Below are 230,314 nucleotides of genomic sequence, written 5' to 3' on the forward strand. Positions count from 1 at the left end.
GGACCTCAGTTCCCCCGACTCCTAGCCCAGTGCTTTCCCTCACTCATGGCGCCCACTTCCTCACTTGTCCATCCTTTCATTCATTTATTTGATGCGCATTTATTGATTTTGTTGATATTATATAGAAAGCTCAATCTGACAACTCAGTGGCCTAGCAGGAGCCCTGAGGCAAGCGTCCAAATTACTTAAGACCAGAGTGGAGTGGGCCCTGGAGTTCCCAGGAAGGACACTGGAGGTTCCCAGGAAGCAGAGACCCCCTCTGGATGGAAAAATCTAGGTGGGCTCCATGGAGGAGGCGACATTAGAGGACACCTTGAGGAGGGCAATTCCTTTAGCCCAGTTTTTTCTCCCCTGGCATCTCCTGGCCCAGCCAAATGCCCCCCTTTGGTAAAGCTCCCCCCCTAAAGTGCCAGCTATGACAAGGGTTTGGGCCACGTCCTCTGCTCACAGGGTGATGGCAGATGGCTTCCTGCAGTCAGTAGGTCGGCTGGGGGCTGTGATGGGCCCCCTGATCATGATGACCCGCCAGGCCCTGCCCCTGCTGCCCCCTGTCTCCTGTGGTGTCATCCTTGTCGCCTCCAGCCTTGTCCTGCCCTTCCTCCCGGAGACGCGGGGACTTCCACTACCTGACACCATCCAGGACCTGGAGAACCAGTGAGTGACTCCTGGCCACCTGGGAGTGGGACTGGGCTTCATCTCGCACCAGGACCTTGCTGGGTGAGGCTGCAGAGATAGCAGCCCACGGGTCAGGGAGCCGACCTGGGTAGAGAGGTCAGGACCTGGGCTGGGCTTGTCATCTGGATGACACTAGCAGCTAGTTTGCTGAGTGACACCACATTCAGGGCAGCAGCACAGAAGGGGGTGAGGCTTGTGCTTCTGAAACTGTTTAATCTTGACAACGACCCTGCTAGGGAGAGGTGGTTGCTCGCTACACTTAAGAGAACCTCAGAGAGATGAAGCGGCTTTTCCCAGGTCCCACAGGTAGAAGGCGACTGTACCTGGGGCAGGAAAACACTGTGGCTACGAGCCGGCTCTGCAGCCAGACTGCCTGGAACTGGACCCTACCCGCGCGTGTCACTTACCTCTTATCAAGACTGACTCCTGCAGAGAAGGCCAGGCCTCAGACCCACAGGCGATGCGTGGGTTCTCCCGGACGTCCAGGAACAAACCACGCTAGTCTCACGTGTGTTCTTGGAGAGAAGAGAAATGAGGGAACACTCCTCACCTTTATTTTATAGTCAGAGTCACCTTCACGTGTCCGCTTCCTCATTTGTAAAATGAGCATCAAAAAAAGAAAAAGCAACGTAGCTCAGTTTTGTTTGGGGATTTGAATGAGTGATTAGTAAAAGCCCCGAGGACAGTGCCAGGCCGCAGCGCACACTCCATCAGCGTAGCTGTGGTGTCGGGGCCGAGGGTGCTTACGGGAGCCTGGGGCTGAGCCAGGACCCGGGCGTGATAACAGTAACAAGAGCAGCTGGTGCTTAGTGGGCCTTTGTGGTTTTAATACAGCATCTTACTTAACCCAAGTGATAACCCGACAAGATGCTGTCATGTGCAACTTCACTGCCCAGGCAGTGGAGACACAGAGAGGTTAAGTAACCTGCCTAAGGGTGCCCAGCTGAGAAGCAGGGATGCTGGGGTTTCATTTGCTCCTTCACTTAGTTCTTTTCTGCTGCGCGCTGACTGTGCCTCAGGCCATGGCCTATGCTTTGGGCATGCAGTCGCCAATGAAACCCTAATCTCAGGGTTTGCACCCCTATAACACTCAATTCCCAGGTCTGTCCTCCACGCCCCAAAGGTGGGCCATTTCCCGCACGTCACTGCTCTTTCTGTTGACTGTTCCAGGAGATCGGCAGCAGCCAAGGACAACCGGCAAGAGGTGGTCATCACAGAAAGCTCCTGGTTCTAGAAATTCTGCCTGTGTGGAGCCCCTTTGGCAGAAGATCCATATGGAAGGAATTGCCTCATCTCCAACCAGAGGGTGGAAGCCACGTGGGCAACCTTGAGGGTTGGGTGTGGCTGGGGCCAGGCAGCCGTGGCTGAGTGGGCAGTGTGGCCATCTGCTGCTCTCCATGCCCAAGTCAGACTCTCCACCTGCCCCAGCCCCAGAGGAGCCCGCCAGGCAGGCTGCCCTCGTGTCACTCCCCCACTTCACGGAACCTGCTGTGCAGGTTTCTCACCCCCTCTCCCCAGCTTCTAGATTGGGTCATAAGGACACCGGCAGGGACCAGACAGACCTGGGTTCTAATCTCTCCCCACCACTTACATGGTCCTCATCTGTAAAATGGGTGGGCCACAGGGCTGATGGATCTCAGTACAGACCAGACTCCAACAAGTAGAGCTGCTAACAGCGGCCAGATACGTGTGTACAGATCATATCCTGTCCCAAGGCACCCACTAAGGAGGCATGTGGTGGCTGAAATCCAGCCCAGGCTACACTGGCCCAGCCCCTAGCCCTAACAGGGGCTGCGTTCACTCTGAGTAAGGGATCGTTTTCAGGGCCTCCTATTGACCCTGTTGGCGAGGGAGTGCTTCCTGCCCTGTGGTTATGGGGATGGCCGAACACAGGACACTTGAGATGGACCACAGATCATCAGTCACATGCACCCACGGCCGCACACCAGCTAGGGTCCTGTGGGGGTGCGCTCAGGAACAGTGAGCCACCTGGAGCTCCGGAGGAGGCTTTATAGTATCCAGTGGGTGGGTGCCCTCTGGTTCCGAAGGATGTGATGGGCTTGTTTGAATGATTTCACAGGAAACTAGACACACCTCTCAGGGATAATAGGACCCGTGCCTGGTCCCCTGGATAAGACATGTCATTTGGCCAAGGGACCTTGCTCACAGGAGCAGAATGGAGAGGCCACTCAAGACACTCCTGGTTACCCCAGGTGTCAAAAAGCACATTTTGGGCCTCAGTTTTAGCCTTTACCCCACAGGGGCACCTTTTTGCTATTTGTCTATCTCAAGGGGTCACTCTTTTCTAATTCATGCAAAGACCCTCCCTGTGCCAGCAGCAACCCAAGCTGTTGAAACTATAGGATCATTGAGGCTGGCCACCTATTTAGAGGTGAAGAAACTAAAGCCCAGAGAGATGGAGTGACATGCTCAGAGTCACACAGTGAACCCCAGCCTGACTCCCAGTCCAGGGCTCCTTCCAACTCCTTGCCCTCATCTACACCCTGTGCCCTTTTATCTGTAGCCCTGTCCCAAAGTTATATGCCTCCCTGGAGATCCAGACTCTTTGGAAAACTCTCCACTGTCCTTGGACAACTCGGAAACCTCAAGTCCCAGGTTCCCATTCCAGGCATCCTAATTCCCCTCTCTCACATCTGAGGCACACAAGACCAACCAAACACAATCCAAATCAAACCCCCTGTCTGCTTAAAACCCTCTGGTGTCTTCTGATCAAGATCATACTTCTTCCACCAACAGGCCCCTGTGGTCCCTGGCCTTCCTTCACATGCAATAAATTTAAAATGACTCAAAGTATGTTCTTGGATCATCATGGAATTAAATTAAAAATCAGTAACAGAGATATATCTAAAAAACTTCAAGCTAAATAACACTTCTAAATGACTCATAGGTCAAAGAAGAAATCACAAAGGAAATTAGAAAATATTTTGAACTAAATTTAAAATTTTTTAATGACATATTGAAATTTGTAGGATGAAGTTAAAGTAGTGATTAGAGTAGCATTTATATCATTAAATGCCTACATTATAAAGGAAGAAAGTCTCAAGTCAAATACATCGGCTTAAGAAATTAGCAAAAAAAAAAAAGAGAGAGAGCTAATTAAACCTAAAGTAAGCAGGAGGCAGGAAATAATAAACAGCAGAAATCTAAGAAATAGAAAATGATTTTTTAAAAAAAAATCAGTGAAACTTGAAGCTGGTTCTTTGAGAAGATCAACAAAATTTATAAACCTCTAGAAATACTGATCAGGAAAAAAAGAGAAAAGACACACATTACCAATATCAGGAACGAAAAAGGAAGCATCACTACAAATCCTACAGACATTAAAATGATAAGGGAATATTATTACTAATATTTTACCAATAAATTAACATGTTTCTTGAAGGATACAAACTACCAAAGCTCACTCAAGAAAAAACAGATAACATTGTTAGCCCTGTATCTATTAAAGAAATTGAATTTATGATTTAAAACCTTCCCACAGAGAAAACTCCAGACCTCACTGGTTAATGGTTTCACTGGTTAATTCTGACAAACACTTAAGCAAGAAATAATACCAATTCTATACAAAAGCCTCCATAAAACTGAAAAAGAGATAACACTTCCCAACTCATTCTATGAGGCCAGCATTACTCTGATACCAAAATCAGAAAAAAAAAGACATTATAAGAAAAGAACACTGTAAGTCAATATCTCTTACAAACATAGACACAAAAATTCTTAACAAACATTTAGAAAATTGAATCCAACATTTAGAAAATTGAATCCAAGAAAGGTCAACACATCATGACCAAGTGGAGTTTGTCACAGGAATGCAAAGTGGGACCATGTGATCATCTCAATAGAAAGAGCATTTCACAAAATTCAGTGTTTATTCCTGGTAAATGACATTCGACAAACTAGGAATACAAGGGAATTTGCTCAACCTGATAAAGGGCATCTATGGAAAACCTAGAGGTAACATCGCACTTAATGGTGGAAGAGTGGATGCTCTCCTGTTAAGATTAGAAATGAGTCTAAGATGTCCACCTTTATCACTTCTATTCAACATTGGTCCTAGTCAGTGCAATAAGGCAAGAAAAAATAAATAAAAGGCATACAGATTAGAAAGGAAGACAAAACTGTCTTTATTTGCAAATGATGTAATTGTAGAAAATCCTTAAAAATCTACTAAAAGTTTACTAGAAATAATAAAGGAGTTTAGTAGGGTTGCAGGCTACAAGGTAAATATACAAAAATCTATTGTATTTCTGTATGCTAGTAACAATCAGAAACTGAGCAATCAGATAATACCACTTAACAACAGCACAGGAAAATGTGATACTTAGGGATAAATTCAACAGGCAAGATCTACACATACATTGAAAATTATAAAACATTGCTGAGAGAAATTAAAGAAGGCCTAAATAAATGGAGAGACATACCATATTCATAGATTGGAAAACTTTATTACCAATATGTCAATTCTCCACAAATGAATTTATAGATTCAATGCAATCCCAGTCAAATGCCAGCCCAACATGCCTGGTGATATGCTGAGATCCTGGGCCTGGCACTGAGGGTGGGGGCGGGTAAGATCCTGAGAACACTGGGCACCTCTTTTTGCAGGAGAAAGAGCAGCAAAAGAGAGGACAGAAGGAGCAGACCTCTGTGGTGGGAGAAAGCAGAGGAGAGAGAGGGTGAGGAGGAGGCTGCCGGGTGAACCCAGAGGCTGAAGGCGGCCAGCACGTAGGACTGTGCAGTTCATACAGGCAGGGATCTTCTCACGGTGCAGCCAATGAGCCCTTTGTCTCCTCACACCTTGAGGAGTTAGGCAAATCGTGCATGTGTGTGTGTGCACATGTGTGCATGCATGTGTGTCTGTGTAAAAAAAAGGCTGGGGGCTGACCTTTGGTTTCCAGGATACAGATGCATCCAGGATAGAAACACAGGAAGAATCATAGCCCCGTGGCAGGCAGACTCTGGTGGGGACAGCACCCTTCGAGGAGCGGGGAAGCCCTCCCTTCACCCTCTCTCCCAAACCACCCTGCATTTTGCTCAAACAGCACTGGTGGGGAGTGAACCTGGAGGCCCAGTCCTCCAATATTTGCATTACAGTTATTCTCTCTCAAAAAATAAGAATTCTTCATTAAAACCATGAAGAAAACATCAACCATATGTGGAAAAATAAATCACATTTTAACCCAGACTCACACCAGCCTCACTCCATGGTGTACAGTTCAGTGCTTGTCCTTCAAATGGCACCTGTCCCTGCATGATCTGACCCTGGGCCCCCTCCCCCCACCTACCCTACTCCTCTGAACCCCTCTCAAGTCAGCCTTCAGGGGCTCCCAGGTATCTCCCACAGTCCTTGTCAAAAAATAATGATGCTGATGACGACGATAATGATAATATTGATATTATGCTCTCGCTGCTTGCCAGGGACATAAACCCATTTGGTCCTCACCAGAGCTTTATAAGATCAGAACTTTCATCACCCTCATTTTACAGACCAGGAGACTGAGGCACAGAGAGGTTAAGCACCTTTCCCAAGGCCACAGAGCTTGGACAGAGCAGGGATTCAAATCCAGACAGCCTACTCGAGTCTGTGCGCGTCACCCTCGGGCCACACCGCCTCCTGTTTCGGGAGAATCCTTGGGTTTGTTACAGCCGCAGCAGGCGCTGGCTGCTGTGACCCCGGGCTGTGCGCTTATCCACAGACGCAGACACGGAAACTCATGACTGCAGCGTTTGCACACGGCTGCCAAATCCTGCCACTATATTTTCCGGTGAAGTGAGAGAGATTTGCCAAAATTCCTGTGACGCCTTCCTGACCCTTCTCCCAGCCTGACCTTGCATCCACCTAAGATTACTCCTCTTAATGGGCTGCAACTCAAAAATCAAAAAGAGAGTTTTCCCTGCAAGCGGGCCAGGCATTTCTAAGAATGCAGCTAAACCAGCATCCTAAAGGAAAGTCAGGACCTAGACCGGGGGACCAGCCGCTGGGAAGAGGGGGGCCCTGAGGCACCGGCTAGGGAAATGGCACAGGGCGGGGGAGGGGCAGTACCTACATTGGGCCTTGTGGAAACGCGCCAGCTGGTCACTGTCAGCTGCAGGCAAGGCCCTCGCCGAGCTGGGCGAAGTTCAGCTGCTTGAGTTCTGACAAGTCTGGTTCTAATGGCTGGTTAACATCTCTCGGTTGAATTTTAACATGAAGAATCTTTTTGACACAGCAAGGAGAGCGAAGTCCCTTTGGTGAGGGAAGGCCAGACTTGCAGGAGCCGCTAGGCACATGAAAAGGAAGGAGCTGGAGCCCGGCTGCCTGGCCTCTCCTTGACCTACTTAGAGAAGATTTGTTCAAAGGGCCAGAGGCACCTGGAGCGGGGGCTCCTGGGAAGCCGAACGAACGAACGTGGCTGTGGTCAGGGCTGCAGCAGCTCACATGAGGGGTCCAATTAAAGCCATGATATACTCAGCCCCAAGCCTTGGCCACCTGCCTGAGATGGTTCAGAGCCAGGTGCCCGAGGCCACCCCATGGCCACCATGGAGCCTCCACGTGGGCAGTGGGTCCACGTAGGTGGTCCGGCCTCACCTACTCCCAGGGATTGTGACTTTGAGGCCACAGGAAGATGCATTTCCATGTAGCCAAAGCCTGTGAGCCAACCTCAGAAGTTAAAAGCATAAATGTTGGAGCTGGACCAACCTGAGTTGGAGTCCTGATCCTGCCACAGAGCAGCTGCATGACTTAGATTCCCCTCTCTGAAGCTCAGTTTTCACACCTGTAAAAATGGGTATAAGAATGTGGAAGGGTTGTTGGAAGGATTAAATGAGTTAATACAGGAAGAGAACTTAGGATCATGTCCAACACATAATAAAGACTCAATGGCCATTAGGTATCAGCAGCATCATCACCACCACCATCACCATCACCATCATCATCACCACCATCACCACCACCATCATCACCACCACCATCACCATCACCATCATCATCACCACCATCACCACCACCACCACCATCACCATCACCACCATCATCATCACCACCACCACCATCATCACCATCATCACAAAGCATCGAGGGACCCTGAGCTGTTCCCTGGGGAATTCTGAATTGAGCCTGTGGCCACATTTGGGGCACATTTGGTACCGATGAGGGGGTCCACTGTGTTTTTCAGGAAGGCAGGCGCCCGGCCTTTCAGAACTGCCCAGAACAGCAGTTTGGAATAAAACACCCAGAGACCAGACCTTCAGAGGTTCTGGAGAAGGAGTTGGTGTTTGGGGCTCTAATTATCTTTACTTTGACACTTGGGTGGCCAGAGATGGTGAAGACCCTCAGAGAACAGTGTCTTCTTGTCACGAACACCACGTTGCAAAGTGGGGCTACAATGCCATTTTACAGATGAAGAGATTGAGACCCCAGGAGCCCAGATTCAGAGACCACGAAGCCTGCACGGCCTCTCCCCAGCCCTGCCTGGGCCCCGGTCTGCATGCCAGGTCCTGCTCTGGGCACAGTTGGGGACACGATGACTCAGACCCGGCCTTTAGGAAGCCTGCATCCCGTTACCTGGCAGAGGGAAGAGCTTGAGGCTCATCAAGCGGGCAGGGCTGTTGGGAGGTGGGCAGGGACAGGAGCGGGAGAAGATTGTAGGGATGGGTGGGTGGGATGGTGGCACTAGCCCTCAGGTAAAAGAAGCAGCAGAGCCCGGCCGGCGTGGCTCAGCGGTTGAGTGTCCACCCAGGATCCAGGGGATTGCAGTTCAGTTCCCGGTCAGGGCACATGCCCGGGTTGCGGGCTCCATCCCTAGCAGGGGGTGCGCAGGAGGCAGCCGATCAATGACTCTCATCACTGATGTTTCTCTCTCTCTCCCTCTCCCTTCCTCTCTCTGAAATCAATAAAGATATATTTTTATTGGGGAGAAAAAGGGACATCTGTAATATTTTAAACAATAATAAAATTTAAAAATTAAATTAAATTAATTTTAAAAAAGATATATTTTTTAAAATAAAAAAAGAAAAGAAACAACAGACAGGGCACAGGGCATTTCCGGAACGGGCCGGTGCTCTGCCATGTGAAGGAGGCAACGAAGCAAAGGTTTTGAAGATGGGGGCGGGGGGAGGGCTGGCTGCCTTGGTGCTGTCTCTGAAGCATTAGGGAGTCATCAGAGGCTTTGAGCAGGGGTAACAAGCTAGAAGCTGGCAGATTACTTCAAAGGGACCAACCCAGAGCACGCTTTCAGGGGTGTCATCCCACCTCAAAGAATCCAGCCCATGGAGATGTGGGACAGGAGGAGAGGGGAAGCTCAGATGCCACATTAATAATGTCCCAGGTTCTGGGAACCCCAGAGCATGAGCAAACTGAGCTGGCTTTGGCTGCCGCCTCCTTCAGCCGTCCACCTGGATTCAGCCAGCTCTGCTGGCCACCCAGGGACTTGTCTGAGTCACTGACAGTCTGAAATCCTACTGGCCTTTCTCCTGCCTGGCCTGAGACCAGAGGCAGCTGCTGTCGCCACAGGACATTGGGGGTTGGGAGGAATTACGATCTGGCCAGAGAGATGTCCACGCAGTGCACCCCCAGGCCCAGAAAAAAAGAAAAAAACCGACCACGTTGACAAACAGCTTGCCTGTGTCCATTCTCACAATTATGTCATCCCACTGTTAGTACCTGATGGGCACCGAGGCTGGCTCTGGTCAGGGGGTGCTAAGCCTTCCCCCAGCACCATCTCCCCTCATCTCTTCTGACCCAGTTGCCTCTCTCCTTGACCTTCTCTCCACCTGACGCTCACCCCAGAGTCCTAACCCAAGCCCATAGCTGCCCGCCTCCCAGGCTCCCCCCAGCCTCCCCCTCTGTACCCGCACGAGGACAATTCTACGGTGCCACCTGGCTCTAGGGCCCGGCGGCCTCCCTTTCTGCGCGGCCCTCACCTCCACGTCATCGCTTCCCTCCTGACTGTCAGCCCAGCCGTTCCCCTGCATCTGCGCCGCTCAGCGGCCCCGCATCTGGTCATCACTGTCGCCTGGCCAAGCCCCTCCCTGCCAAGCCCAGCTCCCTGTCGACTCCACACGCGGCCCTAGCTGCAGGCCCGGCTGCAGGGCCCCCACAGCCAGCCGGTCTCACCTAGGGAGACGCCAGCCCAAGGGGCGCCGCCTGCAGTGCCACCCACTTCCCAGCGCGCTCCTCCCAACGTCACATCCACCAGAAAAGCTTCGTGTCCACGTGCCACGTCCACACGCTGCCCTTACCTCCTGCTGCCGAGGAGCTCCAAGGGCCAAGCCCTCCTCGGAGCCGGAGCCAGTCCCCTCCCACGGTCCCTGGGACGCTGCTTCCGAATATCCGCCTCCTGCAGACATCATCAGGTTCTCCCTCAGCCCAGGGATTTCCATCGGCACCCAGAGTGCAGCCTCTCCCGCCACCGTGTGAACCCCTGTAGCGGAGGTGGCCACGGCCCGCAGGGCAGAGCCTGCTGCCGAGGCCCCCCAGCCCCCCACCATCTGGTGGGGCCTTGGGACTAGTTCTCACTAGGAAGGGGAGTGGGAGCCTCTCGTCCCTTCCGTGGCCTGATACACACACGCACAGCGACCGTGGACTATGCTGGACGCGGCAGAGCCACGGGGGCAGCCTGAGTTCCCCGATGCCACCCGGGGACAGCTGCCCACCAGTCGGCAACACCCACTCGGAACTTCCAATGACCGAGAAGCAAACTTCGATTGTGTTCAGCCGCTGTGCGTTTTGGGGCTTGGGTGTCACAGCAGCCGAACGCAAACCGCACCCCTTCGGCTGCCCCTTCACGTTTCCTTGCAGCGAAGCTCCTTGAACGAGCTGCCTGCGTCCCCTGCCCCGCTGCCTTCCAGCCTGGGCCCCGCCGCTCCACAGGAGCCTGCCAACCGGGTCCCCGGTCCCCGGTCATCGAGCAAGCCCACTGCCAGCCCAGAGGTCAGTTCCAGCCCTCACCCCACGGAAGGGTGCGCGTTTGGAAGTTAAAATTTCCGCGCTTCGGGAAACGAGTCTCAACAGAAGGGCTGAAGAGCAGACGGAATTCAACCAGCGAGGCGGGGCGCGAGCTGGACGCCGGCGCCGCGCCCACCGGAGGCTCTTCCTGACCAGTTCCGGGGCGTCTGTGATATGCAACCGAGGCCTCTCCTCGGCCCATTGAGTCCATACTAACGGTGCCCGCTGTGTGCCAGGCGTTGCTCCGGGCGACGGGCAGCGGTGAGCAAAACCGGCCAAGTCCCCACCTTTGTAATTTATTATTTACTTATTTATCTATTTAATCTTCACCTGAGCATGTGTTTTTATTGATTTTTTTAGAGAGAGAAGAAGGGAGGGAGAGAGAAACATGGATGTGCGACAGAAACATCACCAGTCGCCTCCTGTACTCACCCCGACCAGGGATCGAACCCGCAACCTAGGTGTGTGCGCCCTGACTGGGAATCAAACCCGCAACCTTTTTTTTTTTTGGTGTACAGGACAACGCTCCAGAGCCGCCCGGCCAGGGCGAGTCCCCACCTTTAAGGAGCTAGCATTCGAGCGTGGGAAGCCAGACAGAAAGGAGATGTTTGGGTAGAGGCGAAGGGCGCCGGGTGGTGGTCCGTGCAGTGGAAAAGCAGGAAAGGGGATCGGGGGGGGGGGGCCGAGGGCGGGGGTAGTTAGGGTTAAACAGGGCGCTCAGCAGGGCCTCGCGGACAACGTGCCTTCTCAACAAAGGTTTGAGGAGACGAGGCATCGGCTGTCTGGGAGAAGAGGGTTGTGGCAGAAGAAACAGCAGGTGCAAGGGTCCTGAGGCAGAGACGTGCCCGGAACATTCAGGCAGCAGTAAGGAGGCCAGTGGGGCTGGCGTGGAGGAAGCAAGACTAGGAGCCGAGCCAGAGCCAGAGCCAGAGCCAGAGCCAGAGCGGCGGCAGGGGCCCCGCATCACAAGGGCTTGGCTTTCACGCTGTGAGATGAGGCGACACTGCCAGGTCTGAGCACAACAGTGATGTGGTGAGTGGAAGTAAAGCAGAATCCACCTCTCTGTGTGTGGAGAATCAACTGGTGGGCTCAAGGGTGGAGGCAGGGAGGCCAGTGAAGAGGTCACTGCAGCGACCCTGGGGAAAGAGGCAAGGGCTTGGCCGAGGGAGCGCGGGGCAGAGGCAGGGGTGAGCGTGTCCTGGTTGTTCTGAAGGGACCGCCGCCAGGGCTTCCTGGCCAAGGGCTCGGGAGGTGTGAATGAAGGCGGGTCAGGGGTGGCTCCAGGGTGCTGTCCTGGCAGCTGGAAACGTGGAGTAATGGACGCTGCGACAGGGAAGCCGTGGGAGAAGCACCTTGAAGGGAAGTTCAGCTTTGGCTGCAGTAGGTGTGAGATGTTTATTAGGCCGGTGGCTCGGGACGGACACACACACACACACACACAGTTCCTCAGAGTGCATGGGGTGTCCCTCAGGCCCACATCAGCCCCAAGATTAGGAAGATCCCCAGCGAGGCAGGCAGGGGTGCCAAGGGGAGGCTGCAGCACCATGCGTCCCAGGACAGAGCCCAGGCACCCCCACCCGCCAGAGACCAGGCTTCCTGGGGGGCCTCCAGCCCACGCAGGGAGGAGCTGCCGTTCTACACCCGCTCCCTCACATTGGGTTAAACTTTGACTGAGATGATTATTAACCCCTATATCCATAGGTGTCACTGGTCACAGTTTAATTCCAGGCCGGGTGACTTCAGGATCCACTTTCCCCACTTCTCAAATTCATCTCTGAGGAGATGCCAGCAAACTCAGGGTCACACCACGCAGCCTCAGGTTCCAGCTGGAGTGACCCTGAGTGACAGCTGCTGGAGAACCCAGCCTGAGTCAGCAAAGCAGAGGGCACTGCCATGCCCCAGGCTGCCCGGCAGAGAAGCCCTCTCTGCGGCCTGGGAAGCAGGCCACTGGCTCCAGCCCCTTAGCCCTGAGCCCGTCCCTGTGACATGGGCACCCCCATTGGCCCCCCGGGGAGCCCCATGGCCTTTTCTGAACTCCTGGACCGAGTGGGCAGCCTGGGCCGCTTCCAGATTCTCCAGTCCATGGCCTTGGTCGTGCCCATCATGTGGGTCACCACTCAGAATATACTGGAGAACTTCTCAGCTGCTGTGCCAGGTCACCGCTGCTGGGTGCCGCTCCTGGACAACGGCACTGCCCTGGCCGGCACCCCCAGTGCCCTGCGCCCTGAGGCCCTGCTGGCTGTGTCCATCCCACCGGGCCCCAACCATGGGCCCCACCAATGCCGCCGCTTCCGCCAACCACAGTGGCAGCTCCTGGACACCAACAGCACGGCCACCAACTGGAGCGAGGCCGCCACAGAGCCATGTGTGGATGGCTGGGTCTATGACCGTAGCACCTTCACCTCCACCATCGTGGACAAGGTAAGGGCCTCCCCCAACACCCACCCCAGTCCTGGCGCCTCAGATGTCAAAGTCACTGCTCATAGTTGGCAGGATGCAGAATGGCCGTCCCAGGAGCCATCTCACTCTCCAGCCAGCCCTCCTCGGCCACATGCACCTACAGAGGGACTAGTGACAGGAAACAGCCTACAAAGGCCCTGGGCTGGTGGGACAGCAGGTGACACTGAGTGGGCACCCTGGACGCCCAGGGCGGCTTTACTGCCTCTTACCAGGGGTGACTCAGGCAGCTTTCTCCACATGCAAGTCCAACTGCTCTGCCTGCCACAGGGAGACTCAGGGAAGTCATTAGATTCCCAGAGGCAACCCCACAAGGGGGCATTGGACACATCTGGGAAAGTGGGAGGGGTGCCCCATCGCAGCCGGCGGGAAGGGGCCTCTTTGTAAAGAAGCAGAGGAAAGTAGGGGGAGGTGCCAGCTCCCAGCTCCCACAAGGCAGGGGAGGGCAGATGAGGCCAGACAGGGCCTGACCCTTGACTGGAGGGCAATAGGGAGCCATGAAGGGTCTTAGCAAGGAGTGACAGCCTTCGCTGTCCCACAGGACCCTGCCCTACAACCCTAGAGGTCACTACACCCAGTTCCCTGGTGCCTTCCCCTCTACTTCCCCCTTCCACCTGGGCTCCCCCGATGTCCTGAGCTCAGCTCCCCACTCCTCTCCCACCAGTGGGACCTGGTGTGTGACTCTCAGGCCCTGAAGCCCATGGCCCAGTCCATCTTCCTGGCTGGGGTCCTGGTGGGAACCACAGTGACTGGCCAAGCCTCTGACAGGTACGTGTCCCTGTCCGCTTACCATCCAAGCAGGCCCATTGCCTTGGCTGCCCCCTTGCTCCCAGATGCCTGTGTGGGGTCTCCTTCCTGACGCCCTCCAGCTGCGCTGTGAGCAGGGCTCCTCCCCTCTCGGGCCTTGGCTTCTCAGACTCTCCTCCGAGGTTGTGGAGGGTCATGCTCTCATCACTCACTCACTGCCGACACCTGCTCAGCCGCATGCCTGCCTTCAGCTGCTGCTTGGATGCTCCCACTGACAGAGAACTCAGTTCCTGCCGAGAGTACCGTCACACCCACCTGTGCTCATGGGCCCTCTGTGGATAAAGAATGTGGGCCTGGCCCCAGGTGTCATTTTAGCATCGCCCCCTGCTCAGCCTGGAAGTGTGGGGTGGGCTCTAGTGGTCCAGACCCCTGTGGTGTTACCGTGGCCTGCTGTGGACCTGCCACCCTCCCGGTGTGTGTCGCAGGTTCGGACGCAGGCTGGTGCTGACCTGGAGCTACCTTCAGGTTGCTGTGTGGGGCACGGCGACCGCCTTTGCGCCCAGCTTCCCTGTGTACTGCCTCTTCCGCTTCCTGGCGGCCTTGCCCATCACGGGCATCATGATGAACACCGCCACCATCCGTAGGTCCCCCTGACCCAGGGTCGAGCGGGGAAGGCTCTCAAGGCTCCTGGGGTGAGCTGTGTGGTCTCCTTGCAGTGATAGAGTGGACATCAGCACAAGCCCGAGCCATGGTGATGACTTTCAGCAACCTGGGCTACAGCTTCGGCATGATCCTGATGGCCACGGCGGCCTACGGCATACGCGACTGGATGTGGCTGCAGCTGGTGGCCTCTGTCCCCTTCTTCCTCTTCTTTGTGTACTCCTGGTGGGTGCCACCCCATCCCCCTGCCACCTTCCTCACAGGGGAATGGGAGACTGCCCTCCCCCGGGGGGCAGAGGGTTGGGGAAGCAGGAGGCCAGGGGTGCAGGGCAGGAGGGGATCACAGGAGCCCAGCCTAGCTGGAGGCCACCGCCCGCAGTGCCCACCCACTCCACCCAAGGGTCCAGGAAGCATCTCCTTCCCCCGCTCCTCGCTGCTGCCTCTTTCTCCCTTCCCCCCTCTGTCCTGTCACTCTCCATGACCTGTCACCATTGCTCTGCGCCACCCTGCTCGGCCTCTGTAGCATGTGGTGGGTGCCTGAAGTGCCCTCTCCTTGGGCAGCCTCATCGGTGCCCACGGCTCTCTCTCCACTGGCTGCAGACCCCAAAACCCCCTGCAGCCCTGCCTTTCCCAGCCACCAGCCTCCTGTTTCCAGCAGCCTGTGTGACATCTCCATGATCGGTGTCCTAGCACTAAAATGTAGCATCTCCTTACATCTGCTCCTCTGCAAGCCCCCAGCATTGACAGCAACCCTCACCCACCAGTGCTGGAGTCAGAGTCGCCCTGACGCGCCCTCTCCCGCCCCGAGTCCAGCAGGTCACTGGGTCTAGTCAACTCCACCTCTAACGGGCACCTTAATCTTCCCTTCTATCCCGTTCTGCAAACCCTAAAGGACCTTGGGGTCCCGGTGGGTGTGAAGCACGTGGCTGCACCTGCTGCTGCTGCAGGAAAAGTGTGGCTGGCTGGTGGCCCGCAGGGGTGGGAGCCAGGGCAGAGAGGCGGGCACCCCAGGGAGCTCGGCCAGGCGGGCACGCAGTGTAGATCTGGACTTGACATTGAGGCCGTGGAAGCCAGGTTGGTGTTAGGGTCTGGGTCCTGCCAGGGGGAGGGGACACGCATGCACGGGCCGAATGGCACCCAGGAGGTGGCTGCTGTTGTCTCGGCTTGAACAATAGGGACAAAGGGCTGTGACAAGGGCTGTGGGATACAAGGGGTGCTAGAGGTGATGAGAACTGTTGACTGACTGGTGGGGGCTGGTGATGTGGGGACCAAAGACCCTTCTCCAGGCCTGAGTCCCCCCCTCCCCCGGCAGGCATGAAGCTGTTTGCAGGTTGGGGTACCGGGGGAGGAGCAGGCTCAGACAGGAGGTGCAGCCATGGAGATAAACAGGGGGCCCTGTGACAGTGCTCCTGGGCAGTGCCAGACAGTAGAGGAGAGATCCTGGCAGGCTTGGAGCCTGGGTGGGTGGGCAGGACTGTGCTGCTGTAGCTACTGGGGGGAGGAGACCTTACTGCACCCAGGCCTGGCTCCCAGGTGAGGCAGGGGAAGGGCCATGGGGTCAGGAGGAGACAGGAAGGGAGACCAGGGACTCCCAACTTCAACCCAATGGAGGGGGGAGGGAGGAGAGAGGAAGGATGCCAGCTGCAGGAGGAGGGTGGCTGAGGTGGTGTGGCCGCCCTTTGCTGCCCACCCACTGACCTCACCACCCTGAGTCTGGGGCCTGTGGGCCCCAGTGAGGCCACCCCCTCGGGCAGAGGGGGAGAGAGGGTCAGTGAGGCTGTGTAGGCCAGGCCCTGGGCCACCCACTGGAGCCAGGCCCTGGGGGTCACAGGCAATGACGTCCTCCCTCTCTCTCCTCCCTCCCCTCCTCAGGTGGCTGCCGGAGTCTGCGAGATGGCTCCTCACCACGGGCAAGGTGGAGCAGGGCCTTCGGGAACTGCAGAGGGTGGCTGCCATCAACGGGAAGAGGGCAGTGGGGGATGCACTGACCACGGAGGTGAGGTGGGCCCGAGCCTTCCCCAGGGCTGGACCCTCAGACCCTTTCCCTGACCCTGCACAGGGCCTTGGAGAGGCAACCAAGAGCCCCAGCCCCCTGGGATAAGGGTTTTAGAGATGGGGCCTGCCTGGAGCTCCCAGTGCTGACAGTGTCCCTCCCCCCAAGGTCTTGCTCTCAGCCATGCAGAAGGAGCTCAGCGTGAGCCAGACTCCCACAAACTTGGGCAACCTGCTTTGCACACCTGGACTGGGCCTCCGGACCTTCGTCTCCACTCTGTGCTGGTAGATGTCCCTCCAACCCCCACCCACCTGGCCCCACCGCAGCCTGTCCCTACCCACAGGCTGCCAGGGAACTTGGAGTCAAGACTCTGTTGGTCTCACTGGCCTGGGGTCCTCTGATGACTCTCCTGTTGGTGCCACTGGCCTGGGGGACCTCCAGCACAAAGCCTGTAGCGCTGGCGCCTCAGTCAGTCCTGGGGAAACAGCCCAGGCCGGGTGGGCTCCGGTGGCTGAGCGTGGGTAGAAGACATCAATGAGGAGGATTCGTAAGAAAAGCGCTGGAAGAGCTGAAGGCCTAGTGGGATGAGGCGGCAGAGGCTTCAACACCAGAAAGGCACAGCCACCCTAGCTCGGAGGGACCGGGGAGGAGGGATGGGTATTCTCAGAGCCCAGGAGCAGTGCCACCAGCAAAGACAGAAACCAGCGAGGCCTCCGAGGGAGGGGACACAGCCTTGGCCAGACAGGGCACTAGGGAGAGGGAGGGAGGAACCCCCTGCTTCTCCCCTGGTCCTGTCTCCAGCCTCTCACCAGCGCCTCCCAATGGCCAAACCTAATGGGAGCAGCACTGGCAAGGGAACCTGGGAAATGCAGTCCGCAGAGACCACCCTCTGCCCGACGGAGCCCACGGGAGGAGGGCGGAAATGGGCCTGAGAACGAACAAGCCGTTGAACAGCCCGCTCTTCAGCCTGACTCCACCTGTCCCACCCCCAGGTTTGCCTTTGGTTTCACCTTCTTTGGCCTGGCCCTGGACCTGCAGGCCCTGGACAGCAACATCTTCCTGCTCCAGGTCCTCATTGGGGTCATTGACATGGCAGCCAAGATAGGCACACTGCTGCTGCTGAGCTGCCTGGGCCGCCGCCCCATGCTGGCAGCGTCCCTGGTGCTGGCGGGGCTCAGCATCCTGGCCAACGTGCTGGTGCCCTACGGTGAGCGGGCAGGTCTGGGTGCACAGCACTGTGGCCAGAGGAGCCGACCTGGGGAGGGGGGCCTGAGCCAGGAACACAGGCCCCTTGTCCCCTCCTCTCAGGGGGCTGGACTAGAACTGGGGCCCAGTTAGGAAGGAGACTGCTGGGTGTCTGGGAGAGATGGTGATGGCCTGTACTGGGCAGTGGGAGCAAGGATGGAGTGGGTGGGTGGCCTGTGAAAAATTGTGAAGATAAAATAAGATCTCAGTGGTGAATTGTGGGGAGAGGGGCAGGGAAATTGGGAGGTGTCAGAGGGACTCCCTGGGTCTCGCTCTGGGTGTCTGGTTGGGGAGCAGGTTTGGGGGGTCAGAGAATGTGCTTATGAGGTCACGTAGGACATGGTGCACGTACGGGGTCTGGGGACTCCCAAGGTGACTCAGGCAACTGGAAAGTCAGGGAGAGGGCCTCCATCTGACCCTGGGGCCCCTGCCACCATCCCTGCTAACCCTGTCTCTACCCACAGAGATGAGGTCCCTGCGCTCAGCCCTAGCCCTGCTGGGGCTCGGGTGGATAGGGGCCACCTTCACCTGCATCACCATTTACAGTGGTGAGCTCTTCCCCACCGTACTCAGGTGAGACTGTGCTTGGGCCCAAGGATGGGGGTGCCCTGGGATGGGAGGGCAGGATGGGGTGGTCTTCCCCAGGCCTGGTGTCCATGCCTTGTGTCTCTCTTCTATGTGGTCTCAGGCTGGCTGCCTATATGGGTCTCTGCTCAGCCTGACCCACTGTACCTCCCTGAGCAGAGCCGGGCTGGGCCGGAGTGGGAGGTCAAGGCCGAGGGTGGGCAGAGTGGCCCCTCACAGGTGTACCTGTGCTGGCAGGATAACCGCAGTGGGCCTGGGCCAGATGTTGGCCCGAGGGGGAGCCATCCTGGGGCCTCTGGTTCGGCTACTGGGTATCCACAACCCCTCACTGCCCCTGCTGCTGTATGGGGCGGTGCCAGTGCTGAGTGGCCTGACCGTGCTGCTGCTGCCTGAGACCCGGGGCCTTCCGCTGCCCGACACCATCCAGGATATACAGAGCCAGTGAGTGGACCCAGCCCCGGGACTAACATCTTCTCCCTATAGAGAACCCCAGAACGGGATGGGCCTGGCTACCCATGCCCATCACTGGACAGAGGAGAAGCAGAGGCCCAGAGAGGGCTCCGATTGTCCAAGAGTCACACAGCACATCTTTGAGAGAGTAGAGGCCAAGGGCTGGGTCTCCCAACTGACAGTGGGGATTTTGTAGTCTGTTCTTCATTCCACCACTGAGGCCCAAATGGCCCAGCTACCCCCAGCTCCACCTTGAGATAGGTCAGGGGAAGGGAGTGCAGCTCTGTGTAAGGGGGAGAGCCGAGGGAATGATGGCCATTTTGGGGAGTCTTTACTGGCCCTACTCTACTGCTAAAGCCCAGGGATGTCTGTCAAGGCTGTAACTGCCCATCCACCCCCATCACATGCCCTGGGAGCTCAGTCCTGGGCCTCCAAGAGCAGTAGTATCTTCTGAGTCCTCAGGATGGACACAGGTCAGAGGTCAGGGGTCACTGCACCTGCGAGACACAACCCCTCCTTGTCTTTCCTGAACAGGACAGTAAAGAAGGCAACACATGATACCCGGGGGCCTTCTGTCCTGAAATCCACACAGCTTTAGACTTCCTGAGAGCCTGCAATGGGACCGGGGAGGAGCCTTCTGTCCTCCACTGAAGGCAGGAAAGCAATGGCCTCGATTTCCAGAGAGCCCGGGGCTGTCCCTCCAGCCCAGCCCTGCCTCTCTGTCTGAGGAGCCACCTTCAATACAGAAAGGGCAAAGGATGGTGTGATTGGCAGGAGGCCACCTAACCCTCGCTCATGGGTACAAAGAGGAGCCGAGACCAGGCCTGAGGGAGGGGCCCGCCTGTTGGCCTCCTGCTCCCCTCTTGCTGCTCCTGGCTCAGAGGCTGATCACCCACAGCTGAAACCTCCTCAGCTTCTCACTCCAGCCTGAGGGCCCTCAGTGATGGAATCTCTGCTCCTCAGCTTCACCCGCCCCAGCTCCTCTCCACACTCCAGCCACACAGCCAGTCCCACCGGCCAGCCCTGTCTTCTGCCTGGAATCCCCCTGCCACCTTCTCTACAAACTCCCACTCAGCCTCCCAGACCCAGGCCAATGTCCTCATTCCAGGGGCCCAGGGCCCAGCCCCAGGATCTCATGAAACCCTTACCCATGGCTGTGGCCACGCCTGTCTCCCACCCTGCCAGCCTGTGAGTTCCCAGGGGGTTGGGGTATCCCCAGTTCCCACACAGAGCCAGGCGGAGGGGCACAGGTGGGAGACGAGAGAGTAAATAAAGGAACAAAGGACTGGGCCTCACAGACTCAGTGATGGGCCAAGTCTGCCTGGGCGGGGCTCCTTGCTGGGGCGGCCCTTCTTCAGGCCAGCTTTCCTGCCGAGTGTTCGCCTGAGCGCCTTCCCTTTATACTCCCTGTTGTGAGCCAGGCACCAGGCTGGGCACCTGAAGGCATCACCTCCTTTCATCTTTTCCTGAATCCTTCAAGGTAGACTTTGCCCTGTTTCAGAGATGGAAAAACTAAGGCTCAGAGAAACTGACTGCCCACAACACATAGCCAGGAGGGTCTGTAGGTGTCCAGAGCCCATCTCAGGCCTCACATCCCAGTGTCCAGTGATGCTCCACAAGGGCAGGGGCCTCCTGCTCAGAACCAGCTAGGTCCCTGCAGGATCCCCTGGCACCAAGTGGTCAACTGACCTTGCTCCTAGTCCTTCCAGGTGGTCACAATCTTCCAGGACCCAGGGCCCTGCCCCTCTGGGGCTACTAAGGAGTGTTATCACCGTGAGAGAGTGTGCACTCTGGGCAGGGAGAAGGGTCCTCCCTGGGCAGCAGACAGAGGCCTGCCTTACAGTCAGGTGCTGCCACCTGAATGGCTGCCTCACAGCTGGGTGCTGCCACCTGAATGGCAGGCCCACTTTTTCCATTTTCCTGCCTCCAGCCAGGCCTTCAGCTCACCCAGGAGGGTGTGTGGGGAGGGGCAGTGCCAGGCACCACAGGTTCCATGTCCGCCTCCAGGAGGGGGACATCCTCCCAGAAGAGCCCAGTACTGGCCAAGCTGGTGTTCCCTCCCCTGGGGGCTTGCATGGCCAGGACAGGTCTTCAAGGTCAAAGGCTTCAGCCAGACTTCACTTCTAGCTTCCTCCCCAAACCTTGTCCTTGGTCCCCAGAGGTAGAATCTCCTGACACATTCTTGCCAGTAATAACTGCTGATGAGTGGAGCACCTGGAACTTCAGCCACCCCTAGGCTGGCCAGAACCCAAAAGCCCCACTCAGGCCCAGGTGCCAAGGTCAACATCAGATGCCCAAGACAAAGGAGCTGAAACCGAGGGGACCATATCTTACAGATGGGGAAACTGGCAGGGTCCAGGAATTTTTCCTCTTATAACCAAACCCTTGAGTGACAGGAGCTCGTAGCCTCCTTGTACAGAAAGGAAAACACCTGGTCCCACAGCCACAGGGCATGAGCAGGACTGGGGCCATCCTTCCGGTTCCTGCACTGTCCCCCTCTCTGGCCCCCTATTCTGACTGTTCAGGGCTATTCTACAAATTTCTGAAGGCTGTCCCTTCCTTTCTCGACACCAAAGAACTATGGCCTGCCTGTTTTGATTTTCTTTTGCTGGTGGTGATAGGGCAGGGGAACATAAGTCTCTGTCCCTTAAACAGAGAGTGAGGGAGGCCTCACCCAGGGGCGAGGCCAGCACCTGTACAGGGACAAGACATCCTGGCAAGACTGCCCCAAGCCAGGGCCTCTGCGAAGCTTCCACCAGGGTTAGAGCTGACCGTGGAGATGCTGACCTCAGGCTCCAAGACTGTGAGCAGCAATGAGGGAAAGAGGGGACCAGAGTCTCCCCAGCCGGGGTGGCTGGCTTAGGATGCAAGGAGAGCACAAGGCCATGGAAATCCACACCCCAGGCAACTGGGGAGGACCCATTCTCCTAACCTTGATAGGACTCTGGGGCAGGACTCAAGGACCTCTGGGGGCACACTCCATGGTGGAGATGGTCCCAAGACAAAAGCTGAATCCCAAAAATGTAAGGAAGGAGGGTGAAATGAGCCAACTTGGGTCTGGCTCCTGCAAGCATTGAGCCCAACGGCCTGGGAAGTGTCTAAGTGGAAACACCAGGTTTGTGAACTGAAAAATGCCACGAGCAGGAGCTGGGCAGGAGCAGAGCTGCCATGGATGGAAACTCAGGAAGCTGACTCAGGCAGTGATGGGCGATGGTGAGCAAAGGGCACGAGGAAGCAGAGCCGGAGGGAAGACAAGCTCCCCCAGGCAGAAGGTGGAGGAAACCTGAGTGACACAAGCAAGGCTGTCATGTCTCCTGTGTTCAGTGGCATGGGGATCCACCACCGCCACCAGGGAGACAAAACCTATCCATACTCTGCTCCTGAGGGTGCCTGCACAGTCGTGTCCTCACCTACAACCTCCACCTCAAGTCTCTGCTCCTTGTGACCAAGAGGCTTAAATAGTCCTGGCTCAGTTGGTTAGAGCGTCACCCTGATGCGCCAAGGTTGAGGTTCAATTCCAGGTCGGGGCTCATGCAAGAATCAACCAACAAATGCGTAAATAAGTGGAACAACAAATCGACGTTTCTCTCTCTCTCTTCTTTCTTTCAAAAATCAAAACAAAACACCAAAACCCCACCAAAAAACAAACAAAACAAAAAACTCAGCTGTCTCTCAGCTTGTCTGGGGCCGTTGGCCTATTTGGTGCCTCCATGAAGAAAACACCTGAGGGTGGGTAGTGCTGTGTCTGCTTCCATCTGTAGCCCCAGGAACTGCCCATGGTCAGCCCAAGTGGATATGGAAAATGTGGGTTGAAACCACTACAGATGCGGAAGGAGTAAACCCTGGAGTGAGGCAGAACTGGGGGCAAATTTGGACCCAGCTAGTGATGCCACCCAGGAATAACTGCCTCCAAGAGCTGTGGCAACCACTAGGGGCAACTCCATGCTCCTACGGGGGCGGGGGATTTGTCCCCATTCAGAAGCTAATGTCCTCAGGTGGGCTGACCCAACCAAGGCCAGAGACCAGCCTTTGCCCACAAGCCTGGGGGCTGTTTCCTGCCCCCATCCTCAGCCACGTGGAGACAAAGACAATTGCCCCGGGAGCCCAAAGCCATGCTCAGACCAAGTTTAGGAACTACTTACCAACGCTCATGGGCTTCAATTTGAGCCCAGCCCCAGTCCAGAGCCAGGACCAATGTCCCAACAGCCCCAACCCCGAACAAACTGCACAGGACCTTTGGGTTTGGAAAGTTTTTGTTTTCTTTTCCCACACAATTCCGGGGTTGGGGTGTTTTCCAAGACTCAGACACATTTGTTAACAAAGAGAGAAAAAAAACTGGGGAAGCAGGGAGCCCGAGGGCAGAGAAGTGACCCCAGCAGCCGGAGGGCATGCCTCTCTCTCCTGCCTGCTGCTGGCGCCCATCGGATGCCCCAGGCTGCTGCTCGCGTATCTAGATTATTTGTCTTTAATATATATCTGCATTTGCCTTTCCCCTCCCCCCCCGCCCCCACCCCTGCTCCTCCAGCAGCTTCCCCAGCAATGCACGTCGCCCGGCCGCGCACGACGGAACCGGCCTCCCCAGGCTGGCGCCCCCTCGCTGGGCGCTGGGCGGCGCCCGCAAGGCACCTGCCCCGTGGACGGCGGATGGAGTTGGGCGCTCGGGGCCACCCACTGCCCTACCCTGCCCCCCACCTCCCTCGCTGGGCCCCTTGCCCACCCTCCCCCCTTCTCCCGCCGACTCTGGAAACCCAAAGGGAGGACAGGAAGGGAGAAACCAGACACACAAGAAGTGGGGAGGAGGAGGGGCAGAGACATTGCAAGCCTGGGGCGGGGGCCGGAGGGCTTGGAGGGGAAGGAAGGCGGGAGGGACAGAGGGAGGGAAAAGAAAAGCTGAGGGAAATGAACTGGACGAGTAGAGGACACTTTACAAAACTCCCAGCCTTCCTTCCCGCCCAACCCCACCAAAATAAAACTACCCCCTTAAAAAAATAAATCAACCCAGGGCTGTGAGCACGTGCCCTGCCCGAAGCGCAGAGCTGAGGGACAGCCAGCCCCGGGCCTGACGGTGCCGCCGCCCCGACGGCAGGAGGGCAGGGACGAGCACGGGATTTCCTTTTCTTTTTTTGCGTTTCCTCTCGGTGAGAGAAGTCCGAGGCCCGGAGCGGTGGCCGAGCCCGGAGGGGCGGGCCTCCGGGAGGGGCCGGCGGTGGGGCGCGGCTGGGCTCACACGTAGTATTCCTTGTCCTTGTTCTTCTTGGCCTTGCCCGGCGTCTTGGGGGCCGCGGGGGCCTTCTCCTTCACCACCGCCCCGTTGCTCTGGGCCGAGTTACTGATGTAGTTCCGGCTCTGGTCCACCTGGTAGGAGCCCTCGTCGCGGTTGCGGTACTTGTACATGGCGTAGAGCAGGATCAGGATGCAGAGCGCCGCGGCCGCCACGATGCCCACCACCATGCCCGTGGTGCTGCTGGACTCCCGGATCACCTCCACCGCGCCCGGCGGGCCCCGCTCCCCAGGCCCCGTGGGGCTGGCTGTGGGCAGATGGGGGAAGCCAGGGGCGGAGGTCACACCGGGGCGCAGGGGAGGGGGCCTCCGCGGCTCAAAGGACGTGGGGACCCCGGGCCCCAGGGGCGGGTTCTCCAGCAGGGGCTGCAGCGGGTCTCGGTGGTTCATTTTGCCCGCTGGCAGGTTGGGAGCTGGGGCAGAGGGGGCTAGCAGCACCCCAGGGGCACCCGTGGCCCCATCTGTCCTGAGGTTGGGCCGGGGAGCGGGTCTGCGGGGTGAGAGGAGGGTGGTGCGGTCCGTGACCAGGGGGAAGGTGGTGTAAAAGTCCTCGTCGTCCGTGGGGGGGAGGCTGGAGTCAAAGACCTCCCCGGAGGCAAAGCCCGAGGCCTCGATGGGCTCCTCGCAGTCGCTGTCGTCCTGCTCGGCCTGGCACGGGCCCCCGGCGGGCGGGCGGCGGGCAGAGGGCGGGGGCAGGGTGTCTTGAGTGGCGCCCACGCCCGTGAGGAAGGGGTAGAAGGTGGGGGGTGGGGGCACGAAGGGGGATCGGGTGGCCACGGGAGGGGGGTCTAAGGAGTCCTCCGTGATAATGGGCAATATTAACTCTCCTCCTAGAACAAGAGAGAGAAGAGAGAAGGGAGCGCGTCAGCGAGGGCCGGGGCGCAGGCGGCCGCCACAGAGAGAGAAACAACAGCCTCACACCCAAATCGGTTCCAATTGGCTTTGGCGGAGACTAGAGCGGGCCGGGCCCGCCCGCCAGCCGGCCGCAGCTCTGCGCTTTAAGCGGGCAGCGGCTGGATGCCCTGGGCACCCCACGCACGGGCTCTGTGGCTCTCTGGGTTTTGGTCTTTTGTCTTAAGAAACCAAAAGGAACAGAAAGGAAAGGAAATAGAAAAGAAACGGAAAAAAAAACTCTACTGGTTTAAGGCTTTAAAAACAGATACAAGAGCAGCATTTAAACAAACCTAACGACAATATCTTTTAGGGTTTTTTTCTAGATATTTCTTTTTTTGCTTTTGGTTTTTTTCTTTTGTTTTTAAAAAAGAAGATAGCATACCACGGAATTCAGGCAACTTACATCAACAAATAGGCCGTGTGATTTTAGCATGAAGAAAAAAATTACAAACAGAGCTGTGTAAGCGGGTTCTCCCGGGAAAAATAAGAAAAAACAACTTTTCCGCACCACGTTTTCTGTCTACCTGTTTGGTATCTCCCTCCCTCATCTTCTCTCCCTGGACATCTTGTTTCCTCCTGAGTACTCTCTCTCCTCCCTCACTTGTGCCCTCTCCCCCATTAAACTAGCAAAGCTGGAATGTGCAGTGCAAGCCGGGGTTGAGGAACTGTTGCCACCACTTGGTGTCAGCTTGTGGGGGAGGGACGGGCAGTGGGAAGGAGGGCTTGGGGAGGGGGCACTTGAGGCAGCTGTGTAGGAATTGCTACATGGGTGTGAGGACTTGGGAGGGGTGGTCATGGGAAGGAGCTTTGAAGGCTAACTGCAGGTTGGCCATGGGGCGAGGAGAAATTGAAGGTGGGAGGTGACAAGGTCCATGAGGAAGAGTAGTACGGAGGCAGACACATGGAAGGAGGGTCTTGTTCCACAGGACTTTGGGAAGGGTGGTAAGAAGCAATGTAGAGGCAGGGAGATGGGAGGGGCAGGGAGTGAATGAGGGAAGTGGGCAGGGACACATGATTCCTGAGCTATCCCTAACTCCCCAACTGTCTCTTTCTTCACCCTCCACCTCTGACCCCCACTGACTTCCCCCCTCCCCCTCCCCAGAACCCCCATGGGCCGCCAGGACCTGGCCAGGGCTTGACTGCCTCTGGCCCTCTTATTATTGTTAAAACAATAATAAAACAACGGAAAGAAGAAGAAAGCAAAAAAAGAAAAAAATACATACACAGCCATCTGGGAAGGAAGCATTTGCTAACATAGGGCCCGAGGGAACTAGTGGGGAGGGCTTTTGGGGGAGGGGGTTAGGTCTCCTCCCAACCTAGGTCTAATGAATGGGGACTCCAGAGCTGAAACTGCAATTCCCATCAGCCCCAATGGGTGAGAACTATAACTCCCATTAGCTTTTGCAGGGGTGTGTACCACAATTCCCATCAGCCCCTGGGTCAACAAATACAACTCCCATCAGCCCACTGGGCCCCCTCTCAAACCAAAGTACTGCCATCTGCTAGTGCTGGGTAGAAGGGAGCTGGAGTCCAGTTCTAGGAAGCTGGTGGGGACTGGAAGTTTTCTCTCTAGCTATCCCTCCTGCACGGCCCTAGCCCTGCCCGCATCTGAGTGGTTCTCCCCGGTCTGCAGGGTTTGATCTTCACAGATCACACAAGCCCCCTATCCCTCTGTAGGAAGCATCCTAGGGCTCCACTGCCAGGTCCCACCTGACTCACTGCAGCCAGGCCTGCTGCTCTGCTGTTCAAACACCCCTGCTGATCCTTCAGACTACAAGCTCCAGCAATCTGGCAGAGCCATCCGTGGCCACACTAGCCAACCACAGCAAGATCTTGCCATTGAACTCACCACCTTGCTGGGTGTCTCAGGCTGCTTTTCTCGCCAAGCTCCAATCTCCCCCTGAGCAGGGGCTCACCTGTACCCGATTGTGAAGCCCCAAGTCGCCTGGCCCTCCAGGAGCTCAGCCACACTGGAAAACTGAGCCAAGAGCAGAGAAATATGTTTTGTGGAACTGGGATCATCCAACCTGGCTTTTTATGAAGGAGAATGCTGAGGCCTGAGGTAGGCAGGACTTCCTGAGGTCACCAGGTATCAGTGTCAGGCTTGGTGAACCAATGAACTATCCAGTCCCTTCTGTGGCTCTCGGAGGCCAGGAAAGGACCGAGTCTCTCAGGAGACGGGGAAGGCCTGACTCATCTCCATGCTTGTATGGCTTCACCTAGGAGGCCCCAGATCCGCTGTCATTAATTCCTGTGACTTCAGGCAAGTGTCTTTCATTCTCTGGACCTCAATTATAAAATTAGGGTATTGGGCTTTTGGCCCAGGGTGAGACCAAGGCCTGGCTCCCATGGACCTTCAGTCAACGGATGAACATTTGACCTCCCCTCCCCATCGAGTCCAGACTCAAAGGCTGGCCCAGCACCTGGTCCCTGGGTAAGGGGCAAACTCACCTCTAAGGAGGCTGGCAGCCCTTCAAGTCATAGCACCCTGGCCCCAATTATGGCAGGGCACCCCTCCCTGGGTGGACCCTAAACACGAGGTTCTCACTGCTGGTCCACACCACCTGCTCCTTCCTGACCTTCACCTTCTGTTCAGAACACCTTCCCCCTGCTGATGTCTCACTCATCCTTCGAATCCCGCCAAACACCTCCTCTTCCAGTAAGACTTCAGGTTTGAACTCACCGCCGGGAAAAGCCTAAGGCCCATCTGTCTGTCTTCCTAGCACCCAGCTTTGGGCCCGGCACAGTGTGGGGGCTCATGTATTTTGATCAGGGAGGGGAAGAGATATTCATCAAGCATTTCTTGTGAGCCAGGCCAGGCTAGAAAGGGGTGAAAGCCCCTCTCACAGGCCAGGGCAGTTGGGTCCTAAACACCCTTCCTCCCCACCACACCCCCAGCAGTGGGCACTGCTGAATTCAGCCTGGTAGGAGCCTTGCTCTATGGGCCCGGCTCTCATCCACAGCCATCCCTACCTTCAACCTTAAACTGGGTCACCAGTTGCTCCTAGAAACTTCAGGATCAAGGCTTATCCTAGGCAGGCTTGTGGCCCTGGACCAGCTGGCCACAGCTAAGGTCTTAGCAGAATGCCAGGTCCAGGGCATAAGCCCAAGAGGTCCATGCTGGGGACACATCATGCCTTTGAGAGGCTGGTCAGGGCATAGACCTTGGCTCCCTACCTTCTTTCTCACCCCCAGCTGGAATAGGGAATGTGGAGGCATCAGGCCTCAGACCATAAACAAATCCTGTCCAGCCTGAGCCCCCCACAACCACTTCCTCCAACTTGCTGGTTTTTTAGGTCCTTGGGACACACAGGCTCCCTGTGTAGTCTCCTCCTGCCTCTAGAGCCACCCACACATACCTCTTTCCTTCCCTTCAACCCCATCTGCTTCCTGGCCTCCAAATCTATATACCAGCCCCGTCCCTCTCTTCTGGGGGCTTTCCCTGGGTCATTACCTGCCCAAGGCTTTGAGAGCATCTCCTGAGGGTGTCTTGCCTTCACCCATGTCCCCCACACAGCCACAACTGTCCCTTGTTACCTCCTTCTCACGGCCCTGCACATCAGACTTCAACTCCCACACCACTTCTTCCTACACCTCACCCCTTTCACCAAGATAATATGCAATTGAACCCCACGCTGCCTTCCTTCCCTGAGGTTCACTGAAGCTGGCCTGGGCTCCATGGCAGTCAAGTCACACACTTCATGGGGCCATACACTGGTCCAGGAAGCGTCAGGCAGGCATGCCCCAGCGAGGATCTAGCAGGGCCTGCAGGATGGGAGGATCCCTCAGAAACTCCTCACTGTGAGAAAGTCCAACAGGGGGCTCCCCAGGCTGCCCTTTCTGCTGAGCATTTGGGGGTGTAGACTCAGAAACCTGCTGGTGCCTGGGACCCTGGGTCAAGCTCCACACCAGAGTGCACATTGGGATGGGGTGCCCCTGGGAGTCTAAGGTAACTGGTAAGGACCCCAGGCAGCCTCCCTCCCCTCCCTACTCCAGGCAGCTGCAGCATTGGGGAAATACAGGAGCACTTGTCACGGATGCTACCCACCCTCTGCTCTGGAGTTGAATTTCTATGCATGTCAGTCCCACTTACTAGAGAGAATTCCCTTCCGGCCAGGAGACCACCAGCCATTGCTGAACATCTCTCCTTCCCCAGCTCCCCACCTTTTGCTGGCCCAGGAGGCTGAGCCCTTTCTGCCTTCAGGGAACAGAAGATCCCTGACTGGAAATCTACCCATGAATCCCATTCCCACCCAAACAAGATGTGCCTACCTCCTCCAAAGGGGTGTCTAGAACTGAGGCTGAGTGTCAGAAACCAAGCATAAGCTGGCTAAGGCCTCAACCACTAGGTACCCTGCCCAGGCTGTGAGGGCAAGAAGGCCAGTAGCCCACAGGGCAATTTATGCAAATTAGAAAAAAGGCAGCCCCTTGACGTGGCCACAGCCCTGCAGGTGCGCAACTCAGCAAAAAGCATCTTGGTGCACAATTGGACAAAGGTATTCTGTCCTCCTAGAGAACACAGCCCCACCCTCCAGGGCCCAGGACACACGAGTGGCAAGCAGGGCACTGGCTAGATTCCAGCCCTTAACTCACCTTTTCCAGCAGAGAACAACCTGTGTAACTGTGGGCTGTGACCTGAGGGGTGATGCCCCTCCCCACACGGAAACACAACCCAGCAAGGGCAAACACCAAGGTGGATTCAAGGCCAGAGACGGAGGTACCTGTGTGTGCATGTGCAGGAACACACCCCTCTGAGGGCCTGCTTTGGTGCTCTTGGGCATATGTCTCTAAGCACGTGCACACCTGAACCTCGATGGATCTGAGCACACGAGTGCGCATGTCAGCAAGTCTGTACAGACGTGTGCACGTAAGTGAACCCCTGGCTCTGGGCCTGGGTCTGAACTCGCATGTGGCAGGTATGGATGCGTGAATGTGCTGCTGTGGACATGTGAGTGTGCCACCATGGGTCCGTGCACATGCCGTGTGCTTCTGGGAACACCTCTTTCCCCAGGTTCATTTTCTCCAGCTCCTGGGCAGCGAGACTAATTTCCCAGATTCCCTTGCAATTACGTGTGGCCATATCACCGAGCAATGGGTGGTACTGGCCCATAAAAACCTCTGTGTATGATCCTCCACACTTTCTCCTCCTTCCAGTGCCCTTGCAAACCACCTGCTAAAAATAGAGGAGCCACCAAGTGGAAGGAGTCTGGATTCTCCAAGCGCCCCTTGAGGCAGAGCCACTTGCTGATCAGAGCACCTAGGGCTTCATCTGAGTGAGAAACCTCCCTTTTCTGAGTGAGAAACTCCCCCTGAGATTCGAGGGTATTCATTACAGAAACAAATGTTACTCAAATAGAGACACTGCCCCAGAAATGGTGTCACCAAAACCTGTGGCATTCGTGTAACAATCCAAGGAAATGGATGTGGTGGCTGGACAGGTGAAGAGCCATTTGATGCGGCGGCAGGACTTGTGGTACCGCCGTTGCTGTGATGACCCAGAAGCAGGCCGTGCTGAGGCTGAGGCACTAAGGGAAAGTGCCAGGAAAGTCAGGGTGGCAGTGCCGGCTTTTACTCTGCTTTTTGTAACATATTACAAGAAGGAGACAAGGTTAGGCAAGAATTGGTGGGGTTGCCAACAGAGATGAAGGGATCAGAGGGAGCCCAGAAATGTGGGGACTGAAGTATCAGAAGAGCTGCTGCTTCCAAAACCCAAATCATAAGACAAGATTGCAAATGGCTTTGAGGGACAAGGGCCCAGGGGATCTTTCACCTGAACAAAGGGCTCAGCCAGGCCACAGGATCAAATTAAGGATGTGGCCACCTCCCCACCAACTGTTTCAAGTGCCCTCAAGATAGTCACCACTAAATTAAGAGACAGGCATGGGGGTGGAGAAACAAGGAAATAAGCTGGCTGAGGAATTATGTTGAGGAGAGAACTCTGAGTCTGGTGACTTTGGCTGTTTGAGCCTTAAAACAATCTTTGGGCTCCCAAAGAGGACATTTTTCCAACACCCACTTCAGAGATAGCCATGGAGACTAAAGACCAGGAAGAACCTTCCAGAAGGCAGCACTAGGGCCACAGACAAAGGAGAGGGAGTTTCTTCCAAACAGCAGAGCAGGGTTTAAGGAAACTTCCCACCGCAGGGCAAAGCCTTGTGCCCTATGCTTTGTGCTGGTTGATTTCCTCCACACTAGGAACTAGGAGCCACTGTGTCTCCCATCCATCCCCTTTTCGAATGGGAGGTTTACTGTGGGGGTTGTCTCTGGCCCACCACTGTATTCTGGGGGGGTGCTGGGCTATTAATGAGATCAATTAGTTCATGGGTATCCAGACCACACAGGAGCCAGGTCAGTACCTGATGGAGTGGGCGACCATCTTTCAGACATCCTCACCTTTGAGATCACAGCCCTAACTAGGCCAGGCTTTGGGTGTCTCCCTTTGGGGAAGGGTGGGTGTGCTCTGTGGGTGGGAGGAAGAATGGAATGGATCATTGGTGACCTAAGAGCCAGACTGCAGCAAATAAATCACTACCTGGTCACCAGAGCTGTTTCTGCTTCCTTCTGGGGGCACAGAGAGGCCACACCTCCCAGCCTTCCTGGAAGGTGGAAAGTACACTGTGGCCACGTGACAGCTTCAAAGGGCAGAGTTGGCAGGAACCATGTGCAAGTGCCTCCCAGGCCTGGCCCATAAAACCCTCCCCTTCGTGACCCTCCCCACTCACCCCTCCCCACCACTCCAGACGTCACCCTGTAAGGTGGTGCAGCTCCAATATAGAAGGAGCCTGGGCCCTGAACCAGCACTTAAGGAAGAGCCACCCACCACTCAGGAATGCTTGTGTATAACTTCACGTGAAGGGGAAATGGATCCCTGTGTGTTCAACCACGGGTGTTGTGGAGTTTGTCTGTTGTAGAATTGGTGTCACCTTAGACACTCTGGAATCTGAACACATCTGTGCCTTGTGAATGTGAGCTAAATGTGTGAGTCTGAGCAAACATGTCCATGTGTCTACAGAGTTAAGCCTGTGTGCACCTTCGAGGGTCTCACATATGTGTGTGTGCGGGCGATGCCTCAGGAGGGACGTACACACACAGATAGTGCATGAGGCTCCTTCTGTGGGTCTAAGCACATGGGGGCTTATATAAATCTGAGTAGGGGTGTATGTGTGCAAATGTGCCCTCGTGGGTCTGAACAGATATGTGTGCTCACCTCTGTGTAGTTCTGAACAGGGGGTGCAAAGCCTGCAGGTCTGAGGCTATGTGCACCTTCCACATGCAGCTGCATGGGCACCTCTGAGCATATGCTTGGGTGCAGTCATAGCTATGTGGGCCAGTGTAGACCTGCGTGTGTGTGTAAATGCACACCACTGTGGGACTTAGTACATGTGTGCATGCCTTGAGGGGTCTGAGATGTGTGTGTGTCTCTGAGCACATGTGTGTGTGTCTGAGCACATGGGTACATATGCAAGAATGAGCTGCTGTAGGCTGAGCTAATGTGGGCCTCGGAGGGTCTCCTCTCATGGCCAGTGGGGGAAGGGTACAAAAAGTGTAAGTCTGTAAGTCTAAACAAAAGTGTGCATTCGCCACCCTAGCCAGGTTTGCTCAGTGCTTAGATCATCGGCCCGTGGACTGAAGGGTCCTGGGTTCGATTTTGGCCAAGGGCACATATCTCAGTTGCAGGCTCGATCCCCGGCCCCAGTCGGGGCACATGCAGGAGGAAACCAATCTATGTCTCTCCCTCACGTCAATGTTTATCTCTCTCTCCCTCTCCCTTCCACTCTGTCTGAAAAGCAATGGAAAAAATATCCTCAGGTGAGGATATTAAATAAATAAATAAATAAATAAATAAATAAATAAATAAATAAATAAAAAGTGTGCATGTGCGTGGGTCCCTGGGTCTGGGCACACAGAGCCTACCTGAGAATGTGCATATGTTACCTCTGTGGGAATAAGCACACATGTTGGCACTGGAGGACATACCTTTGAGGACATGCGTCTTGGTGAATGTGAATGTATGTGCAGGTGACTGCAGGTCTGAGCATAAGTGTGTACTTGGGTGGAACTGGGATACACACATTTCTGTGAGCCTGGGCAGAGATGTGCACCTCTCTGAATTCCTTCATGTCCGTGCACGTGTGCACCTGTACCTTGGCAGGTCTGAGCACACTGTGTATGTAGCTGTTCTGAACATGCATATGTGCACCTGTAATTCTAAAACATGTGAGCAGCTGTAAGTGTGCATGTGTGTAGGATCCTGAGGTCTGAGCACGTGTGCACCTGTAAGCTGAGCATGGATGTGGGATTTTTGAGTCTGAGGACATGTATATGCATATGCCTCGATAGCTCTGAGCAAGTGTGTATACATGCTCAGGACTGAACACACATGTACATCGTGCCTGAAATATGTAAGTGCTTCTATAGGTCTGAGCATATGCTTGTCGCGCTGAACATGTGGTGCGTGCCTCAATAGATGTGTGTGCGAGCGTGCCACAGTGAGTTTGCACACATACGTGTAGCTCTGACCACAAGTGCCATGGTACATTTAAGACACATTGTGTGTGCATCTCTGTGCAGCTGAGCACATGTGTAAGTATGAAATTGTGGGTCTGAGCAGGTGAGCATCTGTGAGTCCACACCTACATGTAGGTATATTTGGAGCACTAAGCATACATGTGCAAGACCCGTGGCTCTGAGTACATGTGTGTGCCTCTGTGAGACTGCATGTATATATGGATTTGTGCTGCTGTGAGTCTTAATAGCCATTGTGTGTATGAACTTCTGGGGTTTTGTATACATGTGTGTTTCTTAAGATCTAAGCACATGTAAGCCTCTGTTGGTCTGGGTGTGGATGGCATGTGCTTTTCTAGATTTGTACATATATGTACCTATGGAAGTGGGCTCATGTGAGCTTGCTGGTAGGTCCACAAACATGTGCACAGATGTATGCGTGCATGCCTCTGGTCAGACTTGGGTGTGCACGTAGATGCATGTGCCTCTGTGATCTGAGCTTGTGTGCAATTCCTATGTGCCTCAGCAGGTGCAAACTCAGACGCCTACAGGGGCCAGGCCCATAACACAATGTGGGTCAGGCCAGCTGAGACAGTGAGGGGCAGTGGGTGCATTACCAACTATGCAGTGCATGGTGCCCTTAAAGGCACTCCCACTCAAAAGAATGTAAACTCCATATCCATCAAACAATGTCCTTTTTGACTGGGTTGCCAACCTCGGGTAAAATAACCATGTTAGATGATGGTATCACCAAGCTGTGGGGAGGGGGTGTGGGGCCTGGGGTCTGTGGAGGGGCCCAGGTCATGGGAGAGGGTGGAAAGGTGAGGAGGGATGAGCTGAGGCTTCACACCTGGACCCAGAGAGGAGGATCCAACAGGTGGGAGGGAAGCAAACACCCTGAGCTCAGCCCCTGGGCAGCCACGGTCTCTAGCCAGGCTGCCTCCACTGCTAATGCTGACCTTGGAGCCCACAGAGGCCTGGTCCTCTGCACTGGGGGCACAGAAAGGTCTCCAGGTAAGGGGTGGCCTGGTCTAGATCAGCCTGGGGAACGCTGGAGTCATCCTGGTCCTCGCCTGGCCTCCCATCAGGATGACAAGAACCCAACTTGAGCATTTCAAGTGCAAATGCAGTGTGCATGTCTGAGGGAGCCTGTGGCTTCCGTTGGTTTCCTCCGGGGGCTCAAGCGTGCATTCTGTCTTCTACTCCCTCCTATTTTAAAAGTTGGGTGCCAGGCTAGCCCACCAACCTCTCCCTACCCCCTTCTATTCTTCTTCTACCTTCTACTCTCCTGTCACGTCCTTAGCCCCTTTTTCAGGAGAGCTTCCCAGCAACCAGTGCAGTCTACTTCGGCCCTTCATTTCCTTCTCCCAACACAGCCTACCTGTGCACACACTCAGCATCACACCCAGGCCCTTAACAAGACTTGGGGCTGGGGCTGGGAAGCTGGAGCCTCGGTGGACAGTGTGCGGCCCTGGTGTGGCCCAGTGTGTCTGTCTGCGTGGTGGCTGTCTGGCCCAAAACTCCTCTCTATGGGGTCCAGGGAGAACAGAAATGCCTCCTCTCACCCCAGCAGTTCCCATCCCAGTGTGTGTGAACACAGCACATGTGTGCAAACACGTGTGGTGGAGCCAAGTACCCTTTTCTCATGACCCACACAGCTCTGTGTCCCCAGAGCCCTATCCCAGGACTCTCATGGACCATCCACCATCCACCACGGCCACTCTGGTAGAGCTGGGCTACAGGACTGTCACCTACAGGAAACTTCAGTGAGTGACTGTGAGAGGGGATACAGGAGAGTCGAGGAGTGCTGTGCTGATGCTGCCAGATGCCCAGCATAATGGCTGAATGTGAGGGTGTGATGGAGAGAGCCGCTCCCAGCAGAGCCCCCCACATACACACACAGCAGGGGGGCGTCTGCTCTAGAAAGCACAAGCCCTGGGCTGAGGATGGGGAGGTCATTTCAGCCCAGCAGCCTGAGGCTCCCCAAGTGCCTCAGCGTGCAGGACCACTAGAAGATACCTCCCAGCTTTGGTCCACTGGGGGACACAGAGGGCAGTCAGGCTGCAGCCTCTGGGTGTGAAGGCTTGTACCATAGAACCCCCTGCCTTGGTCTCTGGAAGCTGAGCCTCTGCCTCAAGGCTCCACCCACACCCCTTCCATGGTTGTAGTCCACCCTCAGCTTGAGCATCTCCTCTGGGGCTGGCAGAATCCCCAGGCCCACCCCCAGGCCAGATTCACAGGAGGTACGTGGGTCACCCTGCTACCTCAGCTAACCACATCGCCTCCCTTATCCTGTATGTACCTGCCCCAACCTCCAGCCTTCCGGTACCAACAGCCCAGGTGCCACCTACTATAAGGTAATCGGGAGGAGTCTCTGGAAACCCAAGCAAGGGGATGTATGTTCCATGGGCGCATCCAGGCTGCCACCAAGGCCCATGCTCCCTGCATGGGAAATCTGATCCTTCCCCCATTCCCACCACCAGCCTCAAGAACGAGGACCTCACCTTCTCTCAGTCACCCTCCCACCTGCTCAGACAAGCAGCCCTTGCACCCACTGTTCCACTCCACACCCCACAGTTCTCAGTGGGCATTCAAGGCCCACCCCTGCTTTGCCAATCTGGTCTCTCTCTGGGGCTGCACTCTTGACTCCAGCTGGAAGGAGTAAGCAGAGGCGGGAATGCCACCCCAGGAAGCTTTTCCTTCCAGCCCTGCTCTCCTCCTATCTCAGCTCTCCTACTAGAAATTTGGGCCAGACCTCAGGTCCCAATCTCCCCAGGGAACCTCTCACCCAGCTCACTGCTGGGCACAGAGCTGCTGTGCAGTAACTGCCCTGGCTTGGCAGCCCTGGCAGAATGTCCAGCCAACTCCCTGAGACAGGGGATAAGGAAGCTTTGGGATCCAGCAGAGATCTCCTCTACTAGTGACCAAGAGAATGCCAGGCTCAGGGACTGATGGGAGTTGCAGTTCTGGACCCAAGAGCTGATGGGAGTTGTAGTTCCTAAACCTGCATTCCCCATCCCCTCTACCCCAGGACTCATGGGAGCTGCAGTTACTCAACTGTCTAGAGAAAAGTCTTTCTCTTTGCATCCCAGCATCCCCTGGCTCTCAATCCCAGAACCCCAAGCTAAGGACCTCACTACTTCTGAGGGCTGGGGCACCAAGGCCAGAAACTGCCTCCATAGAGGGCACTTGAGGGACCTGGGAGGTGGGGGCACAGTAGGAAGGGAGAGGAGCTATCAGGGAAAGCTAAGGCCTGGCAGAAGGTCCCTTGGGCTTGGGCCAGGTGGCAGGGACAGTCACCCACCTCCCATCAATGTCACAGTGGGCCCCGGGGCAGGGGAGGGGGGAAAAGTACTCACCAGTACTGGGCTCACACTCCTCCAGGTCCTCGTCATCGCTCGGACACTCAGCCGAGGCCACCAGGAGGTCATCTGTGTTCTGGGGGTGAGAGAAGGGGTGGGAAAAGAAAGAGGGGTCAGCAGACCTCCACAGCCACCTCTTGAGGTGTGGAATGGCACAGGGGACGGGGTCCTGGGCTGAGACCATACCCTGGTTCATGCCCCAGCTCCCCCATCACATGGTGGGTAACCACGGGCCTTCATTTCCCTCACTGCAAAGGGAGACTAAACAGAACCCGCCCTGCAGAGGCTCCCCTGGCTCCTGGGGATCAATGAGACAGCGGCATGTCCAGACATCTGGGGAGACTGGACGCCAGACCTGGGGCCTCAGGGCTAGAGCAAGGGGACCCAAGGACATCAGGGAGACCAAGGCACAGGGGCCCCTGGAGGCCAGCCTGGGCAGAGAGGGGGAACAGGACCTGGAGGGTCTCTTGGCTCCAGCCTCACAATCCCATCACCCTCATTTCTCACTCAACCCCCTTCCCCGAGCAGAGCCTGGAACCAGGCTGCTCACAATAATCAGGGCTGTGGTTGTCATGACAACGGGAGTCGACTTTGTCAGCATTTTCCCTCCTCCTGATTGCAAAGAAAGAGAATCCCCAAGATGAGAGAGTGTAAGGGGGGGCCTTCTAGGGGGTGTTAGGGAAAAGACCCAAGGAGGGAAACCCAGAGTCCAGGCAGGATGGGAGCCTGAGAGACTGCCAGGTTCTGGGGAGGGCCTAGCCGAAGGTCAAGAATGGGAGAAGTCTTGGGTGGGGAAGGGGTGAAAGGGTTTCATCCTGCCTTCTCCCCACCCCTTTATTTTTAGACACTGCCACCCTTACCCAAGGGCTAGGTGGGGCCTTGAGGACCCATTTTCACTCTGTATCCTTGCCCCCTCCTCGCCAGCCTTCCGTGAGGGTTTCCCCAGCACAGCCATGACCCCTAGGGGTCCCACCCCTCTCCCCTACCTGGATGGTCTGCCCATCACCCTCCCACTGAACCTGGATGGCTCTTCTGGCCTATGTTGGGAAGGTACTGGGCATGTTGGGTGCCGATCTATAGGTAGAGCCAGGCCTTTTCCCCAGGGCTCCCTGCTCCTGGGGGCCAGGCCTGGCATCCGAGTGCCCTTGGTTTTCTTGGTAATGAAGCCAGAGGGGAAGGAGGTTCAGGCCTGTCTCTCTTGCCCAGATGAGCCTGTTAGCCAGTCCCAGGCTCCTTGCAGCACAGACTTGACAGAGAGGTGGTGACCTGGAGCTCATGGAGCCCAGCCCTCATTTACAGAGGCGAAAGGCAGGATATACCCCCATGTGGCTCCCAGCCCCATCCCTCACCCTGGAAGGACAGAAGTCCCTTTAGGCCCAGAGGCCCAATACCCATAGCAACAGGGGACAGAAGCAGCTTGGGTCAAGGGGCAGGGAAACTAAGCAAGGTCCAATGTGCCAGGTATGTGCCAACAATCTTTGGTGGCAACAACTAGGAAACTCCGCAGGGCCCCCTCATTGCCCCAGTAAGTCACGCATGCTTGATGGCTTTAGCCACCAGGAAAGCACGGCCTGTCTTGCCCCAGGGAAGTCTCATTCTTCAGGGACAGTCCCTTCTGGTGCTCCTCTGGGTACAAGAGAAGATAAATTCAAATCACCTGGGCTGGCCCTGGCCCAGGGTACAGCACTGGGGGACTCTTACACCGACACCCGCTGAGGACACAGAGGCCTGCTACATGGTGGCACCTGCTCAAGGTCATAGGACTTGTGAAAGCAAGGGACTAGGCTTATATTCCTACTGCAGGGACTCTAGCAACTAGGATGAGGCTGCTCTGGACCTCCACCATCCTCCAGAGGGGGGCTGCCACCACAGGTGAACCACTAGCCCCTCTAGTGCTGTTGCCTCAGTGCCCTGCCCAGAGCAATGCCATCCTGGTTCCATCTGTCTCCCACCTGCTGCCCACAGCACTGGGTGTGCCTTTCGTTATGGGATGGGCAGAGGGTGTCATTCCACCCTCACCCCAGTCCAGACTTCCTCCCTCTTAGGTGGGGTAGTCTTCCCTGGTCTAGCTGGGTACCAAACCGCCCCTTGACTCTGGGAATGGTCCCCTAGAAATAGTGGCCACCCCCACAGCTGGGGACACCAGGGTAAAGGACACTTCGTGAAAGGAGAACTTGCCCGCCTCACCTGAACCATCACTACAAGGACAGCAGCCTCTAGGACCCCACCAGTCCCTCGGACCCTCCCCTGGAAGCCCCACCACTTGTCTGCCAGCCGGGGGACCCTCACCTGGGTGGTGCTGTCCCTCAGCGTGGGGGAGCGGCCCCGGCGTGTGGTAGTAGTGGCCATGGTGGTGGTGGTCTCCATGATGGTGGTAGCCATGTCAGCCAACAGGGTAGTGGCCGTGGTCTCCGCGCTGAGTAGCACGGACGGCCCCTCCCCCACCAGGCGCAGGTGGCCCTCAGTCCGCACATTGGGGTCGCTCTCGGCGGCCAGCGCCAGCACCTTGAGCCCATTGTAGTAGAGGCCGGACACCTGGCCCTGGAAGGGGCGGCCCTGATCCCGGCCCCCGATCTTGATGGCAGCCTGGCTGTTGAAGATGGTCAGCTGGCGGCCTAGGGGAAAGGGAATGGGCAAGGGTGACAGATAATGGAGGGACAGGCATGGGGGGAGACCAGAAAGGATGGGGGAATGGAGAAGGCCAGGGGAAGGAAGAGAAGTCAAGGTGGAAACCAGCAAGTGGGGGAGAGGGAGAAACGAGGAGGGGCAGACACCAAAGGGAAAGTCCTTGTCAGCCACAGCCCCCAGCCCAGCCAAGTGGTGACCCGAGGGGGGAGGGTCCCCGGGGCGCACATGGTCTGGGAAGGGAGCCAGCTCCCCCCTCTCCCCACCATGCTCATGCCTCTGACCTTCCCATCCCCCTCTCCTCTTCTGCTCCAGGGGCATCGCACCCCCCTTCTTTCCCACCCTCAATTTGATCCCCAGCTTCTCCCTCTGCGTCCCCAAGTGTCCCAAACCTAGTGTCCAGCCCCGAGCCATGGAGCCCTCGGAAAAGGCAGAGAGAGCACAGAGGCAGAGACAGAGGACACGGCCGCCAGCCTAGTGTCAGTGTGTCAGGGCAGAGAGGGAGGCAAGACGGAGGGGTGGACAGGACAGTGTGTGAGGAGGACGTGTGAGGGTGGGAGAAGCCACGAGGACCTCACTCTGCCCTCCCAGCCACCACCAGGCCGTCTGACCTCTGGCTAGGCTCCCCTCTCTCCTCCTTCCCTCGGGGCCCAGCCACTGCCTGGGGATCAGGCCTTGGAGAGCAGAGGCCCTCCTCCTGGCCAGGATGTGCAAGCACAGAGATGGAAAATGTTAAAGGGACCTTTCTTCGCTCGCTGACAGCCAAAAAACCAAACCGCTCCAGCTCCAATCTCACTCCTCACTCGGCGGTTACACCTCCGAATTCCCAACTGGGTGGGTTTTTGCTGTTCTGTTTGTTTTTAATGGATCTGGGGGTCCGTTTAACCCTCTGAGTTTGTTGCTTTGGTTTGGTTTTTAGAAAGATATTTATTATGTTTAAGTTTAGATTTAACTTTGGTTTTGGAATTACTTATTTTGGGGAGGGAGGGAGGCAGAGGAAATGTTACGTTGCCCCCTGCTCCCCGGGACCTTCAGCTGCTGGCGCTGGGGGGTTTAAGACCTGGCTTAGCCCTTGTTAGCCTCTGGTTAGTGCCTCGTTAAAGATCTGGTTTAGAGTTAGGTGCCTGTAAGCCCTGCCCCTGAAGCCTGGGCTGAGGACAGTCCAACCTGTGAAACCCATACTCTCTTTGGAAACCCGAGCTCCCTAGGACAACCCACCCTTCTGTCTGGCCTCTGGCCACAAGTGTGTCCGCTCAGCCCCTTGCTCAGCCTCTCCTCCTCCAGCACCCTCCCACTGCCCAGCACCTCACTCAGCCCCAGAGAGCATCTCCATCTAACAAATGGGGGAGTCGGGGCCGAGAAGCTGAGCACTAGTGAGCGGCAGTTGGGACACTAGACCCAGAGAGGCCCTTGAGGGCACCGTGTCCAGAGTTTATTTCCAGGAATAAGGATCATGAGAAAAAAGAAGAGGAGGAGGTTCACAGCAGGCCAAGTTTGGGAAGCAAACGTTTCACAGTTAAACAACAGGTTTCTTCTCCGGGACTTCTCAGAGCCTTTATAAAGCCAATGTCCCTGTTCATCTCCAGGAGGGAGTAACGGGTGCAGCATTTCCCAAGTTCATTTCCCAAGGCTCTCACTGCGAAGCATCTCGTGGGACTCACGCTTCACAGGACATATTTTGGAACCAGAAAACTGATTCATTCCATAAATATTTATTGAGCACCCACCGCATGCCAGGTGCTGACAGTAACATAATCCCCCCAAGGATGCCAAGTCCTGTTCTCCAATATCGTCCTGCTCCTTCATTCATCTCATCCTCTTAGCACCCTTGTAGGGGAGGCTGAGAGGGGACCACGGTCCCTGTCTTCCCTGGAGAAACGAACTGAGGCCCAGGAAGGAGAAATCTTGACCTGCTTGACCAACAAGTAAGTTCCTCCTTCCACAGTTGGGGAAATACTAGAATATTTAGCCCTTCCGAGAAGAGGAAATAGAGGCCTAAAGAGAAGGGTGACCACGCAGCTAGTTCCAATCACCTGGGTTTCCAATCACCAGCCTGAGCTCTTCCCCATCTGGACCACAAGACCTGCCTACCCTCCTCCCCTGGGCCTGTCCTGCTCTCCATGCCCCTTGGGGTCACAAGTTGTCCCAGCCTCAGCCCAGGCTGCTCCCTTGGCCTCTCTAAACCTGGGAGAGGGACGTGGGTAACAAAGAGGAAGCTACATAGGTTAGCACTGGGCCCCTGTGGCCTCACCTGCCATGAACTCCTCAAAGGGTTAAAGTTCACCCCGCTGGAGAGCGACCCAGCGTGGCTGGGGGCTGCAGGTTTTAGCGATGCCTGTTACAGTCCCTTTAACTTTTTGTCCTGCTCGGATTTATCACATCTGGTTATCAGCATGTTTAGTCCCCGCTGGCTGTGTGGGGCTGGAAGTGACATTTGGGGTTTTAGTTGGGGAAGGCCCCAGTGATATTTAGAAGTACAGTTATCAGCTGGTTAGATGGAGGTTTAACAGTTATACTTCCCCCCTAGAGTTTAGCCTTAGAGGTACAGAGCTCGCCCCCTCTCCAAAGGGAATGGGATGGCTTTGCCCTTGGCCCCAACTTCCCTTGGTGACAAGTAGCCTTCTCCCTCACACCCGGCAGCACCTCACCTCATTCAACCTCTTAGCGAGCCTGTTCTGTCTTGCAGGCACAGAAACCCCAGTGGGATAGCCCCCTCTTTCCCTCTCCCCTCGTCTATCCCCAACTCCACTACTTCTAAGGCCCCTTCTGGACCATGGTGGGTCCATTTCAGAGAGGGGCCCCATAGCCACTTTCTTGGGGGGCCTTTCCAGTAGGACCTAAGGCCTCCCCACTTTCCTTTTCTCCTCAGATGACCCTGGTGAAGTCTTCCTACCCTTCTTTGGATTCTAGGATCCGCATTTCTGCTCCCCAAAGTCTTTCTGCCTTTCACTCATAGCCCTCAGCTGGCGCTTTACGAAACCTCTGAGCTGACCTCCCTCTCCACCTCCATCCCCCTCCCGGCCTGCACACCAGCCTGCTTTACCAGTGGTTCTCACAGATAATCCTAGTCCCATCCTAAGCTTAGAAAGAGACCAGAACTCTGGCAGGAAAACCCGTCCCTGCTCCAAACCACCACCTTAAACAACACAGGCCCTTGACTACAGAAAGAAAGGGGTATCCAGGCAGGACAACTGTCCCTTCACTAGGGGGTGGGCGATGGGGAAGGCATGGATGGGGAAAGAGAGAGCTCTGCACCTTTAAGATAGTGTTTTTAAAGTTAATTAATTAATTAATTAATTCTGGTTAATTACCTTTGTCGAGCAGCCACTCATCTACTACTCGACCAAGCCGGTAGGGGATTCTCTGTCTAGCAATCGCCAGGCGCTCGTTATCAAAGTTTCCTTGGAAAAGTTTAGAAAGACAGTAGGTTTCTCAGGCGGCGAAGTCCAAAGGAGTTAGAAAAGTAAACTTTTATGCATTTCTCAGGAGACTCAGAGAAGCAGCAACGTCCACCGGAAAGGGGGGGTCCACCCAAGGCTGGAGAGGAAATGCTGGGTCCCTTGTCCTCCCGCCCCCTCCCCTAGGCTCCCATCCAGAGCCAGCCCCACCCTGGGGGCAGGAGCGACCCAAAGAAAAAGACAGGGAGGAAGAAGACCATGAAAGGGGAATGAAAGGAAAGGCAGCTGGGACGTCAAAGGTCAGAGGTTAAACAGGTTTATCTGTGCTCAAGCAGCTGGACCTCTTCCTTCCCCATCCCAGAGTGGGGCAGGGGGCGGGAGGGGCATTTAGCAGGTTTAAGTTAGGGGGCAGGAGGCCTCAGCGGCCCAGCTGGTTACTGGTTTAGAGGGCAGTTTAGAAGTGGGAGGGGCAGGTTAAGCAGGGGTTTATGTGGCATTTAGGGGGGTGGCCACACACTTATTTAACAGATTTGAAAACCACTTCTCCAAGCCGGTCTTGGCTCCCTTAACCTTCCATGCTCAACTGCCAGCTTTCCCCTCATCACCCACTCCACCCCACACCCGACCCAACCACCAGCTTCCACCTTAGTCCCTGCAGTCCCACCCCGAAGGCCCCCCCCAGCCCACCACAGCTCTCACTGCAGGCGCCTCAGGTCTCTCCCCCAGTCACCTCTCCCCGTCCACCAGCACCACTACCCGTGACCTTACAGCATGGGGCCTGGTGTGGCAGCTGGATCATCACCCAGCAGCCCCACCCACCCCTCTTCACTTCTCTCCATCTCTTCTGCCATCTCACCTCTTCTTTCACCCACTTTCTCCACCTTCAGTCCTCCTCTGCCTGGTGGCACCTTGCTCTCCTCGTCCATCTCAGCTCCATTCCAAGACCCTCAGACTTCTCTCTGCTCAGGTCTCTTCACCTCTCTGCCCTGTGGACCCAGCCCAGCTCCTGACCCCTTTCACTCACAGCCTTTCTCCTTCAGGCTCTTCCTCCACCACCCCTAGCCTCCAACTTCTCAGTCCTCAGCTGGTCATCTGGATATACACCTGCTCCTCTCTCTACTCACCATGCTGCAGGCCCTGGGGACAGGGAAAGGGGATGTGTGTGTCTGTGTCTGTGGACAGAGGTTTGTCAGTGCACCTGGGAGTTCTGTGTGCTCCTGCCTCATCCTGGGCTGAGGGCGATCCCAGTTGGCAGCCATGGAAATGGAAATGATTTCCTTTGGGAGTCTGGCCTCTCTTCCCATTGAAACCACTTACACACTGTTCGATAGCATGCACTCTGGGTGGTGGAGGGGCTCTCCCTCTCACCTCCCACTGCACAGCCATGCTCGCCTGCCCAGCAGTACCTGGGCCTGGGTCTGCCTGTGAACACTCCTTGAATGAGCACACCATGTGTCCATGTGTGCATGGTAGTGTGCATAGTCACCCCCTAGGTGACTATGAGGCAATGAGACACTGCCTTCCCTACATACTCAGGTCATTTGTGTTTAAGTCAAAAATGGATCATTCTTTCATTCAGTCACTCAACAAACATTTCTTGATTGCCTGCTCTGTTTCTGGGACTGGGTATTAGAGATGGGAAGATGAAGGCCTGGCCCTTGCCTAACAGGAGCCCCAGCTAAGCAGAGGAGACTGGCAGGTGACTAGCAGTGTTCTGAGTTCTGTTAGAGGCAGCACAGGGTATCCCTCCTGGGGGTGGGAGAGGGAGAAGCCAAAGACGACACTGAAGGAGGAGAAGTGGATTGGCCAGAAGGAAATCAGCCAGGGAAATGGAGGGAGGGGAAGCACACGTGAAGAGGCAGAGGGGCAGGAGGCAGAGGGGACCTACCTGTGCTGGGACACTTGTGTGTGTGTCTGTGTCTATGCCCATGTGTGTGTCCTGAGAGGAAAGGAAGCATGTACCTCTGCCTCACTGAGCACATAGCAATTCAAACAAAGGCTTGCTGAGCCTCCTCTATGCCAGGCCATGCCAGTACCTTGCTTAGAGTATCTCAGGAATTCTCTCAGAATCGCTGAGGTAGGTATTATGCCCACTTTCAGAGAGACTAGATGACTTGTCCAAGGTCACACAGCTTGTCAGTAGGAGATCCAGGATTAAAAGCCAGGTCCCTGAGCTGTGTCTCTGTGCTCCTTAAGCATCTGGGGCCCAGGCTCTCAGCTACGCACACTGCTAACCCGGCCCGCTAGTGCGGCTCAGGACACTCAGCTTTTCTGAGGATCTGCTCACGGCTCACTCTGGAGGCCACCAGGCCCTCAGGGTACTCTGCTCTGCATGAGAGGGGGCACCCCGCAGTCTGCCCTACCCCAGCCAGGGTCCTGAGCAGAAGAGGACAGGTGTGACTCCTCTGACCTCACCTCTGGCCCACAGGGCTCTACGGGGAGGGGCTCTGGGCCTGAGCCATGACTCCATGTGCTGAGGCCTTCGTGGCCTACCCAGTCCAGCCTTATCCAGCATAGGCTGATGTCTTCACTACTACAAAGACCGCTGTGATGTATGTGTGGCTGAGACAGAGAGAGAGAAGTCTGATACCCACAGGGCAATCACACCCACACAGCCTGTCAGTGTCTGAGCATGTGTGGGACTTAGCATAGGAACAATGTGTGTCTGAGTGACCTCACACATGCCCAGGGCCTTGGTGCAGGCTGGTATCCCACTGCAGACCTTTTTTTCTTGTGTCTGTCTGACCATATGAATATTTACAGTCATCCAGGTGTCTGGGGTTGGCCGGTGTGTCCATCAGCCTCTAGTGGGCCATGAGTCTCTCCACATCTGGGTACAAGCTCGCAGGACTGTGAGTTGTGAGCCTCCACTGGCCCCATGAGGCTTTTCCCGCATTTCACTGTCTTTCTGCCCATGCCCCCCTTGGTCAGCGTGGGGCAGCTGCTCTGCCTCTACCTTGACTGTCATTTCTGCCTGAGACAGGAAGTGAGGCTGAAGGTGCTCCTGCTTCTGTCTGCCCCCATGTATGTGACTGCGGTGTCGCTCAGCCCATCGTATCTCCATATCTCTGTGTTTCTGTGGCTCTCCCCTGCAGTGGCTCCATTTCCCCTCCCTCTGTATCTCCCATGCTGAGGCTCTCTTCCTGTCCTCCCGAGGCTCTGTCTGCCTCTTTTCTCACTGGCTGGGTTTGCATGACAGTGTCTCCATGTATCTTCTGCAGCACTCCAGGAGCTGCCTCCGTCTTTGTTTATGTCTCAGGGACTATTTCCATATCTCTCCATCGCTCCTCCTCGTTTCCTCTCGCTCTGAGGCTCTTTCTCTGCCTTCCTCAGTATCTTGCAGTCTCTGCTTCCTAATTTTTCCATATCCTCGCCCGTCTCTCTCTTGTACTGCTCAGACCTTGGTTTGTGCTCAGCCACCACAGCTGTCACACTTGAACTGAGTCTGTTTGCATTCCTGTGCTCGCCCCCCAACACTGAACTCCCTGCAAGCAGGGGCTGTGTCCCATCACCTGTGTCCCCAGGGCCTAGCGCAGGACCTGACACTTAGTAGGTTATCAATGAAGGTCTGTGGAATGCACATGGCCATATTCTTCATTCTCTTCACTTGTCTCTCCCCCACCCCCCAGGACACCTGGGTTCCTTTTCTCTGGGTCTCTGGGTCTTCTCTTGCTTTATCTAGCCCTCCTAATACGGATCTTTGACTCTTTGTAAAGATCTTGATTTGTTCCTTGGTTTTCTGTCCTTAGAACAGCTCTGCCTACTTGCAAAGATATGTTTTGGTTATTTCTGGATCTTCCCTCCTTGGTTTCTGCATCTGCCTCCCTGTTTCCACCTGTCCCAATTCTGAACCCATCCTTCCTGGGCTGTGTCTCTCTACCTCTCCCCTTCCTCCTCTTTCCTTCTCCCTCATGCCCACACTGGGCCATGGCCTCGCAGCCGCCTCACTCAGCTCCGTTCTCTCCCACCCAGCTGTCATACTCCAAGGACCACTGTCTAGCCTAGGCCCTACAAAGCCCAGCCTTAAAATACCGGTGGTTTTCTTTAGCCACGCCCATCCTTGTCCCATCCCCCAAGCCACACCTTCTTGTAGCCTTGCCCCGCCCACAGCGGGATGACTCTCCGCTGAGCCCCGCCCCTGATGTAGGCAGTACTCCTACCAAAGGCCGCCCCTGCCTGCACCGCCCCTCCCACCACACCTCCTCCAGGCGCCCAGGCCACCTACCTGCAGGGTACCGCTCGTTGACTGGCCAGCTGTCCACCTGCAAGGTGGCATTGCCACCGCTTCTAGTGAAGCGCACCACATGGTATTTGCCGTCGCTTACAATGGCGTTGGGCTCGTCGATGGTAATGTCATCAGTGCCCACATTAAAGATCACCCCTACGGTGCCCTGGTCCTAAGGACAGAGAAGTAGAGGTCAGCAACTGGGAGGGAGCAATGTCCACTCCTAGAGCTCTACCTATGACCACCACTGGCCCAGCTCCACGGCACTTCCCAGCTTTACAATACACCTCTCCCAGTCACGCCTTTACTGGGCGCTCACCTGCCCAGAGGGGGGCAGGTTGCTCCTCCCCATGTGTAGGAAAGGGAGACACTGTGGGGTCCAGAGCCTGCACCCGGAACACTTCCACTGACTGCACCTGCTTCAGCCTTTTGGTTTATTCAGGATATTCCCAAATGTTTACAGGGTGCCTACTCTGTTCAAGGGCCACGGAGCCCAGACCTCACAGCAGGATGACCCTCTGCTTAGCTCTGCCCCCAATGTAGGCACACCCTGGTCATCAGACAGAATGACCAGGACCACCATGGGACCAGTGGGCACACAGAGGGTGGGGCCTCCCTAAGTCACAACCAACAGAGAAGCCCAGGGAGCCTGCCTGGTGCCTGGGGAACATCTGACCTCCCCCTTCCCACCCCCCGCCAGCCTCAGGCCTCCCCCACATGACCAGCACTGAGCAGGTCCCCGGGGATCCCCCACCAGGGCCTCAGTACACCTCTCCTAGCAGCCCATCTCACCTTGCCCCATGGGGGTCAGGCGTGAGTGTGGGGGAAGCCTCTCCAGAGTCGAGGTAAGGGGTCTGAGCTGCATGTTTGGGGTGGGAGGGTGGTAGGCATGGAAAGAGATCAGGGAGACAAACCATGCTGAACTTAACTAAGGAAAGGTGAGTGAGCATGGGGGTGTTGGGTACAGGACAAGGCTGGGTGCTGGGGAGGGACAGGCAGAGGACAGACAGGGACTGAGGCCTAGAGAAAGGGAGTAAAGAGTCAGTCTGAGCAACCTCTGGGACCCAGGCCCCAGACTCCAGAGAGAACCTCCAGAGGGGACCCTGCAGAGGCCACCAGGATCCAAATCAGGAAGAGTTCTGTTGATGGTGCCTGAGTGAGAAGGGTGCTTCATCAAACCCTAAAACCTGCAGGCTCTCTGAGTACCATACACACACACTCTTCATCCCCACAGCAACCTCTGAGGAAGCTCATAGCATCCTCATTTTATGGCAGAGAAAACTGAGGCTCAGGGGGGTTAAGTAGCATTCCAAATCTCATAGCTCATAAGAAAAGAACCCCAGATTGCACCCCAGTTGGTCTGACTCCAAAGCCAATGCTCTCTTCCCCTTACCAGCTAGTCTGGGGAGACACTGACTCAAACTGCTGGGGGTGAGGAGTGATCTGCGAGGCTCCTGAGGCCAACCTACCTTTGAAAACCAAAGATACCTAAAGAGGCCAGAGGAAGGCCCATTGGCTTTAAACCCGAGTCCCTATTCCATTCCCTTGCACTTCCCAGCAGCATGACTGATGAGCCTCCTACGTTCCCATGCTCCTTCTCCCACACAGGAGACACCAGCAAGGTTCACTCAGCCCCCTGGGGCACACAGTCATGGGAACCCAGATCATCACAGGACACGCTTCACTCCTGGTATCTTCCTGAAAGACTGCTCCCATCCTGCCTGGGCACAGAGAACCATTCAGCTGCCACCTCCTGCATCCAATGGAACCGAGCAGCTTGGTGGCACTGGGGGTGGGGATAGGGTGGCTCACAGATGAGGCAGGGATTGGGGTCTGGAGAGTTGGGGGGCAGGATGTGCAGCCATGGCTCACTTGGAAACCTATGCCCTATCCCTTCCCCACTTGTGGGTTGAGTTCTCCTCCTAGAGCCTCAAAAAGCCACACACACACACACACACACACACACACACACACAGAGTCATACACATGTAGCATCTCTCCTTCTCAGATGCAATAAAGCAGGGAAACTGAGGCTGGTCTTGCCTAACAGAGTACTAGCAAGCCCCACCCATCCACCACCCACAACTGACAACATCTCAGGGAGACGAGTGATCATTTGCTCCCACGCACGTGAGGGGAGCAGCCGATGCTCCTCAGTACTATTGTTAGTAATAACATCACCCAGCACAGCGTCAGCCCCTTGGACTCCTCTGAGGGTGTCTCCCCACAATGCTCAGCTGGGCAGCGAAGGCGGTCAAGGAGCAGATGCTGCCTGGAAGCCAGGGCCAGCTGGGGCAGCTGGAAGACAGGACACCTGGGTTTCCTAGGAAGCAGCCAAGCTCCAAGCCCTGCACTCTGGGGGAGAGGCAGCTCCCCAGAGCTGCTCCCGACGTGAAGTCAGTTGTCACTTCTGTTAAAGTCATTAATTCCTAATTCCCCAATTACCTCATTAGGCGGCGGTGGGGAGAACGCAGCCGCTCCTACAGCAAATAATTATGGGAGTCAAAATTAATTTGGCAAAGTGGAGCGACGCTTTATTAGAAACGTCAAATTGCTTTTCTCTTATTTTGCTGCCGCCTCCCCGCTCTCTGAGAGCCGCTAATGACGCTGTGGTGGGAGCTGATGTGTCACGGGGGGGAGGGGGCGAGCTTGGGGGCTGCTCCCAAGGGGCTGCAGCCCATCTGGTGCCCCACTCTCCCCTGAGAGCTGGCCTATCTCATGGCTCCCACATTTCCTCCAGGGCCCCCCACCCTCACCAGGATCCCCATCCGACAACCAGGCACCCTCCTCCCTGCCCTCTGCAGCACCAGGCACAGGCCTGTTCCTCCACAACCCTGCACCAGGCAAGGCCTGTGGGCAACTCCTGGGAAGGGAAAGGAGATCTCTTTGCCTTCCACCCTGCACCCTGCCCCTTTCTCCTTAGCACCAGGGGAACCCTGTGCCCTAAACCTACAGGGGCCCCAGAGACACACAGAAGTTGTCAAAGAGGCAGACACAGAATACACACAGATCAACACATCCAAGTGGATGATCACAAGTGACATTAACTGACAGAGACATTAGCTGACACTGTCCTTCCTAAGGGCTGGGCGATGTTCTAAGTGCTTAATACACATGATCTCATTCAAACCTCACAGCATCCCTCTTCCCTCCATCATGCCACTATGCAGATGAAGAAACTGAGGCTCAGAGAGGTGAGGTGACTGCATAGACAGAGCAAGGAAGTGGCAGAGTTAGGACTCGAACCCAGGCTCCAAAGCCACACATAGCTTTTCATGACAGGGGAGCGAGAACAGCAGCCCCTAGTTACAGAAAGGGACACAGAAACACAGTCTCACCTGCCACGCATGGTCAGGCAACTGTAACAACAGCAAGCACCAGGAAACACAAATACAGAGTGACACACCCGATCAGAGGCCATAGGACACAGCCTGTCCCATCATGCCCTACAATCCCCCACAGCGACACTGTCACTCCTGACTCTATTCCATGCCCCCGTTGTCACAGCCACACTGTCTCTCACACACAGGCCGAGACACTGTCTCACTTGCACAGAACTCCCAGGCCTTATCCCCAGGCTACTCCTCACTCTGCACCCCTTTCCTCCACGAGCCCTGCCCTTTCTCTCCGCGCAGCGCCCATCAGCTGTCACTTCTACTCCAGCTCCACTCTGCCCACAGGACATCTCTCCTCACACCTCCTTCCTTCGCTCCCTGGTGTTGGGGGAAGGGTGTGCAGCCATGGGTCCCTAAAAAACTGTTGTATAAGGAAGGGCCAGTAGCCATGTCCCAGTCAGATGGGGCTGGGCCAGAGCCCAAATAAGCGTTCTCCCCTGGCCTCCTCGGTCCGCTCAAAGCCCAGGAACTCCACCCAGACCTTTCCAGCACACACAGCCTGGCCAGCCTCCCAGCTCAGGGGTCCTTGCCAGGGTCAGCATGTGGGAGGCAGGCAGGTAAAGGAGGGGGCTGTAAAGGGCTGTACAGATGGAAATAGAGCAGAGCCCCAAGGGTTAAAACCATGGGAGGGGGAAAGGGAGAGGCTAAGAGCAGAAATGAACTGGAGCAAGGCCAGAGCCCACAGAGAAGAGTGTGGGGCAGAACCAGAGATGGAAGAGTAGGGGAAGAAAGGGGCTGCCTGAAGACTAGGTTTAGGATGAGAACTATGAGGAGAGGAGCTGCGGGTAGGGCAGGAGGCCCAGAGGGAGGAGTGGAAGAAGCAGAGGTTGAGGAAGGAAGCAGGTCCAGGGAGCAGCTGGGCAGAGAAAGGCAGAGCTGAGTGGGACCAGAGGTCAAGGTGGGGATGTGGGGCTGGGCTTAGAGGTCAGAGATGAGTGAGTACAGCCAGAGAGGCTGTAGGGGTGGCAGGGTTAGAGGAAGGGTGGCAGGGTCAGAGGGTGGCTGGGAGAGCAAAGGTCACAGAAATGGAGGTCAAGGGCAAGGCAGAGGCAGGAATTTGAAGGCAAGGGTGAAGAAGCTAGGGTGGCTGCTCTGGGGCAGGGAGGGTAAAGGAGGGTGTCAGAACAGCTCCTGGACACAGTGGGATACCCCACACAGTCTAGGAATAAGCAAGCAGCAGCCCAGGGCAGTCACTAATGTGGGGACATCTCTGAAGGATTTGGAAAGGCCTGGAATACTCAAGGGGCCCTCGACTGCATTTGGAAAGGTCAGAAGGCATCGATGGTTTCAAGGAGCAGGGAACTAGCAGCTTCAAATCAGCGGGGTGACTCTGGGAATCTCATGACTAACCAGGAAGGGAATGGGTCTCAGAAGCAGAACTACCGAGAGGAAACGCCAAGAATCAGGGAACAGAGGTCCTGAGGGCTTCGCATGAGGGAAAGATTGAGGGACGGATCCCATAGTGATGAAGGGATGGATTGGATTCAGGGTAGGAAGGTTGGGAGTCAGACGACAGGGCCTGGATGCTTACGATGTGCAGCTGCAGGTAGTCTCCGAGGCCGGAGGCGCTGTCCACTCGCACCAGCACAGCGCTCCGCTGGTGCGTGCTGAAGCCCACGGCCAGGCGGTCCATCCTCGTGCTCGGCCGGTCATTGGGGGGCCACGTGTAGGTGATGAGCGCTCCCCCCTTCCCAAAGATGTATGTGGTCCCGGCTGCAAAGAGAAGGAAAGGGAGAGGGAGATATGACATCAGGAGGGCAAGATCAGCAGGCTCACGGGGCTGTGACCAGAGCACAAGGACCCCAGGTTTAGGGTACAGAGCTTCGGCCAGGATGCCCACAGCAGCCACTTGGCCCTGCAGTCCTGGGAACAGTTGGCAGGCGGGTGCACGGGTAAGAGCCTATGCACATGCACAGACAGATGTAGCTGCCTCATCAAGAATTCTGGCTTTAATTACAGCAAAACAGAGGTAACAGAGAGTGTGACACAGAGAGAGAGCCCAGAGAGAGGCTGCAAAAGGACCAAGAGGACTGCTGGGGGCAGGTAGGGCCCAAGGGGCCTGAGCCTGACCCGCTTGACTTCTCCTAGAGCTGGCAGAGGTGACAGATCCAAGGTGTATGCCTCTGTGGGGCCAGAGCTGAGCAGGCACCAAGGCAAAAGGAGCCCCAGGTGATGGCAGGAGGAGGAACAGGAGCCATGTTCAGCTCTGACTCAGCCCACAGTTTGGCACCCCTCCAACACCTGCCCTTCACCCATCCAGGCCCCTAGAAATCCTAGGCCCTGTTTGCCCAGGACTCCCTGCTTCCATATACAACTAGGGAGCTGCCTGGGTCCCCAAACAAGGGGGTCCTGGAGCCCTGCCTAGAAAGAAGAGATAGACATGGGGGGTGTGGGGGGATTGAGACTGGCAGCCAGAAGAAGAAGGCAGAGAGACAGATGGACAGAGAGGAATAGAGAGGGGTGTAGGTGAGAGAAAGTGGGAGAGTGGGAGCCAGAGATGAAGGCTTCTTCTCCCTGCCCTCCCCCACCCCACCCTCTCTCCCTGTCTCCTCTTCTCCATCCGGCAGGGCTGCCGGGGGCGGGTGTGAGGTCCCTAACGATCTCAGCCCCAAAATAAACCCCATTAGTCTCCATGTTCCCTCCTGCGGCTGACTGGGTTCCCTGGGGGTGGGGGGTGGGGCAGACTGATGGTTGGGGGTGGGCTGGTCACCTAGTTTCCAGGAAGGGAGCCTTGTCTGGGAGGCCTAGAGGACTAGTACTCTGGGGCCTTCAGAGAAGGGGGGAGAACAATCTTGCATTCTTTAGAACATAAATGGAGCAGATGAGATTCATAAAATGCTTAATTAAATAATTAGCCACTAACAGCTCCTCTCAAAGCACTTCTTGAGGGGAGAGGGGTTCAAGGAGAATTTATCCAGAGGGGGAGAGAGGCAGGTGGGGCTGGAGGGCAAAAGCCTGGAGTAGGCAGAGAGAAAAGTGGGGCCTTGAAGGTGGGAGAGCTCTGGGTGGGATAGAAACCCTGGGGTCAGAGAGCTGGGGATCTGGGGGAGGGCCAGCCTGGCTAGAGGAGGGCCTGAGGCACTTCCAAGGAGCAGACCTGCACTGCCAAGATGGCAGCCCAGCTGGTAACACTAAGGCCAGCCCCTCAAGTACCTCCTCAGGGACTCAGGAGCCCCACTGTAGTTCAGGCAGCATCATTCAGGGATAGGGGCCTCCAGCCCAGGAAGTTCCCAGGTCCCCCCAAAAGAGTGGACTTCTGAGAGCCTTGGAGGGAGGCACCATCTGCAGGCCCAAAGAGGAGGGAGGAGAGAAGGCTGTTGCCTGGGCCCAGGGAGGCAGTGAGGCCAGCAGGGGGCTGGGCAGAGGGCGAGCAGGAGCTATTCCCCAGAGCACTTGTCACCAATGCCCTCAATCTCCCCAGGCAGGGCCAGAGAGGAGAGATGAACCCCAGAGGCAGGACCACCTCAAAGTCTAATAACTGACCTTTCGGCCACAGCATGAGGCCAGGAAAGCACTTCCCGCAGAGGAAGTCTGGCTCCGCCCCCTCCAAACCCAGGTGTCCCTACCTGGGGCCCCTCTAAGCAAGAGGGTTGATTCCTCAGGATGGGACCCCAAGACTAGGGTGGAAAGTTGTATGGGGGCAGTGTACACAGTAAGCTGCACCCCCACACAGGGTGGGCCACCTGCCTGGGAAGGGCAGGGCCTGAAGGCCAGGAGCAGGGTAGGCCTCAGCCAGTAAGCCTCTCCACTCCCAATGCAGCACTCTGGAAAATCGGCTGTTTCCATGGCAACTGTAATACCCAGGGTCCTCCCTTCTCCCTCCACTCACTCACAAACTGCATGGCCAAATTTGGGGGGTGGGGAGGGCCAGGGGAGCTACCATGCTGACCTTCCTCCACATTGCCTCCCAGCCTCCTGGACCAGAGACTGCTGTCTCTTCACCCCCTGGGCTTGAGGCCTCCCAGGCAGAGGAAGGAGGCGCTTATTGGGTTTCTTAGTCCCTCAAACCAGCAAAGGAAAGGCCGTTTACCTGGGGCCTGCTCCCAAACCTCCCAGGTCAGGGGAAAGGAGGCCTTTTCTCCTCATTCCCCCCCCTCCCCCCAGGAACCCAGACTGTACATTATCCTGGGGAGCGCCCTGCCTGTGCCCAGCCAGGGCCTGAGGGCAGGCAGCCCGATGTCCCATTGGGCAGTGAGGCCCGAGGGATCGGAGGCAGCTTTGGAGCCCCAGGCCCCACGATGCAAGTCCCCAGTGACACCAGCAGGCCCCACGCCAACACACAGGCGACGGATGATGCACCCAGCTGCACACAAAGACCCAGTGTAGAGAAGCAGGCCCCCCACAGGATACGCGAAGCAGCGGGGAAACATGGCTGAAAGCGCACAAAGACAGGCCACGCAGGCGGCGAGACGGCAGAGGCTGGCACACACAGGACAGGACTGCGCACGAGTCCCGCCCCAGAGGCTGAGGGCGCACGTGCCGCCCGCCCACCGCCTGCCCAGGCCCTGCCGAGCCCTGCTCAGCCCAGCTTCCCCCGGGATTTATTACCCAGCTGTTCTCACACTGCAGCCAGTTTATTATGAGGGCGAACCTGCAAAAGCCTAAGGGCGTTTATTATACTGTGGGGGGATCGGGCAGAGAGACACTGCTTGGGCCAAGGAGGTGAAGGATGAATGGTTTATTGGGCTGGGGCAGCACTAATTACCTCTGAGAGACATTTCTCTCCCCAGCCCCGCGCTCCCACCAGGGGGTGCAGAGGGCTGAGCAGGGAGGACAATAGAGGGGGACGGGGCTCAGCCAGGTCCCTCCCAGGTTGGACCCACCTGGGCCTCAGGGGCCTCCTGTCTCTGCCTCTCACCTGGGAAGCTGTCCTTTGTCCTGGCCACCAGACTCCCAAGGGAAGGCACAAGAGATCTGGAGTCCAGGACTTCCCACCACATCTAGAACCCCTGAAAGGTTCTGGAAAGGGCTGCAGAGTAGAGAGGGGCCTAAGCCAAGACCCAAGCCAAGACCAGTGGTCCAGACCCACTGGTTTTGATCTCCCCAGGAAACCACTAGTGAACTACATTGTGCATAACATTTCAGGGGTGTGCGACACCCCTGAAGCCCAAGACAAAAGCGCTCTGGTCCACCACCCAAAGGCCCAGGGCTGGAACCTTCTGCCCACACCCAACATAGTCCCCCTCAATGCCTCCTGGACACCCAGAAATTCACTGATCCAGTAAAATACTCCAAATGATCAAGAATCTTCCACAGAGTTCCCACACACCTGCATTCTAGAAAAAAAATCAACCCACCATTAGTAATGGTTAGCTAACCCAGACCCAAACAACATAATCATCTCATGCAAACACCCCATGTGGGGATGCCCCTGTGGTTAAAACTACATGTGCAGACCCTCCATCTGTCCATCTTCCTGCAGCATCAGAAACTGTGACAAAATCTAGTACATATAGAATCATGGGGATAAAAAGTCCTACACAATCTAGAAAAGCCATGCTTTTGGGTGCCCAGAGCCTGCCCCAGCTCTTGTATATGGACCTTCACAGCTCAGAGGGATCTCCACAGACCCTATCCCTGGGCTTGGCTCTCTCTCAATCCCAGAACAATATCCCTTCCATATGTAAGTCCATTCTTGGCCATAAACCATCCAGTTAGAAATCCAAGTTAACACATCCACATCCAGAATCAAAATAAATGCCATCCCCCTTTATAAGCTGGAGGGATGAATCCAGAACCCCTGGAAGCTACTGATCCAGAGCTGAGCTGGGGTTGACTCCTCCATTCCTGGCTTCAGAGGGTACCAAAAATAAAGGTTGGAGGTGAAAAGCTCCTCAAGGACTCTGAAACCAAAGTTGGGGTCAAGGGCCAGGAGAGTGTCGCCTTCTCAGGCCATTTTTAGGACCCAGTGGTAATGGCCCTCCCATGTCTAGAGCAACATCAGGTATACGAGTGTCACGGATGTGTGGGGAGTCGGTGGGGATATTATTTAACGGGTTTGGGGGATGGAAAGGTAAGTGGAGGAAAGAGTGAAGAGGAGGAGGGAAGGAAGGCAAGAAGAAAGGCAGTGAGACCCCAAGAGAAGGGAGGTAGAAAAGCAGGTACAGGGAGACTCCCCCACCTGGGGGATGCTAAGGAGACATTGGGGCAGACAGGAAAGGTCTCCCCTGATCTAGAAAGGTCTTCCAAGCTGGCCTCTTCCTCTTGCCAAGTGTGGGGCCCCAAGAGAAGCCTCCTCTTTTGCTACCCCCGTGGCTAAGGTGAGCAGAAGTAGGGTTCATCCATGACAGGTGGCCTCCTCCCTACTCTTTTGTTCTCTGACCCTCTTCCTTCCTCCCACCTGCCTAACCCTTCACGGGCTCTTCCACTCAGTCTTCCACCACCTTCCATCACTGTCCTGGGTGCCCCCCAGCTCTCCTCTGCTTCCACATGGCACTAGGCAGCCATTGCCCTCTTGAGGCTGTTTTTCTCCTCTGCCCAGCAAGGGGGTGGCCATGTCTGAGACAATCCCAACACCAACATTCCACAGGTTCCCCCCAACTCCCCAGTACTTTTTCCTCCATTTTCTCTCCCTCTCTCCCATTTCTTTACATCCCGACTCCAGGGCCCAGGCCCCCCCTTCCAATCTCCCTGGGCCAGTGCATCTTTCCTTTCCCTTCCTCTTTACCAACTCTCCTCTTCACCCCACAATGCTCCCCTCCAATATCCCTAGCTCCTCCTTCCTGTCTCACCCCTTTGTGCCTCTCTTCATTGCCCAGAAAGACTGTGAACTATCTGGGCCCCTTTGGGAGCAACACGGGGCCTCAAGGGAACCAGAGTGAACAACGAAGAGGAGGGAGAAAGGCACAGACCAGAGAGCTTGTGGAGAGAAACAGAGTTGAGTGTGGGGTGGGCGAGTGGAAGAAGAGAAACAGATGGGAGAGTACCACATGGAGAGGACCCCAGCTGGGACAGAGGCTGGACAGACAAGGCTATACTGGGGAAGACAGAAGAAAGCAATGAGGAGGAGGGTTGGAAGGGGCCACTCCTGATAACTGGATGAAGAGAAAGTAGAAGCATAAAAAATGAGATAAAAATGAAGTAGGAGGAAAGCAAAAAAGAAGAGAAAAGAAGGGGTGGGAAGATGGGAAGCAGTGTAGGGGACAAAGGCTGGGAGCAAGACAGACAGACGGAGAGCACTAGTGGGGAGGCAAAGGTGAGTGTAGAAGTGGGAGACTGTGTTGGCCTAGAGGGGAAGTGGTGAGGATACAGGCATGGAGGGTGAGGGAGGAACAAAAATGGAATTAAAAATGAGAGATGATGGACGAATAGAAATGGGAAGTGATGAAGTACAGAAACTGGAGGCAGCAGGGTACAGGGTAAGTCCGGGTGAGAGCTGGTGAAGGTGCGGTGATGAGAGACGGTGGGAGTCAAGGTAAAAGGTGACAGGAGCACGAAGATGTCAGAGCACCAGGATGGGAGGTGACGGGGGTCCAGGGATGGGAGGTGATGAGATTTCAGGGAGGAAAATGACAGAGGTAGAGAAATGGGGAGTCACGGAGGGCTGAGATGGGGGCCAAAGATGAAAAGTGACAAAGTAGAAAGATGGGAGGGGGTGAGTGGTACCATATGGAAAGTAAAAGAGGGACAGAGACAGGAGGTGAGAAGTATAGAAATGGGGGTGCTGGGGTACCCTGTGGAATGGCACAGCAAGGTCCGGGGGGGGGTGATGTTGTGTACAGAGAGGGGACATGGTGAGTGGAACAAAATAGGAGGTGATGGGGTCTCTGGGATAGGAGGAGACAGGACCTCCGCGATGGAGGGTGGAGGAGGGACTGAAATGGAACATGATCAAGTCTGGCGTGGAAATGAAATAAAATGTGAAGAGGGACAGACATGGGAAGTAACGGGGAGTACAGAGGACGGAAATGATGGGGGTGCGGTGATGGGGGCATGAAGAACATGGAGGACAGAGAGAGAAAGTGGCAGGTACAGGGATGGGAAGAGGTGGCATGCAGAGAGTCCTAAGGGTCTCAGACATGAACTGACGAGGGGACTGAGACAGGAGGTGATGACGGGCAGAAATGAGAAGTGACAGGGGTGAGAAATGGAAGGTGGTGGAGTCTGAGAGGAAAAGTAAAGGAGGTTTTGAGATGGAAGGTTGGAGGGGCTGAGGTGAGGTGAGAGTAGTGGAAAGTGATGGAGGGCTGACACAGGAAGTGACGGGACCAGCAAGGGAGGTGAAGGGGAGACTGGAACTGGGGGAGTCAATTCCAAGTACAGGGCTACAGAGGCGAGAGATGGAGGTCAGCAGTAGAGGGAGGGCAGGGGTGAGGGGTATGGGAAGGAGGAACCAGGGATGAAGGGACTGAGGCTGGGAGACTGTTGGGATGGGGTGCGGTGACTGTTTGGGAGGTGGTGGGGGACGGTAATGAGGAGAAGGGAAGGTTGCTGGGGGGACAGGGATGAGAGACAGATATGAAGAGGTGAAAGAGGAAGGGATGGGGCATGTCAGAGGCAGAGGTGACAGATGGGACAGAGGTGGGAGGGTGGTTACGGGGGGACAGAGATAACGGGGTACACAGATGCTCGACCAGCAATGGGAAGGCGAAGGTGAGGCAGAGGCAGAGGTAAGCAGGGGGGAGAAAAAGGGGCAGAGATGGAGGAAGTAATGAGGGAGAGAGACTGGGGAAGGGACAGCTGGACAGAGAGGGTGAAAGGACAGGCAGTGATGGGGGCACAGAAACACGAAGGTGACAACAAACGAGAAATCGGAGTGAGGAGGTGAAGGCGAGGCACAGGATGAAAGTGGTGAGGACAGAGGAGGTGATAAAGAGATGGGTGATGGAGAGGCGAGGGTGGGGCCGAGGAGCCGGGAGCCTGAGATGGGAGGGGAGGGGGCGCGGGCCGCAAAGCAGAGGGGCCGGGCCTGCGCACAGGCTGGGGTGCGGCCCGCGGGCCAGGGCCCCGCACACCAGAGGCCCGGGGCCAGCCGGCCCATCGGCCTCGGCAGAGCCCACCACTTACCGTGCCCGCCGCGGGTGAGGAAGGGCATGCGGTTGATGGCGATGGGCACGGTGCCGTGCTTGCTGTGGAAGTGGTGGACGTGGTGGGTGGTGCTGAGGCTGGAGGAGACCCGAGCCCCCTCGGCCGCCCCCAGCAGCAGCAGCAGCAGTAGCGGCAGCAGAGGTGGTGGCGGCGGCGGCGGCAGGGGCCTGGCCAGGGCGGGGGGGCGGCGCGGGCACCCCCCCGGCCCGTTCCCCCCGGGGGGCATTTCGGCCCCGGGGCAGCCGCCTCACAGCCCCATGGCCGGGGGCGGGGACGCGGGGCTGCGGAGCCCCGCGAAGCCCCCCTCCGGCTCCGAGCCCCGGGAGGGGGGGTAGGGGTGAAAAGAAGGAAAACCAGAGCCCAAGCCTCAGTCCGGAGCCAACGAAATCAACTGGATCCCGCCGGGGAATCCGGGGTCTGCAGAGCGGCAACGCCAAGGTCCAGAACGCCTGGGTCCATCGCGAGAAGCTAAGGGTCCCCCCGCATCTCGACGGGGTCGGGCGGCGCAGAGGACCGTCAGAAACCCGGGGGAGCGCCCGAGGGAGGGGGCATAGTTCCGGGTGGAGAGGTAGGGAAGGCGCGGGGGCCAGGCGGGGAGGGGACAGCGGGGGAAATCCTGCGGAAAAATCGAGCCGGGGAGGGGACTGGAGGAGAGAATCGGGAGCCCGACGGAGACGGGCCGGCCGCGCGGCTGCCGCCGCTGCCGCCCTACGGAGGCCGGGGGAAAGGAGGGAGCGGCCGGGGGGAGGGGGGCGGGAGAAGGGGGAAGGGAAGCAAATCCGAGCGAGGGGGGAACGGAATGAAGGGAGGGGAGAGGAGAGGAGGGGAGCGGGGCTGAGCGGAGGAAAGGCGCGAGCCTGCGAGATTCCGGCGGAGAGATGGAGGCAGCGGAGTGTTGCTGCAGAGGCAGAGAGGCTGGAAGGGAGAGGGAGGAGGGCGACGAGGAGGGAGGAAAGGAGGGAGTGGGGAGGGGAGGGGAGCGCGGGAGGAGGGGGCAGGGCGAGGGACCAGAGCGGCTCCCGGTCTGCGGGCGGCGCTGGGCAGCTCCGGCGCGCAGCACCTGGCTAGCCCGCTCCGCGCTCGCCTCTCCTCGGCGCGCGCCCCGCCCCTCCCCCGCGTCCAGGAGCGCGCTCCCCTCCCGCCCCCTCGGAAGAAGGGGCCCTGCTGAATAATTGAACAGGACTGAGGCTAGCAAGAGAGGCGGCTCTCTTCCTCCTCCTCCCCTCCCTCCGCACCTGGACGAACCCCAATAGTGCTCGCTGGCCCAGCGCGCAGAGATATGGCCACCCACACCTCTGCAAGCACCCCTCGGAACACACGTGTAGGCTAGGATGTGGACGGGCTTGGGGTTGGAGACATCCATGTGCATGCACACATAGGCTCAGACACATACATGCATGCATGTGCTCATGAGGCTGACACATGAACTCACACTCAACCAAGCATGTACACATGCTCACTGAGGCATACCTACACACACATACATGTTTGGTCACAGGCAACGAATAGCCAAGTACACACAGACACCTGTCTCCAGCTCTCCAAAAACAGGGTCACCCATATGCATACAAACAATGCACCCAGAGCCTCAAAGGTACTGAAGAGTAAGACACATCACACACACAGTCTCCTCCCCACCTCCCCAAACGGGTGCCCCCAAACTCCTCACACTCCTGGACTCCTCCAATCCTTCCTCTTCACTCCCCCTGCACCTCCCCCAGCCTCAACCTTTCCTCCCCTGGATTTCCAGACACCTGTCCACTGAGTGTCCCACTTGGGACCAAACCCTTCCTGGGCCATTTATGTCCAGTTGAGGAAGTCACTTCTCCCTCTAGGTGCCCCCCCCCACTAGGATATGCCCCCCAGACTTTTGGGGATCTCTTGGAAGCACTTGTCATAGCCCAAGAGGTAAGTGCAGGCAGGCTCCCTTCCCTTCATTTGGCCATCTCTGTACCCATATCAACCTGGGTTTTGCCCAGAGGATGCTCTGCTAGGACTGGGGGTGGGTGTAGAAAAGTGGGAAGAGGAAAGGTGATGAAGACAGAACTTAGAAGGATCAAAGAAATAATGCAGTAGAGTGAAAAGTGGTGAAGAAGGGGCAAAAGGAAAGGGGGTGATGGGAGAAAGGGGAAGGAAAGTCAGGGTGGCGGGGGGAGGGGTGGTGGGGGCAGTTGGCTCCCGCTTATTGATTCTGAATTCCAAAAACTATCACCAGTAGTCAGTCCCATGCTTGCTGCACCCAGCTCCTGAGTGCTGTCAGGACCTAGGACAGCTTCCCATAGCTCCTGCCCATCCCCACCCTTTTTAGATGCCAGGCGCCTTTTGACCCTGGCCCTTCAGAAGTGAAGAAAGGGACACCAGGGAGGAGGGTCTTCCGTGGTGTGTGGCCCCAGGAGGGAGAGACTGCATGCAGGCTGGGGAACAGGGATGCCCCCCCCCCAAGCCTTGTCCTCCTGCCCTCTCCGTCCCGTTCTTGTGTCCCTGGCTATGAAATATAGACTGACACAGCTCTGAGCAGGCAGAAAATTTATGGTCCCAGAGGGAAGGAGGGAGGAGCCGGTAGTGAGAGGAGAGGAAGGGAAACCGCCTAGAGGCCAATCAATATCAGCGAGTGGGAAGTGAAGAGAGTTGGAGGGGGTGATGCTGGGGAGTAAGAGGGGAGACAGAGGGTACAAAAGAAGGGAGACACAGAGGTATGCAAGAGATCAATAGAGGCTGCAGAGATGAACAGAGCAAATGGAAGGATGAGAAAGGGGGGCAGAGCTGGTGAAGAACTGACTGCCTGAGGGAGGCCCAGACAGGCTCTGAAAGACAGAGCAGCAAGCAGGCCCAAGCGGAGCATGGTGGTCCTGAACCTCAGGCCTGGGGCTTCGACTGCACATCCGGAAGTGTCCCTCCTTTTAGCTTCCTTCCTCATTTCATATTCTCTTTTTCACTCTCTCTCCACTTTCCCCTTTCTCATCAAAGAGATGGGTTCCCTCCCCTTGATTTCTCTACCTTCCCAGAGCAGACTCTTGAGCCTTAAAGGGGCACAGAGATCCCACGCCCACCCAATTTAATCCCTATGTCACAGATGGAGAAACTGGGGTCATAAGTGGACAGATGCTATTATGCGGGTTGGACCTTTCATCCCAGTCTCACCCCTACCCACCCCAGACAGCTCCACACCGAGACCCTCAGCCTCAGAGGACAGGGTCCAGGCTCTCCACCCTTGCCATACCCACCCACCTCCCTCTCTTCGGATGAAGGGGCCTTTGGTGCCCAGTGGTGCCCCCAGGACCTTCACACTTGGGGGAGGGACAACTGAACGGGCCTTAGCCAGTTTCCTGCGTGGCTTGCACTTCAGTTGGGCCCCAGGAAGGCCAGCCCGAGAGATGCATGAACAGGAAACAGTGCCAAGCATGCAGATCAGGAGGAGGAGCAGCCCCAAGGAAGAGGGGCTGTGGCTTGGAAAGGCCTGGCAGAGTCCCCGACTCCTGGATTCCTGCCCCGTCCTTCAGGGCGGAGGTCTCAGAGGTACCCCAGGGCAGGTGTTTGGAAGCTCCCAGATCACACCCACCTTGTCTTTATTGCCACGCTCTGCCGCCACACTGCAGATCAGTGCTCCTGTATGGTGACGCTTTCCCCAGCCCCAACTTTCCCTGCTGGCCCCCTGCCCAGAACCAGGAGAAGTCCCAACCTCTCTCCCCACCTCTGCTGAAAGATTGTGACTCCCTAAACCCCCATCCATCTCTATGCCCCTTCCAGAAGGTTCCACCCATGGGAGTTGAGTAGTGACAATGGGCAGCAGTGCTTCTTCATCTTGATCCCCTCACCCCCAGCAAGCAAGGCCCACCATCGGCACCCCCAGTACCCAGGACTAAGTGAGCTGCAGTGAGTATCAGAGTCAGGAGCGCCGAGGTCCTAGCTGGGCCCCACCACCCGCACCCTAACTTAGGGCAAGAAACTGCCCACTGAGGTCTCGATTTCCTCATCAGTTAAATAGGATGGTTCATCTATATCCCACTGCCCCTCTTGTAGGAATGAGTTATAAGGGCTTTGCAAGCTCCAAAACACTACACAATCAGTGGAGATTGTTACTATCAGCAGCAAAGTTACCATGTCTTCAGATCTGTGCACAGCTGAATGCGCTGGAGAGGAAGGGCCAGCCCAGCCCCATCTAGCCAGGGCTGCAGTGCCCCCAAGCTAGCCATTGTCTGAGGGCTTCGGAAAGTACATACAACGGCAGGTCAGACAAGGAAAATCCTAGGGGACAAGGCAGGGATGTGAGGTACCTAAGGGCAGGCCCTGCCTGACAGCACCAGGGAAGTGCCAAGGGAGATGGGCTGGACAGTTTTCCAAGGGAGAGGGAGAGCCTTGACCCACCGAGCCCATTCTGGAACCGGTCCCTCCCATAGGAAACAGGATCTGCCCTAGTGTCCAAGGCTCTAAGGTGGGGCACTAACCCCAGGTCTTGGCCCAGATCTACTATTCAGTTCCTCCAGAAACCCACTCACCCCTCCAGGCCTCGCTTTTCATGTTCTGAAAATGGAGAAGCCCTGTCCTCTCGTGTGTGTGTGTGTGTGTGTGTGTGTGTGTGTGTGCGCGTGTGTGTGTGTCTCTTTTTTCCCTAGGCAGCTGAGTGGTCACATCCCTTGTCTCAGCAGGGCCACCCCAGGAATGACCATTGAACTGATGCCTGAGGGAGCAGCACTTTCCCCAGCCACTGCCCCAGCCTGATCTCAGAGGGAAACTCCAAACCTCCCTCAAGTGGGAGGCTGCCTCTCCCACTTCCTGCCCCAGCTGTCTCCCTCTGCCACACTCGAACCAGCTGCTGGCCAGCAACCACTAGGGACTGGAAACCGCTACTGAAGCTGCCCTGGGGAGGGGAGGGGGTCAAACAATATGCAAGTTGGCAAACAGATACCCAACCAGGGGGTAGAAGGGAGTGTCCTTGTGGCTCCAAGGGACAACCTGCAGCTGGGGTTCTTGGCAGGGAAAGAGAGAACTTCGGACAACGTCCAAGGAAGCCAGTTGTACAGCGCCCTGGCCTCCTAGGACTCTGCTGTGCCTGCCTTGTGGGGTGTGGACCTCTCTGGGCAGGAGATAACAGGCTTCCACTGAGAGCACCAGAGGAAAGGGGTGCAGGTTGACACCAGCCCCCCCACCCTGTGTAATAGTCTGTATGTGTAAAACCATAGCCAGAATCACATGGGGACAGCAGCAGAGGCTGACACTTCTGCTTATGAATGAAGGGAGCAGTGTCCCACCAGCTCAGAACGAAGAAGAGAGTCCATCTATCAACAGGCACCCCAGAAATTCAGGCAGCAGCAGCCCTGCACAGGCCTGAGAGAAAAGACTGAGAGGAGGCAGTGGCCAGCAGCTTTCCTGGGCTCTCGTGACAATAAGGGGTAAGAAAGAAGCAAGGGTCAAGGCTCAGAGAGACCCTCCCTCCTCCCCAGTGGCCCCCAAGGCCAGGAAAGGGCCAGGACCTCCCCCTAGTACTCCCACCCCAAGGCACTCACGGTCATTGCAGACAGGGCCACCATAGGAAGTCATGGTGCAGTCGCAGGTGAAGCCATCCCACTGCTGCAAGCAGACGCCCTGGTTGGCACAGGACTCTTCGGTGCAGGTGGTGCTGGGGCCTGGAAGAGGCAGGAGGAAGGAACACACCCTGCTCAGCCAAGGCCACTCCCTGCCCAGGAGGAGAAGCTTCAGGGCCAGGCTGAAGTCCTGCTCTCAATTCTTGCAGGTTGAGAGGGCCAAGTGCTGATGAGGGGGGTGGGGTGGGAATGGGGACTCAAGGACTGCCAGGCTTGGCCTTGAACTGTGATAAGGGGTTAGGGTGGGAGGCAACAGGGAGAGCAAGCGACCCTTCACCACCCTGTACCCCTGCTCCAGACCTGGGGCAGGCTGCTGTAAGGCCTGAGAAGCAAAGCCACTTTGCCACCCTGGTGGGCCTCTGCAGCTGGCCCTCCTGCAGCCTGCAGGGTCACACCTAACTCCGCCCTGCACTCACCGTCACAGCCCCTCTCCACCTGCCCGATGCGGTGCAGGGCATCAGCGATGAGGTCAGGGAGGCGCCCGTTGAGGTCCACAGAGGCCAGGCAGCCCTGAAAGCCATCCCGGGAGGCCACCAGCTTGGGCAGGTTGCTGAACATATTCTTGCTCAGACCACCAATGTACAACTCCCCTGCAAAGGGAGTGGGGTCAAAGCCTAGGCATCCCAGTGCCCATTCCCCTCCCAGAACTTTGCATCCACTTGTCAGATCCTCCTGGCCATGCAGTGTCCCATCCCAGATTCCAGTTTCCTTACAGAGATCCAGCGCTCTGCATATCCCCACCCCCACCTCTTCCCTCTCCCTTCTCCACTTTGCCATCTGCTGCCCCTCTCCTGGAGAAGCCCAGATGCAGGGGGTGGGGGGGGATTGGGAGGGAAGCAGCTGGAGGAAACCGCTCCATGCTCTCTCCCACACAGCTGATTCCAGTTCCGGCCTGTAATCAAGGCCTTTCATAGATGTGTAGCCCCAACCCCCTCCACTCCCAGCTCCCCCCTTCCCAGAACTCCCATTCTCAGTACACCTTCAGGCCTCTCCCTACTCTGAGTTGTCTCCTGGGGGTTATAAGCCCAGCTTTGTTCCCGCAACAACTAAAGGCTTGGCTTGGAAACTCTGGGTGACACTGGGAAGTTCTCCTCGGGAATGCCTGATTCCCACATCACTGCCTGGCCACATTGAACCTAACTCCCTGGAAGTTTCAGCCAGCCCATAGCAGAGCCTCAGGAGACAGTCAACCCTGATGCCCTGGCCATGGGCTCAGTGCAACACAAGAGGGGTCTGGACTACCCCAGGTTTGCTACCACTGTGGGTTATCTGGGACACATCACCCCCTTCTGGGAGCAGGGAGAATTGGCTGCACCATGCTGCTCTATGTAGCCCAGGACCTGACCAAGCTTCCAGTTCCAGCTAAGTGACTTCAGGCAAGCCATCTAGTTTTGAGAAGCTTCTGTTTCCGCCTCCCCAAGGCGGGGATGAATTCAATGGTCTCTGAGGATCTTCCTCAAACTCAGACAGTCTGAGTCACACTGACGCCCAGGGGTCCCTGTGGAACTGAGGGCTGCTTTGGGAGAGTGAAAGACGTCGCCCACTGGGCTCCGGAATAGCCGCAGCAGGCATCGTCCTCACTTCTGTTCCAACATCCGTTTCTAGGTCTGGCCTCTGCTCTCTGAGCCACCCCTTCTGGGGGCAAGTGATGGTGGCTTCAACAGCCACTGAAGAAGCCCTGGGGAATGTGGGATCCTGGTATCATGCTGAGCCCACCAGGGAAGCTTGGGTCCAAAAAAGTCCCCAGAGCTACCCCAGCCAAGGCCCAAGGCATAGGACAGCATGCAGGGACCCAGCTACTACTACACCCTCCTCCACTCATCAACTGCCCCTCCCTCCCTTCCCAGAAAAGGCACCTGCCAAGAAGCTAAGCTCCCTATTCTCTCTCCACCCCCTCATCCAAAGCAGGCTTCTCAACCTCAGAGAACCAAGAGGTCTTTGGAAGGCCTCCGGAGGTCTTCGGGCTACCTACTCCAAGCTCTAGAGTAAGGCCACCAAGCTCCCTGTGGGACACATCCTGTGATAGGTGCTCAGTGCTGAGGGCAGCCCTGCAGGTGAGCAGACCTTTGACAAGGAGGTGTCAGGCTGGACGCAGTGGAGAACAAGGAAGATGGGAAACCACAGGTAGGGGAGGAGGGAGAACCATGCTGGTAGAAAGGCACACAGGGAGTGGGTGACCTTGTGGGGCCAAGGGGGTATCTGGTCTAGGGCCAGGCCTTCTGCAGAGGCCCCGGGCCCCACCTTTGAGATCGAGGTTCCGGGCGCCATTGGAGTGCTGCGTGACAGTGCGGGAGTCAATCTTGAGTGTGTGCACATTGCCTGGGTCCCTGGACACCACCACGTTGTGCCACTGGTTGTCGTTGACTGGTTTGTCTGAGTTCCCCTTCATCAAGGACGGGCCATTCCCCAGGTCAAACACATAATGGATGTACCTGCCCCACAGTAGGGAGGAAACACTGGGTCAAGGTGGGAGCAACGCTGGGAAGGAGGAACTACCCCTGGTGGGGATCCTAGTTGCCACAGGAGGAAGGGTAGAGTGGGAGACCCCATAGTGGAGAAACCCAAATTGATGGCACAAGGACTATGGTCATGGGGAGAACGTGGAGAGGGCAGGCCACAGAGGAACTGGTCAGGGGAGAGGTTCGTGGGGGAAGCAGAGTCCCCGGGGATCAGGGACAGAGCTGCTCTAGGGAGGGATCCCCTCAAGCAAGAGGCCACAGGGACAGGCCTGCCTGTAGGGAGGACTGGAGGGCCACGACCAGGACTGTGAATAGGGAATGGATATAACTGGGAAACCCCTGGCAGAGAAGCAACTGGGGCATCACCAAGGTGGAAGGGAATGCTGCTTCGACATCTTGGCCTATGACTGGGGAACTAAATCTTGACCTGTGGTTTAGAGGGATTAGATGTCCCAGCCAGTGGCTGAGGGACCATATCCTGGCCAGCAGGGGGAGGGGACCATTTCCTTGACAGCAGTGCAGAGCCCAGTGCCTCACCCCTTGACCAGCTCAATGACAATGAAGTCATTGCCGTTGCCCGAGTTGAATAGGAGAAGCCCGTCAGGGGCCGTGGTCTTGAACTGGAAGAACAGGTGCATGGAGGCATAGGCTTGAAGCGTGGCAAGTGCCAGGTAGCTGCTCCGACTCTTGAAGGTGACAGGGTCGGCTACAATGGCACGCAGGCCAAAGCGAGCATTGAGCTCACAATAGGTGATGTCCCCATCCTTGCACTGGTCCATGTAGGGCTGGCCATTGAACACAAGCCCACTCAGGTGCCCAATGAAGTTGGAGGGCACCACAGAGATGAAACGCCGCTCCGTCATGATGCCCGTCTCAATGTTGTAGAACTCCAGCCGCGTGTGGGCTCCCGCCATCTGTCCTGCTCAGGACAGGAGAGAGAGATGAGGGAGGTGGCTTTGGGGCACAGACTGTCCAATCATTCCTGAGGTTGGGTCTCGGGTCCCCAGGAGCCTCCCCTCCACATACGGACCACATGGGAGAGAAACCAGCAAACACTCCCAGGTCAGTGCTGGCAACAAGCACAGCTCCTGGGTCCTGAAAAGTGGTGGGACTCGTTAGTCCTGGGCTGACTGGCTTCTAGGGACATGCTGTCTGCAGGGAGTTGAAATGGTCTCTGGGGTCCAGGCCACCCCACAATATCCCACCCCTGAGGGAGAAATGCCAGCAGCAGCTTGATGGAATGCTACCCTAGGCAGGGGTCACCCAGAAGAACGGGCCAAGCATGTATACTAGACATGTGTCCACTTCCTTGGCCTCAGACCACCTACCCTCCACAGTCACGTTGTCCACGGACAGCTGCAGGCTCTTGCCACGCCGCACCACCCTCACCGTGTGCCACTCATTGTCATTGAGCTTGTGCCCCGCAAAGAGAGTCTCGGGGCCTTTACCTGTGGCACCAAGGAGGGAGTGAGCATGGCACCTGTATACGACCACATATACAGCCCAGGCTCATAGCCCCACCACCCACAGACGTGTGCACACAGGTTCTCACACAACCTATGGCACATACTTGGCTGTACCACACACCTATGCACACAGGTACACACACTCAAGTGAACAGAGCTTTTTACACACCCAACACTCAGTACTGCCACTCTGTACAACATCCAAAGGGTCCATTGAAGAGAATCAACCTGAATCGTGCCTGTGAAGCATGCCCAGAGGCCCTGAACAGACACACATCCTACAAGCAATATACTCTTTCCCCACCTCCTAAGGACCTTCAATGTCAGTGTGTATAGCCAGCAGCAAATTCCCAGCATACATGCATAGACCTACAACTTTCCAAAACAGAGCCTCATGGTGCACCCTTAGCTTCATTGCTGGCGGTGGAGCTTTCAGATAGACACTCAGGGCCCCAGCTACAGGGACTCAGTGAGACCTTTCTGCACACACCGGTTAACTACACACAGCTCACTCAGGATGGCCAGAGAGGGGAGCATTTTCTAGGAATTATGGCCATTTATTCAAGACCAAGATTATCTGCTTCCAAGCCTAAAACAAACATATTTCTCTTTAGGATGGTGCTGAACCTCACAGCACTCCCAGGTCACCCCTGGGCCCCCCAGTGCTCCCGCCAGCAGGGAACATGGTCACCATGCATATGTATACAGGTACCAAACACACACAGAGACACTCAACTCACACAGCCTCTCTGCCTGCCATGTTCCTGTCTCTCCTAAACAACCTCAGGGCACACCAGGGGGACCAGAGACAGCACTGAGCCCAGCATACTGGGACACTCAGACATGTTCACACTCACTCTCCATCTCACCCTTGCTAAGTGCCTCGCTGCCACCTTGGAAAGCACCCCAATTTGGCAGAAACTCTGCCCCTACCCCACACAGGAGCTGTGAAGGGCTGCTTTGAGACCCTCACCATGCTTGCCTCCACTGACTCAAGCCGCATCTTCTTTCCAGCGTGCCTCCCCCTCCCCCTTGTGGCCGCCTCTGGAGATGCAGCAGAATGTCCTAGCTCCTCTCTCCAGCTCCTTCCTGCCCGTAAAGGGTGGTGGGCTATCCTGCTGCAGGTGCCACCAAGACTTTGTCCCACCCTCTTGAGGACTTGAGATGACAAGGTTTACTGGCCTTCCTCTTCCCAGACCCAGTGAGCATGCTGACTCCGGACCCCCACCAACTCTCTCTGGTTTGGCTTCATTTGGCCCATTCTGTCCTACACAACCACACTACCCCATTCCGGCTCCCCTCCCCCCACCCACTGCCCAACTCCACACAAGCCAGTGATGAAGGCTTCTCCTCCCCCGCCCAGCCCTCCCCAGACCCCAGTGTCCAGCATCCCAAGCCCCTCAGGGCTCTGCAGAAGAAGAGGGAAGCCACTTACTGGGTGCGCAGCCGACGCGCAGGCAGTCTGGGGGGGCCATGGGGCGGGCAGAGGGGGAGGGGAGACAAAAAGGCAGAACAAGTTTTTTTTTTTTTTTTTTTTTACATCCTTCACAGGGAGGGGTGTCTGCAGGCGGGGGTTCCCCCCGGGGCCACTTTCCGGGGACCACGCGTGCCCAGGTGCCCTCTCCCCTTCCTTAGTTGGACCCCTGCACCTCCTGCCCCCAAGAGGGTTCCAACCCTCCCCAGGGCTAGGAGGCAGGGCAGTTGGGCGACAGGAAGAGGGCTTGCTTCTCCCTTCTTAGAAGGGCCCCAGCACTCCTGTCTGAGGGAGATGGCACCTTGGGAACCTCAGCGTACAGGGGATCACTGGGGGTTAAGGGCTTGACCGACCCAACACCTCCTCATCTCTGGGAAGGATGCATAGAGCAGGCCAGAGTCCCTGCATCCCCTGCTCTGGGACGACTCCCTGCTCAGAGCCCAGGTTGTGACACGTCACTCCCATGCCCTCTGGGCTCTGAGCTAAATGGAGGGGTCTGCCCCAGGGCCCCCTTCCCGTGGCCACGTACCTCCTGAAGTCCCAGGGGGCTGGCACCACCCCTACAGGAACCTTCCTTCTACCTCCCTAACCTGGAGAATGCCAGGTTGTCACTGGGGGCCCAGTAGTCCCTCATCCTGAAGAGGAACTGATATTAATGTTTTAATAGGAGGAGCCATGGCCTCGCAGAACGGGACACTGAGCCCCCCAAAGTATGACTTTTGAGGACATAGCAAGTCAGGGATAAGTAGGCACCATAAGCAACATTCCCTGCCTCTGCCCCAGCCCCAGGATTGCTACCCTCCAACTCCAGGCTCCGAGTGCCCCCACGTGGTTGGAAGCACACTGTCTATTCAGAGCTGCAGCCTGGGGCCCCGGTAGCTATCCCCCTGGTGGGACACATTACCCACAAAAGCCAGTTGCCTTCCTTGCGGGGGGGGGGGGGGGGGGGGGGAACGGACGACGACGACAGAGCACTTGAGTCCTGTGAAGTTTGGGCTTAGGGCCCTGAGCATCTGCACCACTCCTTCAGACCCGACAGCCAGGAGCTGCAGAAACTCCTGCAGCAGGAGGCAGAAGAGCTGGGTCCCCAAATCTCACTATGTGACTGGGCAAATCTCTGAGCCTCAGATTCCCTCCCTGTGGGCTGAGGGGCTCAAACAAGAGGATCCTGAGCTAGGGGCACGAAACAGGTGTTCACGGGGCTGTCCCCTGCCTTTCAGAGGGGGCAGTTTCCAGCTCTGGGTTAACGGGAATATCCGGGCATCTTTCAGCTCCTGCCAGAACAGGCTCTTCCCCAGAACCCCAGGCACTAGGGAGCAAAGGGGCATAGGGGCACCTGGCATCCCCTGGGCCCTGAAGGTTCCTGCAGTGGAGGTGAACAGGTTCCCCTGTGGCTCTAGGGGGCACAGGCCCCTTGGGCAGTACAACTGAGCTCCACACGCGTTGTCAACCGCAGCAGAAGAGTGGGGGGGAGCAGCCGGGACCCTGAGTCCAAGCCTGGCACCAATAGAGGGCAGAAGGTCAAGGGGTAGATTCGGGGAAGTCAGAAGCCCCAAAAAGAGGAAGGGGATAGAGAGGGAGCAGAGAAAAGAGGAAGAAAAGGGGGAGCAGAGGGAAGGAGCTGGACAGAAGGGGGGGGGAGGGTGCCAGGCCTGGAGTAAGGTCACGGGGGCTCTCTCGGGCCAGCAGAGTTTTCACCAATGAAGGGTCCAAAAAAGAAAAAAGGGAGCTGGGAAGGGCAGGCTGACTTCATTGGGGAAAGGCCAGGGAGGAGTGCAATTCTTTCCCCTCCCCAGCAGGGGAGCACCAGGAATGGGGGTCCATCTGTCCAGAGAAGAGGTGTCAGCTCCAGGCCCACTCTCTGCAGTGACCACACCTCTGAAGCCCCCACTCCAGTGGGGTTTGAGGAGAGCAAACCCATTGAAGATGGGCACCCCAGGAGGAAGTCAGCACCATGGGGAGGAAAGGCAGCAGCTGTGAGAGGGGGAAACAGCCTCCCAGTGCACCTGCCCACCCAGAGCACAGCTCAGGGAGCATAGCTAGTAACCTATTGACTAGTAACCTATGCCTCTAGTTCAGGGAATGGACAGCAGTGACTGGTTTATGCAGATGCACCAAGGCCCGGGCTGGACATATAGACCAGGGAGACAATAGGAATGTGTGATGGGACAGGTGGGAGGAAGTCACCTGCATGAAAGGAACTGAAGGAAAGAACCTGGGCTTCCCAGGCCCCATCTGACATGCTGCCACCCCCTGCCACCCAGCCCCCTGCCCCACAGATTGGAGGGGGCATGGTGGGGGGAAGGTTTCTATGCAAGGAGCCTCAGGAGCCCAGACAACAGAGGGAGCCCGAGACCTCCTGACCAGCCACTGGCAGCTGGGACCAGGTAGGCACACCTGGTGGAGGACAATTCCAGGGAGGGTGAGGAGGGCTGGGAGACAGGGCTGGGTACTAGCCCCAAGGGCCATGCCCAAGGCAGAAGGAACCTAGGAACACTGATCAGAAGTGAGTCCAGCCCAGGACTGGGGAACTCAATGGTGCTGCTTGTCTGGGAGGTCCAACGGGCCCTGCATAGCAAGCAGGATGGGGCTCAGAATGGGGATCCTGAGGTGGAATCATGTAATGTGGAAGGAAGCAAGGCCCAAGCCTGGCTCTAAGCTTATGTCCCTATCCCAGTACGATTTTCCTTCAAGAAGGCTGGTGAGCCCTGGCCGGTGTGGCTTAGTGGTTAAAGTGTCAGTCCATATACCAAAGGGTCTCAGGTTCGATTCCTGGTCAAGGTCATGTACCTGAGTTGCAGGTTCAATTTCCACCCCCGGTCAGGGCATGTGCGGGAGGCAACCAGTTGATGTGTCTCTCTCACATTGATGTTTCTCTCTCTCCCCCCTCCCTCCCTCCCTCCCTCCCTCCCTCCCTCCCTCCCTCCCTCCCTCCCTCCCTCCCTCTCTCCCTTCCACTCTCTCTGAAAAGCAATGGAAAAAGTATCCTCAGGTGAGGATTAACAAAAAAAAGGCTGGTGAATCTCTATGCCTGACTTGCATCTGTATAATGTCTTCACTCCCATTATTCCATCTGAGCCTCAAGCCCATCACAGAGAGTGGGCAGAGCGGGGGGATTCTTATGCCCATTCTAGAGAAGAAAACGGGCTCAGAGGGAGGAAATAACTTACCCAGCAGTCAAGGAGACCAGGGCTAGAGCCTAGATCTTCTGGCCCCATTACAGTCCAAGGCCAGGTGGCTGGGTGTGGACAGGCTGTGAGTCTGTGTGATCACACAGCGGCCACACACCTCCTTATGCACGCATCTCTTGGTATTTGCAGACACTTGCTCTGCACAAGCATTTGATCACAGCTTGTCATGAGCCATGTGAGAGATGGCTTCTCTATGGATGGGATCAGACACAGCCAAGGGTGAGGCAGGTGGGAGGACTGTCCTGCTGGCTATCATCCTGAGGGCCACCTTTTTCTCTAACTTCTAAGTACTGATGTGGCACAGACAGGAATACATGCCCATTGGAAGGAGGCTAGTTCCTAAGAGTGGAAGGTCCTGGGGGCCCACCAGAGTATGTTTTTCTGGCCAAGGACACTGCCTCCCCTCTAACCTAAAGGGACCCAAGCTTCTTTGCGAGGACCTAAGTCAGCCCAAGTGAGGATGAAGCACCTGCCTTCCCTGCAAACAGAAGGCCCTGAGTTTCCCTGCTGTGTCCCCACCATGCACAGAGCCATGTGCATAGCCGCACAGAGAACACACATCCCAGGGCAAGGGGGAGTCTCATGCTGGGTACGCAGACCTGGGCAGTATGAGAAGCATAGGGCCACTCATGGGCTCCTAGGCTGGTGCCTTCCTCCTGTGGCCATCTCAGGGATACCTGGGGGTGTGGTACAGACCCCTAGCACATTGGACAGAAGGTGTTTCCCTTCTCGCTTTCCCCTGCAGCACTGCCACCCGCCACCCACTCTAGGCTGTGATCATGGTTAGAAGCGGAGCTTCAGGGAACCCTAAAACCATGGATGCCCTGGACGCCTGCACACCTCCCCACCCTTAGCTCCCACCTCTCTCCACAAAGCTTTGTCCTAGGAATACAAAAGCCAGGTGGCCAAAAGGGGAACAAAAAAGAACATAGTATAAATTTATAAACAAGGTAATAGGCCCTCCAAAGGCCACAGTCTATCCCACAAATGCCCTGGAGACCGGTGTTAGCACGAAACTCCAGATAAACATTTAAAAGCTCAAAGCTCACCCGGCCAGCGTGGCTCGGCAGTTGAGCATCAACCTATGATCCAGGAGATGGAGGTTCGATTCCCAGTCAGGGCACATGCCCGGGTTGTGGGCTCAATCCCCAGCAGGGGGAGTGCAGGAGGCAGCCAATCAATGAATCTTTCTAATTGATATTCCTATTTCTCCCTCTCCCTTCCTCTCTCTGAAATCAATAAAATATATTTTAAAATTTAAAAAAAAGCTCAAAGCTCTGTGTTATCTCCAGTCGAGGATTCTAATCTGCTCAGAAGAGCCCTACTTCTCCTTAGGGCCCAAGACACAAGTGACCCGAGTGTACTGACTCTTCCTGCATGGCAGGCCCCAGGTGCTAAGTGTCTATATTCTTGGAGAGGCTAGACTGGGATGGACAGATGTGACCCAGCCTGGACAGCTCAGGACTGCTCACTCCCAGCATTTCCCGGGCTAAAAGCTCCATGGTGGTGGGGACCTCGTCTTATCCACCACTGTACCCCACATTTGGGATACACCTGGCACTTATAAGGTATCCCATGAATATCAGCTGAATGAGGGAGCCTGCTGTTTTCTTTTTGCCCCAGCAAGCTTCATGGTCCTGCCTGCATGACACCCAGGGGTTTGCCAGTGAAGTGGAGCTGTCGCCAGCTCTGGGCAGGGGCAGATACAAGCCTTCTGATGGCAAGGGGCCCGGGCACCCCCCACCCCCAGCTCTTTTGGAGGCAACAAATGAGGAAAGCACTGGGCTTTAGGCAAGTGACCTGAGTTTGAGTCCGGGCTCCCGCCAACTCCTACCACCCCCACTAGTTTTGTGATGTTGGATGGGGCAGCATATGAATTCCACAGTCTACATAACAGGGAGAGTAACACCTCTCTGGAGATCTAGTATCATTAGAGTGCAGCTATGGGACTCAAACATGGAAGCAGACACAAGGAAGGTGACGTCTTGATGCCTCCCATGTAGTATACACGCCTACGCACCAGACGCAGACACAGCTCTCAACGAAGTGCAGATGAGGGCTGATGGGGGTGGGGGGAGGGTCCTCAGCTCTGGATCTGCTGCTGCACTGGGCTCGGCTCAGCACCAGTACGCTCTCCCAGTGAATGAACCACGAATGAGCTAGTGGGTGAGGCGACAACCAAGAACAAGCTGTCGTTATGTGTGCACGCACAAGAAGGCCGCTGCCAAGACCCACATGAGCACCACGCTCGGGCAGCCGGCGTAGCCGTACCCGGGCTACTCCGCACAGTGCCGCTGAGCACAGCACCACCTGCACTGTGTCCTCTCCTCACTGGGCTGGAGTTCTCAGGGGCTCTGACCCTCCCCGCCTCCAGATTCTCGTTGGCGCCACCACCAGCTTCTCCAGACAGAGGGGGTATGAGTCAGAGGTAAGGTCGGGGAAGGGGCCAGGGGCACGGGTGGGGTGGTTACCGAGGTTGACAGTGAGCTTCATCTGGCCCCCATCCAGCTCGAGGCGCAGGGTGTCAGCTGACTCCCTGGAGGTGGTGGCCATCATGAGCCCATAGGCCCGCTGGGACATGAAGCGCAGAGACACGTCCTCTGCCTCCGTGTGCATGGCATTCGGCAGCATGATCTTCATGTACATGGAGCCGTCATAGCTCAGGACCGTGGCCTCTGCCCCAGGAGTGTGGAGAGAGGTCAGCAGGGGACAGGCAAAGGCCAGTGGAGGGAGAGAGAAGACAGAGAGAATCATTACAAGGAGGACAGGCCCAGGGCTGGTCTATGAGGAGCACTTGGAAGAGGAGGGGCCACAGGGATGGCAATGGGGACACCTAGTCTCACCTCTCTCACAGACCCGCCCCAGAAAGCCAGTCCCGATGCAGTCACAGACGAAACGGTTCCAGCCCTCTCGACAGATGCCCCCGTTGCGACAGGGGGCCGATGCACACTGCTTCAGAGTCTCCCGGGAGCAGAAGGGGGCGACACCCACAGCCCCTTGTGCCTCAGCTAGGCCCCGGAGGTCTCGGCTACGCCCATCTATGAAGAGGTCTCGCACACAGCCCACGTAGCCAGCCCGAAGCGCCGCCGTCCACACCTCAGGGGGCAGGGGCATTTCCACTCGCCCCCCTTCAGGGAGACCACCCAGGTACAGCTCGCTCTCCAGGTCCAGAATCTCACTCTCCCCAGTGGCCAAGAACGGTGTGCTGCGGCTGTTCACCGAGATGGAGCCTAGGGGTCAACCAGAACAGACTGAGTTTCAGTGGGGAAGGCAGGATCCAGAGATGCCACAGGCCAGAAAGGAAGATCGACCTCGCAGCTGCAGCCAGACCTCTCCACCCCGCCCACCCCCTGCAGAAGCCCTGGGTGGGAAGCTCAGATATTGCTCTGAAGCTCACAGGAGCCAGCTCCAGCCCAGCTGCAGTGTGAGGTCCAGACTCCTCCCTCCCCACCTGAGTGAATCTTCGGAGGATGCACAGGAGGTGGACACACCCCAAAAAGGCTGGATCATTCAGGGGTCATTCCCCACTTCAGTCCCTTAAACCAGAAAATGAGAGGCACAGAACCTTAAGGAGGCTGAAGGGTTTGAATCTAAAGGGTTTTCCCCACTGTCATTTACTGACCATCTGTGACTATATGCCATGCATTTAGCACTTTACATATGTTATGTCACTTAAGTCTCACAGTAGCCCTATGAAATTGGTCCTTCAGGATCCCACTTTGAAAAGGCAGACAAGCCTTAGAGAAACTGGGGAACCTGTGCAAAGGACGATAGCGGAAGAGGAGCAGAGCCAAAGCACCCCACCCAGGCAGCATTCTCTACCCCAAGCCTGCTTTCTCCACCCTGGCCTGGAGCCCCTCTATGGCTGGTGGACAGGAGGGGCAGGCAGATCAGCTCCTGGGACCTGTGATACAGGATGGCAGCTAGGAGAGGGGAGGCCAGGCATGGAGTTTCTGAATAATAAGAGTTTTTTAGAAGGAGAAATGGGTTATCTCAGAAAAAGATTTGAGATCAGGTGGATACTTCAAAGCTTTTACTGAACAAGAAGAAATTAAATTGAGTCTAGGCCTTGCCCCAAGGTCACTCTAAAACATGGAAAGGGGGTAACTCAAGTGTTCACCAATGGATGAATGGATAAAAAAAGTGATAGACAACATGCGATGGAATATTATTCAGCCATAAAAAGGAAGGAAATGCTGCCACGTGCTACAACATGAATGACCCTTGAAAATAGTTTGCTGAGTGACATAGGCCAGACCCAAAAGGACAAATGGTGTATAATTCCACTTATATGAGATCCCTAGAGTAGTCATATTCATGGAAACAGGAAGCAAAATGGTAGCTGCCAGGGCTGAGAGAGGGGGATGGGGAGTGAGTGTTTAATGGGGACAGTTTCAGTTGGGAAAATGACAATGTTCCAGAGATGGATGGTGGTGGTGGTTGTAACCAAAATGTTAACGTACCTAATACCACTATACTGTGTGCTTAAAATGGCTAAAATGGTAACTTTTATGTTACATACAATTTACCACAATTTTTTTGAAACCATGGAAAAGGTCAGAGAGCTTTGCTGGAATGACTGCCCAGTGTGTATGTTGTGTGCACAGATGGGCATGGCCAGAGCTGGTCAAGATAGTGACCCAAGGGCCAGCCAGACCTGGTGGGTGGGCTCTGGAGTTCTGTGTGAGGCTATAAAGACCACTTCCTGAAGGCCAAGAGGAGAGAAGGCCCAGCCGGTGTGGCTAAGTAGTTGAGCATTGACCCATGAGTCAAGAGGTCACCAGTTTGATTCCAGGTCAGGGCACACGCCCAGGGTTGCAGGCTCAATTCCCAGTAGGGGGTGTGCAGGAGGCAGCTGATTGATGTTTCTCTCATTGATGTTTCTTATCTCTCTCTCCCTCTCCCTTCCTCTCTCTCTAAAATCAATAAAACATATTTTTAATTAAAAAAAATAAAAAGAGGAGCAGAAAGCCCAGGAGCTCTAGGCAGCTTTCCAGCCTAAAGAGTTATTGCTCACCTGTGTTGAAACTCCAGGAGGCAACCAGTGAAGACCCCAGGTGGCATCATGAGACAAAACCAAGGGATGAGCCCATTTCCCATAAAGCCCAGGGAAAGCAGCCTTTCTCTGAGGAAGGGAGAGTAAGGAACAGCTAGCCCATGGAAAGCGGACACTTCCAGAAGCCATGGCAGCCCCCGTCACTCCACCTAGACTTGAAGGCCCAGTGCGGTGAGAGCTGGGGGAGCACAAAAATTTAGCTGACACTGGTAAGTGCTTAAATTGGATAATATGGCAGTTCTCATTTATATCAGTTCTCTTTCTCAGATAATTCTCTCATGTTCAACAAGATGAATTAGGCAGAAGATAAGAAAAGGATGGGAAAGGGGCACTGGAAGGGACGAGTAGAGGAGAGGGTGGCTAAAAGCAACAGAAGGTTCAAGAAATAGCACCTGCCTGACCTCGGCACTCTCAGCTCTGCTGCTCTATTGTGCTGAAGTCCTCAACAGGTGGCCACCGTCGGCTCCCCCCCACCAGAACCGGAGTCTGTGACAGCAAAGACTATTTAGTTCATGCGCCCTCCACTCCAGCACCTTGGACAGCACCTAGCAGAGTTGGTACTTGATAAGTTACTTCTTAAGTGAATTAATACAAGAAAGTCGAATGGATCTAGACAGAAGGGAGGTATGGTTGGAAAGACTATTTTTAAGGGAATGGGATATCTACTCTGTGAGAAACACTGTGCTAATGCTTTTACAGTGTTCTCTCATTTTCTCCTCTTGATGACCCCCATGTAAAGATTCCTTCTGTAGATAAGGAAACAAAGGTTTTTCAAGGGTTGAGTGATGGGCCTAAAGTTACACACACAGTAAGTGAAAGAGCCAAGGTGTGAACCCAGGTCTCCAAATGCTATGCTTGTTCCACCCTGGGCACACTAACAATGGAGGGGCTGGGAAGGCCAGAGGAGGAGTGGAGGAGAATGGCAGGGAGGAGTTCCGGAAACTGTAGGACAGAAGAGACCTGGGAAGGATGTCAGGGCAGGGACCAGGAATGGCTAGAGTGAGAGAAGGGACCAGAAGACTCCTGACCTTTGCGCCCGTCCCTCTGGAAGTCCACATGGCACCACTCGCCGTCATTGACCTTGCGGCTAGACGCCCGCAACTTGATGCCTCCAGAACCCATGTCCAGCAGAAGGTAAAGGTAGCCATCCAACAGCTCCATGGCGAAGTAGTCAGCCCGCTGGGCAGAGCTGTGGCTGCTGGTCCCAGCCCCGGCCCCGGCCCCAGCCCGTCGGCCCTGGCTGAAGAGGAGCAGCCCATTGGGCTCAGTGGTGCGGAAGTCCAGGGAAATGGAGCCAGTGCGCTTAGCACTCCAGCGGGGCAGTGCCACAAAGGCCTCAGGACTCTCAAAGGTCACAGGGTCCAGGGCGGCCACATCCTCACAGCGGAATGACAGGTCCCCCTGAAGCTTCATCTTGGGGTCCCCTTCCTTTGCCAGGCGGGACAGCTCCAGCTTGAAGTCATTATTCTTATAGACCACCTGCAGGGAGGGGCGGGGTCAGGGATGAAGAAGTAGCAGCAGCTTAGGGCCTGGCCACTTCTGCCCAGCAGCTGCCAGCACCTGGGGCCCTGCCACCCAGCCCTGGGAGTCCCTGCTCAGTGCCACCAGACCACCAGTTTGGCCCTTTGCTCTAGAACTTCACACATAGAGGCTGTGAGCAAGCAATTCCCATGCCCCACTTAGTTTCTCCATCCTGTCTTCCTGTCCAGCACTAGAAAGGGGGCCCATTCAGAACAATGGCAAGATGACCACAGCCACCATCTGGATGACATTTCCCAAAGTCTTTTCATTCACACTCTCATCTGCTCCTCACACTCACCTTAAATAGGTACTGACCACTCATTTTACAGATGAGGAAACAGAGTTAGGTCAGGAGACTTGGCCAAGGTCACAGAGCTAGTGAGTGGAAGAGCTGGGACTCGAACATAGGGGCTTAGTCTTCACATACTACCTTGAGTGGCCTCTGAGAGGATGGGGGACTCCCGAAGCCCAAGGAAGCAAGAGAGAAGTCTCCTGATGGAGTAAGTGGCCTTAGATTTTGAAGAGGGAAGGTCTCCCATCATGGACTTGGGAGGCACAGAGGCCCCAGGCAGCTGTCCAGCTCAGACTAAGCCACGCTGAAGACAGGGGCAAAGGGTTCCTGGGCTGACAGCAGCCCTCTCCTAGCTCTACTCACATCCTTGAGGCAGCCCATAAAGTTGTTGCTGACGGGCGAGCCCGGCAGGTCAGCTGTGTTGGGGCTGCCCCCAATGTAGAAGAAGTCATCAGAGCCCAGCATGGTGTAGTCCTCCTGCGTGTAGCCTGTGGTGGTCAGGATCCCGTCCACTGAGATGGTCACCTGCCCAGCCCAGGGAGGGAGGGGGAGAGACAAGGAGACAACCGGCATCAACTCCCTGGGAAGAGATGAGGGCTGGGCAAGGGAGGGGCGAGGGGGCAGTGGGGGAGGGGGACCAGACCCCCCATTTTTATGTCTGCTTGTCTCAGAGGAGGAACAGTGGGGGGGGGGTGAGAAGAGGAGGAAGGAGGCAGCACAAGGTTTGATGGTTTTGGGGTGGGTTCAGGCTGGCCCCACAGCCCCCAGCTTAGCAGGCAGAGGCCTGAGGTACTGAAATGTTCACCAAGAACCAGTTCCTGGAAGTGGTTCCAAATGGAAATGGGACCCCAGCTCAGGGGTCCAGTGTGGGGGGAAGCAAAGGGCACCTTCACTCTCCTCCTCCTATAGGTGCTCTCTGGGCCCATATGTGCTTCCAGAGCATCCTTCACAACCGAGGCAAAAACACCAACTGTCCTTGGGTTAGGGGGCTTTGGCTCACCTGCAGCTCCCCCTCAGTCCAGAAGGGAGGGGTGGAGAGCAAGGGTGTGAGAAACAAGAACTCAAACAATCCTGAGGAGCCCCGGAACTTCCCAGGGGTGCAGAACATCCTTCAGGGCTGACTCCCACCAATAAGCCCCTTACTGAGTTTCTCTTTACACCCAGGTCACTCTCCTGTCTCCCAAGGAGAGAGCAATACTTTACCTAGTCACCAGCCTGCCTTTCCCCCATTGTCTTCCCTACTGATGCCACTAACATACTCTAGGGAGTCAGGGCCAGGTTGGAGAACAGAGTGGGACAGGACTAACCTCATGATGCAGTGACCCTAAGGATGGGGGGAACCTGGTGTTCCAAGGAGGCTCATGAGAAGGGCTCATTCGTGGCCTCGGAAAGGCAGTGATTTTGAGGGGAGTGACAAGTGCAGGGAACTCTCAGACTACCCCTTTCTCAGGCAAATGTCCAACATGGCCCCTGAAAAGTCCATAGGAGTGGCCCACCAGGAATCCAGCCAGCCAGCAAGGCTGTGGGGGTAAGAGCTGAGGTCTGTGGGACCAGGAGCCCACGCTCCAGGAAAGCTGTGGTTTAGGATGGTCAGCTGGGAAATACGGGCAGTCCCTGGAGCGCCACCAGGAGGCAAATACATGCTTCCATAGGCCACAGTGCATCTCACTTTCCACTCCCCTAATGTGTTTCAGCACCCCCTTCTCAGGCAGAGTCTGAAGACTGGAGCCTTCCAGTCACTCTGTGATGTCCCCACCCAAACCAGTCCATTTGCACACATCACCAGCCACCTTCCAGCAACTGGTCTCCAGAGTCCCATGGTCATGGGGGCAGGCATGGGTGTTAGGAATTCCTATGGGACATGAGCAGAATGGGAGCAAGGGGAACTACCCCACAGGACCCTTGAGTCCCCCTTGTGCTGAGCTGGAGCCTCCGTGAGGGTGAGGGGTAGGAGGGGGCTGAGCAAAGCCAGGGCAGAAGGGCCCCCTCCTGGGAACCATCAAACCTTGTGCTGGGGGAATCAGGTCCAAGGACAGATGGTAAGGGGGTATCTTTGTGGGAGGGGAAGGTTTGAAAGCTTTTGAGTCTTGTTTGGAGGGGAGGGCTGGTCATTACAGTTTATTTCTTCTTCCCTCCACCACACCTGAGGCTGGGAAGTGGGGTCTGGGTAAAAAAGGGAAGGGTCAAAGTATTAGTCACAAAAACATGCAGACAAGATTAGATAGGGCAGGAGAGGGCCGGAGGAAGGGGACTGGGCTGAAGGGGTGGGATAAGACAGGGAGGGGTGGCACGCAAAGGGGTCTCCCTGGAACAAACTCCATTCCATCCTGCCCTCCACCTCCACTTCTGAATTGGGCCACTAATTAGTTCCTGAGGCTACATCTGGTCACCCCAAATAGACAGTCAGCTCCTGAAGGACAGGTGCCTCGCCTGACTTGTTCCTGTAACCCCACTAATCCCAGCACGGTCAAGGTACACATCATAGTCATTAAAGGCAAATATCAAGTCACCTCATAACTCAGGGCCACACTTGGACCTCACTGCCTAAGTCCCATCTATAAATCCTATGCCTCAGGGCCTTTGGTGGGCAGAGCCTCAGTCCTCTGAGACTGCTCTAACCAGGCACCCCTGCTCCTGTGCAGGGGGAAGCAGGGCCCTCCCAGACCCAAAGCTCCCCAGGAAGAGGCTCCTCTGGCCTCCAGCAGTACACCTGGCCTTCCAACCCACCCAAGCCACTCAACTGTCCTGCCCCCCCCAGCCCCAGAAGCCAGGGCACCAGCTGCTGGCATCTTCTTCATGCTATGGGCCTTCTTTGGCCAGCCCATTGGGCCAGCTCATCTGCCTTTGCCCTCTCAGAGTCAGAAGGAACTGACTGAGGGCGGGGGGGGGGCACCTCCTCAACTCCCCTCCAGACTGGGTGCAAATCTGACCTCGTCCCCACAGCTTCATGCAAATTGTTGCCATGTGGTGTCCTCTGATAGAATAGGGTTGCCTTAATCATTCCCCTAAATGACCCCCAAATTCACAATTACTTTTTTGGAGCAGCCCTGGCCCAGGGGTTGGAGGAGAGGATAACAGGAGGTGGGGAGCATCAGGAGGTGCACAAAGGAAGGGGGCTCAGCCTGGGGCGGGGGAAGTAGAGAACATGGGGGATGGGCACTGGTGGAAAGGAAGCCAAGGGCAGGGGAATGGAGGAAGGTCTCTGGGGAGGGCAAGGAGGGAGATGACAGATTAGTAAACCCAACTGTTCCCTCAGACAAATCAAAGTCCAGACACAAAAATGGCGGGTTCGTTAGTAAAAGCAGGAAACAGGGGAGTAATTCCCCGTCCCCCTCCACCCTGGGGGTTCATGATGCCCCTGCCCCCCAACCCCCCCGCGCAGCTTCTGGAAGGGGTAGGGCCGGCGGGGAGGAGGGCAGGGGGCGCCATGCAACACAGAACAGCCACTGCATTGAGGGCACATGCAGGTTAGAGGGCCGGGCCCAGCGGGAGAGGCGAGAGAACACAGCCACCATGAGAAGGCATCGGGCCGGGGGAGACAGGGAAAAGCAGAGATGGAGGCAAAAGAGCTGTGGGGGTACAGGAAGGAGAAGCTTCCTTCCGGCGGAGGAGGGGAGAGGGCCCCCATTAGGACAGATATCTATGGGTTGAGAAAGAAAGGGAACATGAGACTCAGACCTTCCCCACCAGAGGGTGACCCAGACGCTCATTCCCACCACCCACTCACCACTGATCACGGACCCCAGACACACCTGCTCACACACCACATCCCACTGAGGCCGTGTGGGAGTCTTGATGAGCTCATTTCATTGTCCTTTTCATCATCAGGACCACGGTCAGGGCCCCAAGACACAGCAGAGACTCTGTACCCAACCCAGACCAGTCCACTCCACACAGACAGGCCAGGCCTGAGTGGGGACTGAGTAGGCCAGGAGGAAGCAGACACAGCTCTGCCCCAGAAGACCCACACCCAGGCAGGAAGGAGAGTGGGGAGAACAGAGGATGCAGGAGCCCAGCGCCCAGCCACCGAGCCCCACTCCACTCCCCAGGAGCCAGGAGGGTGGCTGGAGGTGCTACAAGGGGCAGCCTACCACCTGAGTGGGCTCTCAGCCCTTCCCACTGACCTCAGCTCACCTCTGCTCACCCTGGCTCCCTACTCAGGCAGGCTGGTAGGATGTGAAACCAGGCCCTGGCTACAAATATCCCCACGGGGCACTCCTTGTCCACCATACCCCAGGAAGGAAGACTGAGGAAGAGTGGAGAACCCTCTGGCATCCTCCAAAGCTCTTCTCCATTCCCTGCTGTGATCACAGAGTCGCCATCCTCCCTGGAAGGGGGCTGATCTGGGGGAAAATTAGACTAAGTGAGGGCAAGTGTTTTGAACTTGTGGGTGGACTGGGTGGGCTTTGGGGATTCAGGAAATGTTTTGACATTATGGGCAAAACTGCCGCCATGGGCATTCTGTTTTCCTGTGAGACACCATTTCTGTGTCACCAAATCCTCAAAGGTTTCACGAGCCACAGGTGGTTAACTTGGAACTGAGTGGGGTGGGATTAGAAAACAAAGACAGGGAAGGACGTCTGAGGGAGGCATGCAGCCCTGCTCCATGTCAAGGTTTAGCCATCTGTTTGGGGTGGGGGAGAAACTAAAGAGAGAAACTGGTTGGGAAGATGCCCCAGGAAGATGGCCCAGCCAGCAATTATAGCCCAACAATAAATCCTCACATCTGGATTTAAAAACGTTGGGGAAGAGAAACTTCAGGTAAGAAACCCTGAGTTCTTTAGCCTTTGCCATTTTCCAGAACAATCCCATTTTCCCTCTCTGACTCCCTTCTGTAAAAGGGGTTTAACAGCCTCCATCACTCCCCCTCCTCCCAGGCTGACAGTGAGGCTCACATGACATGACTGAATAAAAGCACTGAAATCTTCCATAACTGGCCACGTGACCCCAGGCTTCTCTGGGTCTCAATTTCCCCGACTGTTAACTGGGAATAATCTCTGCCTGCTGCCTGCAATCTAGAGAGTCATCAAGTTTAAATGATATTCAAAAGCTGAGAGCTATTTAGAGGAACTAAAGCCCCCTGTGTTTGTACAAAGAACTATTGTTATTTTTACAAAAAAACTTCCATTGGCCTGACCATACCTAATCCAGACCTCTCAACTGGTTCATCCTCTCCCCCAGGGAGAAACGTTTAAATAACAAGAAAAAAGTTAACAAAAATAAATACAAAACCAGCCAGAGCCCGGCTGAGGATTGCCTGGGAATCAGAACAGGTGAACCTTCTTTGGTGCCCCGTTCTCTGACTCCAGTCTTGGCCTGAAAGAGCTGATCCCTGGGACAGATTTCTCTGGGTTCATGAGGCTACTCAGATACCCCCAGGCAACCAGCTCCAATCATCAACAGTGATGTTCACACTGGAGAGCGTGGACTTCAGAGATGGAGAATTTAGCAGCATCCCTTGCCTGGGAGGAATCCAGACAGGATTCTTTGCTTCTTAACCAGCTTACCCAAGTCACCCTGTCTCTCCTCCTCCTCCCCAGGTCCAATTCCTGCAGCATTCTGGGGTTTCATGCAGTTATTTTAGGACTAATTCCTAAGAGGGGATGGTAATAGGGTCTCCAGTGGGGCCAGCGACATTGTATTCTCCAGGGTCTGCTATGGGAAGGGAACTGCATCTTTATAAAACATCCCTGCCCTGGAAACATGAAGATAGCCAGTTAGCATTTTATAAAGCTTAATAAAATTATAATTCCCTCTACAGAGTACAGATGCTTCCGCTTCCATTACCCTTTCTGACCTTCACACTGGCCCCAGGAAATAGGTGATGCAGGTGTATCATCAGCCTATTTGGGAACTGTGGTTTAGCCCAAGACACTGTCAATTTTTAACTGAATTGAGACTTGAAGGAAGGTCTGCAGGCCCCTAATTCTCAGATGGTATTCCCCAGGTGCTTGGGGTATACTACATGGGCTTATCTTGCCTCCTTCTGTCCCCAAAGTCACAGTGAAGCTCTGTAAAGAAAATTCCTGGCAGGTACTTAACGGCCAGGCCTGAGGAGTGGGCAGCAGCTAAATGCTAGAAGCAGAAGCTGGAGAACAGAGATTGTGAGGGGTGTAGTTGGGAACACCAAAAGGTTCCATTTGAACACGGGGACGACAAGGCGTGACCAGATAAGATGTTAGGTTTAGGAGAGCTACGACGGCTATTGCCACAGGCACTAGCTCAGGGACAGGGCAGACGACAGGGTTACCCCCAAGTCTGTGGGTGCAGGGAACATACACCTGAGGAAGCATCAGGACAGGCCACAGGTGGCCTCAGAGGCAGAGCCTCTTGGGGAGGTGGTGGAGCCACTCAGGTTGGGAGCCTACTTATCATGCTTCCCTCCTCGCCAGCCAGGCAGACACATGAACCTGGGAGGCTGGGAAGGCCAGGCAGCTGCCCCACGCAGCTCGAGCCCCGTGGGAGCAGACACGTCCATCTGCAGGGTCCCCAGCCTGGTGCTCAATCACTCTGCATTATTAATAGGCGATGACTAACCGCCTGCTGCCGCAGAGCCAGGACACGGCAGGCACAAGGGAATCCCAGGGGATGGCGCACAGCAGGGCCTGCAGGCACACACTCCAAGGCAAGGCGAGGAGCAAAGGGCCAGCCTCAGCTCCTTCCCTGCTCCTGCCCCCACAACCACCTCCATACAGAGCCCTCACCAGGCTCAACACACACACAGTCACATGGCCCCCAGCTCACACCAGCACTGACACATGTACAGTCACTAGCAGAGTCTCACAAACACGAAGTACAGTCTCCCACTAACACCCCTAAATGTCACACCAACATTTACACACACTGGCACCCACACACCAACATACACCAGCTGCATTTACACAGACACCCACACCAACACTCATGGGGACGGAGCCCAACCCAAACAGAGGAGCTTGGTGACAACCACCCCAACTTTACCCCTGCTGGGTGTCCTCCTCTCACCCCCTCAACAGGAAGGAAACCAACCCCAGTCAGAGGCCATGCTGGACAGGCAGGGGACAGAGAGGGGAGGAGAAATGGGGGGGAAGGAAGACAGTGTGAAACACAGTGTTAGTCAGAGCAGCAGAGCTGTGGGGGAACTGGACGCTGTCCCTGGTGGGGGGGAAGACCATTCGTGCCATGCAAAATGTGGGGGAAGACGGAACCAGGAACCCTCAAGGTTGGGAAGTGAGGGCAGGGATGTCACCTCTTCCCTGGCAGCCAGCATGGGGCAGCCCCCAAACTGGTGTGAACTGGTGATTTGAAGGAGCAATCTGGACTGGTCCCAGGCTGCTGTGCATCTCCCAAGGCCATTTCTGCCCCCCTCTGGGTAACTTGCCCCGCTGGCTGCCACTGGAGGGCTCACCCCAGCCCCCTCCTCCAAATCAAGGGGCCTGTCCAGGAGCTGACGGTGAGCAGAGCAGAGCATGTCATGGGATGGTGTTTTCCATGGATTTTCAGGAGACCAAGAAAAAAACTAAATCAAAGAGAAAAAACGAGGGAGAGGGGAAAATGAACAAAACAAAGCAATAGATATAAGCAGCCTGGCATCGGGGCTGGTCTAACCAGAGCCGATGAACGTGGGGCCCCTCTGGCCAGGAATCGGAATCAGGAGTCAGGGGTTAGGGCAGGGACAGGCCAAATTCCTCGATTTCCATTTGTCTTTTGGATTTGAGTTTGGACCAAAAAAGAAAGAAAAGGGAAAGAGGAAAACTAAAGGAGAAGCAAAAATCTAAAGATTGTCCAGGACGCAAAAAAGGAAGAGCAAAACAACCGAAACCAAACGGGGAAAGGAAACAGAAGAGGGAGAATCGAACAGTTAAAAAAACCCACGGCAAACCAAACGGTAAGACAATTAGAGTGATATCTACCAGATAATGCAGTTTGTTTACCATAGCGTGTCCAATCCCTGCGTGCTTCACCGGAGATGGGGGTGGGGGGGTCAAAAATAAAAAACAACAAAGACAACAACAAAAGAACAGAACGAAAGAAAAGAAAAATAAAATGACCAACTGTGAAACTCAAGGAAGGAGGAAAAATATATATCCATATATGTTCGGTTGTTTGTTCAGACCCTCCCACCTTATTAGGTTCAGCTAGAGTATTTTGTTTAAAGAAAATTAAATTATGATGGGAAGGAGAAATAAAACACACACATAAATTAATCCCTTCTTCTCCCAATCAATCCCTCCCCCATCCCTCCTCTGGATGCCTCTCCCCCCTCCCCTCCCGAGGAAGAGCCTGCTGCAGAGAAGGGGAACAGTTAAAGACCTTGGTTAGTAGAGAGAAAACAACAAAAGAACTGGACCAAGAAAGCAAAGACTTAGAGATGGCCGACATTCCGCAGATGAGACAAAGGTTAGTTCAGTCTTCCACTCATACCTTGCCCCACCTGTCCCTGCCCATCCCTTGGTCCCCTGGGTAATAAGCGTGTTAGTAACACACACAGAGTTGGCAACGGGGTTTTCCAACAGAGGGTGAAAGAGGGAAGGCGGGAGGTTAAGAAGCAGACCCAATTATGCAGTATTAGTAAATCCTATCAGCTGAGAGGTTAGGAAGTTGAGGGAAAGGAAGGGAGGGGAGCGAGGGGTGTGAGAAAGGGATGGGCTATTGACTTAGGTGATGGACGGGTGGGTTTGTTGGCTAACTGGTCAACCAGATGGCTTTCCAGAGAACTGGCTAAAGAGTGAGTTGGTGCTGGCCAACTGGCTGACCAATGACCATGTTGAGATAATGGGTTAACTGTTTGGTGATGGGCCAGCTGGCTGTCAGGCTGGGAGACAAGTGGCCAGCACCCCTTGAGAATCACAGGAGTGGCGAGAATGAGAGGCAGTTTCATTCGGGGACAAAGGAAAGGGGTTCCCAAGGAGCTTAGGAGGGATATGGGTGTCTGCTTTTCCTGGGGATGGAAGATAGGCAAATAGATCCAGGGAGCCATAGGGGAGGGGCAGCTCCTTTTTTTTTTTTTTTTTGGTCTGTTTCTCTTCCTTCAGAAAGGAGGAGAGACTGAGCCGTCACCAGGATGAGTTAAAGGAAAGCTTGCCCTCCACAGGCTGGCAGAGGGCTCACTCTCAAATCATATCTAATCATCCCAAACTCTCCTCCCTCTCCTTCCCCTCTCCTACCCACAGCTGACTCCTCCTTCCTGCCTAACTTGACTTTTCAGAGCCCACATTTCCCAAAAAGTTCCCCAGGTTCTTCAATCACCCCACCCCCATTCTCCTATGTTCCTCTGTGCAGCTGCCCCTACCAGAATTAAGTACCCACCACCACCACCCCTGCAAGTCTCTGGGATTGGTAAGGCTTTCCCGGCAGCCCAGCCTCCTTCCATACACACCCACAAACCCCTGAACTCCACTTCCCACAGCCAGCACCAGAAATTCACCCCCATTCACACCACCTACCTCTAAAATCCTTTACTCTTCCCTAAGCTACAAGCCAGCTTCTTCTACCCCCAAGTTCATTTTCTCTTCTCCTGGCCAAAGACAGTAACCACCTTCAAAATCACCCTGGTCTTTGGGGAGGAGATGTCAAAGGGACTGAGGCAGCTTCACCCAGACTATCAGAGGTGGAGGACACTATAGCTTGGTGTCCTTTAAATACTGAACTGCACAGCCGAGAGAGTGATTGTAAGAAGGGATGGTATTCCAGGGACAGATCCATTAGTTAGCGAGTTATTATAACCAGTGGGCACAGGGCTAATTGAGTAACACAATTAATAAGGGCCTCACATAATTAAAAATAACAGAATTCAATATTTAGCAGCTAGAAGAAGTGCTGAAAAACCAATATTAATTATTAGTGGTGCAGAAGCAGTTTACATAGCAGTAGGACAAGAGTCTAACTGTGGGGGGGGGGTCTGGAGCAAGGGGGTAACAGGTGATTCAAGGACTGAACTATTACTTAGTGGGATTGTCTGAAATGAAGAGGCCAACTAGTCAGAACAAGGAACAGTTAGCTTCAGGGCAGCTAAACCAATTGCACCAAAAAGGTAAAAGCTGCCTGATGTCCCCACACTCATCAAACAAGGCAGAGGAAAGGTACCAGGGAGAAAGGGATGCAACTGCTACTCTTTTTGAATTAGAACTAGTGTGGGAACTAAAATTAAAACAGTTTTCAACTTTCATGGACAACTTCCATTTTAACAAATAGAAGAGCACATTCAGAAACAAGATTAAGAAGGAAGAGATGTGAGTTCTAAGCCTAAACTGTCCACTAAGGTGTCCAGAGATCCAGGCTTCCTCTAAAGGCTGGAGCAGGTGATAGCGGATCCCTCTAGACTTAGGGATTGGAGATCTAGGCCCCAGTCCATGGGGATCATGCCAGAGAGGGCAATTATGGCCAAATACCAGAGTGGAGCTCCCACTGGAACCCATTCCTGGTGCCTGTGACATGGCAACCGGTGCCTTTGCAAATGATGGCATCTGGAGAGCTGAATTTCAGACTAATAGGTGGATAGTGAAGGGTTCCCCACCCACAGAAACAGCACAGGGGCCCCAGAATGGCAGCGCTCGATGAGGGAGGTGGGCATCAAGTCATGGAGGGGAGAAGTCAGTCATTACATCAAGTGCTAATTTCAAGGGCCTTTGGACAAAACTATACCCCATCTCTGCCTTGAACTCTGAGTGTAGCCCCAGCCCTTCAAGAAAGCCAAGAGAGGGATTACATACAAAAATCATGAAGGTCTGCGTGAAGGCAATCTCTGTAGAGCTGGAGCAAGAAAAGCTCAGGACAAAGAAAAGAGGCGCCCACTCCACTCAGAGATAAGAGGGGCCTGCTCTCCAAGAGACAAGCAGAACAGTCAGATGATTTCGAGATTTGAGAACGTCCAAGAATGGTGGAACTACAAGACAAACTACAGCCGCCTTGCATTTTGAACCAATGACAACAACCAGGCCCCCCCGCCCTGGGAGGCAGAGAATTGGAGTGGCCATGGAGTCAGACTTCCAATTCTACCACGGCCTAACTAGATCACTTTGGGCAAGTTCTTTAATCTGCTGAGTCTGGATTTTCCTCACTAGTAACATGGGAATACCTCCCACTTCACAGGATTGTTAGAAAATCAGTGAGATACAAAGAGAAACGAGACCCTTGAACTCGAGGCTGGCAGAGGAGAGATGCAGCGTGCAGTCTGAGGGAGGCTGTAAAAGAGGAACAGGGTCCTCTAGAAATTCAGAGCAGGATGGGAGGGGATTTTTCCTGGCTTTGTAACAGGAGTGAGAGTATCTTCCGGAGGATGAGAGATAGTTGGATGTTCATGTGGAATATATCTGCTGGGTCCTCGTGTCCACAACTCACCAACTGGCTTCAAGAAAGAGCCCAAATGAACCAGATAAGAACACTAGAAAAACAACTGAAAAGACTCAATAGTTGCTGAAATTAAGCCCTCAAGGAGCTTACCACCTACAAATAGAGAAAAGAAATGAACACAAATATTGACCACACAGACAGAATGTGATGATGAAGGCAGAACATAGCAAAGAACAAAGACTGGTGGGGTGGGAGAGTCAAGGGAGGCTTTGGGAAGAAGGAGGCATTTAGGCCTGGTCTGAAGGACTGAAGAGCCCCGCTGCTAACAATAATGGCAGACAGAAAGGGCTCACAAGGTGCCAGGCCTGTGCTTTCCAATATCACCTCAGTCAGCAAAGGCTCACTTGGCTGATAAGGAGCTGAGTGCAGAGAGGTTACGTCACTTGCCTCAAGCCTCTCGAACTAGTGGTAGAGCTGAGATTGGAATCCTGCCTGCCTGACTCAAATCCCAGCTCTAGGATTTCACCAGGCAGAAACGAGGGTGAATGGTGGTGTCAGTGGGCAAACTGTGGGAACACAGGGGTAGCTGGGGATCCAGCACAGATGGGGTACATAGAGGAGCGCATTTAGACCCTACGACAGGGCCAGGCAGGGCCAGGGCATGTGAGCTGCCAGAGAAGATGGCCTGGGGCTGGAAGGTAGGGGAGGGAGCCCCAAATGCCTGGAGGACCCCATTTTGGGGGACTGCCTCCCTGATGCCAGGGGAGCTCCTGGAAACCTCCATACTGAGAAGCAGCATCATGGGAGCTGGGCAGGAGGAAGCACTGTGTGGTACCTTGGTAGCCAGCTTGTCTTTTGAATTTGGTGCTGGCTGCTGAAATGGGTTTGCACTCACCTCCCATGGTGGGAGGCATACTAGGTATGGGACGAGAGTGCAACCAGGATTAAAATAGACCTCAGGAAATTCTCAAAGGTAATCATTTCTGCAAAGATCCTCCAAGAGACACCTCCGGTCACAGTGGCCTTAGGCAGGGTTCTAAGGGTTCTAAGGGAGAAGGCAAGAGCAAGGTGCTATCTCAGTCAGGCCTCCTCCAGCCCTAACTGCTGTGTCCTAAGAGCCTCTTGATGATTTCAGGGATAATTATCTAGTTCCAGGGTAAGGGGGGAAATCCAGCCTCCTTCCCATCTTTGGAGATGGCCTCTCGACCCAGAAGCAAGGTGAAGGGAGACCCCCCTCAGTGCTTATTCTGGGGCAGGCCCTCCCTACTCTGGCCTAACCACCTGGGGAAAACAGTGTGGAACCCGGTGTTCCCAGACCCTGCCATCTACCCTGTAAGGGAGGCAGATGTCATTTCTTACACTACCTCCGGTCCCTGCTGCTGCCCACAAAACCCGAGGAGACAGGACACTGGTTTAAAACCACCCACTCCCAACCCAACATCCCCCCTCTGATTACAAAAGGATCTTCCTACCCAAGGACACCATCGGTACACTACATAAACTTGTTTGGCAGTGTTTCTCCACCTCGGCCCTGCTGACATTTTGGGCCACATCATTCCTTGCTGGTGGGCTGTCCTGCGTCCTATAGGATGTTAGCAGCATCCTGGCCTCTACCCACTAGATGCCAGTAGCACCCTCTCCCAAGCTGTGACAACCCAAAATGTCTCCAGACATTGCCAAATGTCTCCTGGGAAGCAGGGGGCACACCACCCTCGATCAAGAACCACCACTCGAGGGATAACAGGACCCAATAACTTATTCTTAGAAGCCCTGAAAGATACACACATTGGAAGGGCCCGGTGAGAATGACTCACCACAGGTGAGGTCCTGGGTAAAGCCAGTGAATTGAGAATGCTGAGGCTGACCTTCCCCATGATGGCCACAGTCACCAAAATAGGGCTGTACCTCACTTTATGGGCATGGATTAGAGTAAAAAATACCCCCAGAAACCCTTTTTAAGAAGAGCTCTCGATCAAAGCCTTTAAGTAGATACCCTCTCTGGCCCTGGAGGCCCATCTAGTGGAACAGGCTAGGGGAGTCGTTTCTATCAGCTACTAGCTTGGGCCCATGACTCTGTGAGCCCCAGGAAGAGGCTACCACGGGCCACTGTCCACACTTGGTGCTGCTGAGCCCAGGCCTCGTCCCCTCTGTAGCTTTTCCTGCTCCCTCGGCCACAAACTGCTCCCTCCTCTAGGTCTCTCTAGTTCCTAGAACATTTAAAGTTTCTGCTACACTGTTGGCACTTGCATGGTCTCGCTGAGTTCACTTTCAGCAGATCATCCTGTCTCAAGAGCTAAAGGGCTGGGAGGGCAGGGACCATGCCCTTTTCCCTCTGTACCCAATATGGACACACAGTACATTTGTTCTGGCCAAATGTTGCACAGACAGGGATTCTGAGCTCACAGTGTCTTCCTGCCAGAGGCAGTGCCAGGTGACAGCACCGGTCCTGGAGAGGGAAAGCAATTGAAAAGCACCAAAGGCAACTCTCCCCAACACATACATGCAGTAAAATGTGTGTGGCACATAAAAGTACGACAGATGTACCTGACACACTCAGGTTCACTCAGACAGTGGTGACAACACAGGACATACCTCTGACTCGCTCCAGGAATGATATGACATGATGAGGGCATTGCACTGTGAGGAGTGCCCCCACCTAGCATGCCACTCCATAGAGCACAGGGGCACTAAGAATAGGTGCCTGGGTAGGGACCCAACTGCAAGAGGTAGAGCAGGCTGGGAAGGACAGCAGGAGTGCTCATGGTGTCCTAATGGGTGGACGAGGGAAGGAACCACAGGAAGAGGATCCCTGGGAGATCACTCAATGGCGCTGAAGAATAGGTAAGAAGAGTGAGAGGTCGGCTGGGATCCCGACCCTCACTGACGAGCCTTTCAATGGAGGAAGGGCAGGAGGAGGAAGAGGAGGGCAATGATGAAGAGAGACAGGAAGGTTGGCCACCACACAACCAGAACCAGAAAGTACAGAGCCGATAACTAGTAAGAGGAGGGCCCTAAACCAACAGAGATGCGCCTGCTCCTGGCTGCACTTAGTGCTGGAGGTGGAGCTGGAAAAGCTTCCCTGCCATCAGCTACACAAAAAAGCAGTGGGCCCAAGAGAGAAGGGCCAGCAAAAGCCTGGGCCTCTGGGTGAGCAGGGAAGGGAGACAAGAAGTGGAGGCAGGATGCATGGTGGCCTCTCCTGCTTGCACAGAAGGGTATGGCTTGGACCCTGTTTGAGGCAGGAGCTTCTCAGGGCTGGAAACAAGCTATGGCAGCTGCTGTCAAGGGGAAGCCTGGCCAGAGAGATGGCCCTACCAGCCATAGCCACCCTGGGCCTTATGAGAAGCAGAGGCCACTATGAAGAAGTGAAGGCAGGATGCATGGTGGCACGTGCCCAGAAACGTCAGCACCTCTCCAGGGGGTGAGCCTGGGAGCAGGAGCTGAGGGGACACTGTGAAGAAGAGCCCTGTCCTGCCTGTAGCAGCCGACCCGAGAGTCTCCTTTGAGCTCCTGCACAGGCTGGCCTGGGAGCCATGGAAAGACAACCATAGACTGCTTAGAGGGCATGGGCTCCTTTAGAGGGACTGGAAGGGAAAAGAGAAGGAAGTATGCTGCTCAGAGGAGAGGCAGGACCAAGCCACCTCCGCCCTGCTCTCCCTCACTCACCTGCTGTACCTCCACCGCACACTGACCCAATCCCTGCCTCTGTCCTAGAATGGTCCCCTTGAGGCACATCCTGCCCCCACACAACCTCAGGCTTTCATTTGTGCCTTTCTGCCCTAGTGTTGGGACACCACAGCTGCTCCACCAGGCCAGTGTCTCCCTACCTCATCGTACCCCAGGGCTCACTCATCAGGCTCTCTCTCTCTCTCCTTCCATCTCCCAAATCACCTTTCTGCCAGATCACCTGATTTCTTAGCCCTTGAAACCCCTGCAACTGCCACCAATCTGAGCCCAGCCCTACCCTGTCCCTCCAACTCCTACCCTGGGCAGCTCTTCAGCCACCTCCCTAGCTCAGCTCCCTGGTCCTTGAAGCCTGCCCACTACAGCCACACTCGTGGACCTCTCAGCCCCGAGCCTTGATCTCCTCCACAACCATACTTCAGCGCTCTGTCCAGATGCCTCCCACCCACACTCCCACTCTGCCCTAGACATGGCCAGGCCCTGGCCTTCTTCTTGCTCTCCCTACCTGGCGCAGGTTTCGGGTGACCCGGACGTCGTGCCAGGAGTTGTCGTTGAACTTGCCATTGACAGGTTCCACAAGGGCCTCGAAGGCTCCAGAGCCCAGATTGATGACCAGCCAGACGGCCCCAGACTTGAGGGAAAGGTTGACGTAGTCGGCAGACTTGCCCGTGTGCAGCATCAGCCCGTTGCGCTGCAGGGTGCGGAAGGCCAGCGTGATCTCGTCCGTGCTGCTCTGGATCGGGTTGTGTGACAGGTCGTAGCAGAAGAACTCGTTGCCTTTGAAGGTCGCCACAAACTCCTCCTTGCCTGGACACCATGGTGTGGGGAAAGGGGAGAAGGCTGAGTGGGGTAGGGTATGCCAGACCTCCCTGTTCCCCTCCAGCAACCCAGGTGCAGGTCTGGGAGCGGGAGCCCCGTGGCCCCAACTGCAAGCTTAGGCCCTCTCCCCTCCCTGGCCTGTCTACCCTCCTCTCTGGACCCTGCCATCTCTGCTGTCAGAAGTCAGCTTCCCACATATCCATTTCCTAAGCAAGAGGCTGCTAAGTGGTTCTCACACTGACAGCTGACAATTAAGCTGCCAACAAGGCCAGGCAAAGCAGACTTCTCACTGTCTCCTCCCTCACCAGCCTTCCATCAGCCACTCCCCTTAACCAAGGGATGCAAAAGAGACTCAGGAGGCTCCACCTGACTTCTCCCTGGGAGTGCCTCCCCTATGGCTGGGGTGGCACAGTCTCCTGAGTGCAGCCCACCTCCCACTCCTGCCTGTTCTTGGTGATGACCATCCTCAGCCCAGGGACAGTTTTAGGCCTCACCATTAGGGATGGAACTAGTAGGCTGTGCAGCAGGGAGCAGCTGAGAAGAGTGCAGAAAGGGTGTGTTGGGGGAGGCAAGGGGAGGACACATGGAAAGGCAATGCAGGTGACAGGGATGTGCACCAGGTAGCAGCAGGCCACTGGGCAGGGCTTACAGGGTAGCTATCATGCCAGCTATAGCCCCCACTCCCAGCTTCCTACTCCAACCTCAGAGGACAGCACAGATGGGCCCTTAGTAGAGAGCCTCCAAGGGGTCCCAAAGGATGGGTGTGAGACCCCACGTGCCTGGCAGGTGGCTAGGGGTGAAAGTGCAAGGCTCTCATGCATGCATGTGTGCATGTGTGTGCACAGGGCTCCTGCCACTGGCACTTTTTAAGCAGAAGCAAAAATGACTGGGAGAGCCTTAGGGGTATTTAGCGTACTATAAGTGGGTGACAAGTGAGAGGTCAATGGCTTGGTGGAGGAAAATTGGGGTCCCAGCCCCATAGCTTCATGAGCCAGAGCTCAAACGGAGGGAAAGAGAAGGGGACATGGAAGCAGAGGAGAGCAGAGAACCTGGATTCTGACAGTGACTCACTTCTCCTCCCAGCAAACAGCTGGTCCTGCCCACCTCACAGGAACAAGAATGCCGGCAAAAAGCCTTTATGGAGTGAGGGGAGTCTTAGTACAGGCCCCCAGGTCCTGCAGGAGCAAGGCACAATGGCAGGGCAGGAGACGGGGAGGGGGCACACATGGCCCTCGTAAGGCACCTGCTGGGCCGGGCCACAGCAGCAAGCAGGACATGAGGAATCAGGGGCTCTCTGGGTGCATTTTATGCTGATGTCCCTCCCCTGTACACAACAGCCCGCTTCTCTCCATCCGGGCAGCCTGCCCATAGACTCTGTCCTCATTGCCTCTGGATGCCAAAGCACCAGCTGCTGCCCCAGAGCCTGGCACCGCACTTACTGCAGCTGGCAAGGCCCAGTTTCCTGAGGCCACAGGGCAGCAAGGATGGTGAGGACACAGGCAACATGGGGACATTCGAAACCCCGCTCTGCCTACCTTGGGGCTCCAGTGGGGAAGATCAGAGAGAATAAAGGGGAGGAGTCAAGTCCAGACAAGAAGGGGAAGGTGCAGAGGGAGGCCAGGGAGGGAGAGAGAAAGATGGACTCCGGGGCAGAAAGGAAATGGTGACGGCTCAGAGTGCTGAGGGAGCAAGAGGTGAGAGAGTGAAGCAATCTGGATAAAGACAAGGAGCAAACTGGGAGGGGATGGGCAAGGGTGATGGGAAGAGGGCCAGCAAGGAAAGGGGGACAGTGACCTCTAGGGAATGGAAGCCAAAGCTTTCTCAGGACTTTACTGCTTCCATAGCAACCAGGTCTGCTGCCTGGGCACTAGCGGGGGGTGGGATTGAGGGGCTCAAGGACCAGAAAAGGGATGTTCTTCACCTTGGGTTTGCCACATGTACTAGTCCCTTCCTGAAGCCAGGACTTACCTCCCACTCCCTCACCTTCACTGCAGTCAAAGAAAGTATCACTGAAGGGAGTGTGAAACAGAAAAAAGGAAAAAATAAGGCAACCACGTGAAAAAGTGATTGGACAGAACAAAAGAGGTCAGTACAAAGGAGAGAGGCGGGCCTGGGGCTGGACCCCGGCTGCCAAGGCAAAGTGGAGACACAAGGCCAATCCTCGACTCCTCCGGGCTCTGCCTCAGGTCTCCTAGGAGAGGTGGCAAAGCCAGCCACTCTGCAGCCTGAGTCTACATGTTCTCCAATTCCCAGTGCCACCCAGGGACCCGGGAAGGCCCAGATATGGAAAGAGGCTTGGAGCAGCCAGAGGGAGCCTGGAAGAATTTGAGGAGAGAGACAAAAGATGAGCAAGCGTGAACAAGAAACCGTGAGGATGGTGCGGAGGACAGAGAGAGACCCTAAGTAGGGAGGAGGGCAGCAGGACCTCAAGGGATTTTAGGGCGGACTCTCAGGGTAAGGATGTGGAGGCTGCCCCAGTGCAAACAACATCTGGGAGGAGCAAGACCTGAAGCACCAGGGGGCGCTGTCCCCCACCTTGCAGCCCAGACCATCCATCCCTAAACTTAGACTCCCAGCAGCCTTGAACAACAATCACAGCTCCTAACCGCCCCTGGCCCAGGAAGGGGGACAAGTGGCTGATACTTGTTTATCTCCCAGGTCAGGGAGTGGGGAGCCCCACAAGTGTCCCCGGTCAAGCTGAATGTGTCTAAAGACCAGCTGTGGTACTGCATTTCTGAGCATAGCGAGGGACAGAGCAGCTGCCTCCTTTCCAGGCCCAGCCCAGAGCCCTCCTCTGGGAAGGTCTCCAGCCCCCTTCCACCCCTCCCTACTCTCAAGCACTACAGCTGTCTGTTCTGCTCATTTGGCACTTACTGCCTGGTAACATCTTGTACTGCTCCCTTGAGAGGAAGTGCGATGTGAGAAAGACCTGGGCACTAATGCTGGCTCTTCCACCAGCGTTGTGACCTTGGCCAAGAGGCAACATCTCTAAGACACAGCTTTCTCCTCTGGACAAAGGAGCTAATCATCCACCTACCTCACAGGTTGCTGTGGGCATTAGAAAGAGAACAGATGGGCGCAACTTCCTAAACTGTGAACCGTTCCACAGAATAACAGTTCTTGTGCTGGTATGTAAGTTTATGTGTGTGTGTGTGCTTCCTCTCTCTCTAGATCAGTGAATAAATTAAGTCCTCTGGACAAAGTCTGCACTTTTCATATACTTTACATGTACCACGCTTTATTGTACATACTTGTTAGAATGTCAATGAGCACCTTGAGAACAAAGACCATTCTCCCATTTAAAATAAAGGTACTGAGCACACGCCTACACATATGCCAGGAGCTGTGTGAAGCACTGGGGATACACAAATGAAAAGACCCAGCGCTGTCCTCAGGGAGCTCAGTCTAGTGAGGGAGGCATACATGTAAGGTGACAGTTACAATACAGTGAGATGAGTGAAATAATGGACGTGTAGACCAGGGGAGCACCAAAGACTGTCTGAGTTTGCCTGGGAGTTCAGGGGCAACTTCCAGTGTGGACGGCCTGGCTGCTTTTGCAAGAATCAGATGAAAGAGATACCAAATAGCTGGGGAAGAGGGCCGGGATGGCGACAATCCAGGCCGACAGAACAGCGTGTACTAAAAGAGTACAGACAGGACTAGATAGCCCCAGCCCTTGGCACCCACTGGCGTTCCTTGAGGGGTTGCAAAAGTGCCCTGCAAACTTCTTAGGAAAGAGAATCTCTTAAGAGAGGCAACCTCAGTGCTTAAATCCTACAGCCCTGAGACAGGCTCAAGGCCCCGTGCTGGTCTGGCTGGGGGGGAGGGGGTGCTTTGGCAAGTGTGTTTTCTCTTCTGTAAACCCAGGGCAATGAGCCCTTCCTTCCACAAAGGGTGATGGAGGTTCACTTAAGTGAAGCATGTGAAACATATGTTATAAATACCATGTCTGCAAACCACAATTTGATGATTAAGTGTGTTTGGGGGGGGTACCCTGCTGCCTGGTCCATCAGAGAAACACACTCTCTAGCAATGAGTCTGAACAACTGCCACAAAAAGATATCTGTGTTCTAGACAGAGGTCACCAGAACAGCTGAGCTTTGGGAAAGACACGGCAGTTTGTGGCCCTTCATTCCATGGCAGGTCCTGGGGGTGCGGGCCCAGTAGTGGGTGGGCCTCAGAGAGGGTACCCCTTTGCTGACTAACCTCCCCCATGGGAAATGCAGTTTGCCTGCAGGGGGAGAGGGCTGGGCTCTCTGGAAACCGTGGGGTCACTGACCTTTTGTCGGCTGGTGCACATCACCGGCTCCTCCTCTCCCGGCCCCCCCCTCGGAGAACAGTAAGGACCCTACTGGAGAAGCAGAATTGGGGAGTCAGGCACAGGGGGCTACCCAGCCAGTCCCACCCCAGCCTTGAGGTGATGGAGTGCTCTATCCAGGGCAGAGGCCCTCTTGCTTAGAGGTACAGGTTTGGGTTAAGGGGATCTGCTCTGGGGACTCACTTGCTTTGGAGACTCTAAGGAAAGAGCCCATCGATAAACCAAGGATCACTGGCCCCAGAATCCCCACCAGACTCATCACCACCAACTTTTGCCCTTTGCCCAGGAGTGGGGAGCCAGGCAGAGGAGCAGAGGCCTCAGGGCTGGTTCAGGAGCCCTTCTGCCCAACAACATGCACACAGACCAGCCCTTGGGACCTGGAGGCCCTGGGCTCCCGCATCCAGCTCCTCGCTCGTTCTCCTCCCCACGCTGTATCTTTGCCCACATCCTCTCAGCTGGGTCAGAATTCAGGCACCCAAACTCCCCAATTCACACACCACACCCCTCGTCTGAGGCAAACCTGTCTATATCTGGTTCATTTACAGGGAGTGCTCGTAATGTCACCTTTGTCCACATCTTTGCCAGTTACTGTGGGGCATCGCAGGGGCAGGGCCATGGTTTCTGTGTCTACATTGTCCCTCCGCTGTGCCTTCAGAGGGCTGTGCACACCAAGGGAGGTCCTGACTAGCCAGAGCTCATATTGCTGGGGAAGCCCTTTCTCAGGGATGACTCCTTGCTCTAGACCACCAGCTTGTCAGCCCCAGGCCTCCTTTCCAAAGGCCCCTACAGGCATGTATTTCCATGCCGGTCCTGGTCAGCTTCAGCTTTCCACCCACCCCTGCCAGTGACTTGAGTGCTCAGCCCCCGGCTCCCAGGCACCCACATCTTTTGCCAGGCCCCATGGGGTGGCTTCAGGATGAGGGGAACTCAAGAATAGAGTTTAAAAGTCCCTACACAGGTCCTTCCTCCCACCCTAGTCCCAAATCCCCAGAGCCAAAGCTAGAGTAACACCTGAACTGTGGAACTTTAGAGGGGGAGGGGCCTTTTGCCCTTCATCTATGACAAAGGTGAGCCACAGCCAGCACTCCCAGAGCCAGGCATTGACAGGCAAGAAGGATATAAGTGAACCTACCAGGTCCTGACTCCCCACGTGGGCCTTCCTCTTTCCCCACATTTCTTGCCATAATTTCACATCCCTGCAAAAATCACAAGCCCCTACCTCCCCTGACCTAAATCCATCCCAAAGTCCAGATCTGAGTCTCTCCCAAAGCCCAGTCTTTGTCCTGTAGGCCTCTCTTGCCTACAAGCTAAGGACCCCGCCTCATCCCCATGGAAGATGAGCCCCAGCAGAGGACTGCCCTGGGCAGGGGAGCAGTGCCTACAGGGAGAAGGCCAAATACATAAGCTCAAGAGAGTCAATGACCAGGAGGCCTGGGGCGGTCATAGAGGGCAGGGATGACGGTCAGGACTCCTGGGCTCTGTCTCCAGGAGCTGAACACCCAGGGCTTTCTGAAATGGTAGGGACTTGATAGAAGCTAAAAATATATGAGCAGTCCCAACAGTAGCACCAATTAAAGTCTGTGTAATCACCAGCAAGTCACTGCATCTCTCTGGGCCTAAATGTCCTCACCTGTTAAACAGAGTCAAGAGACGTTCAAAAGACACAGGGTGAAGGTGTGCAGCAGTACAGCTGTGGAAGGGGGGACCCCACACCAGCATCCCCTTACTTTCTTGCTCACTCCATCATGGGTACAGGGGGCACCCCACAGCAACGGGAGGAGGGAAATGAGGCTGCCTAAAGTCCCTCTTTCTCCAGCCCATGCTTTTCTCTTTTTATTTGGATTCATAGAGAAGAAAGAATGAGCAGAATGAGTGGAAGGAAATAAAATACCACCATGAGAAAGAAAAAAAAAAAAAGCAAGATACACTACCAGGAAAACGCAAAAGGTGACTGGAGACAACGGCAGGAGTTCAAACATCTCTTGATGTTAGAAACCAAGGTGAGATGAGGGTGTATGGAGTGTGTCAGGAGGTGAGGAGAGGGGAGAGCACAGATGTGGGCAAACCCCACCCCCACCCCAGCACCCCAAAAAACCAAAGACATGGCAGAGGAAGGGGGTGGGGCGGGTCGGAAGGAGGTGGGGCAGATGGAGGAGGGGAAGGGGCACAAGGAGAGCAGAAAATCCAGGCGCAGGTTGGGGGCAATCCAGTCCAATCCAAAGCAAACCAGAACTTCAAACCATACCTTCGCTGTTTAACGTCAGGTGAGCCGGACCTTGGAAAGGGGAAGGAGAGAAAGAAAAAAAAAGGAAAAACAAAAAAAGAGAAGAAGAAAAAAGAAAGAAAAGGGGAAAGAAACAAAGAAAACACGAGTCATCAAAATCAGCCAGAGAGAGGGGAGAAAAAAAGCTGCTGCTGCCACAATTTAAAAGCCCTTTTTAACTTGTGACAGACATCGGGGGAGCCCCCAGCCGGAAGCTGGGGGAGGGGCCCGATGCCGAGACAGAGGGGGGAGGGCGGGCGCCGAGAGGGGGGCGCGGGGCCGGGAAGGAGGGGCGGGATCACTGCGGGGGGAGGTGTTGGTTTCTGTGTTTCATTCTTGCCGGAAAAAAAAAAGGAAAAGGAGGCGAAGCATGAGGCTGGGGGCTGCTTTTTCCTTTTTCTTTTTTTCTTTTTTTTTTTCTTCCGGGAGACGGAGAGAAAAAAAAACGGTCAACGAGAAAAAACGATTCAGATGGAGGAGAAAATAAAACACGACACAAAAATCAAAGCCACCTGGAGAGAGAGAGAGTGTCCTGTTAGCGTGGGATTGAGCGGGCAGGGGGCCTCCAACCCCCCCGCCCCACCCCTAACCCCTATGGACCCTGGCAGGTAAGAGGGGGCAGGAGGAGCCTGGGCCTACAGGGACCCCCCACCAAAGTGAGCTTTGGGAAGGCTCCAATACCACCACCCCTGCGCCTCCCACATCTTCTGTAGGACAGCGGGCACCCTGCTGCCCCAGCTCTATAAGGACACTGGGATTTGGGGGACCAAAGCGAGTGCAGAAGCAGGTAGAGAAAGCAGAATCTAGGATACACTGGAGCAAGGGTGGGAGACTAACAGCCTAGGGCCAGGGCTCCCCGACAGCAAGAGGTAAAGAGGTTCTGCCAAGATCCATGGGTAGAAGGCCCAGGTCTCTGACAGGTCAAACACCTCCTTCTAAGTTGTTCTATGGACCCCCTTTCTCTAGACAAGCCCTCTCTGTGATGACCCAAAAGCTGAATTTTGAAAATGGAAAACAGAAGCCCTATATCCAACATTGTAAGCAAGAGCAGCTGGGACCTTTTTTGGGGTTACCTTGGCCCCTTAAGAGAGCCTGGTCAGTCCTGGCCCAGGGCACCCCTCAGCCTTAAGGGAAGAGACTCCGGCCCACAGGACCAGGACCCCAGTCCCTAGAAGGCACCCATCAAGGACAGCTCTCTCCAGAGAGGCTGAGGCCCTAGGACCTGAAATGACCAGCCAGCCCCAGTAAACCTCAGCTCTCCCCCTCCTCCCATCTTGCACCCCTGGTGTCTGGCTAAGAGGGTGGGAAAGGAGCAGCCCTGCAGTGAGTGCCACGTAGCCCTTGGAAATCACCCCAGCCGCCAAGGCAATGGGATGTGGGGCCTGGGGGTGAAAAACTGGACCACAGAGGGTAAAGGGCTCCCAGTGTCTCTGAGATGAAGCTCAGGGTGGGTAAGCCTGGGTTCAGGAGGAAGGCTCAAGGAGGCCAGGAAGATGTGGCCAGGGGCCAAGGCCTGGATCCTGTGGAAGATGTGGGCAGATGGTTCCTGGTGCCCCCTTCTCTCCTGGGCAGCATTGGTCTCTCCCCACCTCTGGGTCTGAGGCTAGTTGGGGGAGGGGGCACAGCTGCTAAGGGCTGCCTCAGGACAGAACAGCTCTTAGGAAGACACAGGTTTTATTCACAAAACGAGGGGGGGGGGCCAAGCATTTGGACTGTCTTATATGTTGCTCTGAATGTCCCCACCCACTCTTTCCCCAAGAACTACCGGCATCTTCTTCCAAACCCCTAAATCCAGGACCCAGACCCGGAGCCCTAACGCCTCATCTAACTTCCTGGCAAACATGGACTTGCTCACTGGTTCCCGCCTTTGGAAACCTAGGCCTGGAAGCAGGTGGCCTGTGGACCCGACCTCTGTCCCCACAGGCCTGTACTACTGCTGGGGGGCAGCATTTCTCCCCTTGCAGACCCTTCCACTGCCCAGCTCCTAGCAGCCTCATTAGCATGCGGCACTCTCCCTCTGTCACCACGGCAACCAGCTGCTCAGCTCCCTCAGGCGTGACAGCACCAGCCATCTTGGTGAAGGGGAGGCCAGTTCCCTGCCCTGTCTCCCACGGCTCAGTCCAGCCTGGCCCAAGGGAGCTCACCCTATAGCCTGCCTCCCCACCCAGCCTTGAAATCACTACTCCCTCCTCATGCCCAGCTCCCCCTCAATGCCTCCCTCCCATGTCCACCTGTGGCATCAGCCCTTCCTCCCACCGCTGAAGAGGCTGGCTGTGACGGATGGCATTACCGAGGGTCCTTTCCTAGGGCACTTTATCTGGCTGCTTCTGTGTCTTCTCTCTGCTACAAGAGGCTGGGGGGAAAGGAGGTGGGGCAGTGGGAATCCCCCAAAAGGAACTGCTCATCAGAGGTCTGGGGAGCAGAATGGCTGGGTTCCTCGGAGAAAGCTAGGCCTAAGACACAACATCAAGAGGCGAGAAAAGAGGGGGAAGGCATGGAGGACTCAGAGAACTGAAGAGGTCCAGAGCGTAGTGCCACAAAGGAGGCCCCAGCCCACCCCCCTGAAACCACCACTTGCCAAACCCACCTCTCCACTCTCAGTCTCACCTCCTCCTCTCCCACCAAAATCCCTAGAGGACCAGCATCAAAAGAAGGGAGCCGGTTATAAGAGACAAGATTCAGAGACACACAAGCAGAAATGTTACAGAGAGACACACAGAATCATCACATCGCTAGGTATGTACACACACAGCATCACATCCAAACCATCAGACCACTGTGCCGCCCCCAAGAAATGGCTAGGTGATGTCACAGGTCTCAGTCCCCACTAGTCTCCAAAATCCAGCTTCCCTGCCTATCCTATTCGGTTGGAAAAGAACTGTTCCCTTTCTCTCTCTTCCTAGCTCCAGTCGCTTCTCCCCAGAGCAGCCCCCCTGCTTGCTTCTCTTGGTCTTGGTCTGGCTGTTTCCACCTCCCCGTTTCAATCCTCTCTGCCCCTCCCTCCATGCATGTCCTTCCTCTTCCCACCTCTATTTACCCCCTCTCCTTCCTCCTGAATATCTGCCCCCTCCTACCTCCCCCAAGCCTCTCCCCTCCACCGTGTTTCCCCTTCTCTCTTCCTCACTTCATCTCTTCCTTTGTTCCAGAGCAGACATGACATCAAGAGCAAGTAAAAGTCACATCAGCACTAAATCTTATCTCCAGCCCTCAGAAGGCTGTGTCCACCAGACACGCAGGCTCTCTCTCACACGCAGAGGTAAACACTGACGCTCGGAGATGCAGGCACAGACACACACACTCCTACAGGGGCACAGAGATGTGGGCCTCGCCACGGAAGACAGGACGATGGAGGCATACACCTCCACACATGCTCAGACGCATATACCCAGCAGGTATGTGCAGATGTGCACAAAGGCACACAACAAAGCAGAGCTGTAGGCATGTGTGCTTGCTCACACACACACACACACACACACACACACAAGGGTGACTACACACTAGGACCAGGGGACCTGAGGACATTCAGAGAGAAGAGACATCAACCAGAGAGACCAACCAAACTGGACACCACAAGGAAAAATGGATTCCAACCCCACACTCAGACCAAGAGCCCCCCCTTCTTTTTTCCCAGGACTCCTGCTCTCCCCTGCACCTCCCAGGGCAGGGCCCAGGGAGCTCCTAGCCCAGGGCTGTGAGCATCCCTCCCACTCCTGCTTGCTTCTCCAGGAAGAGAACGCGGGTAGGTTTGGTGACTGAGATCCCATCTCCCACCCACCTTGCCACCTGCCTTCTCCAAGATGGCCATGTGCGCTCACCAGCAACCCAGCCTCCAAGTCTGGACCATCCAACCCAGTCTTTCCTTTCCATGACCTAGTCCACCCCGGAGGAAGAAAAAAATGGGGAAAACCAACCCGAGCTGGAAGGTTCAGAGAATGACAGGAGCCCAAAGAGAGCCTAGGGGAAGACAGAGGCAAAGAGACAAAGAAAGAGGTCCCGGGACAGAGCTCTGGAGAAAAACCAGAGAGAGAAAAGGCAAACAAAAGAGAAGAGGGAAAGAATGGAGAAAGCATCCCCAAAGAGTCACACTCTGCACCCTTGCCCTTGGCCTGGGCGGAAAGAAGAAGCAGACCACCCCCACTTACTGGCCCCTGGGACAAGGGACAGGGGCCTGCCACAAGTGTCTATCAGCCCAGAGAAGCCGACACCTACCCAACACTCCCTGCCCCAGGGATAGGCCCCCACCCTCTGCCTGCACTCTCCAGACCCCAGACTGGACTGAAACCAAGTGCCCCCAGCCCCATGTCAGCCCCGTAGGCACAGCTTTCCTGAGCTTCCTCAGCTGGACTGGGTACAGCACTGTTTGCTCACTCTCTTCTGGGCATTTATATCCTCCAGTCCTGTCCCTGGTCCCTGTCCCTGTCCTTCCGTTTACTATCCCTGTCTCCTCCCTAAGGAAGAAGAAAGGCCAGTGGAAGACAGGGAACTGGAAGGGCCGCCCTCTGCTTGGCCGATCTCCCCAGCATACCAATAAGGAGGGAATAGGCTAGAGGTGGGGCAGAGGCCGCCAAGAAGATGCCCAGACATCCTTCCCCAGGCCCGGGCAGGGGAGGGAGCCCTTAGGTCGCTAACGATTCCCCCTCACGTAGGACCCCACACAACTGATCCGCCACTGCAGTGACCAAAAGGCCCCACTCACCTTCCATGGGGTGCTCCTCTGCAGGCCAGCCAGGTTCAGGAAGGGGTGAGGTGGAGAGAGAAAAAAAAAGGAGGGCTGTTAGCAGGGATACCAAGACAGGGTCCTCAAGCCCACCCAGGCCCTGACACAAGTCACCCAACCTAAAAGGTTCTGCTGGGGATGAGACAGAGACAGAGGTGTTTCTTGAGTCGGTGCCTTGCACTTAGGATCACACAGCCCGATAGGACCCAAGCCTCGTATCACAGTTCAGGAAACTGAGGCCCAGGGCAGGGAAGTGACCACTCAAGGTCACATGGAGAATCAGAGGCAAAGCCAGGAGTGGCAGGCAGGCGTCCTGACTCCCCCAGGCACGCTCCTCCCCTGTAATCCAGTACATATCTGAGACAGATGGGGACACGCTCACATGGGGCTCACCAGAGACATACGCTCAGTGACACACTAACATACATAGGCACTTATAGGTCCAGAGACTCATATAATCTCTCACATGGCTCATATCTAAAGACTTTGCACACAGGACCCAACCACCCCCCACTGCTACCCACCCAGGGGAGAAAAATCATGGGTATACATATCAGAAAAGTGCTGTGTGACTCCCATCCCAGTCACTTAACCTCTCTGAGCCCCCAGTCCCTCTTCTGTAAAAGTGAGAAGGGTGGTTTAGAGCATTTCTGAGACCCCCTCTGGCTCTAGTTTTGTGATTCTATGATAAACACCTTCTTAACATCTGAATGAGGCAATGGGGTCCCCAGGCTGGATGGGCTTCAGTGGTGGAGGGGGTCAAAACTCAGTGGGCCACACTGAGCCCATCCCTAGGTCATGGCACAGCCTTTGGGCAGTCAGCCCTCACCTAGTAGGGCCGGTGTGGGCTTGGCCCTGGAGCGTGCCAGATGAGTCAGGAGAGAAGGCTGAAAAGAGAGGACAGAAGCAGTTTCTTCACCTCCTGGAATGGGCTGGGCTCTGGCCTGCTTTTTTTTTTTTTTTTTAATATATCTTTATTGATTTCAGAGAGAGGAAAGGAGAGGGAGAGAGATAGAAACATCAATGATGAAAGAGTCATTGATTGGTGCCTTCTGCACGCCCCCTGCTGGGGATCGAGCCCGCAACCCGGGCGTGTGCCATGACCTGGAATCGAACACCCGATCACCTGGATCCTAGGTCAGTGCTCAAACGCTGAGCCACGCCAGGCCGGGCTGGCATGCTTTTGTTAGAGGACCAAGTCAGCCCTCCCCAAACACTTCTGGCACGCCCACCTACAGGAGCCTGTAGAGAAGCCACAGGCGGAAATAGAAACGGCACAGCCTACAAACACAGACCCTGTGGGGAAACACACACACGCACACACGCATGTGTTCCACAGGATACAAGCGCATACACACAAACAGCAGTTCAGTACATATTGAGGCTGCAAGTACACACAGTCTCCTCCTACCTCCAACCTTATTTTGTGCTATTTGCTCATTTGCTCTTAGGGGTTTAGCTCTACTCCAGAAACACATACTGTCATTTATCATAACGTATGCCACCCCCATAATACACACACAGGCTGAATGCAGAATCAATACCCGCACAGTGACCTAATACACAGTATTAGATGTGTACACACCACGCCCCACACACACCCTCTGGTGGTAAAGACACCCTGAGACCAACACAGCTCCCTTTTTTCCTATCTGTCTATCCATCTGTCTACCTATCTATCTCCCATTTTCTAAGCCTACACACACACGCCTCTACCTATGTGTTACAAACAAAACTTCCTTTACCTGACAGCTGCATCCCCCAAAAGCTGTCTATACGATGCCTTTCTATTTTTTTATTTTTATTTTTTTGTTAATCCTCATCTGAGGATATTTTTTCCATTGAAATTTAGAGAGAGTGGAAGGGAGGTAGGGAGGGAAGGGGAAGGAAAGAGAGAAAGAAACATCGATGTGAGAGAGACGCATGGATTAGGGGCCTCCCGTAGCCGCCCCCACCAGGGGCAGGGATCGAACCTGCAACCCATGTATGTGCCCTTGACTGGGATGGAACCCGTGACCCTCGGTGTGCGGGCTGACACTTTAACCACTGAGCCACACCAGCCAGGACATGACGCCTTCTTAAACAAGCTGAATCACGTTACGTTGGTAGGGCCTGGTTCACTGGAGAGGCCCTCGGGAAAACCCTTGGTCTCTCACGACGAGCCCTATGTCAGATCTCTCTGGCCCCAGGTGCGAAGGCCCTCGTCAGTCAGCACAACCACCTCTCCAGCATCTGTACAAACTAGGAGGCACGGTGACCTCCAGATAATCCAACATGGCAAGTATTCCAAAAGGTATTTATTGTCCCCTGCCCTGCCACCGACCTGGGTCATGCTGTGCTCAGGAAAGCGAAACAACTAAGCTTGGTTTGCTGTCTATACAGGTTCTCCCTCTCCTGGCTTCAGAGAGATGGCACCTAGGGACTCATTGACCTCGCTTTCTTCGCTGTTCTTCGCTTTCTGCTGATTCGCCTGTGCCCCTCACCTGCCATCCCGGGCCCCTCCAGGCTCACTCCCATGCCCTCCACCCTCCTCTCTCTTCTCCGATAGGTCACTTCTGTGGCTTAGGGGCCCCCCAAAACTGTATTTGCAGCCCCAGCCTCTTCCCTGGGTGCCAGTCCTGCATCCTCACCCGTCTGCTCAGCAGTTACTTGGACAGCTCTCTGCCATCCAAACTCCACCACTAACACCATGCTCGACATTGCCACCCCCAAAACAAAGTGCCCATTTCCCTGCATTTGGCAAAGGCACTGCTTTCAACCAACACTTCTTGAGCACCCACTAGGCGACCCACACTCTGCCAGGCTCCAGAGATCCCATTAGTGACCACGCACCATGCAGACCCCCAGCATGTGCCACCCATGTCAGCCTCAGAGCAGCCTGTATGTGCTCAGTGGTATTAACTACCTCCTTTGGATAGAAAAGGATACTAGCCCAGGAGCACAAAATCCCCTTGGCCTTTGTCCACTGCACTCCTAAGCCACCATAGCCCTCACCCTCACCCCTGGTTTCCTGCGTTAGACTCCTGCTGGTTGGTCTCCCTGCCCACCCCAGGCTGGCTCTCTTGGCACCAGTACCAGATACACCTGGCCAAATACTGCTGTGATCAACACACACACAACACACACACATGCACACACACACTCAGAACTTCTCAGGGGCTCTGGTACAAACCTCTCTCTGTCCTCTTGACCTAAATATCCACCTGCCTTCAGAAAAGCTCTACCTGAGTGTCTCAGGGATTTTTCACACACCACATGTCCAAAATGGACCTCATAACCCCTCCCCTACAACCCCTCTCCTGGGCCTGCATTCCCTGATTAGGTTAGGCACCCAGAAATCAGCCCTGTTCTGTTTTCATACCAATCACCAGGTCCATCAGCTCCACCTCCTAAAACCCTAAAATCTAAACTGAGCTCCTAGAAGCCCTTTTCATCCCTCCATCACCATCAGCACAGCCCCAAGGACAGACCCTCATCAGATCCTCTCCTCAGAACATTAATAAGCCTCTTGAACGACCTCCCGCTAGCACCAGTCTTTTCACCCTGCAGCTCACAGCCCAAGCACCACCAAAGTGGTCCAACCAAGTCACGGACCTACTTATAACTTCAGGGCTTCGCAGGGCCTACAGGATAAAGCCCAACCTCCTCAGGAAAGACCATTAGAAATTTGACCACTCCTCCCCCAACCTCCTTTCCTACAACAATCCAGCTTCCAGCCACACCCAACTTTTTCCCATTTCCCTAATATGCCACTTTTCTGCACATACTATTCACTCAGCTTGAAACACCTTTGCCCATCCCCCTTCTTCCCATCCTCAGCAGCCTGAAAAAGTTGACTTTTGCTTTCAGACCAGGTCAATACAGCTCTGTCTGTGTTCTGAAGTGACCCCCCCCCCCCCAGGCAGAGCAAGCCATCTCTCTTTAGTGCCAGCTCTCGATATGTACATTGTGTCATTATTTCACTTATCGGATCTGTCTTGCGATTGTGTTTCCATCTCTGCTTCCTGACTGGACTGTGAGATATCCAAAAGCAAGGACAATGTCTCATTCATCTCTCTACATCCAGCTGCTTATGCAGTTCCTGGCTCAGGAAAAAGCATGCTTATGTTTGTTGAATGAATAATAAAAAGCACTTCTCACGTAATGAGCACTTCAAGAGTACCTGGCTCTTCCCATGCACTGTATCATTTCCTCACCACCATCCCCTCATCCATGGATACCGCTATTACTCCCTCGTAAAGATGGGGAAACTAACGCTCAGAAAGTGGAAGAAACTTTTCCAAGATCATATTATTCGTGAGGAACAGAGTCAAAATCTGAACCCAAATCTGTCTGGCTTTAAAACTTCCAATGAAACTACATTCTTGGCCTAGAAGTCAAGACTTCTAGAAGTTGACTTTAATCTACAGTTCTGATTTTATCTCCCACAAGGCACAAACATCTTGCTCTCCTCACTCGCCCCTGAGACACCTGACTCACACCCTCACCTGGTACACTAGACTCCTCATTTAGGCTGTTTTCCTGATGGGAAAGCCCTGACCTTTCCTTTCCACCTCCACAAATCTCACTCAGTTATCTCAAGATCTAGCCAAGTCCCACCTCCTCCTTGAAGCCTTCCCTGACCACTAGGATTAATAATCATGGTAGCATTTATTCATCACTTAGAATAGAGCCTGGCACATTGCAAAAGATTCCACATATTAACTCACTTGGTCCTTAAACAACATTATAACCTCCATTTTACAGAGGACATTGAAGAACAGTGTGATTAAGTAAACTGCCCAAGTTCACACAGCTAGCAAATAGCAAAGCTGGGACTCAAACCAGGCAGCCCACGCTCTTAGCTATTCCACCATATGAGGTTTTCCTTGGGAACATCTACCTTGTCTCTAGGGTCTCGCAGCAATCACTCCCTGTACTGCTCTCTTGAGCAGTTGGTCCCGTTCTGCCCGGAGGAACCATCTCCAGACACAGAAACTGTCAGGACGGCAGGTGTCAGATGTTAGAGCTGACAGTGAGTCCACATACATGACCTCATTACTCAATCTCCACACACCTGGGTTGTGGCTGCCCCACCAGAGGGCATAGATGGTACTATCTTGCCCAACATAAAGTTGTGAGTCCAGCAGGTTCATTACTGAGGACATTGATGAAGACTGGAACAAAAAGAAAAGGTTCTGAGAGCCAAGACTGACATCATAACTGTTATGCATGAAAACTGCTGTTTTCTCATAGGAGAACCTCTCAGACCCTGCCCAGGCTCCACTTACTGTTAGTGGCACACAATCCTACCAGGCCTGGGAATGCTGGTTTCAAAGTTCACAGACACGGAGAGCGATGAATATGAGATGCTATCTGACAACCCCTCCTAAGGGCGGAGGTGGAAAAACTAGAAAAAGCTAATATAAGAATTCTAAAGTCCAGCAGTCAAGCACCATTTCAGTCAGGGACAAACCTCAAAGAAGGGAAAATCCAGTGCAGTGCCTGAGGGGAATCACGACACCCTGAGTCATCCGGATGAGGTTAAATCACATTCCAAATATGATGCTTACGGAGGCAGGGAGGTGTGCAGCATATATGAAGATTTCCACCTGAATGGTTTCAATGTTAGTGAGCAGTGTGTTTTAATGGGAAAAAGCCCACTTTCCAGAGTGGGTTCTTCCTAGAGGGCTCAGAAGATTGAGAGTCTCCCGGTAGATTTCCACTGCCTTCTCTCAGTGCTGGGACAGCCAACCAATAAATACAGGAACACCCTCATCACATACTGGCTTAAGGAAGCTGTGGCCTGAGAAATTTGGGGTAGTTACTGATTTCTGATCAAAAGCTGTCCCCAAGCACCCCAATAAACCAAATGCAGGTAATCCATGGGCACAGTTGACTGGCCATCTCTCTGTTTGGAGGCAGCATGGACAAAGGTGGGGACAACAGGTCCCGGAGTCAGCTCAGGGTTCAGAGCCCAGCTCTTACATCTCAGGTGGTGATCAGGAGGATTAAATGAGATAAAACATTCATGGCACCTAGCGAATGCTCACTGGCTGCCAGGCCCCGTGCTTTCATCCTTGACTATGTGATCTGACTCTCTTTTTGTTCCAACTGCTCCTTCACTGTCTGCTGCTGCTCCTCTCCCTCCTCCTCCCAACTGGATGCTCCTCTGAAGTCTTTCACCTTCTCCTTGGGCACTTCATCTGATTCCAGAGCTTCAAATACTCTCTCTCCATGCAGGTGGCTCCCACATCTCCATCTGCAGCCCCACCTTCAGTTCAGAGCTCTGGTCTCATATTGCTGTCTGGACGCCTCTGTCTAGGAATACCAAAGGGTATCACAACCCAGCACATATGTGATCTGCGGCCAGACCTGCTCCCTTCCTGACTTCCCCCTTTCCTTTCGCGCACCCACCATTCTTCCCACCACGCAAACCTGAACTCTCATCATCTCTGCCCCGTCCCCACCTCCCCCGCATACAAGAGACAGACCCCACAGCTCCAGCCTCAGGAGTGGCTCTCAGCCACGACTACCATTGCTGCCATCACAGCTGCCACCACCCTTCCTTGCCACTCCCCAAGACAACCAAGGTTCGGGGCCTCACTATCTCTTTCTTGAACTATCTCCCAACTGATTTCTCTACTGAATAACTCTGCCCCCTATAATCCATTCTACGCCTCACTACCAGCTTCCAAAACAGCTCTTGTTAGTCACCTACCTGCTCAAAATTCTTTTGTGGCTCCATCTGCCAATACCCTGTAGACAGTCAGCATCCAATAAATGTTGGTTGAAGGACTTAAGTCAAAACTCCAAGACCTGGTCTCAACCTGCTTCTCTTGCTTTAGATTCCACCATCTTCCCTGTACTCTTTGGTGCCCCTCTACGAACAGGACTACCTTTCCCCCCTTCCACACCTTTGTTCTTACTGATTCCTTTGCTTGGAGAGACCTCCCCCAAATCAAGCTTACTAATCAATGCTCAAGGCCAATCTTAAATAGCATACCCTTTATTACCAACCGTCCCCACTCTCCCCTTCTTCAAAACCCCAAGAGCAGCCCGGCTGGACGTGGCTCAGTGGTTGAACATCGACCTAGGATCCAGGAGATTGCAGTTCGATTCCCGGTCAGGGCACATGCCCTGGGTTGCAGGCTCAATCCCCAGCAAGGGGTGTGCAGGAGGCCGCCAATCAATGACAACTCTCTCATCATTGATGTTTCTCTCTCTCTCCCTCTCTCTTCCTCTCTCTGAAATCAATAAAGATATATTAGAAAAAAAGCAAAACCAAGAGCTCTCTGCCTGTAACAGTAACTACCATTTACTCACCACTTATTAGGTACCAGACATTGATTTAATTCCCATAACACACCTGTGATGTAAACGTGCTTATCCCCATTTAGGAAAAATTAGTCTGAAGGTCAGGTATTCATCTGATGTCATAGGCCTAGCAGTGAGTAGGAGAGTCAGATTCAAACCCAGATCTGAGCCTTGGAGTCCATGGTTTAATCACGAGGCCACACTGCCTTGCTGCATCTCTGTGGATATCTATTACGCTATTTTATGTTGTTCTTTTGCTGTTGTGTATTAGCATTTTCTATGTGCTGGGCAATATTCTAAGCACTTCACAAGAATTAGCTAATTTAATTCTCACAACAAACCTATAACATAGGTACTATTATTGTCCCCATTTTACTGATAAGGAAATCAGGGCAGAGAGAGCTTAAGTCCAAGGTCACGGCCCAGGCAGTCTGGCTGCAGAATCTGCTCTCTTAATCACACACTAGACTTGTTTTTTATCTGCTTCCCCAATTAAACAGTCAGCTCCGGAGCAGCCCCTTAATTCATCTCTGATTCCCCTTCAGGCCCCAACACAAAGGAGGCCTTGAAAGCTATCTGTTGAACGAAATCACCAATGAACTTACAAAACACTCACATGAGACACATGCATCTACCTCCCTACCAACACTCACTTTACCGCTAGTTTCATATTTCTCTCCCAAACAAAGTACACACCTGACCCTGCCCTACACCTCCATGTCCCCAGCCCTTGGGAGGTCTCCCACGAGCCTGTACACCCTTCTTCCTTGATAGCTTTTCAGCTCTTTCTCTACACACGTGAGTGTCAGGAGGAGGAGTCCATATGCAAACCACTACAAAATTCCTGTCTACTCTAGCCCAGCTTTGGCAGATAATCAGCAGCAGGTATACACACTCAGTTGTTCACACTTAGCTCTGTCTTCAAGTACCTGTGTCCAGACACCCCAGAGGGGAAAAGAACATTCCCATTCTCACTCAATGGGTAGGCCCAGACAGGGGAAGGCAGGGGGGGACTCCAAAGGATCCACAAATCCATATGCACACCAAACACCTGAAGGCATATCGGCATGTCTTGCATATGAAGTTAAACCTATTTTTTTCTAATGTATATTTGATTAACCACAATGGCAAATATAACATCGAAGTCATCTAAAAGCTTTCCTGAATTCATAGTAGCTTTGCATCGTCTATTTTCACAATAAACAGACATAAAATAACTACTACTTGTAATAGGTACTGTGAAGTACTGACTTTAAAAATGTCCTTAATCTCATAAAAAGTTGAGAACCACTCAAAGCAGATAATAATGAAGTAACTGTACCTTCCAGGGAATCCTGGGGCCTCTGGCCCTGAGCTCTGTCTCAGAGATCAGGTGCCAGGCCTGCCTCCCTTAAAGTCTTCCTCCCTTAACCCCAATACCGAGGGGTAGGAGCCCCATCTTTTCCTCCTTGGCTACATGAAAATGTACGAGAAGTGTAATGAGCACAGGATACTACAGAAGCTTCCCAGAAAATAAGGAACACAAATATAAGGAGAGGGAATGGGATTATGGGGTGGGAGGAGAATCAGAGCTGCCACTGCGCTTGTCGTCTCCAGATGCAATCAGTATTTACAACCCCCATGCCCACCCACACTTATATCTGAAAATACACACATGCATATTTTCATATGCATATACAGCCTTACCTCAGGCCCTCATTCTTTCAAATACATATTAATATCTCTTCATTCATTCCGCAAATCTTTATCAAACACCCACTAAGTGTCTGGTACTATATTAGGTACAGGGAATAGAGAGATGAATCTCCCTGCCTTTTTATCACAGACAAAGCACCACTCACTCAATAGATACTACGCACACACACACACACACACACACACACACACACACACACACAGGGTCAGATACATAGCCACCTCTCACAGCCCCAACACAGCTGACACAAACATTCATTTGATACATATCCAGCACCTATACATATAATACATAAAACAGTCCCTCTCAACACAGGTACTCAAACGCATCTCAGACACACAACCACACAGCCCTCACTCGGAAGCACACACTGAGTGAGGGTTGTGTTTGGCTCGCAGGGAGCCTCTGGCCGATGAATCCTTTCAGGGAATGAATAATACAAGGGCTCTGTTTGGCCAGGGTGCCTCTGGCTCTGTTTTCCATACATCCAGGCCCAATTCTGCACAGCGAGACTGTGGACCAATTACAGTAACCTACCTCTCTGTGGCTCAAATTTCCCTTCCATCAAGTTAGAATGGCGGTTCATTCTATTTTCTTAGGAAAGCTTGAAGGGGAGGGGTCGTAGGAACCACAGAATCATGTAAAGGTCATAGGAAGGATTCCTCATTGAGTCCAGGTGCCTCACTGAGGCCTCACATTAAAACGCATGCACATGGGTACCGATGAGCACATGCCCTTACACTTGAGTAGTCCCCACTCTACCAGGCACTGGCCTCCGGGCTGTAAACACTACTATGCAAACAGTCCCATTCACACAAATACACACTGCCAGACTCATTGGCCTCTGCATGCAGGCAAACACACACAAATACACAATTTCACAGTTTAGAGAACACCTGAGCTCCTTGGGGAAAAGGTGAGAAGGCTTAATAAACACAGTTCCTGAAGATATATCCCACAACCTTGTACAAATAACCCCACAAAAGCAATCCTAAAACCTTATGTATTCCTCTACCACAGCTGTAAATGCACAATCAAAATACTGTGCAATACTTTTCTTGAATCGAAAGCTACACCTGCAGGCTCGGCTTTTCCTGTGGCTGTCCACATGCTGGCAGCCACGAGGACACCCGTCCCCAAAGCAATCTCAGGGCCACACTACATTGTGGGCACACACACGCATAGGCACACACCTCTCAGGGCAGACGCACACCGCTGCTAAGTGGCCCACAGCTTCGAAGGGTACTGAGGGAGAGGAAAGCATGTCTGTCTGCACTTATCTGCAGGAAACAGCCGCCACTGACCAGGGTTGAAGGACGGGGAACCTCTCCCCACTCCCCCGCCAGACAAAGCGCCTTAAAGTCCCTCCTCCCCACTCCCCCACTAAAATCACAGCCTGCCCCAGGCCTGGTGCAACGCCCACCTAGTCTCCTCACTTCACCCCTCTCCGCTCCCAGCAGCTGGAGCAGCTGGGGAGCTGGCGGAGCCTCCCCTCCCTCAAACCTCCCTTCCAAGCCCCTACTCCACACTCGACTCCGTACTCCAACCTCTCTCCAGAACACTAGTCTCCCTTCCAAAGGCCAGCTAGAAAGGGCAGGATGTTTAAAACAGAAGCTTCCATTCCTTGTCTCTCACCCGCGAGAAACGACCAGCCATTTTTTTTTGCCCCTCAGCAAATCCGTCGCCGCCTAGTCATGAGCCTGACAAGCCTCAGCCACCCTCTCCCTCATTTTTCCTTCACTCTCGAAGGGGCTCTGCCAATTCTGTGAAAAAGACACTCGGTTCCCGCCCTCTCGGGGCGAGCAGTCACAGCCTCGCAATCCCCGCTCGCCGGGGCGCGCCCACCGCCGGGCGCCTAGGCCGTCGCCCACCCGCCGCCGCGCGGCCTCAGGCGCTCGCTTCCCGCCCTTCGCCGCGCGCGCTCACGGGCCGACCACGCCCCCGCCCGCACAGGCCCGGCCCGCAGCCCGTCGCCGACCCTCACCGGCCTTACTGCCCCACCCCGGGCTGACCATTCCCCTCCCCGCCCTAAGGGGCCCAGCCACACAGACCGTACCCGCGGTCTTCAGGACTCTCACAGGCCCCTGACCTAACGCCCCAGAGTCCCCGCCCACACGGGCCCATCTACGGCCCCTCATAGGTCCCGCCCACTCGGACCCCGTCCGCAGCCTCCGGAGCCTCACGTCCGCCCACCCGCCCGGCCCACCCGCCCTCGGGCGCCAGACCTTCAGCCTCTCGGCAGGACCTGACTACACAGGCCTACCCTCAGGTAGCCACGGGACCCTCTGGAGCGCGGGGTGCCGGCCCTCCGAAGCCACGCCCACACTGCCTGCGCCCACACTGACCGCCTCACCCCGGGGCTCCGGCGCCCACTAGCTATCCACACGCGCTCTCCCCGCACAGGCGTCCTCACACGCGATACGCCTCACGACCCTCGCGTGGTGGTGCACACTCACACCCCCGACCCCAGGGCCCCTCCATCCCTTCCCTCCCACACCCAGGCGCCCGCGGGGGCTCCCCGGCTCACCTTCGCTGCAGAACTTGCCACCGAAGCCCGTGTGGCTGCAGTCGCAGCCCACCTCTCCGGGGGCCAGCACCGTGCAGAGGCCGCCGTTGGCGCAAGGGTTGCGCGCGGGCGCGCACAGTGGGTCGGCGGCAGCGCCACGCAGGCCCTGGCTGCCCAGCAGCGCGGGGGGCCGCTCGCCCAGCTTCAGGTTGGCCAGGAGGCCGCGAAACGGCGGTTCGTACTTGACCGTGCTGAGCGTGAGCGCCGAGAGGCGCACGTCCGGCGGGATGCCGCCCACGAACAGGTCGCTGGCCACCTGCATCTCGCGCCGCTTCGAGCGCACCTCGGCGGCCCGGGCCTCGCCGTCCACCGCTAGCGCCGTGCGGCGCGCGTCGCGGGTCAGCAGCACCATGTGCCAGCGGTCGTCGGCCACCGGCGTGTCCAGCTGCAGCGTGGCCGGCTCGGCGCACGAAAGCGTGAAGCGCAGCCGCAGGCGCCCATCCACCAAGAGCAGCTCCAGGAAGTCGCAGTCGCCGCCGTCGTCCAGGTAGAGCAGCAGCGCGCGCGTGGCGTTGGTGCGCAGGCTGAAGCTCAGCTCCCCGCTGCTCGCGGCGCCCGCCCAGCGCGCGTAGCGAGCCCACTGCCCGGGGCCGCCGCCGAACTCCAGGCCGCCCGCGCCCGCCGCCAGCGTCAGCAGCACCAGCAGCAGCGGCGGCGACGGCGGCCGCCACGGGCTCCCGGGCGCCATGCCTCCGGCGGCCCCAGCCCCGCCCGGCCCCCGGCCCCGCTCAGGCTTCAGAGCCGCGGGCGCATGGGGCGGGGAGGGGGCCGGGCGCCCCCCGCGCGGAGCGGGGCTCTCTCGTCGACTCACAGTGCCATGGGCCTGGCCCCGAGGCCACACGCTCAGAGGCCCAAGTGCCGGCTTCCCCGAGCCGCGGCGGAGGCGCCCCTCCCCCGCTGCGAGCCCCGACGGAAGATGGGGGAGGGATGCCTGCGGGAAAAGAGAGAGGAAAAGGTTAATGAGGGGCTGCGGGGAGGGGAGGCCGTCGGTGCCTAGCTCCCCCCTCACACCAGCGAGCGCCCAGTTCTTTCCCTTTAGCACCTGAGGAGGAGGAGCCGCCCTGACCTGGAGAGCAAGAGACATCACCGAGGATGGGAGTACTGGGGCTCAACACCTGGGGAGAGATGTCACTCCCTCGAGGCATTATTGGTTTGAGACGTGGGCAGGTAACACCTTAGAGTCCCGTAGGAGCCCAACCCATACGTCCTCACCCTCGACTCCGGTCAGGACCAGGGCCAGCTCCTCCAGCTGGTGACCCGGGCCCCTTCCTCTTTGAGCCACCCAAAACCCTGGGCATGGCTCCCACCACCAGCCACGGCTCCCTCTCATCAGCTCCTTATGCTCGATAATGAAGTTGCTAAATAATTCATTGGGATTAATTAAATGTCAATTCGTCAATGGTATCAATGGCTGGGAAGCGGATAAGAGAAGCCAGACAGGACCCAGGCATCCAGGCCCCAAGCCCTCTCCATCCACGCAAGGACACAGGCATCCGATTCCTTTCTCCAATCCCCGCCCCTGCAACCACACTCACCCTTTCCTGGGCTCCAACCCCACTGCTCACCAGCCCAGATCCTTCATGAACCTAAATGTTTGTCACCCTCCACCTCCATCTCCCAGTCCTCAGCGTCAGACCTGGCCCAATACCTGGGTTCTCTTAACCTCTCAGTTTCATCCCTCCTCCCCACCCAGGGCTGGGGGAGTCACCAGGAGGCAGGCAGGCTCATTTGCATAAAATTGCCTTTCTGAAATGATTACCCTTGTAACGGGCTGTCAGAGAGCAATTTATACCCCACGCAGGGGAGGGGAATTTGCATCTCGTTAAACTCCAAGTCGTAATTATTTATATCCAACAACCCTCCTGAATATTGCATTGATTTTATTTGGGGGAGGGAGGAAAAGAAGGAGGTGGGGAGAAGTCTGAGAGAGAAGCAGGGAGGGGCCCGAGTTTGGGAAGAGACAGGGAAAGATTGAAGGGGGAAGTGGAAGGAGAGGAATTGCATGAAAAGTGACAGAGAGGGGAGAGTAATGGAAGAGAAAGGTGGCCTGATGGGGAGAAAAGAAATAAGAAGATAGATAAAATTAAATTCCAAATTCAAACAGCATTTGTCAAGGCCCTGGATGCTGGGCATTTTTACAAATGTCATTTCACTTCATCACACTGGGAAGTCCCATTATTCCCATTAACCACTGGGGAAGCCCACACAGAGAAGTCTAGGGACTTGCCCAAGGTCACACAGCGAGTCAGCAGGGAACTAGGACTTAGATCCACATCTGTCTGATCCACATCTGTCTGTCGACACAAAGGAGACAAAGGGCAAGGCAACCACAGTGTAGCTCAGAGGGGTGGAAACTTAAAGAAGAGGAGAGGGCTGACTAAGGGAGGAGCTGGGAGGGATGTGCTGAGGGGTCAGGAAGCTATGTGGGAGGAAGCTGGGGTATGAGGGAAGAGAGAGAAAGCTAGAGTCACCCTAATAATGCATAGTGAGGGAGAGGGGAGAGATGGTTGAAGCGACATGTTCAGAAAGAAGAGGAGGCAGAGGAGTCCTCAGGAGGCTGGTCATAGTGTTTAGGGAGCCATCTCCAAAGACCCTCAAAGCCCAGCTCTTGGGTCCCTACATCTGCCTCCTTCTAACTGCTGCCCACCCCCAATCCTAGACTCCAACAGGGACTCAAGTGCCCCTCCAAGGCCTGCCCCTTCCCAGGCAGGGACAGAGGCCATGAGGCGATCCAGGAAGCAGCCCCTCTCCCTCTAAACACTGGGGTTATATATAGCTTTGCCACTGCCTCTCCTCATTGGGTAATGGAGGTAATTAACATGCTCGGGCTAATTAGCCAATCAAATTAAATGCAGCACCTGCTCCCAGCCTGATTGAGGCCTTTACCCACACACACACTGTACCCCCCACTCCAGCCCAGGGCAGGGGAGGCCGACCCTCAGGCTTGGGGGAGAGAAAGGCCAAACTCCCCCTCTTTTCCAGAAGGGGCAGCCAGTGCCCCCAGCAGATGCACAGCCCCTGAGCGACATCCACCCTCCCTCCCCTGCTGGGGTCTCAGTCCAGCCTGGCCCCTCCCAGCCTCTCTCCCGGCCCCCACCTCCGGACACTATTTTGGGGAGGGAATTAATTAGCTATCGATTTCCTCTGGCACAGGGAATAGGATTTCGTGCGCTGTCCGCTCACCCCTCAGCTCAGGAGAGGGAGGGGGTTTTCATTCCCCTGCCCTACTCCCCGACCCAGTTCCTCTGTGGTACATCCCCACCTTCTAGGGAGACTGCAGAGGGGTGCTTGCTGAAAACCTAGGGGCAGGGTCTCCCTCATTCAGGAAGCTGGCAGAAGACAGACAGAGTGAAGGGTGGTCAAGAGGCCTCCAGAGATGGAGGGAAAGGCCTGGGTCCTGAGAGCCAAAAAGAACATTACCGGATTGGAGGGGCAGCAAATCAAGTGAGAGTCTCGGAGGGGGTGACTCCACTGGTCTGTATGTACCAAGATGTGGAGGGACAGTGTGGGAAGAACGGATGCTATGCACAGGCACGTGTTTGTGAGCCAGCTATGGGGACACAGGCTGAACTTCTGGGTGCGCCTGGGAGGGAGGCCAGGGCCTGGGCCTGAGGCCCCTTCAAGGCTCATTTCTCATTCTCCCCACAGCCCGCAGCTCTGCAGCACAGGCCAGCTTGGCTCAGTGCCAGGGGCGTAGGGGCTGCAGGGCTGGCTGGGAGGAAGCCCTATTTCTCCCTGGGTCCTCTTTCCAGGGACCCAGGGACCACTGGGGCAGCTTCAGGCTTGCAGAGATTGTCCCAAGGGGAATGTGAGCTAAGAGGACACCTGGGTCCTTTCCACCTCACCCACCTTGCAGTTCCCAACAAACCTGCTGCTCTTCACCCTTTTTCTCCCTTCCCTTCAGCCTCCTCTCCCCAGGCCCAAGTTTCTGCTGACCCAGCCTACTGCTGGCCCTTCCTCCCAGGACCCAGGGGATTCCCGCTAACTGATGACGTCCCCTCCTTCTTCAACTCCTGGTACATCCACAGCATCTGGCCTCAGATCTCCCATGGCCATGGCCATTGCCTTGCACAACTATATCAAGCAGACAGTGTCCCTGGAGTTGTGCAAGGCCCCTCACCCAGGCTCATGCAATGCAGTGGAAGCCCCCTGCACCCACAGAGTCTAGGCACTGCTCCCCAAGACCCATTCTTCTCCAGGGCCGATTGCGAGTACACAAACACTGACTGGCCGGAACAGCCTTGGGATATCCTGCCTGCTGACTGACGTCAGGCCTTGCACACTGCCAGCCACTGCTGGCCTGGGGCCACTGGTCCTCTGGGGAACTGACCTCTCCAGTGTAATCTGGGATTTTGCAGTCATCTCCCAGTGCCCCCTACCACTGATGGATCCAGCATTGAGCCAGTGGTGATGGGAGCTGGAGGGGGTGGGGAGTGGGGTGACTTGCCTGCTCTCTTCTCCACTGAATCCTCTCCTAAACTATTTCTGGCTCCTCCTCGGCTGACAACCTCCTCCTCATCTTCCCACGGCCGGGCCAGTACCATTGTGGCATCTGGGCTACAACTTTTGAGCTCCACACTGTACATCGGGTGCAGGCTGTACCACCGGGTACATTTAACCCTCCAGTTCCAGGAGGTAGCTGTGTCACCCAGGCTTACAAACAAGGAACCTGCGCTTAGAATGAACTCATTTGCCCAAGTTCGAGTGCAAGTAAGCAGTGGCCTTACTCCTACCCTGCATGGTCCGCAGGGCAGTGTCAGGCTCAGAGCCCACCCTGCTCTGATCTGGTCTTCACAGGGGTCACTGCCCTCTGCAGATGACCCAGACTCTGAGTTTGCCCCTAGGCCTGAAAGACACAGACCTCAAAGCTAATGGAGTGCATCCCTCTCATTTTTGTGTGGTGGACACTGAGTCCCAGAGAGGGACAGTGACTGCTCAGGGTCACACAGCAGAGCAAAGCTAAAACCAAGGCCACTGGCCTTCCATTCCAAATGCTGTCCACTGTGCCTGCTACTCCATACCTGAGCCTTCCCACCTGACCAAAGGCCTCTCCTCTCTTCCCCCCCCACCAGCAGCAGTGCAAACTGAGCAATTGGACGTAGATGCCAGGGTGAGATAGTCCACAAGCACCCTGGCAAAGCCCCTGGTCAGGGGCCTTCTCCCAGCATCCACTCAGCCCCTTCTTGGGTCACATCCACACCACACTCATAGACACTCACACACATACACCTCCAGCCATGGGAATGCCAGCCTCCCTCTGGCTGTCCTCTCCTCACGCCAGCTCCCTCTCATGCCAGCTGGGAGTGTGACAGCAGGGCCTCCCCCAGGCGCCAGGGAGGAAGAGCTGGGTTTACACACATTCTGGTGGCCCCAGAAGGCAGCCCGTGGACAGGTGGGAGAAGTGCCTGTTATGAGGAGGGAGATTTTGGCTCGAGATAAAGAGAAACTTGCTGGCAATCCAAAGCAGCCAACAGTAGAGTAGGCTGCCTCCGGGGGATGGTGAGTTCCCCGTCTGCGGAGGTGTATGAGCTGAGGCAGATTGACTACCACTCAGAGATGCTCAGGACCAGGCTCTTGAGTCATATGGAAGGGGGACATCAAACTATTTGAGCCCTGAGGTCCCTTCCAGTCACATAATGTGTTTGTGGAGGGTCCCCTCTCCTCCCTAAAACCTTAGATAGGGTTGGCAGGCTTCAAACAGTTCCCATCTACCCTTCCTGCACCTTTCTTCCAGCCCTGATGACCTAGAAGAGACAGAAGAGCCCTCATGTGTGCCCACATCCAGCCACACCTCAGCGGTGGGCAAAAACAAGTATGCAGTGGTTAGAGGCACTGACTCCAGAGCTAGGTTCAAATGCCAATTCTACATTTTTCTAGCTGTGTGACCTTGGGCAAGCTACTTAGCTTCTGGGGGCCTTGGTTTCCTTATGTGTAAAATAGAGGTAATAGTGGTGTTGTGAAAATTAAGAATTAATACATGTAAAGCATTTAGAATAGTGCCTAGCCTAGACTGAAGTGAAAAAGTATGTGTTGTATTAATGATTACTTTTAAAACTTCTCATCTCTGCATTTTGCAGTTTGCAAAACTCCATGTGTCTCATGTTTCCTCTGATTCTCACCCAGGGCCCAGGGAGGGAAGTAAGCAAGGCAGGTCTTATCACTGCCCCCTTTTACAGACAATGAAACTGACACTCACAGAGGACCCCCCCCTCCAAGGTCATACAGCTTGTAAATGGCAGAGCTGGGACTCAGATTTCTCCCCCTGGGCCCTTCTATCTGCAGGCACCTCCTCCTGCCTAAGAAGGTGGGAGAATGGAGGAGTGGGTCTGAAGACCCACGAGAGTTCCCCAGCACCACAGGCTAGGCTCACGGGTCCCTCTGAGCAGGTCTCTGTGTCTATGAAGGGGGCAAGAGGTGGCAACTTGAGGTGCGCATGACAAGGCTTCTGCCTGATGTGTGGGGCTGAGGGGATGGGTGGGCTGAGGACCAAGGTGCAATGACTCGGCAGAGTGGGGGGCGAAACAGTTGCCTGGGGGCAGAGGGGTAGGCAGTGGGAGGGATGAGCTCACCCCTGTGCCCACCCTTGCGCTGTGCACAGCCTGGGGATTCTGACACCCCAGCCATGCAGAGGGGACAGATGGTTCCCAGGGGCAGCCTGTGAGTAGGCCTGAGGTGCCTGGAAATGTATCAGTGACAGGTATGTGTGTGGAAGGTTATGGCAGTGATGATGCAGAGTTGCTGCTTACTGAGGGCTTCCCATGTGGCTGATAAATACATGAGACCAAGTAAAGTGCACAGAGCACTGAGCACAGAGCCCCACTCACAGCAAGTCTACAAAAAATACAGTCGTTGTTACTGTGATTATTGTCATAATCATCTCATCTAGTCCTTGAAAAAACCCAATGAGGTAGGCATGAGGACCCCCATTTTATAGATGAGGAAACTGAGGCCCACTGTGGGGCACAGCTGAGCCCTTGCAGCCTCACTCTCACCCTACCCCACCGTGTCAAATGGTGGCAGCAGCAGAGACGGCTTTATGAATGACAAGGAGGTGCCTAGCCCACACGGGATTATTTTTACTGTAATTTTTCCCCTATGATACAACTTCTAAGGAATTCTCCTCTTGGGTTGAATGAGCCTCTGAGCACTCACAGGCCCTCCGGTGTGGACAGGGCCAGGCAGGGAGGGCTCCAACAGATGGAGGAGCAGGGTTGGTTGCCGTGTGAGACACAGTCGGGGCATCCCCATGGGGGCTGGGATCAGGAGCTGGGAATGAATGGACAGCATGGTCAGCACCAGGCAGGGGCAGGGCCCCCAGGGTGAGGGTGGGTGCTGGGGTGGGGGTGCCTAGAAACAAGAAGGTGCTCAGGAAGGCCGGGAGTGCCTGAGTGATGAACTAGATCAGGAGGGATTGTGGTTGTAATCAGGAGGGGTAGGAGGGCTTGAGGTTTGGGGGGCTTTCTGAGGGTACAAAGACATGAGAGTGAGTGAGAGAGAGAGAGAATGAAAGAGAGAGAAGCTTAGGGGATGGGCCAAGGTTTAAAGGGGCTCTTAGCACGCATGAGTGTGTGCCGGTGAGCGCACAAACGTGCACACAAAGGCCTGGGGCAAAGTGCTTAGTACCAGATGAGAACCTGTTACTTAATGATGTGTGTCGGGGGCATGAGGGGGTGGGAGATGTTGATGTATCTGGGAGGGTGTGCATGCCTGGGTGTCTGGGAGAGGAGGGTGTGTCCCAGGGAGTGAAGGTGTGTATGGAAGAGCACAAGTGTGCCTGAGATGGCTGTGGGAACATGGGGAGGTGGGTGGAGGGATGGGGACTGTGAGGGCTGGCAGTGTGGTGTTGGGGCTCTGGGGGGTATAGGGGTCATGTGTGTAGCATGGACGTGACAGCAGGTGCCTGGGGAGCTCCCTGAGGCAGCGAGGTGGCAGCCTCTCTGGGCATCAGTGTAGGTGGCACGCTGCCAGGAGATGTATTGTGTACTCAGGTGTGTGTGCCTGTGTAGGTGCGGGTCTGGGTGGGGGGGCACAGAGCATATGTATCAGTGTCAGGTTGTCTATGTCACGGACAAAGGTGGACAGGAGGGAGCAGCTGGACCTGGGTAGAGAGTCTGGAGGGAACAGAGGTTCCCAACAACCCCTCCAGAACCCAGCCCCCTCCTCAAGAAGCCAGAGTATGGATTCAGCCCAGGCCAAGAAGCCAAAAGAGGCCTGGGCTTCTGGAGGGAACTCCCCAGCCACCCGCTGACAATGACCACTGGCCTGGGCCAACCCGTCGGTCCCACCCACCCCTGTGAATCTGAGGACAGGATGGGTCTGAGAACACGTCTTCTAGCAGGAATGAAGGAGCCCCTTGCCAGACACTTCTCTCCTTCCCCCAGAAAGAGACAGCCCATCCTCACACATCAGCATCCCTGGGGGCAGAAGGAGTTAGGGACCTGAGTGGCTGAAGCACCCACTAAACAGAAGGTGCCGTGGTTAACAGACCAGCCGACCTCCCTTCTCTCTTTCTATCCCTCTGGCAGCAAATAGAGAACGAAAAACCCTAAAGTCTGCCCTTCCGCGAAAGGAGTACCCAGGCACTGGGAGCGCAGGGTAAGAGGGAGGGGCAGGAATGAATGGGAGGTCCTCGCCCACCCCCCCACCCCCAACACATACAAAACCAAAGGTATACAGAAGCCCCCAAAGGCAGTCAAGAGGACTGGAGCCCCAAGACCCCCCCTAAGATTGGTTTCATCACTCCAGGTCTGGACAGCTTCCCCTCCAGGCACCAACCACCAGCCCCCTCCCAGACCTCACTGGTTCAGTGAAGCGCCCAATGCCCTCACCCAGGACTCAGGTGGGATTGGGAGTAAAGGAGACAACAGCCCCTTCCCCCAAAGCCAATTTTGCAGCCAAGGGCCCATCAAGGGTTTAAAGGCTCACATCACAGCCCAAAGGACCCAGAGCAGATGTCTACTTCAGCTGGGGGGGAGGCTGGGACATGAGAAAAGGTCCCCTCCTCTTTGGGGGTGGGAAGCAGCCCAGGGCCCCGCAGCTTCCTCTCCCTGCAGCATTCTTTGACCATAACCCTGTCACCGCCCCAGTGCATTCCCACCCCAGCACAGCCCCCTCTTACTGATTTCTATCTCCTTCTCTCATCGCCCCCAACCCCCCCCGCCCCCCGCACACAAGCTTCCCCTCCTCTCCCTCAGGCCCCCCATCTTTCCCTGCTCTCCACCAGCAGAGACCCATCTCTGCCTCAAACACCTTGGCACCTTCCCCTCTGCTCCCTCCCAATAACCTCCTCTCCTTGGCTCCCATCCCCCAGTAAAGCCTGGTCCTCAGTGGTGCCCCCCAGTATGAAGCCCTTGGCCTGGCCCCAGCTCCTTGCCTCTCCACTACTCTCCTTCCCCTCTCCAGTCCCCTCTCCTCCTCCCACGAAGCCCGGTTCCTCGCTGGTTTCTCCCCTGCAGACCCTTCGGAGCACAACAGCTCCCCAACCCCTCTAGCTGAGCACTGCTTCCAGCCCTTGGGGCTAGCACAGACCGGGGACACCCCTCTTCAGAGCTTCCCTCGCATCCCTCCTCGCCCATCCCTCCCCCCAGCTCCATTCACCCTAGCTCAGGGCCAGTGCCCCTTCCACAGGGAGGCTCCGACCCCCAACCCGCAGCCGCTTAGCCTCCTCTCAGTCACCCAGCCAGCCCTCTCAGCGCGGCAGTGCCCCCGCCCCCCAATCCATCCTTCCTGCCTCCCCCGCCCCTCCGATCTCTTCCCTCCCCGGATCGGCTCCCGCCCCCCGCCCGTCTCCGCCGCAGCCCCCCCGCCACCCGTACCTGGTCTGGGGGCTCCAGGAACTGGAGGGTGGGGACCAGAGCCCCGGAGCCGCCCCGTCTCCGGCGGGTGACAGGGCCGGGGCCAGCGGTGCCGGCTGCCTCGCGCCTCTCTCGCTCCCCGCCGCGTCCCCGCCCGCCCCGCCGCGGTGCCGCTCGGAGGATGCTCTGCGAGTCAGGGCGGCTGCTCCCGCCGCCGCATCCCTGCAACACCGACTGACGGCAGCATCAGCACCAGGGCCCGCCTCCCACGCGCGCGCATTGGGCCAGGCAGCGCTAATGGACGAGCGGCGCAGCCAATGGAAAGGCGCAGAAGCCGCCAGTCCGGCGGCTCCACAGGCCCACCTCCCTCCTTCGCGAAGGACCCAGGCGTGCGGGCCACAGGGCTTCGGAGCTCTTTCCAGCCTCTCCTGGTCTTTGGCTCTGGAGCCCGGGCCCCCAAACAGGCAGACCCTCAACCCAGCCCCAGTGCCTTTTCTGGAAACCCAGGCGCCCTAGCCTCTCGCCCCTTGGGTTGGGTCCTCGGGTCCCGCATTCCCAGGCCGGAGGGCCCCTGTGGCAGTGCCCAGAGCTGGGCCGAGCCGAAGGGGAGGCTGTGGGCCCCGACTTGGGGCACCAAGCGAGCGGGACCGGTGTGGGACCCGGGCCGAAGCGCCCTCTGCTGGCTACGCCCAGTCTCGGGCCCGGACTAGCGACGAGCCTAGGGAAGGGGGACCCTGTCCGCGGCTGCGGGGGCTTTTTCCAGCCCGAAGCCTGGCCTCTGCCTCCCACCGCCCGAGGGCCCCGTGGCTGCCCCTAGAACTGAGGAGGCAGTGGGGGAGGGAAGGCAGAGAGGGGGCAGGGTGGACCTAGGGGCTTGGGGTTTCCCAGCCCTGCCTCATGGGAATCCCAGAGTTTGAAGCCGATTCCCAGCCCTGCCTGGAACCCTGGACTGGGGTAAGAGTAGGTTTGAGGGCAGGGGCGTGACTGCACATTACCCTGAAGGAAAACTGACAGCAGCCCCCTTTTCTGTATCAACCATGAGTTTCGGTGTGAGTGTGGTGCTGGGAGGAAGCTCTGTCCTGTAAGGGCGTCTGCATCACTGCATGCGTGTGCGTGTGTGTTAGTATGGGAGGAATGGGACACACCTTCACTCACTCAGCCAATGAAAGGTAGACCTGGCACCTAGTGTGTGTACCACAAAGTTGGACAATGGGCTTCTGAATGAAGCAGTGTGTGTCTGTGTGTGTGTGTCTGTGTGTGTGTGTGTGTGTGCACGCGCGGGCCAGACCATTCTGCCAGCTCACTCCAGGATCCTGATTTCTGTAGCAGGGTCTGTGATCTGCACAGCTGGTGGTAGTTGGCGCTTCCTTAGCCAGGGGAACATGCAAACACACTCACATTCAACCACTAATGCATGCGTGGGCACGCAGAGCACACTCACAGCCATGCACACCTGTCCATGTGCACACAGCCACTCCCAAAGCAGCACACAGGGACAGCTGCAGAAATGCCCCACATGGTAAGACAGCCACAGGAAGCTCATGTTCTCTGAAGAACACACACAAACTTGTGCATACAGGTGCCTACACATTCAGAGGCAAATACATGCCCAGGAAACAGGTACACACAGAGGACCTGCCCACGGGTGCTGCCCCCCTGAGGTACTTGGCACAGAGTGGTCAATTACTGAGTAGATGGGTAGGGACAGCCACCTACCAGAGGTCTCCCTCCACAGCCTGTGATGGGGTCACAGGGGGACCCAGGCTGCAGGGGGTGTTTCCTAGGGGTCAGGAAGAGAGATCCCTGAGCCAGGTCCCAGACCTGGGGCCCACTCTTACCTTCAAGAGACCCCCAGGCTGGCCCCACCAAGGTCTTTAGAGGAGCCAGAGAATGGGGACTGCTGAGTCAGGGCCTGTGGATGTGAAATTGCCTCTCTGACCCCACAGCCCACTGCCCCACCCAACCCCCCACGGCTCCTCTCCCTGCAGCCTACACACACACACACACACACACACACACACACACACACACACACAGAGAGACAGACTTACCCAGCCATTCACTGGGGCATAAATGGACAGACAGACAGGTGTAGTGACTCACAGACTGTCTCTCAGACTCTTATAGGTGGGTGTGGGAAGGGGTGGCAGGACAGGGGCAGGAAAGAATGTAAGAGAAAGCATTTGTCTCCTGTCCCCACCCCCAGCTCCCTGGGCCACCTTTGCCCATCAAGGGCAGGAAAGGTCACCTGACAGCTGCTGCACCTCCCTGCCCTTCCCCCCAGCTACAAGGATGTCTCCCCCCAAGGCCCAAGGTTCAGACTACCTAATGCAGTTGGGACCCACCACCTCAAGACACCCTCCCCAACAGGGCCCCACCCAATGTGACCGTTCTCCAGTGCGAAGTCCAGTGGGGACACAAGGTGAAGGGGAAATGCAGCAAATGCAGTGAGTGTGTCTGTGCACACACATGCACATGCACAACGTGAAGCTCCTACATCAGATTCACACATGCAACCCCACGTCACTTTCCTGGGCGGGTGGCCCTGGGCACATTTATGCACACACACACACACACACACACACACACTGGGAAGAGGCCGGGCTGGGCTGGGGCGGTGGGGAGGGGAGCCGACCAGGCTGCAGGGGTGGAGGCAGCAGGGGAGGCGGGCAGCGCAGGGAGCGAGCTGCTCTTCACAACACAATCACCGTCTGTTGTTATAGCAACTCAGCCCCCAAATCGTGAAACGGATATTACAGCCTCAGAGGGGGAAGGGCGGGAGGGGGCTGAGAAGGAAAGGAGGGGCAGAGCAGGGGGCCCAGTGGAAGACAAAGCTGGGGGGCCAACATGGGGCTGAAAAGTCACAGGGTGGGAGAAGGAGACCCAAATGAGGAGTAGGCCAGGGGAGGGGGGTCTCAAAGGGGAAGATGGCCATGGGGTCAGGGAACCCTGGGAGAGGGGGCTGAGGCCGCTGGCAGGTCCACGGATGAGCTTGGCAGGTAGGAGTGGGTTGCTCAGGCCTCCACCCCCAGGACTGCCCATAGCTGCTGTAGGACACACCCCAACTTGGGGGTTTGGGGAAGTAGCTCCTACTCCCAGGGCTTCTGTCTGGACTTTCCTGACTCCAGCAGTAGCCTGGCCCAGTTTCAAAACCTTTAGAAGACCTCCTAATCTAGACTAGCCTCAGAAGTGGTCTTAGCCTTCTTCAGGTAGCAGTGACCCCCAAAACCTCCATGCCGCAAACTCAGGAGAGAGGAGCTGGGCTGGGAGAGGCCGCAGGAGGCTGAGAGCAGGATCAATATGCATTTCCTCTGGAAGTCACTGTCCTTCCGGCTGGCAGCAGCACCAGGCCAGGCCGGGAGGCTGTGAGCCCAAGGAGAGCCGTCCCCACCCCCAGGCAGGAAGGCTGCCCAGGCCCCTCCGCCCCTCCCCCCCACAGCTGGCACTCAGGGCTGCCCTCTCCCTTCCACGATTCTCTGCAGTGAGCTCCCCACTGCTGGAAGTATTCAAGCAGGAGCTGAGAGGCCACCTGTGAAGCAAGGGAACTTCGACTATGGGCTGAAGGCTATGGTTACACAAGACCACTGGACCGAACAATTCTGGGTGCAAAGACATGCTAGTTTCAAGTTTTAGACCCCCAAGATTCTGGACTCCTTGATAATTCAGACCCTCTCCAAGATGCTTAAGTTCCAGGGTGTTCTGGTCCTAAGGTTTTATCCCCCAGGATTCTAGTTCCCCCAAGATTCCAGACACATGAGATCTCTTGGATCTCTCAAGATTCTCTGACCACAGAGGTCTAGACTCTAACATTCTAATCCCTGTGATTACAGCCCCTGCCCCGCTTCAGGAGTCTAGGCTCTAATGATCTAGGTTCGTGACACAGGCCTTTTTATTCCTGGAAAATACAAATATTCACAAGAGTCTGTACAACCTTAGGGACACCAGCCCTGGCCCTGCCCTCAACGCATGCCACCCTCAGGCCCCGCCCCCCGGCCCCAGCCCCAGCCCCAGCCCCAGCCTGCTGCCTCGGCCCCAGGCTCCCTGCTCTGGTCCAGGTCTTTTCTCCAAGGCCGGCGTGAGTGCTCGATCCAGTCACAGCTGGGAAGGGAAAAACACAGGTGGTGAGGAAGATCCTCCCCGAAACGTAGGAGCCGCCCTGTCACAGGCCATTTGGACGGAGCGCCCCCACCCACCCACCCCCCGCCCAGTCCCCGGGCCCCAGCCCCAGCCCCAGCCCCAGCCCCAGCGGGACGCCCTGGCGAGCTGAGGGGACTCACGGTCCTTAGAGGTGGATGTCAAACACTGCGTCATCCACCGGCTGGGCCTGCTCTTCTCGGATCCCTGCGGGCCGGGGCGCATCCCAGGGTCAACACCTGAGCCCCTGAGCCATGGGCAGCCCTCCCCACTCACAGGAGGCACCCAGCCCCATCCCGGAAGCTAGCAGACCCGCCCACCAAAAATCGATTCGTTGACTGACCAAATGGCCCAATTTTTGAGGCTCTCCTAGGTTTTCATTTCGCCGCAGCTTTTTTGCAGCCACAGGTTTGTCAAGGCAGTTTGCTTAAATGTCAATTCTGTGTGTTTCACATTTTAGGCCCCAGCACTTCTGGAAGGTTCGATGCAAATGGCTTTATCTTTTCTATTTTTGAGAACTTATGCCAATCCGAATGGTTGTGGTCAATGGCCTTAGACCCCAATTTAACATAGTTGTTCAGACTGCTCTCAGCAAAATAATCGTTGGAGGAATTACCATTCAGCAAGCTGACCTAAAACCATCAGAGGCCCCAAGAGAGTCGCCAGGAGATTTTCAGGGTAAGGGACTTATATACTCAGAATGGCCTCCAGAGAAGCCAAAAAGGAAAATGCATGTAAATGGCTCACATACTCCCTGTCCAATCCATTGTTAATCCCCCTAACAAAATAAGAGTAGGACTGGAATCTTGAAGACTCTCATTTTTACTCTTTTTCTATATTAAAGTCTCCTTCTTCCTCAGCCTCAGACGGTTGAGGGTTCCCTGGCCACCTTCTGGCCCCCTAACCAGTCCAACTCTCTTCATTGCCCCACCAAAATAAGAGAATTATGAATTGAAATGGTTTCCACCCTGGATAAGTTAAGACTTTGCCACAGTGGCCCTGACTCCCTCCCTCCACAGGCCAATACAGAATGAGCCTTCTTCTTACCTGGAGGCCGGGAGCCTCGCCTGCCTGGTCTGGGCAGAGAGAAGCTGAAGGCTCGATGGTGGGTGTGTGTGGGTGAAGGTGAGGGCACACACCCATCCAGACTCACACTCTGGGCCCGGCGCCGGCACTCCACTGACAAGCGATCTTTGCACTGCTTGTGGCAGTTCACACCACAGGCTGGGGGAGGCAGATGGGGAGCCCAGGCAGAGGCATTGGTGAGAACACCCTCCATGCACCTCTAGGCCTGCACCTCTCCCCAGCTTCCTTTGCTCCTGAGCAGCTGTCCCACCAAAACAAAAGTCTCCTTCCAAAGTGCTCTCTTGATCCTACTTGCCATTCTATGCCCTCTCCACAGTTCTCTGTTCCTGGGCAGCTGCCTCACCAAAATAAAAACCTTTCACATATAACCATCATGCCTCCCTGGCTCCAAGGTACTTCACTCCTTTGCAATTGCCCCACCACAATAAGAATCCCCACCCAGAAAATAACTCTTCCCAAAATAAATGAGCCTAGTGGCCCTCCCATTCCATCTCACCTCGGCATTTGAGGCCCTGCTTGTAGATGCCCAGGATCTGAAATAGAGGAGGGGGCCGTGCTGAGGGGGAGGTACTTAAAGGTGATGACTCTATTTCTTCCTTCTCAAGGGCAGGGGCTGGGACTGACCCTCCCTGGGGCCTTAGGGGTTAGGGTTAGGTGCAGAACAGCAAGAGGGGAGGCAGATGAAATTAATGAGGCTTGCCGGGGCTGAGAGCTGAGAGGCCTCTGTTGGGGCAGGGCCAGAAGGGAGAACAGGGCGGGCGTGGGTGGGTGGGACCGGGCTGGAGGGGGGTGGCTTGGGCAGGGGCTCACCAGGGCCTTGCAGTGGCGGCAGGCAACCGGGCGCAAGGAGTTGCTCTCCTGGAAGTTGTGTACGAAGCCCATGCGGCCGCCCAGCACAGAGCTGGAGCGGAGGAAGTAGGAGATCATCTCCTCCCTGCTGATGCAGCCATCCCTGTGTGTGGTGGGGGGTGGGGGGAACCACCTCAGTTTGAGCCCTCCCCAGGACCACCCATCACCCACACCACTGGGAAAACCCCCTACCAAATAAAAGGTTCTCACCAAACTCCTGATTTTGACCCCTGGGCAGGCAAGAGAAAGACCACTAGACTGGAGTCAGGCAGCTGTATGGCTGCTACTAACTAGTTGTGTGGTCTTGGTAAAGTCGCTTCTCCTGGGTTTCCTCCCCAGAAAAAAATGGGGATTATAATTCCTGCCCTGCGCACTTCACAGAGTTGGTGTGTAAACTTTCCCCTGGGATTATCAGCCTCTGTTTCCCAAACTGAGCTCTGACAAACAGCAGCAGTTCAGAGCCATGAGAATTAAAGAGATCTCTGATGAGTTCTGGGGCAGGAACTCTTGCATAATCCTATGGGAAGGACACCTGTAATCAGTTTCCCACTTTATCCAGAGCTTCCCACAGAATCCTTTCTTTACCTCTTCCCATAGTTTGGGAAAAGAGTGAGCACATGCCCTGGAGATCCACAGACCTCGATTCAAATTCCAGCTCCACTACTTCTTGGCTGTGCGACCTTGGGCTGGTTAGGTCTCTCTGTGCCTCAGTTTCCTCTCCTCTAAATGAGGGTAATGACAGTTCCCGCACTTCACGGGGTTTTGTGAGGATTATGTGAGATAGTGCACGTGAAGCATTTACAACAGTGTCTGTGTAGTTAATAGGTCCCAGGCTACCCAGAGCTATTTCTGCTGAGGCTGGTCCTTGCTGCAAACTCCCACCCATTGTATCTGGGACTCCATCATGGGATCCACGTGGTCCTTCAAATCAGTGGGGCACTGGGACAACTGGCCAGCTAGAAAAAATACATAAGCCTGGATCCCTACCTCATATGGTACATGAAAACTAAATTCCCACTGAACCGAGAACACTAATGTAAAAAATAAAAAGTATCAAGGTATCTGAAAAGGTATAAGGGAATAACTTTGTAATCTTGAGGGCGTGAGGGCCTTTGTACACATAACACAGATCCAAGAAGCCATAAAAGAAAAGACTGACATATCGAGCACACAAAATTTTTTTAAATTTTTATATGGGAAAAGACAACATAAATGACAGACTGGAAGAAAATATTTGCAAACACATTCAACAGCAAAGGGTTAATATCCATTAACAGAGATTCTAAAAATCAATGAGAAAAAAGACCAACAAACCCAGTGGGAAAATGGACAAAGACTATGAACAGGCAATTAACAGAAAAATAGAAGTGGCCAGTACACATGAAGAGAAATCCTACCCCCACTAGTATTAAAGAGATGCGAATTTAACCAAAGCACCTTTGCCAATTAGACTGGCAAAGTCATCAAGCTTATTATAGATTCCACTGTTGGCAAGGAAGGTGGGAAATGGGCACTCGTTCGCTGCTGATGAGGGCACAAGCTGGCACAACCTTGCCTGAGGTCACTTTGGCAGGCTCTTTCCTAATTTAGAATGTGCATATCTTTTGATTCAATTATCCCACTTCTAGGAATTTCTCCTACAGAAACAGTGGCTCGAGCACCTCGCTACAAAGATGTTCACAGCAGCCCGGCGTATATTAATAGAGAAAACAGGGCACAATCTACACACCCGTGCCCGGGGGAGCGGCGAGTAGCGATGCCCGGCCACGTCACGGGCTGCTCTGAAGCTGCTCGAAAGAATGAGGCAGTTCTACCTGAGTGGGCGTGGGGACAGGGCCCTGAGAAAGGGTAAGTGGAAAACAAAAGCAGAAAAAGCCAGGCGTGCAGCTCTGTCAGGATAGTGACTAAAAAAAACCCTGGAAACCCTCGTGCTACAAATACCTAGGTGCTGGTTAAATATATCAAAAATAGCTTTCAATGCATAGGTGAGTTTGAAAGAAAGACATGGAAACCCCCAAGTTCCAGGACCAAAGAGGGAGCTTCAAGCTGAGGCAGTGAGTTGGGGCTGGCCCACAAGGGCTTGCTGGTCTACCTCCTGGTAAGCCAGGTGCTAGGTTTTTGTGGGGGGGAGGGGTAATTTTGTTTTTATTGACTTTAGAAAGGGGGGGGGAGAGGGAGAAACATAGATCAGTTGCCTCCTGCACGCCCCCTACTGGGGACTGAGCCTGCAACCGGGACATGTGCCCTGAACAGGAATTGAACCAGCAACCCCTCAGTGCATGTGACGACACTCAACCAACTGAGTCACACCAGCCAGGGCCAGGTGCTGGGTTTTGATATCCAACCAGGGGCCAGGCACAAGGCCTGGGGTTTGCAGGTGGTAAGGACTGGGGCCTCAAAGGTCTCCCAGGGCTGCATCCTCACTGAAATGTGGCCTGCAGAACAATCCACCCACCAACCCAGGGAGATAAGGTAGAACTCTCTCAACTCTGGGTGGAGAAACAAAGCAACTACAATAAACACCAAGGGCAGAGCTAAATTTATGCTATAATTCTTTTTGTCCATGACAGGGACACAGGCAAACAAAATCTGTCAATTTGCATATGCATGAAAAAAAAGACTGGAAGGATACACATATTGCCAAACCAGGAACATTGCTAAGGGTGTTACTAGGAAGTTATGACAGTAACCTCTTCAGATGGGAAAGGAGGAAGGGAACTTTCTCTTCTTACTTTGTACACTTTGTTTACTACAAATCTACTTTACACCTGATTTTTTTTAACCAGGGATTTTTGCAATATGGAAAAAAAACAGATTTTTAAAATATGGATTAACATTTAAAAAATCTCTCTACTTGAGATGCACTGTAAATGTTGATTGGAATTTTGTCTGTTCAGCAAAACAGAAATATGAACATGGCTGCAGGGGGCATGTTTAACCTATTTCAGACAAACCAGCTGTTTGTCCAAATTGTCAGCTTGTGAATTGTTGATAAGCAAGTGGGTGCTGCTAATTACAGGTCTTTCTTATCTATTCATTAAAACAGGCTACCCAGGAGGTCAACTTGCCCACACTTTTTGCCAGCTGTGAACTCCACAAATAAAATGGCATTTGTGTAGCAATAGTCCCCAGGCCACAGTTTTTGTAAGATGCAGGTGGAGCCCCCATCTGTCTGTCCAAGTGAGGAAGCCCTGTGCTTCCGCAGCCAGCAACCTCTCCCCAGATAAGAGCGCCTTCCCACACTGGTAGCTCTCTCTGCCAAGAGCATCTGGTCCAATGGCCTGATCTTGCTCAGGAAGAAACTGAAACCCAAGGGGAAGTGAGCTTGCCTTCCCTCTCCCCCAGCCCCCAGTCCTCCTCACTGGTTCTGGTCGAGGTCCCCAAAGGCGCTGAGGTAAGGAAAGTTCCCACGGATGATCTGGAACTCTTCCTGTGAGATGTGGCCGTCCCCATCGACGTCAAAGTTCCGGAACACAGACTGGGGGACACAGAGGGACACACAGGCAGGAGAATAAAAGGACCATCAGCCCCGTCCTGCCTGCACTCTCTACCCGTGATATGAAGGGTGTCTGGATGTGGGCAGCTGTCCGTCTCCCCCACCACCTCCCTTTCCCACACCCCCATGCCTCCTGGAGACTGAGCCCTAGCGCTTGAACTTGGCACTGGTGGTGGTTCCTAGACGGGTGCCCTGGCAAAACCAGCATCCTCAGGCCTCAGAGCCTGTGCCACGGCGCCTCACCTCCACCATCTTCTCAATGTGCTCCACCATGAGTGCCTGATCCAGCTTGGGTTTGGCAGCTGAGGTCCATTCCTCCAGCACTGGGGCGCGAGGAGGAGGCGTGCAGCTTGTGGGGCTGGTTGGCTGTGGGAATGATCAGGCTTGAGCGAGAGCCAGAGGTGAGGGAGCCCAGAGCCCAGGGGAGCCCAGAGCCCAGAGAGGAGAAGCCCTGGGGAGAAGGGAGCCTGCACGACCAGCAGGATGGGTGAGGCAGCGGCTAAGTTTGAGCCTCAGTTTGAGCCCTCACTAGGACAACCCACCACCCACCTTACCCATCCCACTGGGAAAACCCCCTACCAAATAAAAGCCCTCACATCCTGGGCTTCCCAGGAGGGGCAGAGGCCAGGGAGGAAGAGGAATGGCAGGGCAGAGGAGAGCTCCCTTCCTCACCGAGGACTTGCAGCGCGGCTCCCGCTGCAGGGACAGCTGGTAGAGCTCATCCTCCGTCTGATACTGATCCAGAGACACCTGCGGCACACAGGTCTGATCACCCCCACTGCCCTTGCTGCTTTCAGGGCCCACTGCCTAGAGCCCAGGGTCACAGGTCCACCTAGAGACCAGCTCGGTCCTGAGCCTAGTCCAGAAGCTAGACTCAGGACAAAGGCCAGCTTAGAACACGCCCCAGCAACCACGTGCCAGCCTAGCGCACAGACCAGAACCCAAGCTTGCCCCGAAACCTTGAGCACAACGCACTGCCAAGACCTCAGCCAAGAATCCAGGTCAGGCCCTGGCCGGTGTGGCTTGGTTGGTTGGAGCGTTGTCCTGTACACCAGTAGGTGGCCGGTTCGATTCCCGCTTAGGGCACATGCCTGGGGTTGCAGGTTTTATCCCCAGTCGGAATGCATATGGGAGGCAACTGATCCATGTTTCTCTCTCACATTACTGTTTCTCTCTCTCTCTCTCATTCTCTCTCTCTCTCCCTTCCTCTCTCTCTTAAGAAAAAAAAAAGAACCCAGGTCAGAACCCAGACGAGAGCTCTGAAATTCACCCCTAGAGCCCAACCCAGCATCCAGAATCCAATGCAGCTCAGACTTCAACCCTGATCCCAGTCAAGAGCCTGGGAACAGCTAAGAATTCACTCCAAACCCAAAACCTAAGCCCCAGCCCAATGTCTAGAACCTGGGTCAGATCTACACTAGAATCCAGCTCCCACTCTAGACCTCAAAACCAAGTCCAAAGTCAAACTCAGAACCTTAGAGCTCAGGGCCATGTTTAGAAACCAGCCCTGCACCCAAAATCTAGAGCTTCGCCCCAAACCTTGAACACTACCCACTACTAGGAACTCAACTCAGGACCACAAGCCAACCTTGAGATCAGACCTCAGTCCACAGTTCTGTCCACTGGAGCCTGGAACTCATCTCAGAACTTACTCCAAACCCTGGAGTCCAGGCTGGATCTTAGTCCCCTGACTGGACCCGAGAACCCAAGGCCAAGCCTGCAGCCATGTGTAAAGGCAGGGCCTGGTGTGGTTGTCAACCCTGACGCCGGGCGCCTCACCGTGAGCAGGCTCAGCAGGTCGGGGTTAGCCTGCACTGGTGGCTGAAGGCTGTTCACCATGGCCAGCTCCTCCAAGATGCTGAAGAGCTGCTTCATCTTGGCCCCATTAAGTCGGGTCCGGGCAGGGTCCAGCCAGTCAGGCAGGGCCAGCTGCAGGGCCACCAGGTCCTTGAGGTGCACACCCAGGATGGGGAAGCGGAAGCCCACACAGGCTGCCAGCCGCCGTCGGTAGTTGCTATAGTTGCCGGTGGCCGTCACTAGTTCTGTCAGACCTTCCCAGAGCTGGGGGAAAAGGGCAGAAAGTCACACACACACACGTCACTGGCTCGACCACCCTCCCACTCAGCCCTAGAAATGTGGGTGAGGATGGGGATCTGAGTCAGGGAGGGGTGAAAAGTCAAAATCCTCCCTCACGGTCCCCCAACACTGGCTCCCTTAGCCCCTGAGGGTCAGAGTTCATAGGTCATGAGTTCAAGGGAACGCCCACTGCCAAATACCACACCTTTACAATAGGCCTGGCCACAGATTATCAACACTTAACAGGAGAAGAAACTGAGGCTCAGTGGGGCAAAGCAGCACAGGAATAATTAGAAGAATGTCCACAGGTATGTCATTCATAACAGCCCAAACTGCAAAAACCCGAATGTTCAACGGTAGGGTAGGTCCATACATTGGAGTGGATGTAAGTACAATAAAATGTTACGTAGTGATTGAAATGAATGAGCAAGTGCTCCACATAACAAAATGTAAGAATGAAAGAAGATATAAAGTAACATAAACAGCATAATTCCATTTATAGAAAGTTCAGAATCAGGCAACAAAAAGCCCACATTGTTTCGGGATACATGCACAGGTGGTAAAGCTACAAGGGAAAGCAAGGTCATCACTGTTACGACAGTGACAGTCATGACGTCATGACGCTGGCTGCCTCTGAGAGGAGGGAGTTAACGCTCTAAGGCGCTGGGAGCTTCGGGGGCTGTGAGTGTTCTATTTCTTGACCTGGGTGGTGGTTACACAGCGGTTTTCTTTATAATTTTTCTTTAAACTGTGCATAGGTTTCATATACAGGGTGTCCCCAAAAAATGTATATACACTTCAACAACTGATAGCTCAATTTTGAAAATGAAATGTGTTTTAATAAACACTGCCTTTATAATTAATTATTCGAAGTGTGTGTGTACATTTTTGAGGACACCCTATACTTTTCTACATGTATGTCACCCAACATAAACAAAAGGAGAAAATACAAGCTTTGGAGTCAGGCAGCCCTGTGAGCCCCACTCTGCCACTTTCATTGTGTAACCTGGCAAAAGCATTTCATCCCTCTGAGCCTCAGTTTCCCTATCTGTCAAATGAGGGCAGGAGTGCCCAGCACTTGCTGCTGTGAGTTCCCAGGGAAGCCAGGCCTGGGAAGGCTGACCTCAGGGCTTGACAAGACTGTTCCCTGACCCCCCAGTCCCAGGAACCTTGATGGTCTCAGGGCTAACGTGGCTGTGGGTCTCCTTGAGGCGAGAGATGGAGCTGTGGCTCAGGCCCCCGACCACCGCCATCAGCGTGTTGAAGTTCTGCAGCTGCAGCAGCTTCTGGGGGACAAAGGGGGAGGGGGAGAGTCACTGACTGGGCCCAGAATTTGGCCCAGCTTTTCTGAAGAGGGGGCAGTGGGCTTGTGGAAAGGACGGACTCAGCCAGACTGGCAAACTGGGGAGGCAGGGAGGGAACAGGAGACAGACAGGCACCTCTGCCACGTGGACGAAGTGTGTGATGACCAGGGCCCGCTGTGGGGCTGTGGGCTTGCTGAGAATCATGAGCTGCACCCACTGCGAGACACTGTTGAAAAGGGAAATGAATCGCTCCAGGACAGGGTTGTCCACGGTGCAGCCGTGAGTCACAAAGCTGTGATAGTCCTGGAACTGGGGACGGGAGCAGTCTCAGTGCCCTGTGTGCCCCTCCCCTCCCCCATGGCCACTCCTCACCCTCTAGATGCTCTTTCGTGGTTACACTGAAACCACCCATCCATCCTGTGACCCCACCTACCCCAGGGATGCTGCCCCTTCTGGGACCCCAGCCCCAGTCTGCACTCCACCCCTGACCAAAGGCCCTGGGGCCACACCAGGATCTTGCGGAAGGAGCGATACTCCAGGTAGGTGAGATGCTCAGCCAGCTCCAGAGGCTCCAGGTGGTCGAACAACAGGGACATCTTTCGTTTTTTCTGTTCCACTGGGTTCCGCTGAGTCACCTGCCGCTTCCACTTGTAGGTGGGGCTGGGGGGGAAGGGCAGTGAGCCCTTTGCTGGAGATGCCCCACACTCATGCAAACAGGCCACTCAAGCTGACTGAGGACCCCCACAATGTCCCCGGTCCCAGCACTCCTGCAAGCCCCCCTCAACAGGCACTCCACACGCAATGATGGAAGACGTGCTCTGTGCCAGGCACTGTGCTAGACGCTGGGGGCACAGAGATGAGCAAGACATGGTTCTTGCCCCCAAGGAGCTCACAGGCTACTGTGGGAGACAGACACAGAAACAATCACAAAACAGTGTGGCGTGTGTACAGGTCTTTGCAAAAAGGGCCATGGGGGAGCAGAGGAAGGGACAACAAATTCTGCCCTGGAAGAGCCTGGGCCCTCAGAGCTCAGACACTCCACACTGAGTGTGATACAGAGAGGCAAGGGGAACGATATGAGCAGAGCATTGTGATGCGAGAGGATGCAGGGCTGGAGGATGGCGAGTGGACCCGTGTGACTGCAGGATGAGGTGGGTGGGATGGGCGCTGGGCTGTGGAAGACAAGGCAGGGTGCCATGAGAGGCCTTAATTCCCCACCAAGACATTTGGAAGGCGACAGAGAACCACAGAAGGTTTTTAAGCAAGAGAGTGACATGACCCTCGCTCATTCAATTCAACAAACATTTATTAAGCACAGACAGTGTAGGATGCCGAGTGCCCTCCCTGCCCGCGAGCTCCCCCCACGCACACGCTCTCGATGTCGATGAGGCTGCTATGCCTGCGGTTCCCTTCTTGGTCCAGCAGAGCCTTCAACTCCTTGATCTGCTCAGCAAGCTCGTGGTTCAAGTCAAACTCTGCCGGGAATGCTGAGATCCAGTACCTGAAGGGGAGTGGGAGTCACCACGGTGGCCCCTCCCCCACCATCCCCTGGTATTGTAGTTCCCCATAAAGGGGGAAAGAGCCTCAAACCACGCTTCCCCCGTCCTAGCTCTGTCTTTCCCCACCCTCACCGGGCAGATCAGAAAACCCAGGCCAGGACCAGAAAGGGGCAGGCCTATGGCAGCACTCCCACCATGGACAGTGCCCGGGGCAAACCCACATGACCAACCCCTTCCAGCGAGTGTGAAGCCTGGGAGCAGGGCGCAGAGGAGGGAGGGGACAGTGTCTCAGGAGGGAAGACTCACCGGACTAGATGACAAGTTTTCAACTGCAGTGAACTGGAGTTGTCCTTCTGGGATTGTTGGTAGGTGAAAAAGAGTTAAGGAAAACCTGAATGCAGCCTAAATCTACAAAGGGAGACGGGGGATGGGGCCTGGTTCTAGGAGAAATGCTGGGGGAGGGGTCTGGGGCAGGGGGAGGGGCAGAGGCAGGGCCCAGGCCAAAGCTCTGGAAAGAGGCTGAAGGGAGGGATGAGCAGTGAGCTTTAGGAGGGTAGGTGACAGGGAAGGGGGCAGGGTTCTGGGGGCAGCTGAGAGCAGGGCCTGGTTTCTGGGAGAGGCAAAGGCAGGCCAGGCTGGCAGTGGGCAGGGTCCTGGGCTGTAGAGAGGGCACGGCAAGGCCTGGGTTAGAGAGACAGTCAGGGTGGGCCTGGGCCCTAGAGGGACGGGCTGGGCGAGCCTGAACTCTGGGACGCGGGAGGCGCTCGCACCCTTGCAGTGAAGCCCATACCAGGCCCGCGGCTCGCTTGGGGACTCGGGCTGCAGGGTCCTTGAGAGGCCCGCGAAGGATATATGTGGAGCAGTTTTGCCGCCAGCTGAGATGAAGGGATGTACCAGGGGTGCATCATGAGGAACATGCGCACCAGCTGCGGGTCCCGCACCTTCCCGGAGTCATCTAACTCCGAGGGGGCAAAGGGAAGTGGGCTGTAGTCTCTCAACCCTACCCCTCAGCGGGTCGGTACCTGCCCCGCCCCGTCTCCCGCTTTCCCCAGGATTCGGAAACCAGGAGGCAGGTTACAAAGAGGAGGGAGCGCGGGAGCGAGAGGAGTCGGGATCCGAGGACCTGGAGGAGGGGAGCGCGAGTCGGGCCGGTCCTCGGAGGGGAACCAGCTGGGGCGGAAGGAGCCTGGGTTCCCCAGGGTCGGGAATGCAGAGGTCATTTCCTGAGGGCTCGGGGGAAGGGGCACCCCTTCGCCAGATAAGCTGCCCCACATCAGCCGGAAACAGCTCCCAGGGCGGAGATAGAGAGTTCCTCCGGATTCCCGGGGGGAGGAGGGGGACACGTAATGCTCCCCGTGTGTCAAGAGTCCGGGGACCCCCGTCCCTGCCTTCAGCGCAGACATAGCAGGGAAGGGAAGCATTTTATCTTTCTGAAGCACGCGGGCCTCTGCGCGGTGCAGAGGAGGGTCTCGTTAGGGAGGATGCGGGGCTGAGCGGGTCAGTTCCCGCGGGGCTCCCGCGCCACTCACCGAAGGCTTCGATGCAGCCGCGGAGCAGCTCCTCCACCGTGCAGCCCTTGTCCAGGTCCAGGGCGCCCGCCATGGCCGCCGGCGCGGGTGGGCTGGGCCCGGGTGCGCTCCGGGAGCCTCCCGCGGGGCTCGGACTGGACCCCTGTGCGGGGAGAGGCAGAGTAGGAGCCTGCGAGGCGCGGGCCCGGGGGAGCGGCCGGCGGGCAGGGACGGGGCGGGGTGGGCACGCCCCCTGCTGGGCAGGGGCGGAGTCGTCGGCCGCGGCCTCCGCCGGGGTTAAACGGTCCGGCCCGGGATGGTGCAACCCACCAGTTGGGAAACCAGCTGGCCGAGACTTCCGGCCCACCCTCAGAGTCGCCAGAGGGCCGAGGGGCTTTCTGGCGATGGGGACAAGCCAGGACTCCGGGGGCGCGTTGGGCCCCCAGCCCCCCGTAGACCTTCTTCTCCTCGAGCCCTCTCCCCAGAGGCACCTGCAGCAACCGCAGCTCGGCTCTGCGCCCCTATCGCTTCCCTCCCACCACAGCCTCCCTTCCCCCGCAGGGTTATTTTGGGAACCCAGAGCCTGAGGGGACCTCGGAGGAATTTCTTTCTGGGATGGGAGGGGGGAGGAACCCAGGCGTCCTGCCCGCTCGGCCCCCTCCCGGGCTCCCGGGAAGGGGAGGTGGGGCTGTAGCGGCCCCCGGGGGCCTGCCCTTGGGGAGGAGGGCAGGAGTGGAGCGGAACATTCCTGGGGCGGGGGTGGGGGTGGAGGTGGGGTTGGGAGGGAGCCCGCTGCGGCCCAGAGGCGTCTGCGGGATGCCTGAGCCTGGGAAACACGAGCTCCCCAGCCACCTCCTCCGAGAAGGCCCCAGGGGTCCCGGCTCAGCCTCTCCGCCAGCCATCCTCCTCCCAGCCGGGGCTCCTGCGACCCAGGCTCCCATACTGCACAGTTGAACCGTGAGCGCACGAACTGGCCGGCCACACGCGGACACAAAGAGTAGGGTGCCCAGAAGGGGGCGCCATTGCCGTGGGGGCTGGAGAGTGCCTGGACGACACCACCAGCAATTCCAGTACGCATCCACGCAGACACAGACACTCATTCCATACCCAAGGCTAGGGACCCACATCGGGGTGCAAAATGACCCAGCTTACATGCACCCGGGCCTCAGGCATTCGGGGGTCATCCTCCATGTCACACACACAATGGCACCCACACCCAGCGTACACCTAGAACCCTCAGGCACGTATACCCAGCTCTCTACCTCAGAATGCAAACCCATTCCTGGGGCCGCCTCCCGGACCCTCTGCTCACTCCAGCCAGACCAGCCTGGAGTTCCTCAGCCATAGCATCGCTGACATCTGCACACGTGTGCACACACACCAGACACGTATGTACCTGCACGTATGTACACTCTCCCACATATGCACACACCCCCTGGGTGTGCGCACACACGCCCATTCGGACACCACCCCTTCATACGCGGTCCAGGGCCAGCCTTGGGGTCAAATACCCTAACACCCCCCCCCCCACACACACACACACACACCCCGGCCACTGGCAGAGCTCGGCGCCACGGAAAGGATACCGTGCCCCTACACATACCCCCTACTGCGGGGGGGGGGGCTCCTCCATGGAGTCCTCTGGCGGACTTTTCCTAGGAGCCACCCAGAGCCATCCCCTCCTGACTCCGCCACTTTCTTGCTGTGTGACCTTGAGAGTCACTTGGCCTCTCGGAGCCTCAATTTTCTCATATGTCAAAAGGGGGGTCCGCGGAGGAAGGTCCCACTGAAACCTGGCTGGGAAGGGCCGAGTGCGCCGCGATGCCGCCCCCTCCCGGGGTTGCCCAGGGCGCCTCAGCTCTCTCGGCAGCTTCTGCCGACCCCCGACCCCCGACCCCCTCCGCAGCCTCTCCACCCACCAACCCACTGCCGCCCCAGGGGGCCCCTAGGGGCCAGGCCCTCCTCAGCGCCGCGCCCCGCCCGCGCACGCTCCACTCACTCCTGGGACCCGCGGCTAGGAGTACGCACCCAGCCCGGAAGGCGCCACCTCCGTGCGCTCCTGCCCGCCGGCCTCGCTGCGGCTGCGGCTCCCGCCCGCTCTCCGCGCCGCGGCCCCTCTCTCCGCCGCCCCGCCCCCGTGCCGCGGCCGCCTCCTCCCCTCCCCGCCCCTGCGCGGGACTCCGCACCGCTGCCGCGCCTCCCCCACCGGGGCTCCCCCTCGCCCCGCACACGGCTGTCCCTGCGGCAGCTTAACCCCTCCCCTACCGCGCGGCGCAGAGGCCAGGGCTGCGGGCGGGGGGCTGCGCCACTAGCTGCGCAGAGGGTGGGCGAGCCGAGGTCTGGCCGCGCCGGACGAGGAGGGGGGGCTAAACCTCGGGCCCGCTTCCCCAACCCCAGACGCCCCTGTGCCCCCCGCCCTGCCTGGTGTTGGGCAGAGGAAGCCGGGAGGGGCAGGAAGCGGACTGCGGTGGGGAAGGGGCGCCCCGCCCAGCCCCCGGCCCGGGTTCCTGTTTTTGAAACAAATCGTTCCCACGGGACTACCCCGACCTGGGGCCGAACGTCTTCCTCCGGGCAGCGGGGGGCACAGCCCTGGTGGAAATCGGGGGCTTGGGGCGCCGGGTCCTTGTGAGAGTCCGGGGGAGGGGCTAGAGCTAGATGAGAGATTTTGGAGAGGAGAGAGCCCTGTGGGGAGCGAAGAATGCAAACGCCGCTACCTGGAGACGAGACCTCGATGTCTGGGGATGTTGTGGGGGAAGCTCCAACTCACACGGGCGGGACTGGGGCCCCGGAAGCCTGGCTCCCACGGTGCCAGATGGAAGGGGGCAGCTGCAAGCTGCGGGTGGGTTCTCCGCAGGTTGGCGACTGGAGGCCTGGAGGCCTAGGCAGGGAGGAACTTGGGAGGGGCAGGAGCAGGCGGTTGGGGTCCCCACAAGCCGGCTCTAGGGGAGCCGGTAACGGTTTCCGGACTGTGGGTTCAAGCGCACTCACTATGAAACCACCCGCCCCAAACCTGCCTCCGGAGGCTTGCCCCTCCCCGACTCTGTGCTGGGGAGTCAGGACCTCCCTCACACTTCAGTCTAGGTAATGCGAGGCCTAGGAACAGACCTCTGGTCCTCAGTTTCCCCTGGCTAGCCTGGACAGCCTGTGAATATACCCCGCACACACTCCCCGGACTGGCGCAAGCGGAGCCGGGGCTTAGAGACCCTTAAAACGCCGCAGTGGGGCGGGGCTGAGGGCGGAGTGAAGAAGGCGCCGACCTCGCACAGGCCCCGCCCCCTCCCCGGTCTCGCTCCCCGCGCCGTGGGTGTTCTGCAGTCCCCAAGCCTCAGCCCAAGTCCCAAGTCCCAGCCCCCGTGGACCCCACCCAGGCGGATGCCCCGCCCCCGGCCAGCCTGGCAGGCCTCTGACCTAGTATGGACACGGTTCTGGGAAGAGAGGCGTGGAGGGTGACGTCGGGAAGGGGGCTGGAGAGCCCCGGGCCCTGCCTCCGCGGGCCGCCCCCCTTTCGAGGGGACGCACCTGCGGCGGTGGGGGTAAGCCAGGGTGACTGCGCAGCTGCCGTTGTGCCCACCCAGAACTAAAAATATTTCCCAGCAGAGAGAGGAGTTAAGGAGGCTCCCAAGGAGAATCAATTTATTGAAGGGCGGGTGCAGTTGGTCAGACCCATAAATAGGAGGGGGCAGGAAGCCCGAAGACTCGATGGGAGCAGTGTCCTCAGTCACACTGGACGATGTGAACTCAAGGCTGGGAGTAAATGAGGGTTTCAGGCAGAGGCTTAGAGATCTAAGTCCAGTACCCCAGCCTCTGGATCAGGAGCTGGGCTGGCCCAAGGGATTGCAAACAGACTCGGGGGCAGGTGTGGGGTCTGGTCTGGAGGCTCAGATCAGATCATCAGGGGACGGCAGGGGCTGGCGGGAAGGCTCTACACCCCAGATCTCCCGGGCGTACTGGGCAATGGTGCGGTCACTGGAGAACTTGCCGGAGGTGGCTATGTTCCGGATCACCATCCGCGTCCACTCTCTCGGGTTCTGCAGGCCAAAAGGGATCTCTGGCTCACTCTGTTGGTGGGGTCCCCACCTTCCACCTCATCCCAGCCAGGGCCACCAAAGCCCTGCCAGCCCCCTGGCCCAGGACCTCTTACCTTGTACAGGGCACTGACTTTCTCCTGGCATTTAATATAGTCTTCATAATCTGCAAAGACTTTAAACCTGGAGGGGAATAGACAGGCAGAAAGCTCCATGAGGTCAAGGGACCAGCCCATCCTGTCCTGGTGGACTGGAGCTCTGCCCAGGAGCCCTGCCTAGCCTCCTAACACTCCAAGCCCTGTTCAGCCCAGCAGCCCCACCTGCAAGATTCCTTGGGTGACTGGCTCACCGGTCATGGTGCATGAGCATGTTGACGATGTCCTTGAACAGGTCGGGCTGTTTGGGGGAGAAGAAGCCACTGCTCAGCTGCTCGATGACCTGCCGAAGCTCAGGAATTCGGTCATAGTACTCCTGGGCATTGTACCTGCAGGGCAGAGCTGGGGTCAGCACCCAGGAAAGGGGGTCCTGGCTCTTACTCCAGAGAAAACCCCAGAAGTCCTAGGGTCCAGGGTCAGCCTGCTTCTGCCGCCCCTGCAGCTGCCCCTGGAGGCCCTTCCCTGGAGGCCCTCTCCCTTCAGGGCTCAGCTTTCCATCCCCTTTTATGGGGATGAGGAAACCGAGGTCTGGAGAGGGCAGAAAGAAGTGTCAGAGCCCACACACCACCACCATCTCCTAACCAGTGTATTTCCTCCCTGAATGTCTTTTTCCTGCACTATCCCAGTCCAACCCTAGCCTCACGTTCAGGCTCCAGGAGGAGCCAACGGGTGTACCCTAAGGAGTGTCCTTAAACTCAGACTGTCCACCCGAGCTTGTTGTTGTACCCGGCCCCGGCTTTCCTCCAATGCTTTACTTTCTGAGGCAGCACAATACAGCTCTCAGCCACTAGGATTCAAAACGGTCCCCAAGGCCAGTCTCATCTCTCCCCTTCCCTCCCCTCTTCCACCTCCTCAACAATGTCCCTATCCCCTATCCCCAGCACTGGTTTGCTGCAAGTGACTCTCCTGGCATTAAGGTGTGAGTCCCCACACTGGTCCCCCACCTGCACTTTGCCCCTGTAGCCTAGTCTCCATCCTGCAGCCAAAACTGTCCTTCTGGAGCCTAGTTCTGAACATATCAGACCTTGCTGGAAATATTTCACATCTCTCTCCCGTCCAACTCTGAACTTCCTAGCCAGGTTTCACAGGAGAAATTCCTTTCACTATTTAATGCCAGCCCTCGTAAGCTATTGGTGGGGGTGTAGACTGGTACCAACTTTCTGGAAAACAATTTGGCAATACATAATAAGAGCTTTAAGAGCTCATACTTTTTGACTCTGGAATATCCACTTCTAATAATTATCTTAAGGAAATAATCAGAGATGCGGACAGAGATGTAAAAGGTTGGTCATTACAGTGATATTTATACCAACAGGGGAAATCAACTTTAATGTCCAACCATATGAAGTGGTTAAATAAGTTATGGCAAGTCCATAGGATGGAACACTATACAATCATTTAAAATATTTTTGAAAACTATTTAATGATATGAATAATGCCTCTCCAATGTTTAAAATATCAGGATTCAAAATTATATATACGTTATTCCCAACTTTAAAAAACTACACATACATACACACATATATAAATATACATAGAAAAAGAGAACTGTGACTTTAAATCTGGGTGATGAGATTATGGATGACAGTTATTTTATTTTTTGTAGTTTTGTATTTTTCCAATTAATGAGCATTGTTACTTTTATGATAAAAAATCATATTTAAAAATAAAAATTTAAAAACATAATGCCAGGGAAATGTCTCCTCTAAAGAACTGTGTTTCTGGCCACAAGTACAGTTAACTGCTATATTCTTATTTCTCTTTTTGCCATGGTTGCCAGGGAGCTAAAATTGTTTGCTTTCAATTCCAGAAATAATATTATTTCTTAGGATTGATATACTCTTTTTTTTTTGGTAAGTTACCTCCAAAGTTTTCCAGAATTCTGATGGCGTAACTAAGATCTCATGCAGCCTGCACCAGCCTTTCCGGGCACGCCTCTTGCTCCCAGCCCTACCCTCCAGCAGCCTCCTGCCCACAGACAGATAACTTAGGAGCCCTTGACCCCCGTACCCTCTCTGGTCAAGCTTTTCCACGTCCTCTACCCGCATGCCGAAGATAAAGAAGTTCTCCTCTCCTGCCTCTTCTGCCATCTCCACATTGGCCCCATCCATAGTGCCAATGGTCAGAGCCCCATTGAGCATGAACTTCATGTTGCCAGTGCCCGAGGCCTCAGTGCCCGCAGTGGAGATCTGCTCAGAGAGGTCAGCAGCTGGGATCACTGTGGGGCAGCAGCAGGGGGACAGGGTCAGCTCTGGGAAGAGTCCCACCCAGCTGGGGGACTCTGTAGTGATGCTGGCCCTAGGCATAGCCAGATTCAGAGCACCTCCCACCACCCCAACCCTCCAGTCTTCAACAACTGAGTCACCCTCTCACCCCCCAGCCTCTTGATGATTCTTGAACATCTGGGGTCTAACCTGGATTCCCCCACCCCTGCACCATTGTGTGATTTGACAAACACCAACAAGGTGACAAATACACATCTCCCCTATAATTTCACCCATCCTGCCAGAAACTCCACCATTAGGGGACATCCTCATGGTTTAATTAATGCCCTCTCCAGATTCTTCTTTAAAGTGTGAATGCTGGCCCTGGCCGGGTGGCTCAGTTAGTTAGAGCATCGTTTGGATACACCAAAATTGGGGGTCGATCCCCAGACAGGGCACGCGCAAGAACCAACCAGTGAATGCATGAATCAGTGGAAAAGCAAATCGATGTTTTTCTCTCTCTCTCAAATCAATCAATAAATTTTTTTTTAATTGTAAAAAAAAAAAAAAAAAGTGCAAGCACCTCAGGAAGAGGTGACTAATACCTCTTCCAGGCAACGAACTAATCAGAGCCTCCCTGGGATCCCCACTGGCCGCGCCCCACCTTTCTCCGCCAGTGAGACACGGTAGTTCTCCAGGAAGATCACACGGAGTCGGTCTCCCACCACTGGGTCATGGTTGACTACTTCTCCAATGGCCGTGATGAGTCTGATGATCATCTTGGCCATGTGGTACCCAGGGGCAGCCTGTGGGGACACAGTCTGGAGTCAGCTCCATGGCCCAACTCTCTATTCCATCCTGCAGCCCAGCCAAGACTGACCTCAATCGAGGTATCAAAAGACCAGAGCCATGGTCTATGGCCCAGTTTCTCACCTTCCCTCCAATCATCACAGTTCGAGGCACAACAAACTTATTGGGCTCCTTCTTGATGCCTGTAGAGAAAGAGAGGGGTTTCCCTCTGGGTCATAGCTCCTGATGGTACGCATCCAGCCACGGCCCAGGCTGGGAGACAGTAGGCTGACTTGGCAATCACTTGCTATGTGACCTCAGATCTGTCCCTTCCCCCTCTCTGAGCCTCAGTTTGCCCATCTTTAAAATGGGGATAATTCCATGTCCCAAGAGTTGTCCCAAGGCCAAAGGAGATGTTGACTAGGAAGCGTGCAGTGTGTTGGGAGGCACACGGAGGGGAGAACCAGGAGACAAGGGTGGGCCACTGGGACTCACGGTTGTACAGGGTGATTATATGGAGGCAGTTGAGGAGCTGGCGCTTGTATTCATGAATCCGCTTCACCTGGACGTCGAAGAGTGAGTTGGGGTTGATACGGACTTTGTATTCATTCTCTAGATACACAGAGAACTTCAGCTTGTTTTCCTGAAGGCAGGGGAGGGGGGAGAGCTCACCAACAGGCCTCAGCCTCGGGAGATCCTACAGTCTCATTTCCTTCCAGAAAGGTAGAGGATAGGGGGCTCCCGTGCCACCTGCATCCACTCCTACACCAGGGCAGACATTGCTAATCAATGTCAGCGGTCTTCCAGTGAGGCCCAATGATGCTTTCCCACCATGGACTCCATGCAGCTTCTACCAGTGGCCTGAGGCTGCAGGAGAGAGGAGCTCTATTGGCCGCTCCTGACCCCGACGTCTAGCCCTCCGGCAGGCTCCACTCCAGGCCGGGCACAGGGGTCCCAGGTTGTGATACTCCTCACCTGCTTCACTTTGGCCACATCCCGGATAAAGGCTTCATCGTCCACATAGGAGAGCAGTTTGCGCAGCTGGTCCAGATCCGAGATGTAATCTTCCCCGATGCGCTGTGGGGAGGTGGCTCTGTCAGGCCCCTTCCCCTCCTCTGGCCTTCCTCACAGAGCGGTCTCTTTCCAGGTCAGGCAAGCCCCATCCACAGCAGACAGCTCCTCCCTCTCCAGCTTCCCAGCTGGGGTGTGATCTTAAACGTCCATCTTCCTCCCCTCCCGACCTTGAGCTGACCCCAGCAGGCCTTCCTCCTGCCTTTTCCTCATACAGGCACTGACTCCACGTTCCTGCTCCCAATCTCTGTCCCCTCCCAGCCTCACTTCAGATGTGACCTCTTGATGACCCCTCCATTAGATTGTAAACTCCCCTGGGTTGATTTTCATAGCCGGGGTCTCCTCTAACCCATAGTATATCCTCATGCAAGCAGGAAAGTGGTTCCCCTCATCCCAGCACGTGCATGTCTTGGGAACAAAATGCAACAAGGATTTTGGCCCTCCACTGGGCACCCTGCAGCCGACCACCTACATGACCATACCCAGCTGAGTCCTGCAGTAACCCATGTGGACTCCTACTGGCCATTCAGTGACCTCTCACCTCAGCAATGACCTCTGCCAGCCCAGGGTTACACATGACCAGCCAGCGCCGAGGGGTGATGCCGTTGGTCTTGTTCTGGAACTTATGGGGCTCCAGCTCGAAGAAGTCCTTAAAGCTGCAGAATGGAGTTGGGGGATGACCACTCACCCCTGTGGGATGAAGGCCACCTTCTGGGGTCCATATCCCTATCCTGGTTTCTTTTTTTATTAATGTATCTTTATTGATTCCAGAGAAGAAGGGAGAGGGAGAGAGATAGAAACATCAATGATGAGAAGGAATCATTGATTGTCTGCCTCCTGCACGCCCCCGACTGGGGATAGAGCCTGAAACAGGGGCACGTGCCCTGACTGGGAATCGAACTGCCATCTCCTGGATCCTAGGTCGATGCTCAGCCGCTGAGCCACGCCTCGCGGGCCAGGCTAGCCTCGTTTCTTGATGAAAGAGGCCTGGGGGCCACCTGGGGACAGGACTGGACCCGACTCAGGGCTGTGGTGCTTCCTAGAGCGATGCCTCCTGTGGAAGGGCCAGCTGTGCTGGGCAGTCAGGGGGGGCCTATAAGTGACAGAGGCCTATAAGTGGGCGGGCCCCGTGGAGGGTGGGGTCTCACATGGTCTTCTTGAGGATCTCGGAGTGGATGCGGGCCACGCCGTTGACCGCATGAGACCCGGTGATGCACAGGTGGGCCATGTTGATGCGCTTCACCGCGCCCTCCTCCACAAGCGACATGCGCCGCAGCCGGTCCACATCCCCTGGGAACGCGGCTGCCACCCGCTGTGCTAGGAGAACCCAGAGCTAGGAGGGGATGCCGGGACCCAGCGCCCAGCCCTGTACCCTCAGAATCTGCCAAGGGCCCGCCCCACTGGAGCCCCAGGCCCCATGCTGCCCACACCGCCTCCGCTCACATTTAGGAAGCGCTGGTTGATCTCATAGATGATCTGGAGATGCCGCGGCAGCAGCGTCTCCAGGAGGTGCACAGGCCAGCGCTCCAGGGCCTCGGGCAGCACCGTGTGGTTGGTGTAGGCACAGGTCCTCACCGTCACGTCCCATGCCTGGGAGAGGAACGAAGGATCCAGATCCCAGGCCAAAGCCCTGTGCCTCTCCGGACATACTGCCACTGCAGTACCAGGTTCTAGCACACGCCCCCTCTGGGCCTCACACTGCCATCTGTTTAGAGGGCATCCACTCACATCTTTCCACTCCCCAAGCTGGGAAGGGAACCGTGAGGCAGGGAGGGTCAGACAGGGGTGGAAGGGTCCTGGAGCCCACCTTGTCCCAGTCCAGCCGCTCCAGGTCCACCAGAATCCTCATCAGCTCGGGGATGGCCAGGGACGGATGGGTGTCATTGAGCTGGATGGCTACCTGTCAGGAGTGGGGGGCAAGTAGGGAATTAGTCTGGGCTTCAAACCTTTGCCCCTTGGAGCAACTCTGGGGCCGGAGCAGCAGGATCCCAACTTCTGTGCCTGTTGATTGAGGATCCAGGACCCTCACACACGCCCCCAGCCCCCAGCCTCCATTTCCTCATCTATAAAATGGGCGGGCAGGCTGAGGCTGGAGGAGAGAGAGTGGCACACATCACAGCACGTGCAGAGGGCACCCTCTCTGCGGCCTGATACCTTATCCGGGAAGGCATCAAAGCTTGTGCGAACAGGGTCGCGACAGCCGAACTTGGAGGACTTGAAGCGGCGGATGATGTCCTGGAGCGTAGCAGCCACTACGAAGTACTCCTGCTTCAGCCGCAGCTCCTTCCCCTCAAAGAACTGGGGACAGTGTAAGGCAGAGCAGAGGCAAGATGTAAGGGCACCGCCTAACACGACTGTGGATGTGGCCAGGAGAGGCTCCCCAGACACCAAGACCCTGAGTCCTGAACTGCCCCCATCTCAAGGGCCCAGGGGTCTTTCCCCCACCAAGAAATAGTAATGGGGACCGTGCCCACCCTAACCTGCTGCCCCAGGACTCAGGCATACTTCCACTTAACTGGGGGGACAAAGAGGGCACACAGGGACCAGCAATATGTCCTGGACGTGACTAGTGCGCCAGAAGATGGCGCTCCCCTCTCCTGCCTTCTCCCCTGCACACAGGCCTCCTGCCCCCAGCCCAGGGGGAGACATACATTGTCATTGGGGTACAGGACACGAGAGATATTCTCAGCCAGGTTGCGGTCCAGAACAGCCTGGATGTAGCCACCAATGTTGACTGGAGGACAGAAGTGGGCACAGGGTCAGGCTTCGGCCAAGCCTGGTTGGGGCGGGGCTGCTAACTACTGGCGGCTGAACTCACAGTCCTTGAGGTTGAAGTCATTGGGGGCCTTGGCAGACCACAGGCGCATGGTGTTAACGACGTTGTTGCGGTAGCCAGGCACAGGTGTGTCATACGGCATGGCCAACACCACCTGCAGGGGCACCCAGTTGGTATCAGGAGCTGGGCATCTGCTGTGTCTCCCTTGTGAGGCCCTGAGAGCTGGAACTCCAGGCTTTGTTCCTGCACTCTGCTGACTCCCAACCTGAGGGTCTAGTCCCAGCTCCAGGTAACCTCCAGTAAACCCCTCAACCTCTCTGGTCCTCATCCAGAAAGAGAGGACACCCCCAATGTCTCCTATATCCCCAGCCCCGCCTTGCCGGGTGTGGTAAGGACGATGGGAGGAAGCAGTGGGGAGCCCAGCTTCAAGGTGGGGCTCTGTTGGTGGCTGCTCTGCAGTGATGGGGATGAGCTGGCCCACCTGACCTGAGCACAACCTTGAAGACACTCTGGACTCATGAAAGGGCTGGGGGATCCTGGGGCCTGGCTGCAAGAGTCAAAGAGGCCAAGTCCATCCAAGGGTCTTATGCCTGGTTGACCACAGGGCTAGTTAGCAGTGACTAATGCTGGCCCCACTTCCCACAATTAGCAAATATCAATGATTGGCCCTGGCCACTGTGGCTCAGTCGGTAGAAGCATCATTCCATACACAGAAAGATCCCAGGGTTCTATTCCCAGTCAGGGCACATGTAGGAGGAAATCAATTGATGTTTCTCATGTTGATGTTTCTCCTCTCTCTCTCTCTCTCAAATAATAAAAATGTCCACAGGTAACCAAAAAAAGAAAGAAAAGAAAACCATCAATGATTGCTACCAATAACTGCCTACTACCATGGGGTTGGGGGCACATCCACACCTCCCTCCCCAATACTAAGTAGCCCGATTGGAGCCAAGTGGAAGTTGTAGCTTGGAGAAGGAAGGAACAGGCCCAAGAGCAGACAGCCAGGTGCAGCCCAAGTCCCTGCTGGACCTTAGTGGGGATGACAGAACAAATGCCCAATTCTGAAAGCCTAGAGGTCTCTGTGCAGTCATCTGGAGGCTGATGGCCTGTAGCCACAGCAAGAGGACTGGCTGAGCTGGAATTCAGACACCTGGCTTGGCTTTAGGGCTCCTCTAACCTGCTATGTGGCCTTGAACAAGTCAGTCCCCCTCTCAAGGCTTTCATTTTCTCCCCTCTCCCCCTTTCTGGCTGGTTGCTTTGCTTCCTGTCAAGCCCCCAGTTCAGATGTGGGGGGAGTCAAGTTACTATGGTTATTCTTTGATGGGTCTAGTGGGGTGAAAAGGAGCGGTCAGGGGAGGGACATTGATGGAACAGGGCAGCCTCTCTCCTCCCCGGCTCTGCACTTGGCCTGGCTCCCTTGTGACCCTACTTTCTCCAGCCTCTCCTGGCTTCAGCTGTGTGGCCTCAGCTAAGTCACTTCACCTCTCTGAGCCTTGGTGTCCTCCACTGTAAAACCTCCAGGCTCTTTCCCCGTACCTCCCTGTTGAGTCCTCCCCCATTCCCTGGCTTTGTCTTCACCTGTGTGTCCACCCACTTGACCCCCTGGCTGGTGTGTTCCACTCGGCCATAGAAGTGCACAGGCAGCGTGAACTCAGGCCGGGCCTTCTCCCAGGGGTTGCCGTAGCGAAGCCAGTCGTCAGCCTCCTCCATCTGAGCCCCAGGCAGATTAGGGGAGAAACGAAGGCAGCGTCAGAGCCAGACTCACACCACCACTCACACCACCGTGGGCTGTGGGGAAGGGGGCAGGAGCAGTGGCTCTTGTGTGGCCTATACAGGGTGTAAATTAAGGGCTCTGGGGTGGGCCCTGGCCTGGGGATGTCTGATGGGACATGGTATGTGTGTGAATTCAAGAGGTGCTGCAGGTGTGAACCACCTGTTTCAGGAGTAACCAGCTGGCTTTGGAGTCATGGGAAAGGGGCAAGGGTGCTCTCCATCAAGACTGGGCTTAGTTTTGGTCTATCCAGGGATGGATGACTAAATGGGGGTCCCTTCCATCACAACTTGGACCCCACAGCCAGGGCCAAAGGCTGCTCACCTGCCAGCCCCCGCAGATCTTCTGGTTAAAAATCCCAAACTCATAGCGGATCCCGTAACCATAGGCAGCCAGGCCTAGTGTTGCCATAGAGTCCAGAAAGCAGGCTAGGGGTGTGCAGGGAGGTGAGTGTCAGGGACTCAGCACAAAAGAACTCTGCCCACCTGCCCCCTGCTACCCTCCACTTACCTGCCAGCCGGCCCAAGCCCCCGTTGCCCAGCCCTGCGTCTTCCTCGATTTCCTCCAGCTCCTCCATGTCCAGTCCCAGCTAGGCGGGGGTGGGGTGTGGGGGTGGGGGTTGGGGCAGCAGTCAGGGCCAAGGGCCAGCAAAGAATCTCCAAACCCTAGGCTTGTCCCACCCCAACCTTCCCAGACCTGATAAACAGCCTCATCACAGGCGTTCTCCAAGGCCAGGTTCACCATCGTGTTTTGCAGCGTCCGGCCCATGTAGAACTCCAGGGACAGGTAGTAGATTCTCTGCCCAAGACACAGATGCACAGGGGGAGGGGTCAGGGCTGCCAACCGGTACTCAGGTAGGCCCAGGGGGCCTGCACCTCTCACCCTCTCACCCCCTCCTTGGGCCCAGCATGGCCTAGCCCTCTCTCCATTTTCTCTCTTCCCATTTCAGGCACTGGGACACAGCAGGTAAAATTCTGATCCCAGCATTTCCTAACTTTGGACAAATCACTTTTCTTCTCCGAGCCTGTTTCCTCATCTAGAAAATAGGGCTGGCCATATCTGCCTCAGGTATTGAGGTGCCTGGGAGAGGTGGGAACCCATTCCATCCCACATGCCTCCCAACAGCCCAGCTGGAAGTCAGGACATAGAGAAATACCTCCAAGTGCTCCCTGAATGGAGAAAGCCAGGCCCAGAGAAAGTCATTGGCTCAAGGTCATGCAATGACTCATGGATAGTCAGTCCCCTCCGGTCCCTGCTGTGCTCAGCTCCACTTGGCCCTCAAGCCTCAGCCTCAAGAAGGGGACCGAGAGGCACCAGGATCCAGGATGTTCGTGGTTCCTAGTCTTCAGGTTTCCTGGGTCCCCTCTCTGCCCCACCATCTGCCCCTCCCCCACCCCTGCCCAGGAGCGTCAGGTTGCTGACATTTACCACCGACCCCAAAAGACACTTGATCCCACTGCCCCAACTACTCCAGCTGCACACCACCTGCTACCCAGGCACACCACACACACGTTCAACGACTCGTTCTTGCAGTTTAGGTCCAACCTAGGCCTCTGGGGTCTTCCTGTTCCCCACACCCAGTAGTCCCCCCACTCTCTGAGTGCCCGCTGAGCCTTTGCAACCAGCCCACCTGACTTGAGCCCCCTGACCTGCTCCCACCTCAGGTTTCTCCCCCTGGGTTGCCCCAGCACCTATTGCACCGTAGGACCCCTGGATTCTCCAACCTCAAGAAACTTTGCTGCAGAAAACTGACCCCAGGAAGGGGCTCACTTGGTCAAGATGTCCCAGCCCATTCCCCCGCCCATTCCCCTGCCCGGGGTGCCCCAAGCGGCACCTTGGGGTCCTTCTCATAGTAGTGCTGCTGCGTGCGGATCCAGCGGCCCACGAGGTGGTCACGCACAGTGTGGGCCAGTGCGAAGTAGTAGTCTCGAGGGGTGGCCACATTGCGGTCCTTCACGAGTGTGAAATGCAGGTGCCGGTTGAAGTTCTTCTTCAGGTCGGTCACGTTCTCCACGCCGGCCAGGCCACGCACACTGATTTGCTTTCTCTTCTCCTGGTCTGTCAGGGGCCGGGACATGGCTGCAGGAGGGTGGGCCTGACTGACGGGTTGATGGGTGGACGGGTAGCCTCTGTGGTGCCTCCAGCCAGGGAGTGGAAATCCTCAGGCGCCGGGTGATTTAAAGCCAGACTCCGGGCAGCATGCCCCGCCTCCCCCCCTCCCCCCCATGGGAGGGTCTTGGCCTGACAGTCTGCCGGAGGAGCTATTTTGGGGGTGAGGGAAGAAGAAAGCTGGGCAGGGAGAACAGGGCCCAGCTCCACACGGGCTAGGCCACGCCAGGCCCAGCCTGGCTCATTCACAGCCCTGTGCTGACCCACTTCCTCTGGGCCTCGCACACTGGGGTCTCTGTCTTCTGTCTTCTGCAGGGTCAGAAACAAGATGCAGCAGGCAGAGTGCTGGCTTGAGAAGCCGAGGCTTGCCTGGAGCTGATGGGCTGTGTCTTTGGCTTAAGAGGTTATAGATGAAGGGTGGGGCTGGGTTGTGGGCTCTCAATGAGGAGTCTAAGGGAGCTGTCACGTGGGCAGATGTCAGGAGGCCCAGCCTTCACTTGTAGCTTGGTTTGTTAGACATTTACCCAAAGAGAATGCAAACCACAGGCTGAGTGACCTCTGGTCAAGCTTCCATGGTGGCTACACTGGGGGGCTATCATTAGCTGCACTCTGGTGGGAAGGCCACATGTTGTGGCAGAAGGGGGCAGGCCGAAGCACCAGGAGTTGAGGCTTCAGTGTGCCACAAACGGAAAAGGTGTAACTAGCATAGGCCACCAGGTGTCTTGAGAAAAGGGAGACTAGGACCCTGAATTTCATGGGGGTTGCATGAGGGATGTTACCTGAGGCAGGGCCACTACCCCCACCCCACCCCCACCAAAACTGATCCCCCCCCTGTTGCTGTCTCTCAAGTAGCTCTGAAGTGACCTTTTGAGAGACAGGACGGTCAGATTACAGGCCAACTTTGGCTAGGGGCCAACAGCCTGAAGCAGGGGCCCCTGGGAACTGTAGTCCTGTGGACCCACAGGGGTAGGAGGAACTGAAGGATACCACCCCACCCCCCTGCCATAATATTGGCCTATGGTATTGTCTTCCTGTGATGCAGCTGCCAGGTGATTGGAGGCCTTCTCCCACTCACTCCTCCCACCTGGGGCCAACCACTGGACAGGGATTTAATGGTCCAGGGTTCACAGCTGACTTCACTTGTAAAATGGAAGCCCCTGCACCCCAGGAACTTTACACCATTCATCTTCCTTTGGAGGCTTTGGCTGCCCCCAATTCACTGCTCATGGACTGGCCCCAGTGCTGATTTGCTGTGTGTCCTTAGGCTGGTTACTTTACTTTTCTGAGCCTTGGACTCAAATCGAATTTATAAATCTTGTGGAAGCTGACTCTGGATCCTGCTTTCTTCTTTGAGCAAAGGGAGCCCAGGGCCTTGTGCTATTCCAAAGAATGTCTGTGCCTCCTGGGGCTGTGGGCTAGTGGAAGGGAAGAATTGGGTGTTCTGGTCTGAGGACCAAGGTCAGAGGCCTGGACAACTGCAGGATGCTACTGAGAGCCTGGTTCAGCGGAAGCTAGGCTCTGCCCGAGAACTTTCTGAGCCACAGCAAGCCCAGCCCAGTAATTACAGTTCAGTATGGGGGCCAAATTGCAAGTCCTACCCAGGCCTTCTGATAACCAAACCCTGCCCTACCTATTCCCCAAGACAGCGTTACCATGCTGGTCTTTCACAGTGCCATGCTTCACAGTGGAGGAAAAAGGTCCGAAAGAAAAGAGTTGTTTTATTTAAATGTTTTTATTGATTTCAGAGAGAAGGGAGAGGGAGAGAGAAACATAAATTATATTCATTGATCGGCTGCCTCCTGCATGCCCCCTGGTGGGGATTAAGCCCCAAACCCAGGCATGTGCCTTGACCCGGAATCAAACCGTGATCTCCTGGATCATAGGTTGATGCTCAACTGCTGAACCACACAAGCCGGGCTAGAAGTCTTGTATGTTGTATTTCCAAAAAGAATGCTTGGTGGCACTCTGCTCTCTTCACAGCTCCTACCCTCAGCTTCCTGGGCAGTGCCTCTGCATAGCTTTACTCTACCTTCCACCAGGCCCCTGGTCCCTGCTGTTCAGCCTGTACTTTCTGTGGTGTGCTCTCACCACCCCCCAATTGTGGTAGCACACTTTCGCCACACAGAACTTTGCACTGACCCCTAATTGCCCATAAGACTCTCTTCCTGCCACTAAGGACCTGCTCCCAACAGATCATTCCCATTTTTCCCCCTTATTTTTAGAGCTGGAGGAGAGTGATCTGCTGCCTCCTGCACACCCCGCCGGGGATCAGGCCTGCAATCAGGGCATGTGCCCTGACTGGGAATCGAACTGGCACCCTTTTGGTACTCAGTATGATCCCAACCAAGAAACACTGGCCAGGGCCAGACCATTCCAACCTTTTTATCCAGCCCCCCAAGTTAATTCAATCCTTTCCCAGCAGTTCGCCCAAGGCCCTCTTCCTGCTTATCAATTCAGTACTCAGCCTTCCTCTGCACTCAAGGCACTTGTTGAACTGGGATATTCCATTTCCACTGGAAAATAGATGGAGTTTTTAAAAAATGTTTTTATTGATTGCAGAGAGGGAGAGAAACATTGGTGAAACATCAATTGGATGCCTCCTGCACACCCCCTACTGGGGACTGAGTATGCAACCTGGGCATGTGCCCTGACCAGGAATTGAACTGGTGACCTCCTGGTGCATGAGCCAATGCTCAACTGAGCCACACTGGCTGAACAACAGTTCTTTAACTGTCTTTCTTGTGGGTTCTTTCAGTCTTTGTGTCAGTGGCCCCCAACTCAGTTTCCAAGCTTTTTCTTTTGATGCCCCCACCCAATAGTATGAAACCTTGAAGGCTCAAACCCCTATTTCTCGTTTCACTGTTCTCCCTGTTCGTTCACTGCCTGGTGTTGCACATGCATTTACTTTAAAGGACCCCAAAAACACATTTTCCAACCTGAATGAACTCTTGACTGTTTATGTCTGACTAGGTTTCTCATCAGAAATCCTGTCTCCTTCCCCAGACTGATCTTGGGTTTCTCCAGAGCACTTGGCTGTGTCTCAGTAACAGTGCAAACACTGACCTTTCTCAACTGGCATTCGTTTCTCTAACCAAACTTTGCGAGGGTGGGGAGATGCAGCAGCAGACAGAAACAAGGGGTGCATGGTCATCTGTAACAGGGTCACATAGAGGGTCTTTTTTCACCGTGTGTCTCCAGGCGGGGGGGGGGGGGGGGGGGGGGGCGTTCATCTCTCTCCATTCTGCCACAAAGACAGGTGGCTTGCTGCCATTCTGGGGGCCAAATCCTCCTGCTGTTTCTCCCCATTTCAGGGTCTCAAGCTGCTTAGAGAAAAGCCCAAGACTGATGCCTACCTCAACCACTTTGTTATTCTCCAAAACCTTAACAAAAGCTAACGGCAGGGAGCAAGAGGAGTGAGCACAGGAATGGAGCTGGCCCCAGGGGAGAGACAGAGGAGATAGCTGGGCTGTGGTTAAGTCATTTATTGATTTTATTTCTAAAACCCACATAGCGCCACTTTGCCTCTTTCAGAGCTTCAAAGAGCTAATTAACCGCCCAATGAGCCCACCAGGGAAACCAAGCTTGTGGGGAAGCAATGAGGTGAAGCCAAGGTCAAAGAGAGAAGCCAGGCCCCAGCCCTACCTCCATTCCATCAGTTGAAAGACTTTCCCCTCTCCTTTTAGTCAACTGAGGTTTAGGGCTGGGTTAGGGAACCCACTGAACTTCCTTAACCCCTGCAGGCCTACAGCAAAGGACAGGCACCCTGGACTGCACTCAGACACCTGGGCTTTGCTCCAGATCAACAGCAGTGGCCAGCTCCAGCTTGAAGCTGGAAAACAGCCCGGGCAAGAGTTGTCTCCACTGGTCAGGTGCTGGGAGCAGCAGGAGCTTGTTGTCCCTTAGCCTCCCCAAAGGAAGGAAAAGACAGCCAGGGAAGGGCCAGCTCTAACACAGCTTCCCAGGGGCAGTGCAGAAGGATGAGGACCTCACTACCTCATGGAGACTGGACATGGATTTATCTGGTGCCACAATGGGCACTGTGCAGACATGAAAGAAAAGAACAGGCTAAGACCCTTTGCAAAGAAGTGCTTACAAAGCACAAGATGGAACACGTTCTCTTGCCCCCACCACTCCCCAAAGCCTGCAGTGCTGGCAGGCTGCAAGTCACCAGCAGAGAAGGAAAAGCCACTTGGCAATTTTAATTTTAGTTGCTCTGTGCCTGACAGGCAGGATTAGTTAGCTTGACCTTTAGTGCTGATGCCTCTCCCTAGGCCCAGGGCCTTAGTCAGGTGGCAGCTTCCAGGCAGAAATTGCAACTGGAGTTTGGCAAATGTGAGGGGGTCCAAGCCCCAGGGAAATACCTTCAAAAGGACAGGGACCAGGAGGATGAGGGGTGACCAGGGAGAGGGGAGTCTGGTTCTCAGCTATTAACTAATACACAAGGGGGAGGTGGTGGGGCTGCCCACATACTCCGCTTCCACCAGCAAAGCCACATCGGGAGGCAGGCAGTAGGCTTCCTTAGCTAATGTCCCATAGGTTCCCCAGGGACCAGGTGCTGAACATAGGTAACTATGGTGCTGCTGAGAGTGGGGGTTTAAGAGAAAAGTAAAGAAACAGACCCAGAAAACCACACTGCTCTTTTATTCAATGGAATATCCCCCTTTAACGCAGTGTTGAATCATACACCAAAAAAAAAAAAAAAAAAAAAAAAAGCCCAGAGAAATTTCTGCAGATAAACCAGTGAAGAGAACGCGCATTTTACATTATTGTCAACATAATCACTCCATGAAAAGGGAAGGGGGAAGGAGAATGAAAAACAAAGGGCTCAACACCCTAGACACTGCAAACATTCAGACATTTGGAATTAAAAGAAAATTTAAAAGGAAGCCTTCCAGGAAGGAGAGGAACAAATGGAATATGAGGCAGCTCAGGTGCTCAGGGTAAGTGGAAAGGATCTCTGGTCTGGCAGACAAGCCCAACATGGCTTGGGCAGCCACAACTACTGCCGGCAGGGGCATCAGGATGGACCCCGGACCTGGAGATGAAGCCACTACTCTATGAGGGTAATGGAAACAAAACCCCACATTAAAAAAAATCATCTTGGGGTGGCAATGGCACCTTGGACATCCTAGAACCAAAGAAACACCCCTGTCCCAACTAGCCTGACATTAGTGGCCAAGGCCTTTACCTAAACCATTTGCTCCTCTCTCCTTGGAAAGAGAAGAGTGAGGAATGGAGAAAAGGAAAAGGAATCTGATTGCAGCAGAAGACCGGGGAGAGCATCTCCTTGGACGGAGTCTGAAGAAAGGAAGAGATAAGGAAGTAACAAAGGAAAAAGAAAAAAATTAATAAAAATTTCACAATATGGAGCCAGCGTGTTCCGATTCCGTCCACAAAAATAACTCAGGCTGCTTTGCCGAACCATCCTGTCCACCAGGGGCGCTGCTGAGGCTGTCTGCCTGGAAGGGTCACCAATGGGCGCGGAAAGTCCTCACTCTCATGGCTCGGGCCATCGCTGCTGCGGGGAGGGATCCTGGCAGCCCAGTTTGGGGAGAGGCAAAGGGAGTTGGGTGAGGAGAGAAAGAAGACAAAGAAGACACTCGATGCTACGGGGCGCCAGGAAAGCCCAAGCTGGCGCCCCTACTACCACCTGCCCATACCCGAGTCCTCAGTCGCCTGGCCCAGCCCGGTGCGTGCACACACACACATGCGTGCACACAATCACATGCGTGCGTCCCAATGTCTGGCTCCATATGGTGAGGTTCGGCGTGTGTTTAAACGAGACCAATTCTCTCTATATATAATATATATTTTCTTAAAAAAAAACGAGTCTAGTTCTGTGGTGGAGGCGGTGGGGGAGCTGGAGGCATCCCGAAGGGCGGCATGCCTGCCACCCCCATGCCCATCATGGTGACAAAGTTAGAAGGGTCCATGGGAGGCGGAGGAGGGGGAGGTGGGGCATACATCATGCCGGCGGAACCAGGCGGCGGAGGCGGCGGAGGGGGAGGGGCCCCGGGCGGCAGAGGCGGCTGGACCCCGGGGGGCAGGGGCACCATAGTGGGGTTGCCTTGCATCTGAGGGGCTCCTGGAGAAGCTGCGGCAGCCGCCTGCTGCTGTTGCCATGGCGGGATGGACCCTGTGCCAGCGCTCGTGGTGGTAGTCGTCGTATCTGGGGTGGTAAAGAAGCCCAAGGTCACACGCGCGGGGGGCACACCGCGGATCTCTGCGGCTGCTGCCTTGGGATGGGGGCGAGGGGCGCCTGCTCCTTGCTTGGCATGCTGTACGGTGGTGGGGGGCGGGCGGGCGGGCAGGGCTGTCCTGGTGATGGGGAGTGGAGGGGTGGGCAGGACTACCCTGGGGTCAGCCTCAAGGTCTCTGGGCTTAACGGAGTAAGCCCTTTGTCACCAATGCCCCCTGGAAGGGCTGACAGGAAGGTACCAGACACAAGAACCGGCTCTGACATCCCTCCGCCCATCCGCCGCCACCACCGAACGGCACATTCAACCTCAAGGCCACAGCTACTCTCCCCACTGCCAGGTCCCATCCCTGCAGTCTCTCAGGCCCCAATCATATCCCTCTCCAGAACTTGCATGCACCACCCACCCCTGGCCATATGCACAGGCTTGAGCCAGCCAGCAGCTCACTCAGCCAATGAGAACCTGGACTTCTGATACCCTACCTACTTGGCAGGACCCCTCCAGGCCCCCACAGACCTCTCCCCAGACACAACCACGCCAAACATCAGATCTCCCCAAGACCCCCCAGAGGCCACGAGGCCCTTTCTGTTTTCACTCCCAATAGAGATCAGAGTCTCACCCCTAAGGTGCTGGCCTGCCTGTGAGCTGTGAGGTTCTCTCATTCCTCTCAGCACCCCCATCCCACCCACCCCCACAAGCCCAAAATATGCCACTCACTTTGCTGCCATGGCAAGGGGGTACTGGAAGCCATACTGCTGCTGGGCGGAGGGGGTGGCGGAGGCTGCTGCTGCTGCTGTTGCCATGGGGGAAGAGGACCAGAAGGTGGGGGCGGGGGCTGCCCACTGGGCGGCGGCGGCGGTGGCGGCATCATGCCCATAGGCGGCGGCGGCATCATACCTATAGGTAGGTGAAGGAAAGGGTGAGGCCTCTACGAGGAGAGAGATTTGGGATAGACCCCCATTCATTCCCAGGCCCTATTACCTTTTCCTTGATGCAGGCGATAGACCCCAGAGCCCACAGGCGTACTTCCCAGGTACTGATCTTGATGGAAGGAAAGAGCAGGGACTTAGCAGGACATTTGAACTGACCAGGGAAGTCACCCCCATCAACAGCTTATTCGGTCACATAGCTTGCAGTCACTACCCTTACAAGATCAGTTCTGTAAGAGATAGGCCTGTGCCTACTCCACTACGAAATCCATTCCTGAATCAGAATGGAATCTTGCTTCTCCTCGAACCCAACCCTTGACAAAAGACCCAATGCAATACTCAGCCACTTTGAGAACTGCTTCTAATTTGCAGCAACCTGCTGTAACCCGTGCTTATCCCAAAGCCCCAAGGTTTCTGGTCTGACACTTACTTACCCATTGGAGGAGGGCCATGGTGCCCAGGTGGGTGGGGGCCCTGGTTCATCGGTGGTGGTGGTGGCTGCATCCAAGGGGGTGGGGGCCCATTAGGGTTGTGCTGCATGGGATGTCCACCATGCCCACCTGTCAGGCTGGGTAATGGGTGTGGGAAGCTGTGGGGGCCACCTCCAGGCCCACCAGGACCACCTCCATGCATGCCGTGGTAGGGTCGACTCTCTGAAGGGCCAGAATTCATCCAGGGTGGGCGGCTCTGGGTGGTGGACATGAGAGACTACGTGAGAGCATTTCCCGCCAACGTCCCTGCCTGCTCCCCCTGGTGGCAACATTGTTCTCTCGGCTATGCCAGAGGACCAACACACAAGGACAGGATCTCCCCAGAGTGAGGTCCCCAAACACTCTGACATCCCGGAAGAACAATGTTGCCAGCCATGTCCAGCAATCTGCTATGCCCAAAGTACCTAGCCACAGCCCCCAGAAAGAGGATGGGGGCCAGGCCACAAGAACCAGCTCCTGAAGCTCACCGGTGGCGGCGGGTTGTTGGCAGGAGCAGCAGGCCGAGGTGCACTGGCCAGAGGTGTGCTGGCAGGCCCAGAGGTGGAGCCCACGGATGCTGGTACAGGCGCTTCACCCAGTTCAGCCATGAGGGACAAATACTCTTTATCCATCCGTGCTTTATCCTGAGCTGACTGGGGATCACCAGGCCTGACGGTGGGGCGGGGGACACAGAGAGAAGAAGAAATCATTAAGCAACTTTTACCCTGAGGAATTTAGAGAAAGTTGAGGAACTGAATCATCCTTTCTAACATGTTCTTCAAAAGTCTCATCAGCTTTTCAGTTGTGTGCCCAGCTCGGTAGCTGGGACTACACGTATCTCTGCCACAGCAGAGACCCCTGGGGCAAGAACAGGGAGACAGTGAGCATCAGACCACAATCAGCCATGTCAGCCAGCAAAGCACAGGTTCTTCTAAGGAGCAAGTTTCATCAAATTCTGCATTCCCAGTCTGAGGAAAGGATATCTATGCAAGACTGGAACATAGCTTCCAGGACTTCCTTAGCAAAGGCACCCCAAAAGTGGGAAAATGTTGCTATCATGTGCTGGTTTGCAACTGGTCAAATTCCTTACACTATTTAGTCTTCTTAAACCAATTTTCAGCATCATAAAAAGGCACTTAATTTAATATTGAGACACAGTAAAAGCACTTATACCCTGCCCGTGTAGCTCAGTTGGAGCATCGTCCTGTACACTAAAAGGCCTCCGGTTCAATTCCCACTCAGGGCACATACCCAGGTTGTGGGTTTGATTCCCCAGTTGGGGTGCACATGGGAGGCAACTGATTGCTGTTTATCTCTCACATCGATGTTTCCTCCCTCTTCCTCTAAAGTCAATGGAAACATATCCTCAGGTGAGGATTAAAAAAAAAAAAAACAACTTTGTTTTCAGCTTTCCTGGGCTGAAGATGAATAAAATAGGTGTTTGGCCCTGCCAGCGTGGTTCAGCAGTTGAACACCGACCTATGAACCAGGAGATTTTGGTTCGATTCCTGGTCAGGGCACATGGGGCACATGCCCGGGTTGTGGGCTCGGTCCCCAGCGAGGGGTGTGGGGGAGGTAGCTGATCAATGACTCTCTCATCACTGAAGTTTCTCTCTTCCCCCCTACCTTCCCCTCTCTGAAGTCAATGAAAACACACATATATATAACATGTGTATATATACATATATGCACACACATATCTATTTTAAAAAGAGGTCCTCTGCACAGCCTGTTTCTAATCATCCTGGGCTTTAAGTTGCACTGTTACAGACCGCATTCACAGAAAGGAAAACTTTTCCTGGGTCCACTGGTTAATAGCAACCAGCCAATGTGCTAAAGAGCTATCCTGTACACCACAGGCTACCAGCAAACCACGAATGCAGCCCCTTACCTTTGGAATTTGCAATCGGAAGCAATGTGGCCAGCCCCTCCACACTTAGTACACACGGTAGTATTGGTAATGCTACGGGTCTCTGAGCTCTGCCAGGGTCTTAAGATCCTGTTGAGAGAAAAAAAGTCACCTCAAGGGCTATGGCCAACCTCTCTTACTTTGTTAGGTTCTGTAGGTCTCCTGTGCGCACCCCGCCAAACTGATCACACACCTGTTATCATCTTCCCGAAGGGTTCCATTCAAGCGTGCCAACTCCCGAAGCTGCATTTTCCGTAGATCGTTCTGGTCCTCAGGGGTCTCAATACCCTGCTTCAGGATGTTTCTTATCTATGGAGACACAATGGGCAGTTACGTAGGCACTGAGAAGACCACTACCTAGATTTCTGGCAAGAGGCTTCCTTTCTGGCTCCCTCACCTGTTCTACTGCTTTCTTCACATTTTCCATGGTATTGGCGGTAACCAGGGCATGAAGTGGCTCATCTTCTCCTGGCAACATCTGGCCATCTTTGCGCCCAACTTTCCCTTCTTTCACAGACCCTTTCCCCCGGATCATTATCTTGGCATTACACTCCTTCTCTATGTTCTTCAATGTGTTCCCTCTATCAGATGCAGAAATAAAATTGAGTTGTTATATACCTGACATGCAAATTCACAAGCCAGAGAAAACAGAAGGTGGGCTGATCATGCACTGGTAAGAAACCGTGAGTGCAGAGAACTGGATTTTCCCAAGAGATCCATGATCTGTTAAGATCAGCCACAACAATCCTCAAGATTTGACTTCTCTGAAGTAAAATTAGGAGATTAGACAGATTTTCTCACAGGAAAGCATGACTTCAGCCAAAGTGAAGGGCCTACCAAAAACAGGAAGGGGCCAGCAATGGCACCAAGTAGGACACCTACCCGCGGGCAGGGAGCTGCTTACCTGGGCCCAATCAGTAGCCCCACAAAGTTGATTTCCGGATATTCGTCTTGCGGGATCATTACTTTATCGCTCACACGTGTTGCTGGAGGTCTAAGGAAGAAAAGACTCATTGACTGCACGTTTCTGAAGCGACAACAGCTCTTCTAGAGCCCTTGGCGCTGTGTGTTAAATTACAGGTGATTTTAGGTAAGAGGTGAGAAGACAGTACCAACATTGTTCTACCACATCTCACACAATCTGCATGTGTCCTTGTCTCAGATGACCCAGCCTTTCTGCTTACTTGTAATCTGCAGGTGGCTTAAAATCAGGGTTGAGAGCGACCATTTCTGTGATGAGGTTATGCCGCTCCTCTTCCAGCTTTTTGCGAGTGCGGAACTCACGGGTGTTAAGCCGCTTCCCCTCGCTATTATAGATGGGTTCAGGGGAAGGGGACCTGTGGGAAACAGACCACCGTTACTGCTCTACCTTCCCTTTTCATTCATCCCACATGGGCTATAGTAAGTCTTCCCCAGCCCCTCTGCCTCAGACCCTAACACAACACTCTTCGGAGGAACCGACCATAACGTGTGCTATTCAAGATCGTGTGGAATGGGGAGATGGAAGCTGGCTTAATATTAGGGGGACTGGGGTGTGTGTGAGAAAGGAATAAAAATGGTTTTGCTTCTTTCTAAAAATGATGAGGGAAAAAAGTCTGTCCTTCTGGGGGAAAATCTCTGGACTGCAAATGGCAAGGACAGTACTCTCTGGAGTCTTCTTGCCAAATATGAATTTTCTATCATTTGCAAAAAATTTTACAGTATTACACCTTTATGAACCACAGAAACCCCAAGTTTAGGTAAAATGTTAACTCTTGCAGAGCTCATGCCCCATCAGGAAGTGTATGTACCCCTGCCACATAGTAAGTATGAGCTCTTTAACCCAAAGCAACTAGGACTCAAGGCTACTGCAGCTACTTGGCCCCCACAATGGAGAGATGGTTCAAGGCTTCGTCTCTGCTTTTCCTTCAATGGCCTGACTGGCTGTATCCAAGGCCCAGGAGTCAACCTGTTTTCTGGCTGTTCGAGGTTGGGGAGTCTGGGTAGAGAAAATGTTAAAGTGCTAAAGCAGCTTCCAAGAGAGGCTGCAAATGCAGTTTGGTCAAGTACTTGTCTGAGGTCTGGACCTGCAAACAGCAAGGGGAAAACCTACGCTTCTCCACCAGAATTTACAAGTCCAGAAAGCAGATTTTCTCTCTCTCTCTGTTTTTTTAAGGAGTAAAATGCTGTTGCTACAAGTAAAAAATAGTAATGATAAAATGATCCATTTACCACAGCTGGATTTTGCGGTAATAATAAAAAAAAGAGAAGTTACACTCCTAGAATTCTAAGTTAAGATTACAAAAAGGACCATAGCTTGATATTCTGAATGAAAATTTAGTAGCAGCTGCAAGAAGGGAAGAGATCATGTGGATCAGGTTATTTAAAAAACATCCTGAAAGTAGTCAAGATTCCTACACCCTTGGTTTAGTTGAGAGAACCTTGCCTAGTTGGAGAGCAAGGACTGAACTCGGCTGCTCCCACTGTCTTCAGCCTAAAGGGAACCATGTCATCCGTTACACACACGATGGAATAAAAGGTCAGGTTTGTTCATGGCTAATGACGGCTAAATGACACCTCCGTTTCTAGCATTTGTATAAACTGTTAGCACAATCCAGTAATAGTGAACAAAAGCAAACATACCCCAGCTTATCAGACTAACACCTTATACATTTAAGTCTACAAGCAATTTTAAAACATTTTTAACTGTGCAACTTAAGCAACATCAAAATGGCATAAAGTGGCTTATATTGAAAATACACCTTTTTAAGAAATAATCTTTAATTAAGGTAAGAAACTCATGCATTTCCCTCCAACCTGGGCTTGAAAGCAAAACCAATCAGGCATTAGGGACTCTCTCAGACTGAATAGAAGGGAGGAAAAGTCTGCTCTGGTTTTATTTCTAGCATGCTTGACATTTCTAATTCCCACCTGATAGCTATCTAGAATTAAGCATTTCTAGCTAATCACCAAACAAGTTTTAGCAATACAAATTGGTCATTTAAAGGCCTCATAACAGTTTAACCTCTTCCCAAGTTATGAATGTGAAAGGCAAAAGCTGATATCCTAAAGGTTAGATTGGCCCAACTTCTTCACTTTGAGTAAGCATCGTATAGATCAACTAAATTCTAATCCCAGTTCTCCAGGAAGCAAAGGTTTGTTAAAAATTCAACCTTTTGAGGAATTGCCTGGTTACCTGTAATTTTCTTATTAAAAGAAAAAGGCCAAAAAGGCACTTAACAGTTGTGGTCTACAACCTACAATGCAAATCTTAAAAAATAAAAAGTCAAGAAATACGAAATACAACCCTCCAAACAAAATCTACAGGTAAAAAGATAAGTAAAATTAAAGTCATTTGTTTCCCAGCAAAAGGCAGCACAAAGATGTGTAAGAGAGTGCCTTCTAAAACCATTACATCTTCCGGATTTAACAAGCTATTAATTGGGTAACAAAAGCCCCAACACTACTTTTTAAAGCGAAGTGTTTTCAACTTTGCTGCATGCACTCAGAAAAATTTCACTTAAGAGGGAGGCATACTGCTCTTCCAATTAAATGGACCAGATTTTAGCTGTTCAAAGACCACAATCAGCCAATAAAATTCCTGTTTAAAAAGTTCACTTCCCTTGGAAATACTTTTTTCTTTTCACAGGTGAAATTGAAAACTGAGATAACATCACCACAGCTGTTTGAGGACCACACACCCCTTAAAAAAGCGGGGGGCAGTAATAGAGGGTTGGTTGCTTGCCTTCCCAAAATAAGTAAGAATATTCTGGCCCCTCCCAACACCCCAGGCAATGATCAAGGCTGAAAATTAACTGGCAGTGAAGGAAGTTGGTTAGAAGTTTGTCTATTTTAAAACCATCTCAAAACCATGAGCAGGAAGATTATAGCAATGAGCTGACCAGATTGAGTGTTTCTGGCCTGCTCAAATTCAGTGATGTTCAAAAATATTCTTAATTCCTGCATCGTGACCTGTGAGAAAAACTCTACACCCTGGGCTTTCAGCCAAAGCAGGTACTGAAAAGGCTGGTAACGGCCCACCTCACTTTCCCTATGGGTGGGCAAATCAGGTTAAAATATACATGCTTACCAAGTAGAAACCAGTTGTCCATTTTACTGTAACTTCTTACTCTGCTAGTAATTAAGTTTCATTTCAATTTTTTCCTAACTGATGACTGACCATATATAATGCTAGTCAAACCCTACTCCCCAGAATGATCAGAGTACCAGTCGTCTTACTAGGATTTTATTGAACTGACACAATATGTTGCCACCAGTAAAACGTATTGAGAAAAAGGTAAAAGCGTTACTGTCAGCTGGTTAAAACTGTTTCCCAACCTGTCCTCAGGGTTAGGGGGGATGCCCAGGTCTCCTGTGCGCAGTTTACGAGTCAGGTCTTCTATCTGCAGTTGCACTGGAAGAAACCAGGTTAGGAAAGAAAAAAAAAGGATGGAAAAAAGACAATGTTACCAAAAAACATCTCAAATCTCAACAACAAGCATGAAGAACTCGGAGACTTTGAAAGGGACGACTGATCAGTGAACACACTGAGGCAAAAACTCCCAACCACCTATCGGCAGGAGTCCATTTACATCTATAAGTCTTTTTCACTTCAAAATGGTTATCACTTAAGGAAGCAAACAGTTTGTTGGAAGAGGGGTTAGCAGTATAGACTGTTCACTATAGCTAACATCAAACCAATTATCAGGAGGTGTTTCACCTCTCCCCCCCACCAAGGCTATAACAATTGGCACCCAGCACCAAACCATGTACAATCACCAATACCCCGTTCCCACCCAATTACTTTCTTGAGGGCAAGACTCTTGAGAGTTAATTTTTCTTCATTAAATATTAAACATAGCCCAAAATGTGACCCAATTAATGTGGGACAAGGAAAAACACCAGTTGAGCAAGGATTATTTCCATTGATACCAGGCTTAAAATTCCTTAAGCAAGACAGTTAATAACCAATTCAACACCTCACAGAAGTTCATACATACTTTCTGTACAACCAGATCCATATTAGTAGTAATCTCTCAATACCTCCTACTTTTATTCAAATCTTAGATGACAATCCATATACCTTAATAAATCAGTAATGGTAAAGATTCAAGAAGTCTGTTTTTAGGCTTGTTCCTTACATGGGAGTAAACATAGGAGTGTAGAGGAGAATGGGTCAAGGGGATGATGTGGCCCTCAGACCTTGACAAATGAGGCAGAACATGAAAAAGAGAGAAGAGGGTTTCACAAAAGTTCAGTGACTCCAAGGAAATGCTATCCAGCTGATTACTCAAAATAATGGGACCTGCAGAGCCAGATCACTTTCTTCAGCGTGAACAGCCACCTATTTCTTACCTTTGCAGCATCTGAGAGTTCTGAGCAGGTATCTCTAATAAGAGCAAGTCTTACTGGATTGGGTTAAAGTTGAACTGGCTCCAAGGCAGGATTAATGTATGCCTAACCCAAGAAACCCTTCGAATTTTCAGTACATCCCACAGGGCTACACCACACACCCATTCAAACTCTGAAGGAACGAAAATCTACATTAATATTGAAAAAACACTGGGGGCATTCTGTACAAGGCAATGTGTACTGAGAGAGACAGAAGAAAGACACATGGCTCCCTCTAATCTCTTTTATGCCAGAAAAGTTCTGACTTGGCAGTTAAGTACTAAGCTCAACAACTCAAGGTGAAAGTTGCCTTCATGAGGGTAGACAGTTCTCTTAACTGGGCTGCAGGAGCGGTAGGGTATAATGTAAGAAAACAGCTGGCACTTAAATCAAAAGGTTGCTATCTTCCTTGGAGTAGAAACCTACATCAGCCCCAGCTTTGAGTCTAGCTCCTTCGATTATAGCTATAAATAGCCCTTAGGGCTCAGTGCATTAATTCCTTCCAGAGGAAAAGAACTGGAGTTGTACAGAATGAGCTTGTTTTCCCATTTTCTAAGTCAGCTTGTGGTCATGGGATACTGCTCCACAAGGGAGCTGTGAAGATCCAGAACTATCTAATATGAGAGAGAGAGAGAAGAGACTGGGTGGGAGTAGATAGAACAGTGGAGGAATAAAAATATTAGTACTGTGAATATTAGACAATTCCAACACCTCAAAATTCTCAGCAGTCTAAAGAATGTAAGACATGATCCTCAAGAAAACAAGAAGCCGGCCTTGTAGCTTTTCATTTGTAAAGGCCATAGCCTCACAGGTGCAGGAAACCACTGCCCTAATTTACTCCAAAGGGGGTGTTTATTTGGTTAGTAGGAAATATTTATCAAGTGAACTTTTTTGAGACAGCTGCACAGGTACATGAATAAAGGTCAAACTTACATGAAAAACCTTGTATCATAAAAAAAGGAATTCTGAGGTTAACTTAATTCCCATTGTGGACAGTCATTCTTAATTCTTAAAATTTCTAACAGTTAAGATCTTTTATCCTACCACCTTATTCCATATCCAAGCAACATCCCTTTCCCAGCAGAGTTCTTTAGTAGTGATACAAGAGCCCTCACTTTAAGACAGCTCTCTAAAGATCAAACCAGAAAAAAAATGCTGAAGGAAAGGTTAAACTCAACAGAATGGTAAAAAGGGGGTGCCACTGTAAACACTCTCAGAACCACATTTTGATTAAATTGAGTTTTTTCCTTTCAGAAAGTACCTATAAAAAGTAAAAGACCACATTTTAGGGGAAGGGAGAAATGTGAAATTATGGTGAAAGGCCATGCTGTGAAAAAGGTACTTGGTTTTACAATACCTGCAGTGTTCTCCACTGGGGCCGTGTCCAGAGAGGCATAAGACACTCACCTCATCAACTGGCAATAACAGCAGCTGAAAAGGGTGGGCTCTAAACTGGGGACTATTCTTACTCCTAAGTGGGCCCCTTTACTTTGCTGGTACTCACGGAGAACACTGCTGTTACCAACAGACCATAACAAGGAACTGCAAATGCAGGACCCACAGAACAAAAACTGAAGGGTTATTTCAAAGTTGTGAAAATACACCTGACCATACCATTATCTCAAAAAAGAAAACTTTAAAGTCTCAAACCTAAAACGGATAAATGTCACTGAGAATGTTAACAATCTCAAAATGCACTTGGGTGCAGAACGTGTATTTACCTATATAAGCTCTTTCTTGTTCCCGAGTAAGTCCAGGGGGGATAACTGTGGGCATTCCTGGAATCACCGTTTTCTGTTCCATTGTGTCTTGGTTCCAGCGGCTCCTCTTCCGCTTCTTACTTGGGAAATCTAAAGGCAAATAAAGTCCATCAGATGCAAATACAACCACCAGAGAAACTACCAACAGGCAGTTCAGGATACTTATGACATTACACGCAGCTCAGCAGACTGTGAAACTGAGAACTTGACCTAAAACGCAAATGGCAAAGAATGGAGCCAAACCTGAGAAATCAGAGACATATGGGCACCTGGAAGAGGGTCCAAAAAGTTAACATTTTAGAGAAACTCTGCAAAGTACGTAAACAAGGTAACAAATCTTTTTTTAAATAAATAGTTTATTGATTTTTTAAGAAAGAAAGTGAGAGAAACATTGCTGTGTTGTGTGCAACATCAATCAGCTGCCTCCTGCACACCTCCCACCAGGTATTAAGCACATAACCTGGCCATGTGCCCCAACAGGGAATCAAACCAGTAAACCTTCGGTGCACTGGACAACACCCAAGGTAACAAACCTTAGTAAGTTTCAGATACAGAATAAAGTGTTGAGAGAATATATACATCATCCATGAAGGCTTCACAAGCCCCAAGGGAGACAGGAGGATGAATTACCAAACCAGCTTGTAAAGTTTAGTGGGGGACTGCTGGCTCCTCCCACCTCCACCTCCCCACCTTTCTAACTGGGCCAGAACCTGACAAAACCTACAGCAGATTTCTTAAACAAGATCACTTTTTTCTTCAAAAGTTTAGTTGAGATCAGCACTGAATTTTCGCAGCTATTTGGACACCATGTCTGACATACCAAAAGTTCAAAAAAAGCCCTGGCCAAGTAGCTCAGTTGGTTAGAGCATCCTCCCTGTACACCAAGGATTCAGGTTTGATTCCCAATCAGGGCACATACAAGGACCAACCAGTGAATGCATAAGTAAGTGGAACAAATAGATGTCTCTCTCAAAATCAGTAAAATTAAAAACTTTAAAAAAAAAATTTTAACTCTTCAAAAAAAGGTTGAAAAGAGAACTATATAATAATAGCTAAATCCTCCTTACCTACGCATTTGGTACACGTCATTCTACTTCCCAGGGGGCACAGGCCCTGCGTGAAGCTCCAACCCCAACCAGGAGGAGATGTACCACACTTCTCTAAGATCAACTTAGGGAGGTTAGGGGAAAAACCAGAATTCCCTCCCCCACCAAAAGAGCCACAAAAGGTTGGACCCAACGATGCCCTTAAGACTTTCAACTCTTTCGTTCTTAGACTCTGCCTTTGACTCCTCTACAACCAGGAAGAGGATGTTCCACGTCATCACTTAACTCTTTCACACTCTCCTGACATGCACACCCAGCACCCTGTCCACCTACTCGAACCCCTCCACACTTCTTCCCTACACCAGGGGATAGAGACCAACTGGGGACCCCCGCCCCCAGCTTCTAGTCGGAACTTACAGCCTGGCAGCGCACTGCGCCTGCGCACAGCCACCCCGCCCCCGCTCAGCGACCGCACAGCTCCCCCCGCCCCCGCCCTTTCCCCAGCACGCCTGCGCACTCGAGGTAAGAGAAACAGGCCGCGCGCCCCGTGGGGCCTCCGCCTGGGCCTCCCCGTGCGCGCGCGCGCGCCCCTGCCGCGTGCAGCCGTCGCCGTCGCCGCCGCCGCGCGCCCCTCAGCTGGCCGGGCCCGTTCGCGCGACGCCTTTCGCTCTCTCGGCCCGACTCACCTCCTCCGCCGCCGGCCGGGCCCGGCTGCTGGTCCTGACGCGGCGGCTGGGGTAGCGGTGGCGGCGAAACGCGCTGGTAGAGCGGTGGCGGAAGGGGCGGCTGCGGCGGCGGCGGGTACGAGGAGCCCGGAGAGGAGGAGGAGGAGGAGGAGGGCGGCGGTGGCGGCGGCGGCGGCGGCGGGGGGGGAGGCGGCGGCGGCGGCGGCAGTGCCGCGAAGGGGAAGGCCGCGGTCAGGGCCCCCACCGAGCCCACGGGTGCGGGCGGCGGCGGCCCAGGCACCAACAGCCCCGCCCCAGGCCCGGGGGCAGGCGGTGGCACCGGCTCGAAGCCCCCTTTAGGCCCGGGAAGGGAGGGAAGGCCGGGGGAGCCCAGCTTACCCAGCGGCGTGGCGTTCGCTCCGGTAGCCATGGCGCCCCCCGGAGACCCGCACCAGCGGCTCCTCCTCAGCGGCGGCTTCTCCTTAGCGAACCTTCCGGGGGGAGGGGACCCGACTGCGCTGCCGCGGAACGCGCGGAGCCCGTCCTCTCACGCGGCGGCGGCGGCGGCGCGAGACGCACAAAGAGGGAGGAGAGAGGGCGCCGCGGGGCGGGCCGGGGGCGAGGGACTGGAGCCTGGATTGGGTCGCGCTGAGGCAAAGGGTCGGATCAGACGTCTCCGATTGGCGGAACTTCAGTCCTTCTGGATGCGCGCTGGGATTGGCCGGACCGTTAGGCAAGGCGAGGAAATGGCGGCCGAGCCCGGAGAGTTGGGAGGTGTCGCAGCGCGCACTTCATTTGTTACTGCGCGAACGGAGCCAGGAGTCCAGAAAGGAGGGGTTAGGGCGGGGCATGCTATGACGTAGCTTGAACTGCGCTCTCATTGGCTAAACGTTATGGAATCAGTCAAACTCGGTTGCGTCGTAGTGTCTTGGATTGGCTGTCGCAGGTTCGCTTGGGAGTAAGCGAGAGGTCGCGACGGAAACGCCGCGGCCCAGTGAGATTTACGGCGGGGGAGGAGTGGAGTAGAAGCGCGCATGCGTAGATTGGGCAAAGCCGCCTCTGGCTTCTTGGTCGCTCTTGGGGTCGGGAGCCTAAACCTGTGACGTCAATTCTCGATTCCCATGGTAACCCGGAACCGTGGTAGGGGGCGGGTCTGGCGCGTGCCTGTAAACGGGGTCCGTTGACGCCGCAGGTAGAAAAGGACATCCTGTTTTCTTTGAAAAAAATAGAAATGGGGGGAAATAGCCATAAAAGAGAGTCTGATTGATTGAAAAACTGAGCTGATGGAACAACATAACCTTAGGTGGAAAAGAATGTAAACTTGTCAATTCTAAAATTAGTTTACAAATATGCAGTGTCATTAGAATCCCAGCGTGGGGTTAATTTAATCGTGCGTATATGATACCACCTCAACAAAAACTCTGAACAATGAAGTTTAGAGAATGTTTGAGTTGTTGGGACTTACTGATATGACAGTAGGGTGGTGCACCCTGACTCAACACTACATCAGCTCCTGGGCTCAGGACCCTTATACCAGAAGGTTGCCAGTTTGATTCCCTTTCAGGACACATGCCCAGGTTCTGGGCTTGATCCCTCAGTAGGGGGCGTACAGGAGGCAGCCAGTCCATGTTTCTTCCTCTCCCTTCCTGCCTCTCTAAAAAACCAATTTAAGCACACACACAAAAACAATCCTATATTTTGAAAGGAGCAAAAGATTTGAACACACTTTACTAAAGAGGATGTATGGAAAATAAGCACAGGAAAAGATGCTCAGTATCATTAGTAAGGAAATGCAAATTAAAACCTATGAGATACCACACGGATGGCAAAAATTAAGCAAGACTGACTATATATACTGTTAACAAGGATGTGGAGGAGCTGAAACTTTCCTCCACTGCTTGTAGGAATGTAAAATGCTACAACCACTTTGGAAAAGTTTTGCAGTTTTGTAAAAAAGTTAACCATATCTACCATATGACCCAGTCCTTCCATTCCAGAGTATTGTCTACATAAGAAGATACAAACCTGTATGAGAGTTTGAGTTCTATTTGAGCCAAACAACATGCTGGTGTGGACAAAAAAGGGGCTCCCTTGAGGGTGGTCACATCTCTGAGGGGTCTGCCTAAGAGGATTACCCCTGGCATTCCAAAGGTGTGTGAACCAAGATACAAAAGAGCAATGGACACGGCCAACTTAAGGCAAAGATAAACCTTTTATAGGCCTGGGGTGTGACTACCCACCATGACCTGCCCAGTTAAGAATTTATGATCAGATCACCCTGTGAGGTTACTTTCTGTTGCATTTATTGCAGTGCCCCTATTTTGTCCATAGTACTTACCAAAATGAAAGTATATAGCCACACAAAGACCATGAATGTTGCTAGCAGCTTTATTTCTAATAGTCCCAAACTGGGAACAGCCCAGGTGACTAGCTAAACAAATTGTGGTACATCTTCATACAATGGAATACTACTTGGCAATAAAAAGGAATGACTATTAATGCATGCAACATGGAAGAAACTCAAAATAATTGTGTTTAGTGAAAGAAGCCAGAGAGAAACGGGGTACATAGTGTATGATGCTATTTATATAAATTCTGAAAAATGCAAATTCATCTATACTGACAGGAAGCAGACCACTGGTTATTTGGGGATGGGGAGGTGAAGAAGAGGGGGGGGGTGTCTACAAAGAGGCAGAGGAAGCTTTTGGGGGTGATGAAGATGTTTGTTATCTTGCTTGTGGTAATGGTTTCACAGGTGTTTATATATGTCAAAGTCATCAAAGAGTACGTTTTAATATATGTGGTTTTACTCTATGCCAATTATAACTCCATAAAGCTGTTTTTAAAAAGCAACAATAGAAGAAAGCAATTATTGGGAAATATCTGCCCACAGCTCTACACAGAACTCTGATTTCATCATTTCCACTGGATGTCCTCATCTAGGAAAAGATTATCTTGGCTTTTTGTTTTTTAAGCCATTATAGGGCTTTAATTTTTGCGATTAATTTACAGTATTTCAACTTAATCTTTTATTACATAGTATTTGATACATACAAAAGGGTGTGTGCACCTTATGTGAGTTAGGAACTGAGTTATAAACACCGTGAACCTACCACCCAGCCTGAGAACCAAGATATTACCAATACCTTTTGCAAACTCCTGGGGTCCTGCTGTACCCCACCCCCACTCCCCTCACAGGGATTAGTATTTTGCATTTTGTGCTTTTTCCTCTTCTGACCTCCTAATGGAGTTTTATCACATGTGCACCTATCACCAAATAATATGTGGTTTAGTTTTGCTATAATACTGTGTGAAGTTTTATGCAATTTGCTGTTTCAATTCAGTGTTACCTAAGATTCATCTGTGTTGCTGCATTTTGTGAATTAGGGTACTTTCAATACTCCCAACAGCCCTGCAGACAAACTTAAGATATGATATACCCAAAAAAATACGTCTCAGTAAGCTCACCCACTCCAGGGGCCTGACTCCAGGGCCTCCTCTTCCCTCGAAAAGCATGTTGAGGGGCTGCTGTGCGCCAGGCAGTGACCAGGTGCTGGGCGTGCCACAGTGAACATGGCCACTTTCTGGTTGTTGCCTCTCCTCTTGACCCTCACTTGATTGGTGTATGGCTAGCTACCTGAACACCTGGGCTGCCCACACCTCTTGCACTCACCCATGGAATGGCTAAGAGAGGCTGATCTGACCCATCCCAGAGGCTTCTGCCCGGGGGAGGGCAATTTGACGTTAACCATCACAAGGACAAACAGCCACTTCTGACCCAGCAATGCCACTCCAGGAATTTGTCCTAATGGACACTTGAATGTGTACAGAGTGGCACTGGCAAATTTATTGCAGCATCATTTTTAATACCAAAGTAGTAGAAACAAATTTCTATCAATGGGAATCTAATTACAGTAAATTAACATTAGTTATGGGAAACCCATACAATGTAATACCACTGGCTATTAAAAAATCAAAGGAGGAGGCACTCACTGATCATGGAAAGCTCTCCAGGACAAATTTTATTCTTATTTATTTATTTTAAGTACTTTAATTGATTTTTAGAGAGAAGAGGGGGAGAGAAATGCCTTTACCGGGAATCAAACCGGCAACCTTTCTGTGTGCGGGACAATGCCCAACCAACTGAGCCACACTGGCCAGGGCACCAGGACAGATTTTAAAGGGCAGTGTGTGCAATGTTACTGTGGTATAAAAAGGAGGAAGAATGAAGCATACCTGACTGCTTAAATACTTCTAGAAGGGTTCATAAGTAAGTGGGGCCTGGGTGGGAGACTTTTTATAGTATCTATTTTGTATTTTTTTTAAATACAAGTAAGTAGCAAGGGCTACCTATTAAAAATACATAAATAAAATAATTTTAGTCTTTCAGTGTATATTTCTTGATCTTTCTTTGGCTTGTGGCTAGCCTTTGCTATCAGCAAATATTTTACCAGAGGCCCTTGCTTTTCCCAGTCCCCCAACTTTGGCACATTACACTCTGACAGCCCCACCCTCAGCCCCCTTTTCAGACAAGGGTGGCAGCCTGGGGCTGGGGAAACCTGCGACAAGGTGGAACTGTCTGCAGCTTGGGCAGATCAGTCCTCCCTGGATACTTGGGGTCAGGGGCCTCTGCTGATTTGAGGCTCGACTCCCACTGCTGGAACTCCTTGGTTTAATCCTATACCTCCGTCAAGAAATCTAGAAAATTGAAAGTTAGGAAGCATATCCCTGTCACCCCACCATCTGGCCTATCAAATGCTCTCTAAGCAGGGGCAGACAAACCTTTAGAACTTGGAAGGTCCCTCTCACTCTCCTTTGGGTCTCAGGACACAGCCAAGAGTGCCCAGTGCACAGGGGCTGCGTCTTCTGGTCTGACCCCCATTTCAGCTGAGAAACCCAGTCACTAGAAGTCAGAGCACCTAGGGCTCTGCTAGAGTGTGGACAGGGGGACAATATGACACCCATGGATTGCCTGGAGCCCTAAGGACTGGACTGCTGTAGGCTCTTCACATAAGCTGCCATCTACCCACCACTCACTCATCAAATATTTCTCAACAGCCCACCAGGTGTAGAGAAGTTCTTCTTAACACTTGCCTTGAATATCAGAGGGAGTTGGTTGGGCTAAACTCTTCCCCAGACCCAGGGCCTCCCCACCCCCTGCAGTCCTGGTCCTGCCTATGCACCAAACCCCTCCTTCGAGGCCAGTTGCCATCTTATGTCCTTGGCCTCACTTGCCCAAAGGCTCTGGTCAAGAGCAGCCTGGTCAGTGCCTGGGGCAATAGGAGGCTCCCTAGGGTAGGGAGCCCTCTAATTGGGAAACCTGGGCAAATGACAATGCAGCCTTGGATGGATGGATGTGCCCTCAAGGTGCAGGCTCCAGCAAGAACAGCTTCCCTCACTTGAGGCTGGTCCACATTTTGGTAGTGGCCCCTCTGTGAGCCCAGGGCCTGGCACTGAGGAAGCCCTTTGGGGAATACTTGTTAAATGGACTCAGGCTAATCTGACTAGAGTTTAGCCTGATGATGGTGCCCGCATTCAGTAGGTCTGGCCTGACCTAGCACACTGATACCTAGGCAGCAGGTGGGAGGCAGGGAGGCAGCCCCAGGAGTGGGCAGGAAATACAGGTCATGGCAGGCTATCTCCAGAGGCCTCCCTGGGGCTGGGTGGAGCAGTCCTTGGCTGGCCCCTCCTGGACCCTGGCTGCCTGGTAAGATCCTATATGGGGCAGGGCTGCCCCAGATGAGAGTCCCTTTATTGAAGGGACTCCCATATACAAGACCCCTTGGCCACACTACAAAGCTAAGGGCTCATCCTGAGCAAGGGAACCCAGAAAGACAGTGTCCCAAGGTGCCTTCTGGGAACACTGACCTCCCCATTACTGATGCTTGGCACCCCCATGAGGGAGCCACCACAACACTGGGGGCCTTCCCTTCCATGGTGCATCCTCAGCACTGGTGCCACAGAAAGATGTGCTGGAGGGAGGGGGTGGAGAAGGAAAATGAGGCAGTGGGCTCAGCTCCCCCCTGACCCACAAGGACCAGTGGAATAAAATCAAACCAGCTTTAATACCAATATAGTTCTCTCTTTTAAATATGTTCCCAGACAGGGTGCAGGGGCAGGCTTTTGGCAGGAAGAATGGAAAGGAAATGTGGAACAAAATGGAATGGATCACCCAAGGCCTGCCCCCACCCTACCCAGGGCCTCTGCCACGGGGCACTAGGGCCTGGGCTGCTGGAAGGGGAGGGGAAGGTGACAGCAGCTTCCTCTGGTCCAGTTATTGCAGGGGTGTGGAAAGGGCTCTCCTCCCCTCCACAACCCAAAACTTCTCAGGATTATTACTGCTTTTTGGCCCAGCAGAGCTGGGGCCTGGGCTCCACTGATCTGGGAGGGGCCCCTTTGCCTAAAATGGACTGCAGCTAAGGCATGGGGGGAGGGTGCCACTGGCTAAGCCTGGACTGCTCAGTAACTGCTCTGATGGCCCGTGAGAATGTAGAGGTTGCTGTGAGCCCCAGGGTTGTCGGTGGGAATGCTTTCAAGGATGATGTCTCTGGAGGGGCGGGAGAGAGGCGGATGTAAGCAAGGCGGGACCACGCTTGGGCACATCCATCTGGCCTTGAGGGCATCTGAAAGGGAGGCCAGGGCACCATGTCCTACCTGTGGGCCCCAAGCACTCGGAAGACTCTCGTCTCATCTGTGATCTCTTGGGTCACCTGAGAAGAAAAGGGACACTGAGGCTACCCCAGCGGGTCCTCTCCTAAGAGGCAGAGACCACTGAGTAAAGGGCAGCCAGGTTCCCGTTCCTGAGCGCCGCTCACCTCATTGGTGTCCAGGCTGCGGCCTTGCATTCCATGGCTCCAGAAGGCTAGCACGCTGTCCTGCAGACATACTAGGAGGGGCAGGGCTGCTATGAGTCCTGCGCCTGCCCTGAAGATGTTGGCTTCACCAGCCACGCCCTAGGCCCAGATCTTGTGTACCACAGGTGACCAGGATGGCTCTTAAGAGGGCCTAGGGGACCTGACTTCTTGTCCTGCTGCCAGTGGAAAGGCCCGGGATACTCCCACCCCTACCTCTGTCTGCCTCACTCACCCACAGTCTCAATGGGGAAGTCAAAAGTCAGCACAGGAGCCAGTGTGGCTGTAGGCTCGCCCAGCAGGTTGACAATCCTCACGCAGCCTGCACAGGGAGAGGGCTGGTGGGCAGGGAAGGGGTGGCTCCCTTCTGGGGAGATGACCCAGATGGCTTCCCTCACCATCTCCACCCTCCACTGTCCGAAGCCTTAACCCCAGAGGCACTCACGGTCAAAGCAGACTAGAACTGTGTCCCTGTCCACCTGGATCACCTGCTGGGCCGAGCCTGGGAGCCCCTCTATAGGCAGAGAAGGGAAACATGAGCCACCAACCCTGTTGTTGCCCCAAGAGGAGGACATGGGGACATGCTACCGGCAGCCCTTGGCCACAAATGTATTTCATTCTTCCAACCTGGCAGGTCAGAATCTCACTGCACAGCTAGGGAACTGAGGCTCAGAGGCAGTGACCCTTCCTCAGGCTCACAGGGAGCTGGGGGACGGCAGGGGCTCTGGAGTCCGGAGAACCAGGCTTTGGGACTCAGTCGCTGTGTGACCTTGAATCTGAGCCTCGGTTTCCTCATTCATAACACAGGCATGATGATGCTAGCCTTGCAGGGCCATTGTGAGGACTGAGGATGAAATCCTGTTCGTTAGACCCCTGGCTCAGGGCCTGGGGCACAACAGGGCTTCAGTTCAGTGCACTGTCTCTTCTCCTTTACCCACTGCCACTCACTCTGCTCCCGTGAGCTGTCCCAACACCCAGTGTCCTGCTTCCTTGTTCAGAATGGAGCCTCTGGAACCCACTTTGCCCAGTCTGGCTCTGTTCCTGCAGCCCCTGCAGTGTTGGTCAGTTTCTTCTTGCTGCTGAGCCCTTTGATCTAATGAAATCTTTTACCGGAGCCCAGCTGAAGGGAGGCTGGCCCTCAAGGTTTCTGTGTGTGTGTGCGCACACACACACACACACACACACACACACACACACACACACACACACACACGGCAACCCAGCCCTCCTGCTTACCAGGTGGTATGAGTACATCAGGTGTCAGACCGGCCTCCAGGGGCAGGACATGGAACAGGACACGGCAGCCAGGCCCCTCAGGGCCCTCGGCCCCCACACACACCTGCGGTAGCTCCTTTCCATCCAGGACCAGTGGCTCCAGCATCGCTGCTGGACTGGGCAAGGGGCTGGAGAAGTTCTGGAGGCAGCAGGGGTGCTCAGATCTTCATGTCTTCCCCCAATCCCCCTGCCACCCACTGGGGGATCCCCTTGGCCTCACCCCCCCCCCCCCCCGCCCCACACCTTCAGCAGCAGGAACTTCTGTAGCGGCTCATACCACTGCAGCAGGAGCAGACTGGTGGGCAGGGCAGCCAGCAGGAAGGTGCTGCCTGTGTAGGGGTTCCGCACTGCAAGAGAGGCAGGCAGTGGGGACTGGGCCGGGCCTGCACCAAAACCCCTTTCTGGTCCCATCCAGCCCAGTTCTTACCCACACGACACTGCAGGCAACCTTTGGTGTCAGGAATCTTGGTGGACAGGGCAAAGCGCCTGCAGGGTAACAATCGGCATGCATCACAGGTGCCATCCACAGGTGAGGGCCCCGCAGAGCCCTAAGAGGTGGGTACTATCATCTCCACCTTAGGTAAGAGACTAAGGCTCAGAAAAGCAAAGCACCTTGCTGTGTAACAGCCGTGAAAAGCATGGGATCTGAAGCCGGTCTTATGGCTCCAGCACCCACCTCTACAGCCTGGAGTCTCTGATCATTCCAAGGGTTTAGATCTCAGAATTACCTCTGTGTGACCTTGAGCAAGTCACTTAACCTCTTCATGCCTCGATTTCCTCATCTGTAGAATGGGATAACAGGGCCACCCACCTCACAGAGTCCCAATGAGGATTCAGTGAGTTAATACAGCAGAGCCTGGCACATCGCATGCTCTTACAAAGGGCTAGCTTAGTCACTGAAAATGGAGAAATGAATGAAGAGACAAGAGCATGAAGGGGCCAGGCGCTGATGCAGGCTCCAGCTCCACCAGGCAGCCAGAGTGCTCACAGCCCATCCCTGCCCCACATGACCCGTGTCATGGATGGGCAAACGGGCTCAGAAATTAAGAAAAAGGCAAGAAAAAGGCAAATGGCCAGTGGCTGGCTCACTTTGGTGCCTGGGAAGAAGTGGGGCCCTTGCCTTGGTTACTGGCTGTTCCCCAAACCCCCAAGGGACTTTCTGAGACTGTTTCTTCCTCTGGGCAACAGGGCTACATGTCAGCACCCCTACCACCTCCTCCCAGTGACCGTCTGTGCCCCTGCCAGGATGTGGGCCCTGCCGAAGAAGCCAATGCCCACCTGTCTGCCTGTCTTTCTCTCTGCCCTGTCCTCGTTATCTCTCCCCCTGTTCCTGCCATTCTCTTCCCCAATTGGCCTTTAGCAGATATTTTTGTATTTGATTTTTTTCTCCAAGCAATTCTGGTTCTCTGCTCTTTATATCTGAAGTGGATGCTGTGACTCCGTGATTTTCCAGACACACACTCAAAGCTGCCTGTGAATTGTTGGGGCTCTGATAGGCCTTTTTCCTGCAAGTTCTGGGCCAAAGCAAAGACTGGCTTGGGGACTGAGTCAGGAAGCCCTAAGGCCGGGGGCTCCAGATGTGGTCCTTGAGTGAGCCCAATGCAGGAAGGCCATCTCCCCAGCTAGTGTAGCCACTGGCCTGGCCTCCCCGCCTGGCCCACGGGCTTCCACCACCTACATGGTCATAACAACATCTAAGCCCACAGCCTAGCCACCCCCCCCCTTGGAACTCCGCCTCACTCTGACAGAGGTCCCACTTGCATATCTCAAACTCAATGTGACAACACTGAATTCTGCTCCACCCAGAGCTGATGACAGCTCCATCCTTCCCGTTGCCTAGGCCAGGAACCTTGGCGTCATCCTTGACTCCTCTTTCTCTTCCATCCACCAACTGTCAGGAAATCCTGTTGGTTCAACTTTCAAAATAAAACCAGAATCCGACCATTTATCACTTCCTTCACTGCTACCCTCACCCAAGCTGCAACTCCCATGTGATTATTTCGCCAGCCTCCTGACAGGTCTCCTGCTTCCACCCTCATCCCTCTAGTCTATTCTCAACACAAAAGCCAGAGCAATTCCATGAGAACCTCAGTCCATACAACTCTACAGTGGCCCTCAGGCATCTGTGAGTCAAAGCCAGAGGCCTCACTGTGACCACGGGGCCCTTCCAGATCATCTCCCTCTTAATTCATCTGCTGGTCCACACCAGCCTCCTTACTGGACCTCAAACAGGTCAGGCTGACTCCTGCCCCAGGATCTTTGCACTAACGTCTACTCCCCTGAGATGCCTTTCCCCCAGATACCCACAAGGTTTGCTCCATCACCTCCTCCAAGTCTATGATCAAACAGCAGTCTCAGCGAGGTCCTTCCTGACCACCTGTTGTTTAAAACCACAGTCCAGCCCACCTGGCATAGCTCAGCAGTTGAGCATCAGTCTAGGATCCAGGAGACTGTGGTTCGACTCCTGGTCAGGGCACAGGCCCGGGTTGTGGGCTTGATCCCCAGCAGGGGGGCGTGCAGGAGGCAGCTGACCAATGACTCTCATCATTGATGTTTCTCTCTCTCTCCCTCCCTCTCCCTTCCTCTCTCTAAAATGAATTAAAAATATATTAAAAAAACAAACCCCACAGTCCATGCCCAACACCTCCTGGCCCTCCTTCCCCTCTTCATGTAGCACTCCCTCTATGCATCAATACAGAATATACTACTTTTTTACGTTGTCCTTCTTTCTCAACAAGAAAGTCTGGAGAACACAAGGGTCTCTTTAGTTCACAGATGTATTTCATGCCCCAGCCCACTGCCTGGCACATACTAGGTGCTGAGTGAACGAGGGACTCTTCTACCTTGGACAACTCCCAGCACCTCACAAAACGCACAACACAGTCTGCTCCTCTGGAGGTCTACCCACCCCTCCCCCTCCCTCCCGCTCACTCTGGCCTGTCCCCAAATCCTGTCAATCCCACTTTCTCAACATTTCTCCAGTCTCTCCTGTTCTCACCATCCCCTAGACTAATCCCCACCATCTTGGGTCACTACACTGGCCTCCACCTTTCCAGGTGCCCTCAGCCTCTCCCACCAACTCATCCTTCCCTATCACCAGAGCCTGCCAGCTGACACCTCTTGTTTTCATCCGTCCAGTCGAGTCCCTTTCTTCCTCCCCCAGCTCCAGGAGAGGGCATGTGAGGTAGGCCTGCCCCCCCCCCCCCCCCCGCCCAGTGCATCATCCCCTGGCCCAGTGATGGCTCAGGGGTGGGCACCGGCCTCAGCTAGACCAATGAGAATTGGCCCCCAAATCAAAAAGAGAGAGAGAGAGAGGGAGGGAATTGGTCCCCAGACTTTTGTGGAAATTACTTGGAAATAGAAGTTCTGGTTCCACAGGGTTTTAGGTAGTAGAATGCTGACCTGGAACTGTGGGCAACTGATCGGAAAGCATATGTGAGAATGAAGGTGACAAGAGGAAAAGGGAGCCAAGGGATGCACGAAGATTCCTGATGCCACTTACGCCTGGATCCAGCTGGGCCTGAAGCTAACCCTTCTCCTGACGTTCAGCTACATGAGCCATTAAATTCCCTTTTGTACTTAAGCCAGTGAGTTGAATCGCCTGTCACAGGAAGACTCCTGATTGGCATACAGGGGTCCTTCTAAAATGCTCACAGCTCTGCTGCCAGTTGGACAAAGCCCAAATCCTGGGCCTGGCATCAAAGGGAGCGCTCTGCCACCTGTGCAGCTCCCTCACAGGCTGCTCCGCCCTCCTCCCGAAGGCCAAACACCTTGTAACTCCCCAGTCCCAACCTGATTCACACTTGCTCTTCCCTCTGCCTGGAAGGCTGTTCCTAAGTGCCTGGCAGACTGCTATGCACTTCCAAACTCCACGAGCTCACCTGCCCTTTTTGAGGCTTCCCCTCCCCTCCCAGCTCTCCCTCCTCTCCCTCCAGTTCAGCTCAGGGGCTGACTCAAGCCCAGCCTAAAGCCTAGCACATACTAAATGCTCAGTAAATATTTGCCCCCCATCCTAAGAACCGCAACTCCCACAATTTGCAAAGCAGTTTCACATCCACTACTTCCTTCTTGCCTCCCAACAGGCCTGGGGTCAAGGGGAGGGGAGTCAACTGCAGTGACAGATGAGGAAACTGGGGCTCAGAGAGGCATAGTGAGGTGTCTAAGATCACAACATGTCTAAGATCTAAGGTCCCAGTAACGAGCAAGGCCAGAGTCCAGCTCTGACGGCCCCTCTGCCTCCCCCTACACCCCTCTCCCCTGCACATCCAGGCTCCCCCAGGGTCCCCGACCTGGGGATGATGCGCTGGGTGAGGCGGTTGGTGGGGATGGAGAGGGGAACCTGCTGCTGTAGTCGCCGCTGCTCAAATAGGCCTGGGAGGTCATGGGACCAGATGTGCGAGGATTTCCCTGCCAAGGAGGGAGAGAGGGGGGCTCAGAGAGTGTGCTGGTGGGCAGTATGCACCCCTGCCCCCCTGGCTGCCCCAATTTGTACCTGAGAGTGACAGCAGCACATTATTCACACAGTACAGCCAGGCGCAGCGGTGTGAAATCAGCTGCAGGCCACAGAGTGACAGGTAGACAGGCAGTCAGACCCCAGGCCCCCCAAGGCCCTCTGCCCTCCTCAGCCAGCTGGGCCTCACCTTCTCCAGTGTATCCTCGTGCAGTTCATGCAGGTTGAGGGTGTAGATGCCTTCCTCAGCCCCCACCACCAGGAACTGATCTGCAAGTTTGGGCACGGGGTCAGAGGTCAGTCATGTGCCCTGGCCCAAGCTGGGGATTCCCAGGCTCCTGCTTCCTCCCTGCCCTTGGCCTACCCCGGGTGACAGGGTGAATCCAGGTGACAGCAGCGTGGATCCTCAGGGGACAGCCATTAAAGACCTTGGAGAAGCAGGCACCCATCTGGGGAGGTAAGAGGCTGATAAGGAAGCACAGAGGCAGTGGCTGGTGGGGCGGTAGGGGCTGCAGGGCGGCGGGGCAGACACTTACGTGCACCTTGGGGGTTGGGGGGAGCCCATGGCAAGATGATCTCTGGGAGGGAAGAGAGGAGTCAGAGTCAATGTGATACCCCTGGCCTCCTATCTCCCCAGTCCCTCTGTAGCGCCCCCTTACCTCAGGATCCCCTCGGTGCTTCACAGTGGCCCAGGCAGTGGGGAGAGGTGGGGGGCTATCAGGGCCTGGGAGAGGCTGGGGTGGGGTTCCTGCAAGCAGAGACCCAGTGTAAATTCCAGGCCTAGCCCCCACCCTGGGCCTGCCTCCTGGTCCCCTGAGCCTGGGACTCACCTGGGGGGCTAGACAGAGGGTCCTCAGCTGGAGGCTTATGTGGGGATGGCCCCAAGAACGGGGCCCGCTTGATGGTTCCTATGGCATCATCTGGAGAGTCCAGCTCCTGGCGAGAGGGTCAGGGGGCCCAACCCAGCTGATAGCAGGTCACCTTGTAACCTGGTCCCACCCCAACTGCACCCTCTATAGCACTTTCCCCCATCCCCAGCTCCAGCTTCCCTCCAGTCCGCACCTGGAGTTCCAGGACTGGCCGGATGGTCAGGCTCCTAAGGTGCACAAATCAGAGGGAAATGAAGTATGAGATGTGACTGGTCCCGGGCCTGGCTGCCCCTTGCCTCCTCAGGCCCAGCCCCTCACCTTTCCTCCAGGGCCTCCTGGACTGACTGCAGCAGGCTCCTGGGCAGGGAGGGGAAGGGGTCAGAGCTCAGCCTTTTCTGCAGCCCCTAAACCCTCCCCTGCAGCTTTCCTCTCCCTCACTCACCCACTCAGCTCCTCCTTTCCCAGCAGTGTCCACTCCTCTTCCCACTGTGGGGAAACCAAGTCAGAAAGATGGGGAGAGAGACAGAAAGGCAATGTGAGAGGGTGACCAAGAGGTTATGGAAGAGAGAAAAGATAGTCAGATGGAAAGTGAGACAGTAATAGGCAAAAGACTTGTGAGAGAGAGAGGAAGACAACGAGAGGCAAAGAGATTGTGAAAGAGACAGAAAAACCGCAGAGAATAACAGAGATAGCGAGAGAGTAAGGCAGAGACTGAGACTGTGGGAGTGACGAGATGCTGATAATGAGAGACAGTGAGAGAGCAGAGGCATGAGTCAGCCAGCCAGTGACAAAGGGCCTGCTGCAGTCAGTCCAGGAGGCCCAGGCAGAGAGAAACAAACGTGCTGAACAGGGTGGGGTGGGGGTCCAGGCGTGTAACAGGTGCACTTTTTCTAAAGGTATAGTCACCTTGCCACCTTCCAGATGACTGTCCAGAAGGACTTGGCCCAGGAAGAGCCCCCAGCCTTCCAAGTCCCTGGGTGGGACAAGCCTGCTTGGACAGCTTTCCCAGGCCCAAGGGCCAGTGCTTCAAAGACCCTTTGATTCGAGATGCTCAACCTCCAGCATAGCCCCCTAGCCCACCCCTCACACCACCCTTCCTACACAGCCAGCCCCTCACCGGCTCATTTAGTGGGTCCGTTTCCTTCCTGCGTGGAGCGCCGAATTTCACCTGGTGAACTGGGGGCCCAGCATACACAGGTTAGAGGGGATGAAGACTCAGGACTTAACCCTCACACTCATACCAAATTCATATACAGCCCCCAAAACAAACCACACACACACAGTCCCCCCACCCAATCCACACACATAGCCCCACCCACCAAATCCACACACCCAGCCCCACCAAATCCATACACAAAGCCCTCCACCAAATCCACACACACAGCCCTCCACCAAATCCACACACACAGCCCCCCACCCCACTGACTCACACTGGATCTCTGAGGGGGTCCTCTCAGCCTGGCCATGCTGACCCCGGGAGTGAATGGTGTCTGGAAACATGTCATAAGTCTAAGAGAGAACACAAACAGTGGACACACACCAAGCACTCACCTCACACCCACCGCACACCACATCCAATGTGCTTTACACACATCCAAGTATTTATTTTCATAACCTTCTGAGATTATTGTGAGATTAAATGGCATCCTTATTTCGCAAATGAGAAAACCAGCACGCAGAGGCAAATAACTGGCCAAAGATCATAAAGCAGAAGATGGCTGAGTGAGGGTCATAGTCAGCCTGAGCCAAGGGCAAGAACCTATCAAAAGGCAGTACAGGGAGGCAAGGCTGGCTCAGGGAAGATTCCTAATGGGTGGTTCACCTGGAGGGAAGCTCCCTGTGCTGGAAATATTCAAGTTAAAGGGACCTTGACCTAGTCACCTCTGCATTCCCAACCAGGTCAGGCCAAGACTCAATTCCCCAGCTCCACTCACTCACCTCTAGATCACAGTCTTCTGGGGAGAGGGTGCCCAGGTGGGGGTCATTGGCCTTGTCCAACAGCTGCGTGAGGAGAGCCCGAGGGAGCTGTTGCGTTGTGAATGGGTGCTGGAGGATTGAGGAGGGCTCAGGATGGTCGCTGGCCCCCAGGCGCCTGCTTTCAAGCACTGAGCCCACTGCCCCACCCCCTGCCTCCCACCTGTAGAAGCTTCTCTGCTGTTGGCCTCTTCTTGGGGTTCTTGGTCAAGGCCAGCTTGAGGAAGTGGTGGAAATTCTGGGTCCTGGTGGGCATAAGAGCCCCCAGACCCAAGTTAGCCCTCACGTACGCCATCCTGCCAACTGCCCCTTGCCGCCACTCCAGAGGAGTCTGCTGGGCCTGCCCAGGAAGGAGCCAGCCAGAGGCCAAGAGCAGCTGGCCTGAGCAATACTGCTGTTGCAACATGGAGGCTCCTCCAACAACCACCTGCCCTTCTTCCCTGTCCACACCAGTCATGGGCCCAGAGGTGGGGCCCAGGCCCCTCCCACAGATGGGTCTGCAGAATACCAGAGAGGTCAGTCAGGGCTCTTGAGGCTACACCCTGGGAATTGGCAGATGGCTCCTCGACTCCCATGAAGACTGGCTGAAAAGGGGGCCCCAGCAAGGGACATGAGCCCTCACCAGTGAGTCTTGTCCCTTAGCTTGGGCGGCTGGAAGCTGCTCTTGGACATGAGCATCAAGGCCCTATGGAGGGCAAAAGGTCAGGAGTTGCGGGTCAACAGGCCCCAGGGGTCAGGCAAGGGGCAAGTTTTCAGCTGACCTCATGGGGTGCAGGTGGAATAGAGGGGGCTGCAGCTCGCCCAGCTCAATGGCTGTGATGCCCAGGGCCCAGACGTCACACAGCTCGTTGTAGCCACCTTTGCGCTCCACAGCTGCCACCTCCGGGGCCATCCTAGAGAAGGGGTCACAAATGGGATGGCCAGGTGCCCCACCTGTGGCCCCTTCTCCCTCAACTGGAGATGCAGCCTCACCAGTATGGAGTCCCAATGAAAGATCTCCTCTTAGCCACAGATGCCGTCAGCTCGCCTGACACCCCAAAGTCAGCTGCAGAGAGAAAGAGCTACTCTCACCCGCCCTCTGACTGCCAAGCCCCACCCACCTCTAAGGTTCAGACTCAGGATGCACCTGGCAGGGCTCAGAAAACAGGCCGACTAAGTTCAGCTACAACTGCTAAGGTCCCCCTCCTGGGAAGGGTCAACCACCTTCAATCTCTGACCAAGTGCCAGATCAGATGTTGGACTCCATACAGATCCAACCACATCCAACTTCTAGTGGGAAGGGAGGACTCTTCTACTTTTCTCAATGGGGAAACTGAGGCCCGAGCTGTAAAGTGATTTGCCCAAGGACACCCAGCACTTGAATGCAGGCTCTAAGATTTCCAGGAGCTCCCACAGAACCTTCACCCTGATTGTGTCCCCAGGGTACTGACCCAGCTTGACATCTCCCTGGAGGGTGAGGAGAAGGTTGGCTCCCTGCAGGAATGGAGAAGAGAGAGTCCAATCTGGTGTTTCTGAGAATCTCCTCCCTCCCCAGTGCCCAGGCCAGACCCCTACCTTGATATCTCTGTGGATCTTCCCCTGAGAATGCAGGTGGTGCAGCCCCTGGGGACAAAGAGGAGACCCTGAGAGCAGCTACCCAGCACCATCCCACCTTTCCTGAACTCTCTCTGAGGACTGGGCCCCCCACCCAAGCCGCTTCCTCCTCCCCTCTCCCCAAACAGGAAGTGACTGAGCCAAGAGGGAAATGGGCTGCTTCCGGCAACAGGGCTGGGGCCCCTTCTCCCAGGACCCACAGCCCCTCAGGCCAGCCCTGCCTGAGGCACTCCACCCCCCCATGCACTGGCCAGCTGGGCTCCCTGCCCACAGCAGGGAGACTGGGGGTGTGAGCAGCCTCATGGGCCTAGCTACCTTCAGTGCCTCTCGGCAGACGTAGGCAATCTGCCTTTCCTCCAGGGGCCCAGTGGCTGAAATGGAAGGGGTGAGAGCTGGCACGGTGGTCTGGGGGATAAGCTGACCCTCCCAGGCCACCCTGGGTCAAGGAAAAACCAGGCAGTCTGGTATTACAGAGCCCAGAGAAAGGTAGTATTTTTCTCAAGGTCACACAGTCAGTGAGGTAGGCTTGGGCCCCAGCCCTCCCTTCCTGGCACATGTTGGGGTAGAGGGTGGGAAGAAGGCTGTGGCCCTCTGGGGCCTGGAGTCCTGGCCCTCACCATGGTAAATCTCCTGCAGGGACCCCCCTCCACAGAACTCCATGCAGATCCACAAGCGGTCATTCCTGGGGGAACAGAGAGCTGAGGTGGGCACATGGCAGGGTAACATGGGGGCTGCCTGAGAGTGGGCAGGGAGATAAGGCAGCCTCACCTGAGATAGCTGCCAATGTAGGCCACCACATTGGGGTGGTGGCACTCACGCAGTATAGTGATTTCCTGCTGGAGGGAGCTGATGTCGTCCCCTGGGGAGCACAAGGCATGGGGAGGGGGGACCTCAGAGAGATCACCCTAACTCAGTGCCCTCATCTGCAAATGAGCATAGAGTTCTTCCTCCCTCCAGGCCAGACAGGTGCCAGGAGACAACACCTCCTAGGAACTGCCTCTCAGGGGGTCTCGGAAGTGTCAACTCTCCTCCCTCACACGACGCAGCCAGGCGCTCTGCCCTTCCTTCAGCGCAGAGGCCCTGGCCCCGGGCCCTCACCTGGGTCTAGCTTGACTATCTTGACTGCGGCCAGTTCGGATGTGACCGTGTCGCGGGCCTACTGGGGCAGAGGGGGAGAAGCAGCATGAGGAGGGGGCGGGGCTGGGGGCTGGATCCCGCGACAGGGCGCGGAGCGGGCATCCTCCTGGCCACTCTCCCGCCCGTCCAGCCGCCCGGCGCACCTTATAGACGTCGCCATAGGTCCCAGCCCCCACGCGCTGCAGCAGCTCGAAGCGGTCCCGCGGATCCTGCAGCGACACATCCCGCAGCAGCGCCATGGCCCGGCGCCGGCGGGCCGGCGGGCTGGCGGACGCAAGCTGCGGAGCCGGAGCCGGCGCTGGGCGGCGCGGGGCGGGGCGGGGCCGGGCCGGGCGGGCGCCGGTGGCTCGGAGGCCGCGGGGGCGGGGCCGGGACCTGGGGCGGGGACTGGCGGGGGATGCCCCGCCGCCCGGCCGGGAGGAGGCGCCCACGGGACAGGCCCTCGGCGGGAAGGGGAAGCCCCGCAGCCCCGCCGAGCCGACCGGGCCGAGGTCCTTGAGCCACCCACCGGTTCCCTGCGAGCCCGAAGGCTGAGGAAAAAGGGCGCTCCACCCCCGCCCCCTCAAATTCCCAGATGAAACACAGACATGTACTTTTTTTACAAAATGTATTCATCTTCCTTGGAACTGAAAAATAAATCTATGTACAAAACAGAGATCAGGTTCCCCTCACCCACTCGCAAACCCCTGCAGATTTCCTCCGGGGTCCCCTGAGAGGGGCGGGACCTAGGGAAGGTTCCCAGAGGGTCAGGAGAGAGGTCTGCTCTGATCTGGAGCCAGTTGGTCAGGAAGGAGGCGGAGCTCAGGATTCACACAGGCTGGATAAGTTACATATCCGGGACTCGTGGGATAGGGAGGGGAGGAAGCTAGGGTTCCAAATTCTGGAAGCCCCCCCTTTTAAATTCTTTGGGGTAGGGGGTTTAGATTCCCAAAGGAGGAAATGTTCTCCAGGCTGGAGGCGGGACCTGCGCATCTAGAGTTTAGGGTGAAACTTCAGCCCCACGGGCTGAGAGCTACCCAGAGCAACACTGGTTAGAACCTGGGTTCGGAGGTGGGGTCTGAGTTTCCTGTGATTGGACATTTATGGGGCCCAGGTGAGGTTTCAATTGGCCAGCTGGGATGCTGGGGGATGAGATCTATATTCCAATGACGAGCGCTGGGGTAGAGACAGACTCTGGGACCCGGGTACCCGAGCCTCAATTTCAGGTAGGGGTGAGGCCTGGAGGCAGGCTAGGCTCCACTGTCTGGAGTGGAGCCTGGGCTCCTGGACGGCCTCGAACCGGACTAAGAGCCAATAGGGACTGAGGGCCAGCTCCCGTGCGCTGACAGGGAGTCTTAGTGCACAGTTCAGAGGCCCTTGCGCTGCCGCTTAAGGAAGGAAAGAGTGTAGTCGCTGGGTGTAGACACCTTCTGCTTTTTCATCTGCACTTGGGATTGCGCAGTGAGCTGCAGCTTGATGGCGCTCGAGTTGATCTTGGTGGCCACCAGCAGCTCCTTCATGCCCTTCATCTTCTCGCTCTGGAAAGTGAGCACTGGACCCTCCGGTGGCGGCGACGCGGCAGGCGCAGGCGCTGGAGCTGTGCTGCCGCCTTCCGGGCCACGGGCAGTGCTCAGGACTGTGGCTGGGGGCTTCCGGGGGGGTCCTGGCACCATGCCCTGCCCGGCGCCTGGGCCCTTGTCCAGCGCCGGCTTTTTGGGCGGCGGTGGCTCTTCGGGCTTGGACTCCCTCCGGGGGCCTCTCCGCCGGCCTTCCCGGGCTTCCTCACCCCAGGGCTCCTCCGCCTCAGCCGCCTCCGACTCTCGGCTCACGATTCGCACCTTCTGCCGCACCTGGGCGGGACAGGGAGCGCAAGCTGAGGGAAAGGCTGCAACCCAGTGGCTGGATCCCCGGGACCCAGCCTTGGCCATCATTTTGAGGCCTCAGTCTCGTATGCACCCAGAGGGGATGAGCAGATCCCCTTCAGGGCCACAAAGGCTCTGGCTCCTCTATAGCTGCTGCCACCACCTGTCTTCCTCAGACCTGTGCAGCTGCCCCTCACCTGTCCTTCGAAACGACCTAGGGACTGCACAAGGAAGGTGGCCCAGCCCACGTGAAGCACAGGCGTGGGACTGCCTTCTTCCCACTTGCAGATGCCATCGTAGAACCGAAGCAGATGAGCGAAGCACTCTGGGTCGTGGAGAGCAGACCCCTGGCTCTGGGTGCCCTGGGCAAGGGGGAAAGGAGGGCACAGATCAGAACCCCTTACTCACCCCTTATCACAGGGCACAGGCCAGGCCCCTTGTCCAAGCAAAGAGCGCTGGCTCCAGAAGAGGTGAGCATAGGGGGAGAGAATTCTTAGAACCTCCTTCCTTTTATAAAACCAATCCTTAGCCAGGACTTGGAAAAAAGGGGGAACCATTCCTTATCTCCATCCCACCCCCCTCAATTGAATAGGGAGCCCTGGCCATGAAAGAGATGGGCTTTACCCCCTTTACCCAAAGGAATAGGGGAGAAACCCCTCAAAGACCCTCAGCTCCCTGAAACCCTGGCCCAGGACCTTGGCTACTGATGAACAGAACAAAGCTCTGTGGTGGGCCACCTTCCTCATGCAGTCCCCATATCCTGTGACTGGGAGCCCTGATCAGGTGGGAAGGTGGACACAGGTAGAGCCCTTCACCTGGGTCTGCTCCCCTGGCCGCTCCTCGCCAGCCTCCAGCAGGCTAGCTGCCTCCTTCAGCAGGTTGGGGATGACATCATTGGCTACTTCAAAGAACTCCTTGTAGATCTCTTCATCTTCTCGGCAGTAGTTGTAGCTGTGAGAGCAATAGGGAACTGTGGGGCCTCAGCCATGGTGGGTACCCCCAGGGGCCTGGTGGGGGATGGAGCCCAGGTTTCTTTTCCTGGATCATCTAGGGCCCAGGTGAGTAGTTAAAGTCCTCACTGCAAAATAATGATGTCTGTACCAGCCCTGAGCAAGAGTGAGGAGGGAAGCATGGGGCAGGGGGGGCAAGGTATACTGCTGGATGATGGTGGTTGGCAATTAGGAGGAAGAGGGGGAGGAGGGAAAGGTGTGAGGCCCTCATGAGGGATCCCTACCTCCTGGGTAGATAGTAGCCTTGGCTGCCTACAGAATAGAGGGAGGAGTGGGGCTTGGGACCCAGAACTCACTATTGGATAAGGGTGATTGGATATTGGGTGGAAGAGGAACAAAGGACGGGCTAAGACCCTAGTGGGGGGATCCTCACTCCTGGATGACAGTGGCCGTGTCCGCCCAGGCCTGCAGGGCTTCACGCACATTGCGGTTGCGACAATGGTAGCCAGCCAGGTACATGTAGGGGTAGATGTGCTCATCCCGGTAGTAAGTCTTGGCTGAGGCAATGCCCTAGGGATAGAGCAGAGGGCCCTCAGGGAGGCAGCCCCCAGCTGTACCATTTGGCAGGAAAGTCCCATCAGATCACACCCAGAAGGTGAAACAGGCAAGATCCCAGAGAGTCCCATCTTCAGTTCCACCTCTACCCCCTGCCATCCCCTCTACCAGTTGCTCCTTCAGGTCTGCAGAACTGCCTGCTGAGGCCTGGGCCAGAATGCAGCGAGTGGAGACCCCCACAGAACAAGGACTAGGGAAGGGGAGCGGTCCAACTGGCAAGCTCAGGGCATGTCCCTTTCCCAGGCTTTCCAACACACTCCTACACAAACGCCAAAGCCTTCCGAGCCCAGCCCAATGTCCCTTCTACCCCTAGCCCCACCAAGTTAACACCCCCTCCTCAGTGCTCCCAATTGTAACATCTATTACACTCCAAGAAGGACAATGAGAGGCAGCAGAAAAGGACAAGTCCAGGCTCTGACACTCCCAGAATGCCCCTCAGCACTGAATATGTACATGGTAAATACAAAATGAGTGGTAACTCCGAATGCATACAAAGTTCTTCTCTCACCTGCCCCCTCCCAGTTCCTAGGTAGAAGGGAACCCCAGCCACTGTTGGGTTTCCCTTCTGTACCCTCCTGAGATGTCCCCACCTTGTGGTAGAGGGTGAGTGGGTCTGGCCGGCCAGGGGTGGGCTCCAGCTCCTCCAGATCTGCCAGGTTCCCCAGAGCCATGGGGTACCTGGAAAAAGGTCATGAGTCCAGGTTGCCACCCAGCCCTCAAAGGCCCAGCCTGGCCACTTCCCCCTACTGACCTTTCCAGATGTCCCAAGTCATAGAGCAGCCAGAGCAGCTTCTAGAGGCCAAAAGAGAAGTATGAGCTGGGGGGATGGGGGAGAAGTCCTTAGTCTACCAGGCAGAGGTGAGGTCCAACACCAAAAGGGATCTCCCACCAAGTGGGAAGGGCCAGAATTTAGAAACTAGCCCCTTATTGGAGTCAAAGCCCTTTCATGTCTTTAATACCACTCTCCCAAGAGCCCTGAGAAAGGCCAGGCCAGGAATTCTTAACCATGTTGCAAAAGGGGAAGTTGAAACTCAGGGAGGGAAAGTGCCCCTGCCCAGGGTCCCAAGGGCACACCTCACCTGCTGCAGCTGCAGCAGCTCCAGGGAGTCGGTGTGCAGGTCAATGGAAGGGTTGATGGCGCACACCATAAATGCCACCTCCATCTTGCGGTCACAGCGCATGTATGATCCTTTTAGGTACAGCCAGCTCTTGGGAGAGGACAAGACCAGATGTCTCATCACGGCCCACCTGTGCCTACTTCAGGGAATGACAGCCAGGAAAGGGGCCCTCCTGTGTCCCCTTCCTGACATATATAAGTGGTGATGGGAAGAGGGGAGTGTGGCTCAGGAAAGCAAAGCCAGCCCCTTGGGTGGCTTGGGCTAGGAGTGTGAAGGGAGCAGGGGGAGGAGGCAATACCCGCTCAGCCACACCAGCGTTGACTGTCTGGCCCCTTCGGTCCTCATTGCCTTTGCCATGCCAGGTGACCTCAGCTGTCTGCTCTCCATTGGGCCCAAACACAACCCAGGCATGGTCCTCAGACAAGGCCAGGTGGACATCCCGGAGACCCAGAGCCTGGCAGGCCCCCACCACAGCAAAGGCCACACCGGAGCTGTCCAGTTTGGTGCCTATGGAAGGGGGAGGTAATGAAAGAAGATCCTCTCAGCTCTGGCCTAGAGGAAGGGGGCTAGGTAGTGATTGGCCATGTTCCCTCCCACTGGCACCTCCCAGCTGTGCCCAAACCCCAGACCCTTCTCCATCACTCCTCTATCCCCTTCCTCCTATGTGTACAAAACCTCTCCCTCCCCATTTACATCTCCTATTAACAATGGACTTTCTTGGATCTTCCTAGTTCCGGAAAGTTTGTTATCAGTTATAACAAAATGGGCAAAAATAGGACCAGGAGACTCCTCTTTCTTTCACACACCCACTGGCAAATACTCCTAATTTATCTCTGCACTTTTTTTCCTGTTAAGCTCAGAAGCAGCCTCAAATTCCTTCTCAAATGGTCCTCCAGGATGTGATTGCTAGTCAACTGGGCTTGGAGCAAAACAAGATCTTTGCAAATCTGAGCCTTAAGCTATCACCAGGAAGTGAAGCCCCTGGTCTGTTCACTTTCAAAGCATTTTCATAGATATTTCATTTAATTGTCTCAAACGTAGCTGGACTTTGGCTCCTCACCCCCCAAATCTACTGCTGCCCTCTGTGCCTCATGCTGGGCTGTAGGACTCCTAGAGTTGCTCACTGGCTGGGATAGGAGTGCTGAGGGGGCAGAGGATGGTTAATGGATTTGGAGCCAAGTGACTGGGGTCTAGTCCCAGCCTTGCCATTCTGTGTGACTTTGGCACATCACTTCCCCTCTCTGGGCTTCGGTATTCCTAACTGCAAGGGGGGGGGGGGGATTGATACCTGCCCCACCTCACAAGGCTTACAGGTCTCAAAAAGGCTCTGTAAACCATGTGTTGTGAAGAGGTGGGCCAAGGTTGTCAGGTGAGACAGGATTCTTGCCCCTTGCCACCTGTGGGGCTCCAACCTGTGATGAAGCTGAAGAGGGATTGGATATGGGCCCGATCCTTGAAGTAGGAGCGGCTAAGGCTGTTCCAGATGACATCGGAGACCTTTTTCACCAGCTCGCGGCTGGAGACACCCCCCTCTCGGGGGTACAGAGACAGGTCGACGGCACCTCGGATCTGGGCGGTGAAGCGTGCATAGAGCGCAGCGATGATGGATAGGTCAGCAACTGGGAAGTAGGTAAGGCCGCCAGGAGGGTCGGGCGCGGGGCTGGGCTGGAAGGTGAGCTCGGGCACATTGGTGGGGATGACGCGGTTGACAGCTAGGAAATGCTCCACGAAGCCCAGTACCAAGGATAGGAGCACCAGGTCCGGCTCTTCTCGGCCCAGCTCGGCTGCGAACAGGCGCACCACGTCGTCTATCGAGCGTAGCGGGAACAGAGTCTTCTGGGCGGCCTTCAGCCCCATGGCGGCGGGCCTCGGCCTGCGGGCGAGCCGGGAGAGGGAGAGTCGGCCGGGCACGGCCAGGGAGCCCCTTCCCAGGCTTCTCTAAGGTTCCAATACCCTCCCACACACAGACACACACACAATCCCTTGCTTCCCCGCACCCTGCACCCTCCACTCGTCTGCTCTTGCGTTGATGAGACCCCCTCAGCCAAGGCTGTAGGGCCTCCTCGTCCCCCACAACCCCAGGAGCCCCGGCCCCAATGGGGGTCGCCCCTGGAACCCCGCTGAGGGACGCCAATGGCCACCCCGATCCCTCTCTGCGACAGTATCCCCAGGCCCTAGAGTCCGTCCGGAAGGCACCCTCTGGACAAGCCCCCCAAATCCCAAGAAGAGTCCTGGCTTCGGTCCCCCGCGCCCACCTCCGCGCTTACATCCCACACAAGGCACCGCGGCGCCCACCGCCTGGAGCCTGCTGGGAAATGGAGTTCCGCCCCTTGGGCCGCACTGCCTGCCGGGAAGCGGGATCCCGGGCCCTTTCCTACCCCTGCCGGGCCTCGAAATGGTGGCCGGCGGCGTCAGTCCACTGTGGCTTATGGGAGTGGTAGTCGCTGCTCCGGGCGCCCCAGAGGTAGGTGAGGAGCGGAGGCAGCGCCGCCTCGCTGAGGTTCTCAGGGATTGGTCATTCCATTCTACGCAACCAGGTAGCCCAGGGGCCGCAGTGCACCCTGGGAGATGTGGTCCGGAAAGTGACCGGGCACTCTCAGGCTGTCGCTGCGCTTTTGCGGATTATCACCTGTCGGTGAGACGTGAGGAAAACGGGTGCTTTCAAATGCTGCTGGGGTGTAAATGTGTTCAGCCACTTCAGCTGGACATTTTTAGTCTCCATTAACACGTAAACGTGCCTATTCTCTGTCTAGCAATTCTTCCCCAGTTCTGCCCATGAGGAAACTCGAACGCATGTGCACAGAGGAACACCGAAAGAGGCTTTGCAGTTGTTTGTAATAAGGTGAAAGAAGAATGCAGTGCTTCTATGCGTCCTAAAATGGCTCTTCAGGACACATTGTTGAAGGAAAAAAACAGCAGAACAACATGTTTGGTGGGGTAGTATTTATATTAACATTTAAACCTTCAAAAAAAGTACTAAATAGCCCGTCTGGTGTGAGTCAGGGGTTCAACATCCACCTATGATGCAGGAGATCGCGGTTCGATTCCGGGTCAGGGCACATGCCTGGGTTGTGGGCTCGATCCCCAGTAGGGGGCGTGCAGGAGGCAGCCAATCAATGACTCTCTCATCATTGATGTTTCTCTCTCCCTCCCCCTCCCTCTCTGAAATCAATAAAAAGACGTATGTGTTTTTAAAAGTACTAACTAAGTTTACAGAGTCATTCATTCATCCCTTATTCATTCAGCAGATTGTGTGCCCTCAAGGGCCAGGCACTCGGTTCTAGGCACTAGGTATGCAGTGGTGAGTAAAACATCAAATTTCTGCCCTGCTTCTCCTCTGCAGGTTTCTCCCTTAAAACCCATAAGCCCAGTGCAACCACAAGAAAACATTCAGCAAAACAAAACTGAGGGCATTCAACAAAATATCGGACCAGTACTCCTCCAGAGTCAAGGGCACACCAGGCCCGCCTGGCTGTGGCTGTGGCTGTGGTTGAGCTGGGACCTATGAACTAGGTCAGGGTAGGTTCCATCCCCAGCAGGGGGCGGGCAGGAGGCCGCCCATCAATGACTCTTATTGATGTTTCTCTCTCTCTGCATCTCCTTTCCTCTCTCTGAAATCAATAAAAACAACAACAAATAAACATATATTTTTTGAATGTCAAGACCATGAGAGACAAGATAAACTGAAGACTGATAAACTGTTGCAGATTAGAAGAGACTAAGGAGACAGGACAACTAAATGCAATGTAGTGGCTTGAATCCTGGAACAGAAAATGTTAATTAATGGAAAAGCTGGTGAATACAGTGGCCTACAGTTCCAGTTTGCCCATTGCTGAGGGTACTCCATATATAACTTTCAGTTTTAAAACCAAACCAGTGAAGTCTTGGGCACCTTGGAGCCCTACTTGTGAAATTCAAGTAAAGTCTGTAGCTTCACTAGTAATTTTCATCAATTAGTTTTGACAAATGTACCACGGCTGTGGAAGGTGTTAACATTAGGGGAAGCTGGTTAAAGGGCATGTGGAGAATGAAGTCACCAAGCACTGAGTTCTGGTGTTCTCCCTCGTGTAGAAGTTGGGAGACCAGGAAGACCCAGCAAAGAAGTGTGAGAGGGCTCGGCCAGAGAAATGGGAGGAAAACCAGATGAGCATTGGGTGCAGAAGACCAGGCATGGAGGCAGAGGCATGCAGGAGGCAGCTGATTGATGGTTCTCTCACATTAATGTTCTCTCCCTCTCTCCTCTCCCTTCTTCTCTAAAATCAATTTTAAAAAATTAATTAAAAAAAAATGAATCAACCAATGACTCTGGCCAGTTAGCTATTGGGTGGAGGATCGTCCCAATGCACCAGAGTTGCGGGTTCCATCCCATCAGTGAAAGCATGAATGAGCGGAACAGCAGATCAGTGCTGCTCTCTCTAAAATAAATAAATGAAAAATGGGAGAGTGATAATATACAACTCTGTCAGGGAGCTTTCCTGCAAAGAAAAGGAGAAACATAAGATGGCAGCTGGGGGGGGGGGGGGGGGGGAGAAGGTTATTGTTGTTGCTTTGTTTTTTAAATAAGAGTTTATTTGAGCCAAACTAATAACATATGCTGGGGAGCAAGATCTCAAATGCTCCCAGTGTTGCTGTTGTTTAATGGGAGAGCTGCTGATGGCCTTGAACAGATGGAGGGAATGGGAGGGTCTGAGTGAGAGGCTTGGCCTTTGCTGGGAACGAAAGGAGGCAGGAGATGGGAGGAGGAATTTATTTCCTGGGCTGCTTTCCTGCTTGGTCACAGCCAAGTTCTTCTACTGAGAGCCACAGCTCTCTGAGGTACCACCACTGCCTCTTCCTGCTGCCAGGGCTTGGGCGCACTGCCACTCTTCGGTGGGTTCCTTAATGCTACCATCCCTTTGTTATTAAACTCTCTTCATTTACCCCCATTTGAATGTGTCACCTGATTCCTGAAAATACAGGGAAGACAACCTGGTCTTTAACTTTACTTGATACCTTCCCTCCTCCCCCCATTTCTGATCCCCCCCTTTTCTGAACCCCAGGAAGACAGATCCAGACGGGGAAGGCAGCAGCTTACAAAGTTGTCTTTATTGCTTTCTTACTGCCTCACAGAGCGTCAGGGTCGACCCCTCCCGGGAATAGGGCATTTGAGGAGATAAATACTTATTTTGCCCCCCACTCTTCAGTAGGGGGAGGTTTAATAAAAATAGTAATATAATAATAATAATAATAATGACTGTGATCAATAATAAAATGTCCCCGAAGATCCCCTAATACACAGTTGGTCGAAGCTTTGAGAAAAAGGACCCCCCCTTTTAGGGGAGAGTCAATGTGTGCCTGGAGACCCTCCAGTGGACCTGTCGGGTGCCCATCTCCTACCAAGTAGCCCATATAAATACCCTCCCCATCCCATCCCTGTTTAGGAATTATCTTCTCCTCTGGACGGATTAGATGACAATGTCAGTTGGCTTACAGAGCCCTTCCCTGTTTCCGACCGCACCAAGCCCCTCCCCAGAGAAAGGACCCATGGGTGTACCCCAGTTCCCTCTCCCCTCCACCCTTCTCCTTTTGTCTCTCTTCTTCAGTGATCCTCCTTTATCTCTCTCCTCTGGATGGCTTTTCTCTCCTTCCAATCACTGTCACCTCCTCCTCCGCTTCCTTTCTCCCTACTTGCCCCTCACTTCCTTCACCTACATTCTTCCCCTGCTTCTCTAGCTTTTCCCCTGGATCAGAGCCTGCCCTTCCCACCCTGACCCTGAGCAGAGACTGGGATATAGAATGGGATATGCCCCAACCTGGCCTCACTGAGGGCTAGACAGTGTGCAGCCCAGACTTGAGACTGCTCCCAGAGACCTAGCCCTTCATCCCTCACCCTGACTCTTACTTACAAGCCTCCTGAGGCTTGGCACTGGAAACGAGAGTTTTGGCACAATCATCCCTGGACATGGGACAGAGGGGCCCCAGCCCATGGCAGAAGGGGAACAATGCATTCTATTCCCAGAGCTAGCACAGGTTGGGCTGGGTGTAGAGGCCAAAGGTGGATGAGGGCTAGGAGTCAGGCTCCCCAGGTCCTGGGAATTCAGGCCAGCCCCCAGTCACTACCCAGCCCAGGCTCTCCCTGAGTCCAAATTTCCACATGGCCCGGACCAGCCGGAGTGGCATTCTTCAGGCTCTTTGCTCCCTCACATCTCAGTCCTGGGATTTGGGTGGGCCCTGCCAGAGGGTGTCAAGGGGAGCTCTCTGACTCAGGGGCTAGGGGGAGGCTCCGGGGCCGCTCTGAGACCTAGAGGGGAAAGAGAAGGAAGTCAGGTGGAAAGAGTAAATAAAGTAGGACTTTCCTCACTGAGTCAGTGCCTCCAGAGGCCTTCCCAGGACCCATCACCTGCTGCAGCAGGGTCCTTAGAGGAGACCAGATGTGAGGTGGCGGTGGGATTACGTGAGAACAACCTGGGAACTTGTACTTAATCCTGGAGTACACATTAAGTCCCTTTGTTCATTCACTCTTCTTCATTCAATCAACAAACATGCTTTACTTTGGACAGAAGACAAACTTGACCCCCACCATCAAAGAGCCCACAGTTGAGGGAGGAGGACTGGCACAGCAGAACTGACAAGGAATGGGTGGGAGGAGGGCACTGAAGGTGGCCCTAGCCCCAGAGAGGCAGTGATCACCTGCCCAGGTAACCAGGTGGTCTCTGGAAAAGGTAATATTGGTGCAGAGCCTTGAGGGTGGCCTGGGTATTAATCAGGTTGAGGACAAGAAAGGACATTCAAAGCAGGGGGACAGCAGGGGCAAGAACTTGAAGGTCTAAAAGAACATGGCAAGTCCCAGGGTTCTGAGTGGCCTAGTGTGGCTGGGGTGGGGGTGGGGTGGCAGCTGGAGAGGAGACTGGGGGATCAGTGGGAACCTTCTCATCTCCTCTTAGATCTTCCCCAGTCTCCAGCCAGAGTGAGTTGCTCCCTGCCATGGGCTAGGCCTCTGTTAAGAATCCTAAGAGGTCCTCCTCTGTGGCACTGTCCCCATGTGCCAAGCACCATGCTGAGGTGTCATCACCTCATACAAGTCTCACAATAACCTTATTTTAGAGGCAAGACTAGCTCAGGAAGCCCAGGTACCTTGCCCAGGCCACACTGCTGGGACAGTCAGAGGCAAGATTTCCAACTCCAGGCTTCTGCTGGGGCCCACTGAGGGGCGAGACAGGTAAGAGTCTGCATCTCTTAGGATCCAGGGAAGGGATGGGCTAAGCTTGTTTTCTGGCCTCAGGGCTCAGTGAAGGGCCTAATACAGAACAGAACTGCTTGTCCTTAAGAGTGGGGGAGGGAAACGCCCCACTGGCTCACCTGTATCAGGGAGGACGCAGGGCTCAGAGATCCCTGGGGGCAGGACACTGACTCGCTGGACAGAGACGTCCAAGGTTTCCTCTTCACTGTTCCAGGAACAGGATGAGGAGACAAAAACCCAAGGTCAGATTTAAGGGGCCCAAAGGGGGTGGAAACTCGGGGGAGAAACGAGGAAGTACAGGAGGCTGTGGGGCTGTCCTTACTGGGGTCCGGGTTCCCATCGCTGCCCATGGAGGCTGGGCGCCGCGAGGCCTCTGAGAAGCTGTGGGGCCGCTGCGGGACGGAGCTGCGGCCACCTCGGCCCTTCGCTTCAGAAGCCTGCTAGGGGACAGTGCGGAGAGGTTGGAACTCAGCGGCACAACAGCCCATGACAGGTGACCGCAGCCAGCCGCCAGCCTGGACCGGCCGAGGGCCAGGGTACCAGGTGAGCGGAGGGCGGCGAGCGCGTCGGGGAAGCGGTGATTGGCTCAGCCTCACCAAAGAGGTTTGTGATTGGCTCTGGAGGACTGACCGGGGGCGGGTCCCTGGCGTTGGGCTTCCTGTCCGTAAGGCCCACGTGTACCAGGTGGTTGAAGTTGGTGGGCGGAGAGATGAGTTTGGAGCGCACAAAGGGGTCCTTCAGCATCTCCCTGGCAGCAAAGTGTGTTTAGGGAGGGTGGCAGCGAAGGTGGCCGCCCCCCGCAACAAGGTTCTACCCGTCTCCTCTCCCAGCGCCGACTCCCTGCCCCTCGCCCCCGCGCGGGCCTGTGCTTCGCCCCGCCCAGCCATCGCATCACGCACGCGCACCTGCGCTGCTGCTGCCGCTGCTCCTCCGACACCCGGAAAAAAAAGCGGCGCTTGCTCTTGGTGCGGAACAGCTGGCGCCGGCTGTTGTCGGTGAGGTCGGGGATGTTGAACTCGTCCTTCTCTGTGGGAGAAGCAGAGAGCTGGGCAGTGCTCACAAGTCCCCAGGGCCCCAGTAAGCTGGGGCTCAGGGTCACACACCCACACGTGTGTACAGGGGAACGCACACGTGCGGGCCCACATACACAGCACACACACACTCCCTCACCTGCCAGACGGTTCCTGAGGTAGGTCAGGCGGATCTTCTCGGTGCCATAGAGGAACAAGGAGCCCTCTGGGTTCAGGGGTCGCACCTGAGGCAGCAGGCACAGAGGTCAAACCATGCTACCCTGTCCCACCTCAGGCCAGCCCCCCGGGTCTTGGCAGGCCCTCACCTTCTTGAGTGGCACCGTTTGGACCCATTCTGCTTTCCTCACATCAAACACATCGATGGAGTTCTCACTGAACATGGTCAGGTAGGGGACTGCATAACCTGCAGGGTAGAAACTGCCTGTGCTGTGCAGCCCTGAGCAAGTAAAGCACCTCTCTGGGCCTGTTTCCTCCTCAGTACTGTGGGGAACACCCTGTGCCCTGCCACACAGCACAGTAACTTTCTGCCCCACCAAAAGTCCTTCTGAAGACTTTCCAGGTCGCCCCACCCAACTTCCATAACAAATCAGAGATAACAATCTTGGAGTGCCACTCTATGCCATGCCAGGCATAGTTCTAACCACTTTGCATATTTTTTTCTCCTTTAATTCTCAAACAACCCCTAACTTACAAATAAGGGATCAGAAACCTCAGAGCTAAGTAATGGGCAAGGACATCAGTGGTGAGGGAGAGCTGGGAATTGGCCCCGGGCTGTCTTTCCACCGCCTACATGCTGAATGTCTGTGCTACACCCAACTCACCCCAGAAGAGCCATTGCTCATGAAGGGAGCTCTGTCTTTCTCTTTCAACCCATACTCCACCACACCAGTTTACCTGTGAATGTGCCAAACTCCCCCACTGCCCCACTCATTCATTCACTCCTCCAAACAGTCCTAGCTCCTGGGGTATGCTTGCCAGGGATGGGTGCTGGATGTGATGAAGAAACCAGCCCCAGCCAATGTGCAGGCCCCCAGTGCACCAAAACAGTCATTACAAGAAGGTGCTAAGAGCCAGGGCAGAGGTTTGAACAAAGAGGTGGAGTAAAAAGGAGCAAAGCATCAACGATGGGGAAGGGCAGGGAAGGGAGTATGAAAACAATGACAACGACAGCAATCATGGTAGCCATTTATGGAGGGTCTACAGCTCCAGGCCCTGAGCAGACATTGGTTGGGTCTGGACTTGGTTAAGAGTTTGACAGGTATGACCCCAGCCAGTTTTGCTTAGTGGTTAGAGCACTGGCCCTCAGACTGAAGTGTCCTGGGTTCAATTTTGGCCAAGGGCAGGCACCTCAGTTGCAGGCTCGATCCCCAGTCGGGGCTTGTGTGGGAGGTAACCAATTGATTTTTCTCTCTCACATTGATGTTTCTCTCTCTCTCTCTCCCTTCCACTCTCTCTGAAAAGTAATGGAAAAAATAACAAACAACAACAACAAAATAAATCTTTAAAAAAAAGAGTTTGCCAGGTACAAAAAGGAGAGCAGTTCAGGCAGGAGGGAGATGTGAGCGAAGGCATGGAAGAGGACGGCCCCTATAAGTACTGAGGGCAGAGCAGGCCATGGCCAGGCAGGAGGGTGCACACTGGCTTCCAACGCCAACCTCAGGAGCTGGGTAGGACCTTGTCTTCCTCTGATATATGGGATACACCTCAGGTGGCCCGGCCCCACCCCGCCTCACCCTCCATTGGCCTTACCCCAGCCCATGGGCAATGCTGGCCACAGCAGCTCATGGATGCGAGACTTGCGGCCGGCGCTGTCCACGTAGATCCCAGCAGTGGTGAAGAGCAGCAGAAACTCACTAAGGCTGAGCTCCACAGTGCCCAGTGCCTCGCCCAAGCCCCCTCTTGACGGTGGCAGCTCCTCAGGCATCAGACCGCCCCCTAACGCTAAGGGCGCAGCCTCATTGAGCAGCGGGTAGAGCGAGAAGGCACCAGCTGCACCCACACACAGCCGGTCGCCCAGCAGCTCCAGGCTCTGCACAGGTGCTGGTGCCTGCAGCTCACGGATGCGATGGTGCCAGGGCCCCAGGCCTGGGCCCAGCTGGTAGCAGAGCACTTGGCGCTTGACAGCTATACAGAGCACAGGGGTGCGGGCCTGCAGGATGCTCCCGGCTACCAGCACCTGGCAGCCTCGAGACTCAGGGATCTTGGCACCTGTCACCTCTGCACTCTCCAGCTCGGCCAGGGGGAAGAGGCGCACGCTGGGGCCTCGGCCACACAGCACAACCAGAAGGCCCGCAGTGGGGCTCACAGCCAGCCGCTGCACCCGCCGGCACTCACCCACCTGGAAGATGTCTGCGGAGTTGGTGAGGGAGAGTGTCACCACCAGGTGGGTGAGAAGCAGCCGAGTGCCCATCCTCCTGTCCCCTGGGGCCTATCAAGCCCACCCAAGCCGGCCTTGGCCCAGCCTGACATGTACCATTGCTGTGCAGGTGGATCACAAACAGCCCCTCCTCGGTGCCCAGAGCAAGCCGGTCCTGGTCTGGTAGAGGGAAGGGAAGGGTCGGGGGTCAGAGGGTCTGTCTAGAGGCAGATAGTGGGCAGCCCACGTGCCCTTGCTGAGCCTGTTTCTCCCTGTCCCTGTGTCACTGAACCCTTCTGTCCCAGAGTCTAGAGTGGCTCTAATGGGTAAGGGCTGTGGGGACAGGGATGGGGTGAGGTCCTCAACCCCAAGCTATGGGATTTTGAGTACGTCTTGGAGCCTCAGTTTCCCCCTAATGTAAAGTGGGGACAATAATGGTACCTTCCTCACACAGCTGTGGTGAGACTGTGGCGATGAAGCAATGCAGGGTAAGTGTGAAGCTCATGGCAACCCTTGTTCGATAAATGGCCCTGCTATGTGCCCCCGACTCCTGACTGACTCAGGGGACCTGGTGGACCTGCACCAGGGGAAGCCAAGGAGCACTGCTAGCACCTCTCCCCCAGCTGCCTGTCATGGAGGCCTCAGGCTCCTTGCTGAACACAGCAGCCCCATGGGAGACGGTGTGAGGCTCAGGTGCATCCAGGCTCCCGCAGGGTCACCCAGCTGCTAGTTAAGAGAGCTGGGAGCAAAACCCTCGTTTATTTCTTATTAAAGCCTTTGTTCTGTTCACTGGCCTGAGATTCTTTTAGAAAAAGCAGAAACGGAGGCACAGAGAAGTTGAGCAGCAGAAGCCAGGCCCCCTGCCTCTAGCCTGGGCTCCTCACAGCCATGCCTAGGAGATGGTCGAGGAGGACACATGTGCAAGGCAGAATCCACAGGTCATAGCTGCAGGGACTGGGCAGTGACAGCTGCCCTTGTTGACTGTGGCGGGGCCAGCGCTGTCCCTACAGGACCTGACTCCTCCTCACAGCCTCCCCCCAGGCCACACCCCCTGGGCTTGAGGCTCACCTACGATGGCAGCACAGAGCGTGCTGGGCAGCAGGGGCAGCCCATTGTCGTAGGCTTCCTTGAGTGTGAACACAGGTCGGGGCCTCGGCCGAGCATCCAGCAGCAGCCGCTGCAGCTCGCCTAGCACCTGCAACCAGCGCTCCCGCTCACCCTCGCTCTCCGCCAGCAGCAGCACAGTGCATGTGGCAGGCGGCACAGTCAGCTGGGAGGCTGTCACCTATGGGCAGAGACCCAGGCTGGAGGGCCACAGGCCGAGAGCCAGTTGCCCTTCCTCCCTTCTCTTTCTCCAGCAGCTGATGCTTATTAACCCAGGCATGAGTTTGCCGGGTGCAGAGCGAGGTGCTGTCTTAGAGCAGGTGATGAGCAGACAGGGTGGGCAGACAAGCACGTGGACAACTGCAGAGCCCTGACTGGTGCTGAGCGGGGGAGTTTGGGGCATCGTGGGAATACAGAGCAGGGCCCCCAACCCAGGCTAAGTGGGGAATGGTGACCTCCCAGGGGAAGAGGCATTTCTGCTGGAGCTGGGGGAAGAGCACAATAACCAGGAATGGGGAGCAGCTGGCAGAGGGAGCAGATGTGAAGAGGTCCACAGCGCAGGGCACTTTTATAAGTGGAGAAAGCAAGGTGTGGTAAGAGCAGAGAGACTCCAGGGAGAGGTGGGGAAGGCCTGCAGGGCCAGAAATGTAAGGCTTCAGGCCATGGGCGGGAGCACACTGAGGGTATCAGGGAGCCATAGATGAGTCCTGAACAAGGCAGGATATCCAGCTTCATGTATGGGAAACTCAGCCCTTCAGGATGGAGTGTGGATGCATGGACCAGAATGGAGGCTAGTGTAACCACCCATGTGGAGAGGAGCAGGGTGGGATGAAGGGGTCAGCCATGGGGATGGAGAAAAGTCACTGGAAGGGGGTCAGCATGACAGCAGATGGTAGTCTGGCCTATCCTGCCCCAGGCACTTACCCTGAAGATGCGTGGCAGGTCCTTGGATTGGGCGTGGATAACATCAGAGGGCAGGACAGGGGTGGCTGAGAATTGGGGGTCCCTGGGAGGTCCGTGGAACAGGTCAGAGGTTGTACTGCCCCTGGCTGCACCCCACCCACCCACTTGTCCCTTGTCCCATGCCACAGCCTGGCACCCACCTCAGATCCAGTGCCTGTAGGAGGGCCCCGCTGGCAGGGCTGAGCCGAGGGTCTGGGGCATCAAACAACAGCAGGCGAGAGTCACTGAGGGCAGCAAATACCCGCTGCCAGCCCCGCCGAACGCCTGAGGGCCGAGGCACCTGGGGAAGACAAGCATGGGAGGGCCTGCCAGGCGGCAGCGCCACCTCGCCAGTCCTCCCCCTTCCTGGCCCCAGCTCACCGACAGGAAGCCCTCATAGGCAGTGCCCGTGCCTGTTTCGGGGTGCACTCCCAGGGCTGCACAGAGGAGGTCAGGGGGCACAGGGCAGGGTGGGGCCTGAGGAGCACAAGTAGAGTGACAGAAGTAGCCGCAGGCTGTGGGGGAAGCAGAAGATGGCAGATGGTGTGAGGCTGGGTGGGGACAGCCTGGAACCAGGACTCTGGGCGTTCCCAGCCCCAGCTTCCCTGAGGCCATGGTGGCACCTGAGCTGTCACCAATTCCCCAAGTGAGAAAAGAAAGACAGAAAAACTGAGCAGTGGGGAAAATAGCCTGGGCTGAGAGAAAGAGCCTGGGTGTGTCAGCATCAGGGCCACTTTTGTTCCCTCCTCCTAGGGGTGTGGCTGGTGCCTGGTAAGTGGGAGGACAGGTAGGGTGAGGGGTCTCACCATCACAGCCCAGGCCCTGGCGGCCCAGGCCCAGCATCAGCGAGGTGCAGCGCAGACACTTGGTGGGGGACGGGAAGCTCCGGGGGCGCAGCATGTGCAAGCCGGGCTGAGGTGTGGGAATATGGCCATTACTCACGCCTGACCACAGCTTCCCAGGGCCCTGTGCCTCACCCCCGAGGTCACCCTGAAGTGTCAGGCAGGACCAGGGAATGAGCCAGGTAGCAGTGTGAACTCTGAGCCCCTGTGAGTCTGTGGCAGCACTAACACTCATGGCCACTGCCGCCACCTGCAATGTGGTCTGCAGGCCATAATGCACATGGAGGGAACAAGAGGGTCCTTGGAAACCCAGAAGAATGGCTTGGTGCCCCCACCCTGCTCCACCCCGCTAGGCACCGACCTTTGCAGGAGGACCTTCCGCAGGGGCTGAGGTAGCAGCTGGTGCTCTGGGGAACACAGCCTGCAGGGGAGGTTGAGAGAGCAGGTGAGAAGCGCATGGGCAGAGGGCCCCCCAACTGCAGGTTTCCCACGGTCCTTACCCCCAGCCGCAGGCTGCGTCGGCCCTCTGGCCTCAGCTCTGGCTCCACCCCAGGTCTCAGGGCCTCTCCTGAGATGCCAGAGTCCTTGGCAGAATCCTTCTGGGGTTTGGGGGCAAAATCAAGCTCCTTGTCCCTCTCCCCAGGGCCCCTCCCAACCAAACCCTGCACCAGGTTCTTACCTCTGGGCTGCGGAAAGACAGGAAGGGAATCAGGGAATTTGAGGACTTCGTGTCTGAAAACAGAGGGTGTGGGTCACAGCCCTGACACTTATTCCTGAGAAATCACGGGCCAGTGGGGGCCTCAGTTTCCACCTCAGTAAAATGGGGCAGTGACTGCAAGCTGTGGTGGTGGGACCTGGCATATAGTAGGTGCTCAGTAAGTGCTGGCTAACAGATGGTGGGGTAAGCGACAATCTGGAACAAATTCTTGTCTCCATGGCCCTGCAAGGCTGTGTGGAACCCCTCAGTAACTGTGAGGCTGGAGTGGGGAACTTGCTCCAGGACAGGCGTGAAGCCAGCCATTCACCTCCTGGCCCCCGGGTTCGCAGCTCCTCCCGAAGTGCGGCTAGCTCCTGCTGCAGGGACCGGTTCTGCTTCTCAGCCTCCTGCAGACGGCTGGGGGAGAACCAATGAGAGCTCACCACCGGCCTCTGCGTAGGTCCTGGGTCCCCTCTGCAGCATCTGCCCCTGGGCTCACCTCTCAGCCTGCAGCTGGGCCTCCTGCACCTGTGTCAGCCGCTCCTGTAGGCCCTGCTTGGCCCGGATCTCAGCCTCCAAGGCCGACTGCAGCTCCAGCCTGGCTGAGGCCTCCATCTTCTGTAGCCGCCTTGCTTTCCACTGGTGGTCCTGGTGGCCACACGGCACCCATGTAAGATGTCCCCTGGGACTGGCTGCCTCAGAGGCCTCCTCCCACCAGAGCACACAGTGCCCATGCCACCTGACCAGGCTCAAAGCCCCAGCTCTGCCGATGACTCACTGTGGGCTTAAGTCACTGCCCTTCCATGAGTAGCAATCTCACCTTAGAAGGCTACTGGCACCCCCTCCCCACTGGGAATCTCTGGGGCTTACCAGCGGCCGGGCAGGGAGTGTCTGGGTGCCCACGTTCCTCAAGGACTCCAGCTCCTCGGCCATCTTGGTGGCCAAGGCCTGCAGGTATCCTCTTGAGACCTTCTCATCATTCACCCTGATCGGAAAGGGGGCTCAGGCCTTGGGCTGGGCTGTCAGCTCCACCTGGGCCCAGCCCCCCGCCCCCAGCCCCCTGGCACCCACCAGCTGAGGATGTCGGCGATCTGGGCCTCCCAGTTGCCCTCTGTCTCCCGCCGCTCGCCCTCCAGCCGCTGCCTGTTCTGCTGTTCCCGCTCCAGCTCTTCCACCAGCTGGGGGCCAGGTGGGAAATGGGGTCAGTTCACAGGGGCCTGAGCACCCCTGAACCCTGCCTGTGTCCACCCTTGCTCAACCGCTGCAGCTTGCCTACCTGCTACAGGCACTACACTGAGGAGACAGCCAGCCCTGAGACCTGCTGTGTTTCTTCCCTGCTCTGTCCCATTGCCTGGCTGCCTATCTTGCCCTCTGTCTACCCCGCTCACCCGCTCCTGCTCCTGGCTCAGCCGCTGGTTCTCTTCCCGTAGCCGGCAGAGGGCCTCCTCCTTTCCACTGAGCCTGGGGAGGAGAGGATGACTTGTTACTCCCACCTTGGGCCCTGGCCCCGGCCCCGGCCCCGCCCCAGCTGCCCAGCTTACTGGTGGCCGCAGGCCTGCTCCAGCTGCACACGCAGGGCGGCCACCTCCTTCCTCAGCTGTGCTTCCTGGGGCCCGCCCTCAGGCAACCCTGTGCCGTTGGTCTCAGAGGCAGTGTGGTTGGTCTGGAGGACACGGAGAGGGGTCAGGGCAGGGGTCCGACAAGCCATGGCCCACTCTACCACTGGGACACAGCCGTGGACCTGAGGGCCCTGAGTGAGGTTGGGCCGAGGGAAGTGCCACTTGGCGGGGGTAAAATCTCACTACCTTGACCTGGGAAGACTCCTCAAGGCTTCGTTCCCGCTGTCTCTGAAGCTGTGTCACCTCCTGGCTCAGGGTGGCCACCTGGGCCTGCAGCTGTGATGGGTGCAGAGGCAGCCAGTGCTGACCTTGTCCACCCCAAGCCTCTACTTGGCCCTGCTGCAGACTTGGGCTCTCCCAGCCATAGCAGGAATGGAGGCAGTGAACTCCCAGCGTGCTCATCCTAACCATCAGCCCTTTGCTCAGGCCTCTGCCAGCCACAGTGGGGGGTGCAAAGGCACCTGGTGTTCCCAGAACCTCAAACCAAGCTCCCTGGGCTTCTTCTAGCCATGCCAGGAGTTACGAGGGCAGGGCCCTACTGCAGTCCCTGCCTACCAGTCACTTACCTCCCTCCGGGCAGCCTGGGCTTCCTCCAGCTGGGAGCTCAGGGCCTGGGTCTGGCTGGCTGAGGCTGCCTCTCTCTCCTGGGCCTCCTGCAGCCTTTGGAGCAGCTCCTCCTGCCGTCCCTGGGCCCTGCACAGCTCCTCCTCCTGTGCCCGCAGCCTGGCCCCAGCCTCGGCCAGCTCCTGGGGACCCAGTGCAGGGGTAGGGAGGGCAAAGCCTGGGGTCAGGGCAAGGATGTCCTGCCACCTACCACTGAGCCCTGAGCCACTCACCCACCTCACCGGGGCCTCACCTGGAGGAGCTGGTCTCTCTCCTGCCGTAGGTCACTGTCTTGGCCTGGGCTATCTGCAGGGGGCCCATCCATCTGGGACAAGGGGGCCTTGCTGTCTCTCAGCGTCTCTGCCAGGAATTGTCACTGAGACCTGCACATGCTGACTGCCCCAGCCTCAGCCAGGCACTCCACATGCAGGGTCTCATGGAACCCTCACCGCAGCCTGGGAGGTGGGTCTCCTCGGCCCATTTTCTATGTGCAGGCTCAGAGTTTAAGAAAACTCCCTAAGCTCACACAGCATGTACAGAGTGGGGGCAGGACTGGAACCCAGGTTTGACTCAGGTGTTCTGGGAAAGCAGGTCAGCCACCAAGGTGAGGGTAGGGGGAAGGAAGCAGCAGCGATGGCGGGTAGGGATACCTGACAGCCTGTCCTGTAGGGTCTGGACTTCCTTCCGTAGCTGCTCCAGCTCCCGATGGTCTGAGGGGACCTGCAGGGCCTCTGCAGTGGGGAGAGCCCACAGGTGAGTGGCTAGTCCGGTAGCAGTAGCCCCAGGTCTGACCCACTCACCCTGGCCCAGCTGGCTCCCGATACCATGGAGCTTCCGGCTCAGCTCCATCTTCTCCTGCTCTAGACAACGGAACTGCTGCTCCAGGGCAGACAACTGCTCGGAGCTGCTCTCAGGGCCAGCACTGGGCAGAGAAGGACAACACAAGTTGGCAGAGACCCCACCTCCCAAAGCCACCTCCATTCTCCTGCATCCAATCATTCATTCACCCAAGAAACACCAACTATGTTCCAGGTCTGTACCCAACCCGAGGCTCTGTGCCAGGAAGAGAAACAAATCAGACCAGACCCTGCCTTTGGGAGGCCCCAGGCTGGTACCATGGGCAGCAGCCCAAAGCAATGGCTCCAAGGACCCCCAGGTTCAGTTTCAAGCACTAGCCCTGGCCCTTACAAGCTACGTGACCATGAACAGTCATCTAACATATCTGAGCCTCAGTTTCCTCACAGGAAAATGGAGGTGATAACAGGGTTTCCTCCAAGGATTATCAAGAGGACTTGGTGACATGGGTCCTGCCGGCCCCACGCCCAGCAAACAGTGGGCACTCCATGAGTGCACCACACAGTGGGCACTCCTGAGTACGAGTCAGGTGTATTTGCTTACACCTTGGAGTGCCTCTTCTCCCAAGACCTCACTATGGCTTCAGGTCAGCCCCATGCATGGAACTGGATCATCCTGCCCATTTTACAGAGGCATAAAGTGAGGCTCAGGGAACACTAGGGGCCCTTCCAATGCTAGGCTTCTGGTTCCGAGTCCAGTATATTCCCAGCCTGCCAGAGAGAGTGCTGTGAAGGCCAAATGCTGGGGCAGGACCCAGAGGGGGCATGGGCATTGAATCACTAGGACCCCAAGGGCACAGGGGACTGTTCTTGTGAGCATACTTCCTCAGCACCTGTCACGTGCAGGCACCAGATGGCACATTCAGCCTCTTTCCCACGTCCCTGACAGGATACACTCCCAGTGTCCTCTAAGCCAGGCAGACCCCAGCTTCTCACCAGATGTATGAGCACTAGACTCACCTGCCTGAGGTATAAGTGAAGCCCACAAATGGTAGGTGGTGGCCTGAGAAGGTCCCATGGGAAGGTGGTGGCAGGGTCCCCTGTAGGAGGGGAAAGAGAGTCAAAATCATCAGGCTCAGCTCCAGGCTGTGGCTTGAGACCTGGGAGAAGCTTTGGGACTGGGAGTGCCGACCTCCTGCTGCTCAGATGGGAACACAGCCCCCAACTAAAAGGACCACAGTTCCCATGCGTCTTTGAGGTTATGGCTCCCAGGCACTGCTGGGTCTTCTTCCTTATTCGACTTCTGGCTAATAGAATGACACAAGGTCAAAAGACCTTCACTTGGCACAACCCACCTCAGGGCAGGTGAGCTGTAACTCCCAAGAGCCTCTGGGGCCCGAAGGTCTGACAGCCTCACCCCCAGCCCAGCAACTGCTTTGGGAAACTTCTAGGGGGTTTTCCACAGTCATGGAGGGTCAAGCCAGCTTCCCTGATGCGGTGGGACCCACCACTCACTGGATGGTTGAGGGTGTCATCGTCCACATCAAAGTTGGAGGTATCCATGGGCCCTCGAAGTTCAGGAATATAGGGGGCAGTGCTGGTTGCCAGCCGCTCCCAGTCCACACCTTCGAAGAAGGGGTGGTTCCGGAAGTCATCCAGCCCCCCTCGGCCCAGACGCTCCTCCTGGCGGCACAGCAGCTGGCGGATCAGGTCTCGGGCACTGGCCGGCACATCAGGCACATCCGATGGGAACTGCAGGTGGTCCTGCAGGCCCGGGGGAGAGGTGTGGATGGGTATCTAGGATCCCACCCCACCTCATCAACTTGGGAGTCCCACTACCCTCCTAGAACCCCGGAGCCTGGCGGCCAGACCTCATGGTTCATGATCTTGCCGTAGGTTTCCACCAGGGATTCAGCATAGAAGGGCGTCTCCCCAAAGAGTAGCTCATAGGCGCAGACCCCCAGTGACCACCAGTCGCACTGTGGGCCATAGTGGCCCTTGCCCTCCTCCATGGCCTGCAGGATCTCAGGGGAGATGTAGTCGGGAGTCCCCACTGCCACGGAAGAAACCACCTGTGGGTGGTATTGTTGATGAGGCCATGAGGACAGCCTTGGGCTTGGCTGGGCCTGCTGGCCCCTCACCAAGCATCTAGGTCTGGCATCCCCACTCCCTAGGGGTCGGCTGGCCTGCTGCTCCCACCTGAGGCCTGGGCCTAGTCCTTCCTTCCCTTGGGAGCCTGATGCCCCCTGGACTAGGCCTGGTGCCTCCCAGGCCCTGGGAGCTTTTCCAGCCAAATGTCCCCTGCCCCTACTCTGGGGTAGGGTCCTTACCATGCCACTGTTGTTGAGACGTAGGCATGAGCCAAAGTCAGCCAGGCGGATGTGCCCATTCATGTCTAGCAGAACATTGTCCGGCTTGACATCCCTGGGGGAGGCACGGACAGTGAGGGGGCCTGGTCTGCATGGTTGGGTGTGTGTACACAGATAAGTGGACATCTCAGCATGTATATGCTCACACATGCTCCTGCATGCATGTGGGATGGGCGAAGGCTGGTAGCCAGGCCTCCTAGCTCCCAGGAAGGAAAAAGTTGGTTAGGCTGGGGAAAGGGATCCATAAGGATGACCCTTGGAGGCTGCAGGGTGTGCTATGGGGGACAGAGGAGTCAGACATCCCCAGTGCAAACCACAGCTCGCCTGCCCACCAGCTGAGTCACCTGGAACCAGGCAGGTGCTTACCTGTGCTAAGCCCTGACTTGTTCATCTGTAAATGGAACAATAGCAGCCCCCATCACATAAGGTTTTTGTGAATATTCAAAAGCATCATGCAGGTGAAACACCCAGCACAGGGCTTGGCACGTGGTAAGTGCTCAGCAAATGTCAGCTGTTCCCAGAGCTGTCAGCAGGGGCTGGACAGGGCATCGGGAACTTTGTGGGCCCCACCTGTGGACATAACCCAGCTGATGCAGAGAGTGGATGGCCAGCACCATCTCAGCCAGGTAGAACTGGGCCAGCTCAGGCGGGAGGCGGTCCTCAAAGCGGCTCAGAAGAGTGAGGAGATCCCCACCAGCGTAGTAGTCCATCACCAGGTACTGGATGGGGGTGGGTGGGGCAAGAATCAGATGGAAAAGGGGGACACTGCCCAAGGGCCCAACCAACCAGTGGTCCTGTGGGGCTCTGGGAGGCAGGGCTGTGTCTCCCACTAGCTCTGGGGTGGCCAGCTCCCAGCCAGTGCTCAGGCGGAGGCTCCAGGCCCTGGAGCTGGTTGGGAGGGTAAGTCTGTTGGCCCAGTAGGAGGGGTCTCTCCATCTCCAGGCAGCCCCCTCCCGCCTGGCCCAGCATCCTCACCAGGTATTCCTCATCTTGGAAGGCGTGATGCAGCGCGGTCACCCAACGGCTGTCCCCCTTCACCAGAACATCCCGCTCTTCCCGGAAACAGGCTGTCTATAGCAGGTTTTAGGAGTGGGGATGGGGTAGGATGAGAGGCCAGGAAAGCCCCACGCCGGCTACTCAGGGGAGGAGTAAAACTCAGGAAGTCCAGGGGGTCAGATCAATGTCGCCTGTGTGAGCCTCAGTGTTACATAAGGGAAGTGGGAATAACTCTGCTTGCTCCTAAGAAAGGTTTATAGTGAGAAAGGGATGGGGGATGGGCAGCTGTTGGGGCTGGATCCTCTGCCTGTAGGGCAGCCACGCCCAACCCTCCCCCTGCATGTCACTGGCAGCACATCCTCCCCCCTTACCCATTTTTAGGGTTCCTAAGTCCCACCAGACCCCAAACTAACCTCGGCCCTCTTCAGCATCTCCCATTTGTGCAGCATTTTCATAGCAAAAATCTGCCCACTGTCCTTCTGCCTCACCACGGCGACCTGAGACCACAGAGAGCACTGGGCTCAGCCCAACCTGGGTCAAACACCCTCCTCCCACCGACCCCAGGCCTTCTGCTCACCTCCCCAAAGGCTCCTCGGCCAATCACCTTCAAGATCTCAAAATCATCTCTCTGCAGCCGCAGCTCTTTCACCTTTGTGACGAACGGGCTGGCTGAGGAGACATAGAGTGGGGCTCAGGGAACCTTTGGGGAGAGCCCCAGATCCCTCTCTCAGCTGGGGAAAGCCAGGAGCTAACGTAACTCCTGAGGCCAGGGCAAGGATGACCTCCCCAGGGACAGCCCCTGGCCAAGGGGTTGACAGGCACTGCAGCCATTCAGCCATGATCAGGAAGCATGCAAGGTAGGGTCCTCACTCTGCTGACCACCTGGTCCTGAGACCTCCCTGAATCGATGGTTCCCTGGACCCGTCCCAGACTCCAGGTAGCCTGGGTCCCAGGGACTGATGGAACTTGTAGTCTTCCCCAGCTTGGGGGCTGACCCTGGCCAGCCAGGTCATCCTGGGACAGATGGGGATACCATTCCGGCCCCTAGCTCATAGTTCTTGGCCACCTAGCAAGACCAGGCCAGGGCCTGTCTTGGGAAACTGGACAGACAGCATTCCTCGTCCCCAGAGAGGCTTCTCTGCCATTGAGGAGCTGTGGCCCGGTCCTGGGACCCCGTAGGCACAGAGGTACCTGGCTGGGGGTGAGACCTGGGGAGCCCCAGAAGACAGGGAGGACAGTGGTTCTGCAGGGCTCTGGAGGAGAGGTTATCTCCCATGTGGGGCCTCCTCACCTGCAGGCAGAGATAGCTCTGCCCAGATCCTCACAAGACTCAAAAGCAAGGACAAAAAACCTTTCTCTGGCACCTGACGCTGGCACTGGAAGATGTGAACACTCAGGATCTCCTCCAGGTCTGACCAGCCCTACAACTCTGAGCCCTGCCTCCCTCTCTGGATTTGGCCTTCACCTGGCCAAGAACCTCCTCCTTCCTCACAGTCCCTGATACTCCCATGAGGAGCATCTCTAGTCACTCTCAGGCCCTTTCCAGGCCTGGAGGAAGGAACTGGGGCCTAGAAACTTAGGGAGGCAAGAGTGACCAGTAGGGGCTGGGGTCAGCTGCAGTCTGGCTCCCTGCCTCAGTTTCCCCCTGCCAGGAGGTAACCTCCCTGCCAGCTGGGCAGGTCTGTGGGTGGGACAGAGAGCTGCTCCACAGGTTTATCAGGCAGAACCCCCGCAGCAGGGGTGGAAACCTCATTACAGAAATTAATTGTCTCTTTCCCAGGTCTGTGTGTGCAGCTGAGAGGAGCAGCCACAGGCCTCCAAGGGGGAACCGAGGCCAGGACGGCTACCCATCAGCCAGACAGGAGCCCAAACTAGGGGCCCATACATAGCCAGGAGGATCCAGGCCCCCAAGACAGGTTGCCCAGTTCCCTTGCCCTGCTCCAGGGGATGGGGGCTCTAGGTAGGATCAGGGACAAGTTGTGGCAGGAGCAGAGTGAGTCACCACCCTGCAAGTTACCTTGGGAGATGTCAACAGACAGGCCCCCACGCTGGGGTCCCAGACAGAGGTGCCAGGGGCAGGCAGGCAGGAACACATGTGTGCAAACACACACACGTGGGTGTGGCGTCACAGGGGGTGATGACAACACAGTGAGACACACACACATAAGGTGCAGGAGTCCTGGGAAGAAGGGCAGGCAGCAGAAGGGACGGGGCCCTCTTACTGCCCTCACTCCTGAGGAAAGGGCTGGGGGCCAACTCTCTGGCATGTCTCAGGTCCCCAACCGTGCCAGGCTGGGCTTGTGCCTGCCCAGAGCCCAGGAGTGCATGAACGCTAGTTGTGCACTGGGCAAACACCCACTTCACCCCACCCTCCAGGCAGGCCCCATGCCCTACCAGCATGGCCTGACCATGGGACTGGCCCTGGGACTGGCGCTGGTGCTCATACTGAATTCAGGGTTACCCCGGGCCAGCCACTCCCAGTGACTCAGATGAGTCAACCAGGAAGGGGTGCAGACCCACCTCCAGCCAGTCCTCTCTCCCTGGCCCTGAGGAAAAACCGTCAGGAGGCCTGGCCAATGACTTACACAAAGGGGCTGAGGTTGATTCCTATGTCCAGCCTGGGGTGGTCTTATATGCAGGGAGATGGAAGTGTGTGTGGGGGGGGGAGTGTGTAATACCTACAGATCTGTGAGTAGAAACAGGTGTGTGTCTCCACCAGCTGCACATGAGTCTCAGTGCATCCGTGTGGTATGTGGGAGCCTGAGAAAACATGTGCCAGTGGGTGACATGCACAGGAGTCTGCGTCTGAGTTTGTTCTCACAGGTCGTGAGGTGTGATGTGTGAGCGAGGATTCTGGATGTGACTGTAGAGCATGCATTGTGTACCTGTGTCTGCGGTCTATACCTGGGACCGTTTCTTTGAGTCTATCTATGTGACATGTGTGTTGTGTACATTTGTCAGGTTCTGTGAGTGGAAAGGAGTGTGTATGAATCTGAGTGAGGGTAAGGTGTGCAGGTGACTGAGAGGCCCGCGGGGTCCCATGGCACATGTCAGGGCAAGTTCCCGGCGTCTGCGGGTGGGGGTAGGAGTTGTGGGAGTACAGCTCCGGGGCGGGGGGTGGGGGGGTGTCTGTGGGCGTGGAGGGCGAGGGTCCTGACGCGGTGTCCCTCGGTCTGCCCCTCCTCGGTCCCGCCTGAGTCACTCACCCCAACTCAGGAACTGCGCCACGTTGCGCTCTCGCCGCAGGGGGGCGCTGCTGAGCTCGTGGTGCAGCCCCAGCAGCAGATCCAGGAGGCCGTCGAGCCCCGGGCCGCCACCGGCCTCGCCCCGCGCCAGCCGCTCCAGCGCACGCAGCCGCCGCTCCATGGCTGCGGCCGAGGCTCCGCTCCCAAACTAGAACCAGGCCGCCCGCATGCCCTCCCGTCGGTTCGTCCGTCTCCGGGTCCTCGGATCCTCCGCGCGTCTGCCCCCCACCCTCCCGCCCTCCCCGCTGTCACCTTCGTCCAAGGCCTCCTGCGCGCCCTCACCTGGGCGCCCCGCCCCGCCCTCCGCCCCGCCCCCCGACGGACGGGCAGGTGCGCGCCGGCCAATGGGAGACGAACAGTAGGTGAAGGTGGGAGGGCGGAGGCGAGTGGGGGCGGGGCCGACCCTCGGCCAGGAAGTGGGGGGGCGGGCCCGGACAGGACTAACTCCTGGGCGGGGCGGGGCAAGGTGGGGTTCCCAAGGGGCCCGGGAAGGCTGGCTAGATCCCCGTGCAGCCCTAGACCCAGCCTTACCTGGGCCCTCGCCTGCCCATAACCTAGGTAGGGATGTCGGGAGTACTGCAGCTTCCCTCGTCTGTCGGGGCAGCGGCCGCCTCTTTCTCAGCTAAGGGAGAGGGGCTGGGGACGCGGCCCCGGAGCCGGATGGGAGTTGTAGTCCGCTCCCTTCCCGGGATGCCTATCGTGCTTGGCACCCCCCTTCAAAAACCTCGCTAGTTTCTGATTCCATTTTATTTGTATCGTTATAGCCGACCTGAGAGACAGGTATGTGAGGCAGGGATGGTTACACCCATTTGGCAGATGGACACACTGAGACTTGGGACGGACAGAGATTAATTGAGAGGATGAAGGGATCCTGTAGCTAGACCTTGCACTGGGGCTGAGCTGCTAACTCACCATAGGCTCCTTTGTTGTTGTTGTTTTGAGTATTTCTATTAAAGCTGGGGATTGTGAAACAAGGAAAGGCTTAGGATAGAAGAAGCAACAGGAGGGGCAATGCTGCTTTGGCTCTCTAGAAATATTAAAAGAAATGAGCCTAGGCAGGCAGAGCTGCTTTGGCTAACTGAGAAGTCAGAGAAAAGGGGCCTTGGGTACAATTTCGGGGGGTTAGCAGGGAAGAGCTGCTGCTGCTCATTGCCCCTCAAGTTGCAAGTCTCCTGGGGTCCCTTAGAGTTTAGGAGATGCAGGCCTATGGGGGAAGGAAAGGGGGAGGGAACTGTGCAGACTTGCTCCCAGAAGGAGAGCAGGCCACTACAGGCTCTTAAAGCCTTAGGCAGGAGCAGGGCCTTCATTGGCCTGGAATTAAAGGCCAAGGAGAAGTCCAAACTGGGCTGGAAGAGGTCAAGAGAGGAGAAGCGATTGGCTCTATCCAGTGGTATTTCTGATTTCTGCCCAGCTATCTCCAGCTGTGCTGGACCAGACACCACAGGACTGTGGGTCTGTCCAAGAGAAGAGATCAATGGGTGGAGTTTTTAGTGGCTTTAGCTAACACTTCCATTAAAAACTATCCATTAAAAACTATCTCTTTGGGGGTTTTCCTCCTTCCTCAGGTGGGGACCTCCTTGAGTCTTGACAGGGTCAGATTGCCAGCCTTGAGAGAGGAGGCACTCTGAATGGCCTTGGAGCTGAACTAAGCATCCCTAGCAGCCCCAGGGCTTCCCCTTGGGTCTCTTCCATTTGGTCTCTGAGACCTGCCCCTAGTCTGTGAAATGGGAAAACCAAGATGGGCTCTCTCCTTACCCAAGTCGGGTGGGGAAAGGGAGCCAGAATTTAAATCCAATTGCCTAGGTGTCTTCTGGGAGGGGGTCTGGGATTATAAAGTTGAGCCCTAGGGTTCTCACCTGTAGCATTCTGGGCCCTCCTTTTGGGGGCGGGGCAGGGGTGGAGCCCACAGGAGGGTTTACACCATGGGAGGCCACAGGGGGGTGCCAGAGACCAGAGGAGGGCCTGGTGTTCAGGACCAGCCCAAATTCCCATCTCCTGGGGAACTAAAGGATAGGGAAAGGCTCCTGGGTGGGAAAATGGGCCATTCCTCATTGCCCCTCTTGGTCACCCTGATCCTGTACTCCACTCCACCCAGCCCCCAGGGATCAGCAGTCCTCTGGTACCTCTCGTGAGATCTCTGGGTCCTGGCTGTCTCCCTGTGTGACCTCGGGCAACTTTCTTAGCCTCTCTGAACACTGAATTCTCAGATAGGCCCATCCCTGGCCCTTCAGAGTCCATCCCCACATAGAACAGCAGACAAAAACAGACCCACAGATATCTACATGGGGCAGTCCATCTGGTACTTGATTCTATTTGGTCCTGTATTTGTTTAGTCACATCCTGTTCCAAGTCTCAGTTTCCTGCTCACTCCTTTGCAGCTCCAAGGACAGAAAGTCCCTCAAGACTCAGTCTGTACCTGAACCCCTGCTCCAGGCTCCACAAGCAGCCAGTCCTGCAGCCCTGCCATCAGAAACAGCTCTTGCACTTGGCCCTGCTTTGGCTCCAGCAGATCTGTTGTCTGATCTTGTGTGAGCCAGACCACCAGGACTGCACAGCCTCACCCCAGGAAGCAGGGCCTGGGTGTGGCAGAGACCCTGTCCCAGTGAATCTGAGCAGGAGGCCTTCCCATCACCTCCTCATTCACACTCCCTGGTCACTGCTTCCCAGTGGCCCACCCAGGTGCAAAGCACCTGCTGCCCCCATAACTTCTCCCCCTTCCCAGCCCCTTTGGTATTGAGGTGCTGGCACTCACTCTCACATAGCCCTGGGGATAGCAGATCACAGTGATTACACCTTCATTGCTGTGGTCCTTCTTAGCATTTCAAAGTGACTACAGATCTGCTATATTCACAAGGGCCCTGCCAGAGGAGGGAGTTATTACCCTCCCTTAACAGATTAATACCTTGAGGCTGGGGAGGTGGGAGGTGGGTGGTGCCAGCCTTGAGCTTCTCCAGGTTCCAGGACTAGGCCGGTGCCTGGCAGGAGAAGAGCAGAGTGCCCCAGACACTGGGGACAGAGGACAGGGAAAGGCCAGATGGCGGTGGACTTGATGGAGGCTTCTGTGAAGGGCCTTGGATGAAGAGAAAAAACTATCAAGCTCTGGCCATGTGGTTCAGTGGTTGGCACACCAAAGGGTTATGGGTTCGATTCTGGCCAAGGGCACGTACCTGGGTTGCAGGTTCCATCCCTGGGCCCCATTGGGACTCTAGTGGGAGGCAAGCAATCAATGTGTCTCTCTCACATCGATGTTTCTCTCTCCTCCCACCTCTTCCACTCTCTCAAAATCAATGGAAAAAATATCTTTGGGTGGGGATTAACAAAAAAAACTGTTAGTTCAACCACCTGGGCCTAGCAGAAAGAGGGTGGTCCCCAAAGAGCAAGAGGTGAAGCCCAGTGCAAGGGAGTGGCAGGGAACTCAGGCTTTCTGACCCCAGAGCATAGGTCTCTGGGTCTGGGAGTAGCTCAGAAACAGGCAGGATTGGGGGTCTGTCACATCTAAAGCCACATCTTGGGTCTCCGAACTCGGCCTGTGGCTCACCCTCCCCAAGGTGGAGATTCAGTCCCCGTGGCAGAGGATGAGCCTCTCCAGCCCCGCCTCAGAAAGCAACTCTCAGCAGATGGTCCTGCAGGCTACCTGCGTTGGCAGGCTGCCCGGGCCATGCCATGCCGGGCCGAGCGCAGTGCCCCACTCCGGCCCCAGGGAGCCAGGCTGACTGCGGGGTCATACTGTTGACTAGGCATGTGGCCTCGAGCAAGTCGTCTCCTCTCTCTGGTGTCTGTGCACAGTGGAGAACTGGCCCGGCTCAAGTGTGAGGGGCAATGACACACCAATGGTCACTGGATGAGAGTGTGTGGTTGGAGGGTGGGGAGCTTGCTACTCAGGCTCCAGGTTTTATTTAAACGTGTGTATTTGGGGGAGGGGCTGATGGAAATGGGGGGGTTGAGTGTCCCCACTCCCAAGATACTTCTTGGCAGCCCCACACTCCTACTCTTTCCCGCTCCTCCACCCACCCCAGCACACCATGGGTGTGTCCTTTGACAAGTCCAGAGCTCCAAATGGGTGGACATATGGTGATTGCATCATCCTGGCTTTTCTTCCAAAAACCTTCTCTGTGATGCTCCAACAACACACCATAGGGGCTCCCACGCCCACAGAGGCTGCAGCCCATGTGGTTTTATAATTAGAAATCCCTCTGGGTGCACAGGAAGCCAGGCTTGAGCCCCCTTGGCCACCACCCCTCTGGCTGATGGGCGCCACGGAGTCTGTGAGCTGCTTTAGGGAAGGGTGGGTCCTACCTGCTTTGTTCTGGGAGTTGGGTGGGGTGCTGGGCTCCCCACACTGACTCTTACCCCTACCCTGACCAACTGCATTGGGTGCTCAGCAAAGGCGGCCACCCTAGGGGCCCTGCCTCTACGAAGCAGGAGTTCCTGTTTGCATTTGGCAATGGAGGAAACAGACTCAGGAGGGGAGAAGTCGGCAGTCGCAGTGAGCAGCAGAGCTGAGATGCGAACCCCTGCCTGTCTGCCTGAGGCCTGCCCTCTGTGTGCTTTGAATGGAGACTGGTGGCTGGGTATCCTAACCCTGTCACAGCCTGGTGGACTGGGGCAAGTTCTATGACTACCTCTTTGAGAGAACAGGACAAGGGGTCAGATTCATAGTAACAGTTACTAAGGAGCAGAAGTGTTTGTTTTGATGATATCTCACATGGAACCTCTGCAATAAAACAGGGCTGCCGTGTGGGGGCCTGGAGCCCTGGGTGCACCCCGCTGCTTCCTGGGTCCTGGGCTCTGACGTGCCAGGTGGGCGGATGGCCCTAAAGGCCTCTTACTGCAGGAGCTCTGGGTGAGGGTGGAATCAGCTCTCCTGTGCCTGGCCGGCGTCTGAAGGGGGCCCTTTCACCCAGGATCCTGGCCAGCTAGGGAGCTGGGGACAAGGCAAGGGGCAGATGCTGCTCTCTGGGGGGTGGCCACACCTTTGTTTACACACCCTGGCCCTCCCTGAACTCTGATCACAGCCTGAGAAGACCCCCAATCTGTAAAACTCAAACCAGGGGCCTGAACTCCAGGCCAGCGGGGGTGCAGCCACCTGCCCCTGGCCCTCTTTCAAGTCTCAGATCAGCCACCGTTTCCTGGTGCAGCCTTAGGGGGTTCAACCTGCCACTCCATGCTGGAAGAGGGTGCTGAGGGTGGGACAGACAGGAAAGCCCTGAGCAGTGGGCTCAGTGAAGGGGCAGAGCAGCCAGGCAGCGCTGCTCTCACGCTCCATGAGAACTCTAAATTCTGTGTTTTGTGTTCCATCAGCTTGAATGAGCATTCTGCACCTCCTGGGTGACCCTGGAAATTGAGGCGCTGTGCCAAGCCTTCAGGGCCCCAGGCTGCAGTGATAGAATTTAATTTTTTAAAAATACATTTTTATTGACTTCAGAGAGAGAGAGAAACATCAATGAGGAGAGTCATTGATTGGCTGCCTCCTGCATGCCCCCTGCTGGGAATTGAACCCACAACCCGGGCATGTGCCCTGACCAGGAATTGAACCTCGATCTCCTGGATCATGGGTCAATACTCAACCACAGCCATGCCAGCTAGGCACATTTGATCTTTTTAATCTTCCATGTGGGTTCCTCAAATCTGAGTTTATAGCTGTAGAATTGGGGATGGGGGGAGTTGAGCTGTAAACTTGGTTTTTTCCTTT

The 230,314-nt window shown here is 55.4% G+C and overlaps 9 protein-coding genes across 23 annotated transcripts in view; 2 read left to right on the forward strand and 7 right to left on the reverse strand.

Annotated features, from left to right (window-relative positions):
• SLC22A11 (solute carrier family 22 member 11) overlaps positions 1-1,909 on the forward strand; it is a 12,959-nt gene extending 11,050 nt beyond the window's left edge. Inside the window, 2 exon segments of the mRNA XM_016220235.2 lie at positions 451-654; positions 1,846-1,909. Of these exon segments, the coding sequence (XP_016075721.2) occupies positions 451-654; positions 1,846-1,909 (268 nt within the window).
• Positions 1,910-12,640: 10,731 nt separating this feature from the next.
• Positions 12,641-19,356, forward strand: SLC22A12 (solute carrier family 22 member 12). Its single transcript, XM_016220243.2, has 10 exons — positions 12,641-13,042; positions 13,743-13,846; positions 14,311-14,465; positions 14,542-14,710; positions 16,358-16,481; positions 16,647-16,762; positions 17,471-17,685; positions 18,188-18,296; positions 18,546-18,749; positions 19,293-19,356. The coding sequence occupies exons 1-10, from the start codon at positions 12,641-12,643 to the stop codon at positions 19,354-19,356; spliced, it is 1,662 nt and encodes a 553-aa protein (XP_016075729.2).
• Positions 19,357-23,446: 4,090 nt separating this feature from the next.
• Positions 23,447-119,828, reverse strand: NRXN2 (neurexin 2). Of its 6 annotated transcripts, none has more exons than XM_087821960.1 (22): positions 119,102-119,828; positions 107,562-107,579; positions 102,848-102,877; positions 100,564-100,632; positions 95,971-96,272; positions 88,424-88,447; positions 80,874-81,035; positions 79,726-80,176; positions 76,485-76,871; positions 76,113-76,316; positions 70,412-70,438; positions 68,839-68,958; positions 68,048-68,429; positions 67,293-67,483; positions 65,468-65,641; positions 64,974-65,093; positions 51,974-52,155; positions 47,048-47,219; positions 42,736-42,825; positions 39,089-39,414; positions 36,797-36,875; positions 23,447-24,868 (listed from the first exon to the last, which is right to left on the reverse strand). In XM_087821960.1, the coding sequence occupies exons 1-22, from the start codon at positions 119,826-119,828 to the stop codon at positions 23,982-23,984; spliced, it is 5,124 nt and encodes a 1,707-aa protein (XP_087678086.1). In that variant the 3' UTR covers positions 23,447-23,981. The 6 variants fall into 6 exon arrangements, with proteins under 6 accessions (XP_087678086.1, XP_087678084.1, XP_087678085.1 ...); XM_087821958.1 differs by having other exon boundaries at positions 100,564-100,635; XM_087821959.1 differs by lacking the exons at positions 42,736-42,825; positions 70,412-70,438; positions 100,564-100,632.
• A 13,113-nt stretch (positions 119,829-132,941) lies between these two features.
• Positions 132,942-145,010, reverse strand: RASGRP2 (RAS guanyl releasing protein 2). Its single transcript, XM_087821961.1, has 16 exons — positions 144,908-145,010; positions 144,231-144,333; positions 143,685-143,747; positions 143,249-143,380; positions 142,389-142,539; positions 142,015-142,188; positions 141,745-141,861; positions 140,279-140,560; positions 139,172-139,249; positions 138,743-138,865; positions 138,366-138,481; positions 134,965-135,106; positions 134,651-134,687; positions 134,116-134,292; positions 133,212-133,275; positions 132,942-133,032 (listed from the first exon to the last, which is right to left on the reverse strand). Exons 1-15 carry the CDS (start codon positions 144,978-144,980, stop codon positions 133,217-133,219), a joined length of 1,827 nt encoding a protein of 608 aa, XP_087678087.1. The 5' UTR covers positions 144,981-145,010; the 3' UTR covers positions 132,942-133,032; positions 133,212-133,216.
• A 3,482-nt stretch (positions 145,011-148,492) lies between these two features.
• On the reverse strand, positions 148,493-159,765 carry PYGM (glycogen phosphorylase, muscle associated). The gene is made up of 20 exons (XM_016220237.2): positions 159,512-159,765; positions 158,374-158,475; positions 158,188-158,266; positions 158,002-158,105; positions 157,485-157,616; positions 155,949-156,060; positions 155,782-155,864; positions 155,285-155,428; positions 154,938-155,030; positions 154,574-154,720; positions 154,279-154,442; positions 153,672-153,786; positions 153,035-153,136; positions 152,555-152,702; positions 152,204-152,262; positions 151,935-152,076; positions 151,077-151,284; positions 149,261-149,395; positions 149,028-149,094; positions 148,493-148,914 (listed from the first exon to the last, which is right to left on the reverse strand). Exons 1-20 carry the CDS (start codon positions 159,752-159,754, stop codon positions 148,765-148,767), a joined length of 2,529 nt encoding a protein of 842 aa, XP_016075723.1. The 5' UTR covers positions 159,755-159,765; the 3' UTR covers positions 148,493-148,764.
• A 4,645-nt stretch (positions 159,766-164,410) lies between these two features.
• Positions 164,411-178,696, reverse strand: SF1 (splicing factor 1). Of its 9 annotated transcripts, none has more exons than XM_087821972.1 (14): positions 178,154-178,695; positions 176,383-176,511; positions 173,609-173,684; positions 170,476-170,628; positions 170,196-170,285; positions 169,689-169,872; positions 169,485-169,600; positions 169,274-169,381; positions 167,871-168,051; positions 167,347-167,620; positions 166,965-167,024; positions 166,701-166,880; positions 165,751-165,955; positions 164,411-165,319 (listed from the first exon to the last, which is right to left on the reverse strand). In XM_087821972.1, exons 1-14 carry the CDS (start codon positions 178,560-178,562, stop codon positions 165,190-165,192), a joined length of 2,295 nt encoding a protein of 764 aa, XP_087678098.1. In that variant the 5' UTR covers positions 178,563-178,695; the 3' UTR covers positions 164,411-165,189. The 9 variants fall into 9 exon arrangements, with proteins under 9 accessions (XP_087678098.1, XP_087678099.1, XP_087678092.1 ...); XM_087821973.1 differs by having other exon boundaries at positions 178,532-178,688; XM_087821966.1 differs by lacking the exon at positions 165,751-165,955 and having other exon boundaries at positions 178,154-178,692.
• A 2,969-nt stretch (positions 178,697-181,665) lies between these two features.
• Positions 181,666-196,552, reverse strand: MAP4K2 (mitogen-activated protein kinase kinase kinase kinase 2). Of its 2 annotated transcripts, none has more exons than XM_087821963.1 (32): positions 196,425-196,552; positions 196,243-196,300; positions 195,913-196,003; positions 195,762-195,826; positions 195,460-195,515; positions 195,106-195,153; positions 194,982-195,024; positions 194,524-194,596; positions 194,313-194,444; positions 194,174-194,236; positions 193,715-193,796; positions 193,516-193,623; positions 193,008-193,086; positions 192,696-192,753; positions 192,020-192,133; positions 191,896-191,934; positions 191,771-191,804; positions 191,539-191,644; positions 191,368-191,456; positions 191,245-191,286; positions 191,073-191,157; positions 190,899-190,978; positions 190,751-190,811; positions 190,548-190,665; positions 186,686-186,744; positions 186,502-186,605; positions 186,220-186,397; positions 185,429-185,497; positions 185,219-185,305; positions 184,948-185,018; positions 184,787-184,842; positions 181,666-184,679 (listed from the first exon to the last, which is right to left on the reverse strand). In XM_087821963.1, the coding sequence occupies exons 1-32, from the start codon at positions 196,518-196,520 to the stop codon at positions 184,592-184,594; spliced, it is 2,532 nt and encodes an 843-aa protein (XP_087678089.1). In that variant the 5' UTR covers positions 196,521-196,552; the 3' UTR covers positions 181,666-184,591. The 2 variants fall into 2 exon arrangements, with proteins under 2 accessions (XP_087678089.1, XP_087678088.1); XM_087821962.1 differs by having other exon boundaries at positions 192,020-192,063; positions 192,695-192,753; positions 196,425-196,551.
• A 268-nt stretch (positions 196,553-196,820) lies between these two features.
• MEN1 (menin 1) lies at positions 196,821-203,126 on the reverse strand. Its single transcript, XM_016208434.2, has 10 exons — positions 203,073-203,126; positions 202,218-202,678; positions 201,104-201,312; positions 200,767-200,895; positions 200,439-200,479; positions 200,278-200,365; positions 199,506-199,642; positions 198,938-199,073; positions 198,320-198,484; positions 196,821-198,110 (listed from the first exon to the last, which is right to left on the reverse strand). Coding segments are annotated over exons 1-10 (1,851 nt in total). The 5' UTR covers positions 203,075-203,126; the 3' UTR covers positions 196,821-197,627.
• A 3,274-nt stretch (positions 203,127-206,400) lies between these two features.
• CDC42BPG (CDC42 binding protein kinase gamma) lies at positions 206,401-225,216 on the reverse strand. Its single transcript, XM_087821974.1, has 38 exons — positions 225,154-225,216; positions 224,584-224,770; positions 221,955-222,046; positions 221,791-221,874; positions 221,357-221,452; positions 220,952-221,100; positions 220,343-220,436; positions 219,884-220,084; positions 219,528-219,776; positions 219,033-219,112; positions 218,043-218,140; positions 217,869-217,949; positions 217,472-217,578; positions 217,182-217,361; positions 216,802-216,891; positions 216,538-216,659; positions 216,385-216,457; positions 216,068-216,174; positions 215,867-215,981; positions 215,496-215,644; positions 215,325-215,413; positions 214,979-215,031; positions 214,800-214,898; positions 214,661-214,720; positions 214,264-214,369; positions 213,839-213,972; positions 213,619-213,758; positions 213,440-213,521; positions 212,480-212,696; positions 211,529-211,591; positions 210,805-211,404; positions 209,361-209,458; positions 209,195-209,279; positions 208,930-209,050; positions 208,655-208,772; positions 208,347-208,461; positions 208,144-208,229; positions 206,401-207,085 (listed from the first exon to the last, which is right to left on the reverse strand). Exons 2-38 carry the CDS (start codon positions 224,741-224,743, stop codon positions 207,029-207,031), a joined length of 4,650 nt encoding a protein of 1,549 aa, XP_087678100.1. The 5' UTR covers positions 224,744-224,770; positions 225,154-225,216; the 3' UTR covers positions 206,401-207,028.
• Positions 225,217-230,314: the final 5,098 nt, after the last annotated feature.

The sequence above is a fragment of the Miniopterus natalensis genome, chromosome 11 (genome assembly GCF_054644295.1).
Source record: "Miniopterus natalensis isolate mMinNat1 chromosome 11, mMinNat1.hap1, whole genome shotgun sequence".
Lineage (NCBI taxonomy): Eukaryota > Metazoa > Chordata > Mammalia > Chiroptera > Miniopteridae > Miniopterus > Miniopterus natalensis.

Excerpts from the sequence above, each read along its gene's own strand:
- SLC22A12 (XM_016220243.2), top strand. The coding sequence starts at position 12,641 with ATGGCCTTTTCTGAACTCCTGGACCGAGTGGGCAGCCTGGGCCGCTTC. Across the intron at positions 16,763-17,470 it reads TTCGTCTCCACTCTGTGCTG|GTTTGCCTTTGGTTTCACCT; the intron begins GTAGATGTCCCT and ends TCCCACCCCCAG. Across the intron at positions 18,750-19,292 it reads ATCCAGGATATACAGAGCCA|GACAGTAAAGAAGGCAACAC; the intron begins GTGAGTGGACCC and ends TTTCCTGAACAG.
- NRXN2 (XM_087821958.1), bottom strand. The coding sequence starts at position 119,828 with ATGGCGCCCGGGAGCCCGTGGCGGCCGCCGTCGCCGCCGCTGCTGCTG. Across the intron at positions 96,273-100,563 it reads TGTGCACCAGCCGACAAAAG|GCAAGGAGGAGTTTGTGGCG; the intron begins GTCAGTGACCCC and ends CATGGTGTCCAG. Across the intron at positions 52,156-64,973 it reads TGGCCCTGTCTGCAATGACC|CCGGGACCACATACATCTTT; the intron begins GTGAGTGCCTTG and ends TTCTCTTTGCAG.
- RASGRP2 (XM_087821961.1), bottom strand. The coding sequence starts at position 144,980 with ATGGCGGGCGCCCTGGACCTGGACAAGGGCTGCACGGTGGAGGAGCTG. Across the intron at positions 135,107-138,365 it reads GGGGACCTCGACCAGAACCA|GGATGGCTGCATCAGCAGGG; the intron begins GTGAGGAGGACT and ends CACCACACACAG. Across the intron at positions 134,293-134,650 it reads GCAGGGCCTCAAATGCCGAG|CCTGTGGTGTGAACTGCCAC; the intron begins GTGAGATGGAAT and ends TGCCTCCCCCAG.
- PYGM (XM_016220237.2), bottom strand. The coding sequence starts at position 159,754 with ATGTCCCGGCCCCTGACAGACCAGGAGAAGAGAAAGCAAATCAGTGTG. Across the intron at positions 158,106-158,187 it reads GGGCTTGGGCCGGCTGGCAG|CCTGCTTTCTGGACTCTATG; the intron begins GTAAGTGGAGGG and ends GCACACCCCTAG. Across the intron at positions 157,617-158,001 it reads AGATCTGCGGGGGCTGGCAG|ATGGAGGAGGCTGACGACTG; the intron begins GTGAGCAGCCTT and ends CCTGGGGCTCAG.
- SF1 (XM_087821964.1), bottom strand. The coding sequence starts at position 178,562 with ATGGCTACCGGAGCGAACGCCACGCCGCTGGGTAAGCTGGGCTCCCCC. Across the intron at positions 168,052-169,273 it reads TCCGATTGCAAATTCCAAAG|GCCTGGTGATCCCCAGTCAG; the intron begins GTAAGGGGCTGC and ends CCCCACCGTCAG. Across the intron at positions 165,956-166,700 it reads CCCCTTGCCATGGCAGCAAA|ATACGACGACTACCACCACG; the intron begins GTGAGTGGCATA and ends TTACCACCCCAG.
- MAP4K2 (XM_087821963.1), bottom strand. The coding sequence starts at position 196,520 with ATGGCGCTGCTGCGGGATGTGTCGCTGCAGGATCCGCGGGACCGCTTC. Across the intron at positions 195,025-195,105 it reads AGATCCACAGAGATATCAAG|GGAGCCAACCTTCTCCTCAC; the intron begins GTAGGGGTCTGG and ends CCATTCCTGCAG. Across the intron at positions 192,754-193,007 it reads GACCCCCTCAGAGATCCAGT|TTCACCAGGTGAAATTCGGC; the intron begins GTGAGTCAGTGG and ends CTGGGCCCCCAG.
- MEN1 (XM_016208434.2), bottom strand. Across the intron at positions 201,313-202,217 it reads CCTCTTCAGCTTCATCACAG|GCACCAAACTGGACAGCTCC; the intron begins GTTGGAGCCCCA and ends CCCCTTCCATAG. Across the intron at positions 198,111-198,319 it reads TAGGTCGTTTCGAAGGACAG|GTGCGGCAGAAGGTGCGAAT; the intron begins GTGAGGGGCAGC and ends TGTCCCGCCCAG.
- CDC42BPG (XM_087821974.1), bottom strand. The coding sequence starts at position 224,743 with ATGGAGCGGCGGCTGCGTGCGCTGGAGCGGCTGGCGCGGGGCGAGGCC. Across the intron at positions 215,982-216,067 it reads ATCGCCGACATCCTCAGCTG|GGTGAATGATGAGAAGGTCT; the intron begins GTGGGTGCCAGG and ends CTTTCCGATCAG. Across the intron at positions 215,032-215,324 it reads GCGAACCCGGGGGCCAGGAG|ACACGAAGTCCTCAAATTCC; the intron begins GTGAATGGCTGG and ends CTCTGTTTTCAG.